The sequence below is a fragment of the Podarcis raffonei genome, chromosome Z (assembly GCF_027172205.1).
Source record: "Podarcis raffonei isolate rPodRaf1 chromosome Z, rPodRaf1.pri, whole genome shotgun sequence".
In the NCBI taxonomy this organism is placed as follows: Eukaryota; Metazoa; Chordata; class Lepidosauria; order Squamata; family Lacertidae; genus Podarcis; species Podarcis raffonei.
The window spans coordinates 40,386,505-40,669,711 of NC_070621.1; the positions used below are offsets into that span (position 1 = coordinate 40,386,505).

At 44.4% G+C, this 283,207-nt stretch overlaps 13 protein-coding genes, 1 long non-coding RNA gene and 1 other non-coding gene across 33 annotated transcripts in view; 9 read left to right on the plus strand and 6 right to left on the minus strand.

The window, feature by feature from the left end:
- Positions 1-4,910: 4,910 nt before the first annotated feature.
- Positions 4,911-30,883, plus strand: LAMP2 (lysosomal associated membrane protein 2). Of its 3 annotated transcripts, none has more exons than XM_053374643.1 (9): positions 4,911-5,166; positions 9,590-9,708; positions 11,355-11,565; positions 12,882-13,043; positions 13,812-14,125; positions 14,860-14,973; positions 16,094-16,160; positions 16,777-16,944; positions 29,814-30,883. In XM_053374643.1, exons 1-9 carry the CDS (start codon positions 5,085-5,087, stop codon positions 29,951-29,953), a joined length of 1,377 nt encoding a protein of 458 aa, XP_053230618.1. In that variant the 5' UTR covers positions 4,911-5,084; the 3' UTR covers positions 29,954-30,883. The 3 variants fall into 3 exon arrangements, with proteins under 3 accessions (XP_053230618.1, XP_053230616.1, XP_053230615.1); XM_053374641.1 differs by lacking the exon at positions 29,814-30,883 and adding an exon at positions 18,730-20,713; XM_053374640.1 differs by lacking the exon at positions 29,814-30,883 and adding an exon at positions 23,658-24,033 and having other exon boundaries at positions 4,970-5,166.
- Positions 30,884-33,768: 2,885 nt separating this feature from the next.
- On the minus strand, positions 33,769-117,140 carry LOC128406848 (protein ATP1B4-like). Of its 7 annotated transcripts, none has more exons than XM_053374629.1 (9): positions 117,023-117,122; positions 51,605-51,660; positions 46,656-46,824; positions 40,981-41,109; positions 39,731-39,838; positions 38,177-38,373; positions 36,681-36,737; positions 36,483-36,575; positions 33,769-35,103 (listed from the first exon to the last, which is right to left on the minus strand). In XM_053374629.1, the coding sequence occupies exons 1-9, from the start codon at positions 117,063-117,065 to the stop codon at positions 34,942-34,944; spliced, it is 1,014 nt and encodes a 337-aa protein (XP_053230604.1). In that variant the 5' UTR covers positions 117,066-117,122; the 3' UTR covers positions 33,769-34,941. The 7 variants fall into 7 exon arrangements, with proteins under 7 accessions (XP_053230604.1, XP_053230606.1, XP_053230603.1 ...); XM_053374631.1 differs by lacking the exon at positions 117,023-117,122 and adding an exon at positions 74,965-75,622; XM_053374628.1 differs by lacking the exon at positions 117,023-117,122 and adding an exon at positions 56,515-56,642.
- On the plus strand, positions 56,787-91,068 carry TMEM255A (transmembrane protein 255A). Its single transcript, XM_053374649.1, has 9 exons — positions 56,787-56,951; positions 67,579-67,721; positions 73,414-73,476; positions 76,152-76,241; positions 78,405-78,467; positions 79,230-79,318; positions 83,174-83,333; positions 84,478-84,621; positions 86,941-91,068. The coding sequence occupies exons 1-9, from the start codon at positions 56,894-56,896 to the stop codon at positions 87,097-87,099; spliced, it is 969 nt and encodes a 322-aa protein (XP_053230624.1). The 5' UTR covers positions 56,787-56,893; the 3' UTR covers positions 87,100-91,068.
- Positions 117,141-117,452: 312 nt separating the features above from the next.
- NKAP (NFKB activating protein) lies at positions 117,453-130,173 on the plus strand. Its single transcript, XM_053374645.1, has 9 exons — positions 117,453-117,800; positions 124,937-125,017; positions 125,433-125,509; positions 125,875-125,925; positions 126,658-126,706; positions 127,372-127,487; positions 127,930-128,005; positions 129,192-129,341; positions 129,505-130,173. Exons 1-9 carry the CDS (start codon positions 117,535-117,537, stop codon positions 129,677-129,679), a joined length of 1,041 nt encoding a protein of 346 aa, XP_053230620.1. The 5' UTR covers positions 117,453-117,534; the 3' UTR covers positions 129,680-130,173.
- A 3,441-nt stretch (positions 130,174-133,614) lies between these two features.
- On the minus strand, positions 133,615-140,675 carry AKAP14 (A-kinase anchoring protein 14). Of its 3 annotated transcripts, none has more exons than XM_053374653.1 (6): positions 140,378-140,665; positions 139,484-139,672; positions 139,294-139,391; positions 137,152-137,331; positions 135,122-135,174; positions 133,615-133,781 (listed from the first exon to the last, which is right to left on the minus strand). In XM_053374653.1, exons 2-6 carry the CDS (start codon positions 139,659-139,661, stop codon positions 133,697-133,699), a joined length of 594 nt encoding a protein of 197 aa, XP_053230628.1. In that variant the 5' UTR covers positions 139,662-139,672; positions 140,378-140,665; the 3' UTR covers positions 133,615-133,696. The 3 variants fall into 3 exon arrangements, with proteins under 3 accessions (XP_053230628.1, XP_053230627.1, XP_053230630.1); XM_053374652.1 differs by having other exon boundaries at positions 140,311-140,665; XM_053374655.1 differs by lacking the exon at positions 135,122-135,174 and having other exon boundaries at positions 140,311-140,675.
- A 7,463-nt stretch (positions 140,676-148,138) lies between these two features.
- Positions 148,139-154,882, plus strand: LOC128406860 (putative defense protein 3). Its single transcript, XM_053374651.1, has 5 exons — positions 148,139-149,155; positions 150,546-150,658; positions 151,842-151,957; positions 153,707-153,771; positions 154,670-154,882. The coding sequence occupies exons 1-5, from the start codon at positions 148,948-148,950 to the stop codon at positions 154,765-154,767; spliced, it is 600 nt and encodes a 199-aa protein (XP_053230626.1). The 5' UTR covers positions 148,139-148,947; the 3' UTR covers positions 154,768-154,882.
- Positions 154,883-156,937: 2,055 nt separating this feature from the next.
- On the minus strand, positions 156,938-161,304 carry NDUFA1 (NADH:ubiquinone oxidoreductase subunit A1). Its single transcript, XM_053374658.1, has 3 exons — positions 161,061-161,304; positions 157,888-157,977; positions 156,938-157,108 (listed from the first exon to the last, which is right to left on the minus strand). Exons 1-3 carry the CDS (start codon positions 161,160-161,162, stop codon positions 157,088-157,090), a joined length of 213 nt encoding a protein of 70 aa, XP_053230633.1. The 5' UTR covers positions 161,163-161,304; the 3' UTR covers positions 156,938-157,087.
- Positions 161,305-162,216: 912 nt separating this feature from the next.
- Positions 162,217-174,772, plus strand: UPF3B (UPF3B regulator of nonsense mediated mRNA decay). Of its 3 annotated transcripts, none has more exons than XM_053374633.1 (10): positions 162,222-162,564; positions 164,446-164,552; positions 164,704-164,810; positions 166,079-166,177; positions 167,307-167,417; positions 168,314-168,357; positions 171,162-171,350; positions 172,284-172,435; positions 173,016-173,334; positions 173,752-174,772. In XM_053374633.1, the coding sequence occupies exons 1-10, from the start codon at positions 162,229-162,231 to the stop codon at positions 173,893-173,895; spliced, it is 1,608 nt and encodes a 535-aa protein (XP_053230608.1). In that variant the 5' UTR covers positions 162,222-162,228; the 3' UTR covers positions 173,896-174,772. The 3 variants fall into 3 exon arrangements, with proteins under 3 accessions (XP_053230609.1, XP_053230608.1, XP_053230607.1); XM_053374632.1 differs by having other exon boundaries at positions 162,229-162,564; positions 172,275-172,435; XM_053374634.1 differs by lacking the exon at positions 173,016-173,334 and having other exon boundaries at positions 162,217-162,564; positions 172,275-172,435.
- A 6,338-nt stretch (positions 174,773-181,110) lies between these two features.
- RPL39 (ribosomal protein L39) lies at positions 181,111-184,504 on the plus strand. The gene is made up of 3 exons (XM_053374657.1): positions 181,111-181,254; positions 182,021-182,124; positions 184,264-184,504. The coding sequence occupies exons 1-3, from the start codon at positions 181,126-181,128 to the stop codon at positions 184,310-184,312; spliced, it is 282 nt and encodes a 93-aa protein (XP_053230632.1). The 5' UTR covers positions 181,111-181,125; the 3' UTR covers positions 184,313-184,504.
- Positions 183,006-183,137, plus strand: LOC128407054 (small nucleolar RNA SNORA69). The gene has a single exon (XR_008328702.1). It is a non-coding gene; the product is annotated as a small nucleolar RNA SNORA69 (small nucleolar RNA).
- A 5,500-nt stretch (positions 184,505-190,004) lies between the features above and the next one.
- Positions 190,005-196,822, minus strand: SOWAHD (sosondowah ankyrin repeat domain family member D). 2 transcript variants are annotated; one of them, XM_053374647.1, is made up of 2 exons: positions 196,021-196,822; positions 190,005-191,740 (listed from the first exon to the last, which is right to left on the minus strand). In XM_053374647.1, exon 2 carries the CDS (start codon positions 191,569-191,571, stop codon positions 190,546-190,548), a length of 1,026 nt encoding a protein of 341 aa, XP_053230622.1. In that variant the 5' UTR covers positions 191,572-191,740; positions 196,021-196,822; the 3' UTR covers positions 190,005-190,545. The 2 variants fall into 2 exon arrangements, with proteins under 2 accessions (XP_053230622.1, XP_053230621.1); XM_053374646.1 differs by having other exon boundaries at positions 196,006-196,822.
- A 6,678-nt stretch (positions 196,823-203,500) lies between these two features.
- SEPTIN6 (septin 6) lies at positions 203,501-253,680 on the plus strand. Of its 5 annotated transcripts, none has more exons than XM_053374635.1 (11): positions 203,501-203,929; positions 219,556-219,670; positions 231,360-231,555; positions 232,364-232,550; positions 232,947-233,108; positions 236,924-237,020; positions 238,903-239,071; positions 240,649-240,781; positions 242,611-242,801; positions 243,297-243,379; positions 245,782-246,371. In XM_053374635.1, exons 1-11 carry the CDS (start codon positions 203,900-203,902, stop codon positions 245,922-245,924), a joined length of 1,506 nt encoding a protein of 501 aa, XP_053230610.1. In that variant the 5' UTR covers positions 203,501-203,899; the 3' UTR covers positions 245,925-246,371. The 5 variants fall into 5 exon arrangements, with proteins under 5 accessions (XP_053230610.1, XP_053230614.1, XP_053230611.1 ...); XM_053374639.1 differs by lacking the exon at positions 243,297-243,379 and adding an exon at positions 243,872-243,917 and having other exon boundaries at positions 203,503-203,929; positions 245,782-245,816; XM_053374636.1 differs by lacking the exons at positions 243,297-243,379; positions 245,782-246,371 and adding an exon at positions 248,065-248,336 and having other exon boundaries at positions 203,503-203,929.
- Positions 253,681-256,410: 2,730 nt separating this feature from the next.
- On the plus strand, positions 256,411-265,060 carry NKRF (NFKB repressing factor). Of its 2 annotated transcripts, XM_053374622.1 has the most exons (3): positions 256,411-257,045; positions 260,082-260,221; positions 261,685-265,060. In XM_053374622.1, the coding sequence occupies exons 1-3, from the start codon at positions 256,750-256,752 to the stop codon at positions 263,652-263,654; spliced, it is 2,406 nt and encodes an 801-aa protein (XP_053230597.1). In that variant the 5' UTR covers positions 256,411-256,749; the 3' UTR covers positions 263,655-265,060. The 2 variants fall into 2 exon arrangements, with proteins under 2 accessions (XP_053230597.1, XP_053230598.1); XM_053374623.1 differs by lacking the exon at positions 260,082-260,221 and having other exon boundaries at positions 256,908-257,045.
- Positions 265,061-267,402: 2,342 nt separating this feature from the next.
- On the minus strand, positions 267,403-277,188 carry UBE2A (ubiquitin conjugating enzyme E2 A). The gene is made up of 6 exons (XM_053374656.1): positions 276,796-277,188; positions 276,433-276,513; positions 271,901-271,926; positions 270,574-270,663; positions 269,522-269,610; positions 267,403-268,718 (listed from the first exon to the last, which is right to left on the minus strand). Exons 1-6 carry the CDS (start codon positions 276,837-276,839, stop codon positions 268,590-268,592), a joined length of 459 nt encoding a protein of 152 aa, XP_053230631.1. The 5' UTR covers positions 276,840-277,188; the 3' UTR covers positions 267,403-268,589.
- A 1,798-nt stretch (positions 277,189-278,986) lies between these two features.
- Positions 278,987-283,207, minus strand: part of LOC128406865 (uncharacterized) — a 7,182-nt gene continuing 2,961 nt past the window's right edge. The window contains exon 2 of the long non-coding RNA XR_008328641.1: positions 278,987-279,148. This is a non-coding gene — a long non-coding RNA (uncharacterized LOC128406865). The remainder of the gene's footprint in view (positions 279,149-283,207) is intronic.

Below are 283,207 nucleotides of genomic sequence, written 5' to 3' on the forward strand. Positions count from 1 at the left end.
AGTACCAGCAGCAGGGCGCAGGGTTCCTTTGAGGGCAGGATTCCACTACTTGACGTGGCTGCTGCAGTCTGCCTCATTGGTGAGCTGGCCCTGCTGCTTGTTCATTTTTTGTGGTGGTTGTTGTTGAATACTGCCCATTGCTTGATAGAAGATCTGGGTTGATGCTTGCCTGGCACAGCAAAAGTAGGGGGTAGGGATTGTTGCCAAATACCTGGTGCATCACAAGTCAGTCTATTATGGTGCTAACAGACAAGGAATGTCTGGAGTGAGGAGTTATCTATTGTCAAAAGTACACTTACAAGTTAGGGAAAGACAAGTCCATCAGTAGCATGCGTGTCAGTTACTTCTAGGTGTGCACCCAGTGAGGCAGTTTCTACAACAGAGGCCCCGCCCCTGTTCTCAGCTTATGTATCTCCCCCCCCCCCCCGCCCCCCCAAAGCTTCATGCAAATTTTTGCTCCTCCCGCTTCAATCCTCTTCTGGTCCTGGGGGAGAGTGGAGCAGGAGAGGTGGGAGCAGGAGGAAGAGGTGTGGCAGCCCTGGACTCTACACCAGCTGGACCTTTCTCTCTCTCTCCCTTCTGCACCTGTTCTTCACCTGCCAATCCTGCAGCTTCTCCTGCCTCTGGCTCTCATCTCTTAGCTGTAACAGGTCCCCTCAGTTCACTGATCCTTTCTTCCAAATCAGCCTCCAACCCCCACTTCTCCTGGTGCACACTTATCAAAAGCCAGCCACAGCTTTTCAGTGTCCACCCAGGCTCTGACAGAAGACTTGTTCCCTGCCTTGCAGGCCTCTTCCCACCTGGGAAAGCAAGACCCTGACTGACTCCAGCTGCAAAAGCTGAGGCTACTGAACTATGACTGGGAGGGCTTGGTATTGATCACAGTGGCATTCTCAAGGAGGGATAGGGAGAGAGGGGCAAGAATGGGTGCTGCAGTGGCATCACTAATCCAAGGTAAGGTGCAGAAGATGCTGAAGGGGCTTCAGAGATTGCACTGAGCACAGCCAAGTTTAGAAAGATCAGGTGGTGGGAAAGTCCTTTGTTTGAGATGCTGGAAAACTGCTGCCAGTCAGATGAGATACTACTAGCCTTGATCATCCCCCACATCTGTAATATTTGGACATAATATTCCTGAATTGACTTCCAGGGTTGCTGCAAGGAGCATAATGCACACAAAATGTATTAAACACTTGAAAGCACAATACAAATATTAAGTACTATAATCAAACAATCTGACCTGGTATAGTGAAAATTCCTGTGATGTGATCCACCAGTTGTTAAAATATTAATACAGGGGTATATGGGGTGTTAGGGGAGGAGGAGTAGCTCTGGTGGGGGGCACAGTGTGCTCCTTCCAGGGTAGCTTGGTCCCCACCCTGCACTCAGCTCTCACCTGCGGCTCCTAGAAACTGTCAGCATGCGACAGCGGCCATACCCAAGGAATAATTAGGGATGTGTGCCAAGAAGCCACATTAAAAGGCTTCAGGAAGGACCACAAACCAGCAAGCATCTCTCCCTCACCACACCTCTGCCTCTTCTGATTACTCTCTGTCTCCATGCCCACAGCCTCACATTCACCAAGCATGGTTAGACACTGACCACCAGTGGCGAAGAAGAGAATATCAGAGGCATGTAACCCCACAGTCGCCTTTGACTGCACTTGACCACCCAGGGGGTACTTTACCTTTTTTTACCCTTTTTACAGAGCTGATTCACTGTGGAGCAGCCAGTGCTAGGAGCATTTTATCTGGTGAAGTTAGAATTTCAGCAACAGTACAGTTCCACATGAGTATTTTATTATTTTATTTTATTATTATCCCTAGATGCTACCAATCAAGCCTGGCATGGATAATACTTTCCATTTCTGCAATGCATTTCTGAGCATGCTGGTCCCCAAATAAGAGTTCAATGGACAAATATGTGTGCCTAGGATTGCCGCTTTCATATGCTTGGTGTAAACCGCATGGATCTCAGCTGGACTTACTCAGTAAACATGCATAAAATTGGACTTTATCCTTTATGCAAGTACTGTATTATCACCACGAAGGTGGTTTTCCAACAAATTGGAAGTTTCCCTTTGTCTCTACCTTGGTCGTCCATCTGTGAAAGTAGGATCATGATACTCTTGAAGAGAAAATATAGATGAAAATAGAGATGAACACTTTAAGTCCTGTATATAATTGTTGATTTATATGAGCATCTTCTCCTTTTTACTGTCATGGTGGTTGTTTACTCTCAAATGTAATAAATGTGTTTCATAAAATCAACCTGAATTCCTAGGTATCTAAATAAATGCCAGAATGCATCCTAAAGCAAAAAATGGTTACTTAAAATAAATTGCAGCATATTTGTTAGTGTGTAAAAGCACAAAAACAAAGGCCCATTGTCTGTACACCTGAGAATTCAGGTTTCACATAAACTGCTTTTTGTATACATCTCTCTCCTGATCTGCTAAGGGTGCGAAAGTGCCGGAGCCCATCAGCAGTGCTGTCGACCTTTACAATTTCAAATACTGTGTACAAAACATACACTGCAAACACCCACACCCACACGCACATACAAGTAGCACTTTCTCGTGATGTGAGTTGCAAACTGCAGCCTGAAATCTATTTTTTGCTGTTGTTGACGCCCGATCTCGTTACCCCCGCACAACAACATCAGCCCCTTTATTTGCAATTATTACAGAAGCTGCACGTGACGGGACAGTGGGCGGCGGGATGTGCCTTATAACGCAGCATTTTCTCTCTGTGGTTTGTTTGGTTTAATTGTTTGGTTGACTTTCTTTCAAAACACCGCTATTGGTTCTTGTTATCACCGTGCTGTTTAGGCGTAGCGTGTCAGCCATACTCGGGAGAACCACTCAAATTAGAAATAGTGCGACTTACTCAGGCTTGCTCTGAGTAGAATTTAGCTCAGGGGTGAGCAAACTTTTTCAGCAGGGGGCCGATCCACCATCCCTCAGACCATGTGGGGGGCCAGACTATATTTTGAAGAAAAAAAATGTACATATGCATGCTTCTACTTCTCAGAGGTCCAATATTGCTCTATTTGCAGTCCTTGTTTTGCTGATTTCATTTAATATTCTAATTTTCTGAGATTGTTAATTTGGGATTTTCATCAGCTGTACACCATGATCATCACAATTATAACAAATAAAGGCTTGACATATCTCGCTTTGCATGTCATGAGTCTATCTCATATGTTAGTTTCACCTTTTAAGTTGAATTACTGAAATAAATGAACTTTTCCACAATATTCTAATTTTTCGAATTTCACCTGTATACACGCATTATGGCTCTGGGAATGTCATGGGATAGCCTTGGTGAAACTGCCAGAGCTAACAGCCTTCTGCCTCGCATAGGGGGTGGGTTGGCAGTTCTGGGGCTTCCTGACTTTGCCTCATTTTACCTTTGCATGCGGACCCCTGGAACTGAACCCTCATGTAAGTGGCAGGCCCTCTGTATGTGCACACCTGTGTGGGTTGACAAAGTCTTGTGGCCTCTCATATAGATATGTACATATTCTGCATGTATGTACACGCTTGCGGGCTTCTGGTGGACATCTGGTTAGCCACTGAGAGAACAGAATGCTGGCCTAGATGGGCCTTTGGCCTGATCCAGCAAATTTCTTTAGATACATACACACACGGAAGTGAATGCAGGTATGAATACAGGTATTCAGACTCGGATAACTCTTGCCACCCACCCATCAAGGTTGTCCCTGAGCGAACCCTTATGCATATCATTCCCCCAGAAGAGGACTTTGGTAATATGATGCCTTGAGTAAGGACAAAATCTGGCACGCGCCTGTTAATTATTTCTTATTTTCACAATAATTCATTTTGGCGCAGTTGCTTTTAAAATGGATATTCTCAATACTGCATTGCCATCATTTTGCATCCCTTCGGCTTGGTGCCCTGTGAGGGGGGCACCACCTTAAATCCGGTGCAGGATACATCCTTAATAAACTTTTTGGTTTTTAATATTCCGAAGACTGTTGTTTCTGTTGCAATAAGCACAGCTAACCTTCTGGAAATTCACAAAACAGCTCTGAATGACAGGTGTTCTGGGCTTGGTAAGCCACTTAGCACAGATAGTGTGATTAAACACACACATACACAGGGACAGAGAGAAAGAGAGAGTGCACATACATACACACCTTGTCTCTTTTTGTCTACAACTCATATGTAGATCTTGATGCGCTTTAATCTCTCGTGCTATTATTTTTTCAAAGATTATAATTGTTTTTAACTGGGGGTTTTTGTGTATACTTTTTAGTATCTCTTGCAAACCACTTGGTTTTACTACAATCAAGTGATATACAGATTTTATTAAATAAAATAAATGAGAGGTTAGGTGTATTTAATATGCCTATAATATTTCTTTTGCCTAACCTAAGAGGAAAAGGTCCCTGCCCCCAGGCACTTCCAGTGTAAAATACAGGAAAGCGGTAACAACCTAGAGTTACAGGTGCGTGTTGTTGCTTTATCATTTAAAACAAAACAGATCTCTGTGTCTTACTATTTTTGTAGCGCTTCCCCTTCCCTTTTATAAGCCCCTCAAAAAAAGCTTTTAACAACGTGGAAGAGGAGATAGGGCGGGCTTGGTACAGGGCTTAATGAATGGGCAAGTTTTATTGTAATTATTTGTACGTTTTAAACAGATTTTATATCCGTATATACTGTCTTAATTCTATTAAGAACCGTTAGCGGTTCTTTTTTTTAATCAGTTAGCCGCCTAGAGTCCCGTCAGGCGGAGTTTAATAAACAAAGACACTCTTAACAGCAACAGTGAGGAAGAGAAGAGGATGACAGCCTGTAAACAATCACGCGCAGCCCAACGTCACCCTCCCTTGCTGGTTGCCGGAGAAGCGGCTGAGGCTGTGAACCACAAAGACGGTGGCGGGGCGGGGTCGGCGCCGTGATTGGCTGCCGCAGCGAGGCCACACCCAGCGACTCCTCCTCCTCCCTCCCCCGCCCCGTTCGCTCGTTCTACTCAGGTGACTGGCATCGAGGTCGCCGTCGCCACCTGCGCCTGCCCGCTCGTTTCTTCCGGCTCCGAGGAAGCCGCTTCTCCGCCGCCGGCATGGAGACGCAGCGCTCAGCCGCCGGTCGCCTCCCGCGCGCTCTCTTCTGCGCCCTCGTCCTCTTCTTGCTCGAAGGATCAGGTGAGCGCCGGCTCTGGGAGGAAAGCGGGGCTGAAACGGCTGCGGGGGGGGGGAGGGGCAGTGGGATTGGATAAACAACCCACCCCACCAAAAAAAGAGCTGGAAGGGAACCCAAGGGTCATCTAGTCCAACCCCCTTGCAATATGCGGGAATCCCGCCCACAGGTGCCCCTGGGTGGTTTCGAACCACCAGGCTTCTGGTGTTTACAACCAGACGCACACACACTGCACCGCAGAGAACCCAGACTGAAGCTGGGAGGGTGCCTGTTGGGCTTCTGTGTGAGTCACCAGACTGCTTTGTGTCCGTCGCCATTGTGTTGTGTCCGTCATAATAATAATAATAATAATAATAATAATAATAATAATAATAATACTGTATTGATAGAAGTAGCATCTAGGTTTTTTGAGCTGCTGGAGAACAGAAGCTCTTGAAATGACTTGCGAGCCTCAAGCTGGGAGGGTGCCTGTTGGCCCCCTTCATGAATCTTAATCACAGAATTGTAGAGTTGGAAGGGGCCACGGGGGTCATCTAGTCCAACCCCTTTCAGTGCAGGAAGCAATGACTTAATCATAGAATTGTAGAGTTGGGAGGGACCATGAAAGTAATCTAGTCCAATCTCCTGTAGTGCTAGAATCCTTTGCCCAACATGGGGCTTGAACCTCAGGTGGAATCTACACACATATTAAAAAAACTCTGTGAAGATGCTTTTTTAAAATAATAATAATAAAAATTATGAAAAATACATTGAATTTTGCATAGCTTGCTCTTGCCATGTAGTATCACATTTGTATATTGCACTTTCAACACATTTTATTTGCAGCTGCGTAGATGAGTTAAGATCTTCATACTCTACCTCCTGGGCTATCTCAGCTGTCCAGCCTTCCTCTCTGCGACTAGTGCATCCTGGATATTCAGCTGCTGAATTTAGCAGATCAAGAAGAATGGGCTGTCTTCAGGGGAGGCTCACCTGCTACACCCCTGCTTGAGTGGGTGTTCCAGGCTTGCTTGCTTCCCCCAGTTGTTCATTATTGGGGATGTGGGGTTTGGTCTATCCATGCACTATATTGAACAGGAATGGACTACTGCTGCTAGTGATGCTGAGGTGCACATCAACACTGGCTACTCCAGGGAAGGAGATGGCCTGTGTTGTACAGTATGTCTCTGCATTACCTGGCAGGGCTTGTTAGCCTCCCAGGAGAACTCTGCTGGTGTGCCTCTACCTTGAGGGCAGCTGAGTGATTCAGTTGTCAGTTGTCTTCTTACATCTCTCTATTGGGAGGGTATTCAGTCATTTGATTTGTATGGATGTTCATCAAAATCAGTTATTGCATCCTCTGCCTAGATTGAGACTTGCCTCTTTCCTGTGGGAGATGTGCTCAGCACAGTGGAGTGTGCAGAAATGCAGGAAATTGGGTAACTGCTGCTCCTCCCTGCTAAAAGTGAACTTTAGGATCAGGAGTGAACTGTGCCTTCAGTCAAAAAGTTGGGGTGTATTCATCAGGATTGGGAGGGGCTGTAGCATGGGGCAGAGGAATATCTGAAAAGTAAAGGTCAGGTAAGGAGCCATTTTGGAAATAGGTTGACATATTATATCTTCCTAGCCCTTTGAAAATTCTAACCTGCTTCTCAGGCAAGTAAGGCTCCAGAGGTAGCTCCAGTTAATTAAAAAAATAGAAACCTTGGCATTATAACTTCTAAAGCATACTCTTGAAAGCACTGAAGAAAAACTAAAGATAAGCATTTCTTTTCTTTTCAAATAATGACAGGGCAGCAAAGCTAACTCTGAAATGTTAAGATTGTAGTCCTAAGCATTCTTGCCCCCAAGAAGTAAGCCTTGCTGAATTTGGAACTTGATCTCCAGTAAACATGATTAAATGTTACTCAGGCGGTGAATAACTGAACTGTCCATAACTTGCCCAGTTAAAAGCATGATTACCTGGATTTTGAGATGGGCCCATAAAGTGCTCCTCTCAAATGGTAAACGAAAAAAGTGGGGGTATTGCACTTTACTACCTTAATGAGAGTGCAGAAAACAATGTTTTGTTATATGTGCAGATGTTCTTTAAACACTTGACATGGCACCAAGGCATTGCTGTCTGCTAAGAGCAGGACATAGTCTTCAGGGGGTCATAGCTTAGTGGTTAGAGCATCTGCAATGTATGCATAGAGATTCCTCACAAATCCAGTTTAAAGGCTCTTGAGAAAGAATCTGAAGAGCTGTTGCCAGAAAAGACAACTACTGTGATGGATGGACCACTGTTCTAATTTGGCTTAAGGCAGCAACATGTCCTAGTTTAAGAAGCGAAGCGTGAAGCTTTCCCATACCTACATATGAGTTAAACATGGCTTGAGTATGTTGCAGCAATGTTTTATCAGTCAAGATCTCTTACAAAAGAGTTAGCTGGTTGAAATAAAGTGACTTCAGAAGAACCTTGGAGTTCTATGCTGATGCTCTTGCATTTGGTGAACCAAAGTCCCCAGTCATTCCCAGGCTCCCAAGATATGTGGGAACAGGACTAAGGTTTACTCACTGTAAAGATCCAGAATCAAACATACTCTCATGCGTCACTCACTTTGTGGTTTGCTCTTAAGCAAAAGAGAAAGCTGGTTTCTTTGGAGACCCCTTACCAGAAAGTTAAACTCATAGCACAGAGAAACAGTTTCAATGACAAATGGCCCCTCTTCAGATGACCAGCTGAAAAAGCCTACCTATCGCCTTCTTTAAAAGATCATGTACTGTAGTGTCATTACTCTGCCCTAAAGATCTGGCATACTCTGTGTCTTCCATCAGCAGAAGGAAGTCACAGTTGCAAGTCAGAGTTACAAATGCTAAGCTTGTAGCCATGGAAAGAATAACAGTGTGTATTACAAATGTAGTGATCATTCTTCCAGAATAAATTTTGATGTGGGTGTTGGCAGCTGGGAAAGGGGAGGAGAGAAAGCATGCTTGGGAACAAATGGTTGTAAAATTGAAATTCGTGCTTCTACAACAGCCTTCTCAACCTGGTGACCTCCAGATGTTTTGCACTACAGCTCCCATCATTCCTGACCATGGCCCATGCTGGCTGGGGCTGATGGGAATCAGAGTCCAGCAGTATCTGAAGGCTGTTGGAATGGGGAAAGCTGCAGAAGAACTGTTTCTTCCACTTTAGTTACCTTTAAAAACGCTTGCTATAAATACTGCCTGCAGGTGTGTTTTGTTTTGTTTTAAATGTGGTGATTCAGTCCTTTGTTTAAATATCACCATGTCCAGATATCTGGTAGACAGCTTCAGACAAGCAGCCATCCCTTGACACATATTTCACAACACTAACCTACACTTCCTGTTCTGTAAGAATTACCCGGTAACAAGAATGTATGGTGTGCCTTGGCTGGGATTAGATAGGAAATGTGTTTTTATTTAAAGTTGATGGGCATGTTATCATGCCTTATAATAATGGTTTTAGCAGGTAATATTATTTTGCAAGCTTAATGTAGTTAATAAGACTTCTCAGGCTGCCCTGTACTTGGCAAGAAAACAGAATGAATACTTCTAAGTTCACTTAAATGGTGAACCCTAATGTGTTGCCTTTTTGGATAGGTGATTGGGATAGGTGAGTGAACCTAGGTCTTTGCATTGGGCTTCCAACAAAATCCCCTTGTATCTATGGTTTTTGCCCTACACTCACTCACTCTTTAGGTACTTGAGCTACTTTCTCCCAAGAAGGCTTCTTTAATCCCTTCTCCTACTCGTTCTCCTGGAGTAAAGGACCATCTACTCACTGCTGTACACAAGCAAGCATTGAGGTTAACAGCTGGGAGTGCTCTAAAGCTCTTCGAAAGCCTCTTTTGGGCAAGGTGGAAAAACACTTCATATCTCCCGCCCCTTAAATGACCACATCTCTCCTTGCTCCCCTTTCCTTCTAATTATATCTGCACATCATTAATGAATAAAGAATGGACAAATGAAAGGGACAGACGGACGAATGCAAACCGTAGAAATGGGTTCTGCTTTGTAATGCTGCAAATGCAAATGTAATGTATCCAGTGTTAGTCCTACACAGAGTAGACCCATTGAAAATGAACATGACTAATCTAGGTCCGCTAATTTCAGTCTGTCTGCTTTTGAAGCCCAGTTTTCCCTTTCTGCTAGCACAAGAGGCTGTGTGTCTCTAAAGAAGTGGCTCACACAAAATGCTACCCAAAAGCACTAAGGTCCCACAGAAGCATTTTGGAGTTCCACCAGTAAGATCAGTGATGGTGTTCCTCTGAAAGACAGCTTGCTTTCCACTGCTAATGTCCCTCTGTCATGTGCTGCTGCAGAGGATTATTCAGGACCATTTTATTGTGTAAAAATGTAAGCCTGTCAAAGGAGCCTGAATGCAAAGTGTGAGTTTCTAGAGATGATTATAACACATTGTCTAATGAGCAAACAATATTCTAGTTGTTTACCAGGCTTATGCTGTGGATGTAGAAGTGAAAGATGCATCCAATGAGACATGCCTATTTGGAAAATGGATTATGAACTTCTCTATAACATATGAAACTGAACACAATGAATATGTAAGTATCTAACCTGTTATTGAAACTTTCAAAATCTAGTGTATGTGTGTGTAAACATATGTTTCCATATTAAGTATGTGCCATGAATAGTTCCTATTTGGGTATCTTAATTCTAAAATATATTAGCATTGCACTTTAATTCCTAATTGATGCTATTTCAGCACGAGCAAGATATACCGTATTTTTCGCTCTATAACACGCACCTGACCATAACACGCACGTAGTTTTTAGAGGAGGAAAATCCGTAGGCATGCCACCCGTAGGCATTTCCTCCATAACACGCACAGACATTTCCCCTTACTTTTTAGGAGGAAAAAAGTGAGTGTTATGGTGCAAAAAATACGGTACCTACTAGTGTTAAAATATTTCTTGCTAAATTTAATATCCCACTCTTCTCTTAGGTGATGGTGACTGACCCAAAGTCATATAGTGAGCTTCATAACTGGTCATAGGGTTTAAGCCTGGTTCTCTCCAGTCTCAGTACCATAGCTGTCAACTTTTCCCTTTTCTTGCGAGGAATCCTATTCGGAATAAGGGAATTTCCCTTAAAAAAAGGGAAACGTTGACAGCTATGCTCAATACAGCAGACCTGGGTTCTACAATCCTGATGGTAGTGTTTGTTGCAGCTTTAGGGTTTGATTGGAGCTTGGCCAACTTTCAACGTCTCCCTCTCCCAAAATACTTGTACATTATACCTCCCCCAGGCACCTGCATCAAGCATTCAGACCCCACCCCCCTATACATACACTTTCTCATAGGCAAGCAAACAAATGCATACATGCAGCCACAACTGGTAATTTTAGCCTTCCCCACTCCAACGCTGGGGTGGAGGTGACAAGAGGCATCCCTGTTTAGACAAGATCTCTAAAGAGGCAGAGGCATTTTATCTCCCCATCTAGCACTAAGCATCATAGCACCAAATTCCGAGATAAGCCCCTATACCTGCTCATGAATTGTAAAAGGCAGCATTTCTACCTACCCCAGTGCTGGGGTGGGGAAAATTCTGCCATTTAGTCTCAGAAGAACAGGCAGAGAGCTTATATAAGAGACATAAGAAATTGCTTTAGTTGTTCCACACTGATGCTTGGTAATTGGCAGATAGGTCTGGTTTCCCTCCCCAAATGCCCTACAGGCCAAATGCGAGGAATCTGGTGGGCCTAGGTAGGTCCACTCACTGGCCAGAGGTTCCCCACAACTGCACAGCACCATTCTTGGCAACACCCTGGAAGAAAAATCCCTTTAAAATCAGCTTAAAAGCAGTGCAGTAAATGGGTTGCATTTAAATGGATGTACCAAATCTAACAAAAGGGATTGTCTTGGATATAGGTAGGAGAACTTGAATTCTATTCCAAAACTCAAGGACAGTACAGTTGTACCTTGGAAGTTGAATGGAATCCATTCCAGTTGTCCATTCGACTTCCAAAACGTTCGGAAACCAAAGCATGCAGGAGCAGCCAATCAGAAGCCCTGTAGGATGTTCTGGGTTTGCGATGTTCGGGAGCCAAAATGTTCAGGAACTAAGCTGTTTGAAAACCAAGGTATGTGTGTATATAGATGGCGCTTTCTAGAAAAAAGACAAAAGTCCTCCTGCTGATACTGGGAGTACTGGTCAGTGACTGCTGTCTGTTTTCTTCAAAATGTTTCAGAAAAACACAGTTCTTACGTTCCCTGAACATGTAAGGTATGATGGAAGCAGTTGTGACAACGAAATATCTGGCCCTGTGCTAGCAATAGAGTTTGGAGAAGGTCATTCTTGGAATATCAGCTTCACGAAAACAAACGACACCTATCAAGGGATCATCTCCTTCACCTACAACACCAATGATACAGCACTGTTTCCAGATGCTAAAATGAAAGGTAAAGGTGGCATTCCAAGTTACCCTGCTAAAGTTGTTGCAGCTCTTAACAGGGTGAACTCCTCACTTTAGAAATAAATGCCTTTTTTAAAATTCAGAGGCTGAATAATTCAAGTTTACAGCAAAACTAATTCATTACTTGAAAAATTTGCACAACTTTATATTTGTGAAAGTTCCATAGATGAGAATATTACATGGTAAGTGTTACATTGCAAAGCTTTGTATAATTCCAACCTATAATTGCTGCTCCTTTCCACCATGTGGCCCAGAAGTCCCTGTGGTGGCAGCTGGGCAAGGGCAGAGATTAAAAAAAAAAAAAGTATCAAAAGTGGCACTCTGTTTCCATGATCCTAGTCCTAGGCCCACTGCTATTCTTGCTACCCTCCCAACAATTGCCACCTCCCTGCAACTCTAGCTAGGATGGACTTGCTAGGTGTGATGGTGGTGGTGGTGATGATGACGACAACGACGATGATAATAATAATAATAATAATAATAATAATAATAATAATAATAATAATAATAAATAATAATTTATTTATACCCCGCACATCTGGCTGGGCCTTCCCAGCCACTCTGGGCAGCTTCCAACAAAATATTAAAATACAATAGTGCATCAAACATTAAAAGCTTCCCTAAACAGGGCTGCCTTCAGATGTCTTCTAAATGTCAGGTAGTTGTTCTTCTCTTTGACATCTGGTGGGAGGGCGTTCCACAGGGCGGGTGCCACTACCAAGAAGGCCCTGTGCCTGGTTCCCTGTAACTTGACTTTTTGCAGCGAGGGAACCACCAGAAGGCCATCGGAGCTGGACCTCAGTGTATGGGCAGAACGATGGGGGCGGAGACGCTCCTTCAGGTATACTGGGCCGAGGCAGTTTATAAGCCTTTTAAATGCCTTCTAGTAAGACAAATTTAGGATTTGGTACATGATAAAACGTATTTTTATAGTAAGATAGTCAGAAGAGCCTGCTGGATCTGGTCATCAGCCCATCCTGTTGGCCCATCTAATCCAGTTCTCACCATAGCCAAACAGTTCCCTGTGGCAAACCAGCAAGCAGAGTTTGAGCATAAGACCACTCTTCCCCCCCTGTGGCTTCCAGCAACTGGAAACTTGATAGTTCAAACCATTATTGTCTTGAGCTAGGCTGTAGCCTACCATGGCTTATGCCATATTGGTTAGCCTTCAATTTAACCACAGAGCTTTTTGTAGCCAAAATTACAACTATGTACCTGAGACACACAAAGACCTGCTTGCTTGGCTTTAATGTTCATAATATCAGTTGTCTTAAAAGCATCTGTTATTTTTCTTTTTAATAGGACTAATTACCACCTCTACAAACTATCCTTTGCATCCAGTTGAACTAGACACAGTTTTCATTTGTCAAAATGTGGACTTCGTTGAATCTGGCAGTGTTATACAGAACTTCCAGAATGTCGTTCTTGAGGCTTTTCTTCCGTCTGGCAACCTAAGTGACCAAAGTTAGTAGTTCATAGTCTTGTGCAAACATTTTCCCCTTCTACCCTAGGGGTTGGGGAACCTGTGCCCCTCCAGATGTTGTTGCACCACCACTCCTATAGCTTCAGCCTTCATGACCAGTGGTTGCAATCATGGGAGTTGTAGTCCGACAACGTTTGAAAGGCTCCTATTCTAGCAGTTTTACAAAGCTTCTGAAGAACTTTGCCAGTTTATCTAGTCAGCATATGTATTTGATTAGCTTCAGGTGCCCTATCTGAGTTTAGAGATCTGACATGGGGACTGCTAAGGCTTTTTTTGAGGCTTCTTGCTTCTTCTAGGAATGCATTTTTATTTTTATTTACTTTTCACTTCCAGAAAATAGGTTCTGTTGCTGTGGTTCCAGAGTGTTAATCTCTGGCAGTCCTCTAGTTTAAAAAGTTGCTAGTTGGCCCTTACTGGTTGTCTCCTGTTTTGTGTGCACAAGCTGTAGGAACATAGGAAGCTGCCTTAAACAGAGGAAGACCATTGGGTCCATCAGCTCACTATTGTCTACACTGGCAGGCAGCAGCTCTCCATAATTTCAGGCAGCATCCTCTTCCAGCTGTACCAGGAGATGCTGGAGATTGAACCCAAGAACCTTCTGCATGCAAGGCAGGTGTTCTGCCACTGAGTTCTGGCCCTTTGATAGTTTGATAGTATCTTCATAGCTGGAAATAGGTGAACAGTTTGATGTTCTTCAGGGTCTGTGAATTTAATTCTGTGCTGCTAGTGTATATATTTATATTTTTCAGAGACTGTGTGCGATAAAGATGCTGTAGTCACCCCTGAGCCTGCTGTTCCTGATACCAGCTCCACTGACACCACCTCCATCACCAATACCACCTTTATCATCAATACCACCTCCATCACCAATACCAATACCAATACCAATACCAATACCACCTCAATCACCAACGACACCACAGAGGAGTCTAACACAACAATTTTATCATCACGTTCCATCAGCCAACCAGATGAGATACCTGCCACAGGAACCTACTCTGTTAAAAATGACGCCGAGATCTGTCTTCTGGCAACCATGGGACTGCAGCTGAACATGACAAATGTAATTATTTTAGTCAATGTTTTATCTATTGGGCACATAAGCTCTGGTTTCAGGGCATCTAACAAAGTTAAACATAAATCGCTAACAAATGCATTTATTTATTTATTTATTTATTAAAAATCCATTAGCAGCAGATAAAACAGCAGAAAGACAGATTAAAGCCATAGAAAATGCAACAACTTGTAAGGTGTTGCATAAATCAAAAGGTAGATGGTCCTCTCCACGCCCCACACCTTTAGCTTTGCAACTCCTGGCTTGTATAGTTGTATGCTTGGTGAAAGGAATGCAGTTTGTGGTGTGTGTTTAGCAGGTGAAAGTGCCTTGGGATAGGACCTCCCAAAATCTTTGAAGACAGCATTCTGTTCTGCAAATTGTAAGTGCACAGCTCACCCACAGAGGGAGCCCAAGTGCATATGGCTGAGAAGCTGGTGCTTGTTAAGGTACCAGTTTAGATCAGTTACCCTCCTTGGAACTGTAAGATGGAAGGGGAAATAAACATCCCCTTTTATTCTTTTGGAATCTAGCAGTGCTGATCTGCTTGGATAGTCAAGCTAGTTCTACAACAGAGTATAGAAGCTATTCAGTGTTTATGAACAAGCATTTGACATTCTTTATGGGCATGGGGAAGCTTGTGAAAGAAGCGTTGTGAGCTGCTTAATTTTCGGTTTGCTCTGGGTTTTCATTTCTTTATTAAATTCATTTATTGAATTTATATCGCACTGTTCTTCCCAAAGACTCCTATGAACATTAATCCAAACACAACTACAGCTAGCGGGCGTTGTGGCAATAGATCTTCTGTCCTCACCCTGACAGATACCGACATCGTGGTTGTCTTCACTTTTGCTGTCGTAAGTAACTCATTATTCTGTGTGCATATATGTGGGAAATGAATTCAGCTTCATTGCAGGTTCTTGAAAACTTATTTCTCCATTCAGATTGCACCACCCTTTTACTGTTAGTCGCTCTCGCAAGAGCAGCGTAACAACTCTGCTATTGTATTGGGAGGGGGTGCATGAGTGTTAAGAGCCCTGTTTGTGCCTCTTACAAAAGTGCAGGAGGATAACCAGAAAGCAAACTTTTATTTTTTAAAAAACTCCTGCTGCGTGTTGACAAAGTCGCAGCAGTATTGCCAGGCACGGTTGACATAGGAAGCTGCCTTGTGCAGAGTCAGACCATTGCATCCATCTAGCTCAGCACTGTGTACACTGACTGGCAGCAGCTCTCCAGGGTTTCAAACAGGGGCCTCTCCTAGCCCTACCTACAGGTACTGAGGTCTGAACCTGGGACATTTTGCGCGCAAGGCAGATGTTCCACCTCTCAGCTACAGCACACCCTTACATTGCAATTAAGTTTTACTTGCTATGTCACATGCCCTCAACTCCTAGTTTTTAAGGAAGAAGTTCAGCAGCTTGGTGATAAGCCATTGAAGAAAATCTCTTTTTCAAGATGACTAAGGAGGGAAGAAGCTTCTCTAGTGTCAAAACTGAGATTTATTAATGCTAATGTAAAGGTAAAGGGACCCCTGACCATTAGGTCCAGTTGCGGACAACTCTGAGGTTGCGCGCTCATCTCGCTTTATTGGCCAAGGGAGCCGGCGTACAGCTTCCAGGTCATGTGGCCAGCATGACTAAGCCGCTTCTGGCGAACCAGAGCAGCGCATGGAAACGCCGTTTACCTTCCCGCCAGAGTGGTACCTATTTATCTACTTGCACTTTGAGGTGCTTTCAAACTGCTAGGTGGGCAGGAGCTGGGACCGAGCAACGGGAGCTCACCCCGTCACGGGGATTTGAACTGCCAACCTTCTGATCAGCAAGTCCTAGGCTTTGTGGTTTAGCCCACAGCGCCACCCGTTTATTGTTAAGTTGGGGCCCTAAAACTTCTTAAATTCTGTCTGATGCTGAACTAGAAAGTTTTGCAAAGGTATTTTTAGGTTGTATATGTAACTTGATGAATTGCTTGCTTAAACAGAAGAACACAAGCTTTGAAAGATTTTACCTGAAAGCGGTGGACGTCACTGTGACCAACCCTGTAAATGGTAAGATTCTAGCTGTAAGCTGTCAAGTCAGATCTTTTTATTTAGTCTCAATATTTAAGCAACATTTTAGTGTGCCAACACCTTGGTTGTACTTAGCTGGCTGTATGCATACTAGGGCTAATGCAAAGTTAAGGCCACTCTGCTTTGAGTCAAAGGTATCCTTGTGTGAGAAACTGAAAGGTAGATTTCACGGGCCATAAAATGCAGCGACTTTTTGGGGGTGGCTGTTTCCTTGCCACCCAAGATGGCAGTGTCAACAAGAGATCACCTTGTGGCGTCAAGGCACCATGAGAAAATACCTTACTGCCTAAAAAAAGCAAGTGGGTGCTCCCTCTGAAATTGTTCACAGAATTCAGACACCCACAAAATCAGCCAAGTTCTCCTTGTTTTGCCACACACAAATGGAGTAGCAAATTTGAGCATTTTACTACAGCCCTGATTTGAAAACAGATTATCCTCTAATAAATTCAATTCAGTACACATTTCACAGCAGGTAAATTTCCCCAGTTAATAGACCCCCTCGAACAAAATTGGCCTGCAGTAGTACTTTTAGAAATGGGAGCTTATAAAGTGTACCCCTGCAAGTCTTCACGCAAAACGTCTTTTTCCTCCACAGGAACGCAGTTTGCTGCAAGTGACAATCTCACTTTCTGGGAGGCCTCCCTCGGAAGCTCATACATGTGTCGAAAAAAGGAGACTCTTGTAGTGACTCCTTCATGTAGCCTGCACGTCTTCAACTTAAGGATCCAGCCATTTCAAGTACAGAATGGCCAGTTCTCCATAGGTAAGAATGAATCCCTCTCCCCATTCCCTCCCCCCAAAAAGCAGCCTTCGGAAGCTTTTGAGTTTAAAGACCAAAGTTTTAGATAGGTATAAAACAGCAAAGAAAACTCACTGTTCACTTTTCAAGTGATTTATTGAGCCCAGCAAGTGAGCCGCTTAATTTTATTTGACTTGTATATTGCTTTATGCTTAACTCTTAAAATTATTTACAATATATAGATAATACAATAAAATGCAATGAATAGTATCTTGGCTGGCTCTCAGGGAGCAATTGGATGCTGTGCAGTAGTTAAACTGACAGCTGTGCTAGAAATAATGGAAATGCAGGTTTTGTCAAAAGTACTATTGGTGGGAGTGAGTATATCTGGACTAAATTGCTGCTGTTGAATTTGAGATCTGTAAGAGCTGGGGCAAAGCCTTCTCCCCGCTGCACCATTCCTATGGAGGGATATCCTGGCAGAGATCAACCTTGCCATTAAATAGTAAGCCTGTTTTATTTCAGCCGATAGCTTTCAGTTCTGACATAACCTGGGATTGTATTTGTGTACTGTTAGTGTGGTTCTAAGGTTACACTTATTTTTTGTTTTCTGAGAAGGGGGAATTATTTGAAGGATGGGGTGGATCTTAAAGAGCAAACCTGATTCAGACAAGTGCATGTCACGTTCTAACCATTGGCAGGTGACTCTCCAAAAGCAGAGGCTTTTTCTATGTGGCATTTGTTCATTTATTCATTCATTTATTTGAATCTGGCTTGATGGTTAGCTTTCAAAAAGCCTTTGAGCCCGGTAGTTACAGAATAATAAATTTTAGGCATCAGACTTGCTTGTCACCTCCCCCCCCCAAAAAAAACCAACTATATTGCAAGAGCAATAGTGATTAAAGATATAAATGTAAATTTGCCCCCCAATCCCCCCCCCCAGTATTTCAGGATTCAGATAACATTTCTTTAAGGCATAATTAGGAATAAGCACCTTCTATTTACCACAAAAATCGATCTACTATAATATAGAAAAATAGATTTTTCCTTTATAGCATTCATAGTTTTTATAGCCATAATCAGGGTTAATCTTGACGTGCTACCTGTGAGCTCCCCAAAAATGAATTCTAAACTTGCTTCATTCTCCATACCCACAAAATCCTTTCTATAGCCGAAAGATTTTAATTTAATTGGATGAACCAGTGTCCCAGTACCTGAATTCAACCCTTGATCTAAACTAGTGCTAGGAAACGAGGCCCTTTGGTGCAATCTTTTGGTATTTCCATCAGTCATCTAAGGTGAAAATTGTTGGCTTTAAAAAAGGGGATTAGTCAAGTTAATGAAGGATAAGCCTGCCTGTGACTGCCAACCCTGATTCCTACATTCTCCCTCCACTCCCAGAAGCTGTATGCTTCTGAATACCAGTTGCTGTAAACAACAGGGTGTTATTGCACCCAGACACTTCCTGTGAGCTGCCCACGAGCATCTCCTGGTCACTGCAAGAACAGGATGCTGGACTGATCCATCAGGATTCTTTTTAATGTTCTTATGACAAGCATTTGATTTCTGACAAAATTTTCTTGTAAGCTTAGTAACTTCAGGCATATATCTGCAAATTTTGAATCATTTTAGTTATCTAATAAATCTTCTGTTTTCCAAGTCTAGAGAGGGTTGGGATAACTTGGTTGTTTGTCAGACCAAAGGCCAGAATTCTAGCATGTAGGATTGTAATGCTGCTCGCACAAAGGCGAAGGCATAGCTCTTGGCAGACATCATATATATATTTTCTCCCACCTTTCTTGTCTACAGCACGAGAATGTTTGCTGGATGATGACACCTATCTAATCCCAGTTATAGTTGGCGCTGGTCTTATGGGCTTGATTATGCTTATAGTGACTGCTTACGCGCTTGGCAGAAGACAAAGCCAACCCGGATATCAAACCTTGTAAATTTTGTGTGACTTGTTCTTGGCTTTGGCTGTGATGTCTAAAGAAAAGTGCAAGCTCCCAAATGGAAACCAGCCACCAAAAAGGTCCACGATTCTCTCCTCCTTAAAACTGTGGAGATGGCCCCCCAAAACTAAACATGATCAAGAACGTACCTCTTCTGAACATAATAAGGACATCATAAAAATGTATTGGGACTGACTAATGGCCATGGCAAAACCAGCCCATGGAAAATTAACCTTGCAAATACGTTTGTGTGCGAATTTCATGTGTGGAAATATACCTGCAAAACAGGCAATGGTACAAAAAGCAATTACACTTAGGGTGACCCACTTAGAGTATCAGAACAGCATGGAAAAGCTGGGGTTTATACTTAACTGCTTTGTACACTCCATCCTTTACAACTGAAAGGTAACCTGGCTGTCTTAGTGACAGTAGCCTAGGATACCAGCCAGGGGAGCTGTGCAGTGTTTAAGCGGCATTTTTCCAGCTCATTAAAATCCCTTTGGAGCCACCTCGGCCCAAGCAAACCTGAATAATGCCGGCAAGGATGTAAAAGCTTTTCCTTTACTAGCACCATGGCACTAGTAACTTCTGAAGCTTGTAAATCCTAATTACTGTCCTGTCCTACCTGGTCATTTGGAAAACCGCAGAGCTGGATCTTGCGGGAGCTTAGTATTGCTTTCTTGCTATCTGCAGGGATAGAGGAGGAACCCTTCATCTTAGCATTCTCATTCCTTTCTTTAAAATAAAAGAGAGAGAGAATCAGAGTTCAAAGTGCCCTTAACTTTTACAGCAGATAACTGGGCTTGCTGTTAAAAGTCTTTTGGTTCCATTGCAGCCATTGATACTGGCTTGAAGCTGTTAAAAATCTGTTTATACTTGTGTGCTAAAATGAAAACTCTGTTCTTGGTTATACAATCTTGGATATTAAAAAAATAAGATTCATGATTATCACTCCATTTGGGGCAAGCTGCTACCTGAAGTATACTGCCATGGGCAGGGTGAGAAAACGTGATCAAAAATAAATTTCTGCTCTACATTTTGCAGCAAATGACTTTGGTGTACAATGTACTACTCAAGTTTCCAGTAAGAGATTTAGTTACATAAAAGACCACTGAAATATGTAGAGTTTCTGCAACAATTGGTTCTCCAAATGTGTAGAGTACCCTCCAAAAGTGAACTATCTGTTCTGAGAGTTTAAATTGTGCCTGTTCAGAACCACCTCGGTTTTGAATCCTCTAGCCTAGATGAGTAAGAGTGGGATTCCCCTTAAATCAAGGATTAATTCACTGTGGCCCTTTAGCCCTCGTGGCTCATTATGTTAAGAATGAAGAGAACAAGGTGGCAATCCCCACCCATGCTTCAATTTATCTGCTTGTGTTTCCTCCTCCAAACATAAATCAACTTGCTTAAATCACTCTTGTGAGCTGTCTGCTAGAAAAGTCTTTCCTTGGCTTGGCAATCTGATGATTTTTGCATGTGTGTTTGTGTTAACATGTACCAGCTTACTGAATTTGTCATAGCAATTTGTCATTGCACATATGCCAAAACAGATTTAGACCAGACGCAGTGGGTCAGAAATGATGGCAAAAATGTCTCCTGGAAAGCTAAGCAAAGTGCACACCTTCATCTTGAAGGTATAGAAATGCTTCTGCTAAGCACACGAGCTTTTCTACTTAAAACCTGTACAGCTTCAAAGTGACTGGTTTGTGTTAAAACACCTGAAACTTTAATGTCTGCTTTAATCTGTTGAAGCCACTGTCTTTCTTATATAATTGTATTTCTACGTAAGGACTTGATTGTCTGTGCACAAAATGCTTTAATAAAGAATCTTCTGTTCCTAAGGAAGCTTGGTCACATTGCTTGATTGAAAAGCTTTTCTGGAAAATCTCCTCAATCACCTTTGCCCTCTCTCTAAGGTTGGACAGTAGATTATGTGTTACTATAAAGCTTTGGTTTTCCAGATGGCTCCTTCCAGGTAACTTACCTGCTGATTGAATTATTGGTGCATCTATCATGGAAACCCTACAGAAGTCCTAGTATACCCACAGATTGGGGTGAGGGGCTGTTGTCCACTCTCTTTCGACTGCACCCTATAATGCATCCTGTGTCTGCTTTGCACAGTGTAGAGGATGATCTGTAGTGGTGGGGAAACTGTCTCTTAAGAATGTTTTGACCCTTGTCTTATCTCCATTTTTGAAACTCCACGGTCGCCTCTTTCTCCATTTTCCTGGAACACAGTTTGAAAGCTACTGCTGCAAGGGCTAAGCCAGATGACATCAACTCATCACTTGCAGTTAAAAATAGCAAAAGCTTGTGAGGGCAGGGGGAAGTATATGAGGATCGCAGAAGATGGGGAGGTTTAAAACTTTTCCTCCCTGATGCAATCCTGAGAAATTTAAGAACCCTAAAAAGTTGCTCCTGGTCTGGACAGAAAAGCCTCTGTTGGCACCAGTGCAGACTTCCTTGCGAGGGCTGATGCATCAGTTAAAAATAACAGAGTGGGGACATCAGGACCATGGCATGAGAGGAAAAGGTTAAACCTCCACTCCCCATGTTCTGTGGGCCTGGCAAATCCTTCCTTGCTATTTTTAACTAATATGATTGCAAGTCCAAAAGTTGGCTCTAAAAGCAGAGATGGCTAAAGGGAGACTAAGTAGACCAGACAGAGTAAATAATCCTGGGCAAGCTGGACCTTGAGCTCATCCAGCAGGACACACTTACATGCAGCTTTTGCAATCCTGCAGAGTTTAAGTATGTAAGCTACGCAAGACTGGATTGTGGTTAGGATTAGACTCCTAAGAATCATTCCAGTGCAGACTATAATATTGCCTAGATCCTGCCTCTCCATAAATCCTCTTTATACACTTAGATGTCTTTAATACCATATTTTTATCCTATCTGAAAAGAAACAGGAAGAGCTGGGAAAACCATGTTAATAGCTGAACCCTGCATTCTCAGATGTTCTGAAAGCACTCACTTGGGCATAGAATTTGCAGCATCAATAGATGGACCCATATTACAGTGTCCACGTAGTATATATCAGGGCAGCTTGATTCACTCAATTAGGGTGTGCTTGTACTATTTATCAGTTGCATTGTATAAAATGGTGGCTTGCAGCTAAGATGGCCAAGCTGCCTTATGCACGGAGGATTAGAATGTGGGGCCAAGTCCTTCCTATCTTTGGCTTGGACTAGAAGGCATCAGGTGTATAAACTAGCTGATGTCCTTCAAAACTACCCTGAAACCCCTTTAGACTAGGTGGTATCCGGGAAGGTACACATGTATGACTTACTGTCTGTATCTGGGCACTCATTTGGTGCTAAGATTTGGGCTGCTGTTAGGACACTTTCAGGGTAGCCACATCCCTAGAGAGTAGCATTAGGACAATCGTTAGCCTTGCCATAAGATGTGCATGGTCTAAATCAGGCATGGGCAACCTGTACTCTTCCGCATGCTATTGGACTGCAGCTTCTTGCAGCAGCAGAATTATCTGCTCATTTTTACAGTCTGCTTGTTTTTACAGTCACAGTCCCAATAATGCCATAGCAGGGACAGGGAACTTTTGATCCTCCAGCTGTTGGTGAAAGCTAGCTCTCATGCTGATGGGAGTTGTCCAACATCTGGAGAGGGGCAATAGTCCGGCACCCCAACAGTTGCTGGATAACAAAAAGATTGGACAGTTAGGGAAAGAGAATGTTTGCAAGACTATGTCATCATGTGCATTTGGAAGAAGGAAATAGAGCTTCCATGTTCCTACTGTTGGGGGGGAAGGACTGCATCTGTAAATAATCTTTGTATTTTCTGCAGCTAGAGACACACATTCTGTACTTTAAAATGGGTAAACTATTTCTATGTTTGGTAGCGTAGTATTTCCTGTAGGGGGTAAACTCTGTGACATCCTAATTCAGTAACTCCTGAGCGAAGTGGAGGAATTGCAGATTGCCTGAATTTGTACCTCATAAAATGGGCTCTCTGAGCCTCCATGTTTGGGTAGATTTGGGCCCAATTTTGTGGTCTGCAATGATACCCTAACATTCCACCAAATTCTTGGCATTTTGGATGCAAGAAAGCTGCACACATTTCTAATAGCCCTAGAGGTGTTTCGTGTTAGTATGCTACCTTCAGCTAAAGTTACGACTTTTGGGGAGTGATGAGGACCACGGAAGGCCAGGGTTAGCCCAGGAAATTATTTTTGCAAAAGCAAAAGGCCCTGGTTTTGGCCTTCCCAGAAAACATCTAGCTCACTATTTATGGAAACAGGGTCCTGAGCAACAGAAAACAGTTTTTGTCCCAGTAAGGTTCTCCTTTGTTTTAATATCCATGGTGGAAATGCATTGCAGAATAGTTTACTTTGATACTGAACCTTTTTGCGCCTCGGGCCCAGCAGTGAGACCATGTACACACAGTGGGGTGGGTGGGGGGAAAGAAAAGGTTTGGGTTTGGGTTGTAACCTGCTGCTGATAGCTGCTCAGGGAGGAATGGAGTTTATGCCAGGAATATGACTGGTGGGGATAAATATCCCGGTATGTCATCCTCCCCAACACAATCCCTCCTTCCCATCACAGTTGTGCCCCCCCCCCAGCCACCAAAAGGCTATTTGGTGGGCTGGAGATAGTGCATCTGGAGGAGTGTCAACTGAGAAGGCAGCTTGGGTGCTTGCATGTCCACACTGAAGGCCTCTAGGTTTCCCACACATGCCGCAAATGGGAAGGGGGCAGAATTACTTTGTCATCCAAACGGGACCTCTCAACTGCTTAACATTCCTATTACCCTTTCTCCATCCAGCTGAAGATTGCATCCCAGAGGTGGACTACTTCTTTGTGCCCATTATGGTGGGAGCATGTCTGGCAGGATTAATTGCTCTCGTTCTTATGGGTTATTTTGTCGGCCGCAAAACTCATCGTAATGCTGGCTATGAGCAGCTGTAAAAGCAGGGTGCAGTTTGGGCTGAGCACTTCCACTTTCAACCCGCTGAGGAGTGATTTGCACCAGAAGAGAGTTCTGTTGTCACACACATGTTGTTCAGAGAGACAAGCCTACTGTGTGCTCGTAATAATTAAGTGTGAAGTGACTTGTTTTGAATGTGGATTGGCCAGCTTAAGCCAAATGTACTTTTTTCCAAAAAAACAAATCATTGCAGTGCCAAATACCATGATGGCACAAAGCCTTGTCCTCTCAGACCTGATGCAAAGCTAATACTGATTTCCTGCATGCCGTAGTTTGCAAACGGACACAAGGCTGGCTGTGCAGGAAACCAGACTTTACAACAGCTTAAAACACAAGCAAACAGGTCTTGAGCGTATTTTAAAGCTCAGGTGAGAATCTGATGAATGAAATGTTGTGGACTTATTATGGGGCTTCTTGAGTGATTTGTATTAAAAAGGCCTTAAGCCATTTACCTCCTGATTTTGTGAAGTAAATATTTTGCATTATTGGGTCCCTCTACCATTAATTGAGCATTTTGAGTTTTCTACTTTTCAGAAGTGACTTATACCCTGTTACTAAAAAAATAGTAATAGTCCAAACATTACTCTGGTTGTGCCAGCCAGCATTATATAAAATAGGGCACTCGCTGTAGCCTCATTCTAATGTTTGTGAACGACTACCAGTTGTCTTGCTGTGGGTTGTGTTAAATAACTGTGTTTATAGAGTCATTGTGTATGTAATACACTGCCTATCATTTTGGCAGAATTGGCTTTTCATCTTGTGCACTGTTTACTAAAATAGCTGCCTTGACGTCCCTTCCTGGGGCAGAAGAACAGAATATATGCTTTAAAATAAAAATGAACACTGTTACTGAAAGAAACATTCAATTATGTAAAGCAGAGATGGGAAACCTGTGGCGCTCCAGATGGATGATGCTGGAGTATGATTGCCATCTGACCTTTGGCTATGATGGGAGTTGGACTCCAACAATATCTGGAAGACCACAGCTTCCCCTTCCTGCTATAAGGCAAGATAGCCTTTGGGTCATCATAACTATGTTTCAGTACCGTACATGGAAAGAAAGTAAGTCAGGATCCTTAACTTTGTTTAAGGACTTCCTGTAATAACAAAAACAAAAAAATGTTTATGAGGATGTTGTAATATTCTGGAAGTTGAAAATGTTATGATAATAAACTGACTTGCCTTATTATTCAAGCAGCAGGGGAGCTGGGTGAAGCCTTATGATTATTATCTGGCTCTTCTTCCAGAGGCTTCCTTGAAAATCTTCCTCAAGGCTGCTTCTGAAATCCAAGCCTCTTGCTATTTAAAGTGTTGACATTCTGTTGCCTACATGCTGTTAAACTCTAGGTTAGATTACTGAAGCTTGTTACACGTGGGGCTGCCTTTGAAGACTGCTTGGGACCTGCAGTTGGTGCAGAATTGCGCAGCAAGATTGTGCACCTGTTTAAGGCAGTCCAAGCATAGATGCCAATTCCGGAACAACTCTGCTGGCTGTCAGTTAAGTTTCCAGGCTCAATTTAAAGTGCTGGCTTCAACCTATGCAAAGCCTTATGCAGTTCTTGACCCCCAATACCTTAGAGACTGCCTCTCCTCCCCACAGAAGCCACCGCACAGCCTGCATTTTTCATCTGAGGCCCTTCTCCATGTGCAGAAAGTGGCAAAACAAGTATAGGCCTTTTGAGTGGTGGCTCCCTGTTTGTGGAATGCTTTCCCCATGAGGCATGCCTGATGCCATTATTATCCATTTTCAGGCATCAGGCATTCCTATTCATCCAAGCTTTCAATCGTTAAATGTGGAGGATATTGGGTATTTCTATGGTGGTCTCTTTTTTGCTTGTCTTTTTATTGGGCGGGGTGTTAAGTTACTTATACCTGCCCTTTTATATATATTACAGATGTGCTGTTGGGTTTTAGTTTTATTCTGGTTTTTATGTTTTGGTTTTAATTTTTGGGTCACTTGGTGTCACTTTCTCTGAAAAAAGGATGTAATGCAATAAGTAATCATAATAATATTTTAGCTTTCCCATCAACTCTGCAAAAGGAGAACAGGGCACAGAGCCTATCTCATGCTCTATCTTGTTCTTGCCTTGAGGCAAACATCATCATGACAGGCAGTAGTGGCCTTGCAGTTCATACACAGATGGAGTTTGAGATGCCATATTTCTCCTGTCTTGTTTGTGTAGAGATAAGGGAACTTCCTGGCTCAGACTAGAGGTCAGTTCCCAATTTCAAGGCACCAGCATCAGACTTTTTTTGTGAATTAAGCAAGTTACAATAAGTTGCTTTAACAGAGTTTAGGCCTTTGGGGGTGAGTCAGTACAGCCTGGCCAAAAAAAGAAAAAAGAAAAAGAGTTATTAACCCCAAAACAGACTAGTTATTTTGCTGCTATGTACCTCTGTTAGTATATCTATTGCATGGATTATTTACTTAAAACGAAGTACCGGTAACTTCCATTGAGATTTGCTACCTGGCATCCTGGAGGAGACTTCGACCCATCATGGGCTAGTGGCTATTTGCAAGGCTGTTTCAACACAACTAGACAGGTATATTATTCCTGCCGCCTTTTCCTGCACATCTGCCTGCAGTGAACAGCAAAATAGCGACAGCTGCTAGGGTTGTGAGATTAGCTGGGACTTGGTGAGAACTGAGCAAACCTCCCAAATCATTGCATGACGTTCTCTTTCCCCATGCCAGGCTTGTTATTGCCCTCTGCTTAAAAGCAAACAATGATGCCAAATTTGTACATAAAGCTCTGGACCAATGTTACCTTAACATTTAATCTTGCATTACTGTTTTTAAAGTGTCACCAATGCACCTGACCCCAGGTAGAGTTATATGGGGCAATATAGATAGGCTCCTGATCTCAAGGAGTTTATAATCTAAAAAAAAGTAATCCTTTCTGCAATTGGGAATTAGGATTAATGGTGTAGTCCCAACTGTATCTACCCAGTAAAATATGGCTCTCTCCCAGGTAAGTGGCGTTAGAATTGCAGCCTCTTCACCAAAGGCTATGCTAAAAAAACCCTGGCCTTTCAAGAAGGGTTGGAGGTCATCAGGGTTCAAGACTCTGGGGCAGGTTTGGCGATGCTGATATTGCTGAACTACAACTCCCATCAGCTCCGGCAAGCATGGAGGGCCAAGCTTCCTCATATGAGCCCTGCAGTGCCCCCTCTATATGCCCCACCCTATTTTCTACCCCTTTCTGGTTAAAGAGATCCCTGCCTGCCCTTGGGCAGGTGGGTAGGGTTCTGAAATAAAGCTAGCCATGAATTTTCAGTTCAGTCCATTCCTATATAGATCAAAGGTAATATACCAAAAGAAAGGAAGGTACAAAATGAGCGAGCTTGTTTTTCGATGGCACAGTAGCCCAAACATTGCATTGCCTTAAAATTCTGCTGTCGGCTTGCTAACTCTTAGTAAACAATGTATGAGCTTTTAAACTGTGCATGGGATTATCGTTTTTGTTATTATGGTATGCATTTTTTGTGTTTTTATATTGTAAACCGCCCTGTGATCTTTGGATGAAGGACAGTACAGAAATGTAAATAATAATAATAATAATAAAGTACATGCTGAGAAAATTTAATAACTTGTTCCTTGTGCAGCCAACGATTGACCATTTTGTTCTCTTTGCCTCCTTACTTTCTGTTTTAAAATTCCTCTTTGCCTAATACAGTATTTCCTGCTGTTTCTGCAGGATGGTGCTAAATCTTCAGTTTATTGTAACTCATGGATAAATGTAGAGAGTTACTTTCCTTTCTGTAGCACAGACTTGTGTTATCTCCCTGTCAGATGGCCAAGTGATCTGTTTACAGAAAATATTTGAGTCACATCTACACCGTATATCTAAAGCACGTGGCTTCTCCTGATGAATCACGGGAAATGCAGTCTGTTAAGGGTACTGGGAATTGTAGCTTTGTGGCGTAGGTAAGCTACAGTTAACAGGATTCTTTGGTGGAAACCATGCTTTCTAAAAGGTGTGGATGTCATTGATCTCATGCTGAAAGCAACACTACATCACCTAACAGCTAACAGCAATTCACAATCCAATTCTAATTATGTTTACTTAATGAGTTCCACTGAGTTCAGTGGGATGTACTCCCTAGTAATGATGCTTAGGACTGCAACCTAAGTGATGCATGGACAATTGGGGGAGATTTCCCTTTTAAAACACGCTAAGATCCTGTGCGGGGCTGAAACCCTCCGGTTCTTAACCAGGACCAGTCCAAGACAATTTGCTGCCTGTGGCTAAAGAACAAAGTGACGTCTCTTCCCTATTATGTGTATAAAAGCAGTTCAATCCTACCTACTGGCGGCAGAATGTACTCCATTGCAGCTGAGGGAGTGCTTGGCAGACATTGCCCTGCCCACTCCCTGCATTTATCCGCAGAGGCAGCAGCCTCACTCTTGTCTCATAGGACGGCTAGTTCTGCTCCTAAACCCGGTCACAAGTTCTAAGAATGAGGTCAAAGGAAATATGCTCCTCCTCCTAGAGCGTGGAAGCCACTGCAAACAGAATGAAGAAAATCTGGGCTAACTGCAAAAGCATTCAGAGCTGAGCTTTAATACTTCACTGATCACAATGCTAAAGTGACTTGCACGTATCACTAGATAAGTACTCTGGAGTCTATTTATCAGGAGTGAGGCAATGGGGTGTCCTGTAGTGATGAGGAAAAGAGACAGAACTACATATTTAATCTAAATCTAGACTTCAGGTGTGGGGGTTTTTGCTTTTCTTTAGCTGTGTGCTTTCCTATAAAACTGGCAAATATTTATATTTAGAGCCACCGTACTGTAGTGGTTAAGTGTGTTGTGCCAGGACTTTTGAGGCTAGAGTTCAAATCCCCACACAAGCCATGGAGCTCCCTGGGTAGCCTTGGGCCTGTCGCCATCTCTCAGCTTAACCTTTTCTCACTGGGAGGTTGTGAGGGTAAAATGGAGGGATGAAGGAGAAAGATATGCGCCACCTTGGGATCCTTGGGTTAGAAATGCAGCAAATAAAACAGGCAAATCTTAAGGTCATCTGTTGGCTTTCCTGACATCCCTGTGAGTCTAGCCGGTGGGCACATCGGCACAAGTTTCACTGGTTCCGTTTTACACACCAAAATTTCAAAGGTGGCTGGCCGGAGAAACGCAATCATAAACTTGGCCCCCACCTGCACTATAGATTTAAAGCAACAGCATACCATTTTAAATAGGCATGGCTTCCCCCCCCCAAGAATCCTGGGAAGTGTAGTTTGTTAAGGGTGCTGAGAATTGTTAGGAAACCCCACCCCAATTCCTCACAGCTAGAATTCGCAGATTTCCCTCGTAGGAAGCCTTTTGACTGTTAAACTACTCTGGTCATTGTAGGCCTGTTAGGGCGAATAAAGGTAAAGGTAAAGGGACTCCTGACCATTAGGTCCAGTCGTGACCAACTCTGGGGTTGCGGCGCTCATCTCGCTTTATTGGCCAAGGAAGCCAGCGTACAGCTTCTGGGTCATGTGGCCAGCCTGACTAAGCCGCTTCTGGCGAACCAGAGCAGCACACGGAAACACCGTTTACCTTCCCTCCAGAGCAGTACCTATTTATCTACTTGCACTTTGAGGTGCTTTTGAACTGCTAGGTTGGCAGGAGCAGGGACCGAGCAACGGGAGCTCACCCCGTCATGGGGATTCGAACCGCCGACCTTCTGATCGGCAAGTCCTAGGCTCTGTGGTTTAACCCACAGCGCCACCTGCGTCCTAAAAACACTGAATACCCTTAGCAAACTACAGCTCCCAGAATGTTTTTTTTTGGGGGGGGGGACAGCCTCTATGGCTGTTTAAACTGACAGGATGCCGCTTTAAATGTGTAGTGTAGATGGGGCCTACGTTAGGAAACAAGAGTTGCAAATATGTCACTTGTGCTTTTGCTAATTTGTGCTCAGATGCTTGCTCTCTTCACTAACTTCCTGTCCCTCGCTCTGTGTTCTCCCTCTCCCTCCTCTCTTTTTCAATCTTGTCTTCCTACAGCTGAAGAATGTACCAGTTCTGATTTCCTCTTTATCATCCCCATTGTGGTGGGTGTGGTCATCGGACTCCTTATTGTTTTTGCCTTTGTCTTTTATATGATCGGAAGGCGGAAAAGTGACAGTGGCTACCAAGCTGTATAACCCTGTTATGTGCTGCTGCTTCTGCTTTTCTTCCTTTCTGTTTCCGCTCGCCCCGTACCCTTAAGAGACTTTCGAGCTCATGGTTTTCTTACAGTAAAAGAAAAGAAGAAGGAAAACACACACAAGCAAGGTAAATATATTTTGTGCATACAACAGGAGGTAGGAACTGCTGACAGAGGCTGCTGCCTACTTTGAGAATCTTTTTTTGGACTCCCCTTCACCACTTGAAAACAAGACTGATTGTTTTCTGAAGAAAGAAGTGTTGGAAACAAATCTCATCCCTCTTCAGCTTATGCTTCCGATTTGCATTTCCTGGATTCTAGTTATGGTGTGGGTATTGAAACAGATAGCAAACTTTCAGGGGGCGTTTACAGCTTTAGGGAGCAGCAGCAAATGTCAGAGGAAGTTTCCTTATACCAAGTAAGACTGTGGGCGGTCCAACTTTTCATACCAAGTGGGCCGCAAGAGTTTTTGACATGGAACCCACGGGCTGTACACTGCCTTGCGCAGGAAGGGGAGTGAGGCAAAAAAATTGACACATGCACCCAGCCTTCATTCTGCCTTCCCAAAGCCAGATAAGCAAGGGGCTGGGCTTTGGGAAGGCTTTGGGCAGGTCCTAGAGCTCTCCAACCTTCTTCTCAAAGCTGTGAAAGCACTAAATAGGCTTTGAGAAGGAGGATGAAGGACTCTAGGACCCTGTAGAGCCCTCAAGCCTCCTTCCCTAAGCCCAGTGCCTCAGTTACCAAGCTTTGGGAAGGCAGCAGGAGGGCTGGGGGTGAGGTGTCAAATGTTGCTGAGGGCCACCAAAAAAGGTCCCAAGGGCCACAGGCAACCCTCAGGCTATGCATTGAACCACCCTGATCTGGCCTGATAAAAGTGCTTTTTTTCCTCAAAAAAATGTTTTTGGGTACTCTCATTTTCCTACTCATATTGAAATCCTGCCCGTCAATAAGGCACAAAATGTTTAGGGGTATGTGTACCCCTGCGTACCCCCAGAAAAAAGCACTGCCTGATACTGTCTACACTGACCAGCAGCAGCATTCCAGGATTTCGGGTAGGAGAACTAACCAGCCCTACCTGGAGATGTCTTGGAGATGTCTTGGATTTAACCAGAGACTTATTGCATTTAATGCAGATGTTGTACTGCTGAGATACGGCTTTTCCCCTTAAAGGTTTTCAACATTTGTGGGAGCTCTAGTTAAAGGTCGATTGTAACTTTAATTTCTGTTTCCACTTCGTACATGGATAGGGAAACTGTGACCCTCCAAGGTGCTATTGGATTCCAACGTTTGGCAGATAGTTGAGGATGATGCAAGTTGTAAGCAACAGGCTTAGTAGATGAAAGTAAATCAGCTGCCTTATAGCAGACTATGCTATTTGGTCATCTAGCAAAGTAGGAACATAGAAAGCTGCCTTATACCGAGACAGCTCAAAATTCTATCTAGTATTGTCTGACTGGCAACAGTTCTCCAGGGTTTCAGATATGGGTTTCTCCCAGACCCTACCTCGAGATTCTGGGACCTTCTGCATGCAAAACAGATGCTTTACCACTTCCCCGTGTCTTCTCCAGGGACTGGGAACCTCCAGCTGCTGTTGGGTCAACTGTTGGCCAGTGATTTGAGATGCTGGGAGTTGTAGTCCAGCAACATCAGGAAGGCCACAAGTTCCCAAGTAGTTTGCACAAGGCCCAAATTGCCATGCACCCACGGGAGCTTTGGACTTGAATTTCTGGAGCAAGAGCCTCACCCCTTAACCACGTCACCCCACATATCAAACTACTTCTGACACCAAAGCTGCATGGAAGGAGACATGCCTGTTCAAAGAGAATGAAAAGGTCAAACAAGTTTACTGGACAGGTGGGTTATTTCTCCCACAGTACAATTACTTACAGCACAGAAGCTTAGCTTTGGGTAGGTCCAAAATACTTCATTTACAGTGACCAAGGTACTACCTATTACAGGCAAAATGTGAATGCCTATGGAAGTTTGCTACTCATTCTGGAGATGTATAAGCAGGTAAGTCTTGTTGAGGCCAATGAGACTTACTTATAAGTAGGTTTGCATAAGACACATAAAACATAGGATAGTCACCATACATGTATGCCTGAAGAATCTTGGCTGCCTGGCTAGAGATCCCATCACAGATGGTTATTTTTGTAGGCATTTCACTATGCCACAGGGTCGGGGAGGAATCTGTAGCCCTGTTGGAATAAAACTCCCATCAGCCCCAACCATTGGCTTTGTTTGGTGGGAATTAGGAGTCAACCAGCATTTGGACAGTCACACTGTCCTCATCCCATGCTTAAGGTAATGTGAAGAGTCTCCCTCCAATGTAAATACAACTTGATTTATCATACTGGTATGTCATTTTTCATTCCCAAGGATACTCGGAGCAGTTCACAATAATAAAATCAGGCGGAAGTGCAAGGTGCTGTGAGTGGTACCACATGACTCTCAGCTGTTCTCTTGTATCCCTGACAAAGACCTGGAATGTATATGCTGGAAGTTGTCCTTGCAGATGGATTTGCTGAGAGCGCTGATCCATCTGTTTTTGCCCTGGCTAGTTACCTAAGTCAGGAATGGGGAAATGCATCTGACTGGCAAGGCCAAATCTTTACCTCTTCCCACTACACCCCTTGGGCCAAATTTGACAAGTGGGTGTGAGTCCATCAACTGACATGTTTTCTTTTCCTTGCACAGTTTGAAATAATACCACATAGGCAAAGACACAGCACTTTGCAGGTGCCAGACATCATCTGATTGTGATGCAAGCACTCAACAGTCACAGCGGTGCTTGCAAACCCGACTTTACATAACATCAAGTTGTGTGTGTGGCTTGGGCCAAAATGGTCTCACAGGCCATATGGGTTGACCTAACAGACCAGATTAAGCTCATGGGCTGGAGGTTTTCCATTGCTGACAGAAGTGAATGGGTACGTACTTTCGCGTCCAGATGAACGTGAGGGATAGGAAGGGGAAGGGGGCTATGCAGTGATCTGAAAGGACACAGGCTCTTGCTATGCTGTGACTTAGCACCAGAATGTAGGGGCTCAGTTGCTTTGTCTGTGTTCATTCATTCAATTACTGACTCACTACTTTACTCTCCTTCTTCATGATGCCATTGCCATTGCACAGTTTTCTTTCTGGTGACCGGGGCTCTCACACAAGTGTTTCCAGTGCTGGATTTAGGGCAGTGCAGGTGGTTCCTCCATGCAAGGCAAAGCTGCGGATGTGTGCAAAATTGAGAAGATCCATTTGGAGATGCCAGATTTTGGCCTTGCACAGGGCACCACATTATGAAAGATTACCAAAGTCTGCCCCTGCTGCTTCGCACAGCAGCCCATCCTAGCCTATTTTCTTCATGATTGCATGAGGTGGTACCCAAGCTGGATTGTGCAGCACACACCCAGCTCAACTCAGTTGAATTGCCCTATGACTTAACATGAAGGCACGGCATATCCCTCAATGGTATTTTGAATTGTCAAAAGCTACTTTAGGTTCCTTCTGATGTTAAAAACAAGCCAGCACTTTAAATGTTGTCATAGTATGTATGACAAGTGATAACGAAGATGGACGTATGTCTGTGCTAAACAATAAAGTCAACCATGGTTGTCTAACCTGACTTTGTGTTAAATAATTCTTGGAGCACAAACGTGTAACTTTGAATGAGCTTTTCCAAGTTCAGGTTAAGTGTTGTGCATGCATGTTAACATAGCCCAATCCCACACCAACCTTTGATGCCTGTTCTGATGGCAACTTTCCCCCACCCTTAGTCTCCCAGTCTGAAACGCTGCACAAATAAAGAGACAAATGGGGTCAGTGCACATTATGAAGATTTTTACTAATTCATTTTGATTTATAGTCCACCCTTTCCAAAGAGTGTGGGGTCGAAGTGAAAATACATTCATAACAAAACTCCCAGTACACTGATTAAACCTACCACCTGGCCCTGGCCCTTGCTGCTCACAGCCAAAATGGATAAAAAAATCAGTGTTACAGCACTAACAGAAAGCATGTTGGCTTGGGCTACAATGAGCTGCCAGGGGATGGGAACACCAGAGCCAAGTGGCAGACCCAGATAATTTATTTCTATGTACACTTTGTGTTTACAGTGCACAGAAACAGTAAGCTAAATGAGAGCATTCTCTCTGTAGGCAAATGCAGGGGTGGAAATGACCTCTTGGCTAGGGTGGGCCCAGAGCTGTTTAGAGGTCATTGCCACTACTTAGAACGGAGCTTGAAAAGCAAAAGGCAACCAACATGCTGTATTTCTCCTGTTCTAGATCAGAGCCAGGAGGTCTCAGTAGATAGGCCAATAGTCATCAACATGACATTTATGCTTTCTAACTTCTAAATTGGTGTGTGTGAACTGTCTGCCTCAAACAGAGGAGTTGTGGACATGGAATATTCCATTTGAGCAGCGAGTCTTGGAGCATGTGCCTTTTTAATAATCTAATACACACACAACTATCCAGAGAGGAGATTTCCGGGGTTTATATAATCTCCAGACTCCCTTGCTCAAGTTCAAGTGCACATACAACATATTAACCTTGGGGTGTTTGTTAATTGATGAGCAGCTGATTTGCATCTGCCTGGGCCCAGTGAGGGTGGGGGGTGAGTGACAATAGCAATGGTTCCTTTTAGAGTCCAAATTGCCTGCTTCATACCAAATACCACACTTGTTGATGTGCCAGTGAAAAATCTAACATAAATACATTGTGTGTGTTTATGTTTTAATAAAAGTTTTCTAACATGACATGTGTTCATTTGCTCGTAGGATGGATGTTTTAAAATATGTCACCTATACTTAGATTTAGATTTGAGTTATCCATATTTCTTTTTGTTTGCTATGAAAGCCAAATAACCCCCCCAAATCAGGTTTGAATTTTCCTAGTGTGTGCGAATGGCCTATTTCTTCTTCTTTTCCCTCCTCCATGGTGAGAAAGATTTGCTTGCCATTGGAAGAGCGATAGCAAATGCTGCTCTGGCCTATGTTGTGATTTTCAGCATGAAGACTACTCGCCCCAGAAACCGGTCACTGTTGAAGTTGTTGATGATACCCTTGCCGTTCAGTTGGCACTGAACATTTATCTCTTTGTCCTTTGCCACGTCCGAAAAATGAATGCCCACCAATGGTTGTGTATAATTTACCTGGAAAAAATATAAGCAGATGAGAGAAATAGGAATGTCCAGTGATGGCTCAGAATAGCTCGGTGGGGAATGATTGGGCTAAAACGTAAACAGGGGGCAAATCAGCTGAAGTGCTCTGTGGCTTGAATCCAATATATATGTCACGTGAGCCAGATACAGGTACAGTTGTACATTGGTTTTTGAACAGATTACCGGTAGTTCTCGAATGTTTTGGCTCCTGAACGCTGCAAACCCAGAAGTGACTCTTCCGGTTTGCGAACTATATTTGGAAGCCGAATGTCCAACCCGGCTTCTGCGGCTTCCAATTGGCTTCAGGAGCTTCCTGCAGCCAATTAGAAGCTACACTTTGGTTTCTGAACATTTTGGAAGTCAAATGGACTTCCGGAACAGATTCTGTTCAACTTCCAAGGTATACACAGAGTGGAATTTAATGCACTCAATCTATTACCACAAGGATTTACCCTTGTGCAATAGACTGAAGCAGATCTGGGGGTGGTTTGGGGTGTGTAGGGGGTGGGGAGAAGGAAGAAAGTTCCATTGTGTAAGTATACATCTTTACACTAAAGGAATGAGTGCATTAGATACTTCATTGCGTATACTGGCACGGCCTGTCCCAACGTTAGACAGAGGGAAGCATATGGCTCAGGCGGCAGATGCTGGAGAATGGCAAAGAGCAGTGAGGTGTTGGAGGACAGAGGTGTAGGTGTCACCTGGCCTGCCCTACACCCTCCCTAAGATACCCTGCTTTACAATAAGCCCACAACTTACGTAGGGATTACGTTCCGGGAACTGCACCTTATGCAAAAATCACGTATTAGGTTCAAGGGTAGGTGTGATTACCAAAGTCAGTTTTTCCCAGAACGCTGCCCCCTTTCTAAGTTTTTAATATATATCTACCATGCACACAAGTCATAGACTTTGGCACATCCTCTCAACTACAATATGTCACAATGGTGTCAGTTTACACATTCAACTGCAGGAGATTAGGACCTTGTCTAGACTTACAACTGAACACATCTGTAAACTGTGCCATTTTAGAATACAGGGGGGTATGCCACTGTTGAATGTTTTTCCCACATTAAATAAAGAATCCCTGTCCCCAGCCCTGCACCCCCAAATGGTCTCTAGCACATCAGGAAGAAGCTGTGCTACACTTCCATTAAGTGGAAGCATAAAAAAAATGAGACCCACCACCCACTGCATTCTGAAGTGGTGCGATCCGTTCTGCTATCTCAGAACTCTAGTTACCCACTGCCTACTTTGGACCTCTTTCTCCTCTTCTGTTTAAAAACTGCTCTTCTTATTCTCTGCTACCCGGCAAACTGCTAAAGCCAGGCAAGTGAAAGGCATGCTTGCCCAACAGCTGCATTTCTACTTACATGTGTGTGCTTGCCGTAGTAAGGGAAGTACATGGGATCAAATGTTGAAGATGGGTAGAAAGCCACTGTCTTGATATCTGCCACATCACCTTTCTGCATTAATGAAAATAGGGGCATGAGTAAGATAAACACAGTATGGATTCAGGTGCTGATGCCAGCCATGCGATAAGCAATACAATCAGGTGGAAAAGGACTCACGTGTACATTGCAGCTCACAGTCACTGGATTCCCATAACCAGGCTTATAACCTACAATCTATGACAAAAGACAGTATTTTTAATTATCTTTGAATTAAAAACAAAAAAGGTAGCCTATGATTAAAATGAAGCCCTATTTTGCTATATGGTTCCAGCAGGTCTGCAAAGCACAGGAGGATACACAGCTGTAATACATTGCCTTGGTTCGCACATAAAGTAATTCCATGGTTTGTTTGGCAAACCATGAGTTGTCTCCCAGACAATAAAACAAAGGATGGGCTTTTTCTCTAACGTTTTGTATGTTTTCCAGTTGTCTTCGCCTAGTGCCTTTATAGTTTAGTGACCATCTGGAACCATGTGGGCAAACAAATAATGGTTAAGGAAGGGTGCAGGGTTTACACAAAATGCCAAGCCATAGTTATAACAAACCAAGGTTTGTTAGCCATCAACAAACCATGGTATCAGATTGGTTAAGCTGCTAGGTAGGGTTTACACGTAATACTTAGTCATGGTTTAGCATTATATGCAAACCAGTCCAAGAAGTATTTTTGGCTATTGAGCAGTCAACACAACACACATGAACCTGATAATCTATTTAGTGAAGTAACAGCCCTAGTATAACACCCAGTATAACACATTTTAATCAGCTGGTGATTTGATAAAAAAAAATCTGTTCATCAGAAATGTGCAACTAAAAAGATTTCTTTCTTTTTAAATTCCCTGCAACAAATTATGATGTAGATCCATGACTTGGGGTTTTCCCAACCCCATAACCACACCACCAATTTTGAGAACAGCCTAGTGCCCTCCTCCAAAGTACATTTACTGGGAAGCAAATCCAGTGGTTTCAGTAAAATGTCCAGAACAGGCAAGCTTATGAAAGCAACATTAGTCACCACTATGTGTCAGGATCACACAATGTACATTCATTTAAATCAATGTAATAAAACAGGAGCCCAGCAAAGAGTAATGTTCCTTCTCTTCACTTCTTACAAAAAATCAGAAGCATTTTAAATGAAATATGTTGCACCTCTCACACAGATTTACTGTGCTATGATTCAAAGCAAATAAGCAGATACGAGACAACAGTTGTTTTTAATCACTAAGAGGGGAACCAATAGTGTCGTTAGTTAACTCCAACTCCCATCAGCCCCAGTCAGCATGGCCAATGTTCAGGAATGATGGAAGCTGTAGTCCAGAATCATCTAGATAGCCACAGGAACCCCATCCCTACACTAAGAGGATAGTGCACTGACACAACCATGAACTATGAGAGTTAAATGAAACCTGCATAGTCAGAAACATGCGTATTCTAGGAGGCAGCTGTCACCTTGATCTGCAGAAAAATTGGCCACCACTGCAAACAGCATGCCACTTCAAAAGACTTATTTTTCTGACCAGCAAGGCAATTCTTGTGTTTCTTCATTAACCACATGTATGTGAGCATACACCTCTCCCATTCCAGGATACATAAAAAGAAATAAAAAGGGAACATACTCTATTCATCTTCAGCAAGATGCAAGGTTGTCCTGTTGAATAGCCAAACGATGGATCATCTATTCCAGAACAAGCATTTAATGTGGATCGCTTGAATTGGCAAGCTTTTTTCGGGCCACTTTCTTCACCGTCTTGGATGAAATAATTGCCTTCATTGCATTTAATGTTCTTCTGTTCTTGAACTTTGTCATCATAATCTAAAGGTAATAATACAGAGAACGTTAATATTCCGTATGTCTTTCACCGCAACATTTTCTCTTGCTACAGGAGGCAGAAAGGTCCAAAGGGCTCCACGTTCACTTGGTTATCCTTCCAAGTAGTGGCAGAATTTGGGATTTCAAAATTCAGCAGCACCCTGTGCAATGCCAGAATTCAGCACTCCCTGCTTCCCGCCTTCTGTCCTACATTGTTGTTGCAGCATCCCCTGTGGGGCCCTAATGGCTTGCCGTCCAGGGTGGGTGAACCAGTTGTGCTGCCCTAAATCTGCCTCTGTTTCCAAAGGCAACGGACCAGTGGTAGGCAGGACCAGTGGGTACTGTTATGTACTGAGTTGAATAGGATCCAAAATGCAGCAGTCTGATTGGTCCTAGAACAATAGGATTCAGAATGCAGCAGTCTGATTGGTCCTAGAACAATGCAGCAGTATGATTGGTCGGCAGGAGCCACCCTATCCAGCTCCAGATAGAAGTGAATCCACAACCTGATTGGCTTACAGGAGAAGTCCGGAATTAGCCAATCACGTGCAGCACATTGTGTAAATAATGTATATAAAGCAGATACTTTGAGGGGACTTCCTCCTCACTACTATGAGCTGAATAAAGAGCATGAAATCACTTTGCGACTCTGAGTATATTTCACTGGCAACAAGGATGGGATCCCGCTGAGCTGACTGCCACACACAGCACCGCAGCACTGCCACCTGCCGCACCGCTGCCTCGCACCGTGTATCCAGGCTTCAAGGAACTCAGAATGGCAACCGACAGCAGCTTCTCGCCGTTCAACCTGGTGCGGACCACCAAGGACACCCTCCGCCGCATGACACAAGGGGATTGGGAGTACCGCCTTGCCACATTCCTTCTAGCACAGCACAGCACCCCCAGCTCAACGACTGGCCGGAGCTCCGCTGAACTACTAATGGGTCGGTGACTCTGAGTATATTTCAGGTACATAAGATTCCTACAGGTTGGCTGAGTCACATGACTTGAACGTCATTACTAACTGATTCTTCTTCCCAGTTTGGCTTCATCAGATTGGCTAATTTATCCTCTTCCTCCCCCTTCTTTCCCCTCTTTTTCTATTTCCTCCTCTCTCTCTATCCCCTCTTCTCTTTCCCCCTCAACCCCATATTGCCTGCAACAAAAATGTCTCAAACTGACTGTAATTGACCTGTATGAAGGATTCCTACAATTTAAAAACAGAGACACTGAATGTACTTTTGTTACTTATGGAAAATCTTTTAATAGAAATTTTTTTTAAAAAAAAAGATTGGCTAATTTATATGGAGCTGGGGGCGGGGCGGGGTGTGAGTAATATACAAAAAAACAGAAAGCCCACCTTCTAGGAACGCATGCAGGTTATCCACATAATTCTGCCACGAATTGGCGTCAGCGGGTTTGAACGCAATGTTGACTGAGCTGCTAATGTGTGGTCTAATCATAACTCCTGCAACAGAAAAAGCCAGAAAACAGAAGTGTGAATCCAAAATGGAGCTTTTTTTAATTGAACAGAGGTTGGCAAGAAGTTCCCTGATGGGCTTTCCCTGCCCTTTGATGCCCCATCTCTATAGCACCGCTTCCTATAGTTGTGGTGGTTCCTCCTTCTTTCCTCCTCCCTTTGCTCTCTCAACTGAACCCACCATCCAGAGCAAGAGAGCAGGATGCTGCTCCTTCTTCCAAAGCTGTTCATTGCTCAAGCACCGGAGGAAGCAAAGGGGTAACAATGGCAGCAAGGACCTGCAGCTGCCCCCTCCCTGCCTTGCCCATTTGGGCAGCAGGTTGCAGTGGATATACTATAGCTCCTCATCTCAAAAGAATGCAAGAAGTGGGCTGCTGGATAAGGCCAAAGGCCCATCTGTGCCAGCATCCTGTTCTCACAGTGACCACCCAGATGCCCCTGGGAAACCCACAAGCCAGACCTGAGAGCACCACACTCTTCCCAATCATGTTTCCTAGGAACTGGTATTCAGAGGCACAACCCCATGCAGAACAGCAGTGGAAGGTCAGGGGACAACTGTGAAATGTCCCCCTACCCCACCCCAGGAGGCAGACCCTCAGAAACTATCCAAGGATGTAACAATAGCTCAAAACCACATGCTAGGTTTTCTGTTGGTACTGAGAGGGGAATAGGGGCTCCAAACAACTCTCAGTTGCAATCCCCAGTGGGGTTTATCAGTCAACTCTTCTTCCCAGGAACAGGGATTTGCCTCCTACATACTTCCAGAACAGTTAACACACTAAAATCCCCATGATTCTTTGGGGGAAGCCATGACTGTCAAAGTGGTATGATACTGCTTTTAATGCATAGTGCAGATGGGGCTTTCCTTTCTAACATGAACATCCCACACCTTTCTTCTGGTATAGAACCCAATGTGGTGCACGTGTGGTCCCTAGGTAGTCACCCCCCATCCAGCCATTGGCCAGCCCCAGATCTGCTTAGTTTCAGCAAGGTGGTGGTCTCATGCGCCTGGGCTATACATGGTGCATCACCACCAACATATGTAGGGTTGATACAAATTCCATGAGCCTAGCAAGCTGCGCTCAGAGGCAACTGAGCTATAGCGATCTGAGTTCAAGTATATAATTTACCTGGTGGAGCAACTCTGTCCCTGTGCTTCGGTGTATAGGGGCTCAGAGTCATTAACATCATATACATGCAAAATGCAAACATCCCAGCCAGGAACAAGTACAAAACGAGGTAAAATAAGAGTATCAGGCCTGCAAGACAAGAAAAGACAAAACACTATTGACTTCCCATGGAGGTAAGAGGTAACCTGTATGAAGACGCAACAGTAATTATGCTGGTCCCACAAACACAGAGTAGGGGGCAGTAAGGCTCTTTATCCAGGCATACAGAAAAGCATGCTGGACTTGATCGCCTGCCCCCTGGTACTTTGTAAAGGTGCTGTAGCCCAATAGTCAAGCATCTGCTTTGAATGAAGAAGGTCCCAGGTTCAATAATCTCTAGAAAGGGTTGGGAGAAATCTCTGAAACTCTGGAGAGCCCTGCCAGTCAGTGCAGGCCATAGGAGCCAACTCCAGGGGGTCGTGGGTGCTTGGACACCCACAATAATATAATTGTGGGGGCTGGGCACCCACAAAGTCAATGAGCAAAGCTGGAGGGACACAGCCAGCCAACCTCTGTGGCGCTGCCTCTGAGAGAGAAGCAGTTCAGCTCCACCTTCCACAGCCAGCCAGCGAGTCACCCTTTGCAGAGAGGGGGCTCAGGCGTGGAGGCAGAGTCTGCCCCCAAGTCCAGGCCCTTCCCTGCGGAAAAGGGTGTCTCACTGGCTGTGGAGTGGAGGAGAAGAGGAGCCCCCCTTCTCTTCTAAGTGCAGGCGTGTGACATCGCATGCCCATGTTACGGCAGCAGGCACCCACAACCCTGAGGGTGAGATGGCACCCCTGGCACTGCAGACAGTACTGAGGTAGATGGACCAATGGTCTGAGTACAAGGCAGCTCTCTCTGCCCCTATTTGCTCCTGCATCAAGATGCAGATAGTGTGGTTGAGGAGGGTGTTTATTTTATTGGGTGATAGGGGTGCCAACTTGAATAAAAAGCAATATTGATGCATGCCTTTAAGGAGATAAGATTGACAGACAGATTGATAGATATAGATATATGTTTAAGGTAATGAGGATGCTGCATTTCCTGTTTCCAGAGCTACTGTAGTGTGTAGTGGTTAGAGTATTGGACCAGGACCTTGGAGACCTAGGTTCAAATTCCTACTCAACCATAAAGCTCCCTAGGTACCTGAGGCTGTTTCTACTTCTTGACCTAACCTCCCTCCCTCGCAGGCTTGTTGTGGGTGGGAGAAGGAGAAGCATAAAATGGAAGAAAATATATATAAAGTAATGTTTCCCCACTCTGCGTGGAAGTAGGTTGGTAATTGAGAGGTGATAATAATAATGATGGTAATTCTAAATTATCACTGCTATTACGGTAATTTGGATCAGGTAGTACTCAAAGCTGATCGCCAAAGAATTGATGCTTTTGAATTATGGTGCTGGAGGAGACTCTTGAGAGTCCCATGGACTGCAAAGAAGATCAAACCTATCCATTCTTAAGGAAATCAGCCCTGAGTGCTCACTGGAAGGACAGATCCTGAAGCTGAGACTCCAGTATTTTGGCCACCTCATGAGAAGAGAAGACTCCCTGGAGAAGACCCTGATGTTGGGAAAGATGGAGGGCACAAGGAGAAGGGGATGACAGAGGACGAGATGGTTGGACAGTGTTCTTGAAGCTATGAACTTGAGTTTGACCAAGCTGAAGGAGGCAGTGGAAGACAGGAGTGCCTGGCGTGCTCTGGTCCATGGGGTCACGAAGAGTCGGACACGACTAAACGACTGAACAACAACAACAGTACTCAAAGCACATTTGCTTAGCAAACCTAAGCCATGTGGAAGAAAATAATTTGGGGTGCAGGGTATGAAATGCTCTTCCCTGATGTTACCAGGAGGTTTGCTAGGTACTTAAAGGACTCTATGCGCAGTCCCATTGCCACAAATTTGCATACAGGTGTAAAGTACCTCTGGGCAAATTAAAATGGTAGTGATGGGGATCTTACTGCCCCTATGCCTTGCCGCATGTCAGCAAATTTCTTAAAAGTAAGTTCTTTAAAACATAGGAAGGTGCTTTATACTGAGTCAGACAATTGCTTCCATTTAGCTTGTTGGCTAAGATCAAGTGTAGTGTGTGTAGCTCAGTACTGTCTGCACTGACTGGAAGCAGCTCACCAAGGTTTCAATCAGGGTTTTCTCCTAGTCTTACCTGGAGTTGCTGCGTATTGAACCTGGGACCTTCTGCATACAAAGCAGATACTCCGCAACTAAGCTACAACCCTTCCTCAAAAGGAGAAAGGGTCAGGAGACCAGGGACCCAGCCTCAAAAACTCAAGTGTTGAGCCCTCCCTAAAAATAGACGTATGGTTACAGCACAGAAATGCCTGTTTGCCTTTAGGCTCTGTCCTGACCAGAGACCTAAGATGATGGACAGATTGTCTCAAGAGAACAAATCCCAGGGGCTTTAGAAATAATAATGATACTGAAGCAAACTTCTAACCCAACCTATTTCTGTGTGTTTATTTCCCAGGAAAAGCCCAAGTCCAGTTTCAGGACAATCTTTGAGAATGCAGATGTGCCCTTTCACCTCCACGTTCCCGAGGCTTTTATGCTGAGAGGAACTTTTAGGTCTGAGAACAAACTGGGGCGGGCGGGGAGGAGAGCAAACTTAATTTGGGCCTGTTAGTGGCTTTGGCAAGGGGCCAGCAAGGGTGGGGAGGGCAAGAAACCCTTACTGGAGCATAGAAAAGCGTCAATGCAATAGGCAATAGAACAACTGTGATTGTTCTTTCCTTTATTTTAAAACATTTTTAATAATTTACAAGGACAAGCTAATCGGTGCTAATTCTGGCATTCCCTTGGATCTAGAACCTGCACCAAATTCTCTCTCTCTCTCTCATTCACCAATTTGCCTTGAAAGACAGTGTAGCATTCTGGCTAGGGTGTCAGAATGAACCCTGGGAGTCCTGGTTTTGAATCACTTCACGAACATCACTGGGTGGCCATTGGATTATTCTATGCTGCTTATTCTAATCTACCTCAGAGGATCGTGGGTTTTTTTTTCAATGTTGAGGGGAATGTGCATTGCTCTGCATTCCTTGGGCAGGGGTAACAGAAAATAAATGTCATACAGATGTCATAAATTCCAACACCTATTACCAGCAGCGGTGGTGGATTGAGGGCAGTGCAACCAGTTCCACCACAAAGGGCGCAGGAGCCAAAGGGTTACCTTTCTGCCTCCTTCCCCAAGCCTAGTTCATGGGTAGGCAAACTAAGGCCCGAGGGCTGGATCCGGTCCAATCGCCTTCTAAATCTGGCCCGCGGACGGTCTGGGAATCAGCGTGTTTTTACATGAGTAGAATGTGTCTTTTTATTTAAAATGCATCTCTGGGTAATTTGTGGGGCATAGGAATTCGTTCATTTCCACCCCCCCAAATATAGTCTGGCCCCCCACAAGGTCTAAGGGACAGTGGACTGGCCTTCTGTTGAAAAAGTTTGCTGGCCAAGTTCGTGCTTACCTAGCTTTTGGAAGGAGGCTTGAGGGCTCTAAAAAGGTAAAGGGACCCCTGACCATTAGGTCCAGTCGTGGCCGACTCTGGGGTTGCGACGCTCATCTCGCTTTACTGGCCGAGGGAGCCGGCCTACAACTTCCGGGTCATGTGGCCAGCATGACTAAGCCGCTTCTGGCGAACCAGAGCAGCGCACGGAAACACCGTTACCTTCCCGCCGGAGCGCTACCTATTTATCTACTTGCACTTTGACGTGCTTTCGAACTGCTAGGTTGGCAGGAGCAGGGACCGAGCAACGGGAGTTCACCCTGTCGCGGGGATTTGAACCACCGACCTTCCGATTGACAAGTCCTAGGCTCTGTGGTTTAGACCACAGCGCCACCCACAGCCCTGAGGGCTCTTGGACCCTGCTAAAGCCTCGTGCCTCCTTCTCAAAGTCCGGTGCCTTGCTTAGCTGGCATTGGGAAGCCACCCCAAGGGTGTGGGTGTCAAATTTTAGCCTGGCAAATATAATCATAGCATTGTAGAGCTAGAATGGACCCTGAGGATCATCTAGTTCAGTGTTTCCCAAACTTGAGGCTCCAACTGTTTTTGGACTACAGTTTCCATTAACCCTGACCACAGTCCTGCTAGCTATAGATAATGGGAATTGTAGTTAAAAAAAACAACAACAGCTGGAGAGACTCAAGCTTGGGAAACGCTGATCTAGTCCAGCCCCCTGCAATGCAGGAGCATGCAGCTGTCCCATATGGGGATTGAACTTGCAACTTTGGTGCTATCAGCACCACACTCTATCCAACTGAGCTCTTCACTACCTGGGTACCATACTACCAGGTTCTGCCCCTTCCAGCAGCCTGGGAATCCACCCATGTGGGTACTAGAATCAGTAGAGGCTGGTTCATTAGGGCAAATGGGGCACTGCCCCACAAGTCATGGCTTGGCCACTTGCCTGCCTTCTTACTTACAACCAGTCCAGGAAGCAGCATTAGCGTTCGTCCTTGTAAAACTCAGCAGGGAGGAGGATGGGGACAAAATAAGAATGACTGGGCTCTGCCTGTCATTGGTTCTGGATCCACCTTCTGTTGGTCTCCCTGTCTTCTGCTCCACTCAGTTCCAATGGGTGCCAGCCATCGCTGATCACAATTTTCTATTCAACATGGTAATCATCACTAATATAATTCCTATAAGAAGCAGGATCACTCCCAGTTTTCTTATATATATAAGAAGAGCCTGGTGTCTAACCAGATGCTCATTGGAAGCCTGCAAACAAAACTTGAAGGCAACAGTATTGTGCACACCTGTGACTCCCAGCAACTGGTACCCAAAGGCACACTGCCTCTGTTAGTGGAAGTACAACACAAGACCCTCCAAGTGTCCCTATTTTCCAGGGATGTCCCTGATTTAGAGAAGCAGTCTGAGTTTCTGATTTGATCCTGGAATGTCCCACTTTTCCTTAGGACGGCCCTATTTTCATTGGAGAAATGTTAGAGGGTATGGAGTTATCTGACCCACTGAGCCGTCTGAAGGCAATCCTATATAGGAAAGTTTGTTTAATGTTTTGTTATGTTTTTATGTGTTGGAAGCTGCCCAGAATGGATGGGCAACCCAGTCAGATAGGTGGGGTACAAATAGTAAAATTATCATTATGGAATGGGACGTCCCTATTTTCATTAGATAAATGTTGTAGGGTATAAGAACACCAGAAATCGTAGCTCATACATTTAGCACTACCACCTGCAATTATAGGTTCTTTTTGCCTTTGGAGGCAGAATAAATAAATGGCCACCCTAAAGTTTTCAGGGTCCCCATCCTTGCTATATAACTTCAAAGCCCTTCTCGTATCGCCCTTAAACCCCGACACATCCCTGCCATGACCTTCACGGACTCAACTCCACATCAGCCTCAGACGTTGAAAGATCTCATGCTTCTTCACAAGACTCTGCCCTGCCTCTTTCACTGCCCATTGTGGCTTGGAACAGCCTCCCAAAACAGCCTCTGCAATTCCATTTCCCTTCATACCACCTTCATTCCTTTACCCCCATCTTTGGCACCAGTCCATGATTCCCAACAGTAGCCAAGCCTAAGCGGGTGCAAATGATATCAGCGCAAGGCTTTCCTGCATTTATTCCTCTGTCCACATCCTGCTACGGTTGCCTCCCGTTTCGAATGGGGTGGGAGGAAATGTTGGACTTACCCCAGCTGTGAGCTGTTCTGCCCATGAACTGCCTTGTCTCAGGATTCCAAAGGAAGGTTTTCATACCCTTGGCCATATCGCCCCAGGTTTTCTTGCCCATTTCTTTCTTTCCCTCCTCCTCCTCCTCCTCATTGCCATGTCGCTGAGCTGCCTCTTCATTCTTATTTTCCTGGAATGATGACAAAGCAAACCCCAGACACACACCATGTGAACAGTGTTTTTGTTGTCTTTCTTTCCACTCCCCCACCCTCCCCACTAATGGAGGATATTCCATTAGCCAAAAATAAATGCCAGTGAGTTCCAGTGAGTTCACTGGCTGGAGTTTTTCCATTTTCTCATCATTGCTCCTTATGTTACAGAAAGGCCAGAGAAGTACCTAGGGGCTGGTGAAACCAGCTCTTGTCAAGGGTGCAAGCCCAGGGCAAGGTGTGCAAAAATCACCTATCAAACTATGGGGTGTAGGACATTTATGTGTGTGGTGCTGTGCCATTGCTGTTGCAACAAGATCAAATGTGGGGGAAGCTTTATGTCTTTCTCACACCATGGCACAAAAACACGCAATTTTTTCCGCCCTTCTACTTCACCTTGCTCTCACTCTGGATGCTTTGAGCACTTGGGTCATGTAAAATGTAGTAATTGCTCAATTCTATTGCAGTTTTCAGGGAGCAATATAGTTCCTTGCCAAGGGCACAAGGGACTCTACGTACAGTATGCCTCTGAGAAAGGCACAGTTTATTTACTTCTCTCTCTCTCTCTCCCCCAGAGAGTATGGCTTAGAATAAATGGTTTGTCCTTATTTTTGCTATCCTTTGGGGAAGGTCCATAGGTCAGGCAGCACCAGGTAGGGATGGAGGAGAATTTTGATTCAGTACACATGTAAAGCTAAATCTACCCTGTTTACAAATTATGTGAATCGAAACACAACCATCTCTTCACGCTTAAGCTTCACAATGTAGTGCTCCAAGTAAGCAATGCACATTTAAGGAGAAAACATGCATAAAATTAAATATATTGTTGAAGATAACATTTAAAAGTACATTATATATGGTGAGATTGCTTGCAAAAATATGTCAAAACTGCATATAAAAATGTGTTTATAGAAACAATGCACTAAAATGCTAGTGAATTTTAATGAGGTTTTTTTTAATATGCAAATTGCTGCAAAATGTGGTGAACTGAAGTTAAGACTGGCAAAATAAGAAACTTGAGAACAAAAATTGATGGTTCCTTCTATCCACATCTCCTGGTGGAGTTGGGAAAGACCCTTGTGAGAAACTATTATGGATAGCTGCTGTTGATCACTGTAGATCAGGTGGCCATGCTTGCTGGGGCTGATAGGAGTTGTAGTCCAGCAGCATCTAGAGAACCAGAGGTTCCCCATACTTCTTGGAGAAAATACTGAGCTAGACAAACCAATGTTCCAGTTTGGTACAAGGCTGCTTCCTATATGTCTATTCGTTCCTTCTAGTTCCAATCTTCATGCTGTGAGTGCCATTCCTTATTTAGCCAAAGCAGCACCAAAGCACACTAAAGAGAAATAGCACAAGGCTCTGGGAAACCGCAATATCTGCAAAAATTGCAAACGTTTTTAGGGGGAAACCTACAGGGAGAAACCCCAACCCCCAGTCCCTCCTACGAAGACCAGGCATGCTCAGTGGCCACAGAATGCTGACTCTCTTTTGACTCACTGTTGATGAAAACATGGAAAAACCAGTGGAGGGGCGAATGGGAAGGCTGGAATTCTGAACAGCAGCAGCAGCATTTTGTTGCAGACAAAAACATTTTATCTTGTTCTTACGTGGCATGTTGTTCTCTATGTGATATTTCCAGCAGCACCTCCTCAACCTGAACCCCCACACACCTCATTTTTGTGTGTGTGGTGCTTCCTTTTTATTCCTAACCCCCTGTATTTCTAAGATGATCAGAAGAAGAAGATGCCAAAGCTAGAATTGTCACCAAGGTGTGCCTGAAGCAATAGAAAGCTACAGAGGAGGTGATCAGAAAAACTGATAATTTTAACTGCCATCAGAATCAAGTTTCTCCACCCCCTCTAACCGGATCCCCTGCTGCCTGGAAAACCTGGAGACATGATTGATGTTTGTCTTTTTCAGGTGTATTATAGCTCCATGTTGTACTAGAAGCCCTTTGAGGCCTTCTCCAAGCTCTCTGACTGTATGACCAAAAAAGTTCCAAGCTTGAACCTGCCATCTCATATTCGGCCATCTTTTCATGAAGTCCACCGTTCAACAATCCACCCAGAGTTTTTACAGGTTACTTCTGAACATTGAACTTGCCATCAGTCAGTCACTTCAGACCTGATGATGGAGCAACTTGGCTAGGACAATTTGATCCATCTATCCAAGGCTGACCCAGGAAAAAGCCTTTCCTGTCACTTACATAATGGGTTCACATAGGGCAGCCTGTTCATCAATGGATCATCAGTGCATGAGACACATAAGATGAGAGAGAAAGCAAAAAATTAATGCAGGAAATTAAAAGCACAATCTGGCCCCCCTGAAAGCACTTCCATGAGTTTCAGTGGGAGAATTAAACACCAGATTAATAGTACAATTTTAGGCATGCCAAAGGAGAAGTCTCACTGAGCTAACTAATTAGGCTTATTGCCAAGGACCTGTGCATAAAATTGCTGCATTAATCTCTCTCATTTGAATCAATGGGTCTTAACTATGCTTTTGCAAGGTTTTCCTTCCCATAGAAATGAAATCTGGTCTCATAAAAATGCCCAAAGGTTGCCCCTTGTCTTCTGTAGCTTTCCTTCTGGGCTAGCAAAGTGTGGAAAGTCAAATTCTCACCATTCCCTTGCCAACGAAGGATCAACTCAAAGCAAAATCACTCAACAGCTAAGGAATAGGTTTTTAAAAAACTGCTTAAAAGTTAAATCTGTTCCCCCTTGTGTGGGTGTGTGAGATCTTATTTCACAAGTGCAGAGTGCAACTGATTCAAAGAACCTTCAGACCGGTTCCCCACATGTATGTCCCTCTAGTGATGAGTTCAATGTGTGAACAAGCTGCCACTGACAGAAAGTCCATGTTGCCTTGCATGGGCTCCAATGCATGAGCTCCAATGACCATGCTCAGCACTCCTGCAACTCATTGAAACAATGAGTCTTCAAGAGGTGAGTCATCAAGCATTATAATACACATGAGAACCAGCCTTTGGACCAGTGGTGGGGGAGATGTGCCCCCCCCCGGTGTATCTGGACTACAGTTCCCATCATCTCCTATCATTGACTATGTTGGCTAAAGCTGATGGGAGTTGGAGTCCAATAGCATCTGGAGGACAACACCTTTCCCACACCAGTTCTAGAACTATCAAGTATCCTGTACAACAGCTTTCTTTCTGACCGACTGTCACTGATCAAGCCAACCACTTGAGACAAGCAAAAGACAGGTGCCTATCCAAGTTCCTGAATGCTAGTGTGGAAGCAAGCCAAGTCAGAGCCTGCAGGGGAAAGCACAAAAACCAACCCTACAGTTACTAGCCAATATGACCTTGGGAAGAGGAATTCCCTTCCTGTCTAAATATGGCAACTGGCGAAAGCCATCTGCAAAGGGTCAGAGGCTGCCTTTTGGTATCGGAAGTTATTCTTTTGCCAGTTTGGGTGATCTCAGAGTTCCACATCACCACAACCATTCTAACTTCACAACCAGAGATATAGGAAGTTAGGCAGCTTTAAGTCCCCCATCCCATAACATGTTCTCAAACTGGCTCTGAGCTAGTTTAGGTATCACCTCTGCTATGTCAACCCAAAAAACACACCACTCCTTCCTTTAGTTGCATCCCAAGTGGAATGGATAACATATTTTAATGCTCCTAACCCAATGTGCTGTATCCATCACACCAGATACACACCAGAGCTGATGTACCCTGGATGGAAGAGTGCCACCACAAGTGGGGCAAGATGCTGTTGTACTGTTACTGCTAAGCTGCTCTCAGTCAAGTGCCCTGGAACCCCATGTACCCAGGGCCAGCCCAAGGCATTGTGATGCCTGAGATGATGGACAAGATGGTGCACCCTCCTAATTCCATGTACAGAAGTCAGTTGGCCCAGCATTTAATCTACCTGAAGGAGCGTCTCCACCTCCATCATTCTGCCCAGACACTGAGATCCTGCACCGAGGGCCTTCTGTCAGTTCCTTCACTGCAAGAAGTGAGGTTACAGGGAACCAGGCAGAGGGCCTTCTCGGTAGTGGCACCCGCCCTGTGGAACGCCCTCCCACCAGATGTCAAAGAGAAAAACAACTACCAGACTTTTAGAAGACATCTGAAGGCAGCCCTGTTTAGGGAAGCGTTTAATGTTTAATAGGTTATTGTATTTTAATATTTTGTTGGAAGCCACCCAGAGTGGCTGGGGAAATATTTATTATAAACAAATAAATAATCTCACTTCAACACTGGCAACTGAACAGTGTCCTTCACCACCTCTGAGGGCAGCACAGCTCTGTTATCCAGCACCTCACCACCACTTCCTATCCTCCAGTATGTGCTACCTGAGGCAACTGCCTCACTCTACCTAACTGTAGAGCTGGTCCTGAACGTACCATTCTGAGCTGATGGTTTGCTTCTAATAAAAGCACTCAGATGGAGCACTTTTCCATGAGCTTGGTTCTTTTTCATCTTCGACAGACAAGTTAATTATTTGCATCAATGAGCCAATTCATGCATGCAGACCTTTCTTATTATTATTATTTGACTAATTCTCAATTATCTAGATAGTCTTTTCCTCCTGACATCTGGGGCAGGGGGCGGGAATCTAGCTTTGTTTGATGCATGGTCATACTTTCCCCCTTTCTTCCTCCAACACTTAGGAGGAGAGTGTGGACAAACCTTCTGCTCTGCTCATCAACAGCAGAAACAATGGGTACGATTCTGCTAACAGGAACCTCTGGAAATCTATTCCTCATTACTCTAAGGGGTTGTTTACTTACTGGCATTTGGTGATAGTTGAGCGGGTGGTCCTTGGCACCTCCAGAGGTGGCGTTCACTTCCATGGTGAAAAAAGGAAAAAAGGGAAAAAATATGAGATGGTTAGTATGTCAGGATGTCAACTCCTGGTCTAATAATACGGGTCACGTCTCTTCACTGAACCCTCTCCCTGGAATTATCCAGCAATCCCATTGCACAAGCTGGTTCAGTGGTTTAAAAAGAAAAGAAAAATCAAGCAGGAGCAGGGGCTTTGCGACTATCACCAGGTGACGAGTTTTGCTTTTCAACACTGCAGCGAAGACGGAGCATGTAAGCAGGAGACCAGCAAGCCGATTGCTCTCATCAGGCAACTGAGATCATGCAGCAGGATTCCATACAAGAATTCAGGCCCTCGTCCACCAGAAGTCATTCACGTGTAAAAAGCAGCCTATCGCATGAAATATCCCAGAGAGGGGGAAAGACCAAGAATCTTGCCCGGAAGGAAATCTTTCTGCCTTGGGAGGCTGAGGATCACCTGTTTATAGAGCGTTACAAAATAATCAGATCTTAACAGACAGAAATGTACGTGCCAATATGTCCCTGTCAGTCAGGGGGAGGCCCCTTGTCTGAATGCTTCCAAAATTGCTTTCACGGTCCGACATTGCTATATTTATCACTTTGCCTTCAGACAGGCCAGAGGTGGGTTCGTGCAGTGTCAGTTTCCCAACCACCCAAAATTCCAGGAACCATCTGAAGATCCCTGGAGAAGAGCCAAGAAGGACAGTGTGGAGAGGGAATTTGGAGGGGCACTATCAGGTTAGAAGTGGACATATCCCATTATCCACATGCCTGCCACAACAAGCAAAGGCATCACCATCGTATGTGCTTGTTCGTTTGTCGCTTTTTGCAGAAAGCTCTCTAAACAAAGAGACTTTCAAAAATAAAACACTGAAAACAAGTGTAAAAGCAAGCTTGAAAACAACCTAAAATGCTTATCTATATATATACACACACACATATATAATACAGAGAGAGAGATATCCAATTCAACCCTACCCCACTGAAAGACAACCAGAAATCTAGGGTCCAAAATCCTATGTGAATAAGCATGTTTCTTGCCTGGCATGTAAAAGCAGATAGTGATGGTGCCAGGCGTGCCTCCCAAAGGAGAGAATTACCCAGGCAGGGAGCCACTACTGAGAAGGTCGGTCTGGTGATATTAATGACTTACCCTCCAACTGTACCAATTTTCCAGAGACAGTCCGGAATTATGAAAGCCATCCTGGCTTCTGATTTGATCCTGGAATGTTCCTATTTCTCTGCAAGTGCTGCCGCCACCAAGCTTGGGAGAAAGGATGAACCGGCGCTTGTCCCAGGTGTCAGCGGCTGCAGCAGCTGTGAGGCAGCATCCCATTGCCTCTCCATGTCCTCTGCTGCTGGCCTCCTCCCTTGGGTAGCTCATAGCAACCGCTGGAAAGCAGGTGAGGAGGAGAAGAGGATGCTGCCACCGAGGACCAGCCCCACGGGACACATTGGCTCTGAGATGCATAGCCGGGGAAAACAGGGACATTCCAGGATCAAATCAGAAGCTGGGATAGCTTTCGTAATTCTGAGCCTGTCCCTGGAAAATAGGGACAGAGGTGGGAAAATAAATGGACTTATTCTGCTAACTTACCAATAACCCGCCCTGTGGAACGCTATCCCACCAGATGTCAAAGAGAACAACAACTACCAGAATTTTAGAAGACATCTGAAGGCAGCCCTGTTTAGGGAAGCTTTTAATGTTTAATAGGTTATTGTATTTTAGTGTTTTGTTGGAAGCTGCCCAGAGCGGCTGGGGAAGCCCGGCTAGATGGGCGGGGTATAAATAATAAATTATTATTATTATATTATTATGATGACACTAACTTCCCACTATGTTCTCCTCCCTAGCTCTTCCTAAAAACACCAAGTCAAACACTTCTCACCGCCCCCGAGCCCCCCCTCCCAAGAGTAGTAAAAACAAGAAAGTCCTTTCGAATAGGGACATTCTGTGACACACAATATCCTGTCGCAATTAAAGGCTCAGATGAATTACAGCCTCAATGAAGCATGTTTTCCTGCATTGCTCCATGAAGCAGCACACACACACTGTCTCCTCTGCAATGCTTTCCAAAATGTTTTCTATTTTGGTTTGAGGCTGCTGTCCGCATTAGCTGCGTTGTGTTACAGTAGTTGATGGCCCAGGTTTCATTTCAATATCTTGTTTGACTCCCTTCTGCCCCCTTCTGTCCTGAGGCACTGGATCTTCTGCGGCAATGTGCCACTGTTATCTCTTCCAGTGACAACCACATCCAAACATGGGCACAACCCGAAAAAGGCAGGTTATAAACTGGCAGCAGCTGTTTTCAATAGAGACATTCATTGCAAAGAAACTTTGTCAACATGTGGTAATCTTCTGCTTTCTGAAATGATGGGGAACCTGTGGCCCTTCAGGTGTTCTTTGACTCCGAATCACATCAACCCAAGTCCATTGCAACTCTGGGAGTCCCTCAGATTTGCCACCTCTGTTGTCCCCTCCAGATTTTGCAGGACCACAGCACCCAACGACCCTAGTCAGCATGTTCAGTAGCCAGGAAATATGGGATTTGTGGCTTAAGAGAATTTGGAGGTGGCCACATTGTCTACCCATGGTTTAATCTTAATGTGGTTTCCCCACTATTTTTTTTGCACTGTTGTTATTTTAACTTTTCTTTTTGAGGTTTATATTTTGTTGTTTTCCTTTGCCTTGCTTTTTCATCTTGTACTTTCCTACTTCTTTGCAATTAATAATAATAATAATAATAAAAATTATTATTATTATTATTATTATTATTATTGACTATAGACTTAAGCTACAGTTCTATATACAGTGGTACCTTGGGTTACATACGCTTCAGGTTACATACGCTTCAGGTTACAGACTCCACTAACCCAGAAATATTACCTCAGGTTAAGAACTTTGCTTCAGGATGAGAATAGAAATTGTGCTCCGGCGGTGCGGCGAGGCCCCAGTAACTAAAGTGGTGCTTCAGGTTAAGAACAGTTTCAGGTTAAGTACAAACCTCCAGAACGAATTAAGTACTTAACCCGAGGCACCACTGTACACACTTAACTGAGAGTAACCCCCCCCAACTCCAATGGGGCTTAGTTCTGAGTAGATGCATACACGACTGAGCAGCTAGGCTTGTCCCACAAATTGTGATGGTTTGACTCGGTGGTTCCAAATTTTGTTTCAGTTTTGTTTGACATTTGCCTTCCCCACTCTTAATTTAGACTTCTGTTGTATTATTAAATAAGTATTCTTGGCGTTTTTTTGCCCCTTAGCCACATATTCACGTTCTCAGGTACGTGTGCATGGGTTTTCAGTCTTAAAGAAATCCTTCACTCTTCCTACAGAATTAACAGGAGAAAACTACTTAAATTTGGAAGAAATAGATTTTACTTTAAGCGGGGCAGGCCTGCAATCTCAGTCTTAATGCAAAAATTAACCCAGTTATGGTTGCAATCCTAATCCCACATATTTTGGTGCAATGAATGAAACCCCAATGAATTCAATAGAACTTACTTCTGAGTAGACATAGTTAGGATTGTATGATATCAGCACCTTGCCCCACTCAGTGTCCCTTGATCTCAAAAACCAAGGATTTTTAAAGCTGCTGGCTGAACTCCAAAAAGAATAATATTTCAGTAAATACGTGGGCTGGTTTTCATTTTGGCATCAAAATAGATGTGCCTATCACTAAATGAGGCACAGTATTACATGCTGAATTCTTTTGAGCTGTGGATCAACAGTAGATCTGGTTGAGAATGCAAAGTCGTAATTATCAGAATGCCTCTGATCACGTGCCAAGTGCATTTTTCCTCCATTACAGAGTAACTGCAGCTAACCTCCATACTTCTGGGATTGGAAAGTAGAATACCTAGGTGGGCTGGAGCTTGCAAATGTTGCTCTTTTTAGAAATTAATCACCAAGAACAAAAAAAGGACATTGGCTATGCCTTGGTTATTAATTCACATTTAGTACACTTGCATGTTTGAAATCCAAAGCTAAACTTTTTTTAGAAAAAGGTTAATGTACGTTAATTTAAAAGATGCCAAAGAATAATTTATGAATGCAAAAAGCTAAGTACTGCAACCAATTACCCCATATAGAAGCACTTGCAGATTCACAATATTTTTAAAGTAATTGTGTTTTTCCTCAAAATGCCCCCATAAATCCAGATCTTCTTTTTTCATTGGCCCACAAAGTTCCAAAAGAATAATTACTGTAAAATCAAGTAATAGAAAAGTATCTCATATGTCATCTAGGCTAAACCAACCAGGAAATCTTATACCACTGAGGCATTCCTGATAATGATTTATTACTACTAGTACTGCCAATTTTATTATCATCACCACTAAGAAAAATAAGAGTTTTGGGTGGTTGTTGTTTCATAATATCTAGTATAGCAATATTTAATTGGCTCAACTGATCGACAAATCAACCAACAATTTAGTAAATTAATCAAGGAGGAAATTTTTAATCATTAGGACCAAGAGCTGAGAACACACTTGTGTTTTTCTAAGGTTATTTTGACCACGTTACTGTAACAGTAAACTACTAATATGAAAAGTGGCATTTCCTTGTTGCAAAGATTAGTAATTTTTGTGCATTAAATTGTAAGTTCTCTTTCACTTCCTTCAGTCCAAGGGCCATTCAGGACCCACGCTGCAATTTGTTTTGATGGTTTTTAATAACTGATTTTTAGTTTGCGGCAACCCGCCCTGGAACCTGGCGAGACCGCACACGCGCTTCGGCAAAGGTTTTTAAGTCGCATGGAACCCGGAGAGACATCCGAGTCGATTTGTATAGGATCAGGCTGCCAAGCGCGGCAAAAGTTATTGAATCGGTTAAAAACACACACACACATACCACATGATTTCTCGAGCTCTCCTATTGATTTCTGCATGTTTGCGCCTTTCTTTCTTTTTTTTAAAAAAAGGAAAGGAGCCACCCAGCTTGGAATCTTGCGCATCGAATAACGCATGGAAAATATACGGGACGACAGGTAGCAAACCCGCCTGCAACCCAACCGTGGCGAAACAGGAAGGTTCTCCTCTCCCCCTGCCCACATTTTATAGCGAGCTGGTCTGGTTGGTTTGTCTCTCCAGTTTGCGCAAGCGCCACAGACCGGCTCTGGTGGTTGGAGGGAGCCGCTGCTGTTGCCCGGAGCATGAACCTCGAGCAGCGCAGGAGGATGCGCCGCGGCCGGTAGCTCCCGCCGGACACCTTGCATTGAGGGCCCGCCAATATGCGCCAGGCCTTGACTCAGCCGCGCCCCAGCGCGATCCCCCTCTCCGATTCTGTGGGTGAGGCGCCTCTTCGCCGAGGGGAAAGGAAAGGAGGGTGTGGATTTGGGGAAGGGGCGCCCATAGCAAGTGGGGCAGGAGCGCGCGCGGGAACGGGGTGTAACTGGGTGTCGCCTTTTGCACAACACTCTTTGGGTCCTTTTTTTTTCTTTTTTGCAAAAACCAGAGTCGTGGGGTGGGTATTGGGTCGTTTGGGGAAGTCCTGATCGCCTGGACATGCAGCGCGCCCCAGGCCCGCTGCTCTCTCTCAACCTGCAGCCCCGGCGCTCGCATTGCAGCTCAAGGCCAGAAATAATTTTTTTAAAAAGCTTGCAACGGGAGTGGAGGAGGCCCCGGGTGAAAGGCGAGCCTTGCTGTTTTCCACATGCCTGAGCAGAGAAGCTTGGGACCGTTTCTATTTAAAATCGCCACTGCTTGTTTGTTTTTAATAAGGGAGGGGGTTGTGGGGAGGAGGCTTAGGTTATTGCTGTTTGGAGACCCTTGGTTTGTATCACTTGGTTTCCTTTAGTCTGGAGGCCACGGGGCTGTTTCCCCCCACTGATTGAGTGGCCTTGTGTTATTAGAGGATTTAATTTGCCCTATTGGTGAGTAGGCTGAATATGTGGTCACCAGGCTGCTACTCCATTCATTTATTGGAGCGAGGCCTGCAACTCAGTGGGAGAGCATCTGCTTTGCATGCAGAAGGTCCCATGGTCAACCCCAAGGCAGTGCTGCAAAACACTCCTACCTGGAGGGCTGCTGCCAGCCAGTGTAGACCAGCCTTCCTCAGCCCCTGTTAGGTGGGCTTCATGTAAAACAAGGTGGAGAGCCTTAACTCAGTAGAACTTGTGCTTTCCATGCCAAAGAGCCTCAATTCAGTCTGGCATTTCCTTGTAGGTCTGGGAAATACTCCTGCCTAGATAACTGCTGCAGTTACTTTTCTGGTTGAGGCTGGTGGGAGATATAGTCCAGCGGTCTAGAGGGGAGCAGGTTGGGAAAGGCAGTAATGACCTACATGGAGCAGTGGTCTGAATCTCTCATAGGTAGCTTCCTGTGTCCTTGTTATTTATTTCAAACGCCCATCATCCCTGACCGTTGGTCCTGCTGGCTGGTGCTAAGAGGAGCTGGAGCCCAGGAACATCTTGAGGGCCACCATTTCTCTATCCCGGTTGCATAGGATTGTGCTAAGAGAGAATTTCTGCAACACTGATATAATAAGATGCAGAAATACAATATATCACAAGCTTTTGAATATGGAAGCCTCGTTGCTGGGCAGAACTTGGCAATTCCTTAAATCAGGGAGGCAGATTTCCTGGGGACAGATTGAGTGGGCCAACTGCCAGTGATGGACCTTGGGATCTCAGATTTTAGTGGTGCCCTGTGTGATCCCAAAATTCAGCACCAAATTCATGCCAAACTTACTGCACTCTTAACTGTATTCTAAATCATAGCTGTGCCACCCCCAAGGCTCTGCACCCAGTGTGACCAAACCAGTCACACTCCCCTAAATCTGCCTCTGCAACTGCCCTGCTCCCCCCCCCCCGCCCATTCATTTGCCCTCTCCCTCTGGACCCAGTCTGTATATCTGGGCATAAAGAAATAGAAAGGCAAGCAAAACCTTCTGTTAGAAACATAGAGAGTTGTCTTATACTGAGTCAGACCATTGGGTCCACATAGCTCAGTATGTCTACACTGGCAGCAGCTCCCCACCGTTTCAGAGAGGGCTTCTCCCAGCCCTACCTGCAGATGCCAGGGCTTGAACATGGGACATTCTGTATGCAAAGCAGATACTCTGCTGCTGAGCGATGGACCTGTCCTTGCTTTTGGAAATGCTTGTGCACTTAGAGAACAGCAGAAGAACAGGGAGCTGCAGCAACAGCAAGGAGTTGGCTCAGGGTTGGGGAAGAGATTCAAGGGTCATCAGCTGCCCCTCTTGTGGTGTGGTCTTAAGGCAGATGCCCTCCGTGCCAACTTCTGATGCCAGTTGTGGGAACAGGACAGACATATTGCAGAAGAGAAGGGTTTTTTAAAGAAAGAAAGAAAATGAAGGGAAAGAAAGAAGCCATATTGGATATTAACAAATCTAATCAGCTGTTAGTTCAGAGTTAACTTGCTGCTAATCTGGTTGTGTTCTTCCTCCTCTTCTCTTTTAACAAATTAACTGAATGAGGTTTTTCCTTGCCATGGGTTTTCTTATTTGCCACACCCTATTGGCTAAACCACAGGGCTTACCGATCAGAAGGTCGGCGGTTCGGATCCCCATGACGGGGTGAGCTCCCGTTGCTCGGTCCCTGCTCCTGCCAACCTAGCAGGAGCAGGGAAAGCACGTCAAAGTGCAAGTAGATAAATCGGTACCACTCCGGCGGGAAGGTAAATGACGTTTCCGTGCGCTGCTCTGGTTCATCAGAAGCGGCTTAGTCATGCTGGCCACATGCTGACCCGGAAGCTGTATGCCGGCTCCCTCGGCCAATAAAGCGAGATGAGCGCCGCAACCCCAGAGTTGTCTGCAACTGGACCTAATGGTCAGGAGTCCCCTTACCCTTCACCTATTGGAGAATGTGAGGCACTACTTGCTGCTTGCAAATGTGAATTCATGTCCCTTTTCTCAAAGATCAGCAAGAGCATTCCCCACATTTAACGTACTTAGCCTTGATAGCACAACTGGTGTGGTCCCATCAGAAAGGAGTAAATCTTCAGACTTAGAAATGCCACAGGAGAGGGGGCGTGAAATGCAAAGTCTTTTCACGTGAGCTTGGGAGCCTGTGCAAGCGCATGTGTGTGCCGTTCAACTGAATGCTGGGCAGCCCCCCTTGAAGCAGGTTCAAGATGCAGAACTGGTTAGGACTTTGAGTGCATTCTTTGAGGGAGGGTATGCCTCATTATTTGGTGCTTTGCAATGTGATTTAGGTTTCTTAGCTGGGAGCATAAGAGCATAAGGAGAGACAGCTGGATCAGACCAATAGCCCACCTACTCCAACATCCTGTTCTCACAGTGGCCAACCAGATGTCTATGAGGAGCCAAATTGCAGGACCCGAGAACAACAGCACTCTCCTCTCTTGCAGTTTTCAGAGCTGAAGAAGCATTATTTCATTTGGCTATGAAGGCAGAGCATAGCCCCTCATGGCTAGTAGCCATGGATAGTCTCAGCCTCCAAGAATTTTTCTAATCCTCTTCTGTGAGGATTATGCCAGTGAGATGGGCCTTTATGAACTACGGGACCTCTGTGGTGTGTATTTGGCCAGCCAGCCACTAATATACTCAGGAGGTCACTGGTTTGAGTCCCTCAATGGGCAAAGCATTGCTTCTCTCTGCTGCCTTGGAGGGAAAGTGCTATAGCTCAGTGGCAGAGCATTTGTTTTACACACAGAAGAGCCCCAGGTTCAATCCTCAGCACCTCCAAGTAGGGCTGAGAACATCCTCTGCCTCAAATCCTGGTGAGCTGCTGCCAGTCAGTGCAGACTGCGTTGAGCTAGATGACTAAGTCATCTGCCTTGGTATAAGGCAGCTTCCTATTCTCTTATGTAGAGGGTAGTGCTAGATCTAATGTTGTGCTAGGGTACATTTTAGTTGAGTGTTGGGTGAAACTTTTTGTTAGAGCAACCACGAAAATAACTATCTAGAGCAGGGATGGCGAACATCAGACCGATGACTGGCCCTCTGGTTTCTCCCAGGCCACATGCCCCTTACCAGCCCTGTTGCTTACCCTCCTGGAATACTTTTGCCTGGCTGGAATGTGTCCTGGAACTCGAACCATGTTTCTTGTTTGCCCAGATGATGGCTAGAGTATAGATTTAGAGCACTTGGTCTGTCCAGTTTTGCCTCTGGCTCTGCCCTCCTCTGGACTGTGGCTCACACAGTTAGGGAATATGTCCCTCAGGCTGAGAAAGGTTTCCCACCTCTGACCTAGAGGGTTGGTGGGCTGTGCTTCACAGGAGATTTTTCAAGAATGGATGGCCACCCATTGGGAGTCTGTTCTGGATTTCCTGCACTGAGTTGGGAAGTCAGGATTTTAGGAAGGTGACGCAAACCTGCACAATTTGTGACTCACCAACCTGAATACAGCCTGCTGGTCACATATAAGGTAAAGGTAAAGGGACTCCTGACCATTAGGTCCAGTCGTGACCAACTCTGGGGTTGCGGTGCTCATCTCGCTTTATTGGCCGAGGCAGCCGGTGTACAGCTTCCGGGTCATGTGGCCAGCATGACTAAGCCGCTTCTGGCGAACCAGAGCAGTGCACGGAAGCGCCGTTTACCTTCCCGCCGGAGTGGTACCGATTTATCTACTTGCACTTTGACATGCTTTCGAACTGCTAGTTTGGCAGGAGCTGGGACCGAGCAACGGGAGCTCACCCCGTCATGGGGATTCGAACCGCCGACCTTCTGATTGGCAAGTCCTAGGCTCTGTGGTTTAACCCACAGCGCCACCCACGTCCCTCTGGTCACATATAGTCACCTGCTAAGTTCTTGACAATTGCCCTTATTTTTGCCTTTCCTGGCATGCTTGTTTCTCAAGCCTTTGGTGGGGGGATGGGTTGATTTGGGCCATTATTTAAATCACTAAGGGAAAAGGCAGGTTTAAATGAAGTTTCAGAATGTCTATTTCAAAGTTATTTGATCATTTAAAGATGATTACGACTGAATACAGCCTTTCTTTTGCCAAGGATCATAATCCCACACCTCTTGTGATAGAGCCCGCAAGGCTTTTGCACTTTGAAAGAAAAAAATTAGGCAGGGGAACAACAATAAAATTAAGGAGCTCTATTTTGGTTCGTTGTACATATGCAAGGACACTAAGAAAGATCGTTTCCTGGAAAACCAATGGCAAAGTCCTACTTAATGTTATTTGTATACTACCTTTCCACAATTCAAACCATGCTCAAGGTGGCTTACAACATTAAAGCAATATATAACTACAACGTAATAAAAGCAGTCATAAACAATAAATAAAACATTTAAAATACTGCAGTGCCTTATACGTAGGGGTGCCTCTGAAAAGGGTATGGTAACTTGAGCTGGTGCAGAATTCTGCAGCCAGGTTGCTCACTGGCACAGGTCGGTTTGAGCATATTATACCAATTCTGGCCAAACAGCACTGTTTCTGGGTCCAATTCACAGCACTGTTTTTTAACTACAAAGCCTTAAACGGCTCAGGACCACAGTACTTCAAGGACGCCCTTTCTCCATATGAACCAGTTCGATTCCTGCAATAATTCCCCGAGGCCCTTCTTTGTGTGCCTCCTCTATGAGAGGTCCAGAGTGTGCCAACACAAGAACTTTTCTGCAGTAGCTCCCAGTCTGTGGAATGCTCTTCCCAGGGATGTTTGGCTAGCGCCTTCATTATACACCTTTAAGTGCCAGACAGAAACGTTCCTATTCAAACAAGCCTTTGGGCTGATTAATATCTTATACCCCCTTTTTAAGGTGTTTGTGGACAGGGTGGGGGAGGGAGGTTTCAGTTTCTTGTTACGGTTTTTTATCATGTGTTTTGTGTTTTTATCTTGTGTTTTTATGCTGTGAGTTGCCTTGAGTTCTACAGATGAAGGGCAGTATACAAAGTTAATATAAATAAATGAAGATACGCAAACAAACAGAACAATTTCCACATAAATCGCAACAAGATCTAAAATAAAGATATAAAAACCATGAGCAACAATTTTCCAGCAAACTACACCCCAACACAAGAGTCTGTTCAGCAGCCTTGGCTTTTGTAGCTGGAGTCAGTCAGGGCCCTGCCCTCCCAGGCCAGGTAGAAAAAGCCTGTAAGGCAGGGAGCAGGTCTTCCAGGACTCACAGCCAATATGTTTTCTCTGAAGGAAGTCCCACGTTTATTTATATTTGCAGCATTTAATGCTGTAACCCCTAATCCTGGGACTTTGCAGTGTTCAGCTGGAGGATACAGCCCATTTGCAGACTCACAGGATGAGTCCCTTGCTCCACTTCCTCAGCTTTGCAGAAATCAAAGAAAGGAAAATAGCATGATAACATTTAAAGAACCTAGGCAGCTGCTCTAGAGAGGCAGAGTAAGCCACATTAGCAACCTGCATAACCCTTCCTTTGAGAATAGCTTCCCGCCGGGACGACTCTTCAAGCTGCTTTTGAAGAAGGAATCATTACCTAACACTTGGAGCTAACCAAGGTCCTGTTTTTCTTCGCTATCTATGCAAAGAGTGCTTGCTTGTGGCTAGACTTTAGCTGCTTGGTGTGATCTTGTCTGTTGTGATTTGACCTGCTTAACCGGACTGGGCTTTACCTGCCCTGACTTGACTTCCCTAAATGCTCCCCTCTAAACACCAAACACTCCCAGAACAGAATTCTTAAGGGCCCAGAATTTTCTAGAGGCAAGAGTTGGTGATTACTGGACAACACCTACTCTCTGCAGGGAATGGGATGTAAATGGCCCCGTTCTTTTGCTGACGGATTAAATATTCATAGTCTGCAAACAAACAATGCAATATACACGACTTACTGTGTCATATTTAGAGTCGTTTGACTTCAAACGCCCAGCGATGTGGGATGGAACATTTTCTGCTGCTGTATTTTTCCAAAGAGAGTTCTCAGAATCAAGTGCTTCATAAAATTAATAAGTAACATAACGGCTGTGGGCAGACAATCAGATCTCTGCTTAATAAGCCGAGACAGGAATGAGCCTCTTAGTTAATGGCTTGCAAACAATGGTGTTTGATCTGGAAACTGCCATTACTGCAGAATGCAGCAGCTGGGTTACTGAGACCTTGTCAGCACATAACACCTCTGCTTAAAGACCTGTGCTAGTTGCTGCGCATTTGTTACCAGGCCAAGTTCAAAGTATTAATATTATTATATAAAGCCCTTAACAGCTTGGTGCCTGTTTGCTGGAGAAATCACCTTACCCTGTATGTGCCTACTCAATTGCATCAATCTGTGGAACTGGCTCTGTTTACAGGTGCCACATAATATTCATTCCACCCTTGTAAAAAACAAAAAAACCCCAGTCCTTTAGTGGAGCAGTGTCTACACTTTGAAACTCCCTGCTTGAGGACATTAGGCTAGTACCTTTGCTGTACTCTTCTTGGTGTCTGCTAAAAACATTTTTTTGTGGTCAAGCCTGTCCAGACACGTAAAAGGAAACGTGCTTTAACCTGTTTTTAGCTTATTGTTGGTTTTAATTATATTTGGGATTTTTTAATTCCTGTTTTTTTTAAAACTGTCTTCTCTTGATAATTTTAATGCTTGTTTTATTTTTATTTTTTGTAAACTGCTTAGAGGCTCTGTTCACAACCAAGCACCCTGCAAATTCCATAAAATAAATAACAATAAAACAAGCAAGCCAAGAGATGGGTGCTGACGTTATACCATGGTTTCATATTTCTGCTCATTTGGAAGACCATGGACATAATGGTTCGTTGCTTGCACAAAGGGAAGACCAGAGCATCTGTGTGTAGACACATGGAGCATGTTCATATCCTGGCTGAGATTTGATCATCTGAATGCTGCCAGTGAAAAATGCAGTGCAGGTCAAATTGGGCAACTAGAGTAGATACACTACTTCTTGACAGATCTAATATCAGAGTGGTTGTTAACTTTTTAAGGTGACTTTCTCTAGAAAGCACACAAACCCTTTGGAATTCCCCATCCTGTTGCTTCTCAGACAGGTGCCATCTCTATTGTCTTTTTGGCAGCTTTTAAAGACCTTCCTTTTCCAACAAGACTTTTAACTGAACACTTTTTATCCCAGTTGGCTCTGTGTTGGTTTTGATTTTGTCTTTATATGTGTAATTGTCTGCCTCCTCCCCCCAGTTGGTGTTTTCATTGCTAGATCGCTTTGAGGTGTTTTATAAAGGTAAAGGGACCCCTGACCATTAGGTCCAGTCGTGACCGACTCTGGGGTTGCGGCGCTCATCTTGCTTTATTGGCCGAGGGAGCCGGCGTACAGCTTCCGGGTCATGTGGCCAGCATGACTAAGTGCTTCTGGCGAACCAGAGCAGCGCATGGAAACGCCGTTTACCTTCCCGCCGGAGCGGTACCTATTTATCTATTTGCACTTTGACGTGCTTTCGAACTGCTAGGTTGGCAGGAGCAGGGACCGAGCAACGGGAGCTCACCCCGGGGATTCGAGCCGCCGACCTTCTGATCGGCAAGTCCTAGGTTCTGTGGTTTAACCCACAGCGCCACCCACGTCCCAGGGTGTTTTATAGGAAGCAATTAATACATGGAGTGGAATGAAATAAATAATATTCATGCACACAGCTCTTCAGGCATTCTAAAAATCAGTATACCACTTCTCAGCACCTCAAATGAACAGGAAGTGTAAGGTTTTGGGTTGTCCTGTCTTAAAATGATTATAAATATCAGAATAAAAAATAATTTCCAAGCCTCAGATTGGTTTGAATATAACATTTAAACCACACTGTAGTGGTGCTTTATTGAATTCTTTTGCCTAATCAAATATTTGTTCAGCTAAGTTATGATTATTTCAGTAACTTGAAATATATATATATTGTATACAGCATGTAAGATTAACATGGCATCCTTAAAAAAAATCAGTTTACTAAATGCTAAACTAAATTGCCTTGAGTTTAGGGCAGTGGGATTCTTCCAATTCATAATGTTCTGCATGAATCACACCACTGCAAAAGTCAGCTTTTATTCTAGTTTTTGCCCAGTTCATTCAACAGACTTTTAACTTGCTTTATTTCACAGAGGGCCACAGATTCAGTTTTAAGAGACCTTAAGTGCAGACATTAATTTTCGTTGTTGCTAAATTCAGATTTTGTATTTAAACCAGGGTATTTTAAAAAGATGCCTAACAGAATTTTCTTTTTTGAAATTGGGTTTATTTATTTATTTAGAAATAATGATTAACCTGCCCTGTCTGATGGATTAATTAGTTCGGTGGGTTATAAACTATGCTGGCTTGCTGAAAACTGAGCACGTACCATTGCTCCTGGTATTTTGCAAAGTGTCCTTGAGAAGCTATTGATGTCAGGAAGGTGATTCAAGATTTGTTTGTTTTTATGCTGGAATCGGATTAGGGCCATAACTTGTGTCCTTAGTTCAACTCTTGGAACTGCCTTGGTGGGGATTTGCAAGTGTGCCAGCCTTTTATATATTTCTATAGGGTTGAATCTTATCTGAGTCACAGTGCAAGCAGAACAACTTCTGCTCGCGCTACAGAACTTTACCAACTTTGCACTGTTCCCAGATCTTTTCTAGAGGGTTGGGAGAACCCGGGACAGATCAGGGGATGGGGTGATGTGGGTGGAAGAGGAGGAAGGGGCACACTGTTCCCTGAGCAAAAGTAATTCTGTTTGTGCAATGACTTAGGCTACAATCACAATAACATTTATGTTATGTACTAAGCTTAGATCCTAGAAGAATAGGCAGGTAGGATCCTAGAATGCAACAACCTGATTGGCTTGCAGGAGCAGCCCAATCAGACCCCAGGAGGAAGTTTATCAGCCTATTAGGCCGGTAGGATACTAGGATGCAACCACTGATTGGCCTGCAGCAGCCACCCAATCAGGCTCCAGGAGGGAAACATAATCAACCAATCAGATGGTACTCATTGTATAAATAAGGTATATAAAGCCTGAATTGGGGGGCAGGATTCAATCACTGTTCCTATGAGCTGAAATAAAGAGCACGAAATTACTACTCGACTCTGAGTATATTTCAATTTAAAACTCCGTAGTACCACTTTCAGCCAGTAATAGCTTCCCACAAAGAATCCTGGGTACTGTGGTTTGCTAAAGGTGCTGGAAGTTGATAGGAGACCCCTGCTCCCCTCATGGCACTATAATTCCCAGAGTGCTTTTAACAATCAATCCCTCTTCACAAGGAACTCTGGGAATTGGGACTGCGAGGAATAACTCTCAGCACGCTTATCAAACCACAGCTCCCAAAATTCTTTGGGGGATAGTCATGACTGTTTAAAGTGGAATCATTGTGTTTTAAACATATTATGCAAATGGGGGATTCTCTCTTGTGGGAATTAAGAGCTTCCTGCTTCTCCTGTTGTAATATCCTGGGAACAATATGTCCAATAAAATATTGCCCTCATGGACAACATTCCGGGGGCCACATGCCAGTGCTGGGCAGGGCCAGAGGCAAAAAGGTGGGAGGGGGCAACAGATGTGGCTTTTAGCTTTGTATAGCCATAAAGAAGCCAGTGGTTTCTGTACCCACTCATCTATCCATTCTCCATCCAGGCAAACAGTTCAAGGACACCTTCCCAGCAGGTGTGTAGCCAGTGAGATGTGTGGCCCAGGGAGAAGGCATGTGCTGGGAAGAGTCTTGAGGTCCAGATGGAGAACCTTGGAAGGCTGCATTAGAATGTAGTTCAATCCTCCTTGGACAGTATTTCCTCCCACCCACACAGGTTATATTTGACAGGTGGGCAGGACTACCCACCTGCCAATCACCCAACAACGTTGTGATGTCAGATGATTGACAGGTGGCCAAAACGTTTCCCCACCCCTGGGCTAGACAGGTGGACCAATAGCCTGGCCTGGTCTAAGGCAGCTTCCTATGTTCTTGATATGGTATCTCATGATACCACCAAGAGAACTGAAACTGAATATGATGCTTATGGGGAGAGGGTATGCTTTGCTATTCAACGCTGATGGAATTAGCACATTTTTTGCATATGTATATATGTGTGTGTTTTAGGGTCTTTCAATAGAAGAAAAAGAAATTCCCTCTACGTAACGGTGACTCTTCTCATTGTGTCTCTGTTAATTCTTACGGTTGGTCTTGCTGCCACGACAAGAACGCAAAATGTGACTGTTGGAGGTTATTACCCAGGGGTTATTGTAAGTATAGAACTCCTAGGTAGGTCAAGAAGCTGTGTTGCTCCCGCCCAAGTCCCCACAAACCTTCCAAATTGATTAGAATGTCTTAAGTGTTAACCTCTGCTCATTTGCTTTCTGCCTTCATTGAATGTTTTGTTTCCTTGAGACTTTCCAGATTTTGTTGGAATGCAGCTTCCATCCTTCCTCACCATTGGCCATGCTGGATGGAGCTGGTGGCCTCAAAGTCCAACATCCTATGGAGGGTCACAAATTCCTTACTTCTGCCTTAAAATAAGGGGGTGGGGGCCTGGTCCACACATGCATGTTCATCACTGGGTGACTGCAACACGATTACTTGCATGTGTGGGCATAACACCCTTGAGCCAATGGTTTCCATATGGAGTCACATTCAGTGGCAAATCATTTGGGACTGGTACACACATGAGTATCTACCCCTGTGAGTGAAGGAGCTGTGGCCCTCCAGATGTTGTGGGGCTCCAGCTTCTATCATCCCTAGCCAACAAGGTCAGTGTTCAGTGACAGTGGGAATTCAGTAGCATCTGGAGGGTCTATCTCTGCTCTACAGGTTGCTGTTCACTTGTTGGCTGGTAGCTGAGTGTCTGACCTGACTCCGCTGGGTAGTGTTGGGAGTGAAGTGATATGGATGTTCTGTCTGTGGTGTTAGGCTTGTGGTGGCTCACTTATGCATGCAAAGGTCCCCTTGGTTATCCAGCGAGAAACATGTGCCCCTGAACAAGTCCATGGTTTGTCACTCAGTGCTTCATCCACCAAATGTGTGACCCACCTCCGTTGACAATGTGTTTCACTCAACTTCATATGCAAGTTGTCTCTGTGGCTATTTAGCTGAGGGCTCACACCTGCAGCCTAGTGCCACACCACACATGCAAGTGTGAACTAGTGTTATGCTCATACCTGGAACTAATGGTGAGAACTGGGTATTTGTGCTAGTCTCCCAATGACTTCCATTGGTGGTGAGTAGATCGACACCAGTAGATCAAAAAGGGACCACCATGGAAAAAGCCTCTATGTGCCTGTGCTGTGGGTTTCAGATGTGCAGTGAATGCATGCTCAACTCCTTCCAAAACTGCAACATCAATGCAGAGGAAAGATCACCCGGGACTACTGGAAGGGTCTAGTCTTCTGGAGCAGGAAAATGCAGAAATGCCTCTAAACCCATGTCTGCAGTCGCACCAAGGTGTGATTCACAATTAACTGCTGCAGGCTCAACTGCCATATTTATGCCCCTACTCACTTAATGAGGTATATAAAATAATGGAGGCTACACAGATGGTTCCAATCACTTGGAGGAAACTAGCTGGAAGCTGCATTTGGTTGTAGCTAACTGACAGGCCAGCACCCATTTAGAGGCATTCAGCTCCTCTTCACATGCTACAAGTGCCCCACAAACAAGTCTTAAATCTGCTGCTGTTACGTGTGAGCTATTCCTCTGATGTCACACTGAGGACACAAGACAGTGGCTTGGTACATCCATGCATGAACCAGCCTCCATTGCTCAGCCCTTAAGTGCTATGACCTTGTTGCTTTACAGCTGAACATGTGAATCAATCCCATGAAAACATGTTGGATTAGTGTGGTGTGGGGTGCTACAAAAATTTCTGGTTCTGGTGTTAAATCTCTATGCTGAACTGTTTGTCCGTGTTTGCCTTTGATGTTGCATGTCCTGTACCATGCATGTCTCTATTAGCCCACAGAATGCCTTGCTGCTGAACTTATATCTGCTGAATTTGTAGCCTATCTCTGCCATCTGGATTTGTTTTTAGCAAGCTGGCTCAGAATGCAGGGTGTCCTGAGATAGCTTAGTACATATGAGAACTCAGAAAGCCAATGTTGGATTTGCCCAGTGCATGCTTAAGATAGTTGGGTCTTTGCAATGTCCTACCCCTTCTCTATATCTTTTCTGTATCTCTTCTGGGTGGAATACACCAACCCTTTTCAGAAGGGATCTTCATTCTGCTCTTATAATATTGAAACACTTTCTGCTCTCGTTTTTCTCATCCGAATGTTGGAAAGTGATCCCGTCAAAAGGGCAGAGTCAGAATATCTACTACTCTGGCCCCTTAAATGTCAGTCCATGCAATCTTGGCTGCAGGATAATGTAGGTGCACTGCGCAGCAAATACTCTCATTTCAGCTGGAATGATTCAAAATGTCAGTACACGGTACAAGACTGTGGACATTTCCACTCTGATCTCTAGGTTGCAGAAAGAAACCATCAAGCTAGCAAGTGTTTCTTAGCTTAGCACACTTTGGGTTGGTTCACATTCAATGCCTTATTTCTCAGTTAAATGTGTAATTGTTTCCATTAGCAGACCATTTGCACTTTGTTATGTTATCTCCCTGGCATGTAAACCTCTAATCTCTTGTTCACACATGCAAGCCCGATGCTGCAGTCCTAATGTACCGGTATATATGAATTGGCATTTCAGAGAGAGTGTAAGCTGGTTTTGTAGCCTGGTAGTGACATCAGAACTTTAGGTTGACACACTTAAAATGGGTTAAGGCACTCTGTCAACCTAGCACAAGAAACCCACTTAAAAATAAAAACATAACATTTTTGTCATTTGGAAAGTGATGAGAAAATGCATTTAAAAGTGTGGGATGAACAAATGACTAGTGGGAAGATGTGTAAACACCCCACAGGGAAGTCAGGATGAATGCCCATTATCTTAAAACAATAATTATAACAATAATTATAATTTGTCCCACAAACAAATTGGAATGACTGCTAAGTAAAGACCAGATATAGGGCCCTTCCAGACATTCTGTTTATTGAGCATTCATGATGATTTGGGCTCATGAAGGTGCTGAGGCAGTTACACGTCATCCCATTTGCACCTGCAAAAGTTTTAGTTTCAACTGGTGCAAGAACTGTGGCTTCCTGCTGAAGTCCTGTAATTTTTCATACCACAAATGCTCCTTTGTCCCGTTTCTGTTGCACTGTAGCGCAAGGGTGCCCCTCCAGATGGCAGTAATGTGGTCATGTTGGGGAAGCATAACTACCAAAGCGTAATGATGTTGGGGAGGTCCAGTCAGAATCCAGCACCAGTGCATGATAATTGACATGTTGCAAAATGCATCCATGGGTGACTGGAGGTGAAACACTAGTCTGGAGGTGCCCTTGGTCTAACCACCACGCACCATAAGCATTCTGCATGCAAATAAGGATGAATGCTCAAAGAGGTTCTCAGAAGGGGCCATATTTGGGTATCTGTGCTTTTGCTACCTGCTTAGCTCTTGTTCCCATGCTAACCATGCATATGAACCAGCCCCTAATGTAATCAGTACTCTACTGAATAAACTGATGCATTAAATCAAGGATGGGGACTCTGTGGCCTTTCAGATGTTGCTCCCCTCAACTCTAACCATGAGGCATTCCAGCTGAGGCTTGGAGAGCTACAGATTCCTCACCTCTGTGTTAAACAGCTGTATTACACAACATCTTGTTTAAGTCCTTTATAATATTATCTGTTAGTACTCTAAAGTCCACTGTTACTTCCTGCCAGTGTTTAACAAAATCATAGAAACAGATCTGGAAGTTATCCCATCCAGTTTTAAGGATCTTTTATGTGCTATAACACTTCCACAGCTTACAGCTGAGAAGGAGAACCTGTGACTTCCCAGATGTTGCTGGACTCGCAACTCCTATCAGTCCTAGTCAGCCTGCCCAGTTCTTAGGGATGACAGGAGCTGTAGCACAGAACATCTGAAGGACCACAGATTATCCTCTCCTGCCATACAGTGAGCCACCATTCTGTCACATTCTAGCATGATTGGGCAACAAAATGCTGGAAGGAGTTGTGCGCAGATAGAAGCAACTTCATTCTCAGTAGATTGACTCCCAACCCCTGCAGCTGGAACCACTAGGAGCAAACTTAGTATACAAATACATCTCATTTTCCTCCATGCCACATCTGCTACTGTTGGGGAAGTGAGGTGCCGCATTTGAGAACATTTGCAACAGAGAAGAATAAAACCACCCTTTGACACAGGGTTACCCTGCCCTTAATAACACTTCGCTCCTTCAATCATGTCCCATCTGTCATCCATCATGGGCTTTTTGCTAATTTATTCCATTAAGAGCATTTTGGCACTTATACGCTCTGGTGGATGGACAGCTCACTAAGCAACCACTGCGACCGGCAAATGACCCAGGTTATGGGTAATTAGATGCACAGGCAGATGGAATCCATATTTGGATTCAGTGTTCTCTGATCAAGGATGATGTGCTAGTACAAGGGTGAGAATAATGGTTGCATAACATGATGTCCTATGCAACAGTTTTGCTAGCAGAAGCTTGTTATGCAACAGGATGTATTGGGGCAACAGCAGTCTATTCTTTGATCAGCCATGAGAACCACGCTGGCTTGCTGTACCATATCCTGTGTCAAATATTACGCTCGCGCAACTAGTGCACCACTAAGGGACTTGAACTTAGTGCTGCATTGAATTCTTCTCCTTGCCCCCATCCATAATCACTAACTATATAGAGGAGGACAAGACAAGGCAGCCCATCACAACTGGGGTGAGTAAGCGACTTTCACTAAGTCACCTTATGCACTACTCACTGAACGGAAGGTTGCACATTTCTACAGGGATCTTGGCCACCCTGAAGTCTTAATTCTCAAGTAGCAGTGGTGTTTACTAATCAGCACATGGTCAGTTGCCAACAGGTTGGTTTACACGTGCACATTTGTCATGTGTTTACTCTCATCAAGACACGTGTGAAATGTTTCAGCGAGGAAGCATTTCTTCCTTGGCTGGTATGAAAACCCTGTTTGTGACAATTAACTAGTGATTGCACATTTATGCATGCAAGTTATTGCTTGATGAGAGGATAGAATGGGATGAACCCATGTTATGATCATATTAGTTTCTGCAAAGAGGTCTGCAGAATCCTCCTCTTCTTTACAACTTCATCCTTTCCTACTCTTGCACCCAGAGGTCAAAGTTGAGAATCGGAAGAGCTGTTTGAAGCAAGCACCTGGCTCTGTTCTGCTGTGTTGCCCCTAATACCTGGCATGCCTGTCTTTCTGGGTTCCCAGTAAACAGCAGCTTGTGTAGCTGGGCTGATTAAAGCCGTTCTCCTCTTCCTGTGGAAGCAGCATCACGGGTAGCAATAGTTGTTGCTTTGGTGCAGAAAAAAGACCAAAAATTCTGCCTGAGGTGGGATAGTCTTTATGCTACTGCCAGATCCATGTGATGGCTCTGAGATTGGTGGTGCCTGCCAACTACATTTATTAAGCAGGTATCATAAGAGATGTATGAATAAGGAGTCCTTGACTCAATTGGAAGTCTGCCTCAGTTGGCTACTCCAGTTATGTCAAGCATTTGTAAGATCATTGCTGCATTATTGCCGTCAACCTGTATTAAAAATTATTTTTGCATGCATTTTGCCTAATTTTTAAAAGCTCCTCTTTATTACATGATTTACTTCCACTGGTAAAAATCAGGAATACTGTTGCAATATTTTGATGATTCTGGTTTTTTGTTTTGTTTTGTTTCTTTTTTTAAAAAAATCCTCAGATTTTTAAGGCTTCTGACTGAGTATGTGGTGTGTGGTCTTCCCCCCCCCCCTCCCCAGCCCGGGTTTCTAATTCTGCATCTGTACTAAATGGTTAAAAATGGATAGCTTCTAAAAGATCTAAAACATTTTTTAAAACCTTGCCTTTCAGCTTGGCTTTGGGTCATTTCTTGGAATTATTGGATCAAATTTGATAGAAAATAAAAGGCAAATGGTAAGTTTTTTAACAGTTGTAAAGTTACTGTCATGTTAAGTTAACTGTCATGTTGGCTCAATATTCCTCACACTGACTGGCAGCAGTTCGCCTGGTCTCTCAGGCCAGGGTCCTTCCCGACCCTACCAGGTGGTACCAGTAACTGAACCCAGGACTCTCTGAGTGCAAAGGATGTACTCTGTCACTGAGATACATGGATTCACCTAATGAACATTGGAAGCTACCTTAGACCTCTGATCCCCATCTACCTTGGTAATGTCTGCTCTGACTAGCAGCAGCTCTACAAGGTCTGAAGAGGTAACCACCTATTACCCTGACCCTTTCAACTGGAGGTATTGAGAATTAGACCTAGCTATTCTTTTGCTTGCAAAACATGTCCTAGACCAAAGTATTTATCTATTAAAAGGTTTATAGCCTCCCCTCAATAAATATTTCCTGGGTGACTTGTAAGCAAATCAGCATTAGAAATACAATATATAGCAATAAAAATCAACAGCAGATAATAAAAGACAGCAAAAACATTGAAGCAGAAGCAACCCTTCTCCTAAAAAGCTCAGCATTGCCTCTCAAGCCAGAGGTTGCCAACAGATTGAGCTGTGTGCTTCGCTGTGGCTTGCCAAGGTGCCCGTGGACCCCAAAAGATATGTCACTCCTGCCTCTGGCAGTAACCCTTAAACAAGGCCACCACCTTTCCCCAGATGGATGGGTCTGAGAAGCAGGGAGCAAAGCCAGATCCCCCCAGCCAGGCGGTTACCCCATCAACTCAACTCGGACTTAAGAGTTATCAGTTTCCTGTTGCCTCCGTTGGCAGCAGTTCCATCAGACTGCATCTCAGGGGAAAGTGGGCCAGCAGGGCCCTCCCGTCTGTTGAACGGCTGCTTTCTGTGGGTTAGCAACCTCAAGATCAGCCAGGCCAACCCTGAGTCCACCTGCAAATCCCTCTCCCTGGAGCCACGGTGGGGGGAACTCTAGCCCTCCAGATGTTGGGCCGCAGCTCCCATCATCCCTGATCATTGGCCATGCTGGCTGGGGTTGATGGAGTCCAGCAACATCTCGGAAGGCCATAGGTCCCTCACCACTGCTCTATAGGGGGGAGCCTAGAATCCAGACTATGTCATCAACTGCCACAGGCCTGAAGAGGCCGCCATACATAAAAAGAAAGACATCTGTGTAACCCCAGTGGTTGTATATATCTCTACTGGGGTTTTCATTGGCATAGGCAGCTTTCGGAATCCGATCCCTGCTGTTATGTCAAAATAATCAAATAAACGGCCACTTCTAGGCCCCTTCTCTTCCCAGAACTGACTCCTGGAGCTCCACTATATAACTATTTCGCAAATAATAACATTGTGAAACAGCCGGTATCTTGAATTGGCTTGCTTCCCTTCCCTTCTCCTCCCATTTTCCTAACCCACAGCTCTTCTCTTAAACTGTATAAACGACCCGTTGTGACGGAGAAGCAGTAGTTCTATGTAATAATGCAAGTACCTTGGGGCAGGTAATCAGGAAGTAGTCAGGTGGAACAGCAGTGGCCTGGCAGCCCCAGGGGATGCTGCCCCAGTAGTCTTCCTCAGTGGCCGGTTGCCCAGGCTGCAGGAGTCATGCAGGGATCAGCTAATGTTGGTCATTCCGTTCCATCTTGCATTCCGAGTTGTGCTTTCAGAATTCCATTCCTCTGTCTTCTGTCATCAGCTCAAGACACTGGCTCTTTCCCTCTTGCCAACCACAGACTTGGGGCGATGCTTCCAGTCCTAACCCTCCCAAAACTTGGGAGAGTAGCATTTTGCACACATGCCTTGGCAATTGCTGTAGCATTGAGCTGAAGGGAGCCTCTATTATTTGTAGGTATTACATAGAGCAAGGACTCATGGAAGCCTTTTTAAAAAAAATTGATTTACTGAGAAAGCTCTGTGAGCAATTAAAAGTACTTGAGCAAGCTGCAATGATGATTGATCAAGAAAACTATGGCTTTGGGACTCGTTAGCCAAAGATATAAAACAAGACTTGAGAATCTTGTGGAGGGGAGTAGATTACCTATATGTCTTTTTAAAAAATGACAACTAAAGAAGGATGAACAGCAATAGAAACTGACCTCTAGAGTAGGTGTGGGGAACTTTCTGGCTCTGCTGATGTTGTTGAAGCACAACTCCCATCATGGCCAGACTTGTAGTTTAGCAATACTTGGAGGGCCAAAGTTTCCCCACTCCTGTTCTAGAAGTTCACGAGGTCAAAATGTAGTTGCTTATTGCTGTAATCTATTTTTGTATGATAATATTAAATAATAGCAATAGCTTTTTCGTGAAAATAAGAAATTGTGTACACACTGAATGTTTATTAATTATTTATTGTGAAAGAGAGTGTTTAAGAATCATATGCATAGATGTATTGTGGTATGTGATTTTTTTTAAAAAAAATACTTGTCATTTTCATATCCAAACATTAATATTTTAAAGGATATTTCATGAGGCAGAAATCTAACCATTAGCTCCTATTAGCAGATTGAGCTGGGTTATTAAACTATACAAACCTGCTTAAAAAAGGAATGGGCAGTTGTCAGCCAGCATATCAATAAATCAGCAACTCCAGAAAATATAATTGGGGATAGGGCAAAACCTTGCATGTTTTCTTTTAATATAGAAGCAGATGACTCCATGTAGCTTTATCTTTTCCCACAGCTGGTTGCTTCAATCGTGTTCATCAGCTTTGGCGTCATCGCTGCCTTCTGCTGTGCCATTGTGGATGGTGTGTTTGCTGCCAGGCACATAGTGAGTACCATCCGACTGCGATATGTGACTGCGTTGCCACGTCCTCCACGCTTGTGAGCAGAGCTGTATACTTGCACGCCAGAGAGAGCTGTGGGAAAGCGCAAAATAAAGGATTTGCGTGCAGAATCCAGTTTCTTGGTATTCTCAGCGTTGCTTTTAAAAAGCCAGAGACTAGTCCTCATGCCAATGAACATGCCTGAAAGCATGTGGGCATTGCTCAGTGGGGAGTCCAGAGGATCTCATGAGACCTGGCCTATGCATGCAATGGAATGAGTTGGCAGCAGGGGCGCCATCTCTAGCGGGGCCCGAGCACGCACAAAAATTTGGTTGTGGGTGCTCAGCACGCACTGCAGGGCCCCTGATGCAACTTTCAGTGCATTGCAAAGCAGATGAAGTCACATCCGAGACCTCAGAGATGCTGTCCAACGCCTTGTGAGGTCTCAGAACCTGGCTTGCGGTGCCACTGGAAGTCAGGTTCTGAGGCTGTGTGGCGTCATGACATCACATTTCAACAAGATGTCATGAAGTCACATCGGTGTGCTGGCCATCCATAACCTGGGGCCCCTGGTTGGCAGCATAGGGTGTTCCATTTCAGGCTTCAGATGAGGAGGTGCCAATTTTTAACACTTACTTTCTATTTTTTTAAAAAAAACAACACCTTACCAATTAAAAAAAAATCCTTAACCTAACACACCAGGGAGAAAGGTGATAGCCCAGCCCAGTTTGCTTTGCTGGTTTTCTATTTTGCATGGTGTGTTTTCGTTTTCATTGTAGAGGAAAAAGCATTTCAAAATGTGACACACACACACACACACACACACACACACACACACACACACACACACAGAAGTGGTATAGCCTGTTTTACCACCTCATTCAGCTACAGGTTTAACATCTATAGCATTTGGGGGGTGAAGTCAGTGCCTGCTATAGCAGCTTGCCCCTTGCTATGACTAGCAGAATCAAAATAAGTTATGTGAAGTAGTTATAATAGCGAGATAAAATGCAAAGTTCTACAGACGCCTATCAGTTTGCATTGGGATGCAGAATCCAGCTTTTCTTTGTGTGAGGAAGTTAGCGGAAGTGACCTGGTCACTTCTAGGAACAACAGTCTTTACTCCTTCATGCATTAACTAGAGCTAAACATGCTAGTTATATCAGGCTGCCTCTCTCACATTTTTCAAACCACAAATATTCCATTGCCTTGTTGTTTCTGTGCCACTTCTGTTCTGCTATAACACGAGAGTGTTCCACAAGAGGACTCCAGTATCAGAGGTATCTGTTGCTGGGGAGCACCAATGAGGAGGGTGTTATTGCACTTATCTTCCTTGGCTGAAGGGCACTGCAGAGGCTTTTCCTGATATTAGCCATTAAGGATGCTGTAATTTGCAATAAAAGCCCAAACAAAGAGCTTTTCAAAGTGATAAAAAATAGGTTGAGAATGGAGGAAGAGATGTATAGAAAGGTTGTATTGGGAGTGTACTCCTCCTAGCCGAATCACAAATAATTGCAAGTAATTGCAGAGGGTGCTGAGAATTATTAGAACCCTGTTCCCATCCCAGATCTACACTTCCCAAAGTGGTTTAACAATCAGTGCCTTTTCCCAGTGAATTGTGGGAATTGTAGCTCTGTGTAGGAAATAGCAAGGTCTCCTAAAAACTCCCAGCACCCTTAGCAAACTACAGCTCCCAGAATACTTTGGGGGAAGCCATGGCTGTTTAAAGTGGTATTATAGTGCTTAGTGGTATTGTAGTGTTAGGGTTGCCATGTTTTGAAGAGGGGGGGGGAAAAAAGAGGACACATTTGCCGACATCTACTTTCAACTGTGGATCGCTGTGACGACTCTCATTTTACATATGCATGAAAAAGAGGACATGTCCTGGAAAAAGAGGGACATATGGGAACCCTAGCAGCTGCAGATAGCACTCAGGAAGGTAGACTTTGGCCTGATCCTGCAGGCCTGTTCTTATGTTCTTGTGCACTACTGGGTGTCGTTTTCCTTTGTGCTTCCTTCAAGCAGGCGGTAGGATGTCTGAAAATATGGTTAATTTGAGCATCTGCCCACTGTTTCAGCAAAAAAAAAAAATCAGGGTTGATTCACTTCCTCTTTTTTCATTTTTTTAAACTCTACCCTACTATTTTTCTTCTTATTTTTTTTTACAGGATCTCAGACCACTGTATGCAGGACGATGTCACTACTATTCCAAAAGTACAGCTCAGCCAGAGGTAGGTAACTGTGCTGCTGTTCTCTCAGTTTCTGCAACATGAGTGAACAGGAAATTCTGGGTGATAAACGGGGGAGAAATGCAGTTTGGCTGGAATTTTAATGCAAACCTACCTAATTCATGCTTTCTAAAACAATACACAAACTGAAACACAGCCATCCTTCTCCAAATGTTGGGATGCAATTCTCCAACCAAATAATTGTGTAAAAAAATGTGCATGTTAAGGGAAAGTGTGCATTTAAAAATGTGTGGAAATAATGTATAATATTGCTTTGCAAAAATGTGTATATCAGACAAAATTGTCTACAAAAATGTGCATGTTAGGACAAAATTGCACTAAATTTTTGAGAGGACTTTTTGAGAGGATGCAGAAACATGGAGAACTGAGCTGGAAAAATGAGAAAGAGAGAAAAACCCAAATTGGCAGATTTGTTGATCTCTAAAGTTGCCTGTTCAAATACTCCACCTGTCTGGTCTGCAGGAACCAAACTTTTCCAGCCCTTCAGAAATCCTGTTCTCATAAACAGAAAAGGATGTTTCTAGACTGTACGACTACAGGGGGAGGAAAGCACATGCTCCTCTGTGTTAAAAAAATAAAATCAGTGCATATTGAAAAGTTTGTTGCATGCTCTTCCATTTGCAATTAAGCAGAAGTGGTACAAATCAGAAATGGGCTTCTGGAAATGCTGTAGGAGCAAACCTGCCAATTCCCGAAAGAGGTGGCCTTCAGCTTCTGTAAGCCCTGTCTCTGTTGTTCAAACAGGCAGTCTGCCACCCCCAGCACCGCAGCCCCTGCACGCCCAAGATCAAAGGCAACACCTGCTTCTGCTGCGACCTCTACAACTGTGGGAGGTGAGTGACATGGAAAAGCCTCACCTGTAGGCAGAGAGTGAAATGGGGAAGCTCAAGCCCCTGGGTCAATCCTGCAGTCTTGAGTATGAAGGAGTTGTTTCAGGCTGAGACCCTATCTGCACTATACATTTAAAACAGTATCGCTCCTCTTTAAACTGCCGTGGCTCTCCCCCAAAGAATCCTGGGAACTGTAATTTGTTAACAGCACTGAGAGCTGTGAAAAGGTAAAGGTAAAGGACCCTGACAGTTAAGTCCAGTTGCAGATGACTCTGGGGTTGCGGCGCTCATCTCGCTTTACAGGCCAAGGGAGCCGGCGTTTGTCCGCAGACAGTTTTTCCGGGTCATGTGGCCAGCATGACTAAGCCACTTCTGGCGAACCAAAGCAGTGCACAGAAACGCCGTTTACCTTCCCGCCACAGTGGTACCTATTTATCTACTTGCATTGGCATGCTTTTGAACTGCTAGGATGGCAGGAGCTGGGACAGAGCAATGGGAGCTCATCCCGTCGTGGGGATTCAAACCACCGATCTTCTGATTGGCAAGCCCAAGAGGCTCAGTGGTTTAGACCACAGCACCACCCACATCCCTGAGAGTTGTTAGAATTATCCCCTCGCAGAGCTCCACTTCCCAGAATTCCTTGGGAAAAGGGATTGCTTATTAGACTTCTCTGGGAATGATAGTTCTGTGAGGGGAATAGGGGTTTCCTTGCAACTCTCAGCACCTTTAACAAAAAACAGGTCCCAGGATTCCTAGAGACAAGCGATGACTAAAGTGGCATTATACTGCTTTAAGTGTAAAGTGCAAATGAGGTCTGAGCTTTGTGCTACAGAGATAACTTTTAGTGGGTCATGTCATTCAGCTGGCAGCCAGCAAAGTCAGATCGTCCCTCTGTACTCTTTTCTGTTTACTGTTCTTGGTCGTTTACTTAAAGTCAGGAGGGTTTTGTTTTTTTAAAATAAATATTTATTAAGATTTTACAGAACAAAACAAAAGATTCATCATTTCAAAATGTAACATTTCCATACATAAAGTTCATATAAAAAACTAATACAGCAGAAAAAACAAAAATATATAACAGACAAAAAGAAAGATAAAGAAAAAAGAAAAAATGAAAGACCCTTTTTCTTGAGTTTATAAAGTTCCATACCCCTCTGTCTTGACCTCCTCACGTCCCCCTTTTTTGTATTCCTCTTTATTCCAATCCAATTCAGCAAATTCAAAACCTTATTTAAAGCATACTTAGTTTTATATTCTTCTAATTATTATGTCCCAATTTTCCGTTATTATAATCCAAGCCTCATCTTATATACTATGACATAATAATGTTCTGTTCATAAGCCTCTATCCTTTTTAACATTCTTCTTTTAATTCACATTTAACCAAGTCACACAAACCCTGTTACCTTCACTTCCCACATCATATTAACACTCAAAGATTTTACAATATTTTTGTAGATAGTCCTTAAACTTTTTCCAGTCCTGTTCAATCAAATCTTCTCCCTGGTCACGGATTCTGCCAGTCATTTCAGCCTAAAGTCAGGAGGGTTTAATGCAGCCTACCAAGGTTGGGTGAGCATCATTAGGTAATTAACCCACCTGTCAAAGTTGACCCACAGGGTAGAGGGAGATAAAGATCTGGCCCAAGAAGATTCCCCACCCCTAGGGTATAGGGTTGCAGCCTGAGCTGCAGATCCAAAAGTCCCTGGTTCAGACTTGTTGACTCACTAAGTGACCAGAGACTAGCAGCGTTGTCATGTGCCTTATTCCCCACATCTGCAAAATGGGGGAAATAACACTGATTTACCTTACAGTTAAATTATGTTCGTGAAAAGATTTGAACACTTGAAAGTGCAAAAAAAACCACCTGTTAGATAGCTGTTTTTAATGTTAAACAATCACAGCCATCTGAAACCAGAGCAGCAGAAAAATCCACAATGGACTCCTTTTTTTTGCAACAGAAAGACTAACTGGTCCCCAAAGGCCCTCCTGAAATACTATAAATTTACCATGCAGAGAAAATGATACAGTGATATTAAAAGAGCCCCTGCTGGAAAAGACCAAGGCTTATATCAGGTGTGGGGAACCTTTGTCCCTGCAGATTTTGCTGAATTAAACTCCCATCACCCCTGGCATTTTGTCATGTTTGCTGCAGCTGATGGGGGTTGTAGTTTGGCAACATCTGGAAGGCCAATGGTTCCCCACACCTGGCTTAACACATCCAACTCCCTGTTTTCTACAGTAGGCAGTCAAGTGCCTCTAGGAAGCACAAGGTAAAGGTAAAGGTACCCCTGCCCGTACGGGCCAGTCTTGACAGACTCTGGGGTTGTGCGCCCATCTCACTCAAGAGGCCGGGGGCCAGCGCTGTCCGCAGACACTTCTGGGTCACGTGGCCAGCGTGACAAGCTGCATCTGGCGAGCCAGCGCAGCACACGGAACGCCGTTTACCTTCCCGCTGGTAAGCGGTCCCTATTTATCTACTTGCACCCAGGGGTGCTTTCGAACTGCTAGGTTGGCAGGCGCTGGGACCGAGCAGCGGGAGCGCACCCGCCGCGGGGATTCGAACCGCCGACCTTTCGATCGGCAAGCCCTAGGCGCTGAGGCTTTTACCCACAGCGCCACAGGAAGCACAAAGCAGAGCACAAAAGGCAATAAACCATCTCCCATTGTTTCCCATCTCAAGCAAATGTTATCTAGAGACATGCTCCCCCTGATCCTAAAGATGGCACTTAACCACCTTGATTAGTAATCATTGATAACTTTTATCTTCCATGAATTGGCCTAACCCCCCTTTAAAACCCATCTAAGTTGGTGGCCATCATCACACAACTTGTGACAGCAAATCCCACTCTTTTAACTTCGCACTCTGTGAAGGAGTGCGGTTCTGCCAATGGCATCTATGAGAAGAGAATGTAGGACCAGATGGGCCTTTGGCCAAATAATAATAATAATTTATTTTTAATTAACTAATTAACTAACTACCCAGAGTGGCTGGTTTCCCCAGCCACTCTGGCTAGTTCCCAACAGAATACTTAAAACATAATAAAACACCAGACATTAAAAACTTCCCTAAACAGGGCTGCCTTCAGATGTCTGATAGTTGTTTTATTTCCTTGACATCTGATGGGAGGGCATTCCACAGGGCGTGCGCCACTACCGAGAAGGCCCTCTGCCTGGTTCCCTGTAACCTCACTTCTCACTGTGAGGGAACCGCCAAAAGGCTCTCGGAGCTGGACCTCAGTGTCTGGGCTGAATGATGGGAATGGAGACGCTTCGTCAGATATACTGGACCGAGGCCATTTAGGGCTTTAAAGGTCAGCACCAACACTTTGAATTGTGCCTGGAAACGTACTGGGAGCCAATGTAGGTCTTTCAAGACCGGTGTTATGTGGTCTCGACAGCCACTCCCAGTCACCAGTCTAGCTGCCGCATTCTGGATTAGTTGTAGTTTCTGGTCACCTTCAAAGGTAGTCCCACATAGAGCACATTGCAGTAGTCCAAGCGGGAGATAACTAGAGCATGCACCATACTTGGGAGACTGTGGGCAGGTAGGGTCTCAGCCTGCGTACCAGATGGAGCTGGTAGACAGCTGCCCTGGATACAGAATTGACCTGCGCCTCCATGGACAGCTGTGAGTCCAAAATGACTCCCAGGCTGCGCACCTGGTCCTTCAGGGGTGCAGTTACCCCATTCAAGACCAGGGAGATCCCCATACCTGCCTGCCCCCCAAAACAGTAGTTCTGCAGGACTCTTTTATGTTCTTACGTCCCTCTAGCAAAGGTGTCCCAAAATGAGGATTATCTACTGAAATATGTTTTGCCTTTTTGAAAGATGTTTTGCCTTTTTTTGGACTGAACAGAGTGGAGATTTCCGGTGGTTATTACGAGTACATTGACGTCAGCAGCTGCCAAGATATCATTCACCTTTACCACCTGCTCTGGTCAGCAACCATTTTGAACATCGTGGGCTTGTTTCTCGGGATCATCACTGCTGCAATCCTAGGAGGCTTTAAAGATATGGTAAGAGGATGTCCATAGGAAATGTAGACAAGTAGAAATTTTTATTTATTTCAAGCGTGTTGTGCCACTTTTTAAAGCTATGTGCTCACCATGTGGTGTGCAAAGGAATGAGAGACAAAGTACAAATAGACCAGTGTTTCCCAACATTGGGCCTTGAGCTGTTTTTTGGACTACAACTCCCATCATCCCTAGCTAGCAAGACCAGTGGTTAGGGATGATGGGAATTGTAGTCTGAAAACAGCTGGAGACCCAAGGTAGGAAACACTGAAATAGACACAGCAGAAGATAGAGAGATTAAAAATGTGTAGCTGCTCTGGAGACCAGAGCAATTTTGGGTGGGCACCAGTTAAAGGTGATGAGACATTTTTGGTAGCTACTAAAGGCAGCCATGAAGTGTGAAAGGCTTTGCGGCCTCCCTAAATGCCAGAATTCAAGTGGCAAGGTGCAAGTCCATCAGGAAGGTGTTTCATAGTTTTCAGAGCCACTACAGGAAAGGCCCTGTTTCTTGTGCATGACGACCAAACTCATGGGTGGGGAATCTTTTTGTCCTGGCAAGTCAGATAATTATATCCTCCCACCTGTAGGCCAGCTTTGACAGGTGAACATGACTACACACCTTTTCCATCTTCTGTCATCCTATTGATCTCGGGTAGATCGTCCCACCCACCTGTCAGAGTTGGCCCACAGAGTAAAGGCGATTGAACTCCCCCATGCATTAGCTAATGGGCAGAGGGATCTAATCTTACATTCTGCAGGATTTGGGTGCAGAGGAGAGATCCTTACACACCTGAACCAACTAGGACGGAGCTCCTCCCATTTCAGATGATGCACAGGAATATTTCAACCCTGCTTTTTACAGCCATATACCTGATGTCATATAGGATGTCAGGGGTGGGACTGGTGGGTGTGGTTTGGGAAGAGCAGCCCAGCTTCCCAAATGAGAAGGCCTCTCAGGCCAGATTTGGCCCATGGCCAGGAGGTTCCCAACAGTGGGACACTTGAGAAGGACCCCTGAGGTAGATCATAGTGTACAGGCAAGATCTGTACTTCTCCCATTTCTCTTGCAGTATTCTGATCTCCTCTGGCCATTTGAATAAATGGACCACAAGCTAAGTGAGTTTTCTGTTTTCCATTGTGTTCATAGACTCCCTCACTTCCTGCTATAAACTGCACAGTTGAAAATGCACGGCCCACTGTATCTTACTATTCGAGACCCCAGGTGACGTCATACAATACATATTACCACAGCACGCCTCACCTGCCACCATATTCAGCCTATGACTTCCAGGTATGTTGGGTCAAATGGCTGCTGTGTTTACTTAAGAGAGTAATCTGCTTTTTTACAGAGGGGGTGCACCATCAAGCAGTTATGTTACAACTGCCTCTTTTTTCTATGCAGTCTTTTATGTTCCATCTTTTGGAGGACAGAAAACTATTTTGCCTTCGTCTTGCTGTCATTTCGCCTCTGTTCCTGGCTCCAAATTTCACCTTGTTGTGTTTTTTTTTGCAAGTTTGGTGAAACACATTTCACTTTTCTGCTCAGTTTCAGCCTATTTAATTGTAGAGAACCTGTGGGCCTTCAGCTGTTATGTGGCTTCAACTCCCATCAGCTCCCAGATGATATGGCTGACAATCAAGGAATGATGGGAGTTTAGCTCAGTCGGTAGAGCATGAGACTCTTTGGGTAGATATACACTCATGTATGCAAAGGGGGAATGCATGTTAAACGTTATAGAATGTTACTTTTAATATCGTCCTAGTGGGTGGCACTGTGGGTTAAACCAGAGCCTAGGACTTGCCGAACATAAGGTCGGTGGTTCGAATCCCCGCGATGGGGTGAGCTCCTGTTGCTCGGTTCCTGTTCCTGCCAACCTAGGAGTTTGAAAGCACGTCAAAGTGCAAGTAGATAAATAGGTGCCGCTCCGGCGGGAAGGTAAACGGCGTTTCCGTGCGCTGCTCTGGTTCACCAGAAGCGGCTTAGTCATGCTGGCCACATGCCCTGGAAGCTGTACGCTGGCTCCCTCGGCCAATAAAGCGAGATGAGCACCACAACCCCAGAGTCGGTCACGACTGGACCTAATGGTCAGGGGTCCCTTTACCTTTACCTTTAATAATGTTTAAAAGATCGATGTAGTTCCAGCCTTTATCTCAGGGTTGTGGGTTTGAACCCCACGTTGGGCAAAACATTCCTGTATTGCCCAGAGTTGGATTCTATAGTTCTAATCTGGAGGGCATCAGGGTTCTGACTACTGGGGTAAATTGATCCTCCTCTTCCTGCGATGATCTTCATATTTCACCCAGTTGGTCCTTGAAGCTGGCATGGGGGAGTAGGGCATGAAACTTAATTTTTACAAATTTCTTCAGTAAGAAGTCTTAAATATGTGTTTTGGGGTGTGAGGAATTCAAATCTGCTATTATTTTTGTGATTGGACAACATTTAGCTTGGCAAGTCTGTGCCTGATGAAGAAGCACATAAACTGCTTTCGGAAAACCAAAGAATTCCAATTTTACCTTCTGAAAATGTCAAGTGCTAAATAATAGGAATAATAAATACAAATAATATAAACATACAGTATAACTGCAAGTACTTGACAGTCTCTTTTAATGATTTCTATGCAATTTCACACACATTTTACTTAACCAAGCGAAACTAAATTATATTAATTTAACCAAAATATCTTTTGAATTCCCAAGCCATGTTACAACTTTTTAGCACCCCTCATTCTGGAATTCAAAAGCTTAAAAATTCAACATGCCCTAGCGAGGGAGGTGATATAAAGATAAACTTTCCCTGAAATGCCTCATAGCCAGGTCGTAAAAGGTAACAACCAGCACCTCGTCATGTGTGGAATTCTTGTAAGGACCTTGAACTGGGCTACCGGGCTACTGGGATAGCTCAGTCAGCAGAGCATGAAATGCTTCATCTCAAGGTGACGGGATCAAGCCCCACATCGTGCAGAAAGATTCCTGCGTTGCAGGGCGTTAGATGACCCTTGTGGTCCCTTCCGACTCTACAGTTCTATGAAGCAGGGATTTATATACAGTAATACCTCCGTGAACATCCGCCCCGTCGACTATCCATTTTGGCGAATGTCCGCAGCAAACCCGGAAGTGCTGGAACAGGTTGCTTCCGGGTTTGCTGCTTGCGCATGCGCGGAAGCGCTAAATTGTGCTATGCGCAGAAGCACAAACCACTCCACGCGCATGCGCAGAACGGCGCTTTATCGAGCATCCCTTTTGTTGAGTGTCCAGGGCTCTGGAACGGATCCCAGACTCAAAACAAGGTACCACTGTATATAATTCAGAAGTGCATGACCTAGGAAGCTGTTTTAATTCCAGGTCATATCACTGCTACACCTGGCTCAGTACAGGCTGCACTCACTGGCAGTGGCTCTCAGGTAAGAGGTATCACCAGGGCTGGGGAGGCCTGCCCAGGTAGAGACCTGAGGGCCAGAAATAGGGGCCTAGAGTCCGCATTTGGCTCTTAGGACTAGGATTCCCCCTCCCACGGTGGTGTTGACAATGCTAAGCTAGAAGGACCAAAGATTGGGCTGTGTTTGAGGCAGCTTTCTCTGTGCTGAAGCCACCTCTCTCCCTTTCGTTGTAGCATTCCAGTGTCTTCCCGGCCTCCACACCATCTGGCCTTTCTGACGATCCTCTGTCGGTGTCGCCGTCGCCAAGCTACGTCTGGTCCCCTACTGCTCCTCCTCGTTACTCCCCACCGTATTTTCCACCTTTTGAAAAGCCACCACCTTACACGCCATGAAGGACGGGTAGAAACTGTGCCACTAATTGTGAAACCTTTTTGTACTGGAGGGAGGGTGGGGAAGAGAGAGGGGGCACACTTATTACATAGCATACATAATCCATTTAAAATAGAGGAACCCTGCAACAGTCTTCCCATAGACCAGGCCTAGGCCAAATTGATGCTAAGTGCCAGCAGCAAGAAGGAACAAATCCTGCATTCAGCACCTGCAGTCTTGCTCTGTTTGCTTCTTCAAAATCCATCATGATTAGTTGGCCGCTGTGGACTTGTTGCTTTGAGGGTTTGGTCACTTTGAGCAAATTGCTGAAAGTGCTGTGTGGCTAATCAGGCACACCCTGCTTTTCTCAAAAGGTGTTGATAAACTGGTGTTCCTAATTCCTTTTGTCCTCTTTAACAAAATTGCTGGGCTCAGTGGAATGTAGCTGACGGTGAAGATTTAAAGGAGGAACCCAAGAGCTTGAGTGTATGAAATGAATGCTCTAGACTAGTAGGAGGAATTATTAATAATAATAATAATAATAATAATAATAATAATAATAATAGATATATGAAGCCTTAATTTTGCACACTGAAAATAGGCCTTTGATTAGGAATTGAAGGTCACTGTAGATGCAGCTGTTTGTTAGGCAATGGCATTCTACTGACACCTAGCGACATTCTGTGAGCATTACCTCACAGTAGAAAAACAAAGGTTGCTTCACACACTAGTTTTTATCTTTACATATGTTGGTGATGGATACATATAAACCGGCCTTTATTTTCCTAGTTAGGTTTTTAATATAGCCACAATCAAAAATAGGTGCTATGCCAAATATTTTCTGCTCTTTTAAACAGCACAAGAGCCACACAGTTTGGCTGGATGCACATGATCAAATGTAACTTCCCCCTCTTTCCTTGCAAGAGGATGCTAATTAAGCTGCTTAGCACCTTCAAGCACTGGATTTCCATCATTTGTTCCAACACAAGCCCTGTTTGGGTGTTCAGGCACTCTGCATGTAAACAAACACATGTAAGAGATGTGGGAAGGGGGTGCCAAAGCCCACCCCTTACAGCTCATCCTCCACACCCCATTTTATATTAAAGTTCTGCAACTGGAGGTCTTCCATACTCACAGTGGCTGCTTCTGCTGCTCAGTGGTAGGGCATTTGCCCTGCATATAGGAGTTCCAAGATTCAATCCCTGGCATTACTGTGTAAACCGTTGCCTGCAATCCTGAAGAGCTGCTGCCAGGCAATATACACACAATCCTCAGCTAGATGGACCATTGTTCTGATTCATTATAAGGCCGGCTCCCCGTGAAACTGACACAAATAGGTGGGTTTAAATAGTGCAAGCAGCTCAGCCTCCACAAGAAGAGGAGGCTCCCCACCTGTCTTCACACCACTGGAGTCCCTCAAGTAGAGAGTGTTCAGTGTAGCCATTTTGGGACTCTTGGGTGATCAGGAACTGAGGCTGACATTAACTGTCCTCTAAGCTGTGCAGCTAGACCTAGACTGCATGCCTGCATTATTCATAGGCTTACATAGTCAGCTTCAAATGACACACAACTCTGCATGCAGAATCTTCAGCTTGTACAAATCCTAGGAAATCGTGGTCTGATTTACACTGTATGTTACCGTCTCTCATACATCTTAATAGGGAACACTCAAATGTTTGAAGCAGGTATGTACCGTATTTTTTGCTCTATAAGACTCACTTTTTCCCTCCTAAAAAGTAAGGAGAAATGTGTGTGTACGTCTTATGGAGCGAATGCAGGCTGCACAGCTATCCCAGAAGCCAGAACAGCAAGAGGGATTGCTGCTTTCACTGTGCAGCGATCCCTCTTGCTGTTCTGGCTTCTGAGATTCAGAATATTTTTTTTCTTGCTTTCCTCCTCCAAAAACTAGGTGCGTCTTGTGGTCTGGTGCGTCTTATAGAGTGAAAAATACGGTATATAATTGCAAGTCGTCATCCCCTCCCCCAAAAAACCACGGATACTTAGTGAGTGTTCACTGTGTCTTCTTACAGATCTCTCCCCTTATTTGCAAAGTCCACCACAGTATGAAGTGGACCGTAGATTCCTGCTTTTAAAAAACAAACAAACAAACACCTTAATGAATTTATTATAAAGGGCTGCTTCTGCTTGTGACTAAGTTCAAAGCAAGGGGATTTGCCCCGAATAAGAAAAACTAGTATTTTAAAGAACAATGCAATTGGAAAGCTTTTAGCTTTCACAGCTCTAGCAATTTAGAATGTTGCATTTTGTATGTGTGGCCGGTTTGGTGAATTGGACCATGGTTCACTGCAAACAGCAATGCAGACCTAGGTTCAAATTCCCACTGAGCCGCCAGCCTAACCTACTTTTTGGTGTTTGGGAGGAAAACACATGAAAGAGATTTTACTGCAACATTTAAATACCTGAATTGTGTAATTGCTTCATGGTAGCTAATCAAGTCTGTATTTTAAGCTGTAAGAGATGGAGGAGTTTGGGAAGCCATGCATTGCATTGCTTAATAGAGGGGTATCCAGTGTGCTCTCCAGATGTTTCTGAGCCACACCATTCTACACCATTAGCCATGCCTGCTGGAGTGATAGTTGTAGTCCGGCAACATTTCCAGGGTGCTACATTGGCTACCACAGGCTTAATATATGTGCTAAGCATCTTAATACTGATACTAGGGAGCTCTCAAGACTTTGTGAGCTTTTGTGTCCTATCACCAATTGAGTGCTGTTCTGGATTGTGGCCAGAGACTGAATGCTATTCATTCTGGGGAGGTGGGGAGGAAAGAGTTGTACAAAAACAGGTATCAGAGCATGTTCTGTTCACCTTGTCAATTCATTCACCGGTTCACTGTTTGCTTGGGTTTCACAGAATGCTTTGCACAAACTAGGGTTAGTCAGCATGGTAGACTCCAGATACTGGACTGCACCTCCCCTATCTTCCAGGCCAACCTTATTGTGTAAAGTCACAGAAGCAGGTGGTAAAAAAGCCTGCGCTGAAGAGTTGTGCATTTCAATAGCCTGGATCTTCTCTTCTCATTAATGCCACTGCCTCGACATCACACTAAAGCTGCAAGGCTGCATCTGCTTACTTTGCAGTAAGCCTAATCAAACTCGGTGAGATTTACTTCCAAAATAGCCAAAGATAGGAATGTGCTATAAAAGTTTTTCATTGCCTAAAAACCCATTGCCTACAATCATCTGAGGATTTTAAGAGACGTTTTCCATCAGGGCTGGGGAACCTGTGGCCCGTCAGATGGCATTGGACTCTAAATTCCATCAGCTGGAGACAGCAGTCGTCATCAGCGACGCCAAAAGCTGGAGACTGGCAACTTGAAGTCCACAGGTTTCTCAGTGTAGCTTCTAGTTCATTCGGCATTATATAAAACGGGTGTGCTCTCTTGCATCATAAGCCCAAGGTTTGCCAAAATGTTGTGGTGTTTTCATTCCCATCTGCAGGGCTTTGCTCAAGGTTTGCCAGGTTTCAAAGCAACTTCAGCAGAGCAGTTAAACACATCCTTGCCCCATGTCCACCTTTTCTCCAGAATATCTTGGGGCACAAGCTTTTTGGAGTGGGAGGGTTTGACTCTGCGCTAAGATTTCATTAATTGTGTTAACCTCATTTGTATAGCAATCCCTGCTATCATACTCTTAAGAGTCTAGAACAGGGCTGGCCTCTAACAGTACCTTTAGATTTCATTATCATTGAGTGCCAAAGACATTTGAACAATTGGAATGGTTATGTCACAGTGTCCTTGCTGCTTTTAAAAAAGTGTCTTTTTTTACATGAAGAAAATAGCAGTTCATCTCCACCCTGGTGACCAGTTTGCTTTTTAGCTTTGATAGAAGTGTATGCAATCACCTGTAAATGTAAAGAAGTCACATGTGCTGTATTATCATCTTCAAATCCATTTCTTGTGAGAATGTAATGCACACATGGTTCATGTGCCCTCGGAATAATTTATAAAAATAAAAATGGTAAGAATTTTGTTTACGTTTTAATTTTGTGGCAGGGTTAGCTCGTTCCCAAATTCTTATCCCTCTAAAACGGCATATCTTCCTATATACATAAAAACGTAAGGCTGTCACTATACAGCCCCATTAAGAGAATGTGTAGCACCTCCTAAATTGGATTTGCATCGATTCAAGGTGGAGAAGGGTAGAAGACAGGTTTTAGAATGGTGGCTATAAACAACAGCAGAGGTATGAATAAAGCAGGGTTGGAAGGATGCAGAAGAGCTGTGTATATAGGTGGGTGGGGGGCCTTGAAGGAGCTGTGGAGGCTTGGGCAAGGAATAAAGGGAGGCAGTAGGTGAACAATACAAGTAGGAACAGCAAACCCTAGCATGCTTTTTAAAAGGAACAGCATGCTTAAACAGCCTGGCCCCGAACTCTCATCTGCTGGCAGCACAAAGGGTTTCACTCCCAGCTATACAAAGTGTTTAAGGAGACATGGTGCCTTTCAAATGCTGTTTGACTACAACTCCTATCAGCCCCAGCCAGCATTGCCAATGCAGAGGGGTTACTGGGAGATGTAGTCTAATGATATATGGAGGGGCACCATGTTGGGGACACCCCCCCCCCCCCCGTGTTTGCACAGAAACATGGCTTCCATTATAATCCCGCTTCTGCAGCTGAATTTTGGTCACTGTAAATAACTGCAAGAATTCTTAAGTACAGGCTTTTGACCAAAAGAACTTAGGCAAGAAAGGGTTGTTGGCAGAGAAGGAGAGAGGTGAGGTGAGCTGCTTGTATTTAAGGCACTGGTAACAAAGAGAAGCATTTGAGGGTGAACATGAAAAGTACGCTGCTTCTTTTCACAGTTAGCAAACAAATGGAGGGCCAATAAATGAGTGGTAGGTCACACTCTGCATTCAGATCCCAGGCTTAGAGTTTAAATAAAGATCAGGTAGCAGCAGGTGATAGGGAAAATGCCTGCTTGATACTGGGTTAGATGGGCAAATGCATCAACTTGGAGCAAGGCAGTTTTCTATGCTCCTAAAAAAAAAGGTAAAGGACCCCTGACAGTTAAGTCCAGTCACGAACAACTCTGGGCAGCTTATTTATTATTTTTGCTCATAATGGTATTGGGGCAGTTATACGCAGTCGTGCTTTCCATACTGATCGAGCCTGCAACAGTCTGGGGACAGATACAGAACATGCACTAAGTGGACATGTAGCAACATAGCATCAAGCCCTGTTAACAGAACATGCACGTTTCGTACTACAGATGTCCTGGTTTATTTTATTTTTGTCCTAGTTGTTCTGCTGTAGTGCAAGAGTGCCCCCTCCAGATAACATTGGGGAAGCATCACAGAACTACTAGTACAGCAGAATAATAATGCACTAATATTGCATAAAGACATGTTGCAGAACACATTCACAAAAAGACACCAATCTAGAGGGGCTGAGGGACTTTCTCAACAAGGGAAATTTGGGGGAAATGTTGGGTGTGCTGCTACAGGGTGCCTTCTCAGCTCACATGGGCAATAAAGGCCTAGCCAGTGAATTGTGTGAACCCTTGAAAACACACCATCTGCTGCAAAATGGTGTGTGTGTGTCTGCAGTAGATGCTCTGAAGTTCCACAGTAAAGGAGCTGACATGGAAAGTGCTTCCTAAACAAAAACGTTTTTAAAACCAATCACCTATATAAAACACAAGCTAAATGAATGGAATAATAACAAAATGACTCCACATTCTTTTACCTCGATGCAGCCAAAAATATGTGCACAAAAGCAGCCTCTCTCGTGTGTAGCTGGTACCAATGTCCCGTTTGCATCACAGTTTAACTCTCCTGAACTGATAGGTCCATCTTTTGATGTACAGCTCGACCCAGGGTCACCAATTGTCATAAGGGACAAGTAGGTTGTGCCTTGAGTTGGGTGTAGGGCTCTGAGAATTACTCCCAAGGGAGAAGACACACTGGGTAACTTGATTGCCTCCACTGTAGGACACCAGCTCTACCACGCTTCCCTTCCTCATTTGGCATCAGGCGACAGCAAATAAAGAGATGCAAAGCAGAGCCATTCCATTGCCTTTTCTCCCTGAATTGTTTTAATCCCAGCTGGTTTTTATAATTCCTGTTTAAGAATTCTGCTTGTTGGCTCCCCTTCCCCCCCGCCCCTTATGTCTTCTAGAATGCAAGCCTTTTTTGATAAGCTTATGTAAAGTGCTCTGGGATACTTTCTGTTGTTGTTTTGCTAAACTGCAGGGTTAGTCTGAATAAATAATATTTTTTGAAAACAACAACAGCAAAACCAATTAGATTTTGAGACATACTATATAAATGAGCTAAAATAATGGTTTTTCATTGGTAAATAAAGGTAACGGACCCCTGGATGGTTAAGTCCAGTCAAAGGCGACTTGGGTGTAGCGCTCATCTTGCTTTCAGGCCGAGGGAGCCGGCGTTTGTCCACAGACAGATTTCCATGTCATTTGGCCAGCATGAACAAACTGCTTCTGGACCTGACACTGGACCCCACAGACTTGTCATTGTCCCTATTCAGATTAATCGCCTCTTTCCTTCAGTTTATGCCTGCAAAGGAATCCAAATCTGACTTTCAAAAACTGGGCAGCAGCAAAAGCCATCCATGAACAGCAATCCCAGAAACAACTGTTTTTGTTTTTTCCTCTCAATAATAAACTGTTTGCGCATTGGGAAAATTAATAGCTTTTTATTTTTTTGCCATACAAAGCTCTAAGAACTAAAGGTCAAGTATTGGTTAATGAAAAGCAAAACACAATTCCCAAAAAAGTATGTTAAGGGAAAAAACTACAAATTATATACATTACAGTACTCTATTGATTCAATATTATTTTTTAAAAAGGATAAAGCTCAGTAGAAACCAGTATGGAATAAGCCACGGCCCACACCCCTTAAAAAAAGTTCTATGCTTTAGTAGGAAATAAATACGCAATGCATTGATATTCCCCCCCTTATGTGTTTTAATTTTATACTGGAATGTCATGATATGGATTATGAAAAGAAATCATTAAGGAGAACTTAACACTCTCCTACCCACCTCACCCTCGCAATACCACTTACTTGGACTTAAGGGTTGTTTGTATACATTACAGTGGTACCTCGGCTTAAGAACAGCCCTGTTTACAAACTATTCGGCTTACAAACTCTGCAAAACTGGAAGTAGTGTCCTGGTTTGCGAACTATACCTCGGTCTAAGAACAGAATCTGAACGGTGGAAGGGTTCCAGCGGTGGGAGGCCTCATTAGGGAAAGAATGCCACAGTTTAAAAATGGTTTCTGTTTAAGAACGGACTTCCAGAACGGATTAAGTTTGCAAACCGAGGTACAACTGTATACAGAAAGGTGGTGGCAGAATCAAAGACTGTACCACCTCAGTCTGCAGATAGGTCAGGTGCATAGCTGTCAACTTTCAGATTTGAAAATAAGGGATTAGCAGCCTCGAAAATAAGGGATCAGCAGCCTCACCTGTCCCTGGGACAGTCTACGGGATATCTTAACAATCCGGGATCATAGCTGTCAACTTTCAGATTTGAAAATAAGGCATCAGCAGCCTTGAAAATAAGGGATCAGCAGCCTCACCTGTCCCGGGGACAGTCTACAGGATATCTAACAATCTGGATAGCAGCGGGAAGCAGCGCTGGAATAAGGGAATAAGGGAAGGTTGGCAGCTATGGTCAGGTGTCATGCATTAAACTTGCAAGAAGAGGGATATGCTGAACTGTTCTCCCTTGCTGTATGCAAGGTAATGGGCAAAGCACTCGAAAAACACAAATGCAGACTGATGTGGTACTTCCAGAAGTGTGCCACCTTATTCTGGGTAACGTGCAAGATGGACGCAGCAGAACTCGCCTGAAACAAGTTCAACCAAAATCAAGGGCACTTAGTTCCAAGCAGGACATGTTTGGAATGGTGTCAATAAACCACTATTATTTTAACCTTGAGTTCAGATTTGCTATGGGGTTTCTGGTTAATATCTAGCTCTTCTGTACAAACACATTTTTAGGTTACAGTAACCTTCCTCCCCACAGTCAACATGCTAATATTTACAGAAAGGTGATAAGTGAGGATAGAAACCAAAGGTGTTTCTTTTTAACCCTACAAAAAGCAAAAGTCAGGTAGGTGCTTTAATATCGAAACGATAGGGTGTCACAAAAATGGCTGAAGGTACAGAAAGGGTACAGCGTCATCTCCAACCCATAATTACTAAAAGCAGAGGATTTCAAAAATATAAACACACTTTATACGGACTTTTCAACTTTGGATACTGAAACTTTCTTCCTAGGAAAAGCAAGGAACCTGAGATGCCTGCATGTATGATTCTTCTACCAAAAACATACAGCTTGGAACCCTATTGTCCAGTTTTCTTTTACACTTAATCAAAAGGAAAAAAAGAAAAAGACGCCTTCTACAGGCATGATTTGGGGCTGTATCCAACATGAAGTCATACTCAAGAGTAGAACCACTGAAAATAATGGACGTGAACAACTTGGGTTCTTTAATTTCAATCAGCCTACTCTGAGTAGGATACGCTCCCTTTAAGTTTTAAAAAGTTTCAGCAATTATGTCCCTGTTCTCCTGAAATTACCAGGGAGCCTAGATCTGCAGTGGTGCAGTGTAGGACAGGGACAGAGCTGCGAGCTGGAAGGGACGAGGATCATATAGTCCAACTCCCTGCAATGCAGGAATCTGTTGCCCAACCCGGGACTGGAATAAGACGCCCTTTCTCAGGTATAGTTGCAGGGGGGTGTTAAAAGGAGAGGCACCCTCATCTTTCCTTTTGTGGCAGCAAAGGCATTGGGTCTGGAATCTGAGAAGGGGCACCCGGACCCATTTCAGGGGGAGTTCCCCTTAAGGGAACTTGAAAGGGTGGTGCTCCCTGTCCAGAAGACCAGTTTGGGGGCTGAAGGGTCACAACACTCCCTACCAGGTTGTCCATGTTTGCTTCAAAGCTGTACATGCTATAGGGGACCCTGACCTTGGACAACCCCCTATTGGTTGTACGAGTATCCACCAGCACTCAGGCTGTTCAGTCTTTTGATTCATGCCCTAGGCCTACACTAAACCTATTCGCTGTAATCAATCAATAAAGTTGTGGCCTTTATTATTCTCAGCTATGTATCATGGTTTATTTCTGTACTCCTTCCTCTGCGCTGCCACTAGTATTCTCTGGAAGTGTAGGTTGTTTAACTCCCTAACCAGCATCTGCTATAAGATGCACAAAACCTATCATTTGAAGGAATAGTGAGCAATTTTTACTTAGCACAAAGCAACTTTTCTTTTGCTAAGAACTACTAATATTTTCTCTTTAACAGGGATCTGGTTCACTCCTAAAATTTTAGAGAAACTTGAAGCATGCCTCCTGCACCAGAAGGAACACACCAATTTCAACTAGTGATTAAAATTTATCATCACCACCACAAATCACAGATTTAAATATGAACCACTCACTTTAAAACATGATTTATGGAAATATTTTCTTTTTAATCCCTCCCCCATAAACAAAATGTATTCTCAGTCTAGATAACAAAGGACCTTTGCCCATTACTGCAAACATAGATTTCCAACATCCTTTTTGTCATAGCTTATCACATTTCAACAGACCTTACTTTCTTGCCAGAAAAGTAGATATATATTTTTTAATCAAGGGATTAAAATCTAAAGGTGAAGGACCAGGAGCAAGACCTTGGGGGGTCATGGCAGAGGGCTTGGTTAAGACGTCAAACCAGTGGTGCAACAGCCATGAAAATGGGGGGTGACGCTCCTTAGAGGAAAGATTACAGACTTTTTAGTTTAGAGAAAAGGCTAGGAAGAGGCAAGATGATAAAAGTTTATAAAATAGTGAAAGAAGTGGATTTTTAAAAAATTCTCCCCCCTCATGGACATCCAATGAAGCTGAACGTTGGAAGATTCAATATTTATTCATGCAGCACATAGTCAAACTATGGAACTAGTTTCCCCAGGAAGCAGTGATGGCCAACAACTTGGATGGCAAAGAGTATTAGACAAGTACCTAAAGGAGAGGGCTATCAATGGCTACTTGCCATGATGGCTATATGCTCTACTTCCACAGTTGGAGGCAGCAACGGTTCCAAATAGCTGTGCTGGAAACCATAGAAGGGAAGAGTGCTCTTGTGCTCATGTTTTGCTTTCTGGTTTCCCGCAGGCACCTGGTTGGCCACAGGCCGCAGGACTAGATGGGCCATTGGCACAATCTAGCAGGCTATTCTTATGTTCTTAAAATTAAGGTCCAGAGGTGGTTGCGTTTAAAATGAAATGTTTATTTCACAAAACATGGGGAGAGGGAATTCTAAAGTGGTGGGAAGAAGAGATTTTAACGACATACCACTGATTTCTAGCTACTTCTATTCATCACAATCCTTTCCCGTCTTCTATAACGTCTCCACACACCCCCTACAACCCCGCGTAATTTACAAAAATTTAGGACGTCGTTCAGTGTAAAGCAACAGACTACATTGACTGCTGACCCAGTTTACTTGGGACAAGCTCCCCCCCTAAAGATGGACTTTTACTATAACCACAGCATTTTTAAAAAATGTGTAACATTGTGCAAGAGGGGGGAGTAAACAGGCACAATGTCTGAGACCTGACACACCCCTGCCAGTGAACGTATGTGAGATGTTAAATCCTTATCAGAACTCCTAACTAACCTGACAGTTACCTTGAAATGAAGTCAAACTAAGTTCATGAAAAACTATAAATAAGTTCAATTAGGGGGGAAATGACAGTAAGCCCGCAACTGACACGGGGGTTATGTTCTGGGGAGAGTCAAAGCACATTGGGTGCAATAGCAGCTGTAATTGCCAGCCTTGTTTACCCCTGAACACTCTCCTCCTTTCTGCCCCCTTTAAAAAAACGTTTTGCCAAGCACATGAAGTTGAATGCACGCTAATTAAATGTAAGTTGAAGCGTAACTTTGGGAAACAGCTTCCACACCCTTCAGCACAAAACAAAAACAAAAACCCACCTATACAGTTATATCTGTCACCACCTTTTCCCATGGCAGTAAGCTAAATGGAAAACGGCAGCTTAATCCAAACCACCAACATGATTTCAGCAAAAGGAGGGTCTGACATAATTCCTTGATATTGGAGGGTAGAAAATGTGGGCAGACTGAAGAAGGGCAATGTCATTGGACAATTTTGCTGACAAAGCCCCTCCTGTGTTGAAGGATAGAACACAATGGTCCAGCCACTGCGTCTTTTTAATTACCAAATATAAATAAAACTTGTTCAGGCTTCTTCGAACAAATAGCATCTTTTCTCCTCCAAGATAACCAGCTTACATTATGAGCAATTTTTGTGAAGGCAGAATGGTTATTTTGGAACAGAACAGATTTAGGATGCCACGTAGAAAATAATTTGATTTATGGACAGGATGATTGGACCTTCACATACCCTCCCGCAACAACACTGTATTTTCCATTAAGTTAAAAGGAGTGCAATGATTTCTACTATAAAATAAGAACTAAGCTATAATCAGGAAACCTATCCAGACTGCCTTTACGTAGTCTCAAACAATTAAAAAAAAAATCAGTTTTAAATTGCTAGCATGAAAGAAGGGATTACATAATAAGTGGTTAAAGAGGCAAGAAATGTTCCCATTATTCTACAAGTTATCGGGGTCATTTCTCATTACAAAAGACTCTCAACTTACGTGGGGGTTATGTTCCAGGGATTGCACCTAATGCCAAAGTCATGTTTGGTCAAAACACACTGGGTTCAATGGCAGGAGGGATTGTCACAGTCCTTTTTCCTGGACATCTGCCCCCTTTTTAATTAAAAAAAAATTTTTTTTTGCCAAACACATGAAGCTGAATGCGCATGGGTTATAAATGCATAAGTTGTGAGTTACCTTTATTGTAAAGAAGCCACACCTTTTCAAACAATTATTTCACCAGATTTCGATCCATGATAATGAACCAAACACATTTAACACCTAGCTTCTCAAGTGCCTTTTCCCATATTCGAGTGAAGCGTTTTTCTTTCCCTGACCAATTTTCTTTCACAAGCATCTCTGAAACTTATAGGCATTCTAGTCTTAACATACTACATTTTGTTGGCTAGGAGTTAACACACTGACTTGTTATATAACATGAGATGTCCTACAACTTTTTTTCAAGCAGCCCATTTAAAGAAGTTTTTCTTTATATATATATATCTATCTATTTATATATATATATATATTTCTATTTCGATCAGAGAGAAGATTCAGTAAGATTCCGGTATAACAAACTCAAATTCAGTACTGCCATCCGATGGATTTTGTTTGAATAGTGATTCATTTCCCTGCGGAACAAAGATATCATCCCAGGTCATTGGCTTTGCTGAAGGGTTAGGGGCTGGTTCTTGAGGGGCTTCTTTTGCAGGGTCAACAGGATAAACAAGAGCATTGTCATTTACCATAGGTATATTGCTGGAACTTCCTGAAATATATGCATAATTTCTGATCTGCAGAGACTGGCAGGGGTGCAAGCGATATAGCTTGGACTCGCCAGAAGGATCCTGGCTATGAACCGATCTTACATGCGTGGCCATGACCTGATAGTTGATGAAACACTGGCCACATGCCAAGCACTGGTACCGCCGCTCCCCGGTGTGGTGAATCTCATGCTTGGTGCGGTACTCTGCAAGAGGAAAAACCTTCTCGCAATAGCGACATGGATACTTCTTCTCCCAAGAATGCACATTGAAGTGTCTCCGCAAACTTGTAAGACAAACGTAAGACCTCCTGCACACAATGCAGATGTAGTAGACCTTGCCATCCATTATGAGCTCGTAGTGATCATCATGCTTCACTTTGAGGCGCTTCCTGTTTGTAGAATCGTCCCCCGATGTTCTGGGCATGTCATCCAACTGCACTTCTCCATCAGCTTCATCTTTCACAGGAATTACGATGTCATAGGTATCTTCACCGATGTTTGCATAAACCTTGCAACCTGTCGACAAGCCTTCTATCTCAGTAGCTTTATCTAAAGTGATGGTCTTCTGGCCTTCCGTCACGTGCTTTGGCACAGAGCCCGCTGGAGCTTCCTTGTTGCTCCCAGGAAGAACATCAGAAACTTCCTTTTTGAACTTTCTGGGTTGGGAGACTGCTTTTTGGGGAAAGCTAGGACTGTGCTTCTTCTGTACTCCTGTGGCATCAGGTGCAGTGGCAGGTTTAGGGGTGGTGGGCTGCTGGACCAAAGAACTGCTGCTTGCTGACCCTGGGCTGGACGAACCGAGGATGTCGTCATCTTCAACATCCTCATCCTCATCCTCTTCTTCATCAATGGCATTGGTCTCCATGTCAGTTAAGGAGTCGTTAATAGATGGCTGCTGATTCTCTTCGGGGATAGGAGATACCTCTATTTCATGCGATGAGCCAGCATTCGGCAAAGCTCCAATCTGCGGCCTGTTTAACACAAGCATATTTGAAGCCGCAGGTTTTGGAAGCGAGGGGACAAATGGCTCAGCAGGTACTTGGTTTTCAGTTGGATTTGACTGGCCAGGGCATGAGTCAAGCCTCGGAGCTGTCACTGTCGCTGACTGAGGCGGGGAACTGCTGGTACAATTTATTTGGTCAGGGACTCCCACAGGATTTAGGCAAGGCTGGCTCTGTGCTACTACAGTAGGCTCCAGGGGACAGTCCTTTGGAGGCACAAGCTCGGAGCAGAAAATGACGTCGTCATCGTCAGAATCACTAATGGTAATCTTTGCAGAATCACACGCTTCCCCATGCAATGAAACCGTTACGGCGGGCTTCTCATCAATTAGATTTTGGCCCCCAGCTGGTGTTGGAGGTTTCTGTACTTCGAGGCCATTAGTTTCAGAGCTGGGCCATTCTGAAGCGCCAGGCTTGACACTTCCTGACATACTTTTCACCTGCTGCAAAGGCCCACCCAAATCAGCAAGGAATTTAACTCCCAGCAACTGCCCTGATTTAATTAACTCATCGAGCAAGTCCGATCTTACCCGGACTATTTTGGAGCTGTAAATGTAATTGAGAATTTCTGCAAAAATCTCTGCTCTGATGAAGTTCAGTTCAACCACTTGACCTGCAAGCGCGAAAAGCTGGTGGAAGTAAGTGCTGGAGGCTGAGAGGACATTTCTGTGGGCTCGAAATTTCCGGTCCTCTACAATGATGGTAACATCACAGAAAAGTCCATGTCCTCGCTGTTCATCCAAAGCCTTTAACAACATGCCAGAGTACTGGTTGTCTGTTGCAGTGATTAGCTTCCTGGTCTCCATTCCTACAATGAGAAAGAGAAGTGTGTTCATATGTATCTGCAACAGAAGGAGATGCTTATACTCTGCGCCCCAAATATCATCTTGAATGTTCAGTAGCAGCATCTTGAACCAGAATGAAAGCTTTTAAGTTGGAATGTTAATGAATTTGAGATTATCTTGCTTGGAAGCCATGTATTAAGGAACAACTCAGAGTTCCTCAAAACGGAAAGCATTAAGAATATTTACTACTACATTTCCCAATAACCTGGGCTACGATCTTAAACTACAGTGGTACCTCAGGATGCGAACGGGATCCGTTCCAGAGCCCCATTCGCATCCTGAAGCGAATGCAACCCGCGTCTGCGCGTGCCACAATTCGCCACTTCCACACATGTGCATGACATCATTTTGATCGTCTGCACATGCGTGAGCGGTGAAACCCGGAAGTAAAGTGCTCCATTACTTCCGGGTCGCCGCAGAGCGCAACCCGAAAGCGCTCATCCTGAAGCATATTCAACCTGAGGTATGACTGTACTTATTTTAAAAGTAAATTCTCTTAACAATAATGGCCCTTATTTTTGCATAATGTGTTTAAAGTTGCATGTGTTACTGAGGGGGGAATCATCTAAGAGAGTGTGTGTACAAAGACTGGGTTCAGTTCCAGATACTATCAGATAGAAAAGCTGTGCTTAAAAAACCAAATAATTTATTAATGTCCCAAACTAAATACTGTTTCCCTTCAAATAAAGCCAAATGTTATAAGGCTGAAGCCTCTTGGTTGACGGAAAAGCAGCTTTGAAAAATATCTAAGCAACGCTGTCAGTGACAACGCTTTTCCTAGAACTGTTTTGCAGAAAAATGATAAATATTTACAAACCTCAAATGCCAAACGCCTGTGCAAATCCAATACATAAAGAAGACTGGTTATATTATATCAGCCTCTTTGGGGATAAATGCATCTCTCATTCTCCTAATTAAGAGGAAAACTAAAAATATTTTTAAAGAATACTGTTAACTGAAGCAAAGAAAATGCAAGAGGGCATTTATATATTGTTACACAACCGAGGGCTACTACCTTACACATGTATTGTTAGTCAGGTTGTCAGAGCAAACAAGTCACTGAGCTCCCAAGCCTTTAAGTACAACGTGAAAGGAGCATCTTAACAATTGCACCTTTCCCATAACTGGAGAGCAAAGTTGCAGCTGTTGTAATACTCAGTCTTGGGCAACTGTTAAAGACATGGGAGCCCAGTTCCCTATTGCATCCTTAGAGCAAAGAGCTTATCCAACCTTCTTCTTGTGCAGCTGCTTTTACCCTGGGGAAAAACTGCTCTTTAGCGACCAGTCAGAACAAATGACAATTTGGCTTTTCCTCATATGTTACCTGCCATTTGTTCCGATCTATAGCTGAAACTGCTTGGACCTGTGCTTTCTAGGATGGGCCCAGTGAGACAACGTTGTATATTAGAATAATTAAAGTGCAGACAGCTCCTTTCCTGTACGAAAGAGAGTGAGAACGAAGTCAGAAATTCAGTGCTTGTAAGATCCTACAGACTGAGAAGCCAGCTTGATTAAATAGTATAGGCATGCTGAGACATATCCTTGGATATATATAATATATATATTAAAAACTACTTAAAGGGATTATAGACTGGATATGTGGGAGGAGAGCATGTGAGAGCATGAAGCCTGGGAAAGGCCCACTTTCAGGACTAAATCTATCTCCACCACAGCCACTACCACCATCAATGGCAAAGAGAGCTGTAGACCAGCTCCCTCTCACCCTGTGCTGCACATGTAAAAAGGGATAACCAGACTGAAGCTTCCATTGGCTGCAGAGGGAAGGGCAGAACAGAGTTTTGAGGTTCCCCCTTGGAGACTCAATTCAGGGCTACATCACCTGGAAATCAAGCTCACTTTGCCAAGTTGGCTCAGTTACTCCTACCCTAATTGAAACAGCACCCTAACCCTAACCACAGCTGGGGAAAGTTTCAGCTGCAGTCAAAGCTGGAGAAACAGAACCTGTAAACAAAGCATCAACTCTTAGGAGTGAAGCATAGAGGATTATCATGCAGAATATATTTGTCAAACTGGAGCAACAAGTTTCTATAGGAAAAGCAAAAACCTTGGGAAATCTTTGATTGCTACATACACATATTCTATGCTCAAGTCCACTCAGCTTCACACTGTGTCCAGAGACAATCAGCTAGTGCATGCAGTTCTTTTGCGATTTTGCTTTATACATGCCCAAACTGAAGGCTGATGGAACCACTGCAAACAGCAGCAGCAGCAGCAGCAAGGAGAACTTCTGGGTGGCTGCTGTGTAACACTTTCAAGTGTAAATGATGGTATTCAAATTGTAAGTGTGTGAAATGGAAGAGGCTTTAAGGTGCCATTTGTGGGGGGGGGAGTGAGTGAGGGGTTAGATGCAACTGCAAGAGGAAGATGCTAGGTGGAAAAAGAGCAGAAGCAGAGATGGGGGGGGGGAGGGAACACTTGGGAGGAAAAGAAACAATGAGCACCAGGGAGGGAAGAAGCAAACAGCAACCTCAGGAAGGGGATGTGCTGTAGCACCTTAGGAACATGGGATGCTGCATTATACCAAATCAGATTTATGAGTCTATCTAGCCCAGTAACGTATACACTGGCTGGCAGGGGCTTTCCAGGATTTCAGACAGTCCTACCTGGAGGTGCTGGGGATTGAACCCGGGACTTCTGCACGCCAAGGAGGTCCTCTACCCCTTGAGTTGCAGCTCTTCTACTGGGGAAAGCAGGGGGTGGGGTGGGGTCATGGCAGAGCAACTCACACTGCAAGTCCCCCTACACTAAGCATCTACTGTACAGCTCAAGTATACCCTCTAGGCCCTTGTCCCCCCAAGCATAGCTGGACCAGGGGGCTCGTCCACACTTCTACCTAGAAAGCATGGGTCCAAGTGCTTTTCCACATTCTAGGCATATGTCTGAGTGGTTTCCCCTTTGTCCCTCTCCATTCCTAGGGCAAACCTGCTCTTGAGCGATAGATGGCCATCCAGGGAAAACCCGAATCGTCTTTACAAGAGGAATTAGGGATAAGCCTTTTAACCAGCCACTTCCCCCCACTGAATTGGAACAAAAGGCAATCTGCAGAAAACTCAATTGTTGTTTGCCCCGATTCAGCACAAAACCATGTTTCCCTGGCGGGCAGGGGGGTGGGGGGGACAGGGAGATGCAAACGGAAGTATGAACAAGCCCTGATCAATGGGGGCTGTCCTCTTATTTGTTATTTACCCTTTGCTTCCAAAAAGAAAATAAATCGGCGGCGGGGGGGTTGTTCTATCCCTGAAAGGAACGGAAGAATCCCAGTAGGGGCAAACCAACACACTTGAGGGTTCAGCACAAGTTGGTGGAGTGGGTGGGGGGGCGCGCAAAAAATAACGGGGGAGGGGAAGCGACTCTCTAGGACACCCCAGGGGACACCCCAGGGGGCTGCTTCCTCTCCCCGCGGCTCCTTCTCCCCCCACCCTCTTTCTCCAGCTGAGCTAATGGGGGAAGCCGCTGAGCCGCCTCCCCGTAGCATGCTGGGGGCGGTGGGGGAAGCACGCGCAAGGCGGCACCGGCTTGCACAAAGGAGAGCGCGCCGCCTTCTTTTCCTGCCGGCCTCACCCGGCGCTTAACCTTCCCTGGGACCCCGCGCGCACCCCGCGTAAGTGGGGGTTGGGGAGGTAGGAGAGAGAGGGAGAAAGAATATACGGGCCCGATACCTCCGCCGCGCTCCTTGCACCGTCGCCCAAAGCCGCCAGCCCCGAAGACAGGCGCACGCGAAAACTCGCCGTCCGCAGACGTCCAAGACGCCTCCCCGTTAGCCGCGCCGCCGCCAGGGGCCGCTGTTGCGGGCTCTCCGTAGCGCCAGCGCCGCTTCCTCTCCCCGCCCCGCCTCCCGGTTTCAAGAATCGGGAGGCGAACACGCGCGCACGCTCGGAAGGCTACGGCGACTTCGCCCGAGCGCGCACGGCAACGTCGGGAAAGGGCGCGTTCGAAGGGAGAGCCTTAAGGAGAGCGCGCTCGGCTGCTGTCGGGAAATTCCGGCGAAAGAAAGGAAATCCAGAAATGAACCCCGAAAGCTCTTCGGCAACTTTCGGCTTTTGGGACGAGGTCCGCATTCTGCGCGGCTCCAAATCTTTTTTAAAGAAAATAAAAAATTAATTGATCGATTGGGTGGTTAATTTTTTTTTTTTTATTATTATTATTATTATTATTATTATTATTATTACTATTATTTATTTTTTTTTTTTAAAAATGGAGCTGCCAGAATGCGGTCATCTCGAACACTCCAAAAGCCGAAATTTCATTAATTAAAAGTAATTAAAGTCATGAATAAAAAGAATTAAGGGATGGATGGATGGATGGCTAAGGTTCAGCAACCACAGAGCCAAGTCCTAGAAAGCCGCCGCCCACGTGGCTGAGAGACATCAGAGCATCATCGCAAGCTCTCAAGCCACGTGTGCCCCAGAACCCAGGGAAAGTCCGAGTCTTACTAAAGAATGGGGCTTCCGTGTAAACATAAAAAGGAGAATGCTGCGAACTCCTATGCATGCTCTGTACTTGGGAAGGAGTCTCTTTGAAGCTTACTTCCGAGTACAGCAAGCACCAGGTTGTTGTTTTTTCGGGTCGGGGGTGAAGGGAAGGCATAATCAGACAGCACCTCTACCCTCAAAGCCCACATACTCTAAATAAAAATCAGCATTTAAATACTCGTTCACTTTGGCTATAAAAAAAATTATGCTGCTGCTACACCTGACTACCTACTACAAATACAAGTCCCACTCCAGTCAAGAGTGCTGGTGTTAAACTCACCAGTACTGTACTGAGAAAGAAAAGCAAGTTGATCAAATGTCCTGAGAAACAGAAGCTTATTCCAGGCAGCCACTGAATGACTGGAGGTAGCTGGGCATACTTCACTTTATGATGCATAGTCAAAACACAACTTGCATGTAAAATGCTTCCGACATTCTTTAAAAACATACCTTGCAGGTAATCTCAGCAGAGGCAAAAATAAAGATTTACTTACCAAGTCTGCAAAGTGCTATCTGGGTGTCCCAGGAGCCACTTCAAATGCTAGATACCTATGCTAATGCCCTGGCCTGCATTTGTCAATCTTGATAAAGACAGCCTAGAAAGCAGCTTGCCCCTAGCTAGGCTTTGGCTTTTACTCGTGGAAACTGTTGATTTATGCACATCCAGTCAATCCACATGTGTATGAGCTGCCTACAAGTTGACAATGCAAGCCATTTATTAATCACTTCAGATTAGGCAACGGGTCCTAACATATATATAAAAAAGAACTTGATTCAATAACAGAAAAAAACACAAAAAGCAGAAGTATCCTTTAAATCACCTATTGTCATTTAATTGTAATTACCTATTGTCATTTAATTCCCACCTGTATATTGATGGTGTCAATAGAAATGGCTGCCGTTTGTTTGTATTGCTAATGTACTTTCTTCGCTTGCAGTTAGCACAGTTCTGGGATTCATACCCTGCTTTCTCAGTAGAATCTGCAAGTGTTCTCTATTGTTTTCTGGGAGAGGCTCAACTGGTGAGCAGCCCTTGGAATGCTTGCCCACTAGGAAATAAGTGTGGACCTTCCAATAGTTAAGAGAATGTAGATGTATTCTCCTTCTTTCTGGGTATTTCTAATATTCCTCCCTACCCACATCTCTTTTCCCTTTTAAGACAGAGTCAATTCCTCAGAGAGAGAGAAATTGTGGTAGTGCGTGTTATTTCCACAGTCTCTTGTAACTCCAATACTACTTTAACTTTACAAGTCCCCAGGTCACTTCCTGGGCAAGATGGTGTCGGCAGCAGGGAGTCCTATTGCGTGACTCGCTGGATCATCACCTTGTGGTGAGTGGGCTTCCACATTCCTAAGACCCTTGTGAGCAAAGCCATCGGGAGTCTCATACTCCCAGCAGGGTCACCAAAGGCGGTAAGGTCAAAAGGGAGGAACTAGACCAAGAATGATCCAAGAAGTCCTCAACGGCAGAACAGGCGGAAGATACAACGGCTGTGAAGGCAGATGAAGGCTGCAGCAGATAAGAATCTACCGTGAGTAGCCATCGCAATAGAGCCTTACTGCGAAGACTGTACGTTGGTCAGCGTGCACTGATCTAGACACATAAAACAAATTCATGCACAGGTGTCTTCCAAAAAACCATCCCAAACCCAAACCCCAAAAGTCCCATGGTGATCGGCAAATGGTAACAGGGGCAGGACTGTGAAATCTGGAAGCCCCTAGTCATGAACCAGTACATGGGCAGAGGATACAGATTCAGTCACTCTGACTCAAGGAATGAGGCAGTTGAGCAGCTCGGCAGCTGTATCCATGACTGAGCAGTCCTATTTAGGATCCACTCTGTCTGCTCATCCCAAAAAGAGGGAGGGGCTAGAAAAAGTGCCCTAAACATAGTCTGCGTCCCTATTTCCCTGACTGGATTACCTTGCACAGTGGGGTCACCCAGGGGTCATAAAAGACAATTGATCTTTGGAACATGGGATATATGGACTTTGTTGGATAACACAGATGATGAGCATTCTGAATGCTGAACTGCCATCATTGCAAGAGAGCTGTGACGTTTTAACATCAATATTGCAGTGCTTCAAGAAACTCGAAGAGCTGGTGAGGAACAATTGAAGGACGGAAAGGAGGCTACACTTCTTCTGGAAAGGTCTACCTGAACAGGAACACTGAATACATGGAGCAGGCTTTCCTATCAAAAAAGAGCTTGTGAAGCTCTTGTCAGAAGTCCCTATCAGCATTAATGAGCAACTTTCAACCCTTCAAATAAAACTCACCATAAACCATCAGACTATGATTCTAAGTGCTTATGCACCAACACTGGATGCCAATGAAGGCATTAAAGAATTTTTTTTACTCTCAGCTGGATACCATCCTCTCAGAGACACCTAAGGAGGATAAAGTTATTCTCCTGGGTGATTTTAATGCAAAAGTTGGGCGAGATTTCGATCTGTAGCCTTGGACTATTGGGAAAGAAGGAACTGGCAACAGCAACCAGAACAGAATCTTACTTTTGACTATATGTGCAGCACACAACCTTGTTATTACCAACACACTCTTTCAACAACAACAAAATTTAAAACATCATGGAGGCACCCTCAGTCAAACCACTGGCACCTCTTAGACTATGTAATTGTCCGAGTAGAAGATCGCTGTTATGTGCTCCTTACCAGAGCTGTGATGAGTGCTGACAACTGCTGGACAGATCACCGATTAATACACTCCACGATGGCTATCAAGATTATACAACGTAGGCTTCAAGGTAGGAAACCAAGGTGCAAAACGAACACTCAAGCCCCTCAAGATTGCTTCCAAGCGACTCTTAAGGACCATCTGCATTTGGAGTTCCCTGATAACATTGAGGAACACTGGACCAAGCTAAAAACATCCATTACTGCAGCATTTGAACAAACTATTGGATACCAAACCAAGAAACACCAGGACTGGTTTGATGAGAATAACAGTAAGATTGGAGACATTATTGACAAGAAAAGGAAGGCTTTTCAAATCTGGCAAAGAGATAGAAATAAATAAATAACTAATTTATTTATTTATACCCCACCTATCTGGTGGGGTTTCCCCAGCCACTCTGGGCAGCTCCCAACAGAATACTAAAAACATGATAAAACACTAAACATTAAAAAATTCCCTAAATAGGGCTGCCTTCAGATGTATTCTAAAAGTCAGATAGCTTTTTATTTCCTTGACAACTATTGGAAGGGCGTTCCACAGGGCGGGCACCACTACTGAGAAGGCCCTCTGCCTGGTTCCCTGTAATCTCACTTCTCGCAATGAGGGAACCACCCTCAGAGCTGGACCTCAGTGAACGATGGGGGTGGAGACACTCCTTCAGGTATACTGAGCCAAGGCTATCTAGGGCTTTAAAGGTCAGCACCAACACTTTGAATTGTGCTCAGAAACGTACTGGGAGGCAATGTAGGTCTTTCAGGACCGGTGTTACATGGACTCAGCGGCCACTCCCAGTCAGCAGTCTTGGTGCCACATTCTGGATTAGTTGTAGTTTCCAGGTCACCTTCAAAGGTAGCCCCAAGTAAAGTATACAGGTGGGAGCTAAACAGTATAAATTGAAAGCATTTGCTGACGATTTAGTATTAACCTTACAGGAGCCAGAACCTAGTACTAAAAGGGTATTGGAGCTGATTCAAGAATTTGGACAGGTTGCAGGTTTTAAGTTGAATAAGATGAAAACCAAGGTTCTAGAGAAAAATTTAACTATGAATGAGAGAGAGAAGTTTCAGGAGGAGACAGGACTAACATTGGTTAAAAAAGTGAAATACTTAGGGGTTAACATGACTGCTAGAAATGTGAACCTATTCAAGGATAATTATGAAAAACGTTGGACTGAAGTGAAAAAGGACTTAGAAGTATGGACAAATTTGAAGTTATCATTGTTAGGCCGAATTGCTGTGATAAAAATGAACGTGCTGCCAAGGATGTTGCTTCTGTTTCAAACATTGCAAATCTTGGATAAGATGGATTGTTTCAAGAAGTGGCAGAAAGATATTTCTAGATTTGTTTGGCAGGGCAAGAAGCCTCGAATAAAATTTAAGATATTAACGGATGCTAAAGAAAGAGGTGGATTTGCCCTGCCAGACCTTATACTTTATTATGGATCAGCTGCTTTTTGTTGGCTGAGAGAATGGCTGCTTCTTGAAAATACTGAAGTGTTGGATTTAGAAGGTTTTAACAATGTATTCGGATGGCATGCATATTTGTGGTATGATAAGGTAAAAGCTGGAGGGACGCAGGTGGCGCTGTGGGTAAAAGCCTCAGTGCCTAGGGCTTGCCGATCGAAAGGTCGGCGGTTCGAATCCCTGCGGCGGGGTGCGCTCCCGTTGCTCAGTCCCAGCGCCTGCCAACCTAGCAGTTCGAAAGCACCCCCGGGTGCAAGTAGATAAATAGGGACCGCTTACTAGCGGGAAGGTAAACAGCGTTTCCGTGTGAGGCTCTGGCTCGCCAGAGCAGCGATGTCACGCTGGCCACGTGACCCGGAAGTGTCTCCAGACAGCGCTGGCCCCTGGCCTCTTGAGTGAGATGGGCGCACAACCCTAGAGTCTGTCAAGACTGGCTCGTACGGGCAGGGGTACCTTTACCTTTACCTTTTAAGGTAAAAGCACATAAAGCATTTAAAAATCATATTGTTAGAAAAGCATTGTTTAATGTTTGGATAAGATATAAGGATTTGTTAGGGTGAAAACCCCCAAGATGGTTGTCACCAATGGAGGAAAAGGCACAGAAAAAACTCAATATGGAGGCCAAATGGCCGAAATACTGGGAAATTCTGGAACAAGATGGAGAGAGAATAAGACTGCAGAGCTTTGAAAAATTGAAAAACAAAGTGTGAGATTGGCTCCATTACTATCAAATAATGGAGGCATATAAATTGGATAAAAAAGTTGGTTTCCAGGTGGAAAAATCAAAATTGGAAACAGAATTGTTAGATCTAAAAACTAAGAATTTGTCAAGAATGTATAACTTGCTGTTGAAATGGAACACTCAGGATGAAACGGTAAAATCAGCTATGATTAAATGGGCACAAGATGTTGGACATAACATAATGATGGCTGACTGGGAACGGTTATGGACCACAGGTATTAAATTTACGGCATGTAATGCCTTAAGAGAAAATTTAATGAAAATGATTTATAGGTGGTACATGACACCAGTTAAGCTTCAAAAAATCTACCATTTGCCCGATAATAAATGTTGGAAATGTAATGAGACTGAAGGTACATTCTTTCACCTTTGGTGGACATGCCCAAGGATTAAGGCATTCTGGAAGATGATTTATAATGAAATGAAAAAGGTATTTAAATATACCTTCCTGAAGAAACCAGAGGCCTTTCTCCTGGGCATGGTCGGCCAATTGGTGTTAAAGAAGGATAGAATTTTTTTTAATGTATGCAACAACAGCAGCAAGAATACTCATCGCGAAATACTGGAAGACACAAGATTTACCCACCAGGGAAGAATGGCAGATGAAGTTGATGGACTACATGGAATTGGCGGAAATGACTGGCAGAATCCGAGACCAGGGAGAAGAGTCGGTGGAAGAAGACTGGAAAAAGTTTAAAGACTATTTACAGAAATACTGTAAAATTAATGAATGTTAGAAAAATGTTGGAATGAAGTTATATGGCTTTAGTAGAAATGTTATAAGGAATTAAGTATAAATAGATTATTAGAGCATTAAAGGGAAAAATAAGGTTAGAATGTGTTAAGACAATTATAGGATAGAAAATAGAGGAAGATGGAAAGGAATTGCTGAAACAATCAATAGAAGTGGAATAAAAAAAGGAAGGTGTGAGGAGGTCGTGGAAATTGATGTAAGAAGGATAAAATATTGAAATTGGACTGTGTTTTAAATGGTTTTTGTTTTGTTTTGTTAGTTTTATGTTAGTGTTTTGCAGTTTTTTGTTTTATTATTATTGTATTGTATTATCGTATGTTTATTGTATGTTTTTTCTTTTTTGGTGTTTTGTAGTGTTGTGTTCAATTTGTTGTAAAATTAATAAATATTATTATAAAAAAAACACAAAGGTAGCCCCAAGTAGAGTGCATTGCAGTAGTCCAAGCGGGAGATAACTAGAGCATGCACTACTCTGGCGAGACAGTCTGCAGGCAGGTAGGGTCTCAGCCTGCGTACCAGATGGAGCTGGTAGGCAGCTGCCCTGGACACAGAACTGAGCTGCGCTTCCATGGACAGCTGTGAGTCCAAAATGACTCCCAGACTGTGCACATGGTCCTTCATGGGCACAGTTACCCCATTCAGGACCAGGGAGTCCTCCACACCTGCCCAACCCCTGTCCCCCCAAAACATTACTTTTGTCTTGTCAAGATTCAGCCTCAATCTGTTAGCCTTCAGACACTCACACAGGACATTCACCGCCTTCACTGGTGAGGTAGAGCTGGGTATCATCCGCATACTGATGAACACCCAGCCCAAACACCCTGATGATTTCTCCCAGCGGCTTCATATAGATGTTAAAAAGCATGGAGGAGAGGACAGAACCCTGAGGCACCCCACAAGTGAGAACCCAGGGGACTGAACACTCAATCCCCAACACCACTTTCCGGACACGGCCTAGGAGAAAGGAGCAGAACCACTATATAACAGTGCCCCCAGCTCCAAGCTCCTCTAGACGGTCCAGAAGGATGTCAGGGTCGATGGTTTCAAAGGCCAAATCTGGGAGAGCTGTGTACAGCTATTAACCAAATGAAAAACAACAAAGCCAGCGAAACTGATGGGATACCTGCCGAAATCTTCAAAGTGGGTGGAATTGAACTTACACAACAACTTCACAAGCTCATCAAAAAAATCTGGGAGAGAAAGGAGATCCCAGCAGACTTTAGGGATGCCAAAATGATCAAAAGGTGACAGAATGGATTGTGGAAACTATTGAGGCATCTCTTTATTAGCTGCGACCAGCAAAATTCTGGCAAGGATCTTAGCAAACCATCTCTTAACAATATCCGAGGCTACCTTTTCTGAATCCCAAAATGGTTTTAGACCTTCTAGGGGGGACAGTGGACATGATTTTCACCACTCAACAGCTTCAAGAAAAATGCAGAGAACAAAACCAGCCCCTGTATATGGTGTTTATTGACCTGACTAAGACCTTCGACACTATAAATCTTATTGCCCTTTGGCATTTCCTTCTGAAAATTGGCTGCCCAGATAAATTTGTGTACATCCTTTGGCTCCTCCATGATGATATGACAGCAACAGCAGCAATGGTTCTCAAAGTGAACCATTCACATTAGGACCAGGTGATAAACAGGGTTGTGTTATCGTCCCAACTCTATTGATTATTTTCATTGCCATGATCCTACACTTTGTCGAAGGAAAACTCCCCACTGGAGTAGAAATCATATATCGAACAGATAGAAATCTCTTTAATCTGAGTAGGCTGAAAGCAAATAGTAAGGTTACCTTAACTTCTGTCATAGAGCTTCAGTATGTTTAGAGGATGACCTCCAAACCATCTTAAATATCTTCACGCAAGCTTACAAAAAGCTTGGCCTTTCACTCAACATCCAAAAAACCAAAGTGCTGCACCAACAAGCACAAAGCAACCCCTCTGCAGTGCCACAAATCCAACCCAATGGTGTAACGTTGGAAACTGTTGATCACTTCTCCTACCTGGGCAGTTATATTTCTACAAGGGCCAACATTGATGCCAAAAGCCAACATCACCTGAGCTCTGCGAGTGCAGCTTTCTCCAGATTGAAGTGCAGAGTGTTTGAGGACCAGGACAGTCGCAGGGAAACAAAAATGCTTGTACACTACTATTGTACTACCAACTGTATGCTTGTGAAACATGCACCTCTTATAAACACCATTTCCAACTCCTCGAAAGATTCCATCAACGGTGTCTATGAAAAATTCTACACATCACTTGTGAAGACAGGCAAACTAATGCCAGTGTACTGGAAGAAGCAAAGATTGCCAGTGTCGAAGCAATGATTGTTCAACATCAACTTCGTTGGACTGGTCATGTTGTTCAGATGCCTGATTATCGCCTTCCAAAGCAACTACTCTATTCCAAACTTAAAAATGGAAAGCGTAATGCTGGTGATCAACAAAAGAGGTTTAAAGTCTCTCTCAAAGCAAATCTTTAAAAAGTAGTATAAACACCGACAACTGGGAAACACTGGCCTGCGAGTGCTCCAATTGGAGAACAGCCTTTACCAAAGGTGTCATGGGCTTTGAAGACACTTGAATTCAGGACAAAAGGAAGAAACATGCTAAGAGGAAGGCACGTTTGACAAACCCTCACCATGTTCAACTCCCGCCCAGAAACCTATGTGGAAGGATGTGTGGATCCAGAATTGGCCTCCACAGTCACTTACGGACTCACTGTTAAAATCGTGTTCATGGAAGACAATCTTACTCAGCTACAAGTGATTGCCAAAGAAGAAGGCTTTAACTGAAGTGAATCAAATAGCTCTACCTATTATACTTCAGTCCAGTTAATGTTCACATTTTTATTATTACTCCTGTAAGTCAGGCTTCAAATAAAATTTCTCTCAGTTGCCTAAGGTGCTAATGATATTTCATCTTTCGCAAAATGGGAAGGCGTAGGGAGAAGCGTTATAAGCACTGTAATTTCTTTAGTCCCAAACACATAATGAAGAACGCTTGTTGAACTGCACTAGGAAAGCTCTGTTGGTTAGAGCAGTGGCGCCCAATTAGGGGTCTGGGGGTCCCTGGGGGTCTGCAGAACACACCCAGGGGGTTCGGGGACCCAAACTATATTTTGGGTCATTCTTGCATGGTAATATCTCAAATTTTATGGTCTGTTTAGCGCCGTGTGATTTTTCAACAAATTGGCCAAAATCGGTTTGGATATCACATCGCGATAACAATTTTGACCCAGCAATGCGCAGCAATATATTGCTCCTCACGCAAGGGAAAGCAAGGCAGCCAGTTTCAAGGCACCGCTGATACCGCATGATGAACTCAGCCGTTAACACGGCTGATCTGAGCTTGCCTTCCTCATGCTGAGGGAGACAAAGGCAGCCTATAACACTGCAGTCTTCCCTCACACTGAGGGAAAACAGGGTATCTAACTGTGAGGTGCTGCCTTTCACTCATGCTGACAAACAGAGCAACTGATCGCCTTCACTTCAAGGCACCATGGCACTATCTTCCCCTGGCACTTAGGTGGAGCAGCTTTTCTCAGTCAGCAGGAAAGCAGCAGCAGCAGCCACAGTGGATGTGCATCTTAGCTGGCTGCCACTGCTGGCTGCCCCATTGAAGGGGGCTTGATGCACCACCCATCCCATCCCATCCCCCTCAAACAATGTGGTGGAGGTGACTCTGCTTCCTCTTCTCCCCTCCCCAACCCATTCTGATCTCTGCACACACCCCACCCACTGGATCTATGTGACTGCTCCTTCCCTCACCCCCAATTTCAGGTATCAGAATATCGCAAGGTTTAGCAATATGTGTCACAATGTTGAAAACCAGGTATCGCTCAGCCCTAGTCTGTTTTTCAGTATACCTAAAATCCTTTGCTTATTAGGTGCTACCCCACATTTTGTTCAGAAAATTGCTTTTTGAAAGTAGGGGGTCCGTGGCTTGGCTTTTGAAAAATAGGGGGGGGGTCCCTCAGCAATTAGCTAATTGGGAACCACTGGGTTAGAGCATGGAGCTGATTACACCAGGGTCACAGGTTCAATCCCAATATGGGACAGCTGCACATTCCTGTATTGAAGGGGGTTGGACTAGATGATCCGCAGGATCCCTTCCAACTCTACAGTTCTATGAAACTACTTCCTAATTATGTTGTCTACATTTAGGGTGCAAGAGAAGTATTTGTGTAGCTTCCCAACAATGTTCTCTAGTAACTTTTAGGATCCAACCTATCCTGAGAATCACATTCCAGAATTTCAAAATGAACAATGAATCTGCCACCTATCCTGCACATATGATAGGTATCAAAATGCTGAATATCAAAACACTGTTTTCCTTTATGGTGTAATAGGAATTTTATGGTCTTAGCTATATGGTAATGTTCATAACTGCACATACATAGATCAACACAGGAAGACCAACCTGGAACCATTTTGATTCCTAAACTGACCAAATGTTTTCTCTGCAAGGTCAAACTGGAAAAGTCTCCCCATTGTCTCTTTCCTCACAAATCCTGTCTTAAGGACACATTTAAGATATGAATAAGGTGTGAGCCTGTGACCTGGCCCAGGAAATAAGTATTTTACCACTACAAAAGAATGGCCAGGCTCCCCGGGAAATCCAATGAAGTAACTTGCCAGACAGGAGATAAACTACATTTAAATTTCTGTGATGTAGGTGGGATGTATCTGAGGGGTGGTCTTAGGTTACACCCCTTCTGTGATGTATGTGTAATGTTTCTGGGGGTGATCTTGATCTAGAGGATGGGAATTTCAAAACTCTTTATAAGCCCTTGCACAGCATTTTTGTGGGTCCTCCTCCTTTCCTGTGAGTGAGGGGAGCACCATGTTGCAACAGATCAATAAAGATCAAGCTTACTAGCTGCTTTGCTTCTCAATATTCTCTGGTTGGCCTCTGTTATTCTCTCCTACCAATAGGGAACCTATGTAAGGACTCTATATGGGCTCTTGGATACCCCATAAGGGAAAAGGGCATATTTTATTTACAACAATGGGTTTTGTGGATCTCAGCCCTGGTAAAGCTTAGCTGGGAAAACAGAATTGCCAGTTCAACTAATCTGTAGAGATAAAAGGTTTTATGAACGTATGGATTTGTGTGTGTGTGTGTGTGTGTGTGTGTGTGTGTTTATATCTGAGAGACTCTTATGTGGTAGGTGTGATAACAGGAACTGAGATGGTTCTTAACGCCAAGAGAACTATTTTTTATTCCTACATTTTGCTACCCAGAATCAGAAAACGTAACAAGAAGCCCTTCGGTTCTTAGTCTTATTTTTTTAAAAAATAATCCCCACTATTTGAATCCCCAGTATTCTGTGCACCCCACAGAAAAGGCGCGCAGCAACCCAGCCAGGACCTTGCTTCGCTTTTTCTTTTATCCAAAGGGGTTGGGTCAAATGGTCCCTAATAAACCTCCCCCGTCCCCGCCTTTTTCAGTTGCTTGCCCGGCTCCTTAGCCGCACCTCCGAAGCGCAATGAACTGCCAGGAAAGGTTGTTCTCACCTGGAGTTTGGCCTCCCGCCTCGGTCATGGCGCCAGCCTCCATCGCTCCTTAGGGGCTGCAGCCCATCCAAGCACAAAGGAACCGTCTCTAGGAACCATTGCGAGTCACCTTGTAGCAGCACGAGCGCTATACGGTGTTGCGCCCGGATGCAAAGGGTGACCGTAGAGATAAAAAGTAAAGAAACGTAATCTACGTAATATTTGACCCGTGAATATTATAAACGGCATCATTCACACAGAGGCTAAATATATATATAAAGAGAGAGAGAGTGTGTGTATGTGTCTTTATTTTTTAAATGCCACAGAAAATAGAAAAACTAGTCGTTTAGACCCATCAATATAGGATATCAAACGCTTGACGGAGGAGTTTGAAAAGAGCGCCGGAAGTGAGGTGAAGGGGGCAATAAACACACACACCCTGACGCCACATCCGGCGGAAGGAAAAGGCCTCTCTGTTGACTGTTGGCGACGCTTCCGCTACTCGAGGTGTCGGAGGACCTCCTGCCGACGCCATGGCGCCGGTGTCCCGCTCGCGGAGCCCAGAGGAGTCGCCGCCGCCGTCACGGCGGGATCGGAGCGGCAGCTCAGCCAGCCCTTCCCCGCCCAGGTCCAGCCGGAGCAAGAGGTCCCGAGCCCGGTCTCCGTCCCGGTCTCGGTCCCGCGAGCGCGGCGGAGGCGGAGGCGGGTTCCGTCAGCGTCCCGGCCCGCTTCACCACTTCGGCCACCGCCATGGCCCAGAGCACTACGGCAAGGAGCAGGAGGAGTCGCTGAGGCAGAGGTACGTGAGGAGGCTTGCTTGCTGGCCTCATCCGGGAAAGGGTCCTGGCGGGGTCTCCCCTCTTGAATATCTCCCCTTCTGAATATTTCATCTCTCCCTCCCTTCCTTACCTGTTTCGCTTGATTGAGGCTTTCAAAAAGATAGCAGCGCCGAGGCACGTTCACCGCCCTCCTTTAAAAACATCGGAAGGTTAAATAAAGTACCAAGAGAGAGAGAGAGGAAAGTTACATGCAAGCTGTGCAGGAAAAGGTGCAGCTTCGGCTGAGGCTTCCCTTTCCCGCCTCCTCCCCGGGTGCCTGTTCATTTCCCCCCTTTTGCTAGCTGTACTACAAAACGGACAACTGTGAAATCAGTGTGGAGGATCTCAACCCAGGGATAAGGAACTTGAGGCTCTCTGGATGTAGTTGGCCATGCAGACTGGAAGTTGGTGCCCGGCAACATATGGAACGTCCCATGTTCCCCATCCCCGATCTATACGAATCAGTGTCCAAGTTTAACCAGTTTCTCGTAAAAAGTTAACACAAAGAGTGGTTGTGCCTTTATTACACCCCGAGTCGTTTCTCTCCCACCCTTTCAGAATGTAGGTATATGGTTAGTTTTGCCATATTTGCAGGTCTCCGTGCTTCCCTTATTTCTGTATACCAGGGTTGCTGTTAAAAAGCACAGAAGCAGGGCTGTTTTGGGGGTTTTATGACAATTCTAATTCTAAACCATAACAAAACCATTTGAGACATAAGATCTAATATGTTGGCTTTATATGGGTTCCAATCCTTATTGGGACCAGATTGCTGACAGCCTACCGCCTTCAGAAGTTTTGATCATCTTTGACTTTAGAGCTTGGGATGGGGAAGAGATGTGAGAATGGGATCTTCTTGGTGGCAGCACCTTGCCTGTGGCAAGTAGTATTCCAACTCATCCCTTACCCTTGTTATATCATAACAGCTAGAAAGTTATTACCATGACTCCTAGCCACGGAGGTTTAAGGTGTGATACATAGTGCAATTTAAACTGATGAAGTCATGGCTAAATTGACTCAGTCTCAAGCATAAACCCTGTTCATACCTGCATGGAACTAGGTTTCATTCAATTCAGAGAGGATTTGCTTTTGAGTACATATGCAAAGGTTAGGTCGGGTAGTGATTTTGATTGGGCAACGTATCACTAAATGTTAGTCCATTGATGCAAGCATCTTGTATGTTGATTTTGCTGTTGTGTAACTTTTGTTCTGATTTAAAACAATATCTTTATTTTTATTTATATCTTTTTTGTATCACTTTATATTCTTAAGGAGGGGAAATATCAGAGCAGTTTACAACGCATTAATACATCAAGTAAAACAATCCAGAATAAAACATTACAGAAGAAAGTCAAGTATAAAGTATACATCCAAAGCAATATAATTAACAGGAAACTTAAATATTATTTTAAATATTTCAAAATAAAACTTTACTAAAGGAATTCAGATATAAAATGCACATTTAAACCAGCATAACTAACAACAGACTAAAATATTATTATTATTATTATTTTAATATTTTTAATTAAGGATTTTCTTGTTTTACAGAAGTGTAGTGCCTCGTATTTTTTTCTTCTTCTTCCATGTAACATTTTTACAAATCCGTTTCATTTGTTGAGGCATTAGGAGGAGAAGAAAAAAGAAAGAAAAAAGAAAGGGGGGTGGAGAGAGGGAAGATGGATGGGGGTGGGGTCGGGTGGCGTGTTTCTATTATGTTTAATGTATGTAGAGTTTTGTGTCAGCGTTGCTTGTGTTGTTCACTTGTGTTCCTTTGGTGGTGAGAGAGGTTGGGGTTGGCCTAGGGTGTGATTGTTTGCTTGTGATTGGCTGTGGTGATCTTTGTTTTTGTGTGTGAGTGAGGTGGGTGGGTGTTTTGGATCAGGTTAGCCATATTGATTTGTATGCTGTTGGTGGATTATTGTCATTGTCCTGTTGGGCTGTGTATGTGATAAAGGGGAGCCATACTGGGGTGAAGGCGTCTTCTTCTGTTTGTCCCCGTGTCAGTTTCAGTTTATTAGTTAATTTTTCTAGTAGGGCTGTTTCCCATACTATTTGGTACCATTGGTCCATGCTTACTCCTGACAGGTCTCTCCAGTGTCTGGTTATGGTGTTTCTGGCTGCTGAGAGCAGGTGGGTTATGAGTTCTTTGTGGTGTAAATGGGCATTGTTGTCTTGGAAGATGTTTAGTAGGGCCAATTCTGGGGTGATGTCTATTACTTGCTTAGTTATTTTACATATTTCTTGTATGGCTGTTGTCCAGAATAGTTGAATTTTGGGACACTCCCACCACATGTGGAGGTATGTGCCTGTGGAGGTGCACCCTCTCCAGCATTTTGGTGAGGTTCCTGGGTGTATTAGCGCTAGTTTCCTTGGTGTTAGGTACCACCTGTAGGTGAGTTTCAGTGTGAGTTCTTTTCTTTTCGTTGATATGGATTTAAAGGGGGGTTTAGACCACATTCTGGTCCATTGAGTGGGGTTAATCTCATAGCCTATGTCATTCTCCCATTGTTTTTTGATTGCGTCTAGGGGATTTGCGGGGTTTTGGAGTAGTATTTTGTATATTGTGGATACTGTCCCTTTACCGTTTCCCTTTGTTGTTAGGAGGAGGTTTTCGAAGGTTGTCAGGGGCCAAGCTGCTGCTGATTTTACTGTTGGGTTGTTTAAGAGGGCATGTAGTTGGTGTTGTGTTAACCAGGTCATTTGGGTATCTTCTAGTTTGTCTTGTATTTCTTGTGTTGACAAGGGTTTGTTATTTTTATAAAAGTCTATTAGGCGATATAAGCCTTTGGTTCGCCAGGTTTTTATCTGGAGGTTTTGTGCTGCATGGTGGAATAATGGGTGATACGCCAGGGGGATTAGTGGGGATGGGGTTGGGGATAGTTTGCCTATTTGGGTTTTCCATGCTTTGAGCATGGTCTGTGTGTACCTGTTAAGTGTTGTGGGAATTTTCTTTAGTTTGTTTGGGAGGAGTGGGTATGTTGTGGTGCAGGTGTTTTCAATTGTGTCCCTCTCTAGGTGTACCTATTGTTTTGTCTCATCTTCTAGTATATATGGGATTATATGGCGTATTTGGTTGGCATTGTAATATGCTTCTATGTCGGGGATTCCCCATCCTCCTTCTGAGGTGGGGAGGTGCAGGTATTTGGGGCTTATTCTTGGTTATTATGTGAGAAGATGAAAGAGTGTAGTTTTCTCTGCCAACTGCGAAGTTGGGTTGAGGGGATCCAGGTTGGGAGGGTTTGGAATAGGTAGGTTAGTTTTGGGAGTGTGATCATTTTGATCATGGCTATTTTGTCTGAGAGAGTGAAATTCATGTTATTCCATCTCTTTAGGTCTTTGTTAACTTGTCGCCACAGGGGCTTGTAGTTGTGGAGTTACAATTTATTGAGGTTTCTGGTTATTTGTACCCCTAGGTATCTGAACTTGGTGTGGCAAAGTTTTATTTTGGTGACCTTCGTGAGTTCTTTTTGGGTGTGAGGAGGGGTGTTGAAGCACATAGCTTCTGACTTTGTAAAATTTACCTGTAGGCCCGACACCATTGCAAATGTGTTGAGTTCTCTGATTAGGGAGGTTGCTGTGCTTATGGGGTCTGGTGTTGTGACCATTAGGTCATCTGCAAAGAGCCCTAATTTATAGGTTCTGCCTTTTATTTCCACTCCCTTGATGTCTGTGGCTGCTCGGATGCGGATTGCTAAGGGTTCCAGAGCCAGGATAAATAAGAAGGGAGACAGTGGGCATCCTTGTTTCGTGCCTCTTTGGATAGCTATAGTATTAGAATCCATATTGTTAGTTCTGCATTTTGCTGAGGCTTGGGAGTATATTTGTTTGAGGATTTGTAGGAAGTTGGGGCCAAATTTCATGTTAGTTAGTACTGCTAATATGTATTTCCACTCCAAGCAATCAAAGGCTTTGAGGGACATAATTGTCAATGGGAGTTTAGTTGCCTTGCTGTGTTCGATCATGTTCAGTAGTTTCCTGGTGGGGTCTGTTATATTGCGGCCAAGGACAAAGCCAGTCTGGTCTGGTTCTATTAACTTGTGTAGGAAGATTTTTAGGCGGTTGGCCAAGATTGATGTGAATATCTTGTAGTCTTGGTTTATTAATGAGATTGGGCGGTATGATTCTACTTTGAGGCTATCTTTTAGTGGTTTTGGGATGGAGACTATTTTGGAGTGGGTCCAGGTTTTGGGGATGGGGCCCCCTTTTATGATGTCGTTGAATAGGCGGGTCATGTAGGGCATCAAGGGTTCTTTGAATTTCCTATAGAATTCTGCTGTGAAGCCATCTGGGCCTGGGGCTTTGTGTGGTTTCAGGTTTTTGAGGACCGCATCTATTTCCTCTGGGGTGTCCATGAATTCCTGTTCCTCATCAGTTAGGGTAGGCATGGTCAGTCCTGCTAGAAATGTTCTGATTTCCTTCTCTGGTGGGTTATGGGAGGTGTATAGGTTGGAGTAGAATTCTGCAAATTCTGAGGTTATTTCTTCGGGGGAGAACGTTATGTTGCCGTCTTTTTTGGTGATGCAGTGTATTCTTGTTTTGAGTGCTTTTTCCCTACATCTATTTGCTAGTAATCTGGAGTTTTTCCCTCCATATTCGTAGAAACGTTGTTTAGAGTATAGAATGTTGATCATTGTTTTGTTAATTTCTAGGGAGTCTAGTTCTCTCCTTTTTTGTTCTATAAGTTTGAGGAGTTTTTTAGATCCTGTTTGTTTGTAGCGTGATGAGAGGGCTGTGATGTCTTGTTCTATTTTGCTAATTTTTGAGGAGGTTTGTTTTTTAAGGAATGTTTTCTCTTTTATGCAAGCTCTTCTGGTGACCGCTTTCATTGCGTCCCATAGGAGGGGGGTTGTTATATTGTCTACATCGTTTTCCTTGAAGTAGTTTTGGAGGGTTTTTGTGAGACTCTCTCTAATTTGTTTGTTTGTAGTTAGGATGGGTCTGAAGGACCATGATGGGGTGGTTTGTGTTCCTTCTCCTATTTTAACGATGACTTCTACTGGGGCGTGATCTGTGATTTTAATGTTACCTATGTTTGTTGATTCTACTGAGGGGATCAGACCCTGTGTGAGTAGAATGCTGTCCAGTCTGGACACTGTATCATGGCGTCCCGATTGGAATGTATGGCTGATGTCTCCCGGGTTTTGCTCACCCCAAATGTCGTAGAGACCCCTGTTTTTTAGCGTTTTTAGTAACTTGTAAGAGTTCCTAGTTGTTGGGAGTTTCCTTCGGAGGAAGGTTGCCCATGGGGTTGTGGGGTGGATATCTTTCAGGGATAAACCTTTCATATTTAGATTGAGGTCCCCTCCTAGGATTGCTTCCCCTTCAGAGAAGGAGAGGAATTTGTTTAGTGTCTTCTGGAAGAATTCTAATTGTTTCGTGTTTGGGGCATATATGGAGCCGACTGTCAGTTTGATTTTGCCATCTAGTGTCCCTTTAGCGAAAATTAATCTGCCTTTTTTGTCCTTGAGGACTGTTGTGGCAGTGAAGTTCAGGTCTCTACTGAGTATTAAGGCTACACAGAGCCTTTTACTCTGGCTGGCTTCAGGAGCTCTTTTCTGCTGTTGCAGCCGCCATGCTGCCTCGCCGGAAGTCCAGACTAAAATATTATAACCACATAACGTTGCTACTGCCACTGCTGCTAATCCTGCCAGTGGGGTTTCATGGCAGATAGCAGTTGTGGAAGTTCAGGCTTGAGGACCTGGGTTTGTACTAAGAGACAGCTGAGATGGTCTTTGGCCTCTTCAGAAGCCTCAGCTTTTGTAGCTAGTCAAGGCCCTTCTCTCCCAGGCCAAGTGGCAAAAGACATGCAACAAAGGGAGCAGGTGCCCCAGGACTCACAGTTAAGATGAGCCTTCAATGATCTCACCTCTCTTGTGACCTCTGGACATTAATTTGTCTAACCTCTTTAGCGTGTTCAGCAATGCTATGCATCTAAGGCAGAGCTCTCCAAATTTTGTGTCGTGACTTGTTAGTATGTTGGCTGCAGTGCATAGGTGTGTTGTGCAAATACTCCCTGCGCTCCTCCCTGGATTGGAAAGGGGTTAGTTTAACCTCCAGTTTGCTAGTAAAACTGAATTACTGTGTAGCGAAATTACTGTGTACCGATCTCACCCATTTTATCAAAGGGAGGGAAGGAAGGCAAGCAAGCAAAAAAAGAGTCTCCTTTAATTTTTTTTAAAAAACAACCCTTTTTAATATGGAGGAAAGCTTTTTAGGGGGAACCAACAACATAAACAGCACCAGAAAATAAAAACAAAAGCTCTTCCCCCTCTTTTTTCCACTGGTGAGGGAAGAAAGATGTGCTTTCCAGTTCTTTGTTTACTTTGCCTCTTTGATTGACTAGCTGTGGGGGGGTCCCTCCTGGATTGCTAGCAGACTGAGCTCTTAAGTGGATAGATTCCAGTGAATCTGAAAGAGTTTGCTTGTTTGTGTGAAGGGTTATCTTCATTTCTCATGAGTTTTGAAAGAGGAGGGAACAAGCAAACAAAGCTGGATACACTTTTCTACAAATTATCTGCAAAGTATGGGTATCTGCTGCAAAGTATCCATTCAGCTGAGCTACTTCCTAGGAAACTGTCAAGTCTCTGCCTTATCATGATGTTATTTTGATAGAATATGGCAACTTATTGCACAGCCCTAGTATGTGTGTGCAGAAATCTCTTGACTGTTTGCATGGCAGGAATATACTGTAGTCTTCAGCACAATTTATAGTGAATGATTTTAGAGTGTTGTGTTGTGTTGTGTTGTGTTCTACTGTTGTACTGTTTTATTGTTGTTAGCTGCCCTGAGCCCGGCTTCGGCTGGGGAGGGCGGGATATAAATAATAATAATAATAATAATAATAATAATAATAATTATTATTATTATTATTATTATTATTATTATTATTATTATGCTAACATTGCTCCACCCATTTTTGTCTCTGACCCCATTCCCCACTGGCATGTGGGCCCCAGAAGGTTGTTGGTGAGGAAAAGTGGCTCTCAGGCTGAAAACGGTTCCCCATTCCAGCCTAACCCTTTTTGCTCTATAGCAACGCTGTCTCTTATCCCTGTGTTGTGCTTAATTTTTATACATGGGAAATATGTCCTGGGTTTTAACAGAGATGCATCTTTTACAGGCGATTAAACGAGAGAGAGAGAATAGGTGAACTTGGAGCACCTGAAGTTTGGGGATTCTCACCAAAGGTTCCTGACCCAGAGTAGGTTTGTGGGTTTTTAATAAATAAATAAATACTGCTGTTTTCATTGCTGTAACCTGTCTTGAGGACCTTTTCCTGAATTCTAATAAGGAGGGTGGTGATTATCTTTTTCCATTTTGTTTTGTTGTTCCCCCATCTTGGCTTATTTAGCATCATGGTTTTGTCAAACGTATTTTGTGTTCTACTTTGCTACATTCCTAAAATCAAATTGTAGAATTCCTTGGCATATTTAGCCTCATATATATAATAATTAATATATTAAAATCCAAACAGTGGTAAGCTCTCTCACAGAAATTTATTTTATTGAAATACTTAGCACTGAAGTCTTTATATGCTTTTGGCCGCAGCTTTTCAAATTATGATGATATATTTTTCACTTCTACCTACACTAATATTGCTCTGCCTTTAAATCTAGCTCTGATGAACACACTCCTGCAGAAGATGAAGATGGTACATCTAAAAAGAGCAGCTCTTCTGATTCCAGCTCAGAAGGTATTTTGCACTGATTTGGTGGCATTTGGGTACCATCATTAGTATTTGTAGGGACTGAGTTGTCTTTCCTTCCTAGAATGAATGCACTCCAAATGGAATTGCTAAAGTAAATTGCATCAATAATAATTAATGTTGCCAGTTCCTGACTCGGTGACGCTTCCCATTGCCTTAACAGTTGTCATATTATTTGCAAATGATGTCTCCCATCCCTATGCAACAGCAGTCCCCTACCTGTTCTAGAGAGCAAGGCTGCAGCCTGGCCTCATAGGTGTAGCAGATGCAATCTGTTGGTCAGGAAGTAACAACCCATGGAGTGGACTGTTTGGCTTGATTGTAAAAACATTTCATTTTCAAATTATTTTCAGAGGAGGAGAAGAGGAAGAAAAAGAAGAAAAGGAAGAGAAAAGCTGCTTCACGTATGTGTGAACCTGTTGTGCAAGACTTGCGTTCCCAGCTTGGAATTGGCCTCTTTCTTCTTTTGAGCTGCACACTTAAAGGGGATTCTCCCAACCCACCTACACTATACTTCAAATAAGGAATAGCAAATTCCCATAGTCTTTAAAGTCATATTTATTATTCCATTCATTCTGAAGTATTAACTTCTTCAGTTGTCAAGAATTTTGGCAAATTGAGAATCATATCACAATAACCCTACTAACATTGATCCATTGGACCCTTAAGCTCTCAGGAAGATGAGCTACAATTGAATGATATTGCATGAATGTCCATAAATCATAGTGGGTTTTTTAAAAATGAATATCACATGTGGCATAGTGGTGCTGGGCTCTCCAGCTCCCATTAGCCTCAGCCAATGCAGGGGTAATGACAGCTGCAGATTCGCATCAGGAAGGCCGCTGCTTTTCCATCCCTACTGTGAATAGTCCAGGACTGCAATGCATTATGCACTGGGGAATAATTAAATTCCTTATTCAGCTGCTATGTAATGTATATTAGGCTGGGAAAGTGAGCAGGTGGTTCAAAGTTACCCAGTCGGCTTCTTGGCTGATTTGGAATTTCTGTTCTGGTCTTCCCAGTCCTAACCCAACACCATTCACTATACCACACTGGTTTTCCACCCTTCTTTCACTCAAAACATTTTATGCCTTACCCCTGCTTATTTTTGTTTTTCTTTGTTATTAACATTTCAGGTGATGAGGAAAAAAAGAAATCCAAGAAGAGGAAAAAGAAGCATAGGAAGTAAGAGCTGTTTTAAAAAAAAAAACTTGTAAAATTGGGGAGGGTTTGTGTGTTTCATAACACTAGTATCAAACTCCCTGTTTCCCCAGCTACTATGTTGTCACCAAGAGAACTCTAGACTCAGCTTTCAACTTCTGCTTTTTTGTTTATTTCATTTTGCATTGTTTATTTCTGTTTTGGATTTCCTTATTTTGCTTTCCTTTTGGTCTGGTTATTGTCACCAGTTATGTCAATAATGTAGTTAAAGTTTTGTTAGTAAAAATATATGGAGCAAAACTAAGACGGCATTCATCTGAAAGAAAGCCTCACTGAACTTGATGAGAGTGGTTTCTGAGTTTGTGTTGTAAAGGAAAAGAGAAGGGGGACCAAATGTGTTTATGCTCTCAGTGTTTCACATCTTCCTTGTGAGCAAGCTTTGTTCTGCATTGTGTGTTCTGTATGCTCCCCAAAAGGGTTGTTTTTTCTTGGGTTATGGTTCCCCCCCCCCATAGTATCCTTTATACACATGGCTTTTCTTTAACCCTTTCATTTATAATATTATTAATATTGATAATATTATTGTAAGCGACACGAAGCCAAAACATTTCTTCTTGTTCTTACCAACCTTTCTTCTTTCTTGTTTTGATTTTACATATTTATCCCATTTCCCTCTCACTTCTCAACAGAAAAAAGTCCAAGAAAAAAAAGAGTAAAAAGAGCAGGAAAGACTTCAGCGAGTCAAGCAGCGAAGATTCTGATGACGACGAACAGCAAGAGGATGATCTCTGGATTGAGAGATCAAGTAGGTTTTGAATGCTCATAGCTTATTTGAAAAGCCTGCACACAGGAGCAGCCTTCACTGTTAGATTGGCCATTGCTAAGGAAAGGCATCCCTAAAGATATGTCAGCTGATGTATGCTTTAAGTTTATTCCTTTTGTAAGGTGGTTATTTAGTTTATATATATATACCCTACCTTTTCCAACAGAAAAAAATCAGGTGGGCTTATAAAATGAATATGCCATACAAAACAGAGCAGACCACTGGAAGGCTACCTTCCTTTTGTGTAGAGTGGCTGGCTGCTGATGGAGCTCAAAGTGGGAGGGAGAAGATGGAAGTTAGGCCAGGCAAACCCCACAGAAAGGGTGGCAAGGATAAAATTTGTACAGTTGGGTTAAAAAAACTGGTTAAATAATGCATTAGAGAAGGTTTTGGCTTCATTCTTCCTTTTATTGCTTTCTTGCAGAAAATGCAGATGCTGTGGATTTCATAGGACCAGAAGCTCCCATTACTCATGCCTCTCAAGATGATCGGCCCTTGAAGTAAGTGCTGCACCTTTAGCTTATTTCAGCATTTGAAATCCAAGGTAGCCCAGTTCTTAACTATTATATAGCACATTTACAGAGTTCACAGAGCTCAGATAACAGAGCATATATAATCCTTAATAATCCTCAGCAAGCATCCTATAAGTTAGATCTATACTATGTTTCCTGTACAGTGGTACCTTGGTTCTCAAACTTAATTCATTCCGGGAGTCCGTTTGACTCCCGAAACAATTCGAAAACTGAGGTGCAGCTTCTGATTGGCTGCAGGAGCTTCCTGCAGTCAATTGGAAGCCACGTCAGACGTTCGGCTTCAGGGGAAAACGTTCGCAAACTAGAACATTTCCAGGTTTGCAGCATTCGGGAGCTGATTTGTTTGACAACCAAGCCATTTGGGAACCAATATACAACTACTACAGCTGAGTGAGTCTGAAAAAAATGGTAGCTTGCTTTAAGTCCGTATTTTTCATTTGTGACTAAGGTGAAATTTGATGTGGAAACTTCCTGCTCTCATTGGCACTTGGATGGATGTATGTTCCAGAAGGGGTCGTTTCATGAGTTGAAAATATGGGCCACAATTGTGTGCCCTGACCTTCTGGTGGACTATAATCTCCCTAACTTCCCAGTGCTAATGCACGCGAGAGAACTGTGTTAGAGCCTCATGAAAACTTCTCTATATTTTGGCTTTCGATGCTGTGGCATATGCTTAAACTACATGTTCTTACACTTCCTTTTCTAACATGTCTCACCTTGACAGTGAAGGGAAACAGGTAGCAATGTGGAAAAGAACAAACTCTGGCTGCACTGCTTGTCCCAGCATTTTCTTATTGTTGCCCAGACAAAATGGAGAGCTTAACAGAAGGAAATCCAGGTGGAATAATGAGGCCAAAAGAATTAAGATAATGGAGAAAAGACCCACCTACCTCCTTTTGCCCTGTCTATCTTAGAGGCACTTTGTAAGGATTCTAGGATTGCAATGGTGAACTGAGAAGGGATTCAAGGTTCCGGCTTCCCTTACCTATCTAGGTCTTCTTGCACAAAATGGGCCTGTATATGAAATAATACTTTTAAGTTGTCTTGCTTTGTCCTTTGCAGCTTCTCTGTATCCATAGCTAGAGAGAGAAGTCAGCAGGGCTTTGGGGTGCCTTTTTTTTGGTAATGTAATGATCCTGTCTCTTTCTTAAAGCTATGGACATGCTTTACTCCCCGGTGAAGGCGCTGCCATGGCGGAATATGTAAAAGCTGGAAAACGCATCCCTAGGAGAGGTGAAATTGGTCTAACCAGTGAAGAGATTGCATCATTTGAGAAGTCTGGCTATGTGATGAGCGGCAGCAGGTGAGTGTTCTGGTGGGGACTGCTGTGAAATTTTGCTGCTGTTATACAGTGTAGGGGGAGACATTTGGGTAATGGCTAATAGAAATTGAGCTAGTAATGAAGGAAATCTTCTCTTCCTGTTGAACATTACTGGTTTTTTGATGTGCATCATGTTTCTCTTCAGGCACCGGAGAATGGAAGCCGTGCGTCTGCGTAAGGAGAACCAGATCTACAGTGCAGATGAAAAGAGGGCCCTGGCATCTTTCAACCAGGAGGAGAGGCGGAAGAGAGAGAACAAGATTCTGGCAAGCTTCCGAGAAATGGTCTACAGGAAAACCAAGGGCAAAGACGACAAATGAGCAGGATGCTCTTCTTGTGCATATTGACAACCGTCTCCTATTACAGCGATTCACAAACAGGTGTCCAGCATCACAGCCCTACTTGTAGGGTGTACTACTGGTTGAACTTCAGGAAATGGTTTATATGTATCAATAGGAACCTTGACAGGTGTATGTGGATAGCCTGTTCACAAATTTGCTGTACGGCATTAACAGCAGCAGAAGGACAATGACCTAAATGAAATGAGACAAGGCTCTATTGCAGACTATCCCAAAATATTGCTAGCAATCCAAGGTACTGTGCCACTTGGTGGATTTAAAAGACACTTTGTAAAATTCTGAGCAGCAAATCAAGACTTGTGGAACTGAAACTTGGCATTTTGTTAAAGTTGCTTTGTTTTCAATCCTTTACTAAGAGAATGTTGAGTGTACAGTACGAGTCACAGAGTGGATCAGAGTGATCTTCAAATGGCATTAGATAACCAAATAAATGTTGGTACGCATATATATATATATATATATATATATATATATATATATGAATTCTTGGATGCCAACATCTCAAGTTCTGGGCAAGTACTCTTTGGTGAGAGAACCCCAGCAGGGAATTGGAAGTCACAATATATTCAGCAAAGTAAACCATGGAAATATAGGCTGTTTTACCTTTAAAATATGCGCTTTCAAGTGAGTTCCAAATTTTCCCCCAGAATGGGATATGACCACACATTTGGCAAGTTACAAGATTGTTTACTAACAAACTCTCCAAAGGTCAGATTCATGTGCTCTTCCACACATCAGTCAGAAAAGTTGCACAGGCAGTAAAACTTAACTTAGTTACAAAGTGATGAAAGTTCCTAGACATAGGAAGTGAACTGGCCTAGGAACTGGCATAGGAAGTGAAGAGTGGTTTGTGAGAAGCCATGCTGCTAAGCTGGAGTAACCAGTTCAAACCTCTTCACATGCTAAGGTGCTCAGGTAGACTGGGAGGAAATGATAGGTTTGATTCCCAAGGTAAGGGAAAGACAAAAAGTCATTAACACAGCCTTTTTAAGCTTCAGAACAGATTTGTTTGTTGTATATTAGTGAGACTTGATTCTCTTTTACTAGATTTTAAGTGACTTAAATTATAGTCATTTTCAGTGGCTCTGATTCCTTGTAAATAAAGTTGGAGCAGCTCACTTTGTGCAGATTTGTACATTTTAAGTATTAATATATTTTATAATTTTAATGAGAAGCTGTATAATGCTGCAGCAGAGTGTCTTCCAGTGACTAGCCTGTTACTGAGCCAGCAGTGTAATGGGCATTTGCGCCCTCCCGTTTCTCTTAGTACAGATTTGCTTTCATCATCCTGTACATTAACTAGTATGGGGAGTCTGACTGATAGCTCATCAAGAGAGAGAACTATTTGAAGATTGGAAGCATCTTCCTACCTGACTTCATTGTGCAAATAGAGTTTCAGTGGAATGAAACAGGTTAGATATCCACAGGCTTTGATGGGCTGAAAACACCTATTGTAGGCAGTCTTTATGCCAGTATTGAAATGTGTCTGGCATGTGCCATCCACTGTGACTTCTGAGCACCTCTGCTCTTTCAGAAGCCTCAAACCCCTTCTAAAAAATCTCCCTCCCAAGTTCAGGGGACCGTCAGGGGCACAAGGAACTGTGATGCAAAATTTGGGAGGGAGTGGTGAAGTCATAAAATGTGTACAGGGAGTGGGCTTGATGTGCATCCTGTGTACCATTCCTTTCACAATTCCAAAACCACGTATTATTTCTGGAAAGTTACATTTAAAATTGTTCCCCTGGATGCACCTTAGTGGTTTTTTATCTATGGCTTGTCAGTTTCAGGCCATGACTCGTTCTTTCAAACAACTATAAAAATAAACATTTGACAGTGTTTGAAAGCACTTGCCATTTGGAAAATTGGAACTCAGGGCTGTGGCTCACAAGCAGGTCTTGAATAAAGATCACATGTCAACGGCTTAGTGTGCATGTTGCAGTCTATGGTAAAACCCTGACCATTAGGTCCAGTCATGACTGACTCTGGGGTTGTGGCGCTCATCTCGCTCTATAGGCCGAGGGAGCTGGCGTTTATCCGCAGACAGCTTCCGGGTCATGTGGCCAGCATGACTAAGCAGTCTATGGTACTATTACTCAAATAGGTGAACAACTGGGACTGTTGAGAGCAAGAATTCCCAATAATAAAATTGTGGGATGTAATCCATTGGTGCAGTCAAATGCAACATTCCTTGTTTTCCTAGAGTGGACACAGGCAGGGGGACATCCAGTCAGTGTAACTTCCTATACCACCGGTCGGGAGCTCCTTCCGCTGCTTGTGACCTGGGAGATGGGCATGGCTCTGGCTGACTCCTTAAAAGAGCCGAGTCATGCAGCCATTTTCTCACTTCTTGTTTTTCCTCTTGTCTTCCTTGCTGATCTTTTGCTGCCACGCTGCTCTCCTGCAACCATTTTCTATTCTTCATGTAATTTTGTTGTCTGCTGGCTCTTAGCCAGCAGCACAAGTTCAGTCTCCATATGAGATGAACTCTCAGTTTCTTTGTGTAACTACTAAGTAAAGTCTGCCTTTCAGGAATCATATTGTGAACTGAAATGTGAGTAAACTTTTTGTTATTTTACTCAGAAAGACTCTCATGTCTTTATTCTTTTAAGAGGGATTAAAGGCAACACCAGAAAATAATCTTAACTACGAGATTCAAACGAATCTGCAAACTAGCTTCCAGCTATATTGAGGGGAATTTGCTCTGCTACATCATAATACTTAATAAATACAGTGGTACCTTGGGTTAAGAACTTAATTTTTTCTGGAGGTCCGTTCTTAACCTGAAACTGTTCTTAACCTGAAGCACCACTTTAGCTAATGGGGCCTCCTGCTGCCGCCGCGCCGCCAGAGCACGATTTCTGTTCTCATCCTGATGCAAAGTTCTTAACCCGAGGTACTATTTCTGGGTTAGCGGAGTCTGTAACCTGAAGTGTCTGTAACCCGAAGTACCACTGTATATCCTTCCCTACCATCCTTAGCATTTCCACAAAAACCATTAAGCATATTTCAATGAGTTTAAAGAAAAAGAATACATAAAACATTTTAAAAGGTAGAGGAAAACAAAAATAACAATACAACAGTAAAATATAATTAAAGGTAAAGGTACCCCTGCCCGTACGGGCCAGTCGTGTCCGACTCTGGGGTTGCGCGCCCATCTCACTTAAGAAGCCGGGGGCCAGCGCTGTCCAAAGACACTTCCGGGTCACCTGGCCAGCATGACAAGCTGCATCTGGCGAGCCAGCGCAGCACACGGAAACGCCGTTTACCTTCCCGCTAGTAAGCGGTCCCTATTTATCTACTTGCCCCCGGGGGTGCTTTCGAACTGCTAGGTTGGCAGGCGCTGGGACCGAGCAGCGGGCGCGCACCCCGCCGTGGGGATTCGAACCGCCGACCTGACGATCGGCAAGTCCTAGGCGCTGAGGTTTTACCCACAGCGCCACCCGTGTCCCAAAATATAATTAAGTATTCCCAATAGTAAGGGATAATGGGAGTTGTTGTCCAAAACATCTGGCGGTCTAGCTTATGACACAGAGTGACATGCAAATATAACCCCTTGCAAATTCCGTTAAAAAGAGTTTTGCAGACATTGGCAGTGTGGCCATATCTGTGTAAGCAAAGCTTCGTTTCCTAACATGGTACCCTCCAGATGTTGTGGAGTACCATTTGCATCTGCCCCAGCCAGCCTGGTGAATGGTCATGAATTATGTAGGGAGGGGAGCACCACGTTTGCTACCCTTGGCCTACATAGACTTGAAAGTGCAGTAAGTAGAGATCTCTGCCATGTCTACTGCAAGATTAAGGGCACTGATGCTTTGCGGGTTTGATCAAATAACATTTACTCTCCAGGAATTAAGCCTTCTAACACAACACAGAAAGACCAAAAATGAGAAGCTGACTACAGATATGCACAACTTTTATTTATAAAAACTAACAGAAAACCTAAAAGAGAGTTTTTAGTTTGTAACAATTCTAGAGGAACTAAAAAGTGATGGTCTCCATCATGATTATTTTGCTTTCAATCACATCTTTGAGCCATTTTTCTTTGAATCGAGACTCTCCTGGCCTATAGAGAGAGACAGCAGAAGAAATATAACACAAGAGTTGGGTTACTTAACACATCTGAGTTGGGAACTATTGTTTGTTTGTTTGTTTTTGGAAAATTTAATTCCCTTACAATATTCATCATAATATCTACTATCTGCAGGTCTTAAGTTCAGGTTACAACAGTTTAAAATAAAAAACATTACAGTCACAGGAATAGGGTGGATCCTGATTTTTAAAAATGGCCTGGTTTGACATTGCTCAAATGCACTATGTGCTAACACTTCTGTCCTGATGTCTGTGCCACCTTTAGCTTGTTCCTGCACACATCTGTACTTTTAATGCACTGATTTGTGCCTTTTAACCCATTTATGGTGACTTTAAAAAAAACCCACAGGAAAAAAACTTAAATTTCTGCAACCAAAATCTGAGTCCTCTTGCACACAGAAAAACTAAAACAAAATTTGTGTCAAGGGATGGTATCCAGTGAACTTGTTCCATTAGCTAGGGCTGCCATAAGTCCAGAATTTCAAAGCTGATGTCTGGGGGCAATTTCTGAAAGGCAGTACTTTATCCTGGATCTTAGGCAAGTCAATCGAAAAATCGTGATTTGGGGGGGGGCGTTCTTTGTCAAAGCTCAACAACTTTCTGGGTGTCCCGGATTTTTACTTTTTGAAATATGGCAACCCTACATTAGCAGAAGGATTTACACTTGCACAATTGAATTTTGTCCCCTCTCTGCACACTCATAATCAACTCCTGAGAGTTGGGGGAAACCCAGGACAGATCTTCGAGTCACACAGGGGTATACAAAGGCGCGCACTTTACACAAGTGTAAATTCCTGCACTACCAGAATGGGTTACTTAACACTACATTGGATGCAACCCTCTTAGGTCCCTAACATAAAACAAATCTCAGCCAGTCATAGGCATGGTGTCCAGTAATGAGCATGTGATCAAATTTTGGGGAAGCCTCTTAAACTCAGGGCACATATTGAATAAACAATCCTTTAGCACTAAGCAGCAGAATCCTAGACATTCCTGGTAGGTAGGTATAGGATTGCAGGCTAAGAGATGAATCGTCCATGAATGTAGTTGAAAAAAACAAAAAACAGCCATGTGTCCTGCAAACTGTAGCAGATTATGGTACATTTTTTTGCAGCTGATTTCTGCACAAGAGCAGGCCTGGTCTCTTCTAAGCCAGCTGTCCTAGCTGCAAATCAAAGAGACAAAGAGAAAGGCAGGTACAATTCACTCCTAGATGGGTTTGCAAGATGAGCAGATCTTTTCCCATAACAAAACATTCAGCAGAATTTATCATACCACCTTTATTTCATGGATTATTTTTAAAATAGAAAATACCTGTGAATTAGCTTATTCGTCTCCACCACAAAGAATACTTCAACAGGCAATGTCTGCATTAAATGAGGGAGAGGGGGAAAAACACACTCTGAGAATGTTGGGCTTCCATTTTGCTTTTTAAAATCACTCTTCCCTACAAGGGCATTCTGGTCCTCATGGACACTAGTAAACTCAAAATGTAATAGCAATAGGAAATTTGCAAGCAAGAGAAGAATGTTGGGGTCTGATGGGCGCGCCTCTAGGGTCTTGGTACTATGTATACAATAAGCCTCTGCGGCTCAACCTTTCCAACTGGGAAAGGTTACAAAATTGTATTTCAGTTATTTTTAAACATTCATCAAAATAAATTCCAGGATGGTGTGCTGCATATGCAGATTAAAATGTAATAATGATAATAATAAAAGAACAGTATCCTAAAAAGGCAGCAGTAGTTAGTCTTTTAACTTGGAAAAAAGGAGAGGAAGACTTGGTCAAAGTGTGTAAAATTATGAGTTGGGTGGATCAGCAACAGTTTTCCTCTTCTTACAAAACAAGAAGCCAGGACATCTGATGAAGCTGATAGAGAGATGCAGGACAGGCAAAAGGAAGTGCTCCTAGGTTTAAGGAACTTTTGACTCTCCAGATGTTGCTGACCTCATCATCCTTGACCATTATGGCCTGTGCTTGCTGGGGTTCATGGGGGGTTGTAATTCAGCAACAAATTGAGGGCCAAAAGTTCCCCATACCTGCTCTATTGGTTTTTAGCTGAGGTTTTCTTGCCTTGTTCTCTGATTTTATCCCTGGCATTTTGCTGCTGTCTGGTTTACTGTACTGTATTGTTTTCACTGCTTATGCAGACCCCCTTGAAGCAGTGTAAGTTCTATACATAAACCAATTCACATTAGAAACATGTGGGATCACATTCCCCGCCTCTGTCGTTTTTTGGGTGGATGACAAGGTAAATCATACCTAGAGACAGAAGTATATGGGAAGATCCTTTCCTGTTTGTACCATTACAGAGGAAACTGTCCAAAACTTGTTATTGATTATTTGCAACGTAAGTATTAAAGGTAAAGATAAAGGGACCCCTGACCATTAGGTCCAGTCGTGGCCGACTCTGGGGTTGCGGCTCTCATCTCGCTTTATTGGCCGAGGGAGCCGGCGTATAGCTTCCGGGTCATGTGGCCAGCAGGACTAAGCCACTTCTGGCGAACCAGAGCAGCACACGGAAACGCCGTTTAGCTTCCCGCCAGAGCGGTACCTATTTATCTACTTGCACTGATGTGTTTTCTAACTGCTAGGTTGGCAGGAGCAGGGACCAAGCAACAGAAGCTCACCCCATCGCAGGGATTCGAACCGCCGACCTTCTGATTAGCAAGCCTTAGGCTCTGTGGTTTAACCCACAGCGCCACCTGCGTCCCTTAACGGAAGTATTACTGTAACTAGCATTGTTAAAGTTAGAAACTGCTTACATGCCAAAATGGCTTCTACAAGTATAAAATCAGTTACAAAATCAAAACATAATTTAAATACATGACAAAACAATTCCATCAAAGCCTTAAAAGCTTTCATAATTAGACTATACTATAAATGTACAACAGTTTAAATAGTTTATAAACAATTAAATGCGGAGGGTGGATTTCAATGTCATGGTTCATAATCATTTCGTCAGCACAAGTATTTCTGATATTCCTCTCCTCTAATTTGTGGGGGATGTGGGGACATGATGGGGCAGAAGAGTGGGGGGAAAGTCTCATAATGCTGACAGGAGTCTTTAGACTGTCTGCCACTAGCACAATTATTTAGTTGGAGTCCTTAGGAAGTTCAAGTTCAGGGGACTGTTCTGCCTAAATATGTGAGCCTTCAAATAAAGGACATGAAGGGAGTGTGATCAAGCACTTGGCAAATGATCAAGTTTATAGATCTCAGAAGTTCAAAATTGATCCTAATGACGGTGTTCTCTCCCCCTTCCTGCTTTTTTTATTTTATATAAGAATATTTAATTATCCTCTGGGCTTATAGGTCTTCAGAGGCAATGTCAAAATACTTACTGATGGTCTGATTTTGGAAATCTCTATGACGAAATAGACACATGCTGTTGCTCGTGGGATGGGCTTTCTACAGGTTGGGATACTCCAGCGGACCCGGTAAAAGTATCTCGTGGAATACTCCAGTTCCTCTTCGCTGATATAGTTTGTCCAATGTAGCCAGCTCTCATGAAGCTCCCATGTCTGTGGAATAAACATAAGCCACGATGTGGCCCCATGCACAAGCATTTGCTCACCTTTGCCAGCAATTGAACATAGTGGGTACAACCCGCTGTGTCAAGCACATGTCAAGCCTTTGGCGTTATCAGAATTGCAATGTTATGAGTCACACAATAAGGACTCCTGCTTTCAAATCCCCTGCCAGGCTGCAAAAACTCTCTGACTGACTGGGCCATTCGCTTTCTCCCAACTTTACAAGGTTGCAGTGAGGAGGATTAGAAGCAGGTGAAGGTTTGAGGCCGTGATCTGAGGGCACATGATGCAGGTGTGATCCAGGCCCCATTCATGGCTGCCTTTCACTTTAAGATGGCCCAGTACTGATCACCCACAGCCTCTGCGAATCTTTTGGCTATGTCATGGTAGGCAATCAATACCTTTGTGATTGGCTGAGCAGGCCAGCTGTCAGTTAAGACCCACCTGAGTAAGAAACTCTTCAAAATGGACTGCTGCCATACAGTCCCTTGTCTGCCCAATTGGCCATCCCATCTATGCTGCAACAAATGTGGAGACCAGAAGCCCATTTGTAGGTAGCTGCAATAGAACTGACCTTCTAGTGAAGGGCAGTTAACAACAACAACAGCAGCAGCAACTTTTTAAAAGTCTTACAAACACAAACCGTTCTTTGCTCCTTGCTTAAAGTCTGTGGAGGCTTCCTCATAGGAGCCGATAATTGTTACCTAATATAAAAAGATGATTCATTTGTGAACCTGCATAGACATAAAAATGTGTGCCACTATTTATAAGGATATGACAAAAGTGTTACCTGCCCACAGATAGGGTTGCCATAGATGGATCCTAAGGGGAATGTGGTGTTGGCCTACCTGAGAGCCCCTGGCATGACTGGATTGCCTGCACTAGTGGTCATTAAAGGGTGGGAAAGAAAAAGGCCTCTCCCCCCCTTCTGTCATAGCAGCCAGATAGTGAAGAGAAACAGGGTTGGGTGGGATTTGTGCATGTACTCTGCCGTGAATTCCATGGTGAAAAACGATGGCTATAAATGAGCATAAATGTTTAACTGTGTGGTTGAGGATGTACATTGACTGCAGGTTCCTTTGGTCTTTTTCACATGAGGTGCGGAAGAACTTGCAATTAATGATAACAGCCAGATTCACTGCCTGATCAGAAGGTCAGCGGTTCAAATCCCCACGACGGGGTGAGCTCCCGTTGCACGGTCCCTGCTCTTGCCAACCTAGCAGTTCGAAAGCACGTCAAAGTGCAAGTAGATAAATAGGTACCGCTCCAGCGGGAAGGTGAACGGCATTTCCGTGCGCTGCTCTGGTTTGCCAGAAACTGCTTAGTCATGCTGGCCACATGACCCGGAAGCTGTATGCCGGCTCCCTTGGCCAATAAAGCGAGATGAATGCCGCAACCCCAGAGTCGTCCGCGACTGGACCTAATGGTCAGGAGTCCCTTTACCTTTACCTATGCTATTAGTCATTCATTGCTGTATATTTGATGTACTTGCAACACCTACCCACTAAAATTTAGAAAAAAAGATAAAGAAATATTGTTGCTCTTATTAACATAGTATCAATTATTTGGTACAATAAAGCTGCCATCCTAAACCCACTTACCAAGGACTCAGGCCCACTGAACACAGTGAAACTTATTTCCATGTACACATCTATAGCAGTGGTTCCCAAATAGCTAAGTACTGTGTTTTTTTCAAAAGCCAAGCTATGGACTTTTGAAAAAATTGAAATCTCTATGGTAGCTTTTGTTTTGTGAAAGGTGCCACAGACACTCTGGGTGGGTTATGCGGACCCCTTGAGGGAACCACTGATCTAAAGGATTGCACTGTGTGTTACCTTCAATGCCACCAAACATACAGGCCCTTTCCAGCTGATTCTCACAGCATACTCATGCATCCAGACAGTCATGTCACTTGGCTAAAGGCATTGAGTAAGTATCCAATTTTAAACTTACTTTTAAATAATCCTCAATCTGTGCCAGTCCATTAAATACTGTGAAATCCTTGCACTTCATCCATGTAATATTTGGTACTGGATATTTGATTCCTGGAACTGAAGGGAAGGGAATAAGTTAATCTCCGGTATGGGTGGCTTTTATACCATCCAGGAGGCATCAAAAGCATAGCAAGTTAATATTGTAATACCTGCCTCTGTCTTTTGCAGGTGTCTAATAGTGTATATTGCATCTCTGATAACATTTTTCACAATAGACTCTGCTGCCTTCCTGATGGCTTCTAGAGCTGGATCTTCAGCTTCCATGGATGCATCTACAGCTTTCACAGGTGCATCCTTGCCTTCCACGTTACTGGTCAACTCCTCCATTGTCCACAACTCTAGAAGGAGAGGATGAGGATAGCACACAGGGTCATAAGGATCATTGCTCAGAATTTGACCTACACAGCAAGCAATAACCTACTCTGCCACTGCTAATCATACAAAAGATCAAAACCCCATCGTCATTCTTAAGAAAAACATTTTGGGCTGTTACACAGGGCAGACCTGGTTTACCACTGAGTGTATGCTCACTTGCGAGCTGCAACTAATCCTGGTTCCCTGTAAAAACACCGAAAGGGCCTTATACTGAGTCAGCCTATTGGCCTACCTAGCTTGCCAGCACGGACCGGCAACAGTTCTCCAGGGTTTCAGACAGGATTCTTTCCCAACCCCAATTAGAGATGGGGTTGTTGTTTTTTTAACCCTGGGCCCTTTTGCTGCAGAGCATGTGGTTCCACCACCGAGCTATGGCTCAGACACATCTTTGTCACATTATTTCATTACATTTTGCAGTGTACGCCTTGAAAAGTATTCGGTGTATGCCTGCAATTCATAATCTGCAAAGAGGGAATGAGAAATCATGAACAAGCCTGTGCCTTTGCATTCCTTTAGTCCTCTCATTTCCACTGCGTTCAGCCACAAATGCTAATAATTAAGAATGAGAAAGTGGGTACTCATTGCTCTGAGAAATAATCACCAAGGGATGTTGTATGAAAGTCAGCACTTCCTCTGATCCCGCAAAGGATAGTAGATCACTCCATTACCAGCTTGAAAGTGCTTTCCAGATGCTTTTCTCTTGTGATCGGAGCTGCTTTATTTCCTCCGAGATGCAGGTTCCCAGGGCTCATTAAGCAGCGGGCTCTCAGACTTCTGTGACAAGTGTTTGGTCACAATCATTGCCTGGGCAACAGCAGCTCATCCAATAGAGCTGCAGGTTTGATGTACAGGCATTCCATCCTACTGAAAGGAAAAAAGAACACTGGTGGAGATCAGCTCTTAGCACACAGCGTGCAGCCAATGATATTGTTAGGCGTTCAAGAGGCTGGGAAGTGATTAATGCGAGTTGGGTGGTGTTTTCACGTTATAGAGCAGGGCATATCAGCCCACATCATACGTGCACTTTTTGCATGTTAATTTTTTGGAGGGGTGGGAGGGAATTGGGGGTGAAGCCCTTTAGAATGACCATGGTTAAAAGATGCATTTGACTGGAGGGAGGAAAATTATTGGTGCTTTCTAGGCCACAAAATTTGGGCATGCAGCAACCCAGTTTGTGAACTCGCAAACCATTAAATAGTCAAACATAGGCTGCGTACACACCATTGCTTCCCCCAAAAACTATAATTCACACCCCTCCCCGGGGTAAAATTCCCAGCACCCTTAACAAACCACAGGTCCCAGGATTCTCTGGGTACAGTCAAATGCTTTAAATGAGCATTATATGTATTATGTGTGAACAACCACAGAAGAGGAGGCCGGCTGCATCTCTGCAAGATTCGTTGCTCTGGCTTTCCCACTATCGAATCAGCCTCTGTCTCCTAGCTGTATACTTGTCAGGAATGGGAAATTAACGGTGTGCTGTTCCCTAAAACATAATTTAGACTCATCCTTCCCTCTTTTCCCATGGCCTGAAACAAAGCCTGTCGCAAGCCTGTGTTAAAATCCTGACAGGGAGTGATGTTTGTATAATCCTATTAGATTACCAACACCAGGGTGGAGCCTGAATTGGCATTTGAAAGCACACAAGTGACATTTCTGCATAGAATGTTATCATGGCTGTATCCCTACTCATTCAGAGAAGCTGTAGAATAGCTTGCCTTTACAGAAGGCTACATACTGCAACTCTTCACAAGCATATCAGGAGATATGCCAAGAACAATGACTCATGCATAATGACTCCTTACTGTTTGTAATCAGAAGCCCTGTACCTTTTTGTCAGGAACAGAGAACTCGTGGCCCAGATATAATACTTGAAATCATCATCAGCCCCAACCAGCCTGGCCAAACGCGAGGGATGCTGGAAGCTGTAGTGCAGGGATGGGGGAATCTGCAACGCTCCAGATGTTGCTCCCTCAGCCCTGCCCATTGGCCATGCAGGTTGGTCAGCTGGAATCTGACCAGATCTGGAGGGCTCCAAGTTTCCCACCTCTGCTGTAGTGCTTCAACACCTGGAGGCCTATAGCTATGTGTTATGTACTGAGTTGAATAGGATCCAAAATGCAGCAGTCTGATTGGTCTGCAGGAGCCACCCAATCCAGCTCCAGGTGAAAGTGAATCCGCAACCTGATTGGCCTACAGGAGAATCCCGGAATTAGCCAATCACGTGGGGCCCACTGTGTAAATAATGTATATAAAGTAGACAGTTTGGAGGAACTTCCATTCCTCACTACTATGAGCTGAATAAAGAGCATGAAATCCACACTCGACTCCAAGTATATTTCACCACGCCACTCCTGTTTTTAAGGCACTTCTGGCTGGGATGCAAGGCAGGGCCTGTTTGGTTGTGGCTCCCAGGATATGGAACTCCCTTTCCCTGGGAGACTTGATTGGCCCCTTCAATAATGGCCTTTTTGTTAGCTGCAACAAAAGAGAACACCCAGCTTTTCCAGGACTTTAGTCTGCATTGGGTTTTAGTACCTCTGCTGTGAAGTCTTCTGGAAATTACCATTTTAATTGGATTGGAAGAGCTTTTACGGTCTCTTTCACCCCCACCCACCCCCCCTAAAAAACAACCCAGGGTAAAAGCGTTTGGATTAAAAAAAATAAAATAAACCACAGTGGATCATCTCATGTGCAGGTGCTTAGTTCTTGCACATTCTAAAAGAAATCAATGCATGTTGGTGCCCCCAGTTTTAGAAGTGACAATAATGTCATCTCAGAAGTTTCGGAAACAATGATTGAGATCTTTCATGTTTTTGAGTGTGAGATATTTAGCCTCCAGATCAGCCGTCTCCTCTAACTGCTTGTGACAGGAAATCTGGTTTCCAGTTTTAATCAATTTTCAAATGCTTGTTCTGGATTTCTCTGAAAAACAAACCAGGCTTTTTATTTATTTCAGTGACCTCAACTGCTGCAAAAGACACGTGCGGATAGGAAGCACAATGAATTTGCCATTATTAGAGGGCCAAGTCCTACAAACAGTTTTCTACAACAACAACAATCTTTTTTTTTTTTTGCAAGCAATGTGGTCTTTTTTTCTTCTTTCACTGATTTTGAACTACAATCCCAATCATTATTTAAAAACAATAAACTAAACTTTAGAAACTGAAACACAGATGAAATATTGTCACTCATTTGGGAAGGAACATCCACAAATTCTCAGAGCAGAAATGGTTTTAGTCTCTCACTTGCTGGAAATGTTTATTAGTATTAGTATTAAGTACTAGACATAATTCACCAGAAACTGGAGCTTTTAGCAAGCTTTTAAAGTGTTATAAGTGTGGGATAACCAGTCTCATATAACCAACATTATTAAGACTAATTAACGCATGAAGGGGTTAAGACCATAGATTAAGCTGTTCTGCCAGTCTTAGCTTAGGTCACTTCCCCTTATCTTGGAAGAAAATAAGTAATCAAGTCTATTGATCACCATCAATCTACCTGAGAAGCTCAATGTGTAAAGAGGTTTGAGGTGGGTGCTGCAGCTGAGATTGGATGGCTCTCACAAGCTACTCTTAAATTCCAATACTAATAGGAACTTTCACCACTGTAACTAATCCCAAGTTTTACTGCCTGTGCAACTTTCTAAAGCACATGAATCTTGACTTTTAGAAAGTTTGTAAGTAAACCATTTTTAGCTTACCAAATGCGCCATCTTTTCCTATGCTGGGGGACAAGGAAACTTTTGGAACTCGCAAGGGCATATTTTAAGGGTCTAACAGCCTATATTTCCATGCTTGACTTTGCTGCATGTTTTGTGATTTTAAATCTCCACTGGGGCTCTCTCAGCAAAGAGTACACGCCGCCCCAAACCTGGATCTTGGCATCCAGGGAATAATAATAATAATAATAAATTTTATTTATATCCCGCCCTCCCCAGCCGAAGCTGGGCTCAGGGCGGCTAACAACAATAAAACAATACAAAAGTACAACACAAACAACACTCTAAAATCATTCATTATAAAATTAATTAAATTCAAGCCACTGGCCACTATTGGGCCAGAGCTCCGCGAAGATTGCCGAGGGAGGGAGTCAGGCTGTGCCCTGGCCAAAGGCCTGGCGGAACAGCTCTGTCTTGCAGGCCCTGCGGAAAGATGTCAAGTCCCGCAGGGCCCTAGTCTCTTGTGACAGAGTGTTCCACCAGGTCGGAGCCACAGCCGAAAAAGCCCTGGCTCTAGTTGAGGCCAGCCTAACTTCTCTGTGGCCTGGGACCTTCAAGATATTTTTATTTGAAGACCGTAAGTTTCTCTGTGGGGCATACCAGGAGAGGCGGTCCCGTAGGTACGAGTCCTTTCTGTACCTATTACTGGCCAATGACTCATCTAGTCCAGCAGTCTTCTCATAGCAACCAGTCAAACGCTTCTGGGAAGCTCACAAGCAGCACCTGAATGTAACAGGTTTCAGCAACTGGTATTCAGAAGCATTACTACCTCTTGACTGTACAGGTAAGATGTAGACATCAGGGTTAGTAGCCATTGAGAGCCTTCTCCGATCCTGTTTTAAAGCCATCCAGGTTGGTCATCATCACTCCTTCTTGTGGGAATGGATTCCATAGTTTAGCTATGTGCTGTGTGAAGAAGTACTTTCTTTTGTGTCTCCTGTCTCTTCCAATGCTCAGCTTCATTGGATAGCCTCAAGTTCTAGGACTCAGCTACGTTTGTCAAAACACAGCATGATAAATGCGTTATAACACTGCAACACCAGATGGCACTGTAGAGCTGAAATCACCTCTCAATATTTTTGATTGTGAGCTTTGCAACGTTTTTTCGCAGAGCATTTTCAGTGTTTTTTTAATAGCTGGGTAGATCCAGCCCTAGTGTTATGAGAGAGGGAGAAAGGGCATTTCTCTCTTCTCTTTCTGCATGTCATGCATAATGTCTTCCATTATGTCATCTGATTTTTCACTCCTCCCCATTTTTCGCTTGAATGCATTTCTTATCACTGCTTTGACATGATTTGATTATTTGTGCTGTACTTTATGATGCTTGCCTTCACTTACTGTTGTTGGGTATGAAAACAGAAGAGCAGGCTGGACATAATAACAAATACGGTGATGTTTTTGACAAAGATGATGATCACCCAAAAAAGAATTTCTGTTTCTCCCTAGTTGGAAATACCTCAATAAGACTGAGAACAAACACTCGTTTGTTGGTGTTGGACTACAAAGCCAGCACAGGTGGTTTGATGCTTGCAAGGAGAGCCAATGACACAGAGACTTTGGAGAGATAGTTAATAATATAAGCCATTTAATCTTCTCTGGGTACATGTCCCACAGTTCCAAAAATGTGGAGCCACTCACCATTGCTGCTTCACCCACTACTAACACATTCTATTCAGATCAGCATTTGCAAATTTGTCCTACTATTAATATTGCTTTGGCCCAAAAACACTTTGGGGGGGGGGTGAGTTTGAAAGGGAAGAAAGGAAGACGACTTTCAAGGACTGGAGCTGATCTAACCCAACAGCTGCAACTGTATGCCAGACATCAGAGGAATGTAAAAAGGTGATGATGAGTGCTTAATGGCTGAAAAAGTATGTTGCATATGCTAATCAATAAGTATAGATGCAAATGATAAATAATGGGTACTATCCCTTGGTAGCATGGGCATAGCTGGGGGGGGGCAAGGAGGTGCAGCTGCCCTCCCCCTAATCAATAAAAACCAATAGCTAACTGAGGTTCTGCCCCCGGTAACATAAGTCCTGCACCCCACTAACAAAACTCCTGACTATGCTTGGTAGTCATACTTAAAGTAGAACCATTGGATTAATAGATGTGGTTCATTCAGGTCCATTAAATGTGTCTACCCTGAGAAGAACTCAGTTGGGTCCAAACCCAATTACTGTTATTTAAAAGAAATGCAGTGCATCCCACTGTAATGGGAAAGTTTTTTGACCAAGTGACCCATGTGCTTAAGCCAGGGGTCGGCAAACTAAGGCTCATGGGCCACAAGCGGCCCCCGTGGGTCATTTAACTGGCCCACAAGCTGTCCCCAAACTGAGCCATCCACTTGGCAAGTCCTCGCATGCTGCGCCAAACCAGCGTGGTGCGGGGACTTGATTCAGCGGCGCCAGAAATTGTGTCTGCGCAGATGCTGGAAATCCTGTCTGCGCGGATGCTGGAAATTGTCTGCACAGACGCAGATGTCAGAAATAGTGGGTGCGCACACTCACATGAGCATGATCCACCCACGGAGGGATCTCCGCTGGAGTGAACCGACCCAGGGGAGGTAAACCTTGCTGACCCTTGGCTTAAGCTGTTGTTCTAGTGCTAACTGCTGACAGGCAACCTCCACCAGCACCACATCTGTACCATACATATAAAACAGCACTATCACTTCAAACAATCTTGAATTCACCTAAAGAACCTAGGAACTGTGATTTGAGGGTGCTAATAATTTTTCAAAGAACTGTATCTGCCTCACAAAGCTGCAACTTCCAGAGTCCTTTAGCAATTAGTCCCTCTTCCCAGGGAACTCTACGCAGCCAAGCTCCTTGCCGAATCCATCAAAACCAGGATGTACTGTATTTTTCGCTCTATAGGATGCACTTTTCCCCCTCCAAAATTAAGGGGAAATGTGTGTGTGTCCTATGGAGCGAATGCAGGCTCCTTGGCTTCCGCTATAGCAATGCGAAGCCTCCGAAGAGGGAGCGCTCCCAGTCCCACCAGGAGATGCTGGGGACTGAACCTGATGCCTTCTGCATGCTAAGCAGTTGTTCTACCACTGAGCTTTGGCCCTAGCTCACAATATTGCTGTCAGGATAAAATGGAGAAGGTGGAGGCTGAAGTGTGTATGCTCTGTGGAGGAAAGGTGGGATAGAAGTATAAGAAGGAATAAAGTATGTAAACTAGCCTATTAAGTGAATAAACCACAGTATATTTTTAACTTACTCTCCTAATAATTTGTATATAAATAATAAAAGTGGTATATAAATTTTGTTAAATAAAAAAAGAGGAAATGTTCAGACTTTCAAACAGTATGTTATGCCTGAGCCTTCATTGCTGAAACGCCCAACAGCATTTTCATGCTCACAAACACCTGATGAAGGAACCATTGTGACATTACCCATTCAGCCAGAGTGAAGGGGCAACAGGCTGTCAACAGTGGCAGTAGTTGGGGGCTCCCATCTATTCAAAAGCCGCAGAAAGTCTTTTCAGACTGCCTGAGGAATTAATCCCTTATTTAACATTCATAATTGCTGGATTGATTTAACAGGACTGGAGCTAACATTTGCTTGGATTTGGCACCATTGATAGGGAACTGCCTGCTGCGTCCTCCACTTTGAAGTCACCCTGGTCTTTGGGCCTCCAGCACCTTCTTCAGCATGTCCAACCCATCTAAGAGGCGTATGATACGGGTGTTCCACTGGGTTAGGAAGAAGCCCCTGACAGAGAAGCCGTGCTGTACCATCTCGGCCAGACCTTCTGCCTCTGCACCAGCTTGCAACACTCCTCACATTTCACCCTACTTCACAAGGAGCAAGACACAACCCGCTCCGCATAGGAGGTCCAGCAGGCGCAAGGTGTTGCGATTGCCGAATCTCACCGACCCCAAGTTTTTAAGATCCGTCATTGGCAGCGTTGGCCGGAAGAGAGCCCGCAGGCGTGGCAAGCAAAAGAAGACTCCAGCGGGAACAGGAAAAGGGGTGAGGGCTAGGCTAGAGGCAAGAAGGCTCCAAAGCTATTTGCGGGGTGGGATTGCTTTGGAAGATGCCTTCTCACAATCTCTACCCTTGAACCATGTAAGGACATAAGAAGTGCCTTCTCAGGGATAGCTGCCTGAAGCCTTCGGAGCGCAGTGCGAGTTCCTGCTGTGTTCCGGAGGCTTCAGGTTCCTTTCGCTGAAGCCAGCCCCACTGCTTCCCCCCACTGCCAGCCCCACAAGCTCAGGGGGCATCGGTAAGGTGGCGCACAGCCTTTGTGCTGCTCCCCGACTTGGTCTTCGAGGCTGGCGGTGGGGGAAAGCAGCGCTTCCCCCCACCGCCAGCCCCACAAGCTCGGGGGGCAGCGGGAAGGTGGCGCGCAGCCTTTGCGCTGCTCCCTGACCTGGTCTTTGAGGCTGGCGGTGGGGAAAACAGTGCTCCACCCCCCCGCCAACCCCAAAGAGCAGGTTGAAAGGAACCCGAAGCCTCCAGAGCCCAGCGGGAACTCCCGCCGCACTCCTGAGGCTTCGGGTTGCCTTCACTGAAGCCTGGAGAGCGAGAGGGATCAGTGCGCAGCGACCCCTCTCGCTCTCCAAGCTTCCAAGGTAGCTGCCTGAAGCCTCCAGAGCTGCTCCGGAGGCTTTGGGTAAACGCACCTTGAATGCACAGAACGCACCTTGTTTTTAGAGGGGCAGAACAAGAAAAAAAAATCTCCCCCTCTCTGCACAGCACCCCTTCAGCCAAGCGGGAGGAGAAATGGAAGGGGCTCCATTTCTCCTGCCGCTTCGCTGAAGGGGCGCTAAGCAGAGAGGGGAAGAATTTTTTTTTCTTGTTCTCCCCCTCTAAAACAAGGTTTGTCCTATGGTCGGGTGCATCCTATAGAGCGAAAAATACGGTAATCATTAAAATAAATAGGAATTGTGGGTCAAAACTGTACTTTAAATCTGTGGGTTTTGTTATACTCTTATTTTAAAAGTCACAATTTCCATGCAATTTGTATTTATATTTTTCTCTGCTGTTGTGGTCTTGATAACCCTGTGCTCTATCTGATGAACAAATGAACTGAAAGTTTGCACACTTTTCTGTTTTATGACATGTCAGTGTAGTGTGTACACACACTAGGAAGCAGCAACCGATTGCAGTTTCCCAACAGATGCAGTTCACACAATACTTTTGTGTGTGTGTGTGTGTTTTAATATAGAAATGGACAGTGGAGAAAACTAATGCCCCTTTGAAACAGGCAAAAGCACTGTAAAGTCCTCACCGTGCAAGTTCCATAATCCATTTCCTTAGCTCGTGTCCACATGGAAACCTTAAGAAACAATATGCAATTCTCAATTTGGAAGTCATGTGAGCAAGAGAAGTGGGTTATAATTGCATCCGAAATGAGTAGAAAGTGAATCTGTTATGGGTCAGTGACTCAGCAAAGCTCATGCTTTCATCATTTTGAAGATTCTTCAAGCCTCTGAGAATTCATTCTTGCTTCCAAGGAGCAGGAGAGAGTGAGAGAGAACTAGCAGCTACTTCTCTTGCAGACATGGCTTATTGGAACCCCTTCCTTCTCTTCAACTTGATGGCCCCTTGGATCATGCTCTGTCCATCTCATGCCTTTCCAACTGGTGCTCCTGCATCAGCCTGTGAGAATATGTTACCTATTCACACAGGGACCCAGCCTCAACAGACTCCAGCACCCTATGAATTCCTAGTTAGTACACCCTATTTCCTAAACGGGCAGCCTGTTAATGGTAAGTTTCTAAACTGGATTTTAAAAACTTTGGTTGATGATAAATAGATGTCTGTAATAATACCTTTGTTTTATTCAATAATTTATTTAAAATGAGGGGAGAAGAAATCTATATATTCTCATTAATTAACTCACAAACTTATTTTTTAAAAAACACAAAAGAAAAATGTTATATAATGTAATTACTAACCCGAGCTAACATATTTATCAAGTTTTTCCTCCTAAGATATAGGTAGGCACAAATGCAAAACCCTTTGCAACCTTCTCTGTACTTCATCATAATGGTGGTATGCAACTAAGTTTTACTCAGAGTAAACCTACTGAAATTAATCAAAGTGACTAAGTTTTGTCGGTTAAGTTCCATAGGTGTAATTGGAGTAAAACTTAATTGCATACCAGATAGAGTTACAGTTTGCACTTAGTCTCTTTCCAGAAAAGGCTTTTGATAATGTTGCTGCATATGTCTCTAGTTTGTTGTGGGTATATGGGTACCCTCATCCACCCACCCTACCCTGTTTGTGGGTGCCCTGACCTCCTCTAGATTCCTCAGTGCTGGAGTTTAATCAGTTATTTGAGAATTAAGGTGGGCTCATAGAGAGTTTCATTTAACAGTGGGACAATGCAGCCTAACTTTGTTTTTCTGGACCAGGGTATCACTTTGGGTATAAGTCATTAAGAACAACAAAGGCTGGTGATGGCCAGGCATCAACCCTTCAATTGGGTGATGGGCCTGTGAAAGACAGGGAATGGGGGCTCTCTTCCAAATGTGTGTGTCAGTGGGCAGAGAAGGAAAAGGTTAGGGTTTCAGCAGGGATGGTGTAGGCCAGTGGTTTTCAACCAGCCTGCCATGGCACTTAAGGATAATCAGAGGTGCTGCGTACAAGCTCCCCAGGCTATGGTGCCTCTAGGGCTGGCCAGCGGCTGCTTCCCAGGCCTCGGTGGGGCAGTGTGAGGAGGCACGTCTCTTGGGGGTGGGGGAGCAGCTTAGAGACCATTGGCGGCAGCTGCAGACTCCCAAGGAGAGGAGAGGAGGCTGAGGGAACCCCCCACAAGGGAGGGTGTTTCAAAAGGGGTGAGGAGCTGCCAACTCTGCAGGCAAGGGGTGACATAACTGGGCTTCTGAGCCCCACAGGGGGGCCGAAGAAAGAATGTAGTTGGTCAAGAACAGCCAGAGAATATATAAGGGATGGGGAATCATCAGTCTCAGCAAGCATAGCCAATGGCTTTGAGCTGTAGTTCAGCCACATCTGGACCACCAAAGGCTCTCCAAACATAATATATAGCCTGTTCCTGGACAGGTTATAAACACCATTATAGATCCAGCTGCGGAAAACAAGCGATTTAACCAAACCAGGCTTATTTGTTACTTGATGCCTGTCATCTTCCTCCAGTTCAGATCCTTGGTTCTGCATACAGAGGGTTATTGTTGGAAGCTCGTGCATTTGGTTCCACAGCTGCACTAGGTTTTTGGCAAACTCCTCCCAATAATACTAAATTATTACAGGTAAGAGACAAACGGTCATTCTTTCGTGTCTGCTGTAGCAAAATCATTGCCAGAAACAGTCCCCATTCCCACCCCGAACCAGAGAAGGGTCACAGATTGAACGATACAACTCATAGTTGATCCAGCTAGTTATTCATTTTTCCTGCACTTACAGTTTGATGAGGCGCTATGCCAGTGGTTAAGGAGTGTGTGGCCCTCCAGATGTTGCTGGACTCCAATCAGCTCCAGACAGCATGGCCAGTAGTCAGAGATGATGATAGGATTTGTAGCCCAAATTCTGGACAACTTAAATATCCCCATCTCTGGGATGTGGGGATGAGCTTAGTTTAGACTTCCTCACTCTGGTATCTTCCAGATGTTTTGGGCTACACTTCCCATCAGCTGCATTAGAGAATTTGGCCACATCCTAGATCAGGTGTGGCTAATCTGCGGTCTTCTGAATGCTGTTGAAGCTCTAGCTCCCATCATCCTTGATCATTAGACATGCTGGCTTGGGCTAGTGGGAGCTGGGGTCTGACAATGTCTGGATGGCCGCAGATTAATCATCCCTGCCCTAAACAGCCTGTCTGTGAAGAAATGGCAACATGTTCAGGAGAGCAATGCATCATAAGTCAGAAAGGAAGGCCCACGTGTCTTTTATTAAAATAAGTGGGAAGTTCAACACTTCTGATATCTGGACAGCAGAAGTGACCAGAAGTCCTAAAATGGCTGGTTCCAAATGTCCAAAACAGGTTTGGGGGAACTTTAGCCCTCCAGATAATGGGATAATGGGAGTTGTAGTTCAGCCACAGCTAGAGGGGGGATGGCTCCCCCACTCTTGGTCTATAAAATGTGTCAGGAATCATAACCTTCAAGATAATGCCATCAATTTAACTCAGATTGTAAAATTCAACATTTGAATTTGAACGTGCCTGGTTAGCTTTTAAAGGCAAACAAATCTCTGTAAAGGATGAATACTAAGTGGCTGCTTAAAAAAAAATGTTGCAATATTAAAAATCAGGGCAGGAACCTGGGCAATGTGGGGAAATGAATTTTGTTTACTAATGGATGGTGAACTAAATAAATTTATCTCCCAATATTTCTGGACTGGCTCTATAAAAAGTGTGATGGGGTCTTGGTTCTGCTTTAAAATAGATAAATTTGAGGAAGCTTATTTAAAGTGATGTTGTGTCTCCTTTTGCAGTGTTCTGGAAATCCACAAGGCGCAGTGACTCATTCTAATACCAATTTAAAAACAGGACAAGACAGTTACACATGGCTTCCACCCAACTCTGACTGCCCTTCAGTAGTTATATTTGTGTAAGTTTCACATGTTCTCTAAAATACTGCCTTCCCTAAATCATAAGACAGTTGTGAGGAATCTTCAGATATTGCTGAAATACAACCCTTGTTCCTGGCCATCCCTGTCTTGCTTGCTAGAGCTGATGGGAATTGTAGTTCAAGGCAAAGGCTCCCCATTCCTGATCTAGATTTAAGCTCCTTCCCATGGCTTCAGAAGCCTCTTTTGATGGCTGCAAACATTACCAGGCAATTAATGGGAGATAATTTTCTCTGTCTGCACGCTATGATTTCATTCTGCAAGAAGGCAGAAGGCAAGTTTATTTTAAGAGTATGAGGGCCGTTCATTAAAGATTTCCTCTGACCCACTTCCGGTTATCATAGGAGGATGAAATTGCACATGTACATCTCTCCCTAGGTAATGTGGTAATTTGTAGCTTTGAGCTCCTAACAGTTTCTCTGTTACGGGTGCTAACGTGGAGTAACGTCTGATAATGAAACCACTTGAATGCAGGGCAGTCATCAGGTTCCTGTACTTGAAAGCGCACACACCACGGCAGACGTTCGATGAGATGAAAGGGACTTATGGGGAAGATGCCCCATCGTATGACGTAGTCAAGCACTGGCATCGTCAGTTCAAGTGTGGTCAGACTTCGGTGGAACAGCTCCAATTCCTAAGCGACCATAGTCCGTCATTGATGAAGCCACTTCATTGATGAAGTGGAGATCGCCATTCTGGAGGAACATCACATAACCATTTGCCAGCTAGCTGCAGATGTCAAGATCAGTGTGGGCTCTGTAGAAAAAAATCATCCATGACTATTTGTTCATGGGAAAGGTGTCCTCACGGTGGGTTCCCCGGCTGCTGCCTTTCCAGAAGCAGGAACAAGTCACATGCTCATGGGCTTGTTTGGCCATGTGTCACAAAAACCATGATGGCTTCTTTGCCAGACTAATTATTAATTACTCAGGATGAAACATGGGTCCATCATTATGACCCAGAGACTAAATCCCAGTCCAAACAATGGAAACATTCCACCTCACCACCTCCAACCATCAGCAGGCAAGGTCATGCTCATGGTCTTTTGGGACCAGCGTGGAATAGTGATGATGGATTTCCTGGCAAAGGCTACCACAGTTACCGGGACATATTATGCTTCGCTGCTGCAGAAATTGTGGAAGGCCATCAAAACCAAGAGGCTTGGTATGCTGACCAGAAGCGTCTGCCTCCTGCAGGATAATGCCCCGGTTCACAACTCACATGTTGCTCAGACGGAAGCATGGTCCTGTGACTATGAAATCCTTCCTCAGCCCCCTTATTCTCCCGACCTTGCACCATCAGACTTCCACCTCTTTCCAACCATTGTTATTTTTGAAGGGCAAGCTTTTTCCAGATGATGAAATGCTGATTTCTGAGGTCAAGTCGTGGCTTCTGACACAACCTGCTGACTTCTACTCACGAGGCTCCACAACTGCATAGAGTGATGAGGAAAGTGTTTTGGCTCTTGCTGGTATCTATGTGGAGAAGGACTAATAACTGTGCCGAGTTTCATTTGTCTCAGTCTATGGGAAGTATATCAGGGGAAATCTTTAACCCTCGTATAATGAACTTTAGGAACTGCATCAAAGTAATTACAAACTGGAGGGTTTTTTTAATAATAATAATAATAATAATAATAATAATAAGATGATGATGATGATTGCAGGAGGAGGCAGAGCCCAATCTCAATATGCATTGTAATTGTGATGTCCCTTTTCCTATTGTATCAGGGCTACAGTCGCCCAGTCTCATGACATCTACTGGACCAACGTCAAATCCAAAGTGATCTGGAGAAGTGAGTAACTTACCACTCTGTTATGTGAAATAAGTTCCCAGTCTTAAGGTAACTACGCATCTCCCCTGAAATTGAATAGGCCACAAGTACAGATGGCATTGGGTTAAATATATCCCAATAACACAGCCTTCACCAACCTGCTGCCCTCCAGATGCTAGTAACTAGAAGCCCCATCAACCCCAGCCAGCATTGCTTGTGGGATGGCTTTAGACTTGTAGTCAAACATTTGAAGGGAACAAGACTGGGGAAGGACAATAACGTATCAGCTGGTATAATGCTTTGCTTGGATACTTGATACCCCGCCATGGGATCAGGAGAAATGTTCCTTGTTTTATTATGAGACAGAAGGGGTTACTGGTTTACATGAGACTGCCTTGTTTGATAGTCTCTGGCCCTAGTAAAATCATTAGCTATGATGGAAGTTGATGAGTGTACCTTTCATTTAAAAAAGACACCTTATTGTTGGGGCAGAAACTGAATGCTGAATAAAATTCAAAAGATGTCAGGATGTAGTTTTGCAAATTTCATGCTTTGTGCCCCATTGGAGCCAAAAGCAACTAACATTGACTGGAAAAGATGCACAATGTATTGATGTAATTTTTGGAGCATCACTGAAAAAATGCCCAATGGTCTGAATGATGTGCCTTGCCTGCTTCTTAATGCACACTAACACAATGAGGAGCATGGCCATGACATGCTGACCGATTGTTGATGGATGGGGAGGAAACAGAAAACCAGGTGAAAATGGGGGGAAATGAAATATACTGGAAAGGGCCTGGTTAGGGGTCTGACAACCCAAACAGGCCCATTTCACATCACAACATTCTGTTGCAAGCTCCACTTGTATCTCAACTTAACCTGTGTCTTCATGACTCTGATTTTCTTTCCACCATTGCAGATTCCAAAGCTACCTGTGGAGTGGAATCATTTACAAGGTCACTATCTGCTAATGCAGCAATCTTCTCTCTGCTCCCGATTTTACTGGGATACATTTAGAAACCAGCCTACAGCAATTTACTCGCATTCTTTAGTAATCTAAACACATTGTTTTGTGTGAGATATGCATTAAATAATAAAAAGCTCTGCTCACTGCAGTGAAGACTTTCCTAAACTTGTGCTTGCTGTTTCAACTGGCATTTTGTGTACAGCTTTTCTGCTCCTTCTAATATAATCTTTAAGACACTGGGGATGGGATAGATTAAAAAAATAAAAGTGTTTACACTCCCAAGTGCATGTTTAATGAAAACTGGGCAACATCCAGTGATGTTCATCCACTTGTACATAGGAAATTCCCTTTTGCAACAGGACTTCTGGTTCCTCTTTCCCCCCTACAGCTCCTCATATCCCCACAATATCTGTTCCAAAGCATCCCTCAGCTCTCCAGAACAGATTTTGGGGCTACAGATGGAGTTGCAGAGAGAACAAAGCAGTCCTGTTGTACAAGCAGACTTCATTCCCATGACACTGGATGTCTCCAAAAGAGCCTTAACTCACCTAAAGGGTGAAACCTTTAAAGCCCTAAACGGCCTCGGTCCTGTATACCTGAAGAAGTGTCTCCACCCCCACCGTTCAGCCCGGACACTGAGATCCAGCGCTAAGGGCCTTCTGGCAGTTCCCTCATTGCAAGAAGTGAGGTTACAGGGAACCAGACAGAGGGCCTTCTCGGTAGTGGCGCCTGCCCTGTGGAACGCCCTCCCTTCAGATGTGAAGGAAATAAGCAGCTATCTTCTCTTTAAGAGACATCTGAAGGCAGCCCTGTTTAGGGAAGTTTTTAATATTTAATGCTGTATTGTTTTTAACCCTTGATTGGAAGCCGCCCAGAGTGGCTGGGGAAACTCAGCCAGATGGGTGGGGTATAAATAAATTATTATTATTATTATTATTATTATTATTATTATTATTATTATTAACAGGCTTGCTGGATCTTCCAGGGAAAGTATCCCAGACTTATGATGACACTACCATAAAAAGGCTCTGCACCTAGTATCTGCTAACAGAGGCATGTTTGAGAGCAGAGCCCCTGAAACCAACTGGAGGCTCAGACAAATTCATGTGGCAAGTTCTGGTAACTTTGTCCCAGGCTATTAACAGCCTTAAGGGTCAATGTCTAATTCTTTAAACTAGGCTTAAAAGCAAACAGGCAACCTAGCCAATTGATATAAAATTGGCACAATATGCTCCAAGTTTGAAAACCCACAAACATTCTACTCTGACCACTCAATTCCAGTGCCATAGATATATTTTATCTAGATCAGGGGTGGAGGGACCACATTCCTTTATGAGCAACCTTTGGAATGGGGGCACATGCCAGTGGTGGGTGGGCCATGGGTATGACTTTCACCTTTGAACAGGAGGCTACATTTCAGCCATGCAGAAGTCAAAGTTTTCTGTACTCCCATACCATACCACACATTTTTCTATCCAGGCAAGTGAGAGGCATTATTATTACAGTTAACATTCCGGCCAGGCAAAACTACTCAGGGAGGGTGAGGAACTGGCCTAGGGAAAGTCACTTTGGCTGCATAGAAACCTAAAGGGCCAAAATAGGCCTGTTCTAGAAACATCCACAGCTTGTGAAATGGTAGATACTACCTGAGGATCCAAATATAAAGCTGTGTCCAGGAGCACCATGCCTGCATATTTGTTCCTTCAGGAAGTCATAAGTCCTAAATATAGTACTTTCATCTTATCAGGATTAAGTTTTAGCTAGTTTCATCATGCCAAAACGGAATTTCAAAACTCTGATTCAGGATAACCACCACCTCCTTAGGTTTAGACCAGGGATAAGAAACCTTTGGCCTTCCTATTGTTGCTAAACTGTGACTCCCATTGGTCCTAGCAAACATGGCCAATGATGCACCTAGCTTAGATGGTGAAAATGAGAACGAACTGTTGTCATTAGTATACCCAACTCTGCAGCTGATGTTTCCCACTGGTTTCATGTAGTAATCAAAGAGCAAAGAAGAACAATCTGGCACCCATTAAAATAGGGATAAGTCAACATGATGCCTTCCACATGTTTTCGACTACAAGTGCCATCACTCAAGCCAACAACAGCAACCATGTGTTAAGAGTAATGTATCAAATGTACCTTTCATGAAGGTCAGCATGAAAAACAAACCCAATAAAGTATTCTGTCTGTCTTGTCAACATTCTCACATTTGCATTATTTCAATCTGTATTTTATTTCTTTATTGCAATTTTATTGGTACAGTATTAGAAGCTTATTGTCCTCTCTCCTCGTGAGATTATAATCAATATGCTCCACACTTTGTCAAATACATGTTTATTAAGTTGCTTTCATTGCACCGTGGTTTTACTTAATGTTCTCCAAACCCTGGAAAATAAAAAGTGAAGCAAATGAGTTAAATGTGTCTGCTGTGCACAACGCTGCTGCTATCAAATTACACTATATAATCAGGTTTAACAAACCTCTTTTCAAGGTGGTGTCCTCCTTAATCCCACAAACAGAAAAATAATAATTGTGCAAACACATAGCAAGTTGCTCAACTTTTAATACTAGCAAGCGCAGGCAGGTTTGCACTTTCCTTTGCTACATCAGGCTGCCACTGACAGAAGTGCTCTGCCATCACAGGACTAGGAAAGAAGACTCCTTAGGGCAGGAGTGGGGAATCTTTGGCCCTTGAGATGTTGTTGAACTGCAACTCCCATCAGTCCTAGCAAATACGACAAATAGCCAAGCATGATGGGAGCTGTAGTTTGGAAAGTTATTTAGTCTTTAAAGATGCCACATAACTACCCATGGGGAATCTACACAAGTAATGACAGCTGTTCTCCAACTTGTGGAAGATGATCAGGAATGCACAAGAGGGGACAGAGCATGCATGGTCATCCCTGTTTCTTTCTTCACATCATTAACATAATGTGGAGAAACACGTCTGAAAAGGGCTCTGCTATGAGCAGAACATGCCATGCGCATTATAGTATTGAACACAGATTAAGGATAAAAATAACATTGTGCAGAGGTACATAAATTATTTAGGGGCCAAAACAAATGTAAACTGTTGTGGCATTTAGCTCCCCACCCCCACCAAAAAATAGTGTTGTGACTTTGCAACTAGACAGCAGCATGCAAGGAAGTTTGTTCAAACCAACCTTGGAGTCATAGTACTGATTTACTCCAGACACACGCTTGTCTCTCTCCAGCAGGTACCACTGATAGGTGTTCCGAGCAATTCTCTTCTCCTGGGCACATAAGAAATAAGGTGGACAATGTGTAAACAAGAGGCAGTGGGAGACAGATAACGTGAAAAGACTTAAAGCAAAGTTGACAAAAAATGTGAAATATTGAAAAATTCAACCGATGCGGGCAGACCTATTCCTTTTTTGAGATGAAAAGCAGATTGCTCAGCCCTGCTTCCCAGCCTAGCACCAAGGCTCAGATATACAGATGACAGACTGTCCTTGTCATTCTTAGCTGAAGGTATGATTATCTGGATGTCGTGGGCAATTCAGGGGACAACACTGTGGGGTTCAATGGATGCAGTAAGAAAGCCTATGTCTGAACAGCACTGCTGCAAACTGCAGGTGTGAGTGAGGCTCGTTTCACTTAATATGCCCACCCCAAAAAGAACTTATTCATAAACAAAGAAAATCAACTAGAGTTTCATGTTGAACATATTTGTTCATGCTTTATTTGTTAATTTAATTTTTATTAAATTTAATAAAAAATCATCCTACTGAGCCTTTTTCTTACAATTATTATTATTTAAATTTGCTTTTTTTACAAGTCCTCATTTACCATTCTTCTTTATTTTCCTTTTTAAAAAAAATCCTCACCTTTACTAATTAAAACATTGCTATATCTCCCTTCATCCAATCAGAGTTCAGGGTGGCCTATATGTAACCTTTTATTTTTTAGAGCCCAGACACCAGTTGGATACTTTTCTTCTGCATCAATCTGCCTATCTACTGGGACAGGGATCTGAAAGGTACACATTTCAAATGGCAATTATTGTCTGTTATTGTTAAAGGTAAGAGGTAAAGGTAAAGGACCCCTGACAATTAAGTCCAGTCGCAGACTGGGACTGCAGCGCTCATCTCACTTTACAGGCAGAGGGAGCGTTCGTCCACAGTTTTTCCAGGTCATGTGGCCAGCATGACTAAGCCGCTTCTGGTGCAACGGAACACCGAAACCAGAACAGCGCACAGAAACGCCGTTTACCTTCCTGACAGAGTGGTACCTATTTATCTACTTGCACTGGCGTGCTTTTGAACTGCTAGGTTGGCAGGAGCTGGGACCGAGCAACAGGAGCTCACCCCGTCGAGGGGACTCGAACCACCAACCTTCTGATCAGCAAGCCCAAGAGGCTCAGTGGTTTAGACCACAGCGCCACCTGTGTCCCATCTGTTATTGTTAACTACTTTTAAAATATTTATTTTCCTCTCCTGTAATACTCTACTAACTGCCTTAGAATAAACCTACAATGATAGTGTAGGGCAGTGGTTTTCAACCAGTGTGCCGTGGCACCATGGAGTGAGTTGAATGGTGGTCAGGAGTGCCGCGGGCAACAATGGCTTCTGTCCCTCTTTCCTTCCCTTCCTCCTCTAATGCCTTATCATGTCTCTGCCTCCCAAAGGTTTGTACAGCTGTTTGTTGCAGCAGCCCTGACTACAAGCACCACAGGTGAATGGTGCCTCTGGGGCTGGCGAGAGGAGAGGAGAGGAAGAGGCTGAGGGAACACTCTACAAGGGAGGGTGTTTGAGAAAGGGTGAGAGGCTGCCAACTCTGCAGGCAAGGGGTGACATAACTGGGCTTCTGAGCCCCACAGGAGAACCGCAGAAAGAATGTACTTGGTCAAGGGAGCTGTGGACTCAAAAAGGTTGAAAACCTCTGGTGTAGAATATAAATTACATAAATAAATAAAACTTGTCCAGGCCTCTTGTATTGTGCTTTTGTCACATTCAGACTGGGCTGCTGAAATGCACTCTACATAGGGCTGCCATTAAAGAAAGTTTGGATACTTCAGCATCCTGTTCTCACAGTGGCCAACCAGATGCCTATGGGAACCTGAGTAAAACATCACTCTCCCAACATGTGAACCGCAGCAACTGATATTCAGAGACATACTGCCTCTGACACATGAGGTAGTACATACCAGTGGCTAATAGCCCTTGAAAGCATTAGCCTCAGTGAATTTGACCAACCACTTCTTAAAGCTATTCAAGCTGGTGGCCATCAATGCATCTCCTGGGAGTGAATTCCATAGTAGAAGAGTGTTTTCTTTTGTTTGCTTTGAATCTTCCAGCATTCAGCTTCATTGGATGGCCCTGGGTTTTAATATTATGAAATGGGGACTGGGGACGACAACACGACTCTCCCTCTCCCTATCCTTATGGGCTTTAAAGCCTTAAAAAGGTTTTTGTCAGTTATTCGAAGGGCTGTCAGTTCCCACACCCAGCTGCCCATTCTCTGAGACCAACCACCAGGTGAAGGTGAATTGCCAGGCACAAGGCAGTCTAAGAAATAAGTCAAACTGCTGGAGCAGGCCAATGGGCTATCAAATCGAGCGTCCTTTTGCTCACAGTGGCTGCCCAGATGCATATGGGAAACCTATAAACACAACAGCACTCTCCCTGTCATTTCCAGAAACTTATATTTGGAAGCATTGCTACCTGTGGAGGCACCAGAGCATAGCTATGATGGCGAGTAGCTTTGTCCTCCATAAATTTATCCAATCCTCTCTTAAAGCCATGGTAGCCCCACAGCTTTGGAGTTCATTATCAACAGAATCAACACTGCAGCCCTTTCAGAAAGGTCTGAAAACATTTTTTTCTTTTTCTTCTTGCTAGCTTTCTCCTGAAATGTATTGCTTTCATTATTATGATTTTGCTGTTGGCCTTGATTACATTTTAGAAATTCTGGGTCACTTGCTTTTTTTCTTCGGTCTCTTAGGCCTCCTGGCGTTTACACGCAAGTACTGCACGTTGGATTTGGGGTTGTGCATATTAAACGACTTCTTCAGAGAGTTTCAAAGAAGGCGTGCAATTCACTTAAATTTTTTATTTACACCCAAAAGGTTCTCAGGGCAGCTTAAACCCCCCCAACCCCACCAGTTTTAAGAGACTCTCTGAAAAGTCATGGGAAAAGAACGAGGGGAGGGGAAGGGAAGAGCAAACTCAAGCTCTTAAATCCGTTGTTCATTATCGATCACATAAACGCAAAACAAGTTCTTAAAGATACAGCAATTCCTAAATCAGCAATATGGGATTTCAGAAAAGGAGAGGGGAGATGGGGATTCGTGAGGAGCCGCTTCCATGGCACGCACCTTGCCCCCGTTGGTGTATCTGTGGATGTAGGCGGTGCTCACGCCGGGGATGACCAGGCACACGTACATGAGGCCCAAGCTGGGCAAGATCTCGTACCACATCCCGACGGCTGCGCGGCTCTTTCCCTCCGCGACCCTGGCGACCTCTCAGTCAGCAGAGCTGCCACACGACTTCGCCCTCAAAGAAGAGCTGGCGCTCCTGCGCATGCTCCGCCAACAGCCCTACTATCGCGAGCTTCAGGCACCGTGGCTCAGAAGGCAACCTTCCCTCCCTCCCCCGCTCCAAAGGCGTCAGCTGCGCATGTGCCCCCCGCCCCCCTGTCATGGCCACGACAGGGTTAAGGGGGTGATGTTGCTATGGTGACAAGCCCCGCGGAACGCTCTGAGGCGATCGGTTTGGTTTCTGTTTAAAGGCTCAGTGGATATCGCTCTCCGCTCTTACACTATATATCTTTACACTATATCTTACAGTATATTTATACCTATATATAAAAGCCACGATATATACTGCAACTGTTAGGTGCCTGACAGGCCGCAGTGCATGCCGGGATTTGAACCTTTTAAAGATGCGGGAAACTTTTTTGGGGGTTGGCGGAGCATGCTGGGAGATGTAGTCTCGAAGCATCCAGCGAATTGAAACGCCCCACTAAAATTAGGCAACCTCTCCGCTGGGCGGTGCATGCTGGGAGACGTATTCTTGAAGCATCCAGCGAATTGAAACGCCCCACTAAAATTAAGCAACCTCTCCGCGGGGCTGAGCATGCTGGGAGATGTAGTCCAGAAGCATCACGCGAATTGAAGCGCCTCACTGGGATGAGCCAACGTCTCCTCGGGGCGGTGCATGCTGGGATATGTAGTCCCGAAGCATTCAGCCAATTGAAGCGCCCTACTAAAATTAGGCCATCTCTCCGCGGGGCGGTGCATGCTGGGAGACGTAGTCCCGAAGCGTCCGACGAATTGAAACGCCCCACTAAGAGGAGGACACCTGTCCCGATGCATGCTGGGAGATGTAGTCCCGAAGCCTCAAGCGAATTGAAGAGCCCCACTAAGACGGGCACCCTCGGAGCATGCTGGGAGATGTAGTCGCGGGAAAGCGCCTCTCCACTGGGTCTGAGCGCCGGGCTCTCCTCTCGCCGGCCGAGGGGGCGCTGTGGCGCCGTTGTTTACTATGCTGCTGCCGCCGCCGCCGGCGTCCCGCTCTCCCCCTCCCGTTCCTGCGAGAGCAGCGGCGGCCAATGGGCGCGCGGATCTGGCGAGGCGCGGGCGGAGGGAGGCATCGGCGGCGCGGGCGGGGGCGTTGACGGGCGAAGGCCTGGTGGGGCTCTCCGCATTCGCAATGAAGGAAGACAAGGAGAACGCGCGGCCGAAGGAGAAGCGCGGGGCTCCCGTCACCCCGACCGGCAGCGTGGGAGCAGCGGCGGGGGCGGTGGCAGCGGACGCCAAGGCGGGAGGCGAACCGGACAGGCTGGAGCGTCCGAAGGACAAGAAAGAGATCCTGAGCAAGGTGCGCGCAGCAGAGAAGCTCCCCGCGCGGGGCCCGTCGGGGTCGGGGTCCCCCGGCAGGTGCGGCGCCTTTCCCTCGGGCTGGGCTGGACTCCGCGGGGCCGACGGCGCCTTGCTGCGCATCGTAGCCCCGTGGCGTCAGCCTCCCTCTCGCTCGTGGGGCGACAGTTCAAGCGCAAAAATATTCGCGTGCGGTTTCCCCCAGCAGTGCATGGAGAACTAGGCTCTTCGCCTCTCCTGACGCGATGGCTTTTTCTCCTTAATCCGCAGGTTGGGGGTCGGGGGGCGAGAGAGGAGGTGCGGGAATACTTTTAAGTCGCAAGGTTTCAAAAGACGGGTGCGCGTGCGTGCGTGCGTGCGTGCGTTATTCCCCATTCCCCCACCATCGCATAAACTGCTGACGGCCACCACTGTCACCTGCAGCCTGAAATGTCTGTGTGGGTATCTGTACCCCGAGACACGATGGAGCGCCTGGGGTGAAGTCAAAGTGCTGCATTTAGCACCTGCCTGGGTCACTGCAAGCCTGGGCAGTGTTGTGCAATAGAGGTCCTGGGCTTCACCGCTGACTCGCCAGTCCAAAGGAAATCAGAGCAAAACGTTTGGCATCAGCTTGGCTGCAGAAGTTGTTGGAAGGAGGCGTACAACCCCAGTCCGGATATGTGCAGTGTTTTAGCCTTTTCTTCTTCCCAAGATCTCCCACAAGGCAGAGGAGGTTTGGGATCGGGGTTTTCCTGCTCCTTCCCAGCCCCACCTGCCCCTCGCTTCCTTCTACAGAATGTGCAGAGACTGCCTTCTTGACCATTGGATCCACTATTGGTCTCATCTGCCAAATCTGCTGGAACTTGTCTTCGTAAGCAGGGGAAGTGCTCCAAACTCACCAAGGGTTTGCTCTCACCTGGTTTAGCTGGCCTATACCAGAAGTGGTCCAGAACAGGGGTTTTCTTTTCAGTTCTGCTCATTGTATAAACTGGCCTCAAATTGCACCATTTTTTAATCTCTGTTTTGATAAAGCTCTCTTATTAAGGAAGACTCACATTCTAGTCACCAAAGAGCATTATTACTTGCCATGCATTACTATTCAGTAAATAATTGGTGTGCTAAAATGTCTTTCAGTTGTAACGAACATGATGCAACAGACTGGTTGAAAGATTACGTAGGAATCTGCCTTGTACTGATTAACGTTATTGACCTATCAGTCTTCTCTGTGCTGACTGGCAAGTGGCTCCACCAGTATGTCGGATAAGATTACCTTTTCCATACCTACCTGGGGATGCCAGGGATTAAACGTGGAACCTTTTGTGTACAAAGCATATAGTCTAGTGGATCTTTTCGTGTGTGTGTGTGTTGGTGTATATACAAGTGTGGATCCAAAAAAGCTATAGCAATGGAAAAACATCAGACTGTTGTAGGACAGGTCGGCATTTTTTCTTTACTTTACTTGATGGAATTCATTACACAGAGATTTACATGCCAGAAGAGCACGGGCTGCAGAGAAGCTGGTTTATTATGAAATCTGTGGTAGAAATGTCACCCTGTCTAAGGTATTTTCCTTTGTTTTGAAATACCTTGGTTGTCAAACTTAATCCGGTCCGGGAAAATGTTCAACTCCCGGAACGGTTCGAAAACCAAGGCGTGGCTTCCAATTGGCTGCAGGAACTTCCTGCACTGAACCAGAAGTCGTGCTGGACATTTGGCTTCCAAAGAACGTTCACAAACAGGAGCACTCACTTCCAGGTTTGCAGCGTTCAGGAGCCGATTTGTTCGACAACTAAGTGGTTTGACAACCCAGGTACCACTGTATGATGGAACCTTGCTTTTTTAAAAGAAAAAATATTGTATAATACACCTAGTTTTTGTAAACAAATGCAACTTTTTCTTTAAGGTAGTGATTCGACGCCTGCCTCCCAGCTTGACCAAGGAACAGCTTGAAGAACATCTCCAACCTTTGCCTGAACATGACTATTTTGAATTCTTTGCTAATGACTCCAGGTAAAAGGAACTATAAACATTTGGCTGTGCTTCATGTAACAATGTCATGTCATAAATGTCTTTCTGTTTTACATCCGTCTGTGTTGTGTATATTTACAATCATCACTCAGCGACGTTTCCTTATACATTGCCATTTTCTGTCCTTCTGCAGTTTGTACCCTCACATGTTTTCCAGAGCATACATCAACTTTAAAAACCAAGAAGACATTGTTCTGTTCAGGGATCGCTTTGATGGTTATGTTTTTGTTGATCACAAAGGCAAGTAAGCCTAAAACTTGGTTCTGTATATCATATCTGCTTTAAAACATGTTGGCATACATTTATACCGTAATTAAACTGTAATTCTGGAAAACCCATGCATTTATTACTTGACTAAAGATTTCAAAGGACAGCTTATAGCCCAATTCAGTGCATTATAATGTAGTAGTAGGTACCTTAGATTTTAGTGCAGTTCATCTCAAAATAATCTTTCTTGGACTGTTGTTTTAACAGCCCATTCCTAAGCACACTTTCTCGAAAGTAAATCGCACAAGTGGCAATTGGACATGCTTCTGAATAAGTACACTTAGGTTTGTAGTGTGCATCAATAATGGGGAACCTGTGGCGTTCCAGATGTTGTTAAACAACAACTCCCAGACCCCTGATCATTGGCCATCTCTGCTTCAGTTTATGGGAGTTAGAGTCCAACAACATCTGGGAAGGCTCAAAGTACCCTGTCCCTTGTCTAAACCCTATCTTCTACTGTACTGAGGATCTACCTTAATCTGCTAATTAGGGATAGCTGCTGTTTTGCACCGCATAAGCAGATGGCTTTGGGTGTGGCGAAGAAGCACAGCTAGTGCCACATTTGTGTTGTGGATCCAGAGAGACCCAATCCTTTTTATGGATTTGCAAGGCACACATAATTTCTGGTAATAATAACTTTAATTGTACAGTACTGACATGCAAAACAGAGTTCATTAGCTCTGCATGGTATGGGATGCTGCTTTAGCATTCTCTACTTGAGCAACAGTAGCTGAAATAGCACTCTAGAATAATAGAATTATATTATTTTGATTGCTTACCCTTCTTCATACTGCCAATTTCCCCCCTTTATTGTTTCTGATAGGATAGTCTCATGTAAGTGTTTGCTTTTGAATAACCAGACAAGTAGCTTTCATATCATGATTTAAATTTTTTTTAAAAAATGATCCAATTTGCCAGTTCATAAAATGTATCAGAACTATTTTGTAGTTTCAGGGCCAGTTCAATTGTTTTCCCAGGTGAGCAGGATATAAACCATAGTATTGGTTTGGGTAGCAATGGAGGTATTTTCTCCAATTAGCTGCTGTTGCAGGAGGCCTGGACAGACAGCTCATGTCTGGCAAGAAATGAGTTTTGTGAATCTCATGTCTCAAAACATTATCTTGATTGTGGGGTTTCTTGGTTTTGAGATATAGCCCCCCCCACACACACACACAAAAAGAAAAGGTTTTTCCATTCTTAACATTTTTGTTGTTGTCTTTAATATTTTTATATATGGACAGGTCTAGAATATCCTGCCGTAGTGGAATTTGCGCCGTTTCAAAAAGCAGCCAAAAAGAAGAGTAAGAAAAAGGATGCCAAAGCTGGAACCATTGAAGATGGTGAGTAGTAGCAGTCGCTGCTGTCATTCGATGAAAATACTTCCAGTGTAGGGTTTCATTTACTTCCATGAGCCATCCCAAAGTGATTTACAATACAATAAAAACATACAAAGAGCAATCACACATACAAACAGTTTTAAACAACACTACATTCATAAAATCAATTCATAATGTGTTTGAGGCAAAGGTTCTTAGATACAGGCCACCAGCATACCATAGTATTGCTCTGCTTGTCCCCACATGCCCTAATTTTTCACTTTTCTCATGCCTAGATCATTTACTAAACTTGACGGAGCTAAGTCTTTTCACTTGCTAGGTTTAATTCCTTACAGTCTACTTTGTTGATAGTCTCATGGCAGAAATTCCTCCGCAGGATGTCAATGTCTGTATAGGTCCAATGAAGTAGGAAATTGGACTTGATGCATTTTTAGTGCAGTTCTTGCAGCGGCTTGTCCACTTCTTGTACCTTGTCTGGGCAGATCTTTGAAGGGGGTGGGTCATTTTTCTATTAGCAGATATTAGGCATTATATTGTGGGGGCGGGGCGGGCGAGGAGCAAAATTTATTGCACCTGCCATTAAAACCAATTGAAAATTGCCAACAGAAGCTGTTGCCTTGATACAGATTATAAAATCTTGTGATCAAAGTGACCTATTGCATGTCAGAAGTCCATATGCCACAGTTAATGGCAATACTGCATAATATTTATTAATGTGATCTAATAATGTTACACAGTATTGCCATTAACCATTTTTAAGGGTATTACCACACTTTCTATTCACAGTGATTATTCTGTCTGGTTATTAGGGAGAATTTAATGTTTGGTTGATGCACACTTGCTGATGTGTAAAGAGCCTTTTGACAGCACAAACCTCTGCATGTCTACCTGGAAGTAAAGTCCATTGAATTTAATGGGGTTGGTTCCCAGTTAAGCATGTATAGAACTGCACCCTAGGTTGTTGTATTTTACGGGTAGATAAAAACAGTACTGTAGAAACAACATACTTTATTCAAAAGTAGAGCATATATCTAACATGACAGCTGGAGGTCTTGTTTCTTTTAGCTTTACATGTTATGTATCATTTTTAAGTGCGTATATTTATGGTTCTTACCCTTTGGTTCCTCATCAGATCCAGAATATAAGAAGTTTTTGGAAAACTATAGTGCTGATGATGAGAAATTAACATCCACCCCTGAGACATTGCTGGAGGAAATAGAAGCAAGAAACAAAGAATTAATAGGTATAAAAAGTATTGTTACACAGCATATAGTTACAGAACATAGCATGGCAGCGCCTAATCTTTGGAACTCCCTGCCTATTGAGACCAAGCAGGCAATTTCACTCCTTTTTCAGCACCTGCTAAAAATACTGTTGTTTAGACAAGCCTCCCTAGAGGATTAGAAAGTTGAGGTAGTTTTAATCTGTTTTAGTATTTTAACTTTTGTATGCTTTAAAGTATGGTCATGATTTTTTCATTTTTACTGTTTTACCTTTTAAAAAATCAATTACTATTTTTGAAATAGTACAGTGGTACCTCAGGTTACATACGCTTCAGATTACATAGGTTTCAGGTCACAGACTCCGCTAACCCAGAAATATTACCTCGGGTTATGAACTTTGCTTCAGGATGAGAACAGAAATCATGCAGCGGCGGCGCAGCGGTAGCAGGAGGCCCCATTAGCTAAAGTGGTGCTTCAGGTTAAGAACAGTTTCAGGTTAAGAACAGACCTCCAGAACAAATACAGTGGTACCTCGGGTTAAAAACTTAATTCATTCTGGAGGTCCGCTCTTAACTTGAAACTGTTCTTAACCCGAGGTACTATTTCTGGGTTAGCGGAGTCTGTAACCTGAAGTGTCTGTAACCTGAGGTACCACTGTAATGAGGGAAGATCTTAATTTAGTTAGATACATGAAGATGGACAGCATTTTTATTTCCCCATATGGAAACACCAGAAAAGAATTGTTGTCTCAGCATAACTATATGTATTTGTACTACATTTTGATGAGTTTTGGTTATACATAATTTCAGTTTTGTTTTGTAACTTAAAATTTTCATATGAATATTCTTCTTGCATTATTTCCACAAATAAAATGTGTTGAAATAAATACAAAAGCACTTTCTTTTACATTCTTTAGCAAAAAAAACAACTCCTCTGTTGAACTTCTTGAAGAATAAACAGGTAACAATTATTTCAGAACAGCCTGCTTAATTATGTTGGCATTTTTGAATATTTGAATGCTGTCCAATAACACTTAATCTCATGGCAGTAGTGAGTGAGATTGAAAAGCCTGTTACAGTGGTGCCCCGCAAGACGAATGCTGGCAAGACGAAAAACTCGCTAGACGAAAGGGTTTTCCGTTTTTTGAGTCGTTCCGCAAGACGAATTTCCCTATGGGCTTGCTTCGCAAGACGAAAAGTCTTGCGAGTTCTTGCGAGTTTGTTTCCTTTTTCTTAAAGCCGCTAAGCCATTAATAGCCGCTAAGCCGCTAATAGCCGTGCTTCACAAGACGAAAAAACCGCAAGACGAAGAGACTGGCGGAATGGATTAATTTCGTCTTGCGAGGCAACACTGTATTGGATCTTGTTATGTGCACTTTAGCATTTCTAGCTTTCTTTGGAAGGGGCTACCAGGGTGAAATGAGTGTTTTAAAATCATTATTCCCACAGATGTCCTAATACAGCAACTCTGAATTTTGCATAATTTCAGAATATATGTTTTGGGGTAAAGGTAATTGCTCAAATTAATTTTGTTAACTCGCAGTCAGCAGACCATTAAAACATAGCAATTGACAATTAGTCTTGATAACATTCATGAAAATATTAATACAGCTGGAAAACACAGAATTAAAATTCTAGAATGAATATATGTGGGAAGCGCATGGCATGGGAATTTGTAGAAACCAAAAAATGCTGTGTTCTTTAAAAAAAATGGATAGTGAGATTTGTAAATTTGGACCCATCATGCCAAAAATTGGGGCAAGGTAACACCAAGGTCAGGGGACGTGGGTGGCGCTGTGGGTAAAAGCCTCAGCGCCTAGGGCTTGCCGATCGAAAGGTCGGCGGTTCGAATCCCCGCGGCGGGGTGCGCTGCCGTCGCTCGGTCCCAGCGCCTGCCAACCTAGCAGTTCGAAAGCACCCCCGGGTGCAAGTAGATAAATAGGGACCGCTTACCAGCGGGAAGGTAAACGGCGTTCCGTGTGCTGCACTGGCTTGCCAGATGCAGCTTTGTCATGCTGGCCACGTGACCCGGAAGTGTCTCCGGACAGCGCTGGCCCCCGGCCTCTTGAGTGAGATGGGCGCACAACCCCAGAGTCTGTCAAGACTGGCCCGTACGGGCAGGGGTACCTTTACCTTTACCTTTAACACCAAGGTCAGGGACGCGGGTGGCGCTGTGGGTAAAAGCCTCAGCGCCTAGGCCTTGCCGATCGAAAGGTCGGCGGTTCGAATCCCCGCAGCGGGGTGCGCTCCCGTTGCTCGGTCCCAGCGCCTGCCAACCTAGCAGTTCGAAAGCACCCCCGGGTGCAAGTAGATAAATAGGGACCGCTTACAAGCGGGAAGGTAAACGGCGTTTCCGTGTGCGGCTCTGGCTCACCAGAGCAGCGATGTCACGCTGGCCACGTGACCCGGAAGTGTCTCCGGACAGTGCTGGCCCCCGCTGGTAGGAGAGCATCTTGAGTGAGATGGGCGCACAACCCTAGAGTCTGGCAAGACTGGCCCGTACGGGCAGGGGTACCTTTACCTAACACCAAGGTCATGATTTGGTCTGCCATCTTGAATCAAAATGGCAGCCAGCATCCAAGCATTGATGATGACTGCCAGCTCCAGAACTCTCAGGCCATGTTTGATGACAATATCCTGAGAAGTGGTGAAACTTATGAAGAACAGGAAGCGGCAGACAAACCACTTTCCAAAATATATAGTAGATATAATATATGTACATTAGTCATAAGGAATCTAATAAAAATATTCAAAAACTTCGCCAATTGTTCTTTAACAATTGGTTACTCTGGAACAATTGTAACTGTGAAGCAAAGGGATCTTTAGAGACGCAGAGGGTCAAGGGGGGGGATGGGGCGACTTTGTAATAGGATATACTGGGTCTTTCCTAGCCCCTTGATGAAAACTACAATAGAAAAAGATATGCAATACAGACCTCACCTCAGCATTGCTACAGGGGCAGCATTTGTTGTTCTTCAGCATTATAATATGGAATTGTAGAGTTGGAAGGGACACCAAGGGTTAACCAGGCCAACCCGCTGTAATTCAAGAATCTCAACACATGGTCCCCCATCTAATTTGAAACCATACTAGACCCTGCTTAGCTTTGCAAATGTGCTAGCAGTATTTATTGCCATAAATTCGAGGGAAGAACATTAAACCTTACCAGAGAGAAATACTTCCTAGGTTAAGGATTGTTTACCAACTCAAGTATGGCGTTCCATCTTTACAAAGGTTCATAGTAACCCCAGTGACTATGGGGAACAGAGTACCCTTGCAGCTCCTTGAAGCTCCTGGAGATCTATATCTAAAATCCTCTGTTAAAATTTTTATTTGACGTCCTTAGATCCATGGTTAATAGGTAGGAGAGCAATAAGTTACGTTGTCGGGTAAAGGTAATGATTGTTATTACAGTGCTCAAATAAATCTTTTCTAGTAGTGAGCTTCTAACTTCTTAATACATATACAGAACTGTTCCTAGTGCTATATGCCATTAGCCAATTGGATAGCTCAGTTGGTTAGAGCGTGGTGCTGATAACGCCAAGGTTGCAGGTTCAACCCTTGTATGGGACAGCTGCATATTCCTGCATTGCAGGGGGTTGGACTAGATGATCCCCAGGGTACCTTCCAACTCTACGATTCTATGGTTTACCACCCATTCACTCAGTTTGGAGCTTTTGGAGCAGTTTATGATGCAAAATCTCTCCTGTCCCACCATAAAGACTTGGCTAAAGTCTCACTACATCTTTTCCCCCCATCTTACAGCGGCTTAGAGAAGAAAAACGAGAGGAGAGGAGGAGGAGAGAACTAGAGAGGAAAAGACAACGAGAAGAAGAAAGAAGAAAATGGAAAGAGGAAGAAAGAAGGAAAAGGAAAGAAGCAGAAAAAACAAAGAAAGTGGAGCGATGCCCAGAAAAAGAAAGGGACAAATCAAAGGATGAACCAAAGATTAAGGTATGCCTTTATTCCTGTAGGATGCATTGGCCATATGTTGCTTTCGTATTCACACTCGTGAAATATGAGAGAAATTTTGCATTTGGCTTTGTATAAAGTGTGCTCTTTTTTTGCATGCACACAGTTATTTGAGGTTGCAATCCTATGCATGCTTGGGACTAAGTTATACAGACTTAGATTAAAGTATTATAGAATAGTACTCAGTTCTGCACAGCATGTGTTTTGAAGGCACTGTGTAAACAAATAGTGGTGACAAGTTCTTATTTATTGCACCAGAAGCTAGCTGTAGAAATCTCTTGAGAATAAAAAGCAGAACATAGAATAAGGCCATAATCCTATACCATTAAGCCTGAGAGTAAACACCACTGGACTCAGTGGGATGTGTGCTCAGAAGTATTGGATTGCATTGGGAAATTTTTTTTTAAGCAAAATTCTGGTAATGATAAGAAACAGTGAATCACGGAAATACAGTGGTGCCCTGCAAGACGAATGCCTCGCAAGACGAAAAACTCGCTAGACGAAAGGGTTTTCCATTTTTTGAGTCGTTCAGCAAGACGAATTTCCCTATGGGCTTGCTTCGCAAGACAAAACGTCTTGCGAGTTCTTGCGAGTTTGTTTCCTTTTTCTTAAAGCCGCTAAGCCGTTAATAGCCGCTAAGCCGTTAATAGCCGCTAAGCCGCTAATAGCCGCTAAGCCGCTAATAGCCGTGCTTCGCAAGACGAAAAAACCGCAAGACGAAGAGACTCGCGGAATGGATTAATTTCGTCTTGCGAGGCACCACTGTAGCTAGTCACGTAATGCTAATATCTTTACTCTTGTATTATGCACCAGGTACCCCCTTGCCTTTCAGTGCAGACCAGCATCCTAGCACAGTTAGCAGCAGAATTAACTTAGTAAGGAAAACTAAATTTGTTCTCTTCCTAGCTACTTAAGAAGCCAGAAAAAGATGAAAGAGACTTTGAAAAGAAAGAAAAGGCCAAGAAACCGGAGAAAGAGAGCCTGAGGGAGGAAAAGCCAGCAAGTGCAACCAGCAGTATGCCAGCCAGGCGCTCCGATGGGGAGGCGAAGGAGGAGAAGTCCAAAAAGTCAGTGCTTTCATTTCAGTACATATCCTTATTTCTCAGAATATGATTATTAATTAGGCTGCCTCGTATCAGATCTGCTTTTAAATTCTACAGTTGACTAGTGTTCCAGATTAGAACCGTGGAGGGACCACCTTTTGGTCTTTCCAGTCTTTCTCGCAGTTCCAAATGGCTGAAGAGCAGATTGTCAGTAATGCAGCTCAGTTAGGGTCCCTTCGCATATTAGAATTTAATTATTTTTCAGTACGCTTCTCAAAGTGTAAACTGAAAAGCGAAATGTTACAAATGCCAGAGAACTAGGATTGACTGCTGTTGAATTTAAGTTCAGCTGCCAAGCTGGGTTTGTTGCCGCACGAAGCGTGAGAAACAGCCTTGAGAATTTCTGGTTTAGTAAATAGCCTTGTGTTATCTTTGGCTGTGGTTTTCAAGAAATGTACAGTAGCTGATACTTGGTTAGAACTCTTTCCAGAATGCTCTCTTCCCAGGGCGTCATTTTAGTGTCTGCATGGCAATATAGTGGCGATAGGCCTTCATTTTACTGTCTTCTCTCCGGATTGAATCTCCCAAGTCTCTTTTCATACAGATTGGAAGATGACTGTGGAAAAGACTATAGAGAAAGAGAGAGAGAATATGACCGAGACAGAGAGTATGAGAGAATGCAAAGAGAAAGAGACAAACTCCGACGCCAAGAAGAAGAGAGAAGGAGGCAGAAAGAGCGCTTCGAGAAAGAGAAGGTTTTTAGAAGAAAGGAGGAAGATGTGAAAAGGGAAAGAGACTCATTGCGAGAGAAAGGGAAGAGAGCTGAATTGGCAGAGTACATGGGCAATGCAGAAAAATCTGAGAAAGTAACCAAAGAGGAGAAAAAAGAAGATATGGCTAAGAGGGATCGCATTAGAAACAAGGTGCTGATTGATTCTGTAATAAAATCATTGTTCTTTGTTAGGCTGTGGGTGTATGCAGCTCTTTATTATAGACACAGAATGTTAAAAAAATATGACTGCATCTAAGGACATTACAAAATAAGGTTTATTTGTAGTACAACTTATTTCCCACTGGGAATGCATAGGATTGCAATTACAGGATTGTAGAAATGATTGGCTTGTTTATCTAGTAAGTGACATTTATTTCTGCTCTTTTTTTGTAAGAAGTTCAGGAGTAGCACCTGTGGGGCTATCCCATATATTCCCCTTAACCAAAAGCCCTGGAACTTCAAGGCGGAGGGGTGGGGTGGCAGCAAGGGGATTGGACCTATATCTCTGTTCCAGGTCTGGTACTCTTTCACTGTTATGCATCACAGCTTTATGTATTCTTAATTTAAGGATCGCCCAGCCATGCAGCTCTACCAGCCAGGAGCTCGGAATCGAAGTCGTTTGTCAGGCTATGATGAAAGCTCTGCAAAGTCACCCGATCAAGGAGTGGATAAGAAACAGGAGTGCGAGACCAGTAACACAAAAGAAGAGTGACATGTGTTGTGCTTCCTCACTGACCTAGCAGCCAAAGAGCATTAACTTTGTAGTCCAAAAGTGCCTTGTAGAAAAGAGGAGGGAATAAAGGGGGAACAGTACTTTTGGATGTATCTGGTTTCAGGTCCTCGTTGCACATTTGGGACTGTGGGCTTGGGCGTCCTCAATACATGTTCAGTTGTGGGAGGCAGTGGCAGCAAAACCACAAGGGGGAGAAAACTTCCATCTCTGAAGAATGGAAAGGCCTTGTCACCCTAAAATAGGACGAGTGGTTGCCCAGAATGAGTGCTGTCTTTCAGATAAAAGCCACGAACCAGTATTTGCACTTAACATACAGCCATGTTGGAGCCTCATGTTTGTTCAAGTGTTAAATGTCTTTTACCACTGTGCTGTGTGGAGTGTGGTCTTCTGACCTGTTTCATTAACTGGAGGTAGGGTGGGAAGGTCCAACGTAATCTTGGTACTGAAGACATCTTTTTGTCTGGTGTGCTGCTTGTAGCCGACTGCAAAATGAATTTTCAGAACAAGGCATGGATGCTAATATTTTTCTTTGTTCTTTCACTTAACATTTGTATAGCTTGAAGGAAAATGAACTTCGCCATAGGAATCGTGTTGTTGTTTTTTACACATGTCTTCTAAAGTCCAGATATAGATGTATATTGAAGGTAGCTGCATAGTCCTCAACAGTCCCTGCATTCGACCTTCTTTTGTTTCCTGGTATCTCATAGGAAAAATGATCCGTCTTAATTGTGCACTGTTTTTACCGAAGCTGTAGAGCATCTGGCAACCCAGGAAAGTTTTGCTAAGAGTTGTACCTCCTCTTTGTGGCAGTACCCTATTTGATACTTAATAAAACTCTATGAAGTAGCATTTAAAATTGCTTGTTACTATTTTTTATGTAATTATTTAGCATCTTTGTGTCTTTGAAGTTTTATCATGTCCAAGATCATATGAGGGTGGACTTCAATAATCTTTCAATATTTTTTTTAAAAAATATAAAAATGAAAAGAGATCTTCCACCTGACTGCTGCAGCAGGGTGTAGAGGGTTAAATTCCCCCTTGATCCTACGATTTATGATCCTATTAATCATCTGCCCGTCCACCCAGCTGACTGCAACTTTAATTTTTAAAAGGCTGCATGTCAGTTGTTTTTCATTTATGAAGAATGGCTTCCTATGAGGCATCTCAAAGTGATTTACAATACATACGAAGATACTACCTGCGACTTGAACTTGACTGGTTACTTGCCAATTTTAATTCAGTCTCAAACCTTTATTGGCATATAGACAAAATTCTGAAAGGTTCAGTACAATCACATCACTCAGCAAAATCTGCACCTAACATTAAAAATACTGTTGTATAATATTCACAAATCCTCATTGCATGTTGCAGGAACCTGCCTATCTCCATCTTATCCCCACCCTGGGTAAACATTAGGAAGGCTACCTTACACTCATCTGACTGCCACTCCTGCTAACAGCCAACTGATTAATGAACTTGGATCGAATTGTCTAAACACAAGAGGCAATGCAAAAGAACATGCACAACTGATTCGGGCACAATGTTTCTGTGAGTGGTATGGGTTGGTTGGGTGGTGGAGATAAGTTGCCATTGGCTATTCACATTGCACATCTCCAAACTTGCACAGATGCTATTCCTGATTTGGCTACCAAATTCCTGAAATTCCTTGTCTTAACAATCTGCATTTAATTATCTCAAATGCAGAGTTTTCCAATAAGCAGTACATTAGGAGTCTAATGGGATTCCTATCTGTTTAATTTTGTTCTCAATCCTCCTTAACCATCCTGATGATTATTATTTAGCTAACATGGCCACAAGAAGACTATTAGGTTCAGATCTGTAACGCAGCTACAAACAAAACTTAAATGCTAGCATAATAATAATAATAATTTATTATTTGTACCTTGCCCATCTGGCTGCGTTTCCCCAGCCACTCTGGGCGGCTTCCACAAAGACCAAAAATACACTAAGATATCACACATTAAAAACTTCCCTGAACAGGCTGCCTTAAGATGTCTTCTGAATGTCAGGTAGTTGTTTATATCTTTGACATCTGCTGGAAGGGCGTTCCACAGGGCGGGTGCCACTACCGAGAAGGCCCTCTGCCTGGTTCCCTGTAGCTTTGCTTCTCGCAATGAGGGAACCGCCAGAAGGCCCTCGGTGCTGGACCTCAGTGTCCGGGCAGAACGATGGGGGTGGAGACGCTCCTTCGGGTATACTGGGCCGAGGCTGTTTAGGGCTTTAAAGGTCAACACCAACACTTTAAATTGTGCTCAGAAACGTACTGGGAGCCAATGTAGGTCTTTCAAGACCGGTGTTATGTGGTCTCGGCGGCCACCCCCAGTCACCAGTCTAGCTGCCGCATTCTGGATTAGTTGTAGTTTCCGAGTCACCTTCAAAGGTAGTTCCACATAGAGCGCATTGCAGTAGTCCAAGCAGGATATAACTAAAGCGTGCACCACTCTGGCGAGACAGTCTGCAGGCAGGTACGGTCTCAGCCTGCGTACCAGATGGAGCTGGTAGACAGCTGCCCTGGACACAGAATTAACTTGCGCCTCCATGGACAGCTGTGAGTCCAAAATGACTCCCAGGCTGCGCACCTGGTCCTTCAGGGGCACAGTTACCCCATCCAGGGACCAGGGAGTCCTCCACACCAGCCCGCCCCCTGGCCCCCCAAAACAGTACTTCTGTCTTGTCAAGATTCAACCTCAATCCATTAGCCGCCATCCATCCTCCAACCGCCTCCAGGCACACACAGGACCTTCACCGCCTTCACTGGTTCTGATTTGAAAGAGAGGTAGAGCTGGGTATCATAGCAGCCATGCTTTAATTTCTAAAAGTCTTTGGTTTATTTCTAGACAAAGAATAGCGGGGGGGGGGGGATTTCAGAGGAAAACTGATTGAAGACTTGCGGTAGCCTGGTTGTTGAAGGCGTTTATTCAAACTGGGATACCATGCAGTTGTTGTGTTGAACAGTAGTTGAGGGCATTGAATACCTTCAGGGCTGCTGGAACATACTGATTCCCTTTGGAATAATGGAAATGAGTGATCACAGACACACTACTTTTTGCAGCATTAATAGCAAATTCTATGCAGGTTACCCAGCCAGCCTTATAATGGATATAAATGCCCAGGTATTTAAATCACTTAACTTGCTCAATGGTATTTCCTCTTATCAGTTGTTTATACGCCATGACTTTGTGAAGACCCATGTTTTTTGACTTCTCGAAAGTTAGAGTTTATTACACTTGCAATACTGCAAAAAGTAGAGCAATTAGCATTTTAGACCTATTTGTAAGTGTGAAAGTACCAATGCATCAAACATGGATGACCTTGTTAGAGGCAGCTCCACAGTTTGTCTTGGTTTTTGTTAGTTAGTATTTTAGCACTTAGTATTTTTTTTGTTAGTTAGTATTTTAGAAGACATCAAGAAGACGTGGCAAGAATACACAGAGGAATTATACCAGAAAGATATGGATGGCTCATGCACCCCAGGTAGTGTGGTTGCTGACCTTGAGCCAGACATCCTGGAGAGTGAAGTCAAATGGGCCTTAGAAAGCACTGCAAATAACAAGGCCAGTGAAAGTGATGGTATTCCAGCTGAACTATTTAAAATTTTAAAAGATGATGCTGTTAAGGTGCTACACTCAATATGCCAGCAAGTTTGGAAAACTCAGCAGTGGCCAGAGGACTGGAGAAGATCAGTCTACATCCCAATCCCAAAGAAGGGCAGTGCCAAAGAGTGCTCCAACTACCGCACAATTGCACTCATTTCACACGCTAGCAAGGTTATGCTTAAAATTCTACAAGGAAGGCTCAAGCAGTATATGGATTGAGAACTCCCAGAAGTGCAAGCTGGATTTAGAAGAGGCAGAGGAACCAGAGACCAAATTGCAAACATGCGCTGGATTATGGAGAAAGCTAGAGAGTTCCAGAAAGACATCTACTTCTGCTTCATTGACTATGCAAAAGCCTTTGACTGTGTCGACCACAGCAAACTATGGCAAGTTCTTATAGAAATGGGAGTGCCTGATCACCTCATCTGTCTCCTGAGAAATCTCTATGTGGGACAAGAAGCTACAGTTAGAACTGGATATGGAAGAACGGATTGGTTCAAAATTGGGAAAGGAGTACGACAAGGCTGTATATTGTCTCCCTGCTTATTTAACTTATATGCAGAATTCATCATGTGAAAGGCTGGGCTGGATGAATCCCTAGCCAGAATTAAGATTGCCGGAAAAAATATCAACAACCTCAGATATGCAGATGACACAACCTTGATGGCAGAAAGTGAGGAGGAATTAAAGAACCTCTTAATGAGGGTAAAAGAGGAGAGCGCAAAACATGGCCTGAAACTCAACATCAAAAAAACGAAGATCATGGCCACTGGTCCCATCACCTCCTGGCAAATAGAAGGGGAAGAAATGGAGGCAGTGAGAGATTTTACTTTCTTGGGCCCCATGATCACTGCAGATGGTGACAGCAGCCACAAAATTAAAAGACGCCTGCTTCTTGGGAGAAAAGCAATGACAAACCTACACAGCATCTTAAAAAGTAGAGACATCACCTTGCCAACAAAGGTCCGTATAGTTAAAGCCATGGTTTTCCCAGTAGTGATGTATGGAAGTGAGAGCTGGACCATAAAGAAGGCTGATCGCCAAAGAATTGATGCTTTTGAATTATGGTGCTGGAGGAGACTCTTGAGAGTCCCATGGACTGCAAGAAGATCAAACCTATCCATTCTTAAGGAAATCAGCCCTGAGTGCTCACTGGAAGGACAGATCCTGAAGCTGAGGCTCCAAGACTTTGGCCACCTCATGAGAAGAGAAGACTCCCTGGAAAAGACCCTAATGTTGGGAAAGATGGAGGGCACAAGGAGAAGGGGATGACAGAGGACGAGATGGTTGGACAGTGTTCTCGAAGCTACCGGCATGAGTTTGACCAAACTGCGGGAGGTAGTGGAAGACAGAAGTGCCTGGCGGGCTCTGGTCCAGGGGGTCACAAAGAGTCGGACACAACTAAACGACTAAACAACAACAACAACATTTTAGCACCTTAAAAGCTTTGTTTTCAAATGCCTGAGTTTGCTGGGCTGCAGTAAGCAGCAGCTGCATTTTATCCAGTGGCTGCCCACCTCTCCTTTTGAGGATTCAGTTAACAGGCCGGCTTTTATCTGCTTTAGCTGCTGCAAGCCCAAATCTATAGTAGGAGTCATCCTCTGCTTTTAGACAATTATATACAGTGGTACCTCTGGTTGCAAACGGAATCCATTCCGGAGCCCTGTTCGCAACGTGAGCAGAACGCAACCCGCGTCTGCGTGGGTCACAATTCGCCGCTTCTGCACATGATGTCATTTTGCATGTCTGCACATGCGCGAGCGGCAAAACCCAGAAGTAATCCTTTCCAGTACTTCCAGGTCGCCGCGGGACGCAACCTGAAAACATGCAACCTGAAGCAAACGTAGCAAGAGGTATGACTGTATTTCAGCTGCCTTGCCTTGTGAGAGGTGCCTCCCCCCACTGCCCCACAGGGGGCTGGGAAGAAAATGCCCCCAGCCTTAGTGGCCCAGCAGAGACTGGCCAAAGATAAGCGTGAGGTCAGCACCTTATGTTGGGTGGCAGCAGCAGGTGCTGCCAGGCTCGCATAGCGGAAAGGCTCCCCTTCGGCACCAGGCACTCGGCTCCCATGCAGTCTTTGCACACAGCAAGCACAAGAAAGGCCAGCATAGTGCTTGCCTGCCTGGTCTCCCACTTGTCTGTCCATTCCCAACAGCAAAGGTTGGTGGACTAGCTGGCTGGGCTCTCTTACCCACTTACTTGCTTACTCATATTGTAAACAAAAATTTGCCCTTTTCCCTTATGGGGTATCCAAGAGCCCATATAGAGTCCTTACGTATGTTCCCTATTGGTAGGAGAAAATAACAGAGGCCAACCAGAGAATATTGAGAAGCAAAGCAGCTACTAAGCCTGATCTTTACTGATCTGTTGCAACAGGGTCCTCACTCACTCCACACAGGAGGGAGGAGGAACCCCGAACAATGGCGCGCAAGGCCTTATATAGACTTTTGAAATTGCCACCCTGTAGATCAAGACCACCCCCAGAAACATCATACATCACAGAAGGGGTATAGCCTAAGACCACCCCCCAGATACATCATACCTACATCACAGAAAAGGCAGTCTAAAATAGAAATTTGAATGTTGTTTTTCCTGTTTGCCAGGTTATCTGATTGCCTTTCCTGATTGTCTTTCCTGATAGTCTGTCACCCATTAAAATGCTGATTACTCAATTCCTGAGACAATGGGAAGGCTCCCTGACCACCACCCCTCCCCCACTCCCTTCTTGCAGTGAAAACATTTGGTCAGTTTGGGAATCAAAATGGTTTCAAGTCGGTCTTCCTGTGCTAATCTATGTACGTGCTTTGTTGGTACACTTACAAACTTTACCATATATCTAAGACCTCAAAAAAGGGACGTGGGTGGTGCTGTGGGTTAAACCACAGAGCCTAGGATTTGCCGATCAGAAGGTTGGCAGTTTGAATCCCCACAATGGGGTGAGCTCCCGTTGCTCGGTCCCTGCTCCTGCCAACCTAGCAGTTCGAAAGCATGTCAAAGTGCAAGTAGATAAATAGGTACCGCTCTAGTGGGAAGCTAAATGGTGTTTCCGTGAGCTGCTCTGGTTCGCCAGAAACAGCTTAGTCATGCTGGCCACATGACCCGGAAGCTGTACACCGGCTCCCTCAGCCAAAAAAGCGAGATGAGAGCCGCAACCCCAGAGTCGGCCACAACTGGACCTAATGGTCAGGGGTCCCTTTACCTTTTAAGACCTCAAAATTCCTATCACACTCATCTCCTGGCAACCAGCACCCCCCTGGCCAGCCCCAGAGGCACCATTCACCTGGGGAGCTTGTAGTAGAGCTGCTACAACAAACAGCTGTGCAAGCTTGGGGGGGCAGAGATGCAAGAGGGCATCAGAGGAGGGAGGGGAGGAAAGAGGGACAGAGGCTAGTGTTGCTTGCGTCACCCATGACCACCCTTCAAAGCACCCCACCCCAAGGTGCCACGGCACACTGGATGAAAACCACTGCTTTAAGGGTTGCAAAGCTCAAAGCACACTTTTTAATAAACACGCACGTGTTCGCTCGGAAGCCGGCAACGGCCTCCTGGAGCCGCCAGAGGGCGCTGCCGTCTTTTGACGGCACTTCCGCGTATGTACCCTAGGGGCCATCTAGAACCGTTTCCTGACGCCGCCTCTTTCCCCCATCAGCCTCTGCGTCGCTTCCTCTTCCTCTTTTCGTTTGTAGCCATTGTGGTGAGCGGTTGTTGGTGCTTCAGTATGGTAAGTTAATCCGTTGCCATCCTCCGCTGGGGCAGCTTTGCTAACCATCCCCATGGCACCCCGCGTAGAATTAGTGTGAGACGCCCATCCTCGTCCAAACCCCAGAAGTCTAGTAGCTATTTGGGGGAAGGGAAGGGTTCCCTGATATCCTGGTTCGTCCATTGCAAGGAGATGGGGGGAGCCCAGTACAAAATAGATGGGAGGGAAAGGGCGGCAGGACCAATATCCCACAATATATTTATCTTCACAACAATCCCGAGAGGTAGGTTGCACTCCGAGAGATTGAGAGGGGCTGGCCGTGTAAACTTTTGGGCTGAGTTGCCTCCCCTTCGCCCCAACTGCACTATTAGAATTGTGGCGGCAGCATCACGCAACCTCAAACGGTCACAGCTTCCCCAGAAGGATCCTGGGGGCTGTAATTTATTTAGGATTCCTGAGCCTTGCTTGAGACCCCTGTTCCCCTCGGAGAGCTTTAATTCCTAACGTGGTTTAAACAGCTCTCAGCAACCTTAACAAACCCCAGCTCCCGAGATTATTTTTTGGGGAAGACCCGACCGCTTCATTGGCATAGCTGAGCTGTAAATACGTAGTTCAGAAAGGGAATCCCTCCCTAGTCTAACAGTGGAGCCTAATAGGGAACCTATGGCCCTCCAGATGTTGATTATTGGCATCTTCTACTGCCTCTAAGCATTGGCGTTGAGCCCCCAGTAGGAAAAGGTGAGATATAATAATTAAAACTCCTTATCTTTTCTTTCCAACCTGCCAGTCTTCCCACAAAACTTTCAAGATCAAGCGGTTTCTTGCTAAGAAGCAGAAGCAGAACCGGCCCATTCCGCAATGGATCCGCATGAAAACTGGCAATAAAATCAGGTATGGGGATTGCCTTCTAGGCATGGAAACGGGTCCTGCTGGAGTATTTAGCTCCCTTGGACTACTTGTGGATGGGAAATACCCACTCCTGGTGGTTTATCATTCATCTGCTTGGGAATACTGCATCAAGCTTGCACTTCCTGGTGTAAGTGCACTCAATGCAGAACCCTGTCCCCTACAAACTTCTATGCTAACTGATTCTTTACCATGGGCATGATCTTTCTGAAAGTGCTGAATGCTATCCTTTGCCCATAAGGAAAGCAGCCATGAGTTTCTTTCTTGGCTGATTGAACAGTAAATGCCACAGTGAACTCTCTTTAGTGCTTTCCTCTTATTGGCAACAGGACTTTCTGTTGGTTGGTTGAACTTCCAGCTTACATCTTTTGTTCGTTTTTTAACCTTCACATGAACCTTTTACTGCAGTGGTCCTGCCACAAATACATAGAGAGCCTGGCCGGGGAAGGGGTCAGAAGGGGCCATCCAAGATACTGTGCAACCTTCGCAGAGGGAAAGGCCCATTGCACACAGACGCAGGGGGGTTGGGGTTCTGGGGGTTTCCTGACTTGGCATGATTTTGCCTTTGTACATGGACTCCCAGAACCAACCCTTTGTGTGACTTGCAGGCCTGCTATATTGAAGGTCTCTATTGACATACCCTAGAACTTCAGCATTAAAGGGTCCATTCTTACTCAGTTTTTCGTGTGTGTTTTCTTGCTACAACACTTTCTCTTCCTACTGTTTCTTTTTACGCCTCCTTTGAGCATGATGGGTTTTCCATAACCTACCCACTAGCTATAATTTGGCTGTGGTGTTGGAATTATTGAGCTTTGTCTCCAATATCAGCTGTTCAGAGGTGAGTTTTCCAGATAAAGTGTGTTCCCAAAGCAGGCTGCAATTACAGTGCTTCATTCTGTGGGAGCACTGCCATGTCCCTGCTGAGAGCAATTCTGTTACTTAGGAATCGATCTCACCTGTTCTGGTGAAATCAGACTCCCTTTTTAACAGTGACAGGTGTGCAAGGAAAGCCCGAACAACATGAACACTTCCAGTGAAAATGACCAATGGAAGCTTTTCTAGGGAAAATGCCTCTATGGTTGTGAATGAAGGGCTGTGTTTTTATTAGGCCAGGTTCTATCAGTGAAAGATAATCCAGAAGTCCCATCTTTCCAACCCTCTCAAAAGGAATTAAAATCAGAATTTATGTTGTGCAATAATAAGGAATTCTTTCCCCACAAAAACAAGCCATGAAGACTTTCAGTGGCTAGAACTACTGCTTGATAACTCCATCAGTACAACTCTGTTCACTGTGCGCAGCTTGGTGCCACTGCTGCATAGACAAAGGTAGTAGTCAGTGATGCATAATGTGTGCATATTTTTTGCCTTCTTGCCATACCTTTTCCCAAAGCCTGCTACACACATGTGTGCCATTCTCCAAACACCCGTAGTTTCTTTGTGGTTTGCCAGACCCCAAAAGCTGGTGTTTTAGACTCATTTTTATTTATTACTGGGGACAAAGAGCTGCCCCCACAATGTATCCCAAGTTTAAGTTCACACCAGTTGACATTGATTCAGATTTCTAATAGATAAGTCAAAAGCTTTAGTTAAAATTCACCCACACCCATTCAATTAAGTAGGCTGGTATTTAAGAGCCTCTTCTACAGGAAGGGGAATTGTTAGCTTAATTAGGATGGAAAAGGAAGGTAATCACACAAGTAGTATTTTTAAAATATTTAAATTCTAAGTTTAGAAATTAAACTTATTTCCCCCCATAATGTAAAACTATTTTGGTTAAAAATTATAATTTTGTTAGAATAGGAAATGCAGCAGTACTTAGTGCATAGGGTTTTGGGTATGTGCATGTGTGTTTAAGTAGCTTCTGAATTCTTGAAATTATCTCACATATATAGTACAATATTAATATGTGCTCATGTGAGAGGGAGCAGGGGAGCACAAATGGCTCTGGGAAAGTCACACTTTCTTCTGCTAACAGCTGTGGGTCCCTTTGAAAAGTGCCATATGTAATTTGCAAGGGGGTGGCCAGTTCATTTGCTTTCTATTTGCTTAACACAGCCTGGGATTTTGGTCTGCTGGAGAGACAGAGCTGTGCCTTGCTTACTAATCATGTCCCTTTTGTTCTAGGTACAACTCCAAAAGGAGACACTGGAGGAGGACCAAGCTCGGCCTGTAAGGAGAAGCAGCTCCAATCTTCCCGGCACAACACTGAATCTTCCATCAAACTCTCAAGCACCAGAATGGTCTCTTCCTACCAACCTGCCACATTATCAGGGCTGGAATTCTGTCTTGTGCTGTGCAGTCTCCCCCCTTTGTAAAAATATTTGTTATTGCAAATATTAATGAATTAAAAACTGAATGATGAAAAGCATTGTGTTAGCGTATGTCTTTTGGTTCTCAGTCCCATGCGTACTGGCTGAATTCTTGTTGCCAGTGGAGAGAAGCTCATTAATAAATATGAGATTCCACATAGTCTAGCGAATTAGCAACTTCTGGTTGGATTTACTGTTTATACTTGCTACACACAAGGGGAGCTGGCAGCAGTACAAAAGGCTAATAGCTGTGAAATTGGCATGTATTGCATTGAAGGCTGAGAATTTCCAACTGTGTCTTGGTGGGTGAATAGTTTGAAACAAGCTGGCCAAAAAACAAAACCCCACAGTGACAATCGCCGTCCTCCACGGCTGGAAGTGGGATTGGAATGCCATAGGCTTTGGCTAAGGAAGTACCAAGCAAAAGCTGGAAATGGGGGCAGAAATGCATAGAGGTGGGGTAGAGCACCTCAGATGTAACCAATAAAGAACCAAAAAAAGGGAAGAGTTTTGAAAAGCCATGGATTAGATGTGAGCTTGAACTAGAGAACCTTTAGCATGCAACGCCTGTGCTCTACCAGTGAATTTCAAACCCTTGCCAAAAACTCTTGGGAGAATCTGAGAAGAACGCTGCAAGGACAAGCTGAGGGAGGGGATTATGTGCAATTACATAAAACACTTTATATGATACACAAGAAAGTACTCTCAAAATTCTGGTGATCCAATTCAGGCATGGGAAACAAAGCTTTCTGGGTGCTGCTGAACTACAACTTCCATCAGCCCTGTGGCCAATGGTCACAGATGATGAGAGTTGTCATTCAGCAAGATCTGGAGAGCCAAAATTTCCCAACCTCTGCTCTAATAAGGGCTTTTTTTTAAGGCTTCCAATTCACTTTGATGGAGAACACATCCACACACACAAAATAATGCATTCACAGGCATGCACTCAGAAATTTAATATCTGGCCACAGAAATAACATTTCTTAATCTTCATGGTTTTTCCACTTGGTAATATTCTTGGTGTTGATGTAATTTACAAATCCAGACTCTTTAAAACCTCCAGTGGGACTTCACAGTATTGCCTCTGGAGTTATCCATGGGTCCTCAAACTTTTTAAACGGGGGGCCAGTTCACTGTCCCTCAAACACTTGCCAGTGGCCGGGATATATTTTAAAAATGCATATTTATGCGGAAGTCGCTCCCCTATTTTTTACTCGAGTAAACCCGTTGACATGAGTGGCCATGCCTAACCCGGGTCCATTCATTCCAGCGGGCCTGCCCTCTGCATAAAAGTTAAATTGACATCACGTCCCACCTGAGCGCAACAACTCCTGGGTAAGTGCGCACCACGCAACGGTCACAATATTGTGGCAAGGTCTCTGCGTGCATAATCGCTGGCTCCGTGTAGGTGCCACACAAATCTTGCAACAATCGTCCCCTCCGCTTTGCTGTGGGGAGACGGAGAGCAGCCCCCCGCCTGAGGCCTAAGCCCAGTTACTTGCAATGGCGGCAGCGCCTCTTCCTCATATCCCACCTACCCGGAAAGGGGTTGCGGCTGGTGCAGCGGCATCGGGGAGGAGGAGAAGCAGCAGGAGCAGCAATGGCAGAAGAGGAGGAGGAGGCCAAGGGGAAGCCAGGGGCCCTTGCCAAGCGCACACTGTCGCCATGGGGAAAGCGCCGCTCAGGTGCTGGGGGTGTCAGCGCCGCCTCCATGCTGCTCTGTGCCGTTGCCTCCCTTGCATACAAATCCAAACATCGCAGCTTTGGATTGGCTGCAGAAGCTTCCTGCAGCCAATCCGAAGCAGTGCCAGCGTTGCTGCCCGCCCAGAAGCTGTGCCAGCGTCGTGGAAGTCAGCGCAGTGGGTGCGGACTGACCAAGCAGGTGGCAGAGTCCGCAAGACAGGGGCCTGCATCCGGCCCCCAGGCCATAGTTTGCTGACCCCTGGAGTTATCTCTCCCCACCCTGCCTGGATTGGCTCAATATATTTTAAAAGAAAACATAACCGGATTCTATTAAAGCTTATTTTGTATTTCTCAAATAGCATTTGGGGGAAGAAAGAATAAAAAGGCTGGTTGAACTCTGTAGGTTCTCAGAAAGCAATCAATGCATCTTGTCAATACTGTTAAGCAGAGTAAACAGTGGAGAGGCTGCTGTACAAGGAAATAGCTTTCTGGTTTCTGTTGAGCTTGTAAGTTTTGTATTTACAGTGCCAGGAGATTTAACTGTATAAAGAAAGCAATGATGACAACAAAGGAACAAAACACAAGGTCTTTGAGACACAACATGGAACACCACCTTCCAAACGTGATGGACCTAAATCAGGGGTTCCCAAACTAAGGTCCACGGGCCGGATAAGGCCCGAGGGACTCGTTTATCTGGCCCACAGTGACCCCTGCTGCTGCCACCCGCTCTTACCGGTGCTGCGCGGCTGCCCACTTCCGGGTCGGAGGAACACCGAAAATAGTTTGTGTGCATGTGCAAGCATTGTTTGCGCATGCGCAAGCGTTATTTCCAGTGCACATCCAGGTCAGAGGAGGCCCATGCACATGCGCAAAGGTTTTTCCGGTGCTCCTCCAACTCGCATATGGGCACACGCTCCCCCACCCTCCAGCCCACCACACGATCAGCACTGGAGACACCGGCCCAAGGCGCAGTAAGTTTGCTGACCCCTGCCCTAAATAAATCACATATGCCATATTGTAGGTGGAAATGTATAAATTAAATTCTGACAGAATTAAATGTTAAAGTTAAAGATGAAGAACGATAAATAATGATGTGCTCCCTCTTTAGCCTAGATCTCCTAGCCGACTTTGGAGTAAAGTCTGATGTTAACCAGTTCCAGTTTGTAAAGATGTGTGCTGGATTATCGGATCAGAAGAACAGGAAAATGGGCAAATTTAAGCACATTAATGTATGACCCGGAGAGCCTTCCAGATGAAGTGTACTTACATTGAAAATAAATAGGTACTGGAGGCAAGTCTCTTGTTTCCCTCTGCCCCTCAAAGGTTTGTTTATCTGGTACATCCTTTTGGGAAGAATGCAGCTCCCAAAACAACTAAACCATACATACAAGCTGGTGTGTACATTGCTATTAGTTCATTTGGATAAGTATGTAAGAGTCATGTTGGATCATCTAGTTCAGTATTTCCCAAACTTGGGTTTTCAGCTGTTTTTGGACTGCAACTCCTATCATACCTAGCTATCAGGGGTGATGGGGATTTGTAGTCCAAAAACAGCTGGGGACCCAAGTTAGGGAAAAACTGACCTAGTTCACCTAGGTCCAGCATCCTGTTCTCACAGTGGTCAACCACCCGAGTTGGTGGTCACCACTGCCTCCTGCAGATGGCGCTGTGGTCTAAACCACTGAGCCTCTTGGGCTTGCCGATCAGAAGGTTGGTTGTCTGAATCCCTACAATGGGGTGAGCCCTCATTGCTCTGCCCCAGCTCCTGTCAACCTAGCAGTTCAAAAGCACACCAGTGCAAGTAGATAAATAGGCAGGAAGGTAAACGGAGTTTCTGTGCACTCTGGCGTCCGTCACGGTGTTCTGTTGCGCCAGAAGCTGTTTAGTCATGCTGGCCACATGACCCAGAAAGCTGTCTGTGGACAAACAGCGGCTCCCCTGGCCTGAATGAGCGCCCCAACCCCATAGTCGCCTTTGACTGGACTTAACCGTCCTTGGATCCTTTTCCTTTACCTTACTGCCTCCTGTGGGAGTGAATTTCCATAGTTGAACTATATGCTGTGTGAAGGACTATTTCCTTTTAATGTGAGTGGGTGTGCCAGCAGCAGCAGTCTAGTGCCCTTGCCATTACTTGGAGATGTGCCCAGCTCCAGAGTGGGTGCATTCTGCTAGGATTTAAGGTAAGGGCAACTAAGAAGGGGTTGATGTTGCTAGACTTCCTTCAGCTCCAGCCATCGTGACCACAGCAAATTGCTGTAATTTCCTATGTACTAGCAAACTCATCTATGAGTTCATATCCTTATACAGCCAAAACGGCACTCAAAGAGGGACAGATCCGCTCAACTGAAGTTGCTTATAGAATCATAGAGTTGGAAGGGAATGTGAGGGTCATCTTCTCCAACCCCCTGCAATGCAGGAATCTTTTTGCCCAACATGGGGCTTGAACTCACAACTCTGAGATTAAGAGTCTCATGCTCTTAATTATGAAGAAAGGTAAAGGTAAAGGGACCCCTGACCATTAGGTCCAGTCATGGCCGACTCTGGGGTTGCGGTACTCATCTCGCTTTATTAGCCGAGGGAGCTGGCATACAGCTTCCGGGTCATGTGGCCAGCATGACTAAGCCGCTTCTGGCAAACCAGAGCAGCCATGGAAACGCCGTTTACCTTCCCGCCGGAGCGGTACCTATTTATCCACTTGCACCTTGACGTGCTTTCAAACTGCTAGGTTGGCAGGAGCAGGGACCGAGCAACGGGAGCTCACCCCGTTGCAGGGATTCGAACCTCCGACCTTCTGATCAGCAAGTCCTAAGCTCTGTGGTTTAACCCACAGCGCCATCCGCGTCCCTATTAAGGAAGACTCCCAAACAATTTTCAAGTGGTCCATGCTGGGGAGGGAAGGAGTTTTGAGAACTGTTGCTACAGACAATTCTGCCTCACCTTGTGAGGAGTACTCACCTGGAACAAAGTGAAGCCCATGTAGTACTTGAAGATGATGCAGCCGATGCTTCAGACATCACAGAGCTGGGTCCAACTGAGCTCCAGAATGAAGCCCAATTTCCTAATGGTGACAGAGCTCTGTGGCCACAATGTAGAGAAAGTGTTGGGAAGCAGGGACTGTAAGGGAGGTGTGGCTGGCTGCAGACGCATGTAGGAGCACACCATAGTGCATTTTGTTGCAGGTCTCCCTAGTTTGGTTCTCTTTCCTTCAGCCCCTTCATAAGCTGTGTAGTGCTAGAAGTCTGAATGGTCCTTTTTTTTTTTTTACATACACATGTAAACATCTCAAAGTTGGTTCTTGTCAAGTTCTGAGAGGAAGTTTATGTGCCCCCTTATATCTGATGGAGACAAATAGCCTTCAAATTGGCTAGGATTCCCCGACTCCAACACCCCAGTCCTTTATTTGAAACAGAGAATGATCCTCTGGAGTCACCCTGAAAGTTATTCCCACTTACTGTTAGCTAGAACTACACTGGGGGTGGGGAATCAGAACAGTAGATATGGAAAGGGCTCCAGGGATCTAGTCCATGGGTAGGCAAACTAAGGCCTGGGGGCCGCATCCGGCCCAATCGCCTTCTAAAGGCAGCCCATGGACGGTCTGGGAATCAGCGTGTTTTTACATGAGTAGAATGTGTCCTTTTATTCAAAATGCATCTCTGGGTTATTTGTGGGGCATAGGAATTCATTCATTTTTTCCCCAAAATATAGTCTGGCCCCCCACAAGGTCTGAGGGACAGTGGACCGGCCCCCTGCTGAAAAAGTTTGCTGACCCCTGCTCTAGTCCAACCCCCCTGCAATGTGGGAATAAGCTAGGGTCCTGAGGGTGCTGAGAGCTGTTAGCAAACCCTATTCTCTTTCTGGGAATATGAAAGAAAGAAGAGAAAAATACGCAGGTTTTTCCCACAGGAGCAAACCTTGCACAGGTTGCAGAATTTATTTTTCTTAGTGCAGAATTACAGTTGCTTTCAGCACACTGCACGCACACCCCTATCTGCAGGTTCCTTTCTGGGAAACAAGGAGACCAATAGGGGCTTTCCCGAACTTAGTCTTACCCACTTTGTCACACCAATCCACTGTGTCACCCCCTCCCCTATCTGCAGGTTCCTTTCTGGGGAACAAGGAGACAAATAGGGGTTTCCCCAAACTTAGCCTTACCCACTTTGTCACACCAATCCCCTTTGTCACCCCTCCCCCTCCCCTTCCTTGTGAATTTCAGGCCTTGGATCTCATACCTGAGGCCAAAAAGCAAACGCAGGCAGGTTTGCTGAAGCTATCCCCCTCTGGCGACGTATCTCAATCTCACAACAGCCACCTCCAGTGCTTCCTCCTTCTACAGTCCCACCCTCTCATTTAATGGCTTTGATTACAGTCCACTCACAGCCAACAAGTCCAACTGCCTCAACCACTGAGCAGGCATCTAACGCTCTTGGAAGAACGCAATGGCTTGTCTGAACTTGTTCCTGAAATAAGACAGTCTGGGCGTGACCCTCTGGCTGTGTCCTCTGCCCCTGGCTTCCTTGCTGTCCCCCTTGAACATGCCAATTCCACCTCGCGCTGATGGAGCACAGTTGTTGTTGGCGTTTCCAGTTCCTAGCTGGGCCAGGTCTTCCTCGCAAGCCCCCGAGAGCTCCTTTAACTCTCTGGAAGCATCTTCTCGGAGGTACTGCCACGCCTTGCGGCCGTTGTGGTCCCGAAGGCTTGTATTGGCTCCGTAGGCTCCCACCAGCACTTTGATGACCATCTCATGGCCTTGGAGGGCGGCTAGGTGCAAAGGGGTTAGTCTGCCACTGGCTGAGGGCATGTTGACATCAAATGGGTAGCAATTCCTTTCCGCAAAAGAAATCACCTCAATCAAGTCTTCATGGCGGCCATGTTTGGCCAGCCAGTGGAGGACAGAGAAGCCTGTCACAAAGTCTCTCCTGGAGAGAAGGCTGGGGTCCTTGGTCAGTAAGTTGAGGATGCTCTCTGCGTCTCCTTGGGCGACAGTCAACATCCACTCGTGCTCCACTGGATCCAGAGCTAAGGACAAGTCATCATTGTTCCCATCCATGAGAGGTTCCTGATCTGGTTGGGTGTCCAGCACAACGCTCTCCTGATGGGAAGCTGTCACCCACATGGGTTTGGCCTGGCTGCTTTGGAAGAGCTTATCCTTCAGTCCCTTCCTTCTCGTGCTACCATAACCTATTGATAGTCTGGCTGTGTCCACCCCCGTTGCCCAGTTTCCCGAACGCCTGCTCGACCTGTTCATGCTTCTGCTGAAGTTGGACAACAACTGTCCTCGTCGGAGAATTAAGCTTTCAGCCCGGCTGCTGGGCCTGGGAGACTGGCTGCCAACAGCAGTCTGCGGCCGAGCACGGGTGGCGTCTTCCTGCATGCATGGCTTAAAACCTGGAAGCACCTGTTGTCCCTCTTCCAAGCCATCTTCCCTTTGTTTTTCTGCCATGTCGTCTCCTCCAGAGTGCACCGATCCCCAAAAGTCCCTGGGTTTTTCCTGACTCTCCCGTTAAGTCACTGTCAGCTTCTGGAAGAGCCACATGTTCAATGTGTTGCTTTCCTGTGTAGATAAGAAGGAAGCTCCTCCTGAGGTCTCAGTGCTGCAGGGCTTCCTGATTCTGCATGCAAAGGGGAACAGAAACTTTAGTTTTGTTACAAAGGAGGAAGAAAACACTTATTGCGAAACTGACAACTGCAAGCGGCAACCATTTGGCCAGAGAAGGTTAGGGTTCCACTGCAAGTCTACACTGCCATTGTTAAGCAATGGTCTTTAAGGTTGTATGCATACCTGCAGCACAGAGGAATAGTTTGTTATGGGTACTGAAGGTTGATAAAGGTAAAGGTACCCCTGCCCGTACAGGCCAGTCTTGCCAGACTCTAGGGTTGTGCGCTCATCTCACTCTATAGGCCGGGAGCCAGCGCTGTCCACAGACACTTCCGGGTCACGTGGCCAGCGTGACGAAGCTGCATCTGGCGAGCCAGAGCAGCACACGGAACACCATTTACCTTCCCGCTGGTAAGCGGTCCCTATTTATCTACTTGCACCCGGGGGTGCTTTTGAACTGCTAGGTTGGCAGGCGCTGGGACCGAACGACGGGAGCACACCCCGCTGCGGGGATTCGAACCGCCGTAGGAGACCCCTATTCCTACAATCAGTATAGTTAGCTGGGAAGAGGGATTGACTGTTAAACCACTCTGAGAACTGTAGTTCTGTGAAGGAATTAAGTGAGTCACCTAACAACTTTCAGCACGCTTAACAAACTACATTTCCCAGGATTCCTTGGGGGGGGGAAGCATGACTATTTAAAGTGCCACTGCTTTAAATGTATAGTGCAGATTTCTATTGCTCCACTGTTGCCTCTACACAATACGGTTTTTGAAACTCACAACAATGGTTGGCGGCAAGATTGGGTCATTTGAAGAAAAACAACCCAGCAGCACAGGAAGTTCTTCATTCATTAGAACCAACTAAAGTGTGACAGATTAGTGAGCAAAATTGCATGTAGTCCAGACTCCAGAATTCCTCTTTAGGCTGGTCTGTAAGACAAACAGGGGATAGAGGGGAGTTGTGCTGCAAACCTGCAGTTTGTATTAAGATAGAGTGCAGGAGGCACTGGGTGTACTTAATTAAGATTAGGACTTAATTAGATTAGTCTGTGCTAAGTGCAAGACAAAGTGCAAAATTTATCACAGCCAGATCTAATTAACAGTGAAATCCAGTGCATGTCTTTTCAGAAGTAAGTCTCACTGAATGACCTTATTCAGAAGACCCTCTGAATAAGTGCGGATAGGAATGCAGCCTTTGTCAAAGTAAAGCTTTCTCTACTTCACATTTTTGAACTTTTCGTTCCATTTTGCTTTTTACTTTATAATATGTTCATGGGCGGGTGTGCATTTGCAGAGCATTCAATACTTGGTAGTGAAAATATCTCATATACTGTGCACTGTATAGATGAGTGCTTGCTGTTAGATATACACTGTGTCTTTTCAATGGAGCATAAAATAGACTCTGGTGGTTCTGGAGACCACTTTCAAGAAAGAGCCCAAGCATGCTAACAATGAGAACTATTTTTCCAATAAATGATCAGGGTGTTTAGAGACATAATTCTGAACTGAGTTAGGATGGCTCAGATTTTATTATGCCATTCCCTGGTGGGATGTGTGCTTATTCATCATATACAGAGTTATTTGAAATTTGACTGTTTCTGTAAGTCAAACACCGTGAAATATTGTCATACTGGTGAGACACTGTCATTGGCTCAATCTGCACTATACATTGAAAGCATTATCGTACCACTTTTAACAACCATGGATTTCCCCCAAAGAATGATGGAAAGTGTATATTCATTAAGGGCTATGGGAGTGCGTAGGAGAGCCTCTATTCCCCCTCACAGAGCTACAATTCCAGAGTGGTTCAATAATCAATTCCTCCTCTCAGGGAACTCTGGGGAATCTAAAACCTGTTTGTCAGAGACACACAGGTTAAATATTCCAGAGCCAAAAAGAACAACACCCACTTCTTTTCCTCCAGAGATGAATTGAAGTTTCCTTTTGCTTGGTGTTGTTGAGACACATTTTGAGAGGTACACAGACATACAATGTGAAACAAACATCTTTTTCAAGGGGTTGCCCAACGTTTTGGGCCCTGGGCACATCTGCACACATACCCCACACACCCTCTCACCTATTCTATTGATTTCAGACCTAATTTCAGCAGAAGGAAATGACCTGGCAGCACCAGCACCCTCTGGCGAACACTTTGGCAAATTCTGCTCTGATTTTAAAGTATTTTTTAAAATAGGCTTCTGACACTTCTTTTCCGATTGTCAAAAGTGTTAAATAAGCTCCAAAATGCAAACACAGTTGTCTCTCCTTTGTTCCCTTTCCACCGTAGTTTGGATAAACAGGGATTATTGATCTGTGACTTCTTTCCTCAGCCAACATAACAACTTTCAGGGTTATTTTTCTGTTGGGGGGCATCAGAGAGATTCTGGAACTCAAGTCTCCATGCAAATGCCCTCTGTTTGGGCAGCCCTTCTTATTTTAGCTATCCTTGCAACAGCCCTGTAAAGTAGGCTGCTGTTCTTTTAAAGCAGCTCCTCCTAAACAGTAATAACTCACACAGACATAACTTTATGGTAGCTAAGAAAAGCAGCCCTTATAGCCTCCCACTTGTCTTACTCCTCCAACACAACACCCAAGAGACAGAACCAGATTGCCTGCTTTAATTGTTTCCATATTACAGCTAACTAAGCTGTAATATGTGGTTAAACCACAGAGCCTAGGGCTTGCCGATCAGAAGGTCGGTGGATTGAATCCCTGTGACGGGTGAGCTCCCGTTGCTCGGTCCCTGCTCCTGCCAACCTAGCAGTTCGAAAGCACGTCAAAGTGCAAGTAGATAAATAGGTACTGCTCCAGCGGGAAGGTAAACGGCGTTTCCGTGCGCTGCTCTGGTTTGCCAGAAGTGACTTAGTCATGCTGGTCCCATGACCCGGAAGCTGTACGCCGGCTCCCTCAGCCAATAAAGCGAGATGAGCGCTGCAACCTCAGAGTCGGTCACAACTGGACCTAATGGTCAGGGGTCCCTTTACCTTTTAAGCTCAAGTATATTGGTTTGCCTATGGCTACTTATGTGTAAATGGCCTAAATTCAGACCTCTCGGCTCTCTCTTGCTGCACTGTGCTAATGCATAGTGGCATACCAACAGTCCAAACACAAGCTATTATGATTCAATGGTGAAATAAATGCTCTCTGGACCTACTCAAGTGCACCATCCTTTGTTCTTATTTCATATGCTCTGGGCATGACCCCAACACACAAATTGAGCTTGAATGTCTTAGGTGTGGATTCAGCAACATGCAGGCAGAGCAGTTTGCAATGTTCATCCATGTAATGAACATACAACATAATGCTTTTGATCCCCTCAAGCTGTTCATTTCTACCTAGGAATGTTGTGACTGCAGGATAAAAAGTGGGAGAAAGCCATGCTTTAAACTGAATCTACTGTACTTCTGAAGTAGGAATTACACGTGGATGAATTGATATGTAGCATTTATATTAATAGTAGTTATCATTGTGTTCAAAATGCTTGGCAACCCTTATCAGAGGCGAACTTGGGTAATATGGCACCATGAGTGAGGACAAAATCCACACACACACACCCCCACGCCACTGCGCACTCAGGGTGCATGAGCCAGCTCGTCTCCACCGTGACCCTCGATTCTGGAAGCGCCCGCAGGATTGTGACCCGGCTGCAGCTTCCCTCCCCCAAGTGCCACCTGCGCCTCGTCCGGGAAAGCGAATCTCTTGTCTGCAGCAGGGACCGGGGGAGGTGAGGGGAGGGGAGGAGGAGGAGGAAGCAAAGACGCCCGCAGCTGCAGCAGCTCCGACCATGAGGATGCCTCCCCCGCAGGTAGATCTCGGGGCACGCACGCACGCACCTCCTGTGCCCTATGCTGGGTACCCGCTTGTATACCCCGAATCGGCGCTGCCCTTATTATGACCCTTGTCAATAGTAGTAGCATTTCCCAAAGACGGGAAACGATGGCTTTTCCCGAGTTTTTCTGGGGAATCCCAAGGGGCAACTTTCTGAAGTTCATACCCTTACGCGACCGTCTGTAAAATGAACTCTGAGACGCTGCGACGAAAGCCCTGACTTCAGCGTAGCGCGAGAATGATCCGGCGTCTTGCATGAAAAACCACCATCTCATGTTCCACTTAGCCTTCGAACTACCTTCCCTGGGTGCTGACGTTTAGACACCTGTACGCTTTCTTTTTGGGGCTTCTGAAAAAGAAATCCCCCTAGGAAATCCTAGCTATTCCAGTAAAGGATGAGGAAGCAGTTTGGGGAGGGCGGGGAAGTTCCCAACGCTTTTCATTTTACCTTTCCCAAGCGTACCTGCAGGGTGGCGGGGGGCAGCGGCTCGGACCAGGTGCTCCCCAGGCCTTTCCCAGCTTGGAAGCCGCTGGGGCACCTTGCAGAGGCGCAGCCGCCCTCGGGGCTCCTCCTCCCCTTCTGAGCCTTCTGTTCCTTCCGCGTCTCAGCGCAGCCTCCAGCCAGCGCCTCTCCGGAGTTCCTTTGTGCAAAGTTTGCCATCGGTGAGTTTCGAAGCGCTGCAGAAAAGCAACAGCGTGACCTTTGCTCTCGACCTATTGGCTGGGATAGATTAAGCCGCCGCATGTGATGCTGACTGCGTTCTTCCGCATGGCGAGAAACTTAAACAGCCAGCGATCTTTTATTCCGGGAGAAGCAAAAGAGTGGTGGTCGCCGGACGCAGCTATACATCTCCCCTTTCTGCGGAGTTGCAGAAGTCGGATTTAGGGCGGTGCGGATGGTTCTCCCGCACAGGGCGCCGCAAAATTGAACAGACCCATAACTGAGAAAATCCGTTTGGGGGCGCCAAATTTTGACTTCTCGCTGGAAACCAAAGATGCCCAAAGCCTGCCCCTATCCAGGGACAGCGGCTCCCAAATGGACTGGCACCTTAAAAACCGTTTAGGGGTTGGTTACCTATCTAGTCTATAGTCCGCGATTCGTTCTATGGTTCCGGAGAGTCGATCTGCGCTATGCATTTTTAAAGCAGCGTGGTACCACTTTAAGCAGCCACGGCTTCCGAAAAAGAATCATGGATACTGCATTTTGCTCAGGGCGCTGAGTTGTTGGGAGGCAATTCCCCTCCCAGAGCTGCAAATCCCAGAGTTCCCTGGGAAAGAAGGGTTGTGAAACCACTCTGTGAATGAGTGGGTCTCCTAGCAACAGGGGGTCTCCTAGCAACTCTCAGCAGTACACTACGTCCTAAACTTCAGCTCCCAGAATTCTTTGGGGAAGCCTACTTTTATCAGACTGTTGTTGTTTAGTCGTTTAGTCGTGTCTGACTCTTCGTGACCCCCTGGACCAGAGCACGCCAGGCACTCCTGTCTTCCACTGCCTCCCGCAGTTTGGTCAAACTCATGCTGGTGGCTTCGAGAACACTGTCCTGCCATCTCGTCCTCTGTCATCCTCTTCTCCTTGTGCCCTCCATCTTTCCCAACATCAGGGTCTTTTCCAGGGAGTCTTCTCTTCTCATGAGGTGGCCAAAGTATTGGAGCCTCAGCTTCACGATCTGTCCTTCCAGTGAGCACCCTACTTTATCACCCTACTTTAAACTATATAGCGCAGATGGGGGCCAGCAATTCTCAGTGGGGGACTTCCTAGCGCAGCTAATCCCTTCCTGATCAGCTGTTTGACAGTGGCCAAACAAAGAACAATCAGGAGTGTCCTTTGGCAGACATGCCTTTACCTGCTCCACACCTGGCACCACACGTGACACATAGGAAGCTGCTTTATATACTGAGTCAGAACATTGGTCCACCAAGCACAGTATTATCTACACTGACTGGCAGCAGCTGTCAGGGGCTTCAGTCAGGGAACAGTCCCAGGCCTACCTGGAGATGCTGGAGGACTGAACCTTGGGCCAGCTGCATGTGAGACAGGTGCTCTACCACTGAGCCATGGTGCTTACCTGATTTTAGGTGTGGGGCTGGTGGGTATATTTGGGCCAAGTTAGGCCCCATGCTGGGCTTAGGTAGGTCTGGTGGGGCAGAGTTTTTGCACCACTGCAAATCAATTCTGCCTGCTGTTAATGCAGGAAACCAGTTCTGCTTGAGGAGGATGTGTAATACATGTAATGGAGATTGCTAAACTAATAACAACAATATACTTAACATAGAATCATAGAATTGTAGAGTTAGAAGGGACTATGAGGGTCATGTAATCCAACACACTGCAATTAAGGATTTTTTTTGCCCAGTGTGGGGTTCATATCCGTGATTCTCAGCTTAAGAATCTCATGCTCTGCCAACTGAGCTATCTCAGTAGTTAATATGCTATCAGTTCTAATCTGTTACCTCTGAGGATGTGGACAGGCTGCTTGGATGAGTGAAACCAACCACCGTCTCCTTGATCCTTGCCTATCCTGGCTTATAAAAGCTAGCTGGGAAGGGCTGGGCAATGGGCTTTGCAGGGTGGTGAATGCTTCTCTCTGTGAGGGAGCCTTCCCAGACCTGCAGAAAGAGGCGGTCATCCAACCACTTCTTAAAAAACCATCTTTAGATGCGGCCACAATGGCCAACTATCGCCCAGTCTCAAATCTTCCATTCTTGGGCAAGGTGATTGAGCGAGTGGTTGCTGAACAACTCCAGGCACGCCTGGAAGAAGCGGACCATTTGGATCCCTTCCAGTCAGGATTCAGGCCTCATCATGGGACTGAAACTGCCTTGGTTGCACTGGTCGATGATCTCCGGCGGGTTAGGGACAAAGGTGAGAGCTGTTTTCTAGTTCTGCTGGATCTCTCAGCGCCTTTTGATACCATCGACCATAACATCCTTCTGGACTGTCTAGAGGGACCGGGAGCTGGGGGCACTGTTATACAGTGATTTCGCTCCTTCCTCCTGGGCCGTGTTCAGAAAGTGGTGGTGGGGGATGAGTGTTCAGACCCCTGGGCTCTCACTTGTGGGGTGCCTCAGGGTTCTGTCCTCTCCCCCATGCTTTTCAACATCTACATGCTGCCGCTGGGAGAGATCATCAGGAGGTTGGGGCTGGGTGTTCATCAGTATGCAGATGATACCCAGCTCTACCTCTCTTTCAAATCAGAACCAGTGAAGGTGGTGAAGATCCTGTGTGTCTGGAGGCGGTTGAAGGATGGATGGTGGTTAATGGATTGAGGTTGAATCCTGACAAGACAGAAGTACAGTCATACCTCGGGTTGAAGTTGCTTCAGGTTCAGCACTTTCCGGTTGTGCTCCACAGCGATCCAGAAGTAACAGAATGCGTTACTTCTGGGTTTCGCCGCTCGTGCATGCACAGACAGTCAAAATGACATCAAGCGCACGCGCAGAAGCGGCAAATCGTGACCTGTGCAGACGCGGGTTGCGTTCGCTTCTGGATGTGAACGGGGCTCTGGAACGGATCCCATTTGTATCCAGATGTACCACTGTACTGTTTTGGGGCGATAGGAGGCGGGCAGGTGTGGAGGACTCCCTGGTCCTGAATGGGGTAACTGTGCCCCTGAAGGACCAGGTGCGCAGCCTGGGAGTCATTTTGGACTCACAGCTGTCCATGGAGGTGCAGGTCAATTCTGTATCCAGGGCAGCTGTTTACTATTGGCTCCCAGTACATTTCCAAGCACAATTCAAAGTGTTAGTGCTGACCTTTAAAGCCCTAAATGGCCTCAGTCCAGTATACCTGAAGGAGCTTCTCCACCCCCATTGTTCTGAGGTCCAGTGCTGAGGGCCTTCTGGTGGTTCCCTCACTGGGAGAAGCCAAGTTACAGGGAACTAGGCAGAGTGCCTTCTCAGTAGTGGCACCTGTCCTGTGGAACGCCCTCCCACCAGATGTCAAAGAGAGAAACAACTACCGTACCAGACTTTTAGAAGACATCTGAAGGCAGCCCTGTTTAGGAAAGCTTTTAATGTTTAACAAACTATTGTATTTTAATATTTTGTTGGAAGCCGCCCAGAGTGGCTGGGGAAACCCAGCCAGATGGGCAGGGTATAAATAATAAATTATTATTATTATTAAGCTTTATAAGACTGCAGCTTTCCAATATCACAAGAATCTTAGGTTCTGCAGCAACCAGCCAACACAGCTTTCTCAATGGAAGTTGCAACACTGTGGTCTAGAATATTATTACCGTATTGGTTCTTGCAAATGAGAGACATAAAGTATGTTAAAATCAATGATTTTTAGATCAGTTTAGGGTGACCAAACAGAATACAAGTATTCAGTTTTCCCTTATGCTGCCCGGTAGGCAGATGTGAACTTTAAAAATCTGCTTCTCATTAATTATAGGGAAGATAAAAGCAGTATCTTTTCCAGTCTGCATCTTCTCCTAAGCATTTCTTGAGATATCCACTAGGGGTAGCGTGTGACCCGTTTATTCCTAAATGAAACTGATGTTGCAATCCTAAACACATCACTTGCAAAGGTAAGTAGTAAGTCTAATTTGACTTATTGTGACTTACTTCTAAGGAAGCATGCATTGCTAAGGAGTTGCTTATTGTGCTGAACCCATTAGCACTTAGCTAATTCCTATTTATTTTATAAGATTTCTTACCTGCCCCTCACCATAAGGTCCCTGGGTAGGTTACAGCAATAGAATGTGCACTTATTTTAAAAAACAAAATAAAACCAAGGTAAAACACATGAAACTGCTCCAAATGGGTTGGGGTCTATATAACTTCAGCTTATAAAGGTGAGTCCCAGGAAAAAAAGTACCTTAATGGTCCAAGACTAGGATAAAGAGGTGCATCTTGGGTGAAGCTGTTTGGTGAAGGTGCTAGTCACACCTCTGTAGGGAAGGCATCCCACAATTTGGTGGCTGCCACAGAGAAAACCCTCTCCTAGGACACAATTCCCCAACACCTGAGAAGGTCAGTAGGGATGGAAATGGCCTTTCAGATATTTGGGACTTTGGTCATTTTGGGCTTTAAGCAATAATGTGAGCACCTTGAATTGGTCCCAGATACAAATGGGCACAAAGGGATACAATGGTGGTGCTGTGGGTTAAACCACAGAGCCTAGGACTTGCTGATCAGAAGGTTGGCGGTCCGAATCCCCACAACAGGGTGAGCTCCTGTTGCTCAGTCCCTGCTCCTGCCAACCTAGCAGTTCGAAAGCACATCAAAGTGCAAGTAGATAAATAGGTACCGCTCTGGTGGCAAGGTAAACAGCGACTCTGGTTCACCAGAAGCGGCTTAGTCATGCTGGCCACATGATCTGGAAGCTGTACGCTGGCTCCCTCGGCCAATAAAGCGAGATGAGCGCTGCAACCCCAGAGTCGGCCATGACTGGACCTAATGGTCAGGGGTCCCTTTACATTTTTACAAATGGGCATCCCTCTCTTGCTTCCAACTGGCAACCAAATTCTCCCCACAACCCTCTTCAAGCTCCATTCAACAGTTCATTCTCCAAGTGATCTCCTTCAGCTCCCCTCCAAATACAAACCACAGATATGGTTTATTAAAGGTTTGATTAATATTTTCATCCCACTTTTGCATGACAATGATAAAGCAACCTGCAAGAAAAACATGGAAATACATTATTAAAAAAGGAAACACTTAAATTACATGCTCACTTTGACAGGCTCAATAACAGGACACCAATACATCAGCAAGATAAAACACTAATACAAATCTCCTGAAAACTACAGATCACTCTTTTTTTTAAGGCTTTAATTTTTTGTGAAAGGTGGAAAGGGAGTGTGCCTACATGGAGAGTTCCATGAGAATAAGTTTAATGATGATGATAGATTTATTTTTTTGTACCCTTCCCAACTGTCTGGGTTGTCCCAGCCACTCTGGGCAGCTTCAACAAAAGATATAAAAAGAACACAGCAGAAAATCACACATTAAAAGCATCCTGATACAGGGCTGCCTTTAGATGTCTACGGGAGGTCATATAATTGTTCATCTCTTTGAAATCTGATGGGAGGGTGTTCCACATGATGGGCACCACTACCAAGAAGGTCCACTGCCTGGTTCCCTGTAACTTCACTTCTTGCACTGCCAGAAGGACCACAGTGTCCAGGCTGAACAATAGGAGTGGAGATACTCCTTTAGGTATAAAGCACTGAAGCCATTTAGGGCTTTAAAGGTCAACACCATTGTGCTGTTGTTTGTGGATTCCAATATGAGTGCCCTTCACATATGGTGCCTGTGGTATGCACAGTGCAGTCCTGTGTCTACAGTTAATAGGTGGAGAGTGTTACTCGCAGAGCACCTAGTTGAGGCTGATCCAGTTCTGATCTCTTCCTATGCTCCACTGTAAGACTGTGACCGAATGAAGATTTGTGGCCACCTCAAGCCAGCTTTCCCATGTCTTCCCTTACCTCTGCTCTCACTTTGCTTAACATCCTGCCTCATGAAGGGTTCTGGAGAACTGAAGGTTGCTCACTGTTTTGAGATATTTCAGGCCAGTGTCCAGTCTGGTCCTGTTCTCAGAGTAGCCAACCAGAATGCCTGTGGGAAGCTTGCATGCAGGACATGTGTGCAAAAATACAACACAATTTCACAACAACTAGAAACTGGCAAGTCCTTGGTTTGAATGTCACCTCCTCCCAAACTCATCAGGTGGACTTTGGCAAACTACTCTCTTGGTGCCTTTGCAACACAGAGAATAGTATACTGATTTACTTTGTAAGGGCTGGAATGTGGAATGCTTTGAATGCTTGAAAGAGCCTATATAAATGTTCAGTATCATGTGCATGAGTAAAGAGAAAAACAAATTGTAAACAGGGGAAACACTTGGCCACAAAATGCAACAAATACAGTATGTGATTTTTTTATGTAAAGCTTAAGATAAGCTGTTAATGAAGGGTCACTTGGCTTATCTTTAAGCTTTACAAAGAAATTGTCACAGATTGTACTTCTTGTATTTCATGGCTATGGCCCCTGCTGTTCGCAACATTTTCTATCTCAACAGAGCAAACGCATCTGCAGCTGCAACTGAGACTTACATTTCATGCATCTGTTGAAATGGACTCAACCTTCTGTAATAAAACCTGTTAGGCTTTTAGCTGCCACAAGACTCTTTGATGTTGATGCTGTTTCCAGTTTCCTTTGGCTGTGTACAGGGGTGTAGCAGGGGGTGGGGGGAGATGCCTACCCCAAATAAAAATAGATACTTAACCAAAAGTAGAAGTTGGAGCTTGTGGGGTTGTTGGGCTCACATAGGGCACGAAATTCCTGCATTTCAGAGCGTTGTATTTGATGACCCTTGTGGTCCCTTCCAACTCTTTTGATTCTGCCCTAGGCAGCGGACAAAGAGAGGTGTGCGAGTAAATTAGCATTTCTTGTTCCACCCACTCTTGCTTCTGGCCCTGTCCACACTGGCATGTGGCCCCTGAGAGAGGTTCCCTAGAAAGGAATGTGGCCCTCTGAGAGAAGAGGGTTGCCCAGCCCTGATCCAGCCCAAGCAGGAGAGAAGGAAGCTGGCTTGGCTCAAGAGGAATGCAGGGCCAGCTTAGTATGCAACGGTGCAGTTAGAGCCTTAGAGGTAATGCTAGGCTTAAGTTAGCTACATAGCTGTCAACGTTTCCCTTTTCTTGCGAAGAATCCTATTCGGAATAATTCCCTTAAAACAAGGGAAACGTTGACAGCTATGGTTAGGTAGTTTTAGCTCTTTGGATGCTAAGGTGCCATGCTTCACTTATTTCCAGCTGAGGTCAGCCAGCACTGCTGCACTTGGAGGCCTCTCCTGCTAATTCTGTTGCGTGGGGGCCCTGAAGTCCTGCCCTGAGGGCACCACTAGTAGTAAGGCTGGAGCGCCCTCCTCCTCCGCTCTTGTTCGCGGTCTCCGTCCCTCCCTCCCCTTTCTTTGGCTTCCTTCCTCCCCGGTCTCATTCAGAGCCACCCAGGCAAGCGCACAGTCACATCATAGCCGCGCGGACCCTAGCCTTGCGCGCGTCTCGGACTGCACCATTTCGCCCGGGGGAGGCGGTGGGGGGAGGAATGCTGTGGAGCCGCCTGTGGAGACTCCTCGAAGCGCGCGGGAGGAGCTGACTGCTTCAGAAGGGAAGGATCCCGCCAGCGCCTTTCTTCTCTGCGCCCTAGCCGGCTTTCTAGCTCCAAACGACTGGCAGAGGTTTCTGTCGTGTCCACGCCCCATTTCTCTCTCCCCCCCCCCCAAGCCGCAGTAGCCGGGTCCTTCCTCCACCCGCTCAGTCAGTGTAACAGTGTCTCCTGGACTGAGGTAGAGTTTGCAGCGGGCTCGGCTTCCGAGGAGGCGAGGCGAAGGGGCCATGGCGGCCACCGAGATAGCGCGCCAGGTGGTGAGTGCGCGGCGACTGGCGTGGAGGGCGCACCGCGCTCTGGACTGGGGTGGGCCTCCTTGAGCATGGCTGACCGGCCGGCTAGCTGGCTAGCTTGCCTTCCCTGCGAAGCTGCAGCTAGAACTCCAGCTCTCGGGGACTGGCAAGGTTTGCGCGCGCTTCTTTGGCGAGGGAATCCGCGGCTAGGTGGTGATGCCGACGACTGAGAGGGAAACGGGCCAGAGAGGAAAGAGGCAGCTTGGCTAATGAATGAATGCTGGGTGGATACCCGGATGGCCACTTCAGGAAAGCGGGCGCGAGCTGCATATACACTCCTCAGCCCGAGATATTCCCATGGTTCCGAATTAAGAACTGGGCGTTAACACAGCGGGAGAGGTGCTGGGGGATTCCGAAACCGTCTTTTGTAAATGATCAGAGATGTGAATTCTTAAATCTCGGTCTTATTTTTACAAATCGCTGTTACTGTCGGCACAGAGGGATGTGGAGCGGGCTGGTGATATAAGAGAAGCCGCTGGGGTGATGCTCTTGGCGGTGACTTTCCCGTTATAGGTTCGGGTGATGGCGAATGCGGGGAGGCTATGGACTGCTGCTGCTGTTTTTGTCTTTTTTTGCAGGCTGGATTTTATACGCGTGTGTGCGGGGGCGGGTGGGAAGACAGGAGGACAAGAGGATGTTACTGGCTAAAGGTGATGGGTTTTGGGGGTGTTTTTTGAGGGAGAGCCTTTGTATTAAACAATAGAGGGTTGGCTTGATTGTGTGTGATCTGACTGGCCGTGACGGGCCGGATTTATTGGGTAGCGTGTTGCATAGGACGAAGGAAGCAGTGCTTTGCAGATGACTGTCTTAAAGGCTTGGCCTGATGAAACGAGGAGATGTGGGTTGAATGATGCGGTGGGTGTGACCTCTTCTTGCATTAGCGTGGGATAGTTGGGGGCAGATTTTAACTAGGTTTGGGTTTGCTCAGTTGTGGAGCCTTCTTCATTTCTGGGCTACGCTAAACTGAAGCTGTGGTGCTTGTGTGCATTTTGCAGACAAGGGGTTATTTATATTTATTTCTTTTGCAGGCTGTGGGGTTGCAACTGCCAGGGGTCACAGCAGGCACCTCTATAAATAAAGTGCTTTGGGTTTGATCGTAAATTGTTTCATCTTCAAGCAGCTTAATTTTCATTGTGATCATTTTCCATAAAGTGTTCGTTTCTCTCTCTGGCTCCATTTAGATTCCTATATATTGGCTTTTTTCTTTTGGGTGCATCACTCACGTCACAATGCCTGGCATCTCCCAATATGACAAAGAATTATTATTATTTTTTAATTGGAAGGGTGGGAGATTTTTGTCTCCGCACAAGCTCTATAATGTCCAGAGCTCACCTGCCCTTTTGTCTCTGCTGTGATGAAAGGGAGCACAGAGGCACTCCTGAGGCAGGAGATGGAGCCCTTTGCAAACCAAATTAATTGAACATCTTTTGGCTTGTAGATGGGTTTAATTTGTTTGCAATTCCCTGTTCATTTTAACTACGGAAAGGACCACAGGAGCTCCTGGGATTTCTAACCTGCCAGGATGTTAGAAGAAGGAGCATGCAGTGTAGTACAGCAATTGGGGATGGGGATTCTCTGTCCCTCCAGATATTGGACTACATCTCCCATCATCCCTCACTATTGGCCATCTTGGCTGGGGATTATTGGAGTTGGAGTCCAATAATAGCTGGATGGCTAGAGGTTCCACACCCCATTTTAAATGGATCATCTTTGTGTGTTAAAAGAATGTGTTGTACTGCATGATGTTCTAGGGCTGGAATGAATCCAGTTTCTCCAGTTTCAAATATTTAAAGAGAAGGGACCATAACTCAGTTAGTGAACATTTGCCTTGTATGCAGAATGTCCCATATCTTAATCTCTGGCATCTCTAGTTAAAACAAATAATGGGGAGCAAGTGAATGGAAGACCCCTAGTTGAGGTTCTAGAGGACTGCTGCCAGTCAGAGCAAGCAGTTTGGGGCTAGATGGACAACTAGCTTGTATTAGACAGCTCCTTATAGCCCTACATTTCATGAATCTGACCTTCAGAGTGCAATATTTCAGTTTGTTCAGTTGGGTGGTATCTACAATTCGTTCCAAGTGTATATCACCGAGTGACATATATTTGGCTTGGCATGGTGAGAGTAGGGTCCAGATCCCTGCTTGGATCCATGAAGCTCACTGTGAGGCCTTTGCAGGTCACTTGTAATCTATTCCCCCTCAAAAGAGCTCTGAAGACAAAATGTGATGACCTCATTTATGCTGCCCTAATAAACATCTTGACTGGGGTTTGGAATGCCAGTGTGATAAAAAGTTAAAAATAAATGTGCTACACTACGCTTTGCCAACCTGGTGGCTCCCAGTTGTTTTGGGCTACAGCTGGCAGTCAGCGCCAGACAACCTGGTGAACATCACAGGAGGCAGCTGGATCAAGTCAGTGGCCCATCTGTCTAGTCCAGCATCCTGTCCTCATAGTGGATTCTTTAACAACAACAACAACAACAGTGACATTTCTGCCCTACCATTCCTCCCAAAGAGCTCAAAGTAGTGGCATGGATGGTTCTCCTGTCCCTCTGTTTTACCTTCTCAATAACCCTATGAGGTCGGTTAGGCTGAGAGATGGTGATTGGCCCAAGGTCACCAAGTGAGCTTTATGACTGAGTGGGGATTTGAACTCTGGTCTCCCAAGTTCTAGCCCAATACTCCAGCCACTATACCACATTGGCACAGATGCATGTGGGAAGCCCAAATATAGGACCTGGATGTACAAGATCATTCTCATTCCTATGGTTTCCAGCAACTGAAAGGCAGCACTAGACAACCAGTGAGCTGCATGTTGAGTCCTCCGTGGTAGACTAATAGGAATCATAGAATGGTAGAGCTGGAAGGGACTGTGAGGATTATCTAGTCCTACCCCCTGCAATGCAAGAATCTCAACTAGAGCATCTGTGACAGGTGGCCACCCAACCTCTGTTTAAAAACCTCTGAGGAAAGAGAGCCCACCACCTTCTAAGATGGGCCCTGGTTGTTCCACTTGTACCTTATTTTGTTAAAATTTTGTCCTACCTTTCCACCAAATGCTCCCCAAGGCAATAATAAAAATGCAAAATAAAACAATAAGGGGCAATAAGATTCCAAGTGAAAACAGCATAAGAATAAGGCAGGTAAAACAGCAATAAAGTTAATAAAACAACCATACAATATGTAAGTTTAAGTAATTAGCAGCAGGCTAGCCAGGCACCCCTTGGCTATGAGTTCTTGCACTTGGGAGCAGCTATGAAAATGCCCTCCTACAAGGGAGTTGCCTTATATCAGGTCAGAACATTGTTCCAGAGAGCTCCAGATTGTCTACTCAGAATGGTAGATGGTTTTCCAGGATTTCAGAGCAGGGACATTCCCAGCTGTACCTGGAGATGTTAGGGATTGAACCTGAGACCTTCTGCAAGCAAAACAGATGCTCTGCCACTGAGCTGTGGACCTTCCCTTCAAATGTGTGTCCGGTGTTGGCAGGACAGGAAGACAGGCCCTTCCCAAGGATCTGGAAAGGCTTGTATGAGAAAATGCAGTGTTTCAGACAACCTATTCCATGCTGTGCAATGCTTTGTAGGTCAGAACCAGCAAAGAGACTGAAAACAGATAGCCAGAGAAAATTGTTGTGACATGGTGTGTGTGTGTGTGCAATGCTCCCTGTAAAGGCACTTAAGCAGAAGACCACAGTGAGAAGGCTTCTTGGGACTGCAGAACATGCTACTGCCAATCCACATGGCTAATGCCTGGCATCTGGGTGGCCTCAGTCAGAAGAGGTTGCTGGATTAGATGGGCCATTTGCCTGACCCAGCAGGAGTCTTCTTATGTTCTTAAGTTTAAGGCAGCTTTTTACCCAGGTTGCCTGATTTCCAAAGCACCACCAACTAATATTTGCTTTTAAGTTCATCTTTTTAAAAAAATAAAAATAAAAACAACAGCAATTCATCTGCTCAGCTGGTTTGAATTTTAAAAGAAAGCTGCAGCTTCTTTTAAATTATCCTAGCTGCTAGCCTAGGGAAACGCAGCAATCCCCACATACTCAAGCCGTTCTGTCCACAGCTATAACAAACGCAAGATCCCCAGTCACCCTTCTGCCACATGACATGCAAAGGGCTGGCTCAAGACATTTAGACACCCGAGGCAAACCACAAGATGGGTGAGTGAAGATCTACATTGGGAACAAGGAGAGGAAGCAAAGCAACCTTACCCAACAGCTGAAGTGGGGATTGGAGGCTGCCATGGAGGGAAAAGGGACCCACTCTGAATCAGGCCAGGTGGGTGCAGAGTCCAGGAGACCCTCAGAGGGCAGTTTCTGCAATTACTTCCTTGGGGGTGGGAGGAAACCAGAATGCCTTCTGTTTGCCAAGAGACCATATACAGTATTCAGGAGTGGGGGTGGGAAATGCCAAGGTGGCGCCAGATCCAGCCTCCAAGGAGCACACCACAGCTATTGCTGTTACCATGGTGGTGGCAGCAGGCGATGCATTCTTTGGGTGTGGATCTGCTGCCCAAGGCAGTTGCCTACCTGGCCTCATGTAGACTGAGAGGCAGTGCAAGAAGAGCCCTAAATCAGGGGTGGAGAATGTTTTGGCTCTTCCCAGCTTACATTATTCCTGATCACTGGCCATGTTGGCTAGGGATGATGGGTGTTGGAGCCCAACAACAATTTCTGAAGGACCACATGTTCCCTGCCCCTATTCTAAATCCAACACTGATGCTCCAAAACATAACTGAAGGAAGATTATTGAGGTAGGAATAACCTGTTTTTCTTACAGCAAGACATGTGAATTATTTGTGGATGTTGCTCACTTGTACTCTAGGGTGTGTGTGTGTGTGTCACTCTGCCTAAGGATGGAAGAGACTGGAGCCTAGTGTGGACACAGGATCATAGGAAACTACCTTATCCCAAGTCAGATCATTGGTCCATCTAGCTCAGTATTCTTGGCACTGACAGGTCTACCCCTCCCCTTCCATGTGTCCCAGTGGTGGGAGTGGTGCTCTTTGCCTCTAGAGTGGGTGTGGGAAGGGGTTTATTGGTTTGTTGTTGTTGATGATGATGATAATACTTTAATGATTTATACCCCGCCCATGATATAATTTTATAAACATCAAGCGTTAAAAACCTCCCAATACAGGGCTGCCTTCAGATGTCTTCTAAAAGTTGTGTAGTTCTTTATCCGCTTGATGTTGAAGGGAGGGGTTTCACGGGGAGGGCACCACTACCGAGGAGGCCCTCTGCCTGTTTCCCTGGAACATCACTTCTCGCAGTGAGGCAACCACAGAAGACCATCGGAGGAGGACCTCAGTCTCTGGGCTGAGCGATGGGGGTGGAGATGCTTCTTGAGGTATACTGGGCTAAGGGCATTTTGGGCTTTAAAGGTCAGCACCAACACTTTAAACTGTATTCAGAAACATACTGGGAGCCAGTGAAGATCCTTTAGGCAGCCACATGCAGTCACCAGTCTAGCTGTTTTTATTATGCATTTTGTGTTTCTCGTCTTGTATTTTATGTTGTGAACCACCCTGAGATCTACGGATGAAGAGTGGTATACAAAATTTAATAACAACAATAACAATAATATTTAGGCATTCACTTCCATTGCCTTTCTGTGATACATTCAGCCAGAATTCATCTTTTGTAGATCCTTCTGTACAGGGGCTACTTCTTCCGCTGAGATCGGCCTGCACTTAGAGCACTGAGGAAGTATTTAAGAAGCTGAATGTTTCAAGATGTGGGAAATGAATGCTGTGGCCTTGGTGCAGTGCAACTGAACATGAAGAAGGTTGGGGAGTGGGTAGCATCTGATGCAATCTACCATGTAGCGTGTATGTACACAGTTGTCTCATGGAGAAATAGCACCAGCTGTGCCTGAGCAAGGGTTTGGTGGTTTGATAGCCATTAAGAACCTAAGAAGAACCTGCTGAATCAGGCTAATGATCCATCTAGTCTTGCATCCTGTCCTCACATTGGCTGGGCAGATGACTAGAGGAAGCCTGAAAGCAGAACCTGAGTCCAACACTACTCTCCCCACCTGAAATTCCCAGCAGATGGCTTTCAGAGGCACAGTACCTCTGACAGTGGAGATAGAACATAGCCATCCATCAGGGATAGTCGCCACTGACAGCCTTATCCTCCCTGAATTCATCTAATCCTTTTTCAAAGCCATCCAACTTGGTGGCAATCACTACTTCTGGGAATGAATTCAAGAGTTTAACTCTGCGCTGTGTGACTAAGTACCTTCTTTTGTCTGGCTTGAATATTCTAGCATTCAGTTTAGTAGCCCCTAGTTCCTGTATTAAGAGAGAGGGAGATAAACTGTTCTCTTAATCTACTTTCATTCCACCATGTATAATTTTACACACCTGTGTCTTGTCTCCTCTTACTTGCGTTTCCTCTAAACTAAACTGAATCTTAATTTATTGTCATTATTACACCCCTGAGGTCTCCTCTTTCCCTAACACAATGCAGAGTGCCTGGTAGAATACACTGGTGGGAGAGGTGAGGAAGGCTTTTCTGGTTTCCAGTCGAACTGCAAGCAAAATGAGCAGGGTTGTGACCCTCATGTTTCTTGGCAGTCTGTCTTCTGAGCAGATATATAAGGAAGGCCTTTCTAAAGAAACCTGAATGTTAAAAATCATAACTGCGTTTTCTGTGTTGAGCATGCATAGGTCTATTTAACATGCATTGTCAGCCTGCCACGGATGGTAACAAGGCTTGGCTGATGCTTCCAGGCAAATGAGAGTTAGTGGGTTGTCTTAATGTGTGTGGCTTTTTGACAAGCAAGAAATGAATTTACCACAAATGGCGAATGTCTTCATTTTAGTGCATGACTCACGCTGGCTGTCTTTTTTTTTTAAAATAATATTTTTATTAAAGATTTTATTGGTCCACAAAAATGTGCATTGTCTTTTTTCATGTTGTAGAGTCCTTTTTTACTTTTGATGCGAGACATTATACAGAATAAGGTGGGGGAAGAAGAAAGAAGAGAGGGAGAGAGGAGATTGGGGTGGTAATATTTAGCGTGTTTGTGGGGCTGTCCAGATTTGGGTTGCTAGGGGTTCCAGGGCAAGGATGGATTGGAAGGGAGATAGTGGGCACCCTTGTTTAGTACCTCTTTGTATTGCTATGGTATTAGAGTCCATACCATTGATCCTACATTTTGCTGAAGCTTGGGAGTAAATTTGTTTAAGGATTTGTAGGAAGAGGTATTTCCATTCTAAACAATCAAAGGCTTTAAGGATGTCTAGGGACACAGTCATCAGTGGGAATTTGGTTGTTTTGCTGTGTTCAATCAGGTTCAGTAATTTCCTGATGGACGCTGGCTGTCTTGGGCTTGGGTTAATGGTGCTTCCACCATATGAAACATAAACTAGTCAAGGTAAGAGTTGAGGCACACATTATGGTTGCCACTGAAATGCCATATGTCAGGCATGGCCAAACTTGGCCCTCCAGCTGTTTGGGGACTACAACTCCCATCATCCCTAGCTAACAGGTCCAGTGGTCAGGGGTGATGGGAATTGTAGTCCCAAAACAGATGGAGGGCCAAGTTTGCCATCCCTGGCCTAGGTTAATGGAGGGGAACTTAGCTGCTCTCTGCATGATGTTGTTGGACTATGAATCACATCATTCCTGACCATCTGCCATTGTGGCTGGGGGTGATTGGAGTTGGAGTCCAACAATATCTGGAAGGCCTCAGGTACCCCCATTCCTTCCTCTTCTTTTCAGTTTTGGGGGAGATGACTTCTGCTTGACCTTAATGCATTATTTACTGAGCTGTGCAGAAATACCAGTTTCTTTGCAGTGCAATGATTTCTTAACACCTTTCCTATTTGTGACATTATTACAAGGTAATTTTCTTGCAGTGCAAAGTAGGGGGGAAAGGTTGATATTGCTACCTTTTGCAGAATTATGGCCCTGATCCTGCAACAAACCTGATGGATCTTTCCCAAGGGAAAAAAAAACACACACACACACCTGGGATGTGTGGGTGCACAAAGGAAATAGTTTCCTCTACAATCAAAAGTTTATATTTCACATTATGGGAAATTGGGGATCTGGCCCTTTAATACACAATTTAAAAAGCATTAGGCTTTCTTTTTCTTGCTTGTATCTCAATATGATCAAGCAATCCCTTGGTTTATCTTTCTTGGCCACTCTTCCCAATCTAAAAGCGGTGACGATTTTGAAGTCTTTCTCTTCTGCCAAACCCCAGAACTTGGATATTTCTGCAGTCAAAAAGCCAGCCAAATCTTCCTTTTCTAGTTCTGGAATATTTCTAATCCTAAGATTACTTTCCCGGTTTTTCAGCTCCGCCATAGACAGATAGGCCTGTTGTTCAGTGACCTGTCTACTCAGTGGTCTTACTTCCCCTCTTAATTCCTCAATCCTTTTTTTGTTTTGGTCTGCTTTCGTGTTTGCGTCCTCAGCTAATTTTCGGTTCTCTGATATAGTCTTTTCAAAATTTCCTATCGCCTGTGTGTTTTGAGCAACTTGGTCTGTCAACTTATTAATCGTTGCTGTAACCTGGTCAAATTTAGCCGCTTGTTCATCAGCTTTCTTATTTAATGCTGCCAGTTGATCCAATATTTCTTTAGAAATAGGGTCTAATCCTCCTGCAGCCATATCCTCCAAAACTGGCTGTTTAAATTGTCCTTCTTGCAGACCTGTCACAATTGGAACAGATGATCTACGTGGCTGCACAGGCAAAGTTGATTGCAATAGTTCAGTTTGTTTTGCTTTCTTGGCAGCCCTTGTTTTTCCTGCCACACTCATTCCACAACTGTCTAGGTTTCAAGGTCAAATTGTAAATCCCATGGGAAAAGCAATCATCCAGGCAAAAAGATTTCCAAAACAACCAGCAGTTCTCAGAGGTTTATATTTCCACAATCCAGCAGGGGGAGCTCCCCAAAAGTTTCCACCATTTAATTCCCAAATATGGTAAAATCCAAAATAAGGGGGGGAAACCCTCTAAATTCACTTTAAACTGCAGATGATAAAGGTTCTTTGCGAAGGTGTGAACAACAGTTCCTTTTTTGTAACTGCAAAGTAGCCCAATGTAACTTTATGTCTCTATACACAGTTGCCACAGTCTGATGTTACTTTGTATCCAGGCAGCCCGTGAGCTGGGGCTTATAACTTTATAATCCACAAAATATAGAGAGGTATAGCACAGTCTCACAATCAAATCCAAACTTGCAGGGTAAGTTCCAACTTCTTTTAAACTCCTTTCAACGCTTCCGCTTTAAAAAAACTTTGCTCAATACTTTAAACAGGGACGGAAGACTGACTTCCTTTTTAGCGTCTCCCGCTTTCAGCCGAAATTCACCAATTTGATGTCCAAATAAAGCCTCAAATTTCTTACTCACGAGTTTGTTGTTTCCAATCAAATGTTCAAAGAAGAAAGGTCAGCGCTCATCAGCAGCAGCCGCGCGGCTTCGCTTCCGCGGAAAGAGCGATGGATTCACAGCACCGCTACCCCCTCCACGTTCCGGAGCCCCTTACGGGGTCCCTTCTGCGTATCCGAGGTCGCTCCTGGTGCCCGCCGAATCCCACGGCCACGGGCTCACTCTACCCGTGGTTTTCCTAAACGGGTCGTCGCTGTGCCGCAGCGCACGACCCTTTTCCGCGGAGCCCCTCTTCAACAACTGAAGAGGACCGCCATTGCTGTTTCGCGCCGCCTCCGGAAGTGAATTAAGGTTCTTTCATGGGATAGAGGTTGGCAAGAGAAATGGGTCAAGGTAAGGCTGTAGCTGTTGTTTATGAGAAGGGATGATGTTATGCTTGTCCAGCCTGTTTAGCAATTGAAATTGCTGCTTGCTTCTGACATGATGGAATTGTGACATGCAAAGTCACCAGAGCAAGAGTGGCTGAAAAACAGTCTCCTGCCAATTCAGGAAGAACACCACCCAGCTGTGCAATGGTTTACAGTCATGTCCTTCTGCTACGGGCTACTCTGGGGACTCTGTGCCATCCTAGCCTCTGCATGCTTCCCTGCCCTTCTCATGAACTCCAGCTCCTCCTCGCAAGAGCTGGAAGGAAGTGCTTTCCCCCATTTGTGTGAATTTCTGCCGAATTCTCCCTGTAATAACAAAGTAGTGGCTGGTATCTTTTTATCCTTCTCTTCCGGATTGACTCGGTGAAGAAAATTGAACGGTTAAAATATCCAGATAGTTTGTTGTTACTGTCGTTTCTAGTCAAAAAGCAGTCAGAAACTGTGAATTCAGGTTGGCCAACTACATGTAATGTCTTCTGCCTTATACAGTCATACCTCGGGTTAAAGTCGCTTCAGGTTGAGCATTTTCAGGTTGTGTTCCGTGGCGACCTGGAAGTAATGGAATGGGTTACTTCCGGGTTTTGCCGCTCACGCATGCGCAGACACTCAAAATGACATCACACACATGCGCAGAAGCGGCGAATCGCGACCTGCGCACGCTCAGACGCGGGTTGCGTTCTGCTCAGGATGCGAATGGGGCTCCGGAACGGATACTGTTCGCATCCAGAGGTACCACTGTACACAGTTTACTGGTTTTACTAACACCAGAGAGAGAGAGAGAGAGAGAGAGCGCAATTCGGAGCTCCTCCTCCTGCAAGTTTGCAATGTGTGTGCAATAGCAGCAAAGCAAAATGACACATGCATATTCCAACAAGGATCCCTGCCATTGCATAATTGGCATTTCCCCTTTCTGCAGATCAAGAGGCAGTCAAGAAATGTATTTGAAGACTGACCACATTCTGAACCAAGAGTAGAATTACACATACATGCCCATGGGAGGGGAGTTTTGCATTTGCTAATTTCCCAAGGCTCTTGCAGCTACCCATCTTGTAACATCTAGGCTGTTTCATTCCTGGAATTTGCAGCACTCTGTTTTTGGAAGAGTCCCCATTAGTGCAAGCCTATTTCAAAAGCCTATTAACAGCAGCTTAGTTCCACCAGGAAGTCTCACCCCTGAGAGCCTGTTTGAGGATGTTGGGGGCAGACAGCAGGGGTTGGGGGTTGCCTTCAGGCTTTTGTGGGCTTTCAGGAAGCAGCTGGCTGGCCACCTCTGGAAACAGGATGCTGTCCTAGAATGGGCTTTTGGTGTGATCCAGCAGGTCTCTTCCTATGTTCCTCCTCTAGTCCTAGAGGTAGAGCCAAGAGGAGGCTGGAGTGACGCACGGCATCCTGAACGTCTGGTTCTCAGCTAAAAGCTGCAGCTTGCATAGCAAGAGGAACACAGTGTTGATGGGGGAGCTGCCTTGTTTGGCCTCCACAAATCTCTAGGGTAGAGTTTCCCAAACTTGAGTCTCTAGCTGTTTTGGACTGCAATTCACATCATCCTTGACCACTGGTCCTGCTAGCCATGGATGATGGGAGCTGTAGTCGAAAACAGTTGAAGACCCAAGTTTGGGAAAACCTGCTTTAGGGAAGTTCTGCTGGCAAGATGTTAGTTGCCATATGCATGGTGGCATTTATTGGTCACCATAAATCACCCCTTCTTTTTGCTTTAAACAAGTGACTCTTGAAGATGCTGCATTTCTGTATGGTGTGGCAAGGGCAAAGCCCAGGTTGCTGGTGCTGCTCTAAAGATCGAAAACACAATGAGGTTATTAGCTTCCTCAGCAGGAGCATCTATAATTGGACTGCTGTAATTGGATGTATTTTCCAGTAAGTGCATCTTGCAATGCACCTCCTGGAAAGGAACGGAAGCAACATGGACTCATTTTACCTATTTTTTCAGTTGTTTAAAATGCTAAGCATCCTGTTCTGCATGCAAGGAGCAAGAATGGCAAGGGATTAGAGGGTGGGTGTGCTTGCTTCCAAAGAAGATCCTCCACCTTAGTTACCTCTTCAGCACCCCCAAGGTGTGACAGTTTGCTGCTGCATCTTGCAGCAAGTATGCTGTACAGTTCGGTACTTCTAAAGTCATCTGTGATTTTGAAAACTAACAAAAATTTCAATGTAGCAAGTTCAGTGTAGATGAAATGACGGCAAATGACTGTAGTGAAAAGAATGTCCTCTTGATAGATGGTTCAGCCAGACTCTTTTTTTTTTAAAGTGTTGCACCTGCATTGCTTTTATGTTTTGTGGATAAAGTACAGAGAGGAGCTGCAACAGGAGAATTAGACACCTGCTTACTCTTTTGCAACAAATGGCTTACAGCATAAACATTTCTGAAATGCTTATTTGACCCACTATTGAAAAATGTAATTGATGCGACTCCCTTCATGTTGCTATTTTTCTTGCTTTCTCTTTTCCTTACCCAATAAATGGGAAGATTGATCTGATTACTACACCTGACTGATTCTTCTCATTCCTTTTCTCAGTTCTGTTTGTTTAACCCCCCCCCCAAAAAAAACACTTTATAGTTTGGTCTACAGCTATTTGCTTTATATAAAGACATACTTTTTGAAGGATTGCAGCTTGGGGCAAGTAGCTTTGTAAGGCCTTGGGAGGAGAACCTTTGCATGAGCAGAAATGCATTCCTCTACGAAATATATGACTCTGTGGCAGGGCATTTTGGAATGTGTAATGACACCATACTTGGTGAGGATGTTGGCAAGAGAGAAGCAATCAAAATGCACGCAGTGGGGCAGATGGAGAAGCACATGTATTCAGCACCTGAGACATAAAGGGCCCCTCCGGATTGGTGGTTTGTGTGTGGGTAGATTCTGCAACATGCCTTTGATGCAGTAATAGCTCGTTAGTGGTGGATTTATACTGGACTGTCCGCATGTCATTCCACTTTGTTGTTCTGTGATGCATCTCCAGCATTACTGCATTAATGCAGTCTAGAAGGGTGCTTTTGAACTGGACCCGGAAAGTGGTTGGCAGCCAGAGCAGTTGGGCCAGGGTTGGTTTTCAGTGCTCAAGCCGTCTTGCCCCGGTGAGCTACCTAGCCGCCAAATTCTGCACCAGAAGGATTGGGCTGGATGGACTAACAGTATAATGAATAGCTTAAGAAATATGCTACATACTATATTCCTAGTATAAGGAATCATCATGTATGTAGCTCAGGCGGAGCCAACATGGTGCCCTCCATATGCTGCTGGGTTTAGATTCCCATCATCCCTGACCATTGGTCAGGCTAGCAGTGGCAGATGGGAGTTGTTGTCTATAACTTCAGGAGGACACCAGTCTGGCTACCCAATGTGGCTGAACACACAGCTTTTGTGTTGGTCTGTGCCTCTGGACTTGTCAACAGAATGTTGGGCTTTGCTCTTTGGCTTTGCCTAAGGGTCAGGATTTTTGTTTTTGTTTTTTGGGTGCTGGCAGCCCAACATTTAAGTACTGTTTCAAAGTGAGCATGCCTCTGGATAGAAGTTGCTGGTGTGTGGATTTGTGGATCTCATTGTAGACTTCCAAAGAGATAGAATTCTGGACTAGATATTGTGTCTGATCAAGCAGAACTGTTCTAATGTTTCTTTTGTGCAGTAGGCAGTTCCCACTTAAAAGTGTTCCAAATGTTTGTTTTAAACTTCTGTCTGCACCTTTGTGCGTTTCCTGAATCTGAGGCAGTTTACCAGGAGATGTGTACACAAACACACATAGATGCATACATACATAGAGCCATCTTTGCGAATTCATCCCTGGATCCTCAGCTGTAGTGATGTGGGGTGGAAGAAAGTATGTTTCATAAGTTAATTAGTAAGGATGAATGGATGCCAATTGTAGATACAATAGGAAGCAAGCTTGGCAGTTTCAAAGTTGCAGTTAATGTGGTTTTCCCCACCCAAGATGATTGTCCCATGTGTGCTTTAATTTTTGCCTCAGATATTTCAGGTCAAATACTTGTGGTATATTGGGACAGAAAATGTTGTTGTTGATCATATATTTATATTTGTCAGTTGCTTTATACAAAAGTCTCAAAGCAACTTACAGTGGTACCTCGGGTTACAGATGCTTCAGGTTACAGGCTTCGCTAACCCAGAAATAGTACCTCGGGTTAAGAATTTTGCTTCAGGATGAGAACAGAAATCACGTGGTGGCTGTGCAGTGGCAGTGGGAGGCCCCATTAGCTAAAGTGTTACCTCAGGTTAAGAACTGTTTCAAGTTAAGAACGGACCTTGAGAACGAATTAAGTTCTTAACCCGAGGTACCACTGTAATAGACAACAAACAAAACCGGTTGAAAATGAACGTGGAGTACTCCCCCCCCCTTTCATTTACTAAATGCAAATAAAATAAACGTGCTGAGGTGGATCACTTACGAGGGCAGAATCTCTGGCCTGCAATCCTAGTTTGGTCTAATGAGCCTCTGGATAAAGCCAACAAGGCCATTTTGGACAAACTACAGCTGCCTATGACTGTCAGTCACCTGACACCAGAGATCTCCAGCCAAAGTGCTGAGGTCCCACAGCACTAAGGTCGTAGATATGCCCCTGCTTGCTCCTTGATAGTAAAAGGGAGCAGCAGAAGCTTATATCTGAACTTAGCCCTGTGGGATGTCACTGGAGTGCTAAGATCAGACATAAGTCTGTCTCTGTTCTGTGGCTTGAGGTTTGATGCCAGGTGATTTACAAGTGAGTGGCCCCAGCCACCTGTCAAAAATGGCCCACAGAAGATGGTCCAGTTCTGGATGTGGTTCCCACTTGATTCACTAGGGTATCAGAACGTTTTCAGATGAAACCTGAATTGTTTCCAGTACTGTTACCCTGTGAAGATTACCCTAAATTCCCTTTCAGAATTTCCAGTTCAAAATTTTGCAGAAATCCCACATTACTGTACTACTTTGCTGTCCACTACAGCTTTGGCCAAGCCACTTAGGGAAATTCAGTCTTGCAGTGTTTTATGTCTTGGAGCCTTATTGTTCAAACTGATCAAATAGCCATATGAGCAGAGCTTCCAGATGTTGCTCCTTTTTGGCTAGGCTTTCAAATTGTGTCATAATGCAGTCACAGCTTCCATTTTTAACTATTGCTTCTGGACTCAGGACGACTTTTTAGTTCATTTTGTTCCTACTCCACCCTTCTTGCATTTTATAAAGAGAAAAAGTCCTTGGGTGTGCCTCTTCTTTTGAATTGCCTTGTGTTTTAAAATGCTAACAGTTATAAATGGTGTGTGCATTGCTTGTGCTGTTGGAAACACAATTTTTATGAGTGCAAAACAGCCTTTGTGATATGTGAATGTCACACTGCAGTTGTGTTTTGCTTTGTTAGTTGACTCCTTATCAGGTTAGCAGTCAGGGATGCTGGCAGTCAAGAAAAAAAGATTTGGAAAAGTATGCAAAAACCTGTTTTGAGATTTGGATGGCAAAACAAACAAGTGGGGCTGTATCTAATGCTAGCCCTAGCAGACCCCCTGAAATTAATGAACATGACTAACTTGGGTTCGTTAATTTCAGTGGGTGGCATTCAACCAAGTTTTCCTCAGAGCAGACTCATTGAAATGGATGGACCTTACTTAAGCCAAAGCCATTCATTTCAATGGGCATGCTCCAAGTAATACTTCATTGAATGCCACCCAATGGGTCTACTCTTGGACTAGCATTGGATAGAACCCATAGTGTACTTTCTTTGGAAGGGAGACTTTTCAAAAGGCCACCAGGAATAGAATGTGGTGTTCTTTTAGATCTAATTTTAACATGTCTTTCTTTCAAACTTCCTTAGGGCGAAGGCTGCCGTACTGTCCCTCTTTCTGGCCATGTAGGATTTGACAGCCTTCCTGACCAGCTGGTTAATAAATCGGTTAGCCATGGTTTCTGTTTCAACATCTTGTGTGTGGGTGAGTACAACACTTCTTCCCCCCTTTCCATTTTTGGAAAATTCTGTTGCTGAATGAAGGTAAACTTGCCTAACAAAGTAATCCTTTGACTTATCCAGAACACACATTATGTGTTGTCATCTGATCCAGTTTTTAACAACAGATAAACAAGGATCACTGCCTCTTTGGGTGGTCTGAAGATGATGAGGTGGGATGTGTTGTGTTTTGCTGGGACAAATGAGCAGACGCACAGAGGTTTACACTGAAGGCGTGTAGGATTTGTTGACTTGGGATGTGATGTTCTTTGATGGAAAATCAGCTGGGTGGCTTGTTTTTAGACACACAGAGGTTCTTCCAAATGTAATGCTGTTGCTGTGAGTTTGCTAGCTCCCATGATGTACCTTCATTTAAGTTTGATTCAGGCATTCCCCCCCCCCCCCCAATGATTAGTTATCACATGGAAGAGTGAGAACAAGGCTGTGTTAGATGGTCTCCCTGTGTAACCAAATTTTGCATGATAGCTCCTGAGGAGCAGCTAGTCACCTGTGTTTTGGATACAATTGGGTGCTCTTTCATATCAAGGTGGCAGACTGAACCTTTCAGAGCTGTAACAATTTTAATCAAGTTTTGCAACATGGTTCCAGAGATGAAGGAGAAGTTCTTTATTTATGTTGGGACACAATTGGACACCATTTTGAACCAAGCTGGCATTCTGTTGTATCCCAATATGGATTAAAAAAACCACCCTGCTTTTTGATCTCTGGAACTGTGCATTGGATGAGTTTGTCTGCAGAGGGGAGCTTGATCTACATGTGTTGCCTTCCTCTCTGATCAGGGTTCCACATCACAGCGGGAGCCCGAAGTTCACAGAGCAGGCTTTCTCTGCAGATATGCCACCCCTAGTTAAAACAGCAGATGAAGAGAGAGAGAACTGATTCCTGACTGCACAACATCAATTATTGGTGGGGAAGTTGCACAGATGAAAACCCTAGTTGAAATGGGTCTAAATGATCTGTTTCTGACTATGCACCTTTTTGAGCAGCTTGACAAAAAAAGGGGGATGTTGGCGACTGGGCTTTAGTAGTTTACCACTTCTGGGTTCAGGGAGGACCCCTTAAGCAGCAGGTAGATCGCAGCATCCTTGTGGCCTGGGGGAAACTCCCCTCTTTCTGCTCCTAATTAAATATCTCCCACCTGCTTTTTTCCTGATCGAAACTGCCACCAACTGACAGCTGCTGTTAGCCCTGCTGAGGGAAATACTACAGATCCTTGTATTATGCCTATATTCCTCCCTACAGAAGGGCTTTCAGCAGCTTTGAGGGATTCGGATTTACATTCGTAAAACAGCATTTTTTTGGGGGGGTAGTTAAATACCTCCTTCTGCTCTGATGAAAACTGAAGCTGCTTTAAAGTAAAACAAGTTAGGAGAGCTGACAATGGATCTTCTGCACCGTGTTTGCTGTAACACATTTATTGTGTGTGTGTTTCTGGGATGGGGTGTTGTGCATAAACCCTGCACATTGAAAGGTTGAGCTCGACTTGCTGATTGCCTTTGTAGGAAGCTGCCGAGTTGCTATATGTAACTAGGTGACACGCTCTCTTGACGGTGCTCTAGTTTCAAGGTAATGCTAATAGACAATGGCAGGTGTGCTAGAAGGAAAATTCCATAGTTCGGGAAGCAGTGCTGTTGTGGTACATTTTGAAGTTGGGGAGCAGCTCAAGACAGTCCCCCTCCACCAACCATGCCCCTACCCCAAGGAGAGTCCCAAAACACAGGCAGCTGTATTGATCCATGCAAGACTAGTCCAATACATTTTGGCACTTGAGGCACCCACAAAATGGTGCATCTCACCAGGGAATAAGGGGTGAGTGAAGTTCTACAAGGGGGTGGGAGCAGGAATAGTGATCTAAAATTGGGAACAAGGGTGGGAGGAGACCAGCAGTGCCTCCTATTCACCAAGAGACCATGGTAGAGGTCGCATGGGGGGGACAGATCCAGCCTCCAAGGAGTATGTTGCAGCCACCAGTGGCATCTTAGCAGTAGCAGCAGCAGATGCATTCCGTGGAAGTCAGATCTACTATCCCTGTGGATCCTGTTTAAAGCATTGCCCCCCCCCAAACCCCTCTATTCTGTTTTAAGGCTCCTCTCTCTCTCTTTTTAAAAAAGATTACCCTTCTTTAAAATCAACAATGAGCTCAGTTAGAAATAAAAACAATAATTGTAAATACCCACTGTTAGGGGTTCAAACAATAAGTGTTGTTGTTGTTGTTTTTTAGAAAGGAAGACATTCTAGAGAATAGATTTGAGCTGATTCCAGTACTCGTTGGGTAACATGCCCTGCAGTGTTGGGGCCACAGCTAGAAAGGCCCCACTTCAGCCTTTCAGTTTGTCATGGCCTCTTCTGATAACAGCAGAGGACATGAGGGCTGACATTGAGAGAAGCCTTCCCTTCCCTAAGGTATTAATGAACTCAGATGATGCAAGGCTTTCAAACTAGAAGCAGGACCTTGAGCTAGAAATCTGCCTGTGAACATGGCTTTTGTGGCTTCTCCTCTGCCAGGAAGTGAGCTGCTATTTCCGCACCAACTGTAGCTTCTGAACCACACAGAGCACATTGCAGTAGATGGCCTTTGAGGATGCATGCTTGCAGGCACGGAGCCCTTTGATCTAGGAGAGGCTGCAGTTTCCAAACCAAATTGTTGTCAAATGCTTCTTGCTGCAGCTGCTGCCAGACCTTCTAGATCAGGGATGGTGAACCTTGGGGTGGGGAAGATGATAGATGCTGCTGGACACTAACTCCCATCAGCTCTAGCCAGCATGGCCAGTGGTCAGACACCTGGTGCCATATGACATTAGGAGCAGAGATCTCCAATCAAAGCACTGAGGTCCCACAGCACTAAGATCAAAAAGATGTCCTTGATTGCTCCTTGAGAGTGAAAGGGAGCTTCAGATTTATACTCCCAACAATATCTGAAGGGCCACAGGTGCCCCTATCCCTGTTCTAAACTCAGCAGCTGGATGCCAGTAGCATGCCTAGATTTCAATCCCGATTAGCTAAGGGGCATGAATTGACACCATTAATGTTTTCAGGGAAGTCCTAGAACACCTGCTTTACATGCAAGTCCCAGGTTCAGCCCCTTGCATAATGAGATAGGACTGGGAAGGTCTCCTGCCTGAAACGTTGGCGAGACACTGCCTGTCAGTGAGGACAGTATTGAGCTTGATAGACCAATTGCCTGACTTAATATAAGGCACTTTCTTGGGCTCATTCCAGTTCTCTCTCTTCACTGCTGGAGAACAGTGCAGCACAATCTCTGTCAGCTTAGGGAGTTGAGAGTTGCCTTGCGCTGAGTCAAACCACCCAGCTTGCTGTTGTCTGCACTGCCTGACAACCAGCTTTCTAAGGTTTCAGACAAGGTTTTCCCCAGCCCTACCTGAAGGTGTTGGGGATTAAGCTTGGGACCTTCTACATGCAAAGCAGGTGCTCTACTACTGAGCTACTGCCCTTCACTGATACCCTTCAGATCCTTCTTCAGGACCTGTTATGGTCTAGCAGTTGTTGAAATTTAGTTGATTATTATTGATAGCTTCCACTATGAAGGCAAGCAATGTATAGTGAAGCTATTGAAAGTGGTACAAAAAAGGCATTTAAGCAACTTTATTTTTGGAAGCCGCAAGTCACCTTTGATGGAAATTGGAGAAACATAAATTCTTTCTCTTCTGCATATCCCCCCTCCCTTTTGAACCCAATTGGATGCAAGCCTGCTCTTTTGATTACATTTTGTTCCAATTACATTACAAACAAAAGTCTTTGAAATCATATCAGAGAGCTTAATGTAGTTGCTCTCTAGATTTCGTAGCGGAAAAATATCTCTGTACTTGATAGGAAATGCAGAAAATGTAGAGCTCGGCAGAAAGCAGAGTGTTCTCTGACGCTCAGTGCATTAATAAAAAAAGGTTAGGCATTGCCTATGATCACTTTACTTCTGTTTAGATATTGGTTGCCAACCAGGCTGTGACACTATGACTTGTAGAAGGTTTGCAAACTAAGATTGGGGGTTAAGTATTTCATCTGCACTGAACATACCCTGGTTAAATTGTTTGTTTATTTATTAAATGTATTACTTGCTCTTTTTGCCATGGCAGCTCAAAGCAACTTATAGTATTTTAAGCAAAAAACAAACACATTCATACATTAAAACCAGCATTTTAGAAAATTTAAAGTACAATTTTAAATAAATTTAAAAACAACTACATCCCACCCATGCAAAAAGTCTATAGGTAGTTAAAAGTCAAAGGCCTGATGGAAGAGGAATATTTTTGCCTGGTGCCTAAAGATATGTAATGATGGTGCCAGGTGAGCATACCTGGGGAGAGCATTCCACAAGGAGAATGCCAGTATTGATAGGGCTGGTTCTCTTGTTACCCTGCCTCTCCATCCTTTCTGTTTATAAGGTGGCTGGTCTTGCTGGTGTCTTTCTGTACACATCCTCCAGGGCAGGGCTTTGTTCAGTAAACTAAACCTCGGTTTCATTGTCCATTTGTGATCTTAACCAGGGTTAAAGCAACAAACTACAGTTAGCACTAACCACGGTTCAGCATTCCAGGTCATATGGCACCGGTAATACAGTTTTGGTAAATGAGACTCACTGCCTTCCTGTTGAGTGAATTATGCACATAAAAATTTGACTGCCTTGTGCAGTTTTTAATGTGCTGTCTGCCCTGTTTAGTTGGAAAGAAATCTGAAGGGAGTTGACAGCTGCGCTTCAGCTATTACCTTCGGTGGACAGGAGAGCAACCCACTTTCCCATTAGCCTGGAATTCTGTTACAGGCTAACAGTGGTGTCCCCCCAGGGGATTTAGTAAATACAAGGTTGTCCGTTCTGATACTTCGTTTTAAAAACCAGTGAGGACCTGTCATGGCCCTCAAAGCACTAACTTGATCTTAGGAGTCGTTTATAAGCAGGAGGAAACCACATACCTCAGCGTATTACTAATATGAATACCTTAGCATTTATTTGGCGCTAAAGTGATGAAAAGCATTTTGCATAGATAAGCCTTACTGCTGCAGCCCTGAAATGTTGGGCAATGTTTATTATACCTATATTGCAAAAGGGAGACTTGGACAGGGAGAGCAATGGAGGGTGGCCTAAGGCCATGTAATGACTTTTTGAAAGCTCTTGTGGTGTCGTAGTTAGAGTGCAAGGTTAAGACTGATCAGAGTTCAAATTCCAACTCTGCCATGAATATAACATTGGGACAGACCATCTCTTTCAGCCTAACCAATCTCTACAGACTTATTGTACACCAAAGGGAGCAGCAATGAATGCCACCTTGAACTCTTACCATGGCTGCATCAGACTTTGTGTTCTTTAAAAACTGAATTTTTCTACAGGCCACTTTACCAAATTGATTTTGTTTCGATCATATATATGATGATGTGTGACCTCAGTTAACGGATGTATTCAGTCTTTACCCAACTTGGCTACGCCAGATCATGCCAATGGGGTAGTTAGATGCTATTTTTCTGTATAAAAATGTTTTAAGAATGCAGGAATTAGATGCTTTCTGCTTGATCATCAGGAACTCATGGTCTGATACACACACACACACAGAGCTCTGTCCCTCTTCTTTTAAAAGTTGGGTCTGGCAAAGACTTCCTAGCCTTGGCAAGCTGTGAAAGATTGCATGTTCAAAACTCGATGACCTCTCTGTCAGGAAGCGCTGCCTGGGCACAGCTCCAGGATCGAGTCTCATTGAGAGTTGAGATTGGGCTGTAATGTCCCATTCTAGGAAACTCTTGAATTCAAAAGCAATAAAACCATACACTTTCCTCCCAGAGATGTGATGCAGTTTGCACCTCCTTCTGATGAGAGCCCATTCTTTTGGGTTCTGTTCCAGGAAATCCGTAGCTCATTAAATATCCGTTACTGTTTCTTGGCAATAACCCTGGTAAGGCAGTAGCACCCAATATCTTTATTAGAGCTGGCTGAAAAAAAAAGCAAAATATAGAGAACTGGTTTGTGAATTCCAGAAAACTCTTCCTCACGCTCAATTGTTAAAAAGAAAGAAAAGGAAGTGACAGGGTGGAGTTCTGGGTAGGAAGGCTAGTAGCAGATGAGATGGAAGCCCAGACTGCAGTCTATTTCAGTCTTAAAATGGCATTTAGTGAAGCTCTTTGCAGACAAATTAGCTCAGATTGTGCCCCACTGCTTTAGTTGCACCAAGGACAAAGAAGCATTGGTTCCCAGTAGTGTAGCAGTCTACAGGGGGCCGAAGACTTGTTACTATTTCTGAAGCGGGGTCCCAAGGACAAAGAAGCATTGGTTCCCAGTAGTGTAGCAGTCTGGGGTTGCAGGGGGCCGAAGACTCGTTAGTATTTCTGAAGTGGGGTCCCTGTGTACAGTGTCCTAGAGTCACCCACACAGTGGAAAAGGGGAGCTTTTTAGCCACTGTATGCTCTAGGGCTAAGCATTTAAGAATACTGAAAATGCAAGGTACTTTAGTTTCATGAGCATAGTGTGCAGGAAGACACAAGGTATTGGCGGCTTTCTCCTGCCTTCTGTACCATTTTTCTGCTGCTCTTTGCCCTGCAGGTATCATTCGCTGCAGTTGGCACCATTTAAGCATGGTTAGTTTTGGGGAGAGGAATTTCAGCATGAAAACGGCACAGGGGTGTAGTCAGATCCCACCCCACATACTACGGTTCTAGTCTGTACATACCCCCCTCCGCTGGGGCCAAGAAAAACAAACCATCAACTTTTTCCAACCTGGTGCCCTTTAGGATATTTTGGACCACATCTCCTTTCAGCATAGCCAGCCCAGTCATATGGTCCTGAAGCTGATGGGAACTGTGGTCCAAAACATCCCAAAGAGTGCCAGGTTGAGAAGACTGATCTAGTCCAAGTGTCACACTGGATGGTGGGATATTGTCTCTTTCCATGTTTGCACAGATGTCACCCACTTGTAGTGCTTCAGTTCTTAGTGCTGTGATCATAACTTCAGGCTCTTTATGGAATGTCCATTTAACTGTTTCCCTGAAATGTTATATTTATTTATTTGAGGCTTTTCTATAGGGCGCAATCATTTGCAATTCTAAGCAGTGCATAGGAATCATGTTTTGCTTCATTTCTTGTAGTTTAAATGTTTATGTGTGTGTGTCCCCAACTCACATGATGCCAGTTTTAATTAAAACTGTGTTTTTAATGGCCTTTAGTGATGACAGGGGTGTGTTTTTTCTAAGCACAGCGTGGGGTGTTCTCTTAAACAATAAAAATACTTATTTATAGCTAGAATTAAATCTGGCCCAAAGAGACAAGGTTCACTATAGTTGGTGGGAAAGGATGTCTGAGCCAGCTGATACTTTTCTTTAAAAGGCAGAAAGAGATTCTAATTTAGGATTGGCATAGTCAGGCACATGGTATCTCTCCTGAGACTGATGGCAGACATCCATGCCATCTATGCCTCTGTTGTGTTCCCAGCACTGTAAAGAGGCCCAATATGGGGTTAACCCAGGGCTTTAGCCCCAAAGCATATGCAGTCACGAAAAGGATAGTGCCTTTGACCACACACAGAGTGCTCATTGGTGAGGGGGTGGAAACTACAGCTAGCATTTCCACAGACATTAGGAAGAACAGCTTCCTGGGGCTGGTTTACACATCCATGTGCAATGCTTGATTACCGTTCATTGGATGGCTTTCAACTGAATATATGAACTGAAGAGGTGACGTTTGAACTGGGTCCAGTCTCTTAGCCACTTACACAGTACCATTGCTGGGTCAGTGGTCAGGTAAGCTGGTTATTTGCAAGCCTGGATTTGTATCTGGAGGCCCTGCATGTGTTTTAGAAATTAAGTCTAGTCTTCCATTCCAGAAAGTACCTCCCATGTTGCTCCTCATTAAATGGTGGTAGGTAAAGGTAAAGGTACCCCTGCCCGTACGGGCCAGTCTTGCCAGACTCTGGGGTTGTGCGCCCATCTCACTCAAGAGGCCGGGGGCCAGCGCTGTCCAGAGACACTTCCGGGTCACGTGGCCAGCGTGACATCGCTGCTCTGGCAAGCCAGAGCCGCACACGGAAACGCCGTTTACCTTCCCGCTGGTAAGCGGTCCCTATTTATCTACTTGCACCCGGGGGTGCTTTCGAACTGCTAGGTTGGCAGGCGCTGGGACCGAGCAACGGGAGCGCACCCCGCCGCGGGGATTCGAACCGCCGACCTTTCGATCGGCAAGCCCTAGGTGCTGAGGCTTTTACCCACAGCGCCACCCGCGTCCCTACTAAATGGTGGTACCATGAAATATTTACCTCTGAAAGTAAACATATTTTGATATGGGGGGGCAGGCCTGCAAAGATTTCCTTGACCCAGTGCATTTTAAATGCCCTGGCAGCACCCTTCTCCTTTTCTGCCATGACTACTTGGAGACTGCTTCAGCCTTGGTTGTAGTTAGATAAGTATGCCTCCAAATGGACAATAATTGGCAGTCTCTGGTTCTTTAATGCAAGGTGCTTTTACGGGGGGGGGGGATGCTTAGCTCAGAAAGGGAGCAGGAAAGCCACTTAAATTGCTGGGTCAATGTCCTGTCTCGCCCACAATTGTTATCGCTGACTGGGAAATACAGTGACCTAGCATTTGGGCAGAAAGCTTTCCTATCCATGTTCACAGAGAAAGATGGTAGACATCTTCCATTGCACTTCATACAGCTACTACTCGCAAATGCTGTCTTTACAGCCACGTTGCCTCAAAACTGGGAGCATGCAGTATATCTCAGAATACTGGATGCTGGTGACAAAGATGAGCTAGGGGTGGGACAGCCAAGTCTTTTATGGCAGACCTAAATTGAGAGGGCCCATAGGTAGTGCCCACTGGCTCCGCACTCTTGCTTTAGGTGGTAAGAGAGGAAAATTTTGGTTAGATGCTCACTTGCTTTGCCCTAGGAACTGCCAACGAGCTAGACTGTAGGGATCTTTTAACAGAGAATTATCAGTGCCCCTTATTGAAGGTATAATTCTCAGAATGTGTTGTGTGAAGCCATGGCCATCAAAAGTAGTACAAAAACAATGTAAGTTTTATAGTTTCGATATTGTCCTGAGAATCGTCCTCAACTACCAGAGGTAATGGTGAGCCAGGTTCATGATGTGCCATCATGTGGTGAGCGCTGGTAATTATGTCAGGATGAGCTCCACTTTTCAGTGGGGTGGCTCTTGTGTGGTAAAGAACTTGGTCCCAGTTCGTACATGTGATCATGCTGCCATGGCAATCTATGGAAGCGCCATATTGTATGGGCCTTGCACAGGACATATTGCTGCTTTCCTCACCAGGACCATACCTCCTTTGGAGTAGCTCAGTGGACTAACTTGTGACTTGCATCAGTAGTGGAAACCTACAGCCTCAGGTCTACATGAGTCCCGCAGCCTAGTTTCCGGAGGGTGGGGGAAACGGGTGGAAGGAAGTGTCAAGTCAAAAGTGGGGTGGCAGACCACCCCCATCATCCAATTATCAGTGCCCCTTATTCTCAGAATGTGTTGTATGAAGCCATGGCCGTCAAAAGTGGTACCAAAACAATGCAGGTTTTATAGTTTTGATAATGTCCTGAGAATCGTCCTCAACTACCTGAAGTAATAGTGAGCCAGGTTCACCATTCTTCAGCCACACCCCCCCCCCAGCATACAGCCCTCAACAGATTCCCCCCCTTTGAGGGAATGTGGCCTTTGACTGAAAAACAGTTCCCCATCCTGCCCTACCTGATACTATCTAGGTTACCACGGCAACATGACATTTGGCTCCAAGGTAGTGATTTTGAGGCAGTACTCACACTGCAGTGGTAACCCAGAACTAAAGAGGTACACAACCATGGGCATCTGCAATAATTTTAACAAGCGGCAAGCAAAATAAATCACTGAAAGAAGGGGAGTGGGCTGGTTTATCACACACAAGCAAATGAGAAGAACAGGGTCTGAACGCTTTGCCTGTTATCTCAGGTTATATAAATGCTAAAAACGTATTGGTTTTTTTAAAATGAAAGTTGGGAATCTGGGAATTCGCTCTCGTTAAAAAAAAAAAATCTGCCTGCTAAAAGTGGATGGATTTTTTTTAAATGGACTAAAAGGCATTTTCTCTTGTAATGGCTTAGGTTTCCCTGCCTTCCCCCATCCCCTGAGGGCAAATGCTTTCCTGGTCTGTGATGCAGGAAATGTGTGTCAGTGCATTAATGTACTACTAAAAAGAAAGAAAGGCTGGAGACAGATCAGCAGTGAGTTGTAACATTGCTCTTGGTTGATGTTGCTAGATTTTGATGGAGAGCCTTATCCACACATTTAGATTGCTGCTACAAATGATGCTTAGATACACCTTTGCAAAATCCAAATGCTTTTTTTAAAAAAGCACCTGAAATGGAACTGCAGCTAGATAAAATAAAGGATGAGAAAATATACAGCAAGACTTTTTTTTTTAAAAAAAACCTATACACTTGAAGTATCACCTTTAAATTATCAGCTTTTCAATTGGATTGTTGTACTGCTCTAACTCTGACCAGTTGGCCCCCTCTCCTTTTTATTACTAATGTTTTAATTAAATTTTGAATATAAAGAGAAATACTAAACAAGTTATATCCATGTGAGATGAAATCGCTGTAAAGGAAGGCATAATGTTAAAAAAAAGAAGATATTTCACATGTGTAGGCAGTGTTAAACAATTACATGTTGAGGATAATTTACCTTAGTACAGAGAATGATGACTGTCTAAAAAGACAGATGAGCAGTTGGTGGGCGAATATCACACATTATATAAATGGGTGTCATATTACTTTAATTTAATCTTTCTTAGAGACAGTTGGCCCTTTCTCTTATGGGTTTTAACTGGGCTGTGAAAATATTCTTGTCCTTCCAGGCAGAGTTACCGTATTTTTCGCTCTATAAGACACACCAGACCACAAGACGCACCTAGTTTTTGGAGGAGGAAAACAAGAAAAAAAATATTCTGAATCTCAGAAGCCAGAACAGCAAGAGGGATCGCTGCGCAGTGAAAGCAGCAATCCCTCTTGCTGTTCTGGCTTCTGGGATAGCTGCGCAGCCTGCATTCGCTCCATAAGACGCACACACATTTCCCCTTACTTTTTAGGAAGGAAAAAGTGAGTCTTATAGAGCAAAAAATATGGTATTCCGCCTGTAGGATGGATGGTCTTTGAGCCATAGATAAAACAACCAGTGATTTACGACTCTGAAGAAGGTTCACCTGAGCTGAAACGTGCTGGACTAACATAATCAAAAAAAATCATTTTTTCCAGAATCTTTTAAAATTAATGTATACTGTCTTTTTATGGTACTTTATTTTTATCTTTGTATTTTTAGAAACAACCCTGAGCAAACTATTCTATTATCTCCTACCCCTAGTCTGAATTCTTTTGAAAAGCTGTGTGTGCTTCACTGTTTGAGATGTTGGGGATTTATGCTTTCTGCCGCTTTCCAGTGGATTTTATGGGCCTTCGATTTGTTTGATGATGATTTTTAATTGTTGTTTGTTATTTGCTTTGAATACAGACAATGGGAAAGTAGGGTCCTAAATACATAAGACAAAAATAAACAATTTTCATCGGCACTGTTCTGACTCTGTTGTGTAATGTTCAACTTGCTTAACTAACTACAGGCCCAAAATGAGGCACTGTGTATTTTTAATGTCTTGTAAAACATTTTGCTTCCCTCCCCCCTTCCCCAAAGGAGAAACAGGGCTTGGGAAATCAACGTTGATGGATACCCTTTTCAATACCAAGTTTGAAGGTGAGCCAGCCTCTCATTCGCAGCCAGGAGTTCAGCTGAAATCCAGTACTTACGATCTCCAAGAAAGCAATGTCCATCTGAAACTGACCATTGTTAGCACAGTGGGCTTTGGAGATCAGATTAACAAAGAGGACAGGTAAGCAAAAGTTTGTTCTTGATTAAATGGAAATCAGGTCGTCCTACCCCCCCCCCCCCAATTTATTGCTTGTCTAACAGTCAATGATTGTCAGCTCTGAATATATGTTAGTAGCCAACTGGGGGAAAGATCTAGGAATCTGTGTTATATCAGACAAGTTGGCTAGATCAGGCTTCACCAACCTGGTTCTCTCCAGATGTTTTGGGACTACAGCTCCCATCAGCCCCAACCAGAATGGGCGCCAGGTTAGTGAACACTGGGCTAAATGAACCAGTCTGTGTGTTTGCATGGTACAGCTTCATGTCTATGAACTGCCCCAAAGTCACCAACTTTTTCCAGCTTGCAAAATACACAGTTGCAATCTTCTTCCATTAGGTTTTTTTTGTGGTTCTACATTGCTCAGATGGAGCAGACCACTGTTACAGGGTGAGTTCTTTAAAAGAGCCCCCTGGATACAGAGTACACATGGTCTCCTTTAAAAAGACTCACCCTGTAGTAGTAATAGTAGTATTATGAGCATGATAGTTTTGTTTTGTTTTGTTTCGCTTCACTTTGCAAGTTGACCTCCATTGTATTGTCTGAATTGACTCCGTGGAGATGTGTTTGCTCATCGGAATGGCCCTGGTTGACTCAAGGATTGCTTTGAGGGGGAGACATTGCTTTTCATGAAAGGCTTTGTGTGGTCCATGTGATTACATAAATTACATAAATTAGGAAGAAACTTTTGCTTCTTTAATGATTGAAGCATTGGACGATTTCACTTATTACAACATGTTCCATGTTTTCTCCCTCTTTCTTTCTTATAAAGCTATAAATCTATTGTGGAATTCATTGATGCCCAGTTCGAATCTTACCTGCAAGAGGAACTGAAGATCAAGCGGGTGCTACATAACTACCATGACTCCCGCATCCATGCCTGCTTGTACTTCATTGCCCCCACGGGCCACTCTTTGAAATCCCTGGATTTGGTAACAATGAAGAAGCTCGATAGCAAGGTAGGAGTCAGGCTGACACCCAGAGGGGAAATGTCATTGGTCATTATTCTCGTCTCAGCTCAACTACAAATTGCTTCCTTCTCTTTCGCATCTACTACGTTGTTTCCTATACTTTGGGGATGGGCCAAAGCTCAGTGGCAGACCAGGTGTTCTGCATGCTGAAGGTCCCAGGTTCAATCCCTGCCATCGCCAGTTAAGAAAGATCAGGCAGCAGGTAAAGCAGATATTGTCTCCCTACCTGAGACCATAGCTACTTATTTTCAGAGTGGACATTAATGGGCTAAGTGTAAGGTTGTTCAGTGCAAGGTCGTTTCATACGTTCAATGAGAAACTTAGGGCAACTTTATAAACATTCAAAGCCCCCCTCCCCCTTTTTGTTTCTTGGTTTCTCCACAGGTAAATATCATTCCTATTATCGCCAAATCCGATGCCATTTCCAAAAGCGAGCTGACGAAATTCAAGATTAAGATCACAAGTGAGCTTGTCAGCAACGGGGTGCAGATCTATCAGTTCCCTACAGATGACGAGTCCGTGGCAGAGATAAACGGGACTATGAATGTAAGGCAATAATGCCAGCTGCTATAGTTTATTCTGGGCAAATTTCCTTCTGTCTCTTACATTTGCAAAACAGGGGTAAAAATACCAGCCTGCCATTTTACAGGGCTGTTGTTATGATTTCCTTGATGATGTACACTAAGCACTTTGAATGTTCAAAAGGCACAATATAAATGCTGCCGTTGTTATTTTTACATATAGAGTGTGGGGTGTATTTTATGAAAGTGCACCTATATTGTCTCAGCCAAGAGTGATGTGATAGTGAAAAACAAATCTTTCACCAGCTGAAATAACCTGGTGGGCAGAACATTTTTCTTGACTGCAGTGTGAGAGATTTGTTGGCTTTACTTTCATAGGCACCAGCTGTATTCTCATGCAACATTAAGCCCAAAATTTAAGTACATACCCTGGCATATTAAACAAGGATTTGGGGCATGTGTGAACATGGCCATTGCCTCACTCAGATGAACCTTGGTGGAATGAAGTGCAGGGAGTCCAGCAAAGTCCAGCCACAAGATACATTATCTAAAAAGAACTTGCCCTGAATCTGAGAGCATATCAGGGTTTTTCGCTAAGGTACTGCATGGAAGAAGTGCTCCTTGTTCACTGTTAGGCTTATCCAAAACCACTTTGGCACCCTTTAAGCCATAGGGACTAGCAACTTGTTACCTTCTTACACAAAGAACCAAAACCACCCTGACAACACTAGAGTTCTGTATATCCTATTCCATAGATAGTATGTAGTCCACACATAAGTATAACCCTAGTGCAGGCTTTCCCCAAACTTGGGTTGCCAGCTGTTTTTGGCCTACAACTCCCACCACCTCTAGCTAATAAGACCAGTGTCACGCATGATGGGAATTGTAGTCCAAAAACAGCTGGAAACCCAAGTTTGGGAAACCCTGATCTGGTGAGAGGTGTGTTTGAACTGTGGCCTGACACATCAACCACGAAACACGCAGAGTAGCACATTGATGACTTGGATATGCATGTCTGAAGTAAGAATTACAAGTCAGGGACCTGTGAAAATTCACATGCTTTTGGAATTAGTGTGTCAGTTAGAAGCTGACACATTCTCTTCTGCATTTAGTTCTTCAGATTAGCCCAGTTCACTCTCCCCTCACAATGCTTTTGGCTGGCAAAGGGCAGCCCCCTCCCCAATTTACTGCTGGAGTGGGTGAGAGCTGGTGCCTGCATGTCTCTCTCTACTACCACTGATTTTAGGAGACTTGAGATTGCAGCTCTCATCTGCATACCAGTTGGAAGGGAGGGGCCTGAACCCAACACTTGCAGGGTGTGTGTGTGTGTGGAGTTGCTCTTACCCCACCTGAGCTGCCCAATTTAGCACCCTCCTATTCTGTGCACAAGGGACGCATGTGGCGCTGTGGGTTAAACCACAGAGCCTAGGACTTGCCGATCAGAAGGTTGGTGGTTTGAATCCCCGCGACGGGGTGAGCTCCCGTTGCTCGGTCCCAGCTCCTGCCAACCTAGCAGTTCGAAAGCACGTCAAAGTGCAAGTAGATAAATAGGTACCGCTCAGGTGGGAAGGTAAACAGCATTCCTGTGCATTGCTCTGGTTCGCCAGAAGCGGCTTAGTCATGCTGGCCACATGACCCGGATGCTGTACGCCAGCTCCCTCGGCCAATAAAGCGAGATGAGCGCTGCAACCCCAGAGTCGGCCACGACTGGACCTAATGGTCAGGGGTCCCTTTACCTTTATTCTGTGCACAGACTTCCCGTTTTATAAATTGATATACAGGGAGTAGGTTGAGGGGATGAATGAGAAAAGTATTAAGCGCTCTGCAGCCCTGCCCACATGCATTATGCTGAGTCTCACCAAAATAGCATAGAAACAATTTTTTATTATAATAGCTATGTGTAGCTGTAGTATTATTGTCACAGTTGCATTCAGCAAGTGTGTAGCTATGCACAAAAGCCAGCCTTGTAGATATTTTCTCAAGGGATCACTTTTTCAGTCACTAACACAACCTTATATCCCCTACCACCCCTGCTGCTTTTCGAAATGTGTTTCTTTTTCTGGCAGCCATCCCTGGCTCTTGCTGTGCAGTGCTGCAAGTAATAGCATTTCCCATTCATTTCCTGTAGGGTGGAGGCGTGTGTTTCTCGTGGCTGGGGAGCCATGCTGTTCCTGTGCTTGGCGCCTTTTCCTTTTCCAAACCTAGAATTGTGATCTTCTTCTGTATAAATATCTATCGCATGATCCGTTTGTGTGTAAGGATGATTTTGAAATGAAAGAACGCAAAGGTCGTCTATAACACATTCAGGGTTGTTTTTGTTTAATGCAAATCTTGCCATACATGGAAAGGTCCGTTGTTCCTGAGTGTATCAAAACCTGCAGCTGGAGAAGACGCATGGCAGGATTTCTGGTATTTAACTGGTCAGGAATTTGAGTGCATAAGGTGCAATGCTGCTTTTCACCTGTCAGGTTTTTCTGGGAGAGAGGCACCTGCTCCAGTAAGAAGCAGCACTAAAAAGGTAAAGGGACCCCTGACCATTAGGTCCAGTCGTGGACAACTCTGAGGTTGCACGCTCTTCTCGCTTTACTGACCAAGGAAGCCGGCTTACAGCTTCTGGGTCATGTGGCCAGCATGGCTAAGCCGCTTCTGGCGAACCACAGCAGCGCACGGAAACGCCGTTTACCTTCCCGCCAGAGCGATACCTATTTATCTACTTGCACTTTGACATGATTTTGAACTGCTAGGTTGGCAGGAGCAGGGACCGAGCAACGGGAGCTCACCCAGTCGCAGGGATTCGAACCGCTGACCTTCTGATCAGCAAGTCCTAGGCTCTGTGGTTTAACCCACAGCGCCACCCACGTCCCTAAGAAGCAGCACTAGCCAGAGCTATAAATCCAGTCCTACTGGATGAAGGGCTGGAGCTCAGGTCTAGAGCATCTGGAGAGATGCTGCCAGTCAGTGCAGGCAATGCTGAACTAGATGGACCCAACTAGTAACTGACTCAGTATAAAGCAGCTTCCTATCAATTTTTCTTGCCTTTCTTCCATCTATCCCAATGATATCTTCAGAGTATAAAATGATCATGTGTCTGTACTTTAAATGAAAGAACAAGGTGTAATCTAAAAACTCCTGTTTCCCGCTATGCTTTAGGCAGAACCCCTCCTCTCATAATCTGTGGTAACTGTGCCTAAGCACTTGTAACAGAATCAATCACTCATTCTTCCCCTGCTGTCCACTTCCTTCCTTTGTTGGTTCTGCCGTGGAGAATTTTAGATTGTAAGCTCCTTGGGGGAAGGGACCTTATGCTACTGTGCTTTGTAAAAAGTACCTGCTGGCTAATAGCATCATATAAATGATAAACCATAAAACATTTTGGGTTATGTGCGGTTTAGTAATTATCCAAATCCTTCATGAGAAAGACTGGGAAGGATCACAACAGGATCCTAGTGTGCTATCTTTGCCTTTTCAGGTTTATTGTCAAACGCTTTGAGCATTCTGGAAAACGGCTGTAGATATGGGGGTGGTATTCAGCCAAGTCCTACTCAGAGCAAGCTCACTGAAATTAACAAACCTAAGCTAGTCATGCCCACTAACTTCAGTGGGTCTTCTCTGAGTAGGGCTAGCCTTGAATACCACCCTTGTTATTTAACACATTTACCTGCAAGGAGTACAAGATTTAAAACAACCACCATTCAGAAGTTCAGAAACCCCAACAAAATCGTTTCAACAAACTCTAAAAGCAATGAAACCACCTTTACAAGTTCTAAAAGAAAAGGAAATAAGAAATAAAAAGGTATGTGGTGTTCCTTATGATTATTGTTTGAATTGCTTCTGTTTTAGGCCCACTTACCTTTCGCCGTGATTGGCAGCACAGAAGAAATCAAGATAGGGAACAAAATGATGAAGGCCCGGCAGTATCCCTGGGGAACTGTGCAGGGTAAGTGATGGCTCTGGCTGTGGTGACGTTTTTACCCAGACCAGAGTTGCTATTGTTGTGTGCAGAACAATGAACCTAAGTAAAAGTAGCAGGAATTAGAGACATCTGGAAAAAAACAGGTCCAGCCAGAATTGTAGTTGGTGGGATGATGTTCCCGAGGCAGACAGGTAGCCCCTCCTGCCAGTAAAATTCTGTTTGTTTTAAAATGAATATAGAAAACCCCAGAGCCCTTTGTTTGTAGTCTAGCCATTTTCTTGGTAGGTTCCCAGATTGCTTGTTTGCTGCACCTCAATACTCGAGTATGGAATAAATGGGAAAGTCCTGCTCAAGTGGATGCTCCCCCCCCCCCGGGCCTCACTTCTGGATTCCGGCCTCACAAAAGCTATGCAATGTTTCTTGAACCTCTGGTGGGTAATTCCCCACAATGCTGCATACAGGCCTTATCCCCTGCTATGTTATCTAAGCCTCACTCCACAGAGATAGGAAAAGGTTCGAAATACGCAAATGGAAAAGATCGAAGCGTTTTTATGTGTACTGCGTAAATGCCTATATGAATAGATGACTGGCAGCCAGCTGTATTCCCATAAAAAAATGAAAGCACCCACTGGCCCGCAATTCTGTGTGGGAACAAAATAGCATTTCTTCATCCCCATGGCAACTCTGTGGGTGAAAATGGTTTATGCTTTGCATTGGGAGATGGTGTGGAAAACCAGTTCAGTATCAGATGGGAATAAAGTGTTGTAGCATGTCACTTCAACCTTTATTTCTGTGGCTAACCCTGGAAATACGGGGCCGGGCCTAGCATGTTAGAGTATGCCATTCCCTAACTAACAATGGTTTCCCTAAGCATGGCTACCACAGCCAGGCCCTACACATCTGGCAACGATGAGAAATTACTCCAGGGCAGAGCTTCAACATCTAGTAAACTACAAGGACTTATATATAGCATTTCCACACCATTAACCCCTGTGATTTGGTGGCAGCATGCTGGCCAAGCACAGTACAAAACTTGGAAACCAGAATTCTCTTTTTACATTTGGCTGAATAACAGAGCAAAGCGACTGCTGCACCAGTCTTAGCCAAGATGAAATCCTCTCCTGACGTGGTTCTGGTTCATCCTTGGTTTCCCAAATATTTGGGAGCCGTTGCTAGGTAGCAGTGGGAGCTGCTTTGCAGCCCTCAGTTTAAAGATAAATAGCTATAAGAAAGATGAGCAGGAGAGACCTTGAAGTTGCTCACCAGTAGTTAGCAGACACAGGTCACTAGGTTGCTGTGAGATGTATTTCTATTTGAATTATAGCAATTCTTTCTAAATTTGCACATAGAAATTATCAATACATACGTGCTCCCTCTTCTCATTTTCTGATGACGTACTAGCAGCCACCTAGTCATTGCCAATGTTTCAGTTGTACTTACCTTAAGCTAAATCCATCTAGCTGTCTTACAGGGTACTGATAATGTAGGTGATGTTATGGAGAACACCCTAGTGAATGCTGCTGAAAATAAGTGCCAGTAAGAGCTGAACTGAGAGAGAAAACTTTTCTGGGGTTTAATGTGGGTGGGTAGACTTTTCTGGAGTAATAATCTGTTTATGTCTAAGAATGTTTTGAAATATTACGGCTATTATATACCATTTCCTCCTTGTTCCTCTATCATCCAACTTTTGCCACCTTTCCATGTTTTCTCCAAGTTCCTGGTTTGGGGTTGTTGGTTGTTGTTTTTTTGTTTTTTTGGAGCACTGTAAAGGCGTCACTGTACAAGTTCTTTTTTCCCTCAAGGGGAGGTTCAAACTTCTTGTTTCCTTAACTATGGAGGACCCTGTGTAACACATGCTTAGAGCCGCCTGCATTCAAGTGGCCCTTCCTTTTTTTACCATGAACAGTGGAAAACGAAGCGCACTGTGACTTTGTGAAGCTAAGAGAGATGTTGATCCGTGTCAACATGGAGGATCTCCGTGAACAGACACACACGCGCCATTACGAGTTGTACCGGCGATGTAAACTGGAGGAAATGGGATTTAAGGACACTGATCCAGACAGCAAGCCATTCAGGTATACAGGCATCCCCCCACTTACGGCCATTCCACTCGTGGTGCGACCGCGTTTACGCACGGCGGCGAAATAAATAAATAACTTGAACCAGAAAGTGGATCCAAAACAGTGTGTAAAGAGCAGGACAGAGCTGGAGAGTGTGGGGAGGGGGGACAGCTTGCATGGCTCCTCAGAGTGTCTCATTGCCCCCACTCATTCATCCTCCTTGATTTTCTTCTTCCTTGTCCTGCAGAGCCATCACTCTCTACCCAACCTGCCCATCCCTTTGCTTGTTCTCTTTTATCAGTTTTGTTCCTTGGGCAGGAGCTGAGACACCCTCTGCCCTCCGATCGCTGCTGCCCCAAAAGCAAGCAGCAACATTATTTCTTGGGTGGGGGGTGGCAGAGAAATAAATAAAAAACAAACTGTCTCCAGCAGCTTCCAAGACTTAACAGGGAGAGTGCTGAGAGGCCCTGCAGTGGCACTGGGCACCGGGAGCCACCCAGCCAATGGCCCATTGAACCCACTGACCTCTAGCTCAATTTTCCGGGCACTGGAGGCAGGCAGGTCGCACACATGCATGTCCAAGGGCGCATCGCCACCCAGGGAAGGTGGGTGTGATGGATGGGATTTGCTGAGAGAGAGAGTGATTTCCCAGCCTCTCTCAACAGTGACCTCCCCACTTTACGCTATTTCACATATACGCACAGCATCTGGGAACGTAACCCCCGCGTAAGTGGGGGGACGCCTGTATTTCACCAGAATATTATTACTAGGCATTGGTGAGACATGACTTGAAAGGAACACTTGTCCACTTAGAAAATATTAAATGAACAGTGCCAATGCTTTGTTAATTGGCCATGGAACACAGTGAGGAACACTAAATTTTGGGTCTAGTAGTGTGTGTCTGGAACACATGTCCTGTAACAAATTTTGACATTCAAAGAATTTCGTGTCATGTTCTTGAAAATTTTGTTTCTAGTCCTCATGGCTTTAGTGAAGTTTTTGGAAACATATATGGACAGTGTAGAAAAAAGCTTCAGTGTCATGTGCCATTCCTTGCATGGTTTCTGATCTCTCCACGTCCTTAAAATCTCTTCCATCTATGCTGTCTGGATCTTAAAAACACCTTAAAATAATTTGAAGCTGCAAACAATTGAAGAATAATAAATTGTGCACAGCAAATAGGCAAGAGAGTTACTCAACCTTCTTTTCTGAACACAGAATTTTAGATTCCCTCAGAGGGAATTTGGTTATTGAAAGATTATTTCATTCTTGTCACAAGGAGGTTTGTTGCAGTGGGAAGAAACTTACCAGCCTCAGTTTACCAAAGTTTTTTAAAGTTCCCCCTTTTCAACCTTGAAGTCTAGAAACGTGCAGCATTTAATTTTAACAAAAACCTAAGACATTTTGAGATTTGAGGTCCTGTTTCACACAGTTCAGTATTATCACAGCAATGCATATTTGTAGACTCTCAGGGCATTAGTAGGTTTCTGGTTGCGTGAGTGGGAAACAAAATTTGATCCTTTTGCTTTCCCTGTTCTGTATCTCTCTGAAATGTTTCTTTTATCTCCTCATCCTCCATCCTGTCACCTTAGTTTACAAGAAACCTACGAGGCCAAAAGGAATGAGTTCCTGGGAGAGCTGCAGAAAAAGGAGGAGGAAATGCGGCAAATGTTTGTGCAGAGAGTTAAGGAGAAAGAAGCGGAATTGAAAGAGGCTGAAAAAGAGGTTAACGTGATAACTTTTATTGACTGTGTTCTCTGATTTTTGGCTTAAACTGTGTGTGTTGTTAAGGTTAACTGTAACCAGGGAGGTTTATTTCTGCAGATTAATCAAGGCTAACTAGTGCTAATTTTTTCTTTTTATTATAAAATATACAAATCAAACAAAATTAATATAAAATGTATTCTATATCAATCACATAGTTTTTGTTATTGGTGTAATAAAACTAGCACTATTTTATCATCTCACATTTGTTGGTTCACTTCCACACCATGGCACGCTTGTGTATTTTAAAGTTAACAGCTGAAAACTTATCCATGTAACCAGTGTTTTAGGAGTCTCCCAGGCAAGGACCTAGCAGCAGACTCCTGGAAGACTATCCCTCACTATAAATATGTTGTGTCTTCAGTTATGTCTAATTTAGTTTGCGTGGGGGAGGGGGGCAGAGAGTAAGCAAAGGAAAAAATCAACACTATATCAGTGGCAGCAATAGGAAGAAATAGGTATTCAATAGGTTGAATAATTTCTGATTTTGAAAGCAGGGCTATTTGCTCACTCTCTCACATTCCTATAATACTACATGCATCTTCTCCTGATTTTCCTCTCGATCTTGCTACAAAACCCTTTTCTCATTGTCTACCTGCTTTGCTTTTCCTGGCTTCTACTGGAAAGAAACATACCATGGTCTCTGGCATAGCATTTTGTTTGAACTTGTGATCATGTGGTACGTGCTTTTGCTCCCAAGAAATCATAGTCTGTAATCTAAGAACAATCCTCAGCTACAGATTGTGCTTGGTTGGGGATGAAACAAACCATGATTCCTAGTTCAGATGTAACTAAGTTAGGGTTTGTGATTTGTTTCGTCTTGGTATGAGCTGAGAGCAGCAAAGCAGGCATGACTTCACTTGTGCACAGAAAGCAAGCCATGGCTGTGACAGAAGTGGGGAATTTCTGTCTTGTGGGCCAGATTTGGCCCACTATGGGTCACAGCTTGGTCCACGAAACCGTTTCTCCCAAACAACCCACCTAATACCGTATGTGACATCAGTTATGGAGCAGGTAGGAACATGTATGGATTGGCTGCCCAACAGAGTCTCAGTTGCGCAGCCTATCACAGTAAAGGTGTTCACACTGCTGAATTGGCTGCATGACAGAGTTCTCCTTGGAGAACTCAGACATGAAGCCAATCCCTGCAGAAAACAGCTGTGCCAGCCCTCTGCTTGGTGCTTTGTTGAGCATAGGGTTGGCAAAGTCTCTTCTGCTGTGGTTTCCAAGCACCCAACATTTAGCATAGCAAAAGGGACTGACCGGTGGGCAGGACAATGCACCTGTCATGTGATTGGTGGGTTTGTCCTCTCGTCCACCTGCCTAAGTTGGCCTGCAGGGGTGGGACCAGATAATGATATGATCCACCAGGCCCAAAAGATCCCACACCCCAGCTTATGGCTTACTGCAATGTGTGAACATAGGCATTGACTTGCTTCTCCAAACTCCTGCAAGCAGTGCATTGGCTTTGGGAGCATATTCTTCGGTGTACAGTCTCTTCATGAATAGCACCGGTTGCAGAATTACTAGGTCTTGTGGTTGCCTAGTGCAGAGTATACCCTCAGCACTCCATTGTAGCTTTGCATTCTGTAGGGAAAGCAGTAGCAGTGGGCAAGCTGTCTTTCAGGAACATCATCACTGATTTCCTTTTTGAGGATCCCCGTGGTAGGTTTATGAGGAACCTGAAGGCTCCCTGCAGCATAGCTTTGAAATCTCTTACGCCAAGCATCTATCCCCCAGCTCCCTGTTTTTGCACTCATGCATATTTTTACCCTGGGCTTCCATTCCAGTTGCATGAGAAATTTGACCGCCTGAAGAAGCTGCACCAGGACGAAAAGAAGAAAGTGGAGGACAAGAAGAAATCCCTGGATGACGAAGTCAACGCATTTAAGCAGAGGAAGACAGCGGCCGAATTACTCCAGTCTCAGGCTCAGCAGGCGGGAGGCTCGCAAACTCTGAAAAGGGACAAGGAGAGGAAGAAGTAAGTTGGTTTTCAGTTGGGTTGCATTTTGCCTCATCATTTTCTCCCACCGCTGCCCTTGCCTTGGCTTTTGTAAGCCCTTTGCTCAGACCCTGGCCGGAGTACAGGCAAGGTTTTGGGACAGTATGGTGGGAGACTACAATGTTCTACCTCAAACAGTTGTCGCTAAAAGTGTTTCCCCTGCCCCACAAGTCTTTGGCTCACCTTGATTTCATGCTGGCAAAAGCTAGACAAGTGAAAGGCCTATCAGGAAAACCTATTCCTATAGCACAAGTCTAGGCCTATGCTAGCATGCAGGAATCGCCTGACAACAAGTTGTTTTTTTATATGCTGACTGCTGTACAGAGGCCACATTTTAATTATTCCATGGGGCAGCAGTGTCTACATCTTAATCAGCTCACCCCATTGGCAGGGATCCTAACCTTTTTGGCATATCCTTTATTTTCACTTTTGTATCAAATTGAACTGGTTGCCGCTCGTCATCACCAATGGCAGGCATATAGGGCTTTCATCACAGACGTGGAGGGATAGAGCAACACTTCATCATCTAGCCTTCAACTTCAGTACTTTAGGCTTAGGTACGTTGCTCCATTCCAGTGCTTGAATCACAGGGACAAAGGTAGGGAGCCTTTAAAAAAAGAGGAGGGGAACCTGTGGCCCTCCAGATGTTGATGGATTACAGTACACATCATTCCTTTACCACTGGCCATGCTGACCAGGACTGATGGAAGTTAAGAGTCCAGCAACATCTGGAGGGCCACAGAGTTTCCAACCTTGCCTGGTAAAATCTATCCTCTTAGTCTTCTAAATGGTGCCAGAAGTTAAGAGGGATCATTCCTCCCCCTAATTTGAACATTGCTCGAGTTGTCATATCTTAAATTTGGAGCAGTTTATGCATGTAGATCATGAACAAGCCCTGCAAGTTGCTTTTATGTCAGGTTTTTTTCTTTAAAAAAAATACAGGGTGTAAAATCAAGATCTGATCACTACCACCCCACTTTCATTTTTGTTTTTGGTGCACTCAGTTGCCTTCATCTTCCTTAGTTGCCATTTGTATGCTATTTTTACAGTTAACCCTGCTGTTTGCTGCATGGTGCACGAGGGCACATTGTGCTGGTAAGCTTGACTAAATGAAATAGCCATTGCAGTGGGATCCGAATGGGCACTTTGTGCAAACAGACACAATGTATTCTGAACCAGCAGTTTGGCCTCTAGTTGATCCAGCAATCCCAGCATATACACATTCTCCAGTTATGTGAACTGCCCTCAGATCTTCTGATGAAGGGCAATATACAAATCTTAATAATAATAATAATAATAATAATAATAATAATAATAATGTGTCTGCCATTTTTTTCCAAGAAGCAAAGGGCTTTTTAATCCCCTCCTGTCCAGCATGAACCGGCCACAAAACCTGTCTTTTAAGTTCTTATATGTACTCCTGTTACTTACACATTTTTTTTGTCTTTGCTTGACTTCTTCATAGCCTAAGGTGCAGTGGTGTGGTGACGGTGGGGATTTCAACATGTCTCTTTTTCACATAGGAAAGGATTAATAAGCCTATTGCCCATATAACAATCCGTGGAACCAGCATTTCCTGCCTTTTCCCTCTTGCTCTACTTCAGAGTTGTGACCCCGTTAAAAAAACACAACTAGTTGCTGGGTAGAGGTCAACATTAGGGTCCGGCAATAATTTACCCTCCTGCCAGCCAAGCTGCTAGCAAGGAAGCATGCACTCTTAACAGTGCTCGTGTTCAGTATGGCATCTTGTTTGAATCTAAGCTGCCTTCGTGCTGCTATTTGTTTTGTTTCCCCTGTCTGGCCTGGTATGTAATTTGAATGGGAATTATTCTGGGTTAAATGTGCTTTCTCCTGAACAATAAGCATACAGAACAAAAGGGAGGGACGCAAGTGGTGAGATGGGAAAACAATGGTTTGGTCTTCAAGACTTGAAAAAAATAAGCTCAAACAATAGGAGTGTTTTATATGGGGCCTGAGAACATATCTAGGGGCTGGAGAGTAGCAGGAGTAAACATTGTGTGTTCTTGTTAGCTCTGGATTGTTTTTGGCAGGCTGCCATATGCAAGACTGTGGCGTGCTGGTCAGTGGCTCAAATAGGCCTTCTTCTTTCTTTCTTTTGTTCCTAAGACAATTTGCAAACATGCCCTTTCTGAATGGGAGCATTTGTCCTTGCCAAGTGCAATAGCCAAAAATCCTGTTCAACGATTCACAAAACACTTTCCAGTATTGATTTGGCCTGAAAAGCCTTGCGTGGCTTCCTCATTTTTGCCAGAGCATAAACAATTTGCATCTAAGTGAACAACCCCGCTGCAATCGGCTGAAAACTCAAAGGCTGCATTCATGCTACTGTGTCTTCAAGCATGTTTAAGTAAAATTAAAAACCATATTAATGTGTGTGTTTCCCCCCTCCCTTCTGTAAATGAGGGACCGGGGTGGGCAGTGCACAGCCACAGGCTACATAAATGTGGGCACCCAGATTCTTTGGTATTGCATATATTTTGCTTGCATATTTGGAACCCCAGATTTAAACATCAGTTTTAAATATCTAGTCTACTTGACAATGTGATGTCAATATTTATGAGCTCAATGGCTCAGGAACCAGGCAGTTAAACACTGGCTCAAATTCATTCTTTTCTGTTGATCTCTGCCTGTTATTGAAGCTGTTTCTTTATTTCCAAAGACAATTATTTAACATACAAACAACCTTGTTTAGATTATTCATGTTCAGTTTCAGAACAGAAGTATCACAATTTATATAGCAATCATTGAAATTCACCATGTTGATGTAATAATGAGCAAATTGCATGTAATATCCATGCAAACGACCTCTATGTCTCATTTGTTTCCATTGTGGCCAAAGTACGGTATGTTGCCCACCCCTGTTACAACCATATATATTTTATTAACTTCCTTTTAATCCAGATAAACATTAATCCTTTTTCTTTTTTTTCATTTTCAGTTCAGGTTTCCTGTAGATCCTATTCTTTTGCTCCAGAAACGACCACCCCGCATTTTGAATTAACATGCAGTGCATTTCTGTACCCACCTGCCCATCTCCTCCCCCCCACACCCCTTTTTGCTTTTGTTTTGCTTTTTTCCTAAACACAAAAAAGAGGCTGTTTTGGTGAAGAACTCTTTGGCAGTCACTTCTGTGGAGCTGATAAGAAAGGCTCTGAGTACTTTTCTGTCTTAGTCAGAAGCTTGCAGGACCGATGTCCTAAGACTTTCTTTGTCGGCATCTCATTAATGCATTGATGCGTGCTTCTGCATGATAGGGCAGCATGTTCGCTTACTACTTGTTCTGCAATGCCTGAGCCCTGTTGCAGAGTCTCTAAGAAAGGCAAAAAAAAGTTTTGTGCAAAAGATTCCTTTTCCCACACCTCACCTTTTTAGCTGCAAAACTTGTCACAAAGGCCTGATGAAAAAAAGCCTCAGGGATGTGAGTCCCCATCTGCACTATACATTTTAATCAGTATGATATGACTTTAAATGGGTTGTCTGATGGGACCCAAAGAGTTCATCATCATCCTGGAAAAATGTGACCCGCGGGGTGCTTCAAGGTTCTGTCTTTGGGCCTGTTGTTCACATCAAGAACTAGGCCAGGTAAATAGACTGATCCTATAACATGTTTACTAAGAAGTCCTGCTGAATTCAGTGGAACTCAACTCAGTGGCGTAGCGTGGGTTGTCAGCACCCGGGGCAAGGCAAGTAATTTGCACCCCCTAACCCGTGGATTTGCGCCCCCTAACCTGTGGATTTGCGCCCCTAACCCTAACCCCCAGATGTTGCGCCTGGTGTGGCCGGCCCCCCCTGCACCCCCCACGCTACGCCACTGACTCAGCTTCTTAGTAAGCATGGTTTGGATAGAATTATTTTATCTGAACAGAATTCCCACAGCTTTCTTTCTAGGGACGTGGGAGGCCCTTTATATGAAGTCAGACCATATCCTAAACCTGTTCACTAGCAACCCTTTCATTTCAATAAAGCTTGCTTCAAATCTGGTATTGCAGGACTATCCCCTTAAAACTGATTAAATTTAAGTATTTCGCCTTAAACATCAACTATATTTTACAAATGTGACTTCTTCTCATGCTTTGTAATTAGTTTGGAAAATAGTAAGTATTTTTCCTTCCCAAAAGTTGAAAAGAACCATATATTCAATTTAAAAAAAAATATCCTTCATTTTTACTAAAATTTATTGAAAGCTTTATTTTTATACTGGAAGGTTTTGTTTAGAAGTTTCACCCTTTGGGAAAAGGAAATCTGATTTGTTTTTTCAGAGCCTGCAGTTTTTTACATGTATTTCACTTTAATTTGGTGGGGAGAGTTACATTTTTAAAGTGAGAGTTCAAAGGGTTCAGATAATGGTGAAATACTAAAATCTGTCTAGTTTAAAGAAATATAATATGAGCTAATGAAGCAGAAAAATATAGCATAAGAATACTGAGGAAAAATTATGGTCTGGCTTAATATTCACTCTCCCCCCCCCCCAAAAAAAAATCCTGGAAACCATAGTTCTATATGGAATATAGGTATTTGGAAGGGAAAGCCATTTTGGATTAGATGGTATGCAACTGATGTAAGTTGATAGTGTAGATGTGACCTCATATGTGTCACCTTCAACACCAAAAAGAGCAGGTTGTCTTCCTTAAATACACAAGTGAGGAAGCTTTCATGACAGCATTTCATCTCTGTTTTGGATTTGCAGCAACCCCAGCTGCCTGAGCACCTGTTTCTATTTGATGGCATCAGTTTCAGTTTCAGCAATGGAATCAGACTACTTGTGAGAGAGGGTGAAGTCCTTTAGCAGTAAAATACACTTGTGTCCCTTAGCTTTCTCCCTTAGGAATACCCCCCCACCTCAGGATGCAAAAGTTGGCTATCCCTGAGACAAACAGCTAAAAGAAGCTATAATCTGATTACAGTGTTTCTGTGTAGACTCCCCTTCTCCTGGAAACTTGCATGCACGACCCCATTATCCTTAATTGGATTTCTAGACAAACATGTACACTTAGAATCAGAGTATTAGTCTTGGATTACAAAGTACTTATTTAGAAGTGAAATCTTTGCACTGAAATCTTCAGGTCCCCTTAAATGTAACAAAATGTCTATCTTTGTGTTGCTTTCTTACAGTCTATATTTTTTATGGAAAACTTTTTTAAAAAGAATAAACTTCTTTCGTACAATAATTCTGGTTAATACTTTTTTTGTTTTTTTTTGTTCTTTTGCCCTTCTTTTACAGTAACCCATGGCTGTGTACTGAGTAATTTCCCTTGAGTACATGGGGCTGGAATTGGACCTTCACTTATTTAATACGCTTCCGTTCAGCCATGGTCTTCTCATGATGCTTCCACCAATGTGTTAATCTAGATGCATATTCTACATTAATCAGTATCTGATTTATTTTTATTTTATTTTTGACTGTATAATGGTGTGTGTTTGTATACCATGTAAAGTAACACTATAGAGTTTGAAGACGCTGTGGAATTTTTAGGATACCACCCTTGTTGATAAGCCCCCTGGCCTATTAAAAGCACATTTTTACTAGCATGTTGGAGGCTAGCTTCCATCCTCTGGCAGCTGGCTTGGCCTCTGTGCTGAGGGGAAAGTACTCTACCCTTCTTTGCCAGGCCATCCACTCATCTGATTGCAGTTTCTTATCACCTGTGGCTAGCAGGCTAGTGCTTAAATGCAAAGCTGTTCCAGGCTCAGTAATACAGCAGTGATGGATTCCCTATGCACAATTGTCCTCTAACTTGCTTGTGCTCATAGTCATGTAGGGCAGGGATAAAGAACCTGGGCAGCCTCCAGATGTTGCTGGACTCCCATTCCCATCAGCCCAGGCATAATGGCCAATGGTTAGGAATGATGGGAGTTGCAGTTCAACAACTTCTGGCGAACCACAGTTTTCACATCCCTAATGAAAAGAGAACTTGCAGGTAGGGACCACAAGGACTACCTACTCCCACTTGAACCCACCTGAGTATTAAGATTATCTTCTGAAGCCCTTCTTTGGGCCCCACCATCAAAGGTTAGCCAAAGGATAGGGCCTTTCTGATTGTGGCTCCTTTCTCAACCCCAGTATTTGGAATCCTGTCTACAGGGAGGGTACACATGGTTCTGAATCTCAGTGCCTTTTCAGTACCAGGTTGTACCCTTCCTTTTTTGCTCAGGCTAGTAAGTCTGAGTCAGAGAAAGGCTGTGCTAATAACCTTCCAAGCTAGATATACTAGGAGTTGAACCTGGGACCTTTTTCATTAAAAGCCTGTGCTCTACCATGGAGCCTGTGTGGTTTTTCCCTAACGTCACCCTGTTGTGCCCTTATGTGCCATTAGTACAAGGCAGGAAAATTCATAGCAGTGTGATGTCAATACACAGGGCAACTTTTTTTGCTGCAAGAGATGAAAAACTCCCAACTACTGTCCCTTTTGGTAGTTCTTTTTTCTCATTACAAATAGATCCATTCTAGCGTATGCTGGGATTGAAGGAATGCCTCTGGCATTGCTGGGTCCAAGAAGTAGCACCAGTACTGTAGAATTACTGCAACCCCACAATTGTGTGAAGGGATTCCAGCATCTCCCCTGCAAAAGTATACTGTCCTTGATTCCACTGAAATTAGAAATTAGCTTAAGATCTCTGAAGCGAGGCTTTCCCCAAGCTTCCCCAAACATGAGCCCTGAAACTCCACATTCTGCACAAATGTTTGTAAACAGACCTGCTGGAATGTGTCTTACTGTTTTTCCTGGCTGACCATGTCAGAAAACTGCCTTGAACACTCAGAAGCCTCCTGAGTGTGCTTCTTTCCAAAGGTGAGGAAACCAAGTAATAGAAGCCATGCCCAAGGCAGCTTGGGGAACTGTGGGAACTGGAGTCTGAAGAAGAGGGAAGGGACAATATCCTGCATCTGTCAGAAAATGCCTTCTGTTTAAAGGCAGCATTGTCCATCAAACCAGGGGCCTTTGCATCCTGTGATCATCCAAGTTTTGACCTGCTAGTCTTGGCTCTCCCCCAAAGTCTGCCAATGTGAACCTTGGTCGTCCTTGCCTTTGTATGCATGGATCAAGGCCCTTGTTATGCCACACTATGCTTATTTAACTCATTACACCTCAGCTGGACCTTGTCCTGTTGTCAAGATGTTGCAAAGGCCCTGTTTGTAAATGTCTGAATCCATCAGGTGACCCCCTATGTTCTTAACAAAAGTCCTTTGGATGTAGTACCTTCCAAATGTTTTTGACTCCAGCTTCCATCATCCCTGATAGTTGGCTGTGCTGGCTGGAGCTGATGGGGGGTTGCGGTCCAAAGCATCTGGAAGGCACAAGGTTGGCTGCCCCCATATTAGTCAAGTGTGTTGCCAGACCCCATGCCCTGCCTTACTGTGGGACTTGAGCCCCAATTCATGCATTTGCCAGGGGCCAGCTCTGAACTAATGTGGTGATTGGGTGGCACCAGAGCTCCTCCATTGCACCAATGGAGGAGAGTGTTCCATGCAAATTGGGGCCAGTTGTGCAGACAGCCCTTATGCCAATACCCTTTTTCTGGGGGTTAAGAAAAGCCCCATAAAGAGCACCTGTGATCAGCTGTACATGTGAATGTCATGATTCACATGAGATGTCTTCTGAATGGTGGAGGAGCCTGTGCCATTTCTTCAGCATGCTATTTCAGGGTTTGCTGTTGGTGAATGTGTAAAGAGGAAGGCGAAAAGAGAAGGGCATGCTAAAGGGCCTGCTAAATTAATATATATATATATATATTTCCTTTAACCTTTCCATCTGGCAAACAAAATAGTAGTTCTTTGGTCTGTTGTTTTAATGACTTTTGATTTCTCCTAGCAAAAATACAGTGCTGGTTTTTGACTGGTGGGTTGTTTGTTTCAGGACAACATCACTAACTTTAGTTAAAGTTTGGAGTGGGGAGAACAGTTAAACATTGTTTATATACAGTAATGGTATCATCATTATATGTGTCAATATTTTGGGGACATTTAGCTGGTCCCACCACCTGGAAAAACAGGTAAGGTAGAACCTGATGTGGTTAGCCTGATGTGGTTAGCTTATTGAGATGTGATCCTCAACTGCTGTGTACTCAGAGACACTAGTTTGTTGCTCACAGCTATATATTTATGGGGCAGGCACCTAGCAAGATCAGAAGTTCCACAAGATTTTGAACAATAAGCATTTTAGAGAAGTTCTGTATGGATGTGCAGATGACCTCTTAGAATATCAATTAATATTTGAAAGAAGGTTCCTTTCTTCATTGGCCAATCACAGGAGTTGCAAAGTTACAATTATTACCCTTAAGCCAGTTGTTGAATATGTTTGATATTCTTCAAATTTGTTAGGAGATTTAAATGCAACAGAAGGGTGCAACTCTTAACAAAAGACCCATATTGTGACATGGTGAGGCCTCTTTCTGGTGGCCTCAGATGGATGGAAGTGTTGAAATCAAGAGAACACTCTTAACAGCATCAGTTGTTCCCCTGGTTAGGTTAAACAAAACAAAAAATGAACCTGCAGCTGCTGACTTGAGAAGTGATGTAACCCCCACAGTCAGGGTCAAAGGTAGGCCGATCCTGATCCATGGGTCACAACCAAGTTTAGGGAGGATTCCAGATATTTATTGTTGAACTTCAACTTCTATTTCTATTTTTACTATTAGCCATGCCTGTACAGGTTGATAGTTGTAGTCACAGGTTCCTCTTCCCTGCTGTAGGAGGGTGCTCTTTTGCTGCTTCACAAAAACAAGCAAGGGCTGTGTCCATTGATTTTAGTTACATATCAATCTCTTCTTCCAAAAAAAGCTCAAAGCAACCTACTCATTTTACCCTCATGACAGCCTTGTGAGGTAGGTCAGGCAACCGCGGAAGCCAGGTATCCTTTCAGAATGGAGATGTCATGGTGTGGGAGCGGTTTACGATTTCTTCCTCCATGAATCCATGTTCAATTGCAGGGTGCCACTGACTGTGGCAGCGGGAGAAAGTGACAAAGAAACAGTGGAGCACTCTTGGCTTTATGCCCCTGCTTGTAGGCTTCACCTCAGAGGCATCTGGTTGGTGCCTCTTGGGAAGAGAAAGTTGCATTCGGTGCCCTGAGCCAAGGGAACCGCTGTTGTGCTGTTTCTTAACCATCCTATAAATGTTTGCACTGCACTGAAAAGCAAATCCTCTCTTTCCATATATACTTTATTGTGCTCCCATGCATTTTGTTAAAAGTGTGTTTACAGTCTAACTCTACTATAAGGTGTATTGTGCATTGTGTCCAAATATTTAACATGCTTGAACTCTTCTGATGCATCAATGCTGCTCTGTCTGGGGCCCCAATGGTAGCACGAGCATTGATCCATTCATCTGTCGTCTTGCTCTCTCTCTCTCAATTTAATTGTGTGTGGGATCTGTTTTTTCTCTGCTTGTTCTTTGAATGCTTCTTCCACCCCTCCTTGCATTTAATTGATGATCTGTGTTTTTTCTCTCCCCCCCCCGCCTCTCTCTCTTGCTTTCTTTCTCTAGCTTTTTCTGATCTGTCTCCACCCGCTGCTCTATATCTGATGGAGAAGATTTCCACTTGAGGAAGAGTTTAGGAATTCCCATCCTGTTTGGGAGGGGGAGGAATGAATAAGTCTTTGGATATCTGGAAAGACTTGGTTTTGTTTTTTTCTGATGTGCATGGGGTGTGTTTAAAGCTGAGGTGTTTTGTGGTTTTCGCTGCAAGACAGGGAGAATATTGGAAAGGCAAACATCTGTGTATCAGTTAAAAGCTTTGAGGAGCAACCTAAAGGTGGCAGGCAAATTATTGATGTAGCCAAGTGACACTGAGACAGATTCTTTTTTTTTTAAGCAAAGTATTTCCTTTCTATTTTGCCTCAATATAAATATGATGGGTGGTTTATAAGTATCTGTGGGAAAAAATGTGCTAATTCGTTGGTTTGCTTGGATTAAAAACTAAACAAAAACTTTAAAAATACAAGTTTTATGCAATGAACAGCAAACAGAGAAACACGCGACTTTGCTACCTCTTGAGGAATATTTAATTTTAACACTGAAGCAAAGGACAGTGCGGGAGGGGTTGGGGGGAAGTATATTTTTCATTGGGGTCATAGATAACCTCTGCCATTTCGGAAAAAAATAATAATCAGGTTGATTGAGTAATATTTCTCATTTAACTTTTTTTTTTAATTAAAAAAGGTCCACTAAAGTTTCCACAGACCCTAGTGGCTGAGGAAGGACTGTGAGCCAGAAAGCACACCATTTATACATTTTCACTACAAGGATAGCCTTAAGCAAACTACTTATTCTTCCAGCCTCAGCTGTCCACCCTCCTCCAGTCTGAGAATAATCAAGCTTGCCCGCCTTGCCGTCATGTTGTAAGGATTAACACGGTAAAATATGTGAAGTGTTTTCTGAACACTGGGGGAGGGGGAAGCATTTTAGTAAAGACTTAAGTATTATTAACCATGATTAATTTAATCCCCGTAGTTCAGCCCTTCCCAGATGTCTTCTGGGTTACAAACTGACTTTTCTATTGTCGATATCAAGGTTGTGGAGAAATTTGTCTGTAATTGGTCATCTGTTTCTTTACAAGTTATCATGCAAGTCAAGTGTTAACTGCCCTTAATAATGCATTTTCCGAGCACTCTTGGAACTTTTCTGGAACGTTCACTGCATGGGGGTCTGTTTCCCAATACCTTGTTCTCTTGTCTTTTCTCTCTATTTTTTGTTTTTGGTCTCTCTACAAACAAGAATTGTGATTTGACAGCTGCACTCAGTATCTATTTACATGACCCACACGAAAGAACCAGCACTGTTGAGCTTGATACCTTTCTAATGTTGTCAATTTTCAATAAAAAGTAACCCTCCCCAAAAAAAGAAACATTTTTCCCTGGTAATTATTTCTGGAATCCATTGAATGAATTGTGTTCACTGAGCTTAATTTTATATCATTATGCTGTAGTTTTTGATGCACACGTAGATTACATCACATGTGGGATCAGTCTACATTGTATTTGTATGTCAAATGTTATTGGGACTAAAACAGCAAAACACCTCACAGAGTGTTTGTTGTGGGGAAGCAAGGGAGCTTGTTAGCCGCTTTGAGACTCCTTAAGGGGAGTGAAAGGCAGGATATCAAGTCCAAACTCCTCTTCTTTTCAGTGTCAGTCATATTTAGAGTAGACCTATTGAAATTAATGGGCATGAGTAACTTGAGGCCATTGATTTCAGCTGGTTGCTCTATGTAAAACTTGGTACAGGTGTTGTTTTGGCTGCCACAAGCATGATTACTGCTCTGGAAACTATTAGAGCTATTTAGAACTATTAGAACGATTTATTTGTTTCATCAGCTAGATTAGTTGATTTTTAAAAAAATAAAACAACCCTTTTTAATTGACCAAAAAGGCAATTTAAAAAACATATTTTAAAATGTTAATTTTAATAGGCATGGTTATAGTAACAGCAGGTGATAGGCACTATCTTAGAGAGGCATTCCCTTCTCCTTCACTCATGCAGAAGGGAATGCCTCTTCTAAGATAATTTTGACATATACATACAACATCTTAAAAAGAAGCATGCTTGTCATCTTCAGAACTCCTGTTTGCAAATACTTTTTATTGCGTGATCAGCTTCAAAGCCTAATTGTCTTGCAGTGCAATCCCTAAACATGCTAACTTAAGAGGGTATGGTCTCTTAAGTTCTGTAAGACTTATCTCTTAGTAAACATGCCTAAGGTTGTAGTGCAAGATTTATTTAATGACATCATTATTCATCATAACAAACCATTTGACTTGCCTACAATTTATTCTGTAATTTTATACAGAAACTACCGTATACAACTGTTCCCCACCAACTCATTCATCTACCCACGCACTCAGAAGTATGGTTGACAGCAGTAGTTAGGAATAACGTAAACCCAAGGTGTCTTGGAGATAGTCTTCTTTGACCATGTGCCTTGTTATAATCTGAAATTCACCAAGAGCCACCTGTGATTAACGCTATCTGTGTATCATGTTCCAATATCAAAGGTGTGAAGAGAGCTGTTCTCAGTGGTTGCCTCCCAGTTTGGGTACTCCCTCTACAAACCCACCACCACACTTCAAGACAGATCATATTTCAGAAATGTACCAAGTTCTGCCAATCTAGGATGGGGGCAGATCAGGGTTTAGTTGGGAAGGGAAGGTGATACTTCGGTGGAATTTGACAAAAGCAGGGGGCAGTATGATTTTGTTACCTATCTCAAGCTTTCAGCATTTCCTATAAATCTAAGTCAGTTTGATGGATTGCAGATTTGAAATAAACACACTGAATAGCATCATGGGACTTGAAACTGATGTAGAAATACCTTTATTAAAGCTGTTGCAAGGTAGCATTTATCCATAACAAACAACACACCCCAACCCAGAGATTAAATAAACATACTGTACAAGCAAAGAGGGACGCGGGTGGCGCTGTGGGTTAAACCACAGAGCCTAGGACTTGTTGATCAGAAGGTTGGCGGTTTGAATCTCCGCAACGGGGTGAGCTCCCGTTGCTCGGTCCCTGCTCCTGCCCACTTAGCAGTTCGGAAGCATGTCAAAGTGCAAGTAGATAAATAGGTACCGCTCTGGCAGGAAGGTAAACGGCGTTTCCGTGCGCTGCTCTGGTTCACCAGAAGCGGCTTAGTCATGCTGGCCACATGACTCGGAAGCTGTACACCGGCTCCCTCGGCCAGTAAAGAGAAATGAGCACCGCAACCCCAGAGTCGGTCACGACTGGATCTAATGGTCAGAGGTCGCTTTACCTTTACCTTTACAAGCAAAGAACTTGCTGTATCTGTGCTTGCTGTGCTCATCTGTGTTTATGCTCCTCCCTCCTGATGCTAGAGAACTGCTGAAGCTAAGACTATTGAAAGCTTGTTTTGTGCTACTCCAGGGGTAAGAAACCTTGAAGCAGTGGATTCAGATTACCATAAAGGAGATTCTGACTCAACATTAGGAGGAACTTTCTGATGTTAAGAGCTGTTCAACAGTGGAAGGAACTACATTGAAAGGTAGTGGACTCCCCTTCACCGGAGGTTTTAAATGGGTTAGAAAGCCATCCACCAATGATTCTTTAACTGTGATTCTTGCATTGCAGGGGGTGGACTAGATGATCCTTGGAATCCCTCCCAACACTACAGTTGTGTGATTCTAGCTCAGAATAAAACATATGTCAACCGTTGTCCTCATATGACTTGGGGGTAAACATATGCATAGGTTTTAGAGAAGGACCATAACATTAAACGCATTCACAGAACTTCCTCAACAGCAAACACCTGTCGTCTTAATAGAATTGTAGAGTTGGAAGGGGTCAAGAGGGTCATCTAGTCCAACCCCTTATAATTCAGGAAACTCTCACCGAACGTGGGACTCGAACCCCAGACTCAAGAATGATTCCCTCCTCCTCGCCTTGCCGGCCGAAGCGCTCTCGCTCGCTTGCCTGGGCTCTTTTCCTCCCCACCTCCAGATGGCGGTGTGGGAGAAGCGGAGCGCGCTCCTTGCGGCCCTTCCATGCTGCCCCCCTCCCTCCCTCGCTCTCCCCTAGGCTCCCCCGCCTCCTCCGGAGATCTCGCGCGGCTCGAACGTTCCATCCCGCCCACGCGAGCAGCGTCTAACAAGCGGAAAAAGAAGAGATGGAAAGCAGCGGGCTGGACCGGGGGGAGGAGCTAGGAAGAAGCGCTCGCGCATGCTCACGAGAAGGAAAGAAGACAGAGGAGGGGTAAAGGGGAGCGCACTTGAAGGGAGAGAAGGAGCGGGGTCTCACGCACGTGTGAACGGACACGCTTGCTCTTCGCTCTCCTTTCCGCATCCGGATCGGGGCTAGACGGGATCGGTCCGTCGGGGAGCCCCGTCCTGAGTGCTGCCCCCCTTCCCGCTCGCCTCACGCCGGCGCCGGTTGGCCTTGGTGCCCGGACAAGGCCAGCCCATGGCCGGCGGAGGGTGGACGTTGCCCGGCGGGGATTTCTTGTCGCCGCGGCCGCCTTCCTCTGCCCAGCCGGTGCCTCCTCAGCCGCCGCAGCCTCCTGCCGAGGGATCAGCCGCTACTCCCCCCGAGGAGCCCGACCTGGAGCCTTGGCGCGAGAAGCAGGAGAGCGACCGGCACTGGGCGGTGCGAAGGCAGTTCCTTCTCCGCAACTTGCCGGACTACCCGGGAGACGTCTCCTTCCAGAAGCTCCTGGCGCTCTCCCACGCCTGGGCCAACCATGTCTTCATGGGGTGCAGGTAAGGCGCGGGGCGCTTCTCTGCTTCTTTTCCCCACTTCAGCGATCGATCGCGCGCGCAATGACACGTGTTTTTGGGGGGGGGGTAAACTGGTGGTGTGTACAGCCCTGGTGACACGTTGGGTGCGTATCGCAGTTAATGGAGGAGGAGGAGGGGGCTTGAGTTGTTAATAGAGGTCTGTTGAGCTGCTGGGATATGTCAGCCGGTAGAGCATGAGACTGTTCATCTCAGGGTTGTGGGTTCGAGCCCTTGTGCTGGACAAAAGATTCCTTATTTGCAAGGGGTTGGGCTAGACAACCCTCAGGATCCTTTCCAACTCTACAACTCTGTGATCCCAACCACCCACGCACGCCTGGCCTTGAGCATACTTTCACTGATTCAGCCGTTAAGCCGTTTCCGGTTGTTTTGCTTAGGGACTCAGCTCAACTATTATACCGGTCCATGCAGCTCCATGCTGTCTTCTGTACTAATCCGCTGCGGCTGTCCAGGGTTTCAAGGAAAATAAACCTGGGAGATCTCCTGCCAACAAAGTAGCTGCTCTGCCACTGATTTGCAGCCCTGCCCTACAGTGGTTTTAGGTACAAAACGCTGCCTTGTCCAGCGCCAGCCACTGGTGTGCCTAGTTCAGAAGTTCACAAGAGGAAGATTTTCTTCTAATTCACAAGAGCAGTGGGGAATTTGTGCCTGCAACTTCCACCAGCTCCACTAAGCTTGGCCAGTGCTGTTGTTATTAACCAGGGATGATGGGAGCTGGACTCCAACAAGGTCTAAAGGGCCACTGGCTCCCCATCCCTAGGTATTATTAATTAATTAATTGTTAATAAATAGCCATGCCGCTGCCCGCTCCCCATCCTGTACAACGACTGGCAGTGGCTCTCAAGAATATCTGGCAGGGATCTCTCCCAGCCCTGTCTGGAGATGTCAAGAAATAAACCTGTGACCTCAATGCCAAGCAGATGCATGCTCTACCACTCACCTTTGACCCTTCCCCTTTCTCTTCCCATTACTCTCTGTTCACAACTCATTTTCCTTTCCATGCAGTGATTATTAGTGTTTGGTATGTAATATTTTAGTCATGCTTTTCTAGCAATTAAATACTATGGACAGTTTGCAAACAGAAAACCAGTAACAGTGCAATCAACAAGGGCATGCTGCACTAAAACCACCCATTTAAAAACATCAACTGCACAGTAAATAAAATATTTTGGGAAAACAGCAGTAGAACTAACCATGAAAAGACTTATTGAATAAAAACTCTTTCACATTTGGTTCAAAAGGCAACAGAGAGGAAACTGGACAAATCTCTGCAGGAAGAATATTCCAAAGTTTCTTTTTGCAAGGGCAATTTGCAAATCCCCCTATTCACCCTGTTCTCCGTATAAGGGTTCATCAGGAATAAGGAAGGGGTAGTACAATAGGTGGTGGTGCTAGCCTCCATCTCCCCAGCCCTCATGGGAGCACCTCATTGACATCTGTCTGATTGCCATTATAGAGCAGCAACAGAGGCTGAGAGCAATGCCAGTGGAAGGCAGAATATTAAAATTTCTGTTTAGCTTCTTTATTGACTCACAAAACAATTGCAAGTTCCCAACACCCTTGAGACTGTACAGGTCTTCTTCAAAGGAACATTGCTTATTGGCTTGGCATCACTGTTGTGGGTCAAAACCAGTCCTTGACAAATCTTCTATTTCATAAGCAATATTTCTCCAAATATTTTAAGGCCTTGTATATTTGTGGGGATCTTTAACAGTCTGCCATGTTCACTGTTGTAGCCTGTTTGGGTCTGCTCTGGTAGGCAGCCCTCATTTCCTTAACTTTACTTCATTTTGAGCCAAATACCTTTATTTTACCACTGGGACCACACTTGCACCATACATTGTGTCACTTTAAACAGCCATGGTTTCCCTCAAAGAACCCTGGGAACTGTAGTTAATTCAGGGTTCTGAGAGTTGATAGGAGGCCCCTATTTCCCTCTGAGAGCCAAAGTTTACATAGTTCTATGGGAAGAGGGATTGTTTGTAGCTCTCAAAGGGAAATAGGATTCTCCTAACATCTCTCAGCCCCCTTAACAAATGACAATTCCCAGGATGCTTTGGGGAAGCCATGACTGTCTAAAGTGGTACAGTAGTGCTTTAAATGTATGGTGTGGCCTTTGCCATTATGACATAGCAGCCACTGAAAACAGACCTTCAAGTATTCAGTGCAGTATTCCCTGTTTTGGCTACCAGCCTTAAAAAAAGTGCTGGTGGGGAAGAGGTTGCTTATGCTAAGAATCAAGCTGTCCTTGACCAGTGACTGCCTTACTCCATTCACTTAACTGGGTCAGAAATCAACAAGGTTTAGGAACATAGGAAAGAGTCTTGTACCAGGCCAGACTATTAGTCCTTCTAACTCAGCGTTATCTGTTCTGTCACAACAGTTGCCCTAACAATGTCTGGGTTCTTTTCTCATACCCTGCTGCTGGAAATGCCACGTGTCTCTCCATAGCATCCCTTGTGCCAAAGATCAACGCCAGCATATTCCTTTATCTTGTCCATTGTTTACATTTGAACTGGAGATAGTTGCCAGTTAGATATCATGATGGAAAGTTTTGCATCCACGGTTTTCTTTAGTATAGCTGTGAGTTTCCAGATAGTTTTCATTTCGCCAAAAGCAGCTTACCCCAATCTGTGGCCCCCCAGATGTTACTGGACTCCCAGCTCTCATGAGCCCCAGCCAGGATACAACTTGGCAGGGATGATGGAGCTAGTGTCCAACAATATATGGAGGGAGCCACATGGACTATTCCAAGCATAAACAGTACTGAGTTACCTGGATCTGTGGCCTGACTCTGAAAAAAACAGCTTCCTGTGTTCCTGTATCTTGTATTATGTTTCGCTGGGCAAAAGTGTGAAAAGGTGTTGTAACCACACATCTCTTGGTCCAACAGGACACCCACTTAGGTAGTCCTCTGGTGGGCAGAGGTAGGAGTAGAGCTGCAAGGAGGGTTTTTGTAATGGCAATCTATAACTTAAAGCTTCCTTTGCTTAAATGCAGGTATAGCCCTGAAGTTATGGAGAAAGTCCTCCATATGGCCGAAGGGATTGACATTGGCGAGATGCCGTCATTTGAATTGGTGCCTGATGCCAAGGCAACTAAAAGGCCACGCTCCCTGCCGGACGATTCTCCATCTCGTAGTGAGTGTCTCCATTTCCCTCCATTCCATTCACAGCAGAATTGGCTCTTTAATGACGATAAATGAATCAGCAATGTCAGGCATGAAAAGACCAAGGGCTGTATCTAATATTCTTTGTCCACTAGCCCAAGGCCTCATGCACTAGTGGACGAGTGAGTTTTAAACGTTGTGCAGCTGAGAAATCCAGCGCTGCAACAGTTGCACCAGCACGGTGGTCTTCAGCCACTCTAGACCTGAGACCCACCTCTAAATCCCAACCAGCAACATGGGACCCACATTCAGATTTTCACTTTTGATTTATACTTAATTGTGCTAACATCTCAGCACACGTCACACACTATTTTTTTTTAAAGCATGTGAGCCAATATTTAATATATCGTCGGTCAAATTTTGTACGCTTTTAGTAGATGTGTCCTCTTTTATATTTTATCTTTACTCCATGGTTAACACTGAGCAAGAGGGCAAGTCATCATCACCATTATGTTTGTGTTATATTCCCCTCCAAAAGGCTTTCTGTCACTTTTTTAGCTTTCCATAACTTTTCTGTCAACTGCTGGTGCCTTTTTCTCTGCCTGCCTTGCACTTTTGGACTCACATCACCCGTCTTGCCTCTGTTGTTCTCCTCTACACCTCCCTCCCTCTCTTTGCCTCCTCCTTGCACCCTCTCAGTCCTTTATCTCTTGTCATTTACTTTTGTCTTACCTTCTTTCTCAATGTTTTCTATCACTAGGTCTCTGCCTGTTTCCTCTTTCTCTCAGCTCATGCCTTCTTCCACATTTTCTTTACCTTCTCAAAAAATTATTTCCTTTCTCTCTCACCTTCTTTTGGTTCCTTTTAATCTGCTGGTATTACCTTTCTATGTCTCCTTCACTTTCCTTTTTTTAACTCTGCTCACTTCATTTCACCTCCTCTGCCCCTTTAATTCACCTCTCTGTAACTCTTCCCCCTCCTACTGTCAACAGCAAAACAGGATTTCTGTGGAAGGTTCATCACTGTCAGAACCTAATATAGGCAACAGCAGTTCTTTGTTGCCCCATTGTTGGATTATTAAATTGATCATCAAATACAACTCCACACTGCAACACTGCAACATATAGTTGTAGTTCCCAAACCAAAAGTGCTTCCTCTTTCAAATTGCAAAGTCTTGCCACTTTACAATTCTCCCCCCCCCCAAAGAAACTAAATAAAACTGACTGACACTGGAATATTGAAGTTGCAGTCCTATGTATGCTTAATTGAGAATAAGTTCCATTAAATAAGTGGATCTTCCGAGGACTGTATGCGTTTTCAGCCATAGCTTTAATCACACAGCTATGGAATATAATATTTTGAAAATCTGTCTTCCACTTCTGCCCCCCCCCGGCCCAAAGTTACAATTTCTCATGCCTGCAGAGAAAAGTTATATTTCACCCATGTTTCATTTTTCATTTTAAAAATCCTCTTTTAACTTCTTACATTGCATAGGTCTCGAACCTCCAAGGAAGCAGACTGCCAAATACCATGTCAGGCCTCGTTTTGAACCTATACACTTTGTAGCCAGCAATACTCCAGATGAAGGAAAAAAGCCTGCTTCAGAAAACGAAGCAGAGGAGGCCAGTGAGAACATAACCCAGCAAATCCAAAACTACGCTGATCGGGTTTTCAGCAGCTTCAGTACCCAGGATGAGGACACACAGTTTTCCAGAACAGTAGGTTTAGGTTATGGAAGTACCCAGGGAAACCAGATGGAAGCTGAAGTGGTTTCCAAAAACGAAGACTCTTCTGCCAGTGGTGTTGCAGCAGATTTGTGGGGGCCTTCTCTTCTCCAGGCTGCCTCTGAAACATTTCCCAAATCGGTTATAGTAGCCAAGCAGTATTTCATTAACAAACTTGCAGTGGCAGTCCGCAATAATCTTGCTAGCCCTGAAGCTAGTTGCGAGCCAGACAAAATTAACTACACTTTTCTGTTGACACGATCCATACAGGCTTGCAGGACAAACCCTGAGTATATTTATTCCCACTTGAAATATTTTTCCCCTGAGGACCTTCCCGATAACAAGAAGCTCCTAAAAGATGGTTTTGCTTGTGAGGTGAGGTGTCAGGATATATATTTGGCCACAGGTTATGCTGGCAGCAAAAATGGATCGAGGGACCGAGCGACGGAACTGGCAATGATTCTGCTGCAAAAGCCTGTGGAGGTTAAGGTTGCCCAGCGAAAGTACAAGAACACCACCCTGGAGGATTTAGTGCTGTGTCAGAAGGGCAAATCTCCTCCTGAATTCCCTCCAGTGCTCAAGCATTTGGATGACACTGTCACTTTCACGAAAGAATGGTCACCTGGACAGCTGACCTTTAACCCCCAGCAGGGTTCCAGTTCAGCTAAACATTGGACTAACTTTGTCCTCACAGAAAACGCCAGTGATGCCATTGGGATTTTGAACAATTCAGCCTCCTTTAACAAAATGGCAATTGAATACAAATATGCCATGATGCCAAATAGATTGTGGCGCTGCTGTGTCTATTTGCAGGACCACTTTTTAGCCGAAGGGTATGGCACGAAAAAAACAAGCAAGCATGCTGCAGCAGACGAAGCGCTGAAAGTTCTCCAGAAGACCCAGTCCAGTACTGGGCCCACCAAAGCAGTCCAGGCTCGGAAATTTAGTGGGGCCACTTATATTCCCCCCAAGAAGAAGAGTCTGAAGGAACTTGTTGTGTATGAGAACTCCATGAACCCTGTGTGCACCCTGAACGACACTGCTCAGTTCAACAAGATGACAGTGGAGTACATCTTTGAAAGGGTGACGGGGATCCGGTGGAAGTGCAAGGTGATGCTGGAAAAGGAATTAATCGCTGAAGCAATTGGGGTCAAGAAGAGTGTCAAGCACATGGCGGCAGAAGAGGCTGTCAGAGTCCTGAAAAGAACCCAACCAACAGTCATCAACAACCTGAAAAAAGGCACCGTCGAAGACGTCATCTCAAGGAACGAGATCTGCGGGCGTTCAGCAGAAGAAGCATCAAAGCAGCAGATCAAGGAAGACAACATTGGGAATCAGATTCTAAGGAAAATGGGCTGGACAGGCGGTGGCTTGGGGAAAAGTGGGGAAGGGATCCGAGAACCGATTGCAGTGAAGGAACAGTTCAAAAGGGAAGGGCTTGGGATGGACAATGAAAGGGGGTCAAAAATTGCAAAGAAAGATGTTGAACAGATCATCCAGAATTATGCCTTCTCGGACAGCAAAGTTGATCTGACATTCTCAACAGAACTGACCAACGATGAGCGCAAACAGATTCATCAGATAGCCCAACAATACGGGCTTAAGAGTAAATCCCACGGACAGGGCCGTGATAGATTCTTAGTGGTTAGCCGAAAGAGGCGTAAAGAAGACCTGTTACACCAGCTAAAGCAAGATGGTCAGGTTGGCCATTATGAACTTATTATGCCACAGGATAAATAAGGCTTGAGGGCCATCCATTTCTTCTGGGGATGTTCAGACTGAGGCTGAATTCTCCATTAAACCGAGCGATAGTTGCACATGGTTGTGGGAATGATTGAAACCTGTTTTACTTGTTCATTAATTTTATAAAACTTTCTGAGGGAAAAAAATAAGAGCTTTATATAAGCAGTTTAACTGTTTTATGAAATCTCTTGGAAAAGGCTTGTTTCCTTCACATTTTCCTAGTTTTGTAATAGCAGGAACACTTTGTGTGACAGGGAAAGTTTGCACACCACTTTAAAGCAAAAGGGTAGGATGATTTCCTTCTCTATTTTTTGACTTAAAATAAAAAATAAAAAAATAAAGAAGGTGGCAATATGTAGAAAACTATGTAAAGTTGGTATTAATAATAGATTTTTATTTCTGGACATGCAAAGAATTGCATGTTTTGTATTTAAAATGTTGGATTTTATTGTGGGAAGGATGGGGAACTTGCTTTTCAGTTTATTCAAAATGCAGCATCACTACAGTAATTAGTGATTTGGTTTCCCCAAGACTGCCTTCTTCATTTGTACCCTAAAAGCCAAGGATGAGGAAGCTGTGGCTCTCCAGATGCTGCATAATTACAACTACCACAATCCCTGGCCATTGGTCATGCTGGCTGGGGCTGAGGGCAATTAGGAGCCGGTCACCATCTGGTCCACAGGTTCTCCATCCCTGATATAAACCCAGAATGGGAGATAGTCAGAAAAGCCCGAGTCTCAGATTTTTATTTAAAATCTATATTTATAAGCCAAAGTTCATAAGTGGGTGGGAGTTGTTTTAATTTTGAGTTGTTTTAATTTTAGTAGGAGCACAATGGCATAAAACTCCCACTGAAATCAGTGGGCCTTAAGTGTGTTCAACTGTGGCAAGTTGCATACGGTTTCTAAGATAGCTTTCAGAGTTTGAGGCAATGCCTTCTGCTTCCTCTTGGGGAAGACGCCTGAGGAGCATGTCACAGCTCTGTATGTGTGAGATTATGTAAACACACGCAAGCTAGTTCTAATTTTTGTTATTTCATAGAGCAGGGGATAGGGAACCCAGATGTTGTTAGACTTCAATTCCCAAGATTCCTTGGGCGATGAGAATTGTTGCCTTGCAAAATCTGGTTCAAGGCCACAGGTTCCCCACCTCCGTCATAAGAGCCAGAATCTGTAATTCTTTGACATAAAATTTATTTATTGTGCATGCTGCAGAACATACAAGGCTCTGGGTTTTGCCTCAAGTGGCCATGCTTTTGCTTTCCAAATCTGATGATGATAGTGAATAAATTAAAGCATTTTCTATCACCTTAACAGAAAGATGAACTCTGGTGGAGTGGATTTCTCCTACAACTATTGTTCAGTGAAGTATTTTTTAAAAAATAAACACTCTTGGGTCAGATCCACTTGTTTCTATGTGCGCTGCTTCCAGTTTTCATTTCCTTCTACTGCATTTTTCGTGTACATGTGCTTGTATAAAATATGGAGAGAAACAAGTAAAAGGTTCTCTCTGTAGGGCGTTTGATTGGAGGTCTTTGATAGCTCAGTTGGTTAGACCATGGTGCTGATAACACCAAGGTTGCAGGTTCAATCCCTGTATGGACCAGCTGCATATTCCTGCATTGCAGGGGGTTGGACTAGATGATCCTCAGAGTCCCTTCCAACTCTACAGTTCTATGATTCTATGATTAGTGTGTGCGTGATTCGCTTCCCCTTTTTTCTTACTCGAAAACTCAGCTTTTTTGAAGGCATACCTCCCTCCCAGTTCCAGGAGCCTTTAAAGAAAATGCAACCTTGTTAAGGATGCAAAAATCACTACATTTTCAAACTACTTGTCTTTCTGGGAACTGTCATCCATAGCTAGAAACAATAAGTAGAGGATGCCATGAGTAAATCTGTTTGATTTACTAAGCCTGTGTAACTTTGTTTTATGCATAAAAATAAGTTTAGCTTATGCACACAGATCACTGCAGGTGCCATCCAAGAAGACACCCACTCCTCTTTATGGATGAGGGAAGGTGGAATACCTCTTCTGAGACGTGTACCGAGGGTTTTAACCCATTGCCCAATTTAATCAGAAGCACCATTTCCATCAACAGAAAGGCTTTCAAAATTAATAAATTAGATATTACTGGGCTACCTGGGACCACCTTGAAGAATTTACTAGTTATTTAATGGTTTCTCTCTTGGACCTTTGCCACCTAGGAAAGGTACTGAAGCATGTAACAACCCCATAGCTTCTCTTGCCAATCATGAGAACTAAAAAAGAGAGGAAATACTGGAGATAGCTAGCTACTGTGTGCCAGCAAAATCTCTTTCCTAACTCAGAAGGGAACAGAAATACTACTGCTGCTGCTAATACTACTACTACAAATAGTAGTTGATTTGATTGACATTCCATGTCCTTTTAAAATTTGGGGTTTTTTGGGGGGTGGCTATTGGCTTCTTTTGATTTTATTCTGTGAACTGCCCTGAGACCTCTGGGTATAGGGCGGTATATACAATCAATCAATCTCAGAGCAGGGGTGGGTGGGTAACCCCCATATTTTTCAGGCTGTTCCAAGCCTCCCAATAATTTTGGTAGTAATGGCAAAAAGGAAGTAGGCAGCAATAAGGGAGGCAGAAAAGTTAAAGTGTCACTGTCCAGACCGGCAACTGGATGGCTGTACAAATTACCAGCTTCCCCATACTGATGGTTGGTTGGATAAGCACAGAGGAACCATTAAGTGCACAGATCAGCTGAGAAGGGAAGCTCGGTGCCTCTATGTGTAAGGTGATACACCCACCACTGGCAATGCTCCACCCCCCTCTCCAAGGGTAAATGCACCCCTTCGACCATAAATGGTAACCACTCCTGAAACACAACATGAGCACCCAAGAAAGAAAACATAAGAATTACTTGGTGGGGATAAACCCCTCCAGACAAGGCTAGCTTATATGAAAAGAATGTACCCATGACCTAAGTGAGGAAACCAAATTAAAGCAGTGATAGCAAAGCTAATTGAAAACAAAGGGGGGCTCTATAGAGTTGGTTTGGTGTGCTAGCTTACCAGCCTCCATTTAAGAGTAGTTTATTCCTATGCTGCAAGCTGTTTCCCAGCATGCAAGCATACCTGCTCTTGGTTTTCTGTTTTGCTTATCAGTCGCCAATACAAAAGGTAATTGTGGTGTTTACAAAAAGGAAGCTGGGAAATGCACAGCCCCCAAGCAGCTGCTGAATATGGCACAGATTGCTCTCAGAAACCAGTGTGAGTGTAAATGGAATGTGACAGCTGACAACTGGCCCCTGCAAGTTTCAGGGAAGGGTAGCAAGTTAAGTTGTGAGAAACACTTTGCCAGAAACCTTATACTGTCCATTGGGTTTTAAACTGCTTTACTTTATAAAATAGCATGTGGGGTACCACTTGTGGGATAAGTGCTATGAGCTCTCCCTTCATGAAGACATTAACAAAGAGGGATGCCTTACGACAACTGTATATAATACTAATTTACCATCAAGATACCATGTAAGGCAAAAATCCTGCTGAACTCTTCCTTTCACCCCAGCCAGCAAGGTTAGAGAAAATGGGAGCTCTCGTATCTCAACACCCAGGAATATAGGCTCCCCACTGCTGATAGGAAGATAAGGTCAGTGTTCCAAGACTGTATCTACAAGATGTAACCATCCACAGTGGATTAAGACAGCTTGATTGAGGAGTATCAACTACCACCAGAAGAATTTGTCATAATAAAAAGTGATAGGTATCTTCCCTTCAAGAATTTATTTACAAGTAATTGAAAAATGTACAGTTTCTTACATGGGTTACTTGTGCAAAGTTGAACAGATCAATGTACACAGAAGACACTGGTAGAGCAGACAAGCACACTGACAGTCTCCTCCCACACTGCTGCCTAAGGTATCCAAAATGTTTGATTTGAGCTTTGCTTTACAAAAATGCTTTTGCAAAGGCAGAACTTGTAAAACTGCACAGGGGTGGGGAAAGAAAAAACGAAGCATACAGTAGTAGCACTTTTGACCTTGCTACTTTTTTCAACAACATAACAGTAGCTTCTTGATATCTTCTCAAGAGCAGTTTGGATGAAAATTATTTAAGGGAAATAAAAGGTTTTTTTGAAGCACTTTGGTTTTTCCTCATTCTCTGTCCTCTTTTACCATTAGTAAAGTTATTGTCCGCCCCTGTCCCATAACCATGTTCAAAAGCTTCGAAAAACAACTAAGCAGAGCCCTACAGAAAGGATACCTAGCACTTAACCTTGAATATGTTACCACACACAATGATAGATCGCTTTGCACATGACCCATAGAGCAGACTGCAACCCCCTTCTCTCCTCCCGCCCCCGAGCTTGACATAATAGTCCATTTCTCAATTTCATCTCAATTCCAAATACTTTCATCACATTGCTAAATGGAAAAAAAAAACCAGGGGGAAGATAAAGCAGCAGGGAAATCTAGTTCTTCACACAGTACTTACAGATGCACTGAAGCTGATAGCAGCAGTTAAAATGCTAGCACTTGAATCATACTTAAAAATGTATACTGTATATAAATATCCCTTTTTTTAAAATCAAGCTACACGTAAGCATCACTGTGTATAACACAATTACACTTAAAAGCTTAGTGTCCACTACAGAAATGCACAATGCTGCCCTAAGACTGGAGATGGTAGATCACAGACAGTGGAATTCAGCCTTAAGTAATTCTTTCACAAGTAACCCAAGTACGGTACATTTGACCTCAAGAGGGAGGGGAGGGGGTGCTTTCTGATGTCCAAGGAGAAAGAAGCTTCAGCAAGGGTGGGTGGCAACAGCACAACAGCTATTTTGCTTTTCAAAGTAAATGCAGTGATGCTAGGAGGAGGAGGAGGAGGAGGATGACTCAGACACTTCATACATATATTTTCCTCATCAGAGTGTTCATTTGCATCATCCAGGGTCAACAGTCACGCCAACTTTGTTCTACTATTGCAGAAACCCGTTTTTCATATTCCCGCTTATTCTCTTGGTATAGTTGAGCTGCCTGGCTGTTCGCTGGACTGTTTGGATTAGGCTCATCCAGTAAAGACTGTTTGGGGGGGGAGGGAGAGAAAAGAAAAGATGAATCAGGCTTCATAATGAGGTTTCACACAATGCAAGCAAAGTGATTAATTCAATGTAGCAAAAGATGCCATGTATATTAGGAAGATCTCTTGACTATTTTCAAGCCCGCTGCTTAGCTTGCACCTATCCCATTGCTTTTAACACAATGACATGGACTCTGCACAGGTACTAGTTGCATGATTAACAATTATCTTTGTTTCGACAGCAAAGCTTAATGTGCATAGCGAGCCACTTCTTTAAGCCCACAGGACTAGACTCAGAATCAACTCCGATGGACTGCTCTTCCATCATTCTAATGGAGAATGGGGGACAGGGCTTTTGGTCTGCCAGAAGTCATCTTGCATTGGCTTCAGGCAAGACTTTGATGATGAATGACAGAAGTGTAAAAAGCAAAGGGAGAAGAAAGTACGTTCTGAACTGTAAGAATACAGCTCTGCTACACCAAATACACCTAAAAACACAATGGTACAAAAATAGACTAAATATAATTACCACCACTAGAAAAAGATGCAATGCTTTTTAAATGTATAGCTGTTTCAGTTTGTGAAACCATTTTATTGATCTTTTTAAGTACACTTGTGAATGCAGTGGATAATAATCACTGAGAAATAAATACGCATTTCCGTATTTTCACAAACCAATTTACAGAAATAAAAAGATGGGTCATAAATAATGATGATGGAATCCCATGGCAGATAGAGGTTTCCACCTTAGTTATTACACTGCTTCAAACTGTATTAGCAAGGTCATCAGTAGCCCTGATGTTACCTGTATGGATGTTAAGATGGATGACACATCATAGGTAGGACTCCAACGGTTCTGAAGAATATCCAGACATATACTACCATCTGCATAGACTACAAAAGGAAATTAATGAGTTTCATAACAAGAATCAGTGCCTTCACGTTTCTCTTGCTATGTTGTCACTCCCAGCTAATTATCAACATTTCCTACATAACTATCTTAAGCTGCCCATAGAAAAAGCATCTGACAACTTGTGCCTCAAATACCTGATTTCAACAAGTTATGGAACAGGCCCCTGGTCAAATGAATTTTTAAAGTTCACCTTGTTCCACCAACACTTCCTCCTTTATAACCTCACAACTCTGATTATTAAAAAGTTCACAGCATGGCATTTCAGGAAAAGGTTTAAAGAGCAGTAATGTGTCTCCTTTCAAAGATCTATGCGAGTCACCCTAGTGACAGCATGTACCCCATTGCCTAATGTGAACTTTCCAACGTAGGATTTAAAATTCTTCATAAAGTGGGGAAGATATAAATGCAAGATGATAAAATCATGTTAAAAAAAGCCATTAAAAACTCATTTACAAAAGCATCAGCAGCTGTAGGAGTGCTACAAATTTAAATTGGGTGCACTTGGTTAGTGACCACAAGAAAAGTTTCTTCATGCTTCCATCAGAAGTCATATAACCAAAACAGAATCAGCAGACAAGAACTAGGATTATAAGAAATCCTAAAACTGAGCAGGTATTGCTATGAAGTAGATCTGGTTTTATTTAAATATGTTCCCCTTGCCTTTAAAAATTAAAGAACCCTACACCTTTGTGATCAAGGAAGTCACTGAGGGAAATAATCTGATTGCACTAGAAACTTGAGAAGCCAGGTAGGATTGAACTCAGCAACAATTAGCATATGGACACACACACACACACACACACAGAGAGAGAGAGAGAGAGAGAGAGAGAGAGAGAGAGGGAGAGAGAGAGTCCAAAATTCCCTGCAACTATCAGTATCAGGTCCACCTCTGTGACCACTACTGCAGTTAAGAAACAAATCACTTCATTTTAGGTGGTACATACCATTTGGATGAAACATTTTAGACACAAATCTAACAGTAGGTGGCTTGTTTGGATATTCTTCTGTGAATTCTATGGTAAGCTTGAAAGTTCCTGCAATGGGGAGAGGCAAGTTATAAGTATTTTGTTCACAAATTGAAACTCCCTGTTCCCATTAGTCTCAAGTGCAGAAGCACCAACAATTTCACAAAATTCTCTTGGTACATGAGATTCAAAGATTAGTCCACCTTTCCTCAGCCAAATGGCTTTAGGAAGCTCACAGCCAAAGCGTTACTGTTTATGTAGCACCGCAAATGTGAACAGCACATTACAGAGTACAATTAGAAAGGCTCCTGCCCCACGGCTTATATGATCTGACATGGAGAAATCAGCAGCGCTAAAAAGAGGAAGATTTTGTTTATTTCAGTTACGTGTACACAGGCCTAGTTACAGTAAGACATTGGACCTAAGGAGTTGTGTCAAAGCCATCAAGGAAAAGGTGGGTTCTGAGGGATTTGAAGGAAGACAGGAGTTCTAGATGGCAGTTCTAAGCATAAGAGGCACCAAGGATAGAGTGGGTCAAAGGAAGCTACAGATCTTGAGATGGCTGAGAGCAGGGAGGTGGAGTAGAAAAGAGCAGGAATATGTTGGGGTGTTAAGAGAAGGCAAGGCCATGAAGGGTTCTGATGTGGAAGGTATGTTTGATCAAGGGAAGGGCAAGGAAACAATGTGCAAATTTAAGAAAGACCACTATGTGATCAGAATAACTAGGGATGTGAATGCTGCTGGTAGAAAAGAGCTAGAAAGAGGACTGAGGAGAAGGCCACAATAGTCAAGGTGAGAGGGCATGATACAGTTTTCATCCAAGGGATATATTTGTAACATTCCCTATTTATGGAGACAGCCATCCTTCATGTACCTCAATACACGGGTTATGAAAGATATGATGCTTCTGAACATGTACCCTAAACAGACTTTGTTTATAGGAGTAGCTTTAAGAAAGTTCTTAAATAAAGGGTACTATTTACACAGTAAGCCTAGTCACCACTTCAAAGCAAAGTGCTTAACTGCAGCTGTCTTATCTTCCAACCAAAGTTTTTCTTCTCCCACACACCTATCCCCTTTCTAGAAAGGGTGGCTGATGGGGGGAGGAGGAGGACTTGGCATCATTCTCTCTCTGAAACATTTAAATTATACTGAGAGGCCAGGGAGAGATTGCAAACAGCTGAATCTCAGCTTCTGAGCTACACTGATCCATGAAATTCTGATGTGGAATCCTAAGACTGATTAACAATTTGATCACATCACCCTTCTGCCCATTGAAAATGTTTTGTTTTGTTTTAATACTTACCATCTTCAAATGGGGTTCCCTCAGGCCTGAAAGAGGAGAGAGCATGTCAGCATCTTACATTTGGCTTAGTGAAGTTAGTTCATTATTAAACTGGCACTCAGCCTTTACAAAATGACATGTAGTTTAATCCATGCCCAGAACAGAAACAGGAGTCAGAATGAGCAAGGCTTAAGGGCTTTAGAACAAGAAACAAAGTTTTAGCAGTTTCACAATTTCTACACCTGGGTAGTTTTACTTGTGTAAAGTAAAACTGACACCCATTCCCATGCTACTGCCACCTCTAATTCTATTCTCAACCTAGAAACTATCCAGGACAAATTGTGGGGGTGCCATACCCAAAGTCTCCATAGCACTGTTTCATTTTAAAATGGCAGAGCTAAGGATGCTGCACGCTTGCCGCTGCTCACTGTCCCCAACTCCAGTTTTGCTGGTATTTTTAAATTCAATATAGCAGCAGCGCAAGGGCTGTGCATGGCTCGGAGCTGATGGCAACCAATTTGCCACAGGTAACTGGACATATACTCAGAAAATATTTCCTCCCCTGAATAAAAGAACACAACGCTCAGTGGATTTTGGGTTTTTGCTCAATTTGCTGACCAACCTGAAGATTTCTAGCTAATGTTAATACGTACAACACATTACAGAGCAACATAAAAGAGAAAGATCCCTGCCCTGAAGAATGCAGCCTAAATTCTGTTGGGGAAGGCAGAGACAAATGAAACGGGAAGAATATGAACAAAACAGTCCCACACAGAATCACAGAATTGTAGAGCTGGAAGGGACCCTGAGTATCATCTAGTCCTACCCCCTGCAATGCAGGAATATGCAGCTGTCCCTTGCGGGGACTGAACCTGCAACCCTCACATTATCAGCACCATGCTCTAACCAACTGAGCTATGCACTACTGAAGCACAGTTTCTGCAGGGAATAAAATGAAAGAACAATACTTCCAAAGGCATGAAAGATACCTCCTACCCCAATATAGTGTTTCCCTAGCCTTTAAGGCAAGGCAAGCTTTGTATCCCATGCAGAAAATAAGGATGTGTATTGGAGGTGGGGGAGGAAATCATTCAGCCAGCTCTTGACTACCCTCTATGGAGGTCACTCGAGGAGCTTTGGCACAGGCTCTACCTAAGTGGCTTTGTTACTTCAGAAGGCAGAAACAGCACCTACTCCTTGGACAATCTTACAGCATGTGGTGGTTGCTAAATAGGAGTGAGTGAGCAAGGAAGTTCCCTGGATATGAGAAGAAAAGAATACTTGCTGAAAATTTGGGGCAGGAATCAGCTCCACCACCACAAAAACAGGCTGAAGGGGGAGTGTTTCACTGCAGCTTTGCAAACTTGCATAATATGGTTGGATACAGAGGTGGCAGTGTTTTTCTATCTAGCAGAGGCAACAATTCTTCAGAAGCTTGTTGTGGAGTTTCTCAATTAAAAGATCAGTAATGACATAGAAACTGCACTCAGAAGGTTTGCCCAGAACTACTGACTTTTCCCTGCAAAGTGCAGCCAAGGAAGCACATTCATCACACTCCTCAGTTTACTTTCAGTATATGGGAACAGTAAAGTTCAGTCAGTGCTTTATTGATTTGAGTCTCCAACCTAAAGCAAACTCTAGAATCCTCTACAGTGAACAGCAGATCCTTAGCAGAAAAGTATCCCTCTGAATGCTGCTGGGGGCAAGGGCCTGAACTAGATGGTCAAATTGTTCCTCAGCCACAAAACTCACAGAGGATGTTTACTAATTTAATTTATTAAATTTCTATACCACCCTTCATCTGAGGATCACTGGGTGGTTTACAAGATAAAATGCATACACAGAAACAAACAAAAATAACAACCACCACCCCATATTTCTTAGGCCAGTTACAGCTACTCTCTCACCCTAACTTACAAAAGTTCACTACAAGCTAGCAAGACATGATAGCCAACAGTTGTTTCTAGTAGCCTGGCTTGCTTGCTTTCTGCACCACAAAAAGTAATGTATATCCCTTGTATAGCAGAAAATAGGGCTATAGGGAGGAGCAATGTTTCTACTGCATGCTTTTAACAACTCTTTATTTCTATATCAAGGTGGGAACATCCCTCCAGATGTTGTGAGACTCCATTAGCCCCAGCCAACGTGGCCCTTATTCAGGTATGATGGGAGTTGTAGTCCAGCAACAGCTAGAGGCAGTGTTCGAAACTCCCATTATTCTAGGCACATTTTGCGACAGGGAACTTCATTAGCGCAAGCAGTTTCTGAGCTCTGGGAGCAGAACTGTGCCTAAGATTTCAGATTAAAACTGCAGATTAAAACTGCCTTACCACTTCCAGCTACTCTCTGAAGACTGGAGAAAAGACCATCTTAAGAATATTAAGGGGGTGGGCAGAGGAAAGACTAGACCACAAGGAAATGCACATATTATTTTAGCTGCAGTTCATTCATTTTCAGCTTTGTATTTTTGTTATAAAAATGCACACCTAGACGTTCTATTGTAGCACCTATAACCTAGGTTTAAGGTGCCATTTAGCTCCTAGCTTTCATATTTTGTTTCTAACACTGGCTAGAGGAGCACAGGTTTCCCATTCCTTTCCCAGACCAAGGCATTGAAAGTGCTCCAATATAAACATGAAACCTGCAGTCTTGTGACCCTGCACTGCCAGCAGCTTTTTAAAAATAAAAACATTGCGCCTGGTGGGGTATATAGGGAGTTTTGCTTTGCTTGTCAACAAAATTAAGATTCCTGGTCACCACTGGCAACAATATTTCCACACCAACCCCAAGTAATCTACTTACAGGTCTGTCACAAGGATAATAGGGAGAGCGATGGAATGACAACCATGTGCACATTCTAAAGCTCCTTAGAGCAGGGAGTGCCAACATGGTGCTCATGAGCACACATGTGCCTGCAGAGGCCTCCGCTGGAGCCCACAAGGTCTTCTGCCCCCAGCAGAAATTGTGCAAATGGATGAAATGGTTATGAGCGCCACACACATCACAGTCTATTCTACTGGGTAGAACAGAATGCTTTTTTCAAGTCTATTTGTCCACAGGCCCAGAAAGGTTGGTGATCACTGCCTTACAGGAAGAGATTTTTTTAAAAAAAATTATGGCTAACGCCAGATCTAGTATTTGGAAACTCTCTCACATACCTCTCAGCCTCGATATACAGCCTTTTAGCACTGTTGTGCAGATTAAAAACCAACACCACTTGCCCTCCTTGGACAAAGAGCAAAATACGATTAAGAAAAATAGCTTCTATACTGTCATCCCTGCAGAACCACACAGCCCTAACCTCCTTGGACAAAGAGCAAGGCAAGATATGACAATGACAATCATTAAAGCAATAATTATAGCAACACAAACACCCCACCCTGAGCATATTGGAAGGAGAGGAGCAAGATGCAACTACCAGCACAATAATAGCAATTACAATTCCTACATTTGCATTTTGATATATGCTGTAAGCCGCCCAGAGTGGCTGGGGAAATCCAGCTAGATGGGTGGGGTATGATGATGATGATGATACTATCACTATCATCATCATCTTTCTCTTTTTCATGGGATACAAGCTGTTGTGTTCTAATATAATAATAATTACAGTTATTATTCCTATGTTTGGGAATAAATTTATGCATATGCCTATGTCTGTGAAAAACAGATCAGTGACATCTTGATCCCTTGAAGGTGCAGAAAGGCTCAGGAGTTAACACGAATAAGTACTACTAGTAGTAAGTTGTATTATTAGTATTTATTTATTCAATTTCTATACCATCCATCATCTGAGGCTCACAGAGCTGTTTACAATATAAAATACAAACATAATAACATAGGCACAAACAAGAACAATACCCCCCCAAAAAAACCACCACTCACATAAGCAATTTAAAAGACCACAGAGTGCTTAATTATCCAAAGGGCTGGGAAAAGAGGAATACTTTTGCCTGGCACCTAAAGATGTGGAACAAAAGTGCCAGGCAAGCCTCCCCAGGGAGTGCAATCCACAAAAGTGGGGCCACCACAGAAAAGGCTCGTTCACATGTTTCCACCTTCGGGACCTCTCCTAGAGGTGGACACATGAAGAAGGGCCTCAGGTGATGGATGACTGCAGGGTCCAGATCAGTTCACATGGGGAGAGGCAGAACTGGAAGTATCTCAGTTATCTCACAGAATAATAAGAGTTGGAAGAAACCTTGAGGACCATGTAGTCCAACCCTATGCAATGCACGACTATGCACCTGCCCCTTACAGGGATATTGTGGTCCTGAAGCATTTTAAGGTTCTATAGGTCAAAACCAGCAATTTGAATGAAACTAACTGGCAGTGAATAGTCAGACCAGGATCAGTGTCATAGGCTCCAACCCTCTTGCAACCTGGCCCTTGAATTCTGCACCAGCTGTCTTCAGAAACCATCTTCAGAGAAAGGGAGGATAGGTTAAATTTCTAGCTCTATTTTTTCTTCTTCTGCCCGTCCCGGTCCCTCTCCCCAATGTTTACCCTGAAAGGGGGGGCACTTGCAGGTAGGAGGAGAGGGTCTGGCTACTCACCCGAAAATAACCGCGTTCCACACCATGATGTTGTTCTCCGAGGGAGCCCCGCTGACTCCCGCCGGGGGGTCCTCCTGAAGCCTGTTTACAGAGGGAAAGGGACAAGGGACACCAGCAGCTCAGTGGCAGGAGTGACAGCGCCGCCTTCCCACCCAGCCTGCGCAAACTGCGTAGCGGTCCCCCCCCCCCGTTCTACGGGCGCCGTTCGCTCGCCTGCCCGTCTTGCGCAAGTAGCGCAACACTGCCCACTACGCTAGCAGCGCAGCGCTCCCTCCGCCGCCGCCATGTTTGATCACCTCACCACCTTCCTCGCTCCCCTGCCCGCTCCCCCACTTCGGGAAACCGTCCCTCCGCCGCGCTTACCTCTTGAAGTCCCGCATGAGGCGCCTCCGGGCGGGCGTGGACATCGCGGGGTCGCGGTTATAAATCACTCATACACACCAGCCCCACCGGCCCCCCAGGGAAGGCGGGACGGCGGAGGCGAGAGAGCGGGGCGAGGGCGGCGGCTGGCGAGACTCCGAGCGATAGCCGCCTCTACCACTTCAACAAAGCGCGGGGGGGGAGGAGAGAGAGACACACACAAACAACGCGGCCCTAACTACGGCGGCGGAGGCTGCCGGGCAATACCGGGCAGCACCACTGCCGTTGCGAGGGGCGGCGCTCCGCGGGGCCGAGTCAGCTCGGGCTGTACCACTGCGCAGGCAACAGGGGGAGCGAGGGGGGAGCTGGGATGCTGCGGCTTGTGGCGCGGGGGCGATACCACCAGAGGGAGGATGAAAGAAAGAGCGGGCGGTGACGTAAAGCGAAGGATTCTGGGCGATACCAAATGGAAGAGGCAGGCGGGGGTGGAAGCCACCCTGGTGTGCAGCATAAACCAACTATTAGGTACCTGTGTAGGCTCCCTCTCCTCCTCATTGGTGCGCAAGGGACTGGGAGCCGCGCCTCTGGGCGGGGCAGTTGTTTAGGATTACAGCATTAGGGGTCTGATCCTGCACACGGCCGCTGGGATGTAAGCGCCACAATTGTTCGAGGGAACATGTTCTCTAATAAGGAAAGGTGACTAAGGAATGGAGCATTTGTGCTGCCGTTCTCACTAGCTCATTGTCACCACTGTCACTATGGTCATGAGAAGCATTAAGAAGAGCCTGCTGGATCAGGTGAAAAGGAACCTTTCTAGTCCAGTTTCTCGTTCTCAGGGGTTCTCAGAGCCCTCTCCTCCAGCAGCTTTTACAGGCTCAAGAGACCTCAGAGATATTAAAACAGCTGATTAACTCTTATGTAACTACAACAAACAACCCACTATAACCTTATATAAATGTTTATTAGTAGCAAATCAGTTTGATGCACAGTTATTAAAGGAGGAATGGAATAAAGAGTTGGATATCTCGACCAAACGATGGGAAACTGTTCACGGCACCCTTTATAGACTCCTTTCAAAGATTCACTGGGGAGTGCAAGTCATGTGCTTTAAATTTCTTAGGGTGTGTATGCAGTTTCCCTGCAGCGGGCCTTCCAAAGAAATAACACAGCCTATTTAATAAACAACGAAAGCTGGGGAAAATGTCCAGAAAAGGGCAATCAAAATGATCAAGGGGATGGAGCAACTCCCTTATGAAGAAGGTACTTCGGTCATGCCACCTCCTGCTCACCTTTTCTCTGCACTAAAAAGAGGGGACATGATAGAAGTTGATAAAATGATGCATTGCCATGGGGAAAGTGGATAGAAAAATGCCACCCGCTTCTCCCCACGCCAACTAGAACTTGTAGACATCCAATGAAGCTGAATATTGGAAGGTTCAGGACAGATTTGTGGAGTTGGAAGGGATCCCCAAAGGCTAGTCCAATCCCTTGCAGTGCAGGAACAGTTGTTGTTGGCATCTGTCTGTCTCCAGAGACAACGGAGTGTCCTTACTGGGATGAAGTCAAACTGCTGTGTTAGCAGCACCAAAGGGCACCCTGGGGTGCAATACTGGGCAGTGTGTATGGTGGTCCTCAGTTGCCCAAGCGCAAAGACCGCCCCCCTGGCCTTGCTGATGTGGTCCAAAGGAAATCCAAGCAATACGTTTGGCACCAGCGTGCCAAAGGGCGGCATACAAGGCACCACCCAACCGTCTTAGGGGCTCCACTCTGGATTTGTGTAGGGTTTACTCCTGAGCCTTTTCATCTCCCGAAGATCTCCTGCAATGGAGGGTTAGGATCGGAGTTTTCCTTCTCCTAGATGGGCTCCCTTCCCAGGCTGACGAGCCCCATCTGCCCCTCACTTCCCTCTACAGCACAAGCAGAAACCACCTTCTTGACCACTGGACCCACACTGTTGGTCTTGTCCTTTCAATCTACTGGAACCTGGCTTCACATTGCGCTAAATGCAGTGAAGGGGGGGCAACCTTATATGTTTATATGAAATGTTACTATAAAGGAATCCTGTGCGTCATAAACTGTACTTTTTCCTGAGGAAAAAACCACCACAATTGCAGAAAGGCGACTCCACAAGCCTTCTGATACACTACACTGACATACTTCACACATTCAGTGAAAGAAATGACACCAGGCAGGGTAACCGACAAGAGATTCACAGTTTATTCATTAGATGCAGACATTGAGACTACTAGGAAATGTGCATCAGAAGATGAGACTGCAAGGGTCCACAAACATTCCAGCGGAAATCCATATATGTCTTGAGTCAAGTAGCTGTTACATTCTTTTTGCAAAGCTATTCCTCTTGGGGGGAAAGAGCAGACAGATTAGCCAGCAATTAGGCATATGCCCAAACTCCAGAAGACCCCCATGGCTGGGGCAGATCTGAACAACAAAAAAAACACGGAGTACAGTTTTCTGTTCTTGATTATATCGTGTGTACTTACCTAACGTCTCCAAATAAAGTGGACAGTCCCTGTACATAAAGACAGCTAAAAAAAACACCTAGAGACCGGCACTATTACATATAGCCAATGAAAGAACTGAGTGTTTAGAATTGTCTGTATTTAATGACTTGTCGAGCTCCAGCAAACGAATGTTATCAAACAGTGCCACCTAGAGTATGTAACTCTGTTATTGCAGCCAAATGGAATGCATCCTCCTCATTGACAGCTTTCACTGTGCAGAACCTCAGGAATCCATTAAAAACATCTGTTCTTTCCATCTCCATAAGTCCTGTTTGGCATAAGGAAAAAGAGACTCTAGGCGGCCATTTACCTAACCCAAGTGCCAGACAGGTAGCCATCAAGATCACAAAGAGCTGCAGCCCAGGAATGGATTCTGACTCCGGAGATAGCGAGCAACTTGACCAGTTGGGTCAGGAAGTGTAGTTTTATTATCTTGTTTTTCTCGGGTGTCGGGTGATGGGTAAAAGGCGCAAAGGATAGCTACCTGACACCCAGGCTCTGCCCATGTACCTCCCCTTCTGATGATGTAGAAATGATGTAGTGATGATGAAAGGTGGGAGGGGGAACTGGAAATGGGGAAACTAATAAAAGTTGGGAGCACCTTCTGAGAGGGGTTCGACTCTTTGCAAGGGGAGTGTGGACCCTGCTATAGCAGTTTTGCTTACAAATAAAGGTCAGGCTTCTTAGCCACTTTGCTTTAAGTTTTGCCTTGGTCCTGCCTGTTTTCTTGAAACCCTCCAACTGCAGGGAATCCTTTCACCTAGTGGGTTCACGGAATCCCTTAAGGACTGGAGACCAGCCAGTGAGCATTTGGGTTCTTTTCAACATGCAGAGGAAGTCCCTAACTCAACAAAGGTTTGAGACCCATTGGCTACCTCTCTTGGTTTAGCCAGCCAGTCAAAGCTGTTCCCAGGGTGTGGTAGACCTAGCGGGCCCAAGTTAACCATGCCCATTACTTCCAATGTTATGAGAGAATGATATATGTTTGAACACCATGCTATGCTTTAATGCTATGCTTTGCTTCCTCTCATTGCTGTGCAAGGGACTGGGAGTTTCTCCTCTGGGCAGGGCCCTTGTTTAAGATTACAGCATTAAGGGCCTGATCCTGTCCAGTGCTGCTGGGAAGTAAGCCGCACAAGTGATCAAGGGGCGCATGCTGTAAAATAGGTGTGCGTAATAAAGAATGGAGCTTTAGTGCTGCCATTTGTCTCTTGGGCTCTCACTTGCTTACTACCAACATTATCATGCCTTGGCCACGTGCAAAATGGTAGTTCCCTGTAGTTCCTTCAGGGAACTGTTTAATATCAGGTGTGAGAGCTATTCTTAGGACTATGGCAGGAGGTTTAGAGCAGGGTTTCCCTAACTTGGGTCTTCAGCTGTTTTTGGACTACAACTCCCATCATCCCTGGGTGGCCGGACTAGAAGTCAGAGATGATGGGAGTTGTAGTCCAAAAAACAGCTGAAGATTCAAGTTAGGGAAACCCTGAGTTAGAGAGAACCCAATTGTGATCCTGTGTTCAGGCTGACTAAAAGGATGGTGGATTCTGAATACTGTAATTACTTTGCAAGCATGTCACTTTGTGGAATTTATTGAGTTGCTCTAATATATAGGGACGCGGGTGGCGCTGTGGGTAAAAGCCTCAGCGCCTAGGACTTGCCGATCGCATGGTCGGCGGTTCGAATCCCCGCGGCGGGGTGCGCTCCCGTCGTTCGGTCCCAGCGCCTGCCAACCTAGCAGTTCGAAAGCACCTCCGGGTGCAAGTAGATAAATAGGGACCGCTTACTAGCGGGAAGGTAAACGGCGTTCCGTGTGTTGCGCTGGCTCGCCAGATGCAGCTTCTCACGCTGGCCACATGACCTGGAAGTGTCTCCAGACAGCGCTGGCTCCCGGCCTATAGAGTGAGATGAGCACACAACCCTAGAGTCTGGCAAGACTGGCCCGTACGGGCAGGGGTACCTTTACTTTTACCTTAATATATAGGGGAAGGCCACCTGGGGGTTCTGGAGCATCAAGAGAGTGTCATTCACAAACATTTTCATGTTGTGTTCTATGCTTCTCACCCTAATCTCTTTTACTGAAGTGTTCCCACAAAGTTTTAAGGAAAGTGCCTCTATAAACACTGCAAATAGCAGTGGGGACAGAGAGAAACTTTGGCATGTACCTCAGAGGAGGTCAGTTCTGGGTTTTAGGTACTTTTTATTATTGCATAGATTTCATTTTTATTATTTTGTATCATTCTTATGTATAATCTTTGTTTATATGTTTGACTGCAACCTGTATTTTGTTGCCTTATTAATGAATTTGAATTTGACATCCCCACCGCAGGTGATGAACACACTAAGGGTGACAGGGATATGTTTATGTGTGTATGACTCAGACCTGGCACACCTGTGCATCCTTCTCACTTCCTTGCATGTGCATTTAAGCCCCAGCTGAAATGACAGAGTAAGGCTAATATTAACAGTTTAACTAGTCCTTTGGCCCCTACTTTGGCCAACCAGAAGGGATTTACTCTGGGAGGGGGAAATGAACAACATGGGGGGAAAAGAAGAGTTTGTTGCTTGTGACTTCTTTTATTTAACATGCTGTGTTCTGCACTCTTCCTTCAGGAAGCTCAACCATTTATAGAGAATTCCCAGGCAATCTACTATTGAAGTCATGATGAGTCTGACCCTTACGTAGCTTTAACAATGTTGCAGCATAAAAAAATAAAACCCAATTAAAACAACAACAACGTGGCAGCATCACATGCCTTTAGACCACTCTGAGATGAATGCTGGTGTACATAACACTGAAAGAAACAGTGGTAAGGCTTTCTGCCCAGTTTATATGGGCTGACTTCCAATATTCCTTCCGGAATTGAGAGAAGCTGTAACAATGGCAAGAGGCTATCTGAGATAACATCGTGCCACGGGTTCCTATACCCAGGTGTTGCAATGGTTCAGCTCATTCTGTGTTCTCACTCGTGCCCTCTGGATGATGTTCCACTATAACTCCCATCATGCATGCCCACTGGTCATGCTGCTGGGACTAATGGGAGCTTTATTCCAACAATCATCTGCAGGGTATCATGTTGGCTGCCCCACCCGCCCAACTGAAATAAAACCCACTGTCTAACAATAGAAAACAATAATGGAACAATGCACAATAAAAATGCAACGGCAATATTCAGTAACATTTCCCATAAACTATATAAAAGCAAAGCACATAGACAGATAATTATGAAATTATTGTGAGGTTTAATAAGTTAACTGTTTATATTTGGACAACTTTTCTCCTGTACTTTATTGGAAGGAGAAAAATAATCATTTCCTTAATAACAATTTAAACAATGTATTTAACTAGCACAATAACATTATAGCATATGTAGCCATGTTTGTTAACTGATGTGGTTTGCAGGAAGAACAGGCGGAGGAGAAACAAGCTGGTGGAAAGCTGGAAAAGGGGAACCAGGGACTGGAACAGAGAACTTCAGGGATTCCTGCTGCAGGACTGAAGTTCTGGGTAGAGACTTTATTGTTTGGACAATGCCAGGTGAGCCCTGGGAAGAAGGGCCTGGAAGCAGTGAACTCTTTTATTAGGTGACTGGCAAGCACTTCAAGGTCTCGCCAAGGACTTACAGATCCCAGTTACTATTTCAACACGCCCCTTTGGATTTGCTTCTACATTCAGGGGCCTATTCTGTACAGTTACCGTATTTTTCGCTTTATAGGACGCACTTTCCCCCCTCCAAAATTAAAGGGAAATGTGTGTGCGTCCTATGGAGCGAATGCAGGCTCCTTGGCTTCAGCGATAGCAACGCGAAGCCTCCGAAGCGCAGAGGGAGCGCTCCCAGTCCCACCAGGAGATGCTGGGGACTGAACCTGATGCCTTCTACATGCTAAGCAGTTGT

Excerpts from the sequence above, each read along its gene's own strand:
- TMEM255A (XM_053374649.1), top strand. The coding sequence starts at position 56,894 with ATGCGCCAGGCCTTGACTCAGCCGCGCCCCAGCGCGATCCCCCTCTCC. Across the intron at positions 67,722-73,413 it reads GTTATTACCCAGGGGTTATT|CTTGGCTTTGGGTCATTTCT; the intron begins GTAAGTATAGAA and ends CTTGCCTTTCAG. Across the intron at positions 73,477-76,151 it reads TAGAAAATAAAAGGCAAATG|CTGGTTGCTTCAATCGTGTT; the intron begins GTAAGTTTTTTA and ends CTTTTCCCACAG.
- NKRF (XM_053374622.1), top strand. The coding sequence starts at position 256,750 with ATGGCCGGCGGAGGGTGGACGTTGCCCGGCGGGGATTTCTTGTCGCCG. Across the intron at positions 257,046-260,081 it reads CATGTCTTCATGGGGTGCAG|GTATAGCCCTGAAGTTATGG; the intron begins GTAAGGCGCGGG and ends GCTTAAATGCAG. Across the intron at positions 260,222-261,684 it reads GGACGATTCTCCATCTCGTA|GTCTCGAACCTCCAAGGAAG; the intron begins GTGAGTGTCTCC and ends TACATTGCATAG.
- SOWAHD (XM_053374647.1), bottom strand. The coding sequence starts at position 191,571 with ATGGCAGAAAAACAAAGGGAAGATGGCTTGGAAGAGGGACAACAGGTG.
- UPF3B (XM_053374632.1), top strand. The coding sequence starts at position 162,229 with ATGCTGCTGCCGCCGCCGCCGGCGTCCCGCTCTCCCCCTCCCGTTCCT. Across the intron at positions 164,553-164,703 it reads TTCTTTGCTAATGACTCCAG|TTTGTACCCTCACATGTTTT; the intron begins GTAAAAGGAACT and ends GTCCTTCTGCAG. Across the intron at positions 164,811-166,078 it reads TGTTTTTGTTGATCACAAAG|GTCTAGAATATCCTGCCGTA; the intron begins GCAAGTAAGCCT and ends ATATATGGACAG.
- NDUFA1 (XM_053374658.1), bottom strand. The coding sequence starts at position 161,162 with ATGTGGTACGAGATCTTGCCCAGCTTGGGCCTCATGTACGTGTGCCTG. Across the intron at positions 157,978-161,060 it reads GATACACCAACGGGGGCAAG|GAGAAGAGAATTGCTCGGAA; the intron begins GTGCGTGCCATG and ends TTATGTGCCCAG. Across the intron at positions 157,109-157,887 it reads ATCAGTACTATGACTCCAAG|GGTTTGGAGAACATTAAGTA; the intron begins GTTGGTTTGAAC and ends TTTATTTTCCAG.
- AKAP14 (XM_053374653.1), bottom strand. The coding sequence starts at position 139,661 with ATGGAGGAGTTGACCAGTAACGTGGAAGGCAAGGATGCACCTGTGAAA. Across the intron at positions 139,392-139,483 it reads CCTGCAAAAGACAGAGGCAG|TTCCAGGAATCAAATATCCA; the intron begins GTATTACAATAT and ends CCTTCCCTTCAG. Across the intron at positions 135,175-137,151 it reads TTTCCAAAATCAGACCATCA|ACATTGCCTGTTGAAGTATT; the intron begins GTAAGTATTTTG and ends CATTTAATGCAG.
- SEPTIN6 (XM_053374635.1), top strand. The coding sequence starts at position 203,900 with ATGGCGGCCACCGAGATAGCGCGCCAGGTG. Across the intron at positions 219,671-231,359 it reads TTTCAACATCTTGTGTGTGG|GAGAAACAGGGCTTGGGAAA; the intron begins GTGAGTACAACA and ends CCTTCCCCAAAG. Across the intron at positions 243,380-245,781 it reads CTTCAGTACTTTAGGCTTAG|TTCAGGTTTCCTGTAGATCC; the intron begins GTACGTTGCTCC and ends TTTCATTTTCAG.
- RPL39 (XM_053374657.1), top strand. The coding sequence starts at position 181,126 with ATGTACCCTAGGGGCCATCTAGAACCGTTTCCTGACGCCGCCTCTTTC. Across the intron at positions 181,255-182,020 it reads GTTGTTGGTGCTTCAGTATG|TCTTCCCACAAAACTTTCAA; the intron begins GTAAGTTAATCC and ends CCAACCTGCCAG. Across the intron at positions 182,125-184,263 it reads AAAACTGGCAATAAAATCAG|GTACAACTCCAAAAGGAGAC; the intron begins GTATGGGGATTG and ends CTTTTGTTCTAG.
- UBE2A (XM_053374656.1), bottom strand. The coding sequence starts at position 276,839 with ATGTCCACGCCCGCCCGGAGGCGCCTCATGCGGGACTTCAAGAG. Across the intron at positions 269,611-270,573 it reads TAAAATGTTTCATCCAAATG|TCTATGCAGATGGTAGTATA; the intron begins GTATGTACCACC and ends TTCCTTTTGTAG. Across the intron at positions 268,719-269,521 it reads CCATCTTAACATCCATACAG|TCTTTACTGGATGAGCCTAA; the intron begins GTAACATCAGGG and ends CCCCCCAAACAG.
- NKAP (XM_053374645.1), top strand. The coding sequence starts at position 117,535 with ATGGCGCCGGTGTCCCGCTCGCGGAGCCCAGAGGAGTCGCCGCCGCCG. Across the intron at positions 127,488-127,929 it reads TCTCTGGATTGAGAGATCAA|AAAATGCAGATGCTGTGGAT; the intron begins GTAGGTTTTGAA and ends GCTTTCTTGCAG. Across the intron at positions 129,342-129,504 it reads TATGTGATGAGCGGCAGCAG|GCACCGGAGAATGGAAGCCG; the intron begins GTGAGTGTTCTG and ends GTTTCTCTTCAG.
- LOC128406860 (XM_053374651.1), top strand. The coding sequence starts at position 148,948 with ATGGCTTATTGGAACCCCTTCCTTCTCTTCAACTTGATGGCCCCTTGG. Across the intron at positions 151,958-153,706 it reads CCTTCAGTAGTTATATTTGT|GGCTACAGTCGCCCAGTCTC; the intron begins GTAAGTTTCACA and ends CTATTGTATCAG. Across the intron at positions 153,772-154,669 it reads ATCCAAAGTGATCTGGAGAA|ATTCCAAAGCTACCTGTGGA; the intron begins GTGAGTAACTTA and ends CCACCATTGCAG.
- LOC128406848 (XM_053374624.1), bottom strand. The coding sequence starts at position 117,065 with ATGGAGGCTGGCGCCATGACCGAGGCGGGAGGCCAAACTCCAG. Across the intron at positions 101,313-117,022 it reads GGCGGGAGGCCAAACTCCAG|GAATGGAGACCAGGAAGCTA; the intron begins GTGAGAACAACC and ends TTCTCATTGTAG.
- LAMP2 (XM_053374640.1), top strand. The coding sequence starts at position 5,085 with ATGGAGACGCAGCGCTCAGCCGCCGGTCGCCTCCCGCGCGCTCTCTTC. Across the intron at positions 14,974-16,093 it reads TTGTCTTCACTTTTGCTGTC|AAGAACACAAGCTTTGAAAG; the intron begins GTAAGTAACTCA and ends TTGCTTAAACAG. Across the intron at positions 16,945-23,657 it reads GAATGGCCAGTTCTCCATAG|CTGAAGATTGCATCCCAGAG; the intron begins GTAAGAATGAAT and ends TTCTCCATCCAG.